Here is a 276992-nt window from a genome sequence, read left to right as displayed (position 1 = left end):
CCGATGCCTCTCACCAAGTGTGGCCCTTGGACAGTTTGAAGCCAAGGGCCAGTGGTGGGGATGGGCTGAAAGACGAGCAATGAAGGCATAGGACAGACTTCTGTAGCCCTTAGTCTGTGTAGAGGTCATGTGAAGAATGGACTTGGGGTGAAACCAGAGGCAGAGGGGCAACTGGGAAGGTCATGGCTGTTTCTGCATCGAGCGTTCTCTCCTCTGGTCTGAACTTGGTGAGGGTGGTGGGAGCAGAGGGGCTGCAGACGTAGAGAAGTTCAATCAGTCTGTCTGGGTCTCTTTCTCTCTCTGCCCTCCCCCTTCCTCTCTCATTCTTTTCTTGCCCCCTCTCCCTACCTCGCCTTCTTCTTTATCCTCTCCCATCCCACCCCTTCAGACTAGTGTCCCATCATTCTGTCATTCTGTCCCACAGTCCCCCAGGGTATACACAGACTGCCTTTTCCTAACATTTGCTCTCTTTCAAAGGGGATTGTCCAAAAGACTTAGAACGTTTACCTCGGAAACACTGAGAGCCATTTAATCAAAGTCAATGTATGTTCATAGAATAGATATTTCTTGAAGACAGATTTTATCAAAAAGATCTGCTCTACTGGAGGAAAGGGAACTAAAACCAAAAAGTTAGGGACTGACCTGCTCCGTACCCAGAGCTCCTGAATGTGTTGTATAAGGAGTTTCATGATATGAAAATATGCAAATAAAACAAATGATTAGGGGTCCGGACCCACCCATCTTCAGAACTCTTCCTTCTTCTCCAACTGAAGCTCTGTACCCATTAAACACTAACTCTCCATTTCTCCTTTTCCCCAGCCTGGCAACAGCCATTCTACTTTCAGTCTCTGATTTGTTGTTTATTTAATCTCTATTGTATTTTTTTCCATTACCATTTAGTCCCATTATACCCCCCTCCCCCCAGCAATCACCACACTGTTGTCCATGTCCATGAGTCCTTTTTCCTTTTTGCTCCATCCCTCCACCCACTAACCCACGGCCTTAGCTGTCATCTGCTCCCCATCTTTAAAGTCTGTCTTTGTTTTGCTTGTTAATTCAATTTGTTCATTAGATTCCACATACCAGTGAAATCACATGGTATTTGTCTTTCTCTGACTGGCTTATTTCACTTAGCATAATGTTCTCCAGGTCCATCCATACTGTCACAAAGGGTAAAATTTTCTTCTTTTTTATGGCTGAGTAAAATTCCATTGTGTAAATGTCCCATAGTTGTTTTATCCTCTCATCTATTGATGGACACTTGGGCTGCTTCTGTATCTTGGTGATTATAAATAACACTGCAATGAACATCGGGGTGCTTATGTTCTTTCAAATTAGTGTTTTGGGTTCCTTTGGATATTTTCCCAGAAGTGGGATCACTGGGTCAAAAGGCAGGTCCATTTTTAATTTTTTGAGGTATCTCCTTAGTACTTTCCACAGTGGCTGCACCAGTCTGCACTCCCACCAAAGTGTAAAAGGGTTGCCCTTTCTCCACATCCTTGCCGGCACTTGTTGTTTGTTGATTTATTGACGATGGCCATTCTGACAGGGGTGAGATGGTATTTCACTGTGGTTTTAATATACATTTCTCTGATGATTAACTATGCTGAGCATCTTTTCACATGTCTATTGGCTATTTGTATGTCCTCTTTGGAGAAGTGTTTATTCAGGTCCTTTGTGCATTTTTAATTGGCTTGTTTGTTTTTTTAGTGTTGAGTTTTGTAAGTTCAGTCTCTGAATTTGACTAGTGTAGGAACCTCATGTGAGTGGATCATACAAAATTTGTCCTTTCATGCCTGGCTTATTTCACTTAGCATAATGTCCTCAAGGTTCGTATCTGCTGTAGCACGTGTCATCATTTCCTTCCTTTTCAAGGCTGAATAATATTTCATTGGATGTACCACAGTCATTTATCCATTCATCCATCCATGAACATTTGGGTTGCTTCCACATTTTGGCTATTGTGAATAATGCTACTATGAACATGAATGTACAAATATCTATTCTAGGCCCTGGCCAGGTAGTTGAGTTAGTTAGAGCATTGTCCCAATACACCAAGGTTGTGGGTTCGATCCCCGGTCAGGGCACATACAAGAATCAACCAATAAATGCATGAATAAGTGGAACAAATTTCTCTCCTTCTCTTTCTCTCTCTCTCTTTCTCCCAAATCAATAAATAAAAAAGTTTTAAAAATGTCTATTCTAGTCCCTGCTTTCAATTTTTTTCAGTGAAATTGGGTGGCACCCCACTCAAAAGTGGAATTGCCAGATCATCCTTAGGTTTTTGTCTACATTAGAAATAAAGTTTGAACACAAAATAATATTGAATATAAAAGTGTAACTGAAAAATAAAATTTAAATATGTATAAAATTAGAAATATGTAAACATTTGAATATAAACTTCCAAAGTAGCACTGAGTCCAAAAGATATCACAATGGCACCCTAACTGGTGTTGCTCAGTTGGTTGGGCATCATCCCACAAAGTGAAGGTCGCCAGTTCAATTCCCAGTCAGGTCCCATGCTTGGATATGGGTTCAGTGCCCAGTTGAGGTGTGTACAAGAGGCAACTGACCTATAACTCACTGAGGTGTAATTTATGTTTTAATCGCTTTTCTCTATGTGTATGAGCCTTCACAATAAATAAATTATATATATTTTTTAAAGAGTAGTTTGGGAAGCTATAAAAATTATGCTTGGAGAATGTTATAAAATTGGGTATCATACAAATTAAATTCAGATTCAAAGCTCTTATAATTTTTTGCCTTTCAAAAAAACCTTGCATCCTGGAAAAATCCCAAAGCTTACTAAAAGTAGAAATATAATTCAACAAATCCACACGCACCCAAGGTTAGCCCTAAGGTGCTGCTATCCTTAGAAAACTATACTATATTGTTACAACTGCATCTATAAATTGACCACATCATTTTTGGATGGTGTCTAATTCCTGGAGCTAGAGAAAGATAGCATGAATGTACCAAGGGACGCTTGCTTGTTTTCTTACATCATTTTAGAAAACCTCTAAAGATTTCCAAGCTGTATTTCTTTCAAACTCATTCCCTTAACTTCCCCCGCAGCATGTGGTAAACTCCTGACACTGGAGTGAAGACCCTTCATGGGAGAATCCTGAAAACCTTATTGAAAGCATCTGGTGGTTAAAGGGGGCTAATTGGTTGGTCAGTACATAGAAAAACCACATTTTTAGGGATTAAGGGGTCAAAGGAGAAAGTACAATAAAAAATGACAAATGTCCATAAAATTGCTGTCAACTGTAAAAGTAGACTAAAGCTATTAGTCCGCAGTAGGGTTGCAGGAGCCACTTTGGAGAAAGAATGGAGTTCCCTAGGACCATGCATCCCACTCAGAGAGCAGATGGGGGTCTGAGAGCGCTGGGCTCTTCGCTCCACCCACACTCACCAAAGGCGGTGGAGGAAACCCCGGTAGCACTGAGGCTAACAAGACTGGGGTAGATGGAACTGGCTTTGGAAAACAGGTGAATGATGTCTGTGGACTGTTTGGGAAGGAAAGCAAAGCAATTTGACATCTTCCAAACATCTGGGAAATAATATAGTAGAAAAACTCCTGATAACTGATTATAAGAATGTGGAAAAATGCCCACTTGCGCTAATTAACAGCTTATGAATTTAAACAAGTTATTTAACTTGTCTCCTCATCTAAAGTAGAGTGCCTTGCAGTTAGTCATGCAATCAACCACCACTATGTGCGACATATATTCTGAATGCCAATAGAAAAATTCTCATCCTCATGCAGCTTAGATTGTAGTGAAGGCACAATAGATGAGTGACAAACAAGCAAACCAATCATAATAAACTAGTTTTGGAGAGTGGAAGGGGCTATGAGAAAGAGAAAATGGCAATAAGGGTCATGTGACCTTTTGGGGGTGGGCATTTCAGGCAGTGAGAATAGTCTGCAAAGGTCCTGAGGCAGGAAGGGCCCTGGGGGATTTCAGGAAGAGGAAAAAGGCCAATGTGGCTGTAGCTCAGTCAGCAAGTTGGGGCAGACTGGGGAGTGGCCAGAGTGTTCCATGAGGCTCTTTGAGAAGTGAGGAAGGGGTAAGTCTCGCAGAGTAGTGCAGAGGCTGGATCTCACCCCAGTGTAACAGTAGGCCTTTGGGGGCTATTATGCAGGGAGTGGCATGATCTGGTTTATATTTTTGGAAGATTATCTGGCTGCCGAGTGGAAAGTGGACAGTAGAGAGCTAAGAGGAACTGGCAGGAGACCAGTTCAAGGCTAATTCAGTAATCCGTCCAAGCAAGTTGGGACGACGGCCTACAATGTGGTGGAGACAGAGAAGAGTGTCCAGAGATGAGAAATATCCCAGAAAGACAGCCAAAGGGGTGTACTAAATGTGGGTGGTATGGGGAAGGGAGCATTATCATAATAGGGACCTCATAGGGTGCTGTGAAAATGAAATGAGAATTGGCTCCCTGATGATTAAAAAAAAAAATAGTAGAAGAGGAGAGAAGAATCTTGAAGACAGCCAAACTGTGGGTGGGGGTCGGTTCAAGGCTGTCGCAAAGTAGACATCCCTGGATTTGTCTTCTTAGCACTGTAAGAGGATTGACTGGCTTCCAGCCCTCGTCCCCTCAAGATAAATGTCCCTTGTGCTTCCCCCGGACACTCTGAATTAAATTAGTTTAATTAGAAAACACATAAAGAAGAATTATCTTAATATAGTTTTGCTCCTAGCAACTCAGGGGGTGGAAAAGCCCATTTCTTTGGCAGGAACCCGAGTTTTTTTTTTTTATTTATATATTCGGAGATAAGGATGTAAATGTTCCTCTTTTTTTTTTTTTTGGCAAAAAAGTAGACAAACATCTCTTATCCAATAGATCATGTTAGTTTTAATAATACTACTTTCTGATTTCTTCCCTCTTGAATGATATGCTAGTAAATATTTAAAAGCCATTCATGGGGGGAGGAGGGAGAACGCCTGGGTTTTTAGAGTTTGTGGGTTTCTGTGGGAGAAATCTTCCCACTAGGGTGGACCGCAAGCTACTAATGTGACATCACTAACCTCAGAGCTGGGAAGAGGGGCTAACCATCGGCTCTCACAGCCAGTCGGTGAGAATATCAGTTGTTTGCCAACAAGCCATGCAAATCTATTGCCAAAGGATCCTGTTTTTCTTACATGGAGGCTACTTGGATTTTGGCATCAGCTGTAAAAGCAGGCTCAGGCTATGGGAATCAGGTTGGTAAGTGATTGGGGAGTCATATGAAGAGTAACTTCATTGTTTCTGTATAAGAAACACATTCCTCCAGGTCCATGTGCAGACTTACTCTGAATACCAGCATGGGACATCCCAGTGCAGGACCCAGGTAGCTCAGCATGGCATGGTGAAGGCACAGCGGCCTAAGGGAGAGTTGGGGAGTCCAAGACCTGCCACAGAGTCTCTGCTCATCTTGGGAAAACCCCTTAGTCTCTCTGGGCCCCCATTTCCACATCAATAAAGAAAAGGCGGAAGCTAGAAGTGAGAGACCCCACACCATAATCACGAAGTTTCCCCCTTCTAAGTCTGAAACACGTGATTCTCTAAAATAACAGAAAACTAAGTTGAGATTAGTTTGATGGTGTTATTCCCCCAAGTATCATAATTGGGAAGCTATGAGAATGTCAAAGGAGGAGAGTCCTCTTGCTAATTACTGGCCGGTCTGCCAAGAGCTGTGGTCCCTGCTCTGACACAAAAGGAAGTCTTTCCAATGGTATGATGCTGGGAAACAGAACAGCTTCCAGCTGCCCTTGGCTTCCTCTTCTAATCAGATGCGATGTCTGTTTCCACGTGCTCACTGAGAGAGTTTTCTGCTCAGCCGGAAATGCCTACCTGGGCCCATTTCTTCATTGATTCGTGTATTTTAGCCACAGTGATATGATAGGGTTATTATTCACGGAAGTATCCTTATTTCGACACTTCAATTGAGTCTGAAAATACTAGAGAATATTCAGACTGTCACATTGACTCATAAACTGGTAGTTTATGACCATGTATATTGACTCATATATAGGAAACATGTTTATCCTTTGTGCCCGTTGTATAAATGTGACCAAAGATATTCCTTATTAGTTGTCCATATGTAAAAATGGCATTTCTTAGCATCTCAAGAATATTTTCTTGATATCGCTTTTGTGGTGCTTCAAGTAGAAAAATACTTCATTGCCTTGGAAGATGGCATACTGAGAGATGAACAAACATATTGTATTTTATCCCTGAGTGTTAAAGAGAGAGTTTAGTTAGTGATTTTTTTCTGCAACCATTATCAGCTACATACGTATCTTGCCCGAGGCATACAAAATACAGTATAGTATAGGGGAGAATTCATAGCATCCAAGGCAGACAAACTAAATGACATGCGTAGGGACTTCCAGATACATTGTTTACAAACCACTGAGAGTGAATTGAAACTCTGGGAACAGAGAGAGAATTCCCTAAACTTTGTAAGACAGCCTTGGGCAATTAAATGGTACTCTTAATGTATCTTTAAGCTGCCATGATCATAATTGGCCAAATAAATTATAGACTGCCCAGCATACTTCTTCTAACAGATCACTCAGAACCTAACCCATATGGTTCCTGTACCTTTTGACTCCCACATTTTCTTACTTTATCCGCTAGTTCTCTTATAGCCACAGAAGAATTAACAGTGTGGATTATACCACATTGGGAGGTCGTCACATAGTGGTTACATGGACGCTTTCCTGGAAGAACACCTAGGTTCAAGTCCTGGCTCCACCTGAAACCAGCTGTGTAGCCTCTGTGCCTTACCTGAGGCCAGATAACACTGTCTGCCTCACAGGGTTATCGTGAGGACTAATTAGGTGATTCATGTGAAGTACTGGAAAGAGCGCCCGCTGGCACAGAGTTAGTATTCTGCAAATAATAACTGTTAAGTATTGTTGGCGACTCTAGAAAATCACATTTGTTGAACATCTGTGTGTGTGTGTGCGTGTGCATGTGCGTGTGATGACTGCATGGGTTGTGCTTTGCTTTGGCTAAAACTAAGGTTCAGCTGCTTTTCCTGGACGAGCAGGGATCGCTAGTAGGTGGCAACGGCCCTCTGGGTTGGGGAGCGAGTGGTGGACTTACTCCAGGATTCAAGTATGTCTACTAGGGGGATGGGCTGCATGCAGACGGTCAAGTCGTTTCATATTCTTTATGAAGTGACATCCCACAGGCCCTCCAATGGACATTTTTTCACCCAAACCCAAAACATCACCTCAAGGCGGGGGTCAAAGGGCATGAACTCACTTTGTGACCGTGGCCCCTGCCCTCGCAGCGCTCAGGGAATTCTATAGACTCCCTTTCTCTCAAGAGCATTGTGGGTGAAGCAGTCTGCCCAGAATATGTCCAGAAATGGGACCTCCTGCATCCGTCCAAGAGGAAAGAGCCCCTTCATGCTACAACGCCACCTAATCACTGCTTACGTTCAGATTTTGTTTTGTTGGGACTAGCCAGTCTCTATCTCCTTTCTCCCCAAAATCTCTCCCAACTTTAATCATCTGCCTTGTGTTTCCCACGTCACACAAAGCCTCCATCTCTTAGAACACCCCCCACCCCCATGCCCCAGTCACCCTCCTCTCCTCTCCGACTCACTGGAAATGTTTCTCTGAACCATGCCTGGTCTGAAGGGGCTTGAGCTGTGTCTCAGTCCAGCCCCCATGGGGGTGAGTGGGAGAGGGGAGTTTTCTTTGATCCACCTAATGAATTAATGAATTAAACAGAGGTGGAGTTCAGAAGCCAGGCTCCTTACTTTTGCTGAAGCTGGGCTGATTGTGAGCTGGCGTAACTGCTGGAAAATTGCCGCTTGGTGCTAGAAGAATTAGGGACAAGGGCGAGTCCATTCATCTTCCCTAATCGAGTTCTTGGGAAATACACATGTAGATTAGTCCCTAACAATGACCCCCGGCTGATTGCTTGGAGTACCCTCCACTGTGCCCACAATGGTACTGACTAGCTCTTTATGTCGCTCACAAAGGAAGCCCCAGCCTCCCCTTGGCCCGCTTTGCCCTGTTCCCCCCAACCCCAGTCCCTCACCAGTGGCTGTTGAAGTCTTTTTTGCATTCCCCCTGTCCGCAACCCCCCAGACTCTGAAATAAACAATAAATAAAAGCTAACCTCACCTGGACCTATTCGGGAGAGCCGGGCAGTTCCAGAGGGAATTAACTTTGGAAAACAAGGCCCTAAGCCCCTTAGCGTGTGGGCAGGAGCTTAAGGAAACGCTCACTGCCAATCTTTGCTTAGCGGTAATTATAGAGATCAATTTAATATTGGGCAAATTTACATAAAAAGCCTTCTCAGTCAGAGAGGAAACAGCAAACACCAATTAATTATCCTGAAGGCTGCCCTCTGGTCACCCAGGTGTCCGCATTCCAGCTACCTGGACAATGTAACTGGTACGTGGGCCTTTGTGGGGTGCCCCCCGGGTGATGGGGCAGCGCCTTTGCCAGACTAGGAAGTCTGAGCAGAGCTTGGGGCAGGCTGCGTGGCCTGGATTATGGTGGGAACCTCTTCAGTCCTCCTGGACACCCACAGGCCTCTCTCTACAGATTCTGACTTCATTTCTTTCTACCACAGCCTCTTAGATGGAGGGATTCACTGTCAGGGAAGAAGCAAAGACACCCTTAGGCTAAGCTGTGCTTTGATTCTTTTTAACACATCGCCCTCTACAATAATTATTACAAACGAGCTGCAGCCAGAAACAGGAGGAGACCAGGAGTGAGCAGGCCCGAGTTCTAGTCCTGACACTTCCACTTAATAGCCATAAGTGTCACTTTGAGGCTCAGTTTGCTCTTCTGTAAAATGAGGATGGATACATTTGTCCTGCTCACCTTACAGGGGCGTGGGGGTCAGATGACAGGGAGAACGTCAAAGGATTCTGAAAATTATAAAGTAATCTGCAAACACTAGAAAGCACATACTGATTTTCATTAATTTACCTTGATTTAGTAGCTCAATGTCTGTCCGCATCAAACTCGTGTGCTTGCTGTTTTAACTTACCTCTCTAGGGTTGTGTTAAAAATAAAGCGATTTGTGCAATTACCTCCCCTCCCTTTGCCCATTTAACCATCCTTAGCATAGTCAGTCACGTGTCCTTTTCAATGTCCTTCTAGCGTCAGTTTAAAGGTGGAGGATCCAAAAACAGGTGGTTTTCTCTTCTTTTGTCGTGTCTTCCAGGCTGGACCTCAAGCTCCCCGAGGCCAGTTGCCAGTGGCCTTTCCTTTCCTTTGTGGGGCTGACACGGCAGAGCTGGACCCTCGGAAAGAACGCAGTAAACGCTTGTCTGAAAGCAAAGAGCAATAAACAAACGGGGGGAGGGGGCCGCCTCTGAGTGGAGATCAAGGCGCCTGCTGCAAAGATTTTAAAGAATCTCCGGGTCCTTTCGTGTAAGTCCTAGGCTTTTCCTGGAGCATTTAAGTTCAGCGAAGGCCGGTCTTCCCCTCGGTCGGGTCTCAGACTTGAGAAGTGCCAGTGGTCCCAGCACTGGGAGATGGAGCGGGGGGGGGGGGGGGGGGGGGGGGGGGGCGGGGGCGGAACACTCCCCTCCCCGCAGAAATCATCTTTGCACTTGGCATATGAGTCACTCTGGGCCACGGAAGCCTCGACGGCCCACCCGCCTCCAAAGGGGAAAGGAATGCAAGCGCCCCCCAGAGAAGCTGGAGGCCTCCCCCGACCCCCAAGATTCTTCCCCACTGGGCCGGAGGTTGGGTCATCTCCTCCGCCTGGAGAATTGGTTGATGGGGAGGGTTCCCGCAGAATACAGTCTGAGAGAGTGGGGGACCCTAGCGGATCTCCCTCCGGGCCTGGGCCCCGCAGCGCGGCCAACTCGGGCCCCCCAGCCTCCTGCCGGGCCGTTGGGCAATTGAAGTCCCCGGGCCAGCGGGCACAGATGGCCCCACTGCCTCCCGGGCGGGCACTGGAGTGAGGGAGCCAGCCAGCGCGCCAGTCCGAGGGAACAGACAAGAGTAGTTAAAACACGAGGACAAACAAAAGAAGCCCAAAGTCGAGTGGGACTACGAAGCCCAAAGGGAATTATTGCCCGAGGGGGTAAAAAGAGGGGCCGACACGGGAAAATTCAAACAGAAATGAGGCGTGGAACTGAATTCCAACGCGGCGGAGCCAAGAAGGGTTTCCAAGGGTCGCCCCGGACGCTCAGCCCAGCGGAGGAGGAGAGTCTAAGGGCGGAGGCGAGCCTGGGGTGGGGGGAGATGAAGAGGTAGGTGAGCCCCAGGAGGGAGGCAAGTCCGGGAGGGCGCGGGCGGGAGGTGAGACCAAGGGCGTGCGCCCCAATGACTCAGGACTGGGGGCCGCCGACTCCCAGACCCCCAGGCCTGTCAAACATCCCACCGCCTGTCCCCGGTGTTTGGAGTGTTTGGAACGAATCGACAGGTGGAAGGTGGAAGGTTCCGAGTGCTGCCCTTGCCCGGGGTCTGGGCGAGGGAAAGTTCCGCCCCAGTGCGGGGGGGAGGGGCTGGGTCCCAAGCCAGAGGGGAGGAGCCGGGTCGGCGGGCTCGCAGGCTTCTGAGCCCTGAGACCAAGCTCCCGGGAGTCGCACCTTCCGACTCCTGCAGCGACACAGGCGGCCGCGGTCAGAGCGCTCGCCCACTTCCAGCGCGCGAAGCTCCGCCAGCGTTGCCCGCCGAGCTTGACCTTGCATCCAAAGCTCTCGGGTTGGACGGCCGCACGCGGGAAACACCGACTTCCAGCTTATTCTCTGTCTCCAAAGCAGACGGCACTGCTGAGAGCGCGGGCGGCGCCCTCCTGCTTCCCGCTCTCCCCATGCACCTGCCCGGCTGCGCCCCCGCCATGGCCGACGGCAGCTTCTCGATCGCCGGCCACCTGCTCCGCAGCCCGGGCGGGAGTACCTCGAGACTGCACAGCATCGAAGCCATCCTGGGATTTACCAAGGACGACGGGATCCTCGGCTCCTTTCCGACGGAGCCGGGCGCCCGGGGCGCCAAGGAGCGCGACAGGAGACCCGGTGCGCGGGCCATCTGTCCTAAGGCTCCCGGGGGAGGCGCAGAGCCCTCCCCGCCTCCCGCCCCGGCTCCAGCTCCTGGGTACGAAGGTGAGTACTCAACCACGCAGCCGCGAGGCTCCAGGGGGCCCCAACTTAGGAACTCCGCAAGAAGAGAGAGACCCTGCCTTAATTTTTATCAAGGCTCCAGGGCACGGGTTTGGGCGCCGGAAGTGTAGCAGGAGCGTCCAACTTGCCATCAGAGAAAACTTAGGGGCTCCTCGCAGCCCTCACCCCGACCCCCAAGCCCCAGCCAGGCCATCTCGGAGTCCGATTCTGGTTGCCAGTGCCCATGGGTGGGCGGGTGGGCCCAGGAATACTCTAGGGAGTGTCTCTGACCTTCTGGGGCCCCGTCGTCCCAGCCCCTCGCCCCTACTGCCCCAAGGAGACAGGGGAGGCACGGCCAAACCCAGGGCTGCCTATCGGGCCCACTGCCGGGGACGCTAAGCTGTCCGAGGAAGAGCCACCCAAAAAGAAGCACCGGCGGAACCGCACGACCTTCACCACGTACCAGCTGCACGAGCTGGAACGTGCGTTCGAGAAGTCTCACTACCCCGACGTGTACAGCCGGGAGGAGCTGGCGGGCAAGGTCAACCTACCGGAGGTTCGGGTCCAGGTAAACAGCCCAGATCGGTCCCCTGGAGGGCCCAGCCCCAAGCTGCCAATGCTCCCTCGAATCCCCGCGAGTCCACGCGTTTACGATGACACTTTTCCCGCTGGCCTTCCTCTACTTGACTGGCCCCGAGCCCCAAAGGGGCGTCACAGACCTTCCATGTGCCCCACGCACCCTCCTTTGGGCACTCGGTTCCAGGTGGCCGTTTTCTTCTCCCTTTTGGGGTCTCCCTCTTTTGAGCTAAAGACAGGAATTGGGCATGGCAAGCAAGGCAAAGAGGTGACCACTCATTAGAGGCAGCCAGGATGGGGGTCTGTATGTGTTGGGAGTGGGGGTGAGGAGTGAGTACTGAGAGAGAATGTAGGCAGCATTTGAGGGTCACTGGACTGGGGAGCCAAATGCCACCCTAGTCACTAGCTGCGGGTACCCTGTTTAAAAGGACAACCCTGTCTTCGGGTGAGGAAGGAGCCTGGCGCCTCGCAGCTGAAACTTTCGGTGAATTTATTTCGGGACCTGGCTTTCGCTTCCCCGGGGCACATCCACCCAAACTTCCCGCTGCGGCAGAGGCCATTCATTTTGCTATAAAGGGGTTTTCGCTTTAATTAAAGCTGAATTCTCTTTAATCCCTGATCATTAAAATATTTGAAAGCCTTAAATATTCGCTAGTCATCTGTAAAAAATCTGGGAGGTTTTCCAAATTGGGAGAGTTTACAGAGGACTGACCAGGAGCTGCTGGGAACAAATGTCTCTGCCCCTGAAAGGCAGGGGAGCTGAGATGGGTTTATTGTGTGTGTCCAAGGAGTTAGATTTCCAGGAAGTGAGATACTCAGATGTTTGGGGGCTTTGGACCTTGTCTTAAAATTAAAAGGGGAAAAGCCCTTGCCTTTGTCTCTTCTGCTTGGTTTGGGGGTTTAAAGTAATGAGTCAACACCGTGGTTTTAAAACTAGTTCCCTAATGTGACTCGGGATTAGCTGGCAAAAACAGGACAGTTTCTTCTCATTTGGGGCAGTAAAGCTGCAATGATTTCATTGAAGGGGTGGACATACTGGCACCTGCTTTTCAGGGAGGAAGGTGGCGAAGGGAGACAGAAAGCATGCACAGGAAGGATGAGGAAAGAGGCGAGGCCAACCCTTCCAGTGCGCCTGCAGTACAGAGGCACAGCCAGTCCAGAGGCTGGCTTCCTACCTGAGGCCACCTCTGTCCCACCTTCCTTTCTCCCTCTTTACCGTTCAGGGCTTTGGCTTGTCCTCTAAGTTGTGAGCTTCTTGAGAACAACGTCTGTGACTTTTCTGTGGCCACAGGGCCAGCACAGTGCCCAGCCTATGGTGGGTTCTTAATACGTGACTCTGATGTAATCAGATGGGGTGGGGGTGCTTGGCATGGTCTCCACCTGCATTGTGGGCAGCTGTATCAGAACTGACTATCCCGGTCTTTAGCCCTCCTACTGGGGGTACTGGATCTGAAGACCATTGCTGATATGTTGGGGGATGGAGTGGGACATGCAGAGAAACAGGGGACAGGGAGGTGGGAGCCCTCACCCAGGCCAATGTTTCTCTTTTCTCTCCTTTCAGTAAATATCCCCTGTTTCTGGGAAAATCAGGGCCTCAGATATGTAGATGAATATTTTGTGGGAAGGGGGAGGGATACTCACATTTTTTGTTCTTCCTCCCTCCACCCCCAAATCCCAGCCTTGCACACACTTGCCCTGCTCGGCTTGGGCGCTGGGTAGGTCTTTTCTCAGGTGTCCTGGAGGTGTCCCTCCCCACCCTTATGGACTCAGAACTGCTTTCTCCCTTCTGAAGTCGCAACTAACCCCCCATTTCCCTTCATAAATACAACACTGAAGTCACCAGTTTGGCCGAAGTTCTTTGCAGATACCACACCGACCTAGACCAATTGTCTCTGTTGTTTCCGACGTTGGTGACTTGGTGGTGAAACCCTGGCTACCCCTCATCTTGTGCTTTTATCAAATCAATAATGGAAGTTTCATCAGTAAGGGACCAGACTTCACTCTGGCATAGACTTCATAGGTAAAGAGGAGAAGACTTGTGCTCACTGAATCCATCTTAGGGTGATGGCAGAACTAACTCCATAAAGTACAAGTAGATGTGATAAACTTAACCTATGGTAACCATCAAAAGCCACTTATAAGAAATATCAGAAATTCTAAGTGAATGTCAATTAAGTAAAAATGAAAATCTTATCAAAGCAGCGACCCAAATATGCTTGGGATAAAATAAACTCACACTTTTCTACTAGTTATCATAACCAGTAATTCGTGGAGAGTGCTGTCTTTGGCACCTAATAGTGCCAGTTCCGGTACTTCGGAGTATTTGTTTATACACATGGTTATAATGGAGACAAAAGGTAAGTACAGCGGGGAAAGCCTGAGACGGGGCGGCCACTGAGAGCTGAGCCACACAGGGAGGAGGAGCCTGAGCGGAAGGGTCAGGAGGGGCTGCCAACCAGCAGGCCCCAGGAATCGGGTGAGAGCTGGACTCGGCGGAAGTCCTACGGTCTGACTGCGGGTTAACTTCACTCTTTTGGGAAACGAATGCAACCACAGCTGTGGGTGACATAAACAGGGACAAGGGTGCGAACACGAGGAGGACACGGGTGGGGCAAAGAGACCCAGAGGAAACGAGAGAGGAGGGGAAAGGGACAAAGAGGAGAAAACGGGAGGAAAAGGAAGGCCGATGCGGGTGGGGGCTGGGGGGTGAAAGAAGCAGGTGGGGAAATAGTGGAGCCCATATTGCTTGGGGTGGAGGAGTCGAGCGGGCTGGGCTGCAGCCCACGGCCGCTGTGCTGCCTCCCGCAGGTGTGGTTCCAGAACCGACGGGCCAAGTGGCGGCGGCAGGAGAAGCTGGAGGTGTCGTCCATGAAGCTGCAGGACTCGCCCCTCCTCTCCTTCAGCCGCTCCCCGCCCTCGGCGGCTCTGGCGCCGCTCGGTGCGGGCCCGGGCGGCGGCGGCGGCGGGCCGGCGGGGGGCGCCCTGCCGCTGGAGTCGTGGCTTGGGCCGTCGCTGCCGGGCGGCGGCGCCACCGCGCTGCAGAGCCTGCCCGGCTTCGGGCAGCCGGCGCAGAGCGTGCCCGCCAGCTACACGCCGCCGCCCTTCCTGAACTCGCCTCCGCTGGGCCCCGGCCTGCAGCCTCTTGCGCCACCGCCGCCGCCCGCCTACCCGTGCGGGCCCGGCTTCGGGGACAAGTTCCCGCTGGATGAGGCCGACCCGCGCAACAGCAGCATCGCGGCGCTGCGCCTGAAGGCCAAGGAGCACATCCAGGCCATCGGGAAGCCGTGGCAGACCCTCTAGGGGCACAAATCGGGGCAGACAACCTTCCTGGGAGCCGCCCCCGAGCCGCAAGCGTGCGTCCCTTCCGCCTGGGTCCCGCGACTCGTCACACTTTCCCCGTGCCGCCTGAAGCTGCAGCCAGGCTTGGGCCTTGGGTGCGCGTCTGCTTCTGACTCGCCGGGAGGACTGACCCTGGCGCCTGCCGAGGCCCCTTGGGCACCCCAAACCCCCACGGAGACCCCCAGCCCTGCTGTTGGGGGCGGAGGAGGGAGAGGCAGCCTGGCCCCGCCAGCCACGCTGCTCCCACCCCGGGGGCGCCGGAGCCTCCAGGTTCAATGGGCCCAACGCGCCGGACCTCGGCCCCTCCCGAGAGCGCGATGTGGCAACCCCAGATAACGACAGTGGGAGGAAGGGGAGGCGGGGAAATAGAGTTTGAAGAACTGTTTGTATACGTAGTATTAAAGAATGTGGGAGGAAAATTAAAGATTTACTTGTTTGGGTTTGACTCTAGTTAAGCGCGCTCAGGACTGCGGTGCGGGAGGAAGGTGTGAGTGTGAATGGGGTGCGGGACGGGGTGGGTCAGGGAGAGCGGAGGAGCGCGCGGATCCCGGGCTCACTCAAGGTATCCTCCTGGGGGGCGCTGTGCTGCGGCGGATCTGTGTCCGCATCTTGGACACTGTGTGTCCATTCACGACCCTGCGGGCGTCGGGAACCAGAGGCCCCTCCCTGGCGCTGGAGGGCGCGTGCGCCAGTGTGGCGTTCCGGGTGTTTGGAGCCTAAGGCTCAGCTGCCTGTGCCACAGTCCAGCCGAGGCTGCTTGCTACCTTGAAAGACTGACCCCAACGGGAAGCGTCTACACCACCTTCCCAGGGTGAGAGCTGAACGTCGCGAAGCCCCTAGCGGCCCCGCCTCCCTCTTTCCTTGGCCCGAGGCCCTGGCCCCTCTCAGATCATTGTCCAGGTCACCAGGTCGTTGCCAGGCCCTGCTAACCAGGGCTGATGACATTAGTCCTCTGAATTCTCAGAGCGACTTTTCTGAGCCCCGCGCCTCTCTCTCTCCCCCTCCCCCAACTCGCTCCGCTCCCGCAACTCAGCGGCTCTGTTTAACCCTTGACCGGGTAGCCGCGGCGCTCCAGGAGTGTGTCCTGAGCGGTCTGTGCGCAGCAGGAGGGCACATCCTCGCGGGGCATCGTGGATAGGATCTGCAGTTCCCTGGTCCTGCTCTGGGGTGGGGAAGGAATCCAGAGGTCCCCCGCGGGCTCCAGAACCTCCCGAGGTTCTCGCGGAGTCGCGAGTGAAGGAGGGCCCGGGATTCCCAGCTTGAGCAGCTGCGGTATCCGAAATGGACCCCGGAAGGTGGGCGGCCGCGGGAAGAACCCAGATTCCCCCCGCGCAGGTCCTCCGCCCCGCCCCCGCCCCGCTACGCATCAACCGGCTCTTGTACGTCGGTGGTTAGCGCGTTGGTAAAACACCCAGAGCCCCCCGCCCCCGACCCCGTTCCTCGTCTGAATGAACCCTACCTCTCCGGAGGTGGGGAAGATGGAATCAGATCCCCTGTGAGTCCTTTGTGTAAACTCTCAACGACCCTGCACGAGGCCACACACACTGGGGGCAGCTTCTCCGATTCCCGCAGCATCCCTGCGCTGTGCTTGGGCTCCCGAAACCTGCCTGGGGAAAGGACTACTGTCCCAGGGCTGGGGACAGAGGAAGTGTCATTACGGAATTCGGGCCTTGCCTCGCGGGTCCTGAGAGGCTCGGGCACAAGCAGGCCTGTGTGCCCCAGACCTTCCCCGAGCCTTGCACACGGTAGGCTGGTCAGTAAGCGTGTATTAAGTCGGTTATTTCCCCGAGATTAGGGCGTAACACCTGCGCTTTCAGTCACACGGACGGTCCGTGGAGAAAAGGATGAAGTGGCCCAAGTGATATCAGCTCTTGGCAAGAAAAAAAAATAAACTCAGATGAGCCTATCCTTTTTTATTCTTTAACACTTAGGGATACTTTATTCCGAGAACTCTCAAACGTACTGCCCTTCAGAGATCCCCACACTTGCTCTGCCCTCGGTCTTCTTAATCCCAGTCCGGGGCACCTCTGACCTTGCCCTTCTCCTTCGCTTCTCTTAGGTCATTCGCGCCATTGTTCCTCTTGTGTCTCTGCCATTTTTCTTTCTTTCTTCTTCATCCACCACTCGCCACTACCTCCCTCTTTTACTATTGACTATTTATTCTGAGAGTGGATATTCTAAACCATCTCTTTAGGTATCAACAATTTGAACCATAACTGGATTTCAGGGACAAGTCCTTGGAAAATGATCATTGAAATGCTAATGGCTAAGCATCACTGGAAACTAGGCCCCAGCGTGCTTCTAAGTAGTTTACATCTATCTGTTGACTCATCGAAGCCTCACCAGGAAGATGCAATCAGCCCTATTTTATAAATGAGGAAACTGAGGCACAGAGAGGTTGCCCCTGTTAACGCCCTTGTAACCCTTGGAGCTGAAACAACCGGAAGTTGGGGTCAGTCCACCATCATAGCACATGTCCAGGAACCATTTGCTGAATAAGTGCTCCTTATTTCAGTTCCTAAAAACAGCTCATTTAGACCACACGGGAACTGAGGTCCTGAGGGTTGAGTGCCAGGTGTGGGTGCTTTCCTGGGCCTCCTGGGGAAGGCTAGACAACACATCAGTCCCAGAGCTCCCCACCCCACCTCGGGGGGGTTGCCTAGCTGGGCCGCTCAAGGTCTGGAGATTCTTGCTGCAGGCTCCAGGAGGGGTGCAGGTGAGGCGAGAAGCCAGTACTTAAACTGTAGGTGAGGACGGTTTGTAATAAGGTGCATTAGAGCCCCAGATGGCCCTGAAACACCTGGGGCCGCTACTCAAGTTCACGGCTACAGAAAGCATTTTGCAGAGGCACCGGCCTAGGTGGGACACCGGCTTCCAAAACTAGCCTTTGCTGGCTCTGGGCCAGGCACACAGGACTCCCAGGGAAAGGCCTCCCCCTCCACCCCTGTAAGCCTGTATCACTTGGGAAATTGTTAATATTTTATTTTTAGGGAGAGGGGGAGGCAAGGAGAGAGGGAGAGAAACACCAATGTGCGGTTGCCTCTCCAGCGCCCCCCACTTGGGGCACGACCTGGCTCACACTCCAGGCAAGCGCCTTGACTGGGAATCGAACCGAATACTCTTTTTTTCACAGGCCAGTGCTCAATCCACTGGGCCACACCCACTGGGCCACACCAGCCAGGGCGGGAAATGGTTCTTGAGCCTTCCTGATGAGCCTGAGGGCCCACTGAAAGGGAACAGGAACCAGCTGCGAGTGGTCTCACGGGGCTCAGGGACGAAAGACACTGGGCTGTTCCGAGCACAGCGACCTAGAAGGAGACAGGCCTTGACTCAGGCCGATTTGGGTGCAGTCACGCTAAGAGGGAGGCCTTGGGGACCCTTCCCCGGAGGACGAAGTCGGCTCTGTCGCCGCAGGTGAGTCAGGACGACAGCTCCTTCTCGGCTCCCAGGCACCGCGTGGGGCGCGCGGGTCAGGACGCGTCGGATTGGCTGTGTCGCGCGCAACACTTGTCTGGCCAGCGCACTGTCCGCCGCGCTGCGCGGGCCCAGCGGACACCCAACCGAGATCCTCCATGGACCCTGTGGCTCTCAGCTTGCGCGGAACCAGCCACCCCCGGCCCCTCGGCCTGCGTCCCTCTCCGCCGCGGTGGTGGGGACGCTTCAGTGTTCGGGTTTTCCCTGTGGAGGAGCCTCTACTCTTCCCGCCCACTCTGGTGGCGATTTTTTTCTGCCGCAGGGACTGAGGGCTCCTCTCTCCAGGTCGCCGCTCTCCCGGGCCACGGGATCCAGTGGCGGCCGCAGCCCCGTGGAGCCCTTCTCGCCCGGTGTCCTGGGGCCCCCGCGCCGCGGCCTCAGGCCCGTCCAAGCTGATCATCCATCGAGGGTTTCCCGCTCTGGGAACCCTGCTGTTCCACGCTCTGAACTCCGCTGCCCCAGGGGCGATCCAGGCCCTGGTAGGCGATGGGTAGAGTCAGAGAGACCCCATAGGCCAGCAACTGAACTGGGGCGGCCCCTCTGTGTTTACTTATTTAGAACATATAGTTAATATTTGGGGAGATGGGACATGTCAAACCGGGGAAGACCATCCCTGCTGTAATGAATATTACGGGGTCCTCCACCCCCGCCCTAATGAATATAGAACCCCGCAAGGGGAGGGTGGGAATCCCGGTCCTGCTCTCTCCCTGCCTGATTCACTGGTTAATTGAAAGTCTTTGCAGAAGCCTTGGAGAGACCGCGTTCGGGAAGCGGGGAGAGGGGGGACAGCTGGGATTCCGCATTCCAGAAGCCGTGTCCCTCCTGTGGGCAGTGTATGGTGGGAACATCCAGTCCCAACCCCGGCCTCTGGATGCCAGCAGGGAAAGACTTTTAGGGAAGATCATGAGAATCAGAAGTTGGTCCTCTGATCAGGAAACATGAACTCCACCCGGCCTGGGGCTTGTCCTGTGTCCTAAGGCGCCTGGGAAAAGGGAGGCTCCCCTCCCCACACACACACACACAGCCAGGAGGGGCAAGCGGGGCCCTACAAGACCTGGATGGCTCGCTTTGTGCCAGTGTCGACCCTTAATTGGGACCTGGCTCTAATAACTGGCCTCAGCTTCTCAAGTGTACAATAGTGGGCAGAGTTAACGACTCAGTAGTGATTAATTTCTTAATTGCTCACTGTAAAAGCACACTGGTACAACTGGATTAAATCATCTAGATCCTCGGTCTCGTCTCAGCCCTGGAAGACGGGGACAGTGCAGGGTTCCCCCAACCTCGCGGGTCAGCTCCTTAAATTAAGATCAAGAGCAGCAGCGCCCCTCAGCCTGCAAATGGGAAATCTGTGGTCCAGTCTCACTGTGACATCATGTGATCCTGTGACCTTAAATAGGCTCCTCTGTAAAGCTGGACCTCCAAGATCTCCCCTCTTCCCTCATCAACCCGTCATAGATGCCTCAAATGTCTAACCCCTCGTTTTAGAAGCTCCTTTCCTCTGCTCAGTACTTGGTGTAAGCGTGCGCATTTGTTTATCTTAGAAGGTTCTGAATGAATTGTATACAAGCCTGCCTTCCCGTCGAATGTTGTCGGGTAAAGGCTCTTTCCAGTGTTAATAGTACCTGGGTTCTGCCATCTCCCCATCTGTATTTTTAAAAAATAGCCCACAGTTTTTTTCACCTTCTTAGTTTTCCTGGGATCTTTATCTTTTCTGGAGACCTGCTAGGCACAGTGGATGTGTAAGGATGGGCAGACTCGAGTCTCCACCTTCAAGGAGCATGGCCCAGGGAGTGGAACTAAGAAGGTGACTGTATATATGTTTTCAGATGCCTTTGCCCAAGCTCTCCCTTCTACCTGGAATATCTTCCCCGACAGCGAATACTGTAAGGTGAAAGTGACTGAAGTTACCCAAACTCACGGGATGCAGCTAAAGCAGTGCTTAGAGGGAAGTTTATAGCTTTAATGCCTATATTAAAAAAGAAGGAATCTCAAATCAATAACCCAACCTTCCACCGTAAGACACTAGAAAAAAGGATCAAACTAAACCTGAAGTGAGCAGAAGGAAGGAAATGGGAAAGATTAGAGTGGAAATTAATGAGATGGAGAATAGAAAAACAATAGAGAAAATCACATGAAAAAAACACTTGATATAATTAGTCATCAGAAAAATGACAAACAAAACCACAATGAAATACCACTTCACACGCATGAGAATGGCTAGGATCAAAAAGTCAATGGCAAGATGAGTTGGTGAGAATGTGGAGAAATTCAGAACCCTCAAACACTGCGCTGGACATGGGACAGCTGCTGTGGAAAAAAATCTGGCCGTTCTTTAAATGATCAAGTATGTAGTTACTATGTGACCTCTCAATTCTGGCCAAGAGGATGAGAACAAACCCACAAAGAAACGTGAACATGAATGTTTATACCATCATTTTTCTTAATAGCTAAAAGATGTAAACAAGCCAAATGTCCATTAACAGTTGAATTAATCAACCAAATGTGGCAGAGACATATGATGGAATATTATTTGGCCATAAAAGGGCATGAAGTGCTGATACATACTACAACATGGATGAATCTTGAAAACACTCTGTTACGTGGAAGACCACATAGCATGTAAATAGGAATTCATATGAAAGCCCAGATAGGAAATCCATAAAGACAGATTCGTGGTTGCTGAGTGCTGGGGGGCAGGGGGATAGGGATGTAGAGGGTGATGGATAAAGGATGTGGAATTTCTTCTGGAAGTGATGGAAATTTTCCAAAATTGACTGTGATGATGGATGGATGGTTGCACTTGTCTTGACCCAACTAAATGAGTGTACTGTTTAAAATATATATTTATTTATTTTTAGATAGAGGGGAAGGGAAGGAGAAAGAGAGGGAAACATCAATGTGGGGTTGCCTCTGGCACACCCCCTACTGGGAATCTGGCCCACAACCCAGGCATGTGCCCTGACTGGGAATCAAACCAGCGACCCTTTGATTTGCAGGTCAGCACTCAATTCACTGAGCCACACCAGCCAGGGGAAAGTGAGTGTGCTTTACATGAGTGAATTGTATATGTGAATCACATTTCAATAAAGCTGTTAAAAAATAGTCTTTCCACAAACGCTTGCTGCTTCCATCCATTTCAAGTATTCATATTGGAATGATTTTTCTTTTTTTTAATTATGTATATTTTATTGATTATGCTATTACGGTTGTCCCATTTTTTTTCTCCTCCTTATTCTCCTCTTCCCTGTACCCCCCTCCCACCGTCATTCCTCCCACTTAGTTCATGTCCATGCATTGTACATATAAGTTCTTCAGCTTCTCCATTTCTTATACTATTCTTAACCTCCCCCTGTCTATTTTGTACCTACCATTTATGCTTCTTTCTTTTTTTTTCCCCTCTGAGTGTCTGGAAGCGCCCGCTTGTGAGCTCACGGACGCTGTGCTCACTCCTCCAGGCGCAGCTTCTAGGGTGCTCTGGTCCACAAGCGAAGCCTGGCAGGCCACCGCTGACCGGCAGGGATTAGGATGGACCGCCATTTATGCTTCTTATTACCAGCACCTTTTCCCCCATTCTCCCCCTTTCCAATCCCTGCTGATAACCCTCCATGTGACCTCCATTTCTATGATTCTGTTCCTGTTCTAGTTGTTCGCTTAGTTTGTTTTTGTTTTTGTTTTAAGTTCAGTTATTGATAGTTGTGAGTTTGTTGTCATTTTACTGTGCATAGTTTTGATCTGTTTCTTAGACAATGATTTTTCTGATACCATTTTCATCATACTGCTCCCTTGCTAGATGAAACTTGTCAGAGTTGATTAAGATGTTATCAATTCAGCTAACATACATTACATGCCTACTGTCTTAGGCAGTGGTAAATACACCCACCTCTGAAGTTTCAAATCCTAACTCCTCTGTCTGCCTCAGGGCTCACCTGCAGGACTCGCTCAGTCCCTTTCCCATTGACCTTCTCGGAAGTAGAGGCCCTCTGCTCTAAGCCAATGATCTTGGCAGTGCCTTGCTCTCCCCAGTTCCTCCTCTATACTCTCGCTCAAGGTGAACAACACCTTTTTATCCAATATAACGGAACAGTCTAAAGCACCTGCTCTCGTGGGAAAGACACGGTCACTTAGATTCACACCGTAATCTTTGAGCCTGGCTGGACAACCTTTTCTGCCAGTGACAGCTTAGTGAGGCGAGGATAGAGGTGGGGGGAGGGATCCTATGAGGATCAACTACGGAAAGACAGAGGAGAGGGCTCTGGAAGAGGGAAGCTGGCCTCACCTGCTGTTTGCACAGGACCAACCCCGCTGCAGTGGTGGGCCTGTTCCAGCTGTCTGTTCTGGTCAAATACAGTATGTCCCTGTCTAGGTCGCCTTTTCTTCTCTCCTTGAAGTGTTCTATCCCTAGTTCACAGTTCCTGTCCTTCCAGAAGCTCTGGTAATTTTACCTGCCCACTGTTTTCTTGCTTTTCCCAGGTCAGTCTGTGAATCCTTCCTTGGTCCCTCCCGCCATGTCCGGCTCTTTTTTTAGAGTAAACACGCCCTCAGGAAATGTGGCTGCCTAACAGTTGACCAAAACCTACTCAAGCCTCGAGGGTTAGCCTGTGAGACTTTGAACTCAAACTCAAACAGCAGCTCCTCGGTCTTTTCTATATTGTGTTTTCTTTTCGGTAAGGAGCACTCCTTTCAGAATACTATGATACAGAGATGATTAGATTACTTGTCAGGAGATTATAGGAACCTCAGTTTTGTCCCGGACTTGATATGTGACCTCAGGCAAGGGAGTCTCACTCTGGCTGAAGTTCTTTGCCTGCAAAATGTAGGGGCTGGACCAAAGAACCTCTAATATCTTCCCAGCTGCAAAATTCTGATCCTCATCCAGTAACTTGGCTGAGGGTGTCCCCTGATGGTCACTTTGAGAACTGCACCTGCCGATTGTGCACGGGAAGTTTTCTAACGGAAGGCCTCCTTCCCGGACTCGCCAGAAATGACTGAGAAGGGCCTTTCCTAAGCCCAGTAATGCCCTGCTATCTGAGCCCTCCAAAGTCCAGGGGCTTTACGCTGCCCCTTGGGTGGAAAACCCCTTCCTCTTCCATTCGGATCCCTCCACCCAGCAAGGTCAACCCAACCCCGGGGATTCTTACAAAACCACCCTAAGAGAAACCAGGAAGCCAAAAAAGCTTCTGCTTTTATGTTGTCATGCTCCCCTATGGCCCAAGTTGGGAAGGAATTGCTTCTAAATCTTGTATATGAACCAAACGTGATTGACCTGAGCTCTTCAACCTTGCGCGAAGGAATATTTGCATCTTGATCATATGCGCCCAAAAGTAGGGCAATTCTTAATTCAAATTTCATTAATTAAAAAAAACATACACTAAGGGTAGAATTTTAGATGCCTGGGCAGTAAAAATATTTGATACAGGGTATGCCCTTCCTGGTTTCCTTCAAAACACAGCAAACAGGTACTAAGTTAGGCCTATCATTAGATATTATATAGTATAAGAGTTCTACTCAGGTTAGTTTCTAATACCTGGTATTTACTACCAAGGTATGAAGATTTAAATACCCTAATATGCCAGCCATCTAGAAATGTTTACATTTTAAAGGCATATTTCTGGGGGTATAAAGACCAATCCAAAGAATAAATCTTGAAGAGTTTAATGTAGGTATGTGAGAAATCAGGTGGGGACATATTTTGAGGCTCAATGACCTTTACGGCCACCCATGAATGAACACAGGAGGGACTGAGATGCTGGTATACTTAAGGCTCATAGGCAGGAGAGGACATTAAGAACTGCCCTAGGCCTGGTTGGTGTGGCCCAGTGGACTGAGCACTGGCCTGTAAACCGAAAGGTCACTGGTTCGGTTCCAGGTCAGGGCACAAACCTAGGTTGCAAGCCAGGTCTCCAGCTGGGGGCATGCGGGAGGCAACCATTCGATGTTTCTCCCTCTCTCTTCCCCTCTTTAGTCTTTAAAAATACAGAAAATCTTTTAAAAAACTGCTCTAAATTCACTCGCTTCCTAGACATGCCCCAGAAAGAGAATTATCTTTTTGGTTCTGAGATATTTGCAGGAGACAAAGTGGAAGTAAAGCAAAACTTGCCTTGGAATTGAAAGAATGGGTTTTACTCCTGTTTTTCCCATTTGTAAACCAAGTTCCCCTGGTCTTGTTCTTGAATTACATAACTGAAGTTATTGATCTGTTACAATGTGCATAGTATCTACCTTAAGGGTTGCTCTGAAATATAAGCAAGATAATCTATTTGGAATTCCCGTGTGTGACTTCTGTTCATGCTAACGTGGGATTGCGTATTTTGCTCTTGGTGCGCCCCACGTGCAGAGAGTCAGCCCGCATGGGCCAGAGGAGAGGGACTATATGGAACATGAAGCCCAGCCTCTCAGCAGAGAGGCGAGAGATGGTGGGAGTCCCCTCACCCTTCCCTGCCCCAGCAGGGTTAGACTGGACACGGGCATTTACTGGGGCCTTCAAATATGACAAAGAGGTCTCACTTCACCTTTCTCACTCTCTCTAATATTTCATCTATCAAAATCATACACAATCTCTTGAAGATGCAAGGTCTATCTCTCAATATCATTATTCAGAGAACATTGAAATTTCTTTTTTTTTAAAGATTTTATTTATTTATTTTTAGAGAGGGGAAGGGAGAAAGAGAGGGAAAGAAATATCAATGTGTGCTTGCCTCTCAAGCACCCCCTACTGAGGACTTGGCTCGCAACCCAGGCATGTGCACTGACTGGGAATCGAACTGGTGACCCTTTGGTTCACAGGCTGGCACTGAATCCACTGAGCTACACCAGCTAGGGCATGCAATTTCTATTTGTGACATTCAAGTCTCTAGGCAATGATTGGCTGGTTCTGTGAGAACCAGGCCTTCAGTCTTCTCACACACATGCAGTCAGGTGAAGCAGAGCAGAGAGAGGTCAAGCTGGGGCTTAACCACATGGACTACAGGTGCTCAGCAAGGTCCTACAGAGGGCCTGCTCCTTGGCTTGTGCAAGGGACAGTGGAAGCCTCAGCAAATGTGTGTCTGGGAACAGATGGTCTGATCCCCCAGCCTGCACCAGATTCTATCCCGGCTCTGTTGGCATACCAAGTACTGCTCTCCAGCAGCCTTTCAGAGTGCATGGCATTGCCTAGCAATTTCACCTCTTCTTTAGCAGAATTCCTTCCTTGTTCCAGTGACGAGCCAGGGAAGGGGTGAATCTTCAAAGTGAGCCAGCAGAGCAAACATCATACGGCAAACACCCTTCTAAGACATTGCACACACAGGTAGGGAATCACAGGTGTGAGCAGGACTGTAAATACTATTGTTGAACAAACCGTGGAATAGTCAGTCCCCTTACCCCTGGCGTACATAACAGTTGCACGAGGATCATCATCTCAATGCCTAGAGGGTGCAGGCAGGTAATGTAAACAAATAAAGCAGGCAGGGGTCATTAGGGTGTGGTGGGGACTGTGGCAAAGTGGAGAATGTGGGCCAAATCCACAGGGACAACTCCAGGCATTGGTTGTCTTCAGGGAAAGCAAGCCCAGGAGCAAGTTTCCCAACTTTGCAAAAATTTATAACCTGGATTTGTGTGTGAAATCCCTTGATTTTGAAATGCCTGTGGCTAATTCTAGTTTTTAAGAAACTGTCCAGGCAAGCAGCATATCTACAGGCAGAATCTGACCAGCAGGCTGCCAGTGCCCAGTGACTAAGATAAATGTTTTTTCACGTTACTCACTTTTCTTGTCTCCCTCCATCCTCGGGAGTTAATTGGGAAGAAAGAACTACAATCAGGTCTGGGCTTTTTATTTCTTAATTCAAGTTCACATATGTTGTCCATGTAGGCTGTCTATAGCTGAGGCATCTTGGGAAATTGCTGGGCAGAGGAGAGCACAATTTGAAGCTATTTCCTTTTCATTTCTGTTTATTTCAGCAGTAGAGTCAGGGGAACAATTATGTTGTTACATAGGAGTAAAGGATGAGAGAGGCCCAGACAAGAGAGGGGAGCAGCCTGCCGACCACAATCACAGCGTCGGCGCTTCCAGAAAGAGGAACAGACAATTGCTTGCTCCTAAGGACTCATGGTCTTAAAACCATGAAAAGGACTTGACTCAAGCGTCTGAGAGTGGATAAAACCCAATATGTTCACACTTAATAGCAGTGACTAATTTTTGAAATTGCCACACTGATAGATCCAGGATGGGGTGGGGTCACAAGCAATGACTTTCACGCTTGTGGCAGATGCAGCTGGACGTCCATCCCAAATCAATTTCGCACTCCTTCCTGACTCAGAGACCCTTGATTTTGCTTAAGTTTCTGTCCGTCCTCTGACATGACTCATTGGTAAATCCCAGTCAGGTGAGGTCAGCGCTCTGATTCGCTTTCATCGCTGATGAGTTTAGGGCAAGCCTGTGACCCGGCCGGTCACTGAGGTATGAGGGACTTAGAGGCCTCTGGGAAAGGACCCAGAGCCATTAATAAGGCAAAGATGCAACACCTGGAACTCCAGTAGCCATCTGGTGACTACAAGAGGAATTGTTGGCTTAAGGACAGATCTGAGCCACTGGCGGCAGTCTGGGAAGGCGGAAAGACCATCCTACTTGGAGAGAGACATTTTTCACTGAATGAAGCTGAACTACACAACCCTGAGTCCCACCTCCCTGTGGATTCCTTGTATATGAGACAGTAATTCTTTTCTCTTTTATGCTAATTTGAGTTGAGGGTTTTCTGTGGCTAACAGCCAAAGGCATCCTAACTGACACAATGTACGTTCCCGAAGGTCTACAAAATAGTCTCTTTCCCATCCAAATAACGACGTTTCAGTCAACTACGGACCTCCTTTACGACGGTCGTCCCATGAATACCATAATGGAGCTGAAAACTTCCTACAGCCTAGTGACAGTGTAGCCGCCATAAAGTTGTGGGGCGGTGCATCACTCACGGGCTTGTGGTGATGCTGGTGGAAAGACCTTGACTGCCAGCCACACAAAAGCAAGGCACCCGCAACAATGTGATCATTGGCTGTGACAGTAAGTGACTGTGTTACTGGTTTGTGTACTTACTCTATTGTACTTTCTATCACTATTTTAGCATTGTAATCTCCCCACTTCGTTTGCTGTAAAACAGTGTGCCATGTCACGCCGGTGGCAGGGGCACACCTCTCGTGTTCACCGCGTCCCTTGCTTGCATTATTCTCTGGTGTTTGCTTCGATCTCATGTTGTCCTGTGCAGCACGTTGCTTGCGGCCTGGGAGCAACAGGATGTCTCCCACAGCCGAGGTGTGTGGCAGACCACACCGTCTAGGCACGTGTAAGTGCACTCTGCTATTCACACAAGGACGAGATCACCTGAGACGCCCCTCTCAGAAACTGTTAAGCAGCACATGACTGTGTGTAGGAAGTATCACATTTTGTGTTTACTTTAGAAACTAAAGATGAGACCCTGGCCAGGTAACTCAGTTGGTAAGAGCATCATCCCAACATGTCAAGGTTGCAGGTTCAACCCCTCCCCACCCCGGCAGGGCACGCACAAGAAGCAACCAGTGAATGTATAAATACGTGGAAGAACAAATGTTTGTTTCCTGCTCTCTTTCTCTCTCTTCCTTCTTTTCTCTAAAATCAATCAATAAAAAAAATTATAAAAGAAACTAAAGATGACATCTAACCAACAAAACATGATCTCAATTGCAGTCGCTTGTTTTCAGAGAAGGACAGATGAAGCCATGGAAAAAGCACACTGTCCATAAACCAGGGTTTCCTGGCATTCCGAAGACACCTGGGCTGGGGAAACTCCTGTTAAACACGCAGACCTGTTGTCTCGGTGTCTTCCAGGCGTGTCAGGCTACAACCAGCCGGTTCCAGCTTGGCTCTTTCCCACAGTCGATCATGGAAGAGCTGACATGCAAATGCTGCCAACCCAACATCTGTTCTTGTCTTTTTCTTGTTAAGAAGAATGTGGGATTTTCTTTTGTGTGTGTGGGCTGGGGAGGGAGTATTGAGGGAAGGGGGGTGGCTAACCATGTCCCCAGCTGAAAAACTCCATTTCTCATCCTCTTTTGCTGGTGGAACTGATCATGTGATACAGTTCTGACCAAAAGACAAAGGTTAAGGATTTCTGAGAAAGCATTATTTTCACAAAATAGGTAGGACCCACCCTTTTCTGGTCTGCCTTTCTTTTTCCTGGAGGAACTTAAGGTTCTGTTAGCTGGACCTGCAGCGGTCATCTTGTGACTGATTATGAAGGAAATTTTTTTAAAATCACAAAGATGTTGGTTCTGAATCCTTAAATTACTGTACTGGCTCTGAACGTCTAGCCCCTAGACTTCTTATGGTATGAGGGAAAATCAAATTTCTATCTTCTTTAAGGCATGGACATTTCATTTTCTCTGATTTGTATGTATATCCAAATACAATTTCTAATAAACATAGATAGAATTCAGAAGTGCCCCTATTTCCCCAAAGGAGAAGGTCTGGGTTGTCCACCATCAGTATAAGTCAATAGGGGAAATCCCATATTTGGAAATAATAAACTAAATAATTAATATCAGGATAGATTTTTGTATTTCAACATACACATCAAAAACAAAACCCTCTTAGAATCAAATAAGTTAGGAGACAAAGGAGGATTTTTCAAAATACAAATGACATGGAATGATGCTCAAGGTGTCATTTTTTTAACCCTCACCCTGGGGTATATTTATTGATTTGAGAGAGAGAGGAAGGGGGAGAGAGAGAAGCATTGATGTGAGAGGGAAAGATTGGAGCGTTGCCTCCTGTACTCACCCAGACAACAGATGGAACTCACAACCTGGGTATGTGCCCTGACCAAAAATTGAACTCAAACCTTTTGGTATACGAGACAGCGCTGCAACCAACTGAGCAACCCGGCCAGGGCAAAGTGTGATTTTAATATTTAAGTATCTCTTATGAGATGAACTTAAAAACTCCAGACAACACTTTTGGGAAACATGTGAAAGAGGAGAAAATTCAAGATTTTTACCTGGGTGACACTGAAGAGCATCAGATCTCGTTGTTTGTTATTGTAGCAATGAAGAAACTAAGGACGCAGGAAAGATGCGTCAACACTTATACAACATATGCTCTTAGAGACTAAAAACCCAACTAACTAATTAAACAGAGCAAATCCTTTGAAATGAAGGAGAAAAGACCCAAGAAAGAAACCACCTGCTGTTGTTTTTCTGGCCGTATGAACATTCCTTCTCACATGGATGCAGGCTCTGTTTCAACAGTTTGACAATAAAACAATAACACGACTTGGACCCTCTCCATTCAGCTGACTCACACACCCTGGCAGCAAATCAATTTTGTGAAATCATGGAGGAGTCTCGTCTTTTCAAGGAGAGAGCAAAGATGGAGAAGCCTGGTATGAAAGGCTGGCTCTTCCACCTTTGCCCCTGGAGGTGTGGCCTAAAGTGACCCCATGCAGCCTCAGTTTCCTCTTCTCTGCTCCCTCCATCCTCTCCCACCTACAATAATAATTTTATCACTTCTTTGATATCACCAAGTAGACCAGACGTGGAACATTCACCACAGCGATTTAATGATGTCAAGAACACAACAGCAAATTCAAATATCGGGCAGGGCACGTGTTTTGGGCTCTAAAACCACAGCCACCAGAGATGCGTGATTCCAGCATCTGAGTGGAGGGTCTAAAACACACTCGTTCTCGTTCTGGAGGCTCCCTCAGTCCACCTGTGCTTCGATCTGCCTCTTTTGTCACTCAAGCTACGTGGTAGAGGAAGTATGTGGGCTGAGTAGAGTGGAAGGAAAATCAGGAGGAAATAGATGTTTCTGAGTTTCATTCATGTCTAATTAAGGGAGTGATTAATTGGAAAACACGAAGCCCCAGGAGAGGAAGCCAGGAGTGTTTCCAGTGTACGTGACGACCACGGTCCTTCTACTCTGGACATGGCAGCAGTTCATCATTGTGGGTTTCCCTGAAAGCACTATTTCACAGGGTCTAATTAAAGCAGCCTGTGGCTGAGAAAATGACTGTAAATCCCACATTTTGTTTCCATTACTCCCTGCACATTAGAGCTAGGTTTAAAAAAAAAAGCTCTGGAATGATAAATAGCTCCAGTAGGAACTGAAAGGTAAGCCTTGGGGGACCTGAAATTATACTGCGCTGCTTGAAATGCCTGCTTGGTGTGTCCCTGCACCTCTGATCATAAGCAAAGACTGCCAAATTGCCCAGTAGCACTTAACAAAACAACAAATAAGGGACCATGCCTTTAAGGAACAAATTTGAAGGCGATTATTGCTTTCTTCCCTTTTGGATTCTCCCTCCTGATTACTCAGCTTTACTGCAAGGATTTCTAAATATTGTTACCTCTTAAAAACAATCTTCTCTTCTTGCTGTATGCACACACCTGGCCCTGCTTTCCCAGAATCCCAAGCTGGGTGTTAACTGTTCTCTAGAATAGCAAAGGGGAAAATAACCAATGATCAAATTCCTTTGGGGGGCGAAAGGGGAGGAAGACATCTGTTATTTGTGGCTGACCACATCTTTTAAACGCCCTGTCTTCTTTTCAATAGGGTCCCACAATTTCAGTCCTATCCTCCCAAAGGAGACTCTTAAAAATTACATTTCCCACCCTGGCTGGTGTGGCTCAGTTGGTAGGAGCGTGTCCTGTGGACTAAGGGGTTGAGGGCTCGATGCTGGTTGGCACATGCCCAGGTGGCAGGGTGTTTGAGTAGGCAGCCAACCAATGTTTCCCTCTCCCCCCACCCCCAACTCTCTCTCTGAAAGCAATGAAAAAAAAAAAAAAGTCCTCAGGGGAAGATTTAAAAAACTACATTTCCCAGCTTTCCCCACAGCTAGATACAGGCATGTGATCCAGGTTCCACCAATTAGACACAGACTGAAGGCTGATTTGGAAATAAGCCAAGAGAGGAAGAGGCTTTGGGGGTATAATGCTGTGGCAGAGGCCTCGAAAGACCGTGCCAACTCCAATAGTCATGTGGAATGCTTTCATGGTGACAATGCACGCAAATGCCATCTCATCAACCTAATCAGAGGCCTGGTTTTGAGCCACTGAACCTGCAAGTCCAGCCTTGAGACCTTATCCCTGGTCTGCCCTGCCTACTTCCTCTGCCGAAGTGTTCCTTTCCTACTTAACCCAAGGTGGATCGATCCTGTAATCCGGCTAAAAATGGCCTGACCCAACAGGCACACACACATATGTGACTGGACTTCACTTGCAAACAAGGGCTCGAGAAAGCTCTTCAATAAAGGTACGGTAATCGTGACCTGGGCTTGGAACCGAGCAGCTCCCCGAGGTCAGGTTTCAGTGAGCTGTTCTGGGCTCGCAGTCAGGACCCATGGAGAAATAAATGGTTGCATCTAAAACACAGGGTCACATCAACTCTCACGAGACAGCCAAACAAGTGGCGGCCTAGATGGGGTTATTCTAGACTGACGAACATGCCACCACCACGCCTGTCCTGTTGGAGGGCAAATCCTTGTGACAGGGCTTACCCCTTCCTCATCGCCTACATGGCAGACGGGAGTTGACACAGCTCCGGACTGAGTTCTTGGGAAAGAACCAGGGGAGCCCCAGAAGTGGAAGGCGATCCATGAAACACATTTCACATATTTCCCGAGCCTGGCTCTGAATCAGTTACGAATCAACATGGTTTAAAAGAAATTAGAACACATCACATCTTATGTGGATCTTTGACAATCGAAACAGGGGCAAGATCAATCTCTTTACGGTTTCACATGTGATTTTCCTAGACAAAGGAAACCCACACACGTGGCAAAAAGCTTTAAGATCTGTTGTGTGAATGCCATGATCCAAGTGGGACTGGTGAGTGTCACGAACCACCAGTCCTCATTCTCTGAAAACAGAAGGGAATCTCTTGAGTTCATCTTCTCCTTTTGCCACGGGCCTAAATCTGGCTACGGGAACTCCTTCGGACCGGAAATGAAATATTGAAGCAGCAGTGCTACTTACATATACTCAAAGGGAGGTTTAAAATACCGTGATACAGAAACTGTTAAAGGGTGCAAAAAATCTGGTGGCTTTAGCTGTTTGAATCTCAGTTCCATCTGCTATGTGACGCGTGGGCAAGTCACTTGACTTCTATAATCCTCTGTTTTCTTTCTTTTTTAAAAAGATTTTATTCATTTATCTTTACAGAGGGGAAGGAAGGGAGAAGGAGAGGGAGATAAACATAATGTGTGGTTGCCTCTCGCGCGCCCCCTGTTGGGGATCTGGTCCACAACCCAGGCATGTGCCCTAGATTGGAAATCAAATGGGCAGCCCTTTGGTTCTCAGCCTGGCACTCAATCCACTAAGCCACACCAGCCAAGGCTATTTCCTTATCAGTTAAGTGATAATGCTTATTCTCAGCTTACCAGACTGTTATGAGGAGAATATGAGAAGAACCTCGGCAAAATATCTGGTCATGGTTGGGGCTGAAGAAATGGGAACCACTAAGTGATGCATCAGGCCAGCCTCTACCTTCAACTCAGTCCGTCTGTTGGTAGTAGTAGAGCAAGCCCGTAAGTCACCGCAAGGATTCAGTAAGTGGCTTTCACATGGGACAACTAAAAATTCAGACTGCCCTCATCAGTGAGCACACAAGTTCATTATCAAGTGTTTTTATTCATCTCTGCCACACCGTCCTCTCATATGGACTTGAAATAAGAGAGGTCCCTGCCCTTTGGACAATATGTTTAAGCATTTATTGTGAATGGTAACAGGTCGGGGACTGGAATGTAATGGACACATAGCCTAGATGCAGAGAGTGTTAACTGGAAGACTCTTTATGGAAAAATTATTCATAGCAAATAAATTTAAACCAAAAAATGCTGCTTGAAACCCACAAATTTAGTCAAGGTTGAAAGATACAGGAATAGTGAAGTATTTCACGCAAAGGAGATCTTGTGGCTGATCCAGTAGAATCGTTGCCCTTGGAACACAGTCTCTTAAGGGTTTTGTTTTGCTTCTTTGAGATAGGCTGTCACTGTCATTGTCATTCAGCTGGGGTTTCCTTCCTTCGCGTTGAGAACCTGCAGCAGAGAGATCAGCAACTTCAAAAAATGTTAGAAAGAGTTAAGCAAAAGTAGTTCATGATGCCGAAGTCCAATGCTTGAAGCAAATCCATTGCCAACAAACCACCAGCATCACATGAACTAGTTAGAAAGATGGACCCCTAGGTCACCCAGACCTACTGAACTGAAACCTAGGGGTGGGCGGAGCAGCAATCTGAGCTTGCACGAGGCCCCTGGGTGATTCTGACTGAGTGTGTGAATGCTTGAAGACCACAGCTGTCCCTGAGAGAGAAGTGACCGCCCTCTTTTTAGGGAGCCACTAGATTTGGGGGCCTTTTTTTATATTAGCTCTACTTGTACTCTGATATGACTCAGGTATATTTTGACTAATGTCAGCAATTAAATATATTATCCCCAGGAGTTGTTACTAAAGTAGCAGTGGGGTAGGGGACTATTAGAGAATGTGGAATTGTAGTTCTCACTTGGCAATACCTCATTACACAAATCAAAGCTAGTTTATGAATTACACAATTATACACCACAAACCCATGACTATAAACAGTAGTAGAGTGGGCATCTTGGGAAGAGAAGGTAATTTGAGTTTCTGCCAATTCTAAGTGCATTGTGCAGATTAACTAAGACTGAAGAAAGAATGAAAGCTACAATTTAAAAATACTCCTTTGTTCTCATACGGCAGCCTTTACCCACTGAGTTGAGGAAACACTTTTCATCAAGACTAGAGCTTATTACACTTTTCAAGAGCATAATGCTGGAGATTCAGGCTCCCCAACATCCAGACTAGCCACTTGTTCCTAGTAAAGGAACCGCTGATTTTTTCAAACTGGTTATTATCTGCTCTGTGGCTCAGTTGTCTTGGCCAGGTGTTAATGAGGCCAGGGCCTGGGGTTCAATTCCCACACAAGCCAGTTTTCTTCCCTCTCCCCCGTGAGCCCAGGATGCATTATTAAGCATTGCCCACCTGCTTTAGATGCTGCCATGCATCTGGCATTATGAGCCGCAGGTCACAAAAGGGGCCAGCTGACGATGTAGGAAAGGGTCTATAGAAGTCCCCACCCCTGGCAGAAAATACAGAATCGGAGCAGTTTGGCTCAAGGGAGAGGAGGTGAGGCTACAAGGAAAAGAAGAATTGTGTATCCCAGGAAGATCAAGGACCTAGAGGCAGGAGGGGGATGAGGAGGAAGAGCCAGGGTGGGGCACATTCCTCTGTTCTTTCAGGGAAACTGTCGGGGTAATTTGAGAATTGTGAGTGATTCTTGGCTGCATGTCGCTTTTCCTATATTCGGAGCTTCCTTTGGAGCAGTTCACATATTAATAGGTAACTCCTTTCTATTCTCCGTACTGATGTGATGGGACAGTGGTAATGGTCCCTGAAAAGCCAGGACAAACTTGCTCATTTACTTCCTTTCCATGACGACCTCGGCAACACATTCCCTAGACCTCTTTCCTGTCCACCAAATAAGGGGAGGAAAAGCTAAGGCTGCAAAGAACAATGAACTTCGTCAAATGACAAGAGAACCCAAAGGCCAACTTCAACCTCTGCTGAGACTCAGCACAACCCGCAACCACATGCAGGGTAATAGACGTCATTGACCTCAGCGATCTAAATGCCGGCCCCTGTCACGGGAACCACAGGGTGAAGTTCCATTCGTTTTTGTAAGAAGGGTGCAGTTCAAAGAAAACTAAGATGAACCTTGAAAATGATTGGTCATAAATGCTGGTAAAGTTCTGGAGCTTGTTTGCCATGACATTATAGTCTAGATCCAGTGCACGTTTCACAGATCTCTTCTGAATTAAGCCAGTATCTTCATCATCAAAACACAGGAAGATCCTCAGCATTTCTAACTACAGCTCTGCGAGAGTTGGCGACCGGACTTGATGTCTTATGTCTAAAGTGGGAGCGGCGAGCATATGCGGATCGTTTTTAATTTTAAGAAAAGCCCTTCAGCCTCTGAAAAGTTCTGTTGCTAATTCTGGCAATGCCTAGCTAAGTTATTAAACTTCTTTCTAGCCCCCAGAGATACGTGGATTCCTGATGGAAACTATTCTTTTGGTATGCCCTCTTTGTGAATAAGACAACTGTAAGATGTTCTTAAATTTTAGGACAACATACTTTCACTGGGGCGGGATTTCCAAAGCCAGGGGCGTGACAAGGTGTTTTGGTCTTTGCGGATACAAAGCTAACTGTTGAATTTGCTTTTCACATTACCAGGGGATATATTCAAAAGAACATTACCAATGCTTGCAATAGCTAATTATTCAACTTGAGGAGGAATGAGACAGGATGGGCTTTCTGAACTTGTAACAAGAAGAATGAGGGATAATAAGATAGAGTAGAGAAGCAAGGCCTGATTATATAAAGATGATTTTTCAGGTCACATTGATGACTGATAAATACTGTCCCCTTAAAGCATTCACTGTCTGTGACAGTCCACTCAATCCATCCCACACTGCTCCCACTCAGAGACCTTGTGGGAGCTACTCTCTTGTACCTGCCTTCAAGCTTACAGAACAGTGTTCTGAATACGGTGGGGAGGTCCCCATCCTTGAGGAAGGAGTTGAATTTTCATAACAACCGAAAGTTATGCAGAACCAGGTTTGAGATACTGCTGTTGAGTTCAAAGTGAGGCACTACCGATTAATACCATGACTGTGTGTATGTTTTATGAATGAGCTATGAAGGTAAGTGCGTGTCAGTGTTTGTAAAATTATTTTAGAGGGCTTTTGGATGGTGATTGACATTATTCTTCAGACAAAAGAGAAGGCACTGCTGTTGGCCATCCATTCACAGGATGTCCCACAAAGCACTTGACCACAAAAAGCCTTGGCCAGCCAGAAGCTAAGAAGTCAATCACAAATTCCTGGGGCCCTCGGAGCCTTGTGATCCACCAAAAAAAGAGGGGAGCTGGTCATACACCACCTGTGATACCTATCGTACAGGTGTGGGTAAGAGACTCACTCAGGGCTTTACATGGAATTGTTATCCATTTCTGTGTTGGTTGATTTAATCCAGATTTTTTTTTCTTCTCAATAAAGGCTTCTAGAGACATTGCCTAACACAAGAAATGAATTTTGAGTTTGACTTTGAGTTTGACTTTGAGTTTGACTTTGAGTTTGGTCTATGGACTCCACAGGGGACCAAAGAGCAGTGAGGCACAGAACCTCCCTCCAGAGAGGAAGCTGAAGGTTGGCAGAGCCAGCCTGAGCCTTGGGAATGCCCATCAGTCAAAGGTCAGCCCCATGAAAAAGGAAGGAGCCGGCTCCCCAAGCTCTGTGAGACAAAGCAGTGTTGTGTCTCATCAGAAGAATGAGCAGCAAGGCACCTCTGCATCCTGCATCCTCCCCCGTAACATCACCGCAGACCAGGCCCCAGCAGGTGTCTGTCCTGCTGGCGGCACACTGTCCAGACAGACAGCACAGGCTCTTGTCCCAGTTTCACCAGTGAAAAGCTGTGTGACTGCCTCAGTTTCCTCACCGAGACTCTACGGTGGAGAGAATAACAGGATCCTCCCGCATCTTCCTCCTCAGCCTCCTGTGGCATTGACTGACAAAAAGGAGGTAAGCTGCTTTTCCCGGTACTTGGGACATAGTAACTACTCCATAAAATTAGGTATTGTTATTTCTAGTATTCCAATTACTTTTGCCTTTTATCATAAATTTCATGGAAGCTTCTTAACAGTTCACGAGAATCACTTTATGTTCAGCTGCTTCGTCTTCTTCCCATGCATTTTATCCTTTCTTTTAACTTGTTTACTGTCCTTATGTCTAAACAATGCCAGTTGGGTCGATTGTTTTTCCCTGTCTTCCAGAAAATCATTTACGGGACAAATCAGTTGCCCTCAGGTATGTTCACCAAGTTTTGCCATATTAGGATGAAATCCAAACTTGGGACATTTTACATAAAAGGTCACAAACAAGAGCCCTGTCTTCTAAAAACATCTACAAAGAGGCCCTTCCCCGAGTGCCCATCAAAAGTAAACCATATCTGCAGACCCACGAGGGTTTCCTCAAACATGGCCTCACTTGTCAAAATGTTCTGGTCGGGCCTGGCAGATTACAAAAAAGTCCCATCGATGCTCAGTTGCTGATGCACACAATTGCTCGTAAAACCCCTAAGCTGGAGTTTTGGACCAACAGCATCTTGCTGTGCTGAGGAAAAATAATCTATTAACGTTGAAAAGCGAAGATGGTGTGGCAATTGTCTACTAATTTCCTCAGTGTATATTGGCATCGGGCTAAGGTAGTGTGGTGGCTGTGAAGGTTTGCATGGTAAACAATTTTATTCTTCCCTGCGGGACCTTCCCGTCCTTTCAACACTCCCCACGCACCTCCCACCCCACCCCCACCCCCTCTTCCCCAGCAGGTTCTTGATACCTTGGGTCTTGAACCTACATCTCTCAAGTTGCTGTTATCCTCGGAATCCCGAGTAAACTGGAGAATACTCAGGGGCGCCCCCTGGAGGCGACTGGTGGCTTCTGGTCCCCTTTCCTTCCATGAGGCTTAGCAAATTCCTTGCAGCTTCTTCCCACAGAATGTACTCCCGCAGCTGGTGCTTCAGGCTCCCTCCCTCGTTAACATATGCGGACTCTGCTGTGCTCTTTTTCCCCATCAAGTGCCCTGGAAAAACCAAGAAACACAAACAGAACGCCACAAATTTAACCCAGAGGAATGAATGAACGAGAAATTTAAAAGGACTCCAATTATGTTTGTGCTGCTTCCTCTTAAATGCAGAATAAATAGCATTTTATTACGAAGAGTTAGTTCAAAAATGACTGGTTTTGCTTTCTGTTCAAAATGCAAAATGAGCTGGGCAGAATTCAGACCTGCAACTCTGGAACCCTGGGTTTGGTCCCAGCCCCTCTGCTAACTAACTGGGTGACCTCTGCCCAGTCATTTAGCGTCCCCAGTCTTCAATTTCTCAAATACAAAATGAACAAGTTGGACTAGGTGAAATCCAAAAGGAACCATCCGCATCTGAAAAATCTATCGCCAATTCTGTGCGCTCTGAGTCCCATTCCCAACTGAATGGTGGAATTTAAACACCTTCCCCTGGCCAATTTGAAATTGCTACTGAAAAGAAAGGTCTCCATGCTTTTCTTTGTGCGATTAAAAGAAAGAAAGAAAGAAAGGTGTTGCTTATCTCTCATCTGTAATACAAATGTACCAAAGGAATTTTTCATTTAAACTTTCTCAGAATTTAGCCAAGGTTGAATCTAGGCAGAGCATCACCTAGAAATTACAGTTTGTAAAGCAGGTAATGAAAAAACAGTTGAAGGCAAGTTCTGACCAACCAGACTTATCAGGCACATCAATGCAGAATTTTCTCTTGGAGGTCTAAAATGGTCAGTGAATGTCTATCAAAGCTTCCACGTAAGTAAATTAAAGTTGCTGTGCAGAAGGCCGAACCACTAGAAACAGACTCGCGTATGCAGTGGAGACAGCCACCGAGTTGAAGGAGCTGGGAACTCAAGGTCTGCATTCCTCACACTTTAGCCTGTTGCTTAAATATACTCACATTTTCTTATATACTTTCTTCAACTGAATTTTCCCATCTTTCTATAATCAGCTATTATACTATTTTCAAATTTCTGATATTAATAAAACTATAGTGCTTTTGATTGAAAGTTCACACAGTAAGAGCTCTCTGTGGCTCCAATGTTGACTGGCATGAGAAGCATTTAAGGCAAATATCATGGAAATAATGTTTGACAGACGTCAGTCACACAAAATAGAAAGGGGCCCCTTCCCAGCAGCTCTCTACCCCAAGACAAGCCCTCGCTGTGACTTCATTGCTGGCAGGTGATTGCAGGCTACTGTTTCCAGGATGTTTAAATGCAGATCATCCCATTGGATCCACCCTGTAGTAAGTCCGATGACAATGAGACTCGCCAAAGGTCACACACATATAAGCAAGGACACTAGGATTAAAATCGGCTCGCAGTCCAGACTCTACTATATCACAATGCTTTGAAGCCTTTGAACTTCCTAAGAATCATTCTGAGGTCTGGAAATAAGGATAAGGTCCACAAGAGGCTTTCTAATGTTATTTTTTAAAATAGAGATCATAGCTCTGGCCGGCGTGGCTCAGTTGGGTGGAGCATCCTCCTGTAGACTAAAAGGTCACAGGTTCATTGCCGGTCAGAGCACATACCCAGGTTGCATGTTCAATCCCTGGTCGTGGCACATAAAAGAAGGCAACCAATTGATGTTTCTCTTTCACATCAATGTCTCTCACTCTCTCTCTCTCTCTCTCTCAAAGCAATGAAAAGAATGTCCTCAGGTGAGGATAAAAACATTTTAAAAATAAGGATCACATATCCGTATGCCATGACTCATTCATTATGTGACTCAGATAACTAATTCTGTGAGTATTGGGGAGTCTTAAAATGACATTTCACTGCATAGCAGTGTGAGAGCTCGGTCAAGTCGGTGCCCGGATATCCGCTAAATAACCTCGCATTTAGCCATAACAGTGATTATGTTGCACAACTTCCCGGGAAGTAAAGAGGCACTTGGCTTTCTTTATATGGAGGAAATTGAATCATGACAATGGGGAAGCAGGATTAGAACCTGATGCTCCCAGTAATCACCGCGGTGGCTCTTGCCTTCCATCATTTCCCATCTTCTTGTTAGCATGCTAGAAAGGAGAAAGGCATTATGGCCAATGAAATAGAGGGGCAATGGAGATGCTTTTACAAAAAAAGAATTTCATTTTTATCATGCCTGAATAATTTTGTGGGCTTTACTGAAAACCATTCTGTAACTGACTTAACATAGATCCTTGGGACATTCTTTGAATTTTTAGTATTTGCATATTTGATGGGTGAGTAGTGTTCAGGCTCCCACCTCCAGATCCATAGACTGGTCATCAAGGAAAGGGCGCCATCTATAACATCCCAGGGAAGCATCCATTCCTGGGTCCGGTTTCACTGGTGAGCCGGCAACTGTCAACCAAATAGCCATCTCCATGGCAACATGGATGGTATGCCCACTTCCACCTCTTTTCCCATCATCTTTTTTTTTTATCTGTTCATATCATCATAATGGAGACCTCAGCATAGACAAAGACAGGCACTTGAAAAAATAAAACCATGCTCAGAGGAAAAAAAAGCTTTGTCCTTTATAACCAGTTTAAAAAATAGCATTAAAATGGAGCATAAATGAATTATCTTCAACTCAAAACTTGAAGATTATCCTAACTCAGGAAACGACCCATTAAGACAAAGTGCTAAGTACTTCTAGGAGCTGGTTTTTCTGAATAGACACTTAAAACATATTTCAGTTTCTGGAGTGGTGCTATGATGTCAAGCCATCCTGTGCTGAACACAGGTATTCAGAATTCTAGGGCCTGCCTCCTATCAAGGTTAGAGCCACCACCAGGGCTGGTGTTGACCTACGTTTCCATCATACACACACACACACACACACACACACATTTCCAGGAACTTCAAGCCAGATAAGAATTTGTTAAGTTTTCAATTTGATAATTTGTATTCCGTTGCCACACCACGCTTCTCTCAAAGGAAAGAAGTAATTCACTGAACAAACCTGCAAATTTGTGCTGACAGCAATATGAAGCTTTAGTTTGATATAATTTAAATGAAGCGGCACGTCCTCCATGATTAAGGATGACAGGCATTTACTTAGGATAGTGACAAGCTAAATTTAAAAGCAAACATTATTCAGGCTTGCGAACGCTCTCCCCAAAGCCAACTTTTGTTCAACCACAATGTCATTTTAGACCCCAATGTGAGTTTCTCCTTCTCCTCCCACTTTCCTCTACTCTAGAGCCAGCCAAGGGAGCAAAAGGAAAAAAGAGTGTGTTTGAGGGCAATAAGAAAATTTAAGTTTGCCACAGGTCCATGTGCTTTTGGGTTAGGAATGCCCAAGCACCACCAAGGGTGATTACATGCTAGACACGCTAAGTATCTGGGGACAGCCGTGCTCTGGAGCAATCGGGGTTGGCTTACCCTGGAAACAACTTGGCTTCAGCTCCCCGGCTAACTCTCTTGTCCTCCCTTTGACCTGCAAAGGTTACCTAATAACAGGGCCTTTTTAATAAAAGATTTTAGTTTTTTATGTATGTTTAGAGAGGGAAAGGGAGGGAGAAAGAAAGGGAGAGAAACATCAATGTGTGGTTGCTTCTCCATCATCCCCCACTGGGACCTGGCCTGCAACCCAGGCATGTGCCCTGACTGGGAATCAAACCCTTGGCCCCTTGGTTCACAGGCCTGCACTCAATCCACTGAGCCACACCAGCCAGGGCAATAGAGCCTTTTCAGTACAAAAAGTATGGATGAGCAAAAAGAGGTTGGAAATCTGGAAGTTTCATTTCAATTTCCCAGCCCACCAGCTGGTGGCCAGACAGGACAATGGCCACTAGCTCTAAGGTCCCAAAAGCTCTTTCAAGTATCAAGTCTAGGTTTGGCTTCTTTAACACCTTGTTAGTGTCCTCTCTTGAGGAAGGGTTTTTGCTGTTGCTGTTGTTTCTTTTAACTTCACCATCCCAATCTCCCCTCTCTGGGCCATGCCTGAGTTCCCAGGTCCCTCAGAGGTCACAAATGCTCTCGTCCCTGAGGCTGCCGGGACTCTTTCAGCGACAATGAAAACTGCTGCTGCGATGGGAGCTTCCCAACTCTCTGATACCAGCGTACACAGCGGGGAAATGCTGAGGGAGTGACAGCTTCAGCCTCACCCCCTTCCACGAGTGGCCCCAGACATCACACAGAGAATCTGTGTGGCTGACGGTGTCACAGGTGTGCCTGATACACGGACTAGCAACTATCTTTCCAACACACCTCCCCCACTCTTAAGTAGATGACTAAGGAAACAGAAACAACCACCACCAGCAGCAGCCTTAAACCTCCTCAGGGATGGCCAGCATCCCAGGAAATGTTGGGATTGCTGTAGCTGGCTTTATGGGGAGGTTTCTGAGGAAACTGAGCGCTTTGCCTTTGCCAGTGGTTATATTTGGCGTGGGCGGAGAGTCCCAGGGTGACGCTGGGTGAGCACGAGGCTTCCAGTTACCCGCTGGGGGTCCTGGGGCCGGGAAGAGCGAACGGTCAGCCCATGCTTGGGGAACAGGGCTCGTGGGCAGGGGAAAAGGGAAAGGAGCTGGGGGAGCGGGTGAGGTCGCCTGTCTAGAGAGGTGGAGAGAAGTGAGGCTGTGGGAACAGAGAGCCCGGGATCAGCGTGGAGAGCGGGCGCGATCCCCAGAGCGCCGAGCCTGCTGGATAGAAAGATGGAGGGTTGGGCAGAAGGCAGAGGAAAAAACAATCGCTGCAGAGGCAGGAGAAGTACTGAGAAAATTCAGAGGAGCCACAGTGGCGGGATTCAGGGACTGCTCCCTGAACACATGCGAAACCCAGGGCGGGCGCACGCGCCACGGGTCCCCCACCTGTGGCTTCGCCAGGCGCAAAGGCTCAGCCTGGGTTCACGCAGGACGGAGCCGAGGCCGGCGGGCTGGACCACGGCTCCGAGACGCGCTCGAAAACCCAGCTTCCCTAAGTTGTCCAGGGAGAGAACAGCACAGGATGAAAGGAGCGCTTGGGTAGGCGCGGAAGGAAGGGAATCTCCCTCGCCTGGAGTTGGGTGTTTTTGGAGAGCTGGGCGCTGGCTCAGTTACCCTGGGAAAGAGGGAAGACCTAGGGCCCAGCCTGCTGCTGCTGAGAACCCGACGGCTGCCCAGGATGATGGGTGGGGTGGAGTCATGCGAGAAAGGGGTTGGCGTTTGGGTAGACAGGTCGGAGCAAACGCAATCCCCACAGCCGGGCCCCAGAAACGCGCAGAGACGGAAAAGCGGCCCCCAGCTGTGGCTGGTCCCGTAGAGGACTGCTGCGCGCGGGACACTCACCCACCGCCCAGTGGCTGCCTCGCGGGTACATCTTGGCCAGGACAGTCTCTCCGGCCGCCGGCACCGGGGCGGCGGGTCCCCGGGGCGCCTGGCAGAGGACCAGCACCAGCAGGACAAGCGGCAGCTCGCAGCCACGCATGGTCCCGACGGGAAGTCCTGGGAGCGCGCCGCAAGGCTGAGTGGAGAGTGCGCTCTCCCGGCCTAGGAGCCACCGCAGGACCTGGACCGGGAGGAGCTCAGCCGCCGCCGTCCGCGCCACTGCTGCAGCCTCCGCCAGGCCCGGACTTTATACGCGAGCCCGGGCGGGGGGGCTGGGGGCTCTTCCACAGCGGACCCGAGCGCTCTGACGTATCCCTACAGCGAGCCGGAGCGCCTGGACAACCGTCCCCGAAAACCATCCATCTTCCCGCCGGGTAATGAAAAGGCTGAGTGTACATTGTCCCTCCGCCTCCCCCACATGAGATTAATTCTTCCCATCCTCGACGCCTTCGCTCCAACACAATTTAGAGAATTCCTCCCTCCCTAGCCTCACCTGGGCTCCTCCTCCTTAGCAGCCTTGCGATAGCGCAAGGGGGAGCGGGTGGCCCCGGGGCCCCATCCCAGCGACGGGGGCTGCAGAGGCACAAGCGAAAGAATGAATTGTTTTAGGTCCAGCTTTGCTGGAAGGGGGTTAGAACCGGGATTGCAGAGACTTCGGACTCTCGGGCGTTTTCCAGTCCGTGGGCCCCGGCCCTCTTCGCAGTCCCAGCCCACAGACCTCCAGATGCTTGTCTCCCCCACCCCCAGTCCCTCACCAGCAGCAGCAGCAGCAGCAGCAGCAGCAGTCGAGTTTTCAAGGTGCCCCTGCCCACTTGTACGGTGGACGCAGACGGAGGATGGGACAGGAAGGATAGTGGTCCTACACGCCTGGCTCCTTATACAAGCATATTGCGTCCATACAATAGAGGAAACTTTGATGCTTATGTCCCTGGCTGCGTCCACCAGAAAGCTCACTGTCCCTCAGCTGCTGTTCGCACACCTCTCCAGAGTTGCCCACCTTCCCTCTGCTCCTTCTGTTCTGGGATGTGGAGAGTGGTCCCAGGCCCAGCTCCCTGTGTTCTCAGTGCCATGGATACGAGGGGATGGGCACCATAGCAATGCCGCAATAAACAGAAGCTGGTAGGATGCTGCGGCGCCTTCGGCTGCCAGAGCTGGGGGTGGATTCGTGTGCTCCTGCAGGCCTATTATTCCTCACCAGTTCTGGTGAACTGTCTCTCTGGTGGGTCCTGGGTATTGCATGTCAGTGCTGGTGTCCATACCGATGAAACTGAAATCGTACCATTTTCTCGGAATATCTGGTGACTTGATGCCTGTGTGTGTGCCATTCTTAGATGGTTACACGTGCACCTTGGATGACTGAATACTCTTGGGCTTGGAAGAGTGTTTCCATGCATGTGCCTGGCTAAAAGGTCAAAAAAAAAAGGAAGTGCTGATTTTAAGATCACTGTAAGTAGCCAAGGAAACACAGTAATACCAAGTGAAAATTGAGAGGAAAAAGTGCACAACGAGCCTGGACTCCATCCTGCTGGAATCCGGCCTCTGCATCAGGTCTTGGGGGCTCAGGAAGCAGGTGCTGCCCTGTCAGGAGACCATCCGCAGGCTCCTGCCTCCCACGTGGCCACGAGCTTGCTTGAACACAGGGACGTGGTCTTGTTTCTCTGCGTGCCAGCAGACAGCCTGGGTCACAGTGGTGTTCACTGGGAATTTGACTTATGAACAAGTAACCCAAGAAATGCTCAGGTCTAAATGCCTTCTATTCCACAACCCCGGGTCTTTAGAGGAGCATTAAACCCATATTTCTCCAGATTAAGTTGTAGAAAAAAATGTCCTTTCCTGTTAGTTTAATCAACATTGTTTTAGAATCTTTAAATTTCTGCCCCATGAGACTGAGGAAAAACCATTGTAGTAAATCAGCGGGTGGGAACAGTGCTGTGGAGAACACAATTCTGCTAATTCAGGCAATTCACTGTGTGTGTGCACGTGTGTGTCTGCTGCGGGCCAGGAGGCACCCAAGTCCCTCCATTGACCTCAGCTCTTGCTCCAAGCACCCCAGCCCCCAGGCTTTCTGCACCCAGTCTCAGGATGGCCTTGTGACTTGCTCTGGTACCCTGTAAGGGCAGCGGCTGTGGCAGCATTGCTTGAGGCTGCGTCCACAGAGCCTGGCCCAGTCCTAGGCCCAGAGAAGGGGCGCAATAGATGTGAATGGCTGCATTGTCCGCTCCCCCGTCCAGACCAGACAATGGATTGTTACCAGGTAGAGAAGGAAGCCAATGCGTGTTTGACTTGGCCGGCACTGACCGCACCCCAGTAGACCCTGGCTGGGTGTCCTTCTCTCATCACTTTTGGCATCTTCACCACAGCCCTGCCAGAGATGACCTGCCCTGCCAACTTAGTCAGGGGGGAGCTAAACTGCCACGGGGCAGAAAGCTCACAGTGCAATGCCTCATTCAAGAGAGAGGTTTGTTTCTCGTTTTCACTGTGGCCCAGGGAAGGTGTTCTTGGTTGGCAGGCAGCTCTGTCCCACACGTGTACTCAGAAACCTGAGTTCATTCCCAGTTCATTCTTGTTCCCCTACTAATCCCCGGGGCACTGGTCCTTGAGAACACAGGGAGCTTGCCCCAGCATGTATATCAATGCACCACTTCCTTCGGTAAGGACCCCTTCCTTCATTAAGGACCCCTTCCTTCATTAAGGACCCCTTCCTTCAATAAGAACCCCTTACTATGGAAACAAACCTTGGCGGAACTAAACAATGATCTTAGTGACTTGCGTTCTGGCTCAAACTCTATCTTGCCGTGGGTCAGCACCAGAGTATTCGAGAATGAAGCGGCTGGTGCATGGGCCACACTCAGTACTGCCCCAGTGTGCTGTCCCCAGCTGCACGACATGGCCGAGATGGCAGCTGCCAGGAAGGGGAAAGTGACATATTCCAGCCCAAAAGTAGTACTAAATCTTTTCTGTTCATATTTCAATGGTCAAAAACCCGGCCCCACACTCACAGGTAACAGGGACCAACCCTTCAATCCCTCGCAGTGCAGAGAGAGCCGAGAGAAAATAGATACTAAGAGAGACAGCCGGCAGTAGAACCTGGCCAGCAGGATGGTGGTTATTTATCTTTGGCATGGGAGACTTCCAGGGCCACAGCCCGTGGGCTCTTCTCTCCGCTCTTGGGTGGCCTCTTCCAGGAAATTCCATGGCCACTCCCCCCATGGGCTTTCTAACTCCACAGGGCATGGAATATACATCATTTTAGATTTATAAAGAATTCAGGTCATTTTCCATCTTATCTCTTCTGCAGAGAATGACTCTATGATGTGATCTTTTTATAATTTATTTTATTTTTGATTTTACAGAGAGGGGAAGGCAGAGAGAAAAAGAGGGAGAGAAACATTGATTGGTTACCTTCTGCATGTGCCCCAACCCGGACCAACCAGGACCCAAGCATGTGCCCCCACTGGGAATTGAACTGGTGACCTTTCAGTTTGCGGGACAACACCCAGTCAACTAAGCCACACCAGCCAGGGATCTGTGATATGATTTTTAAGGGTGTTTCTCTAAAGGTTCAGAAGGTCTGGTCTAATCAGGCCCATTTGTGTGCTGGCAAGAGAGACCACTGAAGCTAGCTGGAGCAGAGTGAGATTTGTTGTAAAAACACAATGGGAATTCCAGGAAATTCGGTGTGGTTGATCTGGGTCTCATAGGAGCTAGGACTGGCCCCGGTCCCCCCAGAGGTGCTCCCCATGAAGTGTTTCTTCCTGTCCGTATCTGTTCTTTGCTCTATGGTTACTGACTTCATTGCTCACCGTTGAGTTTTCATTCCCACACAACTTCAGCCACTCTGTGGCCGCTGTGTTCTAAGGAGACTTTTCACACAACGTCCTGTCTTCTGCCTCTGCTGAAACTGCCGCCACCTCTCAGTGCCCTAATTCTGGTTTCCCAGAGAAAGGGTTTGGTTGACGCAGCTCGTTATGTTGGCCCAGTCACACAGATCGGAGGTTTCTCAACAGCTTACAGACGAGGAAGTCTGGAATGTCCCATCAACCCTTGTCCGGCGCTAGGAACACATGCGAGAGATGCGGCATGTCCACTCCACAGGGCACGGGGCAGGGCAGTGTTCCCCTAAAAGAAATGGGCGGGGGGCCCATATGTCTCTGCACAATGGCCCTTCTCCCCAGGTCCTCAGGCGCTCGTTGTTTTGTGCCTGATATTCTAGGGTTCACGCTGTTTCCTTTTCACAAAGTGATTCCCAGACTTTTCATCACGAAGGGCATTTTTTATTTCCCCCGTGGAGTTCGGGTTGGACCTTTTCCTGTAAAATAGGCCATCTCATTTACATTTCCCATTTTTTGTTCTTCAAAGACATAAGGAAACATCCATCGGAGTTTCCACTTATGTTGAAATAACCAGCATTACCACAGAGAGTTGACGTACATGATTCCAGCTTAAATCCCTGAGACACTGCACTTCAGTTCATCTTTCAGGCTTCAACAAGAGAAAATGAATGTTGTTAGGGTGGGCTTTGGAAATATGGAAAATGATTCGTGCGTATCTATCCTTTCCCTAAGGGGATTCCAAGGTGGGAATCACTTTCGCTGTTACTGGTCGTTTATGCGCTGGTGCCTGTGAAGCTCTGATGGCAGGCCTTGCTGCAGTGAGATGCCCCAGGTCCAGGCAGAGCAAAGAAGCAGGCTGAGAAGGGCTGGGGCAGGGGGTGGGCGGAGCAGGGGACAAGGAGCAAGGGACTGGTGTCCTGCCCACACATGGGTTCTAATTCTGCCTCTGCCACAAGGAGCTACTACAATATGACCACCGCAGACCAGCGACTTAGCACCTGCATCTCGGTTTCTTCATCTATAAACTGAGTTGACAACACCTCTCTCCCTATGGAGTTAGGAAGATTACATGACGTCATGTGTAGCTACCGATGGGCAGCTACTTATTTTAATCAATAACAATGGAGAACGATAATGAGGGCTAGCTAATTTTTGTCTTAGATTGTGAGTTTTAAGATGGCATGATTTTGCTGATGAGCACCTCAGCCCATGCCACGTGCTATTTAGACCCCCTGGGGAGATAACCTACACATAATAGCACCCACCGTGCACCAGGCACGGCACGTGGTTGGCCTGCACTTGCTTGCGTAAGCTTCACGGCTGTCCTGTGAAGAAGATGTAATTTGTCCCGTTTTATAAGTGAGGAAACTAAGGCTCAGCAAGGATGGATAACTCACCTGATGCCCAGGGAGTAACAGACAGAGCCCAGAGGACCTCAGCTCCATCTGATTCCCAAACCCTGATGGTGGTGCATCTGCTGAAATGAAGTTCTTTGTACTTCCAGGATTTTTCTGGGAGCTGGTGCATTTCATCACCCAGAAGGCACGAAAAGTATATTTAAAATAATCAGGGATGAGTTTTAGAGGCCTTTGGGTGAAATCTCACTGTGGATTTCTCTGCACGTTTTCAACTACTCTCCCCCCATCCCCACCCCACTCTGCCTCTAGATTTGTGCACGTCGCTTCCAATTCATATGTGGAAGTAGGTGGGAGCCCATAAATTTGCTTTTTGGAGGATTAACAGCCTCGTAGTTTTGGCTACAGTAGGGATGGCCAGAGTCCCAAAATATAGCCCATGATGTCTGAAGCTGAAAATATATTTCTGAGATTTGTGTACTTGAATATCCCACCGCACAATCCTCTTTGAAACTGGGTATTCCTGGCATTTCAACAATTATCTTCCATGGTCTTCTGAATTACTGGACAAATTAGAGGGGCCATTACCCCAGACTCCTGACTTAAAGTTTACTTCCTTCAGGACATCTCAACCTCCACGCTGTTTGTGATGTGGGTTGGATAATTCTTTGTTGGGGGGTCTGTCCTGGGCATTGTAAGATGTTTCGCAGCATTCCTGATCTCTACTCAAAGGTGCTAATAGCAACGCCTCAGTTGTGACAACTCAAATATCTGCAGACATTGGTAATATCCTCTTGGTATCGGGGAGTTATCCCACCTGAGAATCTCTGGTCTAGCCTAACTGCTCATCCTCCTTAGCTGCTTTCTTGCCTGGTTCTCCTTGTGTCCACACTTAAATATCTCCAGTGCTGGAGAACTCACTCATTCTCATCTTTGGAGAACACTCGCGTTTGAAAACTCTTCCTTATATTGAATCTAAATGTGTCTCTCTAGCTTCTCCCCAATATGTGGTCCTATTCTCCCCTGCCTGGCCCTTCTGACTACTCATTCCCTCAAGTGTTTGCAGACACCGTCATGCCCGCCCTCAATCTTCTCTACAGCAGATCATTTCCGTCTCGTCAACACTACCTCAAGGGCCGTGATAGCCCCTTCCCTCCTCATTCTGACTGACCTTAGTGTCCTCCACTGTAACTATGTCTTCTCTAAAGTGGGCAAAGTGAGCCCTGGCCAAGTAGCTTAGTTGGTTGGAGCACCGTCCCATATACCAAAAGGTGGTAGGTTTGATTCCCAGTCAAGGCACAAACCTAGGTTGTGGGCTCAATGCCCAGTCCCGGCTCAGGGGGGCAACCAGTCCATGTTTCTCTCTCACATCTATGTTTCTCTCCCTCTCTCCCTCCCTCTCGTTTTCCCTCGCTCCCCCTTCCTCTCTCTCTAAAATCAATAGCCATATACTCCAGTGAAGATTATTTTTTTAATTTGTTTAAGTGGAGAAAGTGAGATACAGGGGTGTTGAGTCTGACCCCACAGGAATCACTTCCTTGAATCACGCCCTGAGGGAGCCAAGTTGAGCTTCGGTCAAGGGATCTGATGAGCAAGGGGCACTATTTTCTAGAACTTCCCACAGTTCTATGCCTATGTCACTTGGCCTCCTGGGGAAATGAAAGCCACTGTACAAGCAGCTGCCTGCTCCAGGTCAACCCTGCCTGGGAGGCTGGGAGGCATCAGATGTTATCCGCACCCCTCAGGTAGCACACAGGTGAGCGCTGAGGCAACTGGATGGCCAGAGCAGAGTCGGATTGGGCTGGCTCAGTTCTGGGCCCGGGCAACCCTGGTTGTCTTCTAAGAACCCATCCACAGAGGCTAACTCCTTCTCTTGGCTTTTTCCTGGGTTATTGGAAAGGACAAAAATTTAAGAAGACCATGCATGTGAAGTCACTGTATAGATTCCATGTGAAGAGCTGACAGCACATGCAAAGCACGATTATCTTGATTATCTCGGAAGCATCACCCACCCCACCCCACCCCAGCCAGCTGTCTTCTCCTTGCCAAGGCCACTCAGCTCTGGTCAGGCAGAGTTGCAACGGAGTTTAGTAGTGAGTTCCTAAGAAAAATAAAATTATTCAGAACAATCTCTGAAATGCCATTAGTTTAATCTGATTTGACTTATCAAATCAAAATACAGCTATCCGTCTCTCTCATGGTCCTTCACAGTGACGCCTAGCACTGCGGCACCCAGGTATTGAGACGGGTGGATTGCATTACAGCAGAAACGAGGGTGTCTGGTGGGTCAAGTGCCCACGCAGAGCCTCCCAGGACAGCTTCCGGGGAATGCTGGTCGCGTCCATGGGTGTTTAGCCATGCAGAGGGAGAGCTTTCCAGAAGCCATTCCTACAGACTGTGATTTACATTTCCTTAGATATACTCTTCTGAAAGTGAAAAATGGGAACGGGCCCCTCTTAGCCCCAGACAGTTCACACTTTAGCCAAAAGAGCGATTTTCTACCTTTTTTCATCTCATGGCACACATAAACTAATGGCTAAAATTCCATGGCACACTGAAAAATATATTTTTTTGCCGATCTGACCCAAAAAAATGAGTACAATTTCGATTCATTCACACTGGATGGCTATTGTTGTGCTGGCTGTTGTCATTTTTTTTTTATTTGACAATCTAAGGGAAACGAGGTCAGTGCCCCTGACTTAAATCGTCAGGTATGGCGTGTTTTGGAAATTCTCTTGGCACACCGGTTGAAAGTTGCTGAGCCAGAATGCGTCTGCTGCTCAGATCAAGGCACTTCAGGAATCGGGGTGCTTGGTGGAAGGGAAGAGAGGAGGAGGCTGTGGTAGGCACATTTAGTCGCTTCCCCAATATCCACTTCCCCTTTTGTCCTCACTCACTCCAGGCCTAGCCTCAGGCAACAGTCCCGGCTGCTTCAGCTCAATTGTAGTGACCGGGTACCCTGCCTTCCCTTCTCTTCCTGGGCAGGAGGGGCCACCTGACCTTTGGGCCATGGGGACCTAAATGGAAGTCAGCTTGTGGTGACTTCTGGGAAAGTTTTTGCCTTCAAGATAAGGGTAACAAATATGGATGGCACCACCCTTCCACCTTCTTCCTGCCTCGAAGGCAGGCATTCCTCTCCACCCGGGCAGCGGTCTTTTCAGAGAGAAAGGCCAAGAAACACAGGGGCGTCAGCCCTGGCATTGCTGTAGTGGGAAATTGTCACCAGTGTCTGCCCACCTGTCTTCTTGTTACATGTGACAAGTAAACCCCTATTTGTTGAAGCCACTGCTAATGAGGTTTTTCTTAGAGACAAATAAATCCCTAATGAGGATAGGGAGGTTCTGAAAGAGGAGGAAGAAGCATATTGAAGGCAAACGTCACAATTCTTTGACTAGAGCCAACAAATAGAATTTGCCTTATAAATAGGACTCACCACTTCTCTCAAATTTGCTAAGAGTCTTCTAGGTTTTCTATTTCTTTGTTTTTATTATTTTATAATATGTTTATTGATTTTAGAGAGAAGAAGAGAGAGAAACATCGACTGGTCACCTCCTGTATAGGCACCAACCAGGGACTGAACCCAAAACGTAGGTAAGTGCCCTGACTGGGAATCGAACCACCAACCCTTTGGTGGATGGGACATTGCTCCAACCAATGGAGCCACACTGGACAGGGCTCTTCGAGGTTCCCTCACCGATTCCCCTACAGCAGTCTGTTCCCCAAGGAATATGGGTTAATAATCCCTTCTCTGCCATTTGTTGTGTGACCTTGGGCAAAATACAGCCTCTCTGTGTCTTTGTAAAATGTGGAACATAATACTAGGTTGTTGTGAGGATTTTTAAAAATAGCTTTAAAAAACCACTTACGCATTTTAAAGTGTTTTTTTTTTTTAAATATTATTCTATGTTATCTTGTCTTTTAAAGAGATTTTGCAGCAGGGTAGTGGAAAGCTTTTCCATTACTCTGGTCTTTATCTTCTAATTGTATATTCCGTCATGAGAACTCTGTTCCTTAATACACATGCATGTGTTAGAGTCACAAATAGATGTTCATCAGCCTTCGTTAGAGTTTTACTTTTAAGCTAGACAAAGTTTTTATAATAGAGGAACTGTAGGAATTCAATAGGTGATGATGATGATGACGACGACGACGATGATGACTGTGGATAGGTTCATGGTTTGCAAAGCACGGAATCATGTGTGGCCACAACTAGAGTTTCGACTTCACCAGAAAGCTCTACCCCTACGCTAAACAAGGATTGCGGGGGCCACTGGTTCTTATCCACCGCTTCCCATTCCCTGCTGCCAAATCTCCTTAGAACACAAGGTGCTAAGTTATCAAGCCAACCTCGCCAGGGGTGTTGGAGGAATACCAAGTTTCCCTTTAGCTAATCTCCCATGAGCCCAACCTCCACCCCCCGCCCCCCCACCGTGCCCTCGGATTACTCAAACTGTCAAGTATAATCAAACTCAACCACGTAATAGTTTCCCTTTTTTCATTAAATTCCATCGTATTTAGTTCTGACTAAGGTTGTCAAATGTCCAGGTCCTTTGGTAATTTTAACTTTAATTTATCTTCTCTCTTTGCCATTTCTCATTCATTTTGCATTTTCTACAAATTTAATCTAAGTCGAATTTACTTTCTCCTGCAGGAAGTTAATGAGCACCGTATATTGGATGATATGGTTTCCTGTACTGAGTGCTATGGGATCCTTCTTGATTCTTATGCACATTCGGATCTAATTTAAGATGCCACTAATTGTTACTTGTACTGACCATTCGTCAACAAGACTCAAAACTACATTACCGTCAAATCTTCCAGGCCCTCCTTCTTTAATTGCTCTATGAATTGCTTGGGTCAGAGGTTTCACATCAAATAAATGTTTAAACAAATTCCCCTGTGGGGTTTCAAATCCTTAATTGTGTTCAAAAATGGCTGTGCTGGTATTAGGGAGGATAATCGAGGCTTTTGAATCTGCCTAGTTTGGTGCTCATTAGATTCTCTTTCGCCATATGTGGACAGATCGGTTTTCTTATTAAATTTCTTAAATTCTTACCTGGAAGGACAGGCAGACAATGAGCAAGCTCATTTCCTGAGTCATTATGTTGATGAATATTCCTTTGCTTCTGGAGTTTGGAACCGTCCCAGGCCGCAAGATCGCGGTTCTCCCCACAGTGTGTACAATGGGTGTGAGCATCCCCGAAAGCCTGAATTGTCCCCCACTGTTGTTTGAACGCTGGACTTTAGTGACTCCTCACCTAGTTAGTGGCCAGTCATTAGGTTATCTTCTAATCCAGTGTTTCTCAACCCTGGTCAATTTTTCCCCACCTCTCACCCCCTCACCCCCAGCTCCCAGCCCCCAGTCCCAGGACACTTGGTAATGCCTAGAGACACTTTTTGGTTGCAACAACATCGGGGCAGGGAGTGGGGAGATGGGTCGGGGGTCAGTGCCACAGACATCATTGCTGAGATTGAGGAATCTTGTAAAATCTAAGCTATTCTCAAAGCTGCCCCCACCTCCCCCATCACCAGCCCCAAGAAGGAGGGAGCAGTTAACCCTGGTGAGGAATGAAGAGACCTGCTCCCTGCTGGCTGGTCACTTACCTCTCTGGGCTGCAGCCCCCCTCATCATCAAATTTGGGGAGAGTTGGGGACTGAGATAGAGACTGTATATATTTTTTAATTATATTTTATTGATTATGCTATTACAGTTGTCCTGATTTTTCCCCCTTCACTCCCCTCCATGCAGCACCCCCCACTCCCTCAGGCAATCCCCCCCCCAACCCTTGTGCATGTCCACAGGTCAAGTGTGTAAGTTCTTCGGCTGCTCCATTTCCTACCCTGTACTTTACGTCCCCATGGCTACTCTGTAACTACCCCTTTGTACTTTTTAACCACCTCACCTCTTCACCCATTCTCCCACATCTCCCTCCCGTCTTTTTATCTTTAACCTTTGCATTTTAATTATGATGTGTCTTGGAGTGGGCCTTTTTGTGTCCCTCTTTTTTGGGACTCTATGTGCTCCCTGGACTTGCATGTCTATTTCCTTCACCAACTTGAGGCAGTTTTCTTTCATTATTTTTTCAAATAGCTTTCCAATTTCTTGCTCTTTCTCTTGTTCTTCTGGCACCCCCATGAAGCAAATGTTGGATTGCTTAAAGTTGTCCCACAGGCTGCTTACACTGTCCTCATTTTGGGGGGTTCTTTTTTCTTTTTGCTGTTCTGATTGGTTGTTTTTTTGTACCTTTATGTTCCAAATTATTGATTTGATTCTCAGCTTCATCTGCTCTATTGTTGTTTCCCTGTAAATTGTTCTTTATTTCAATTAGTGTATCCTTCATTTCTAGCTGGATCGTTTTTACACTGCTGAGGTCCTCACTAACTTCCTTGAACATCCTTATAACCAACGTTTTGAACTCTGCATCTGAGAGATTGCTTATCTCCATTTCATCTAACTCTTTTTCTGGAGTTTTGATATGTCATTTCATGTGGGCCATGTTCTATGTCTCCTTGTTTTGGCAGCCTCCCTGTGTTTGTTTCTATGTATTAGGTAGAGCTGCTTTGACTCTGTGTCTTAGTTGTGTGGCTTAATGTAGTAGGTGTCCTGTAGAGCCAGTGACACAGCCTCCTCTATCACCCAAGCTGGGCACTCAAGGTGCACCCCTCATGTGGGCTGAGTACACCCTCCTCTTGTAATTGAGATTTGGTTGCTGTTGGCAGATCAATGGGAGGGATTTATCCAGTCAACTGCCAAGGGCGTGCTGTGACCACTGACCACCAATCTCTGCCCTCCGCGGAGGATTAGCTGTGCAGGGGCAGGGTGGTGGTGCTCCAACCTGGTCTGTAGCTGTCCACTGGGTATGCTGGCCCTGGGGTTTCCCAGGTGGCGCAAGCCAACATCAGCCCCCATCTATGTTTTGCCCAGGGCTACTCTGCCTGAGCTATAAAGCAGTCTGAGACAGCTGCTACTTGTGCTGGGCTTAGAGATTTGCAGGTGAAGCCAAGCTGTGATTCTAGGCTGCTATGGTAGTTCCAGGCCTGGGGCTCACTGGGGCCAGCTGCTGCTTGTTCAAGAAGATTTGGGAAGTTGTGAAGCATTAGCCAAGACCAGCCTTTCATATGGAAAAGCAGCTTGGGAGGGCATGTAAGTTAGGTAGGGCAGAGTCTCTAAGGTGAGTCAAACAGTGTTAGCCAGGTTGATGGAGTCTCACATAAAGCACTGGGAGAGTCTGCCAGCTCTGTGGCAGGAGGACCCAGAAAAGGGACAATGGCCTCTGCTCACCTTGATGCCAGACACCTCAGCCTTCCCCTGCATACCACTGGTGCCCCTCAATCTGTCACCCTGGCACCAGAGCCCAGAGGGAGTGAGTCTGAGTAGGTGAGTCCATGTGTGGGTTCTTTAAGAGGAACTGCTTGGGATTCTAAAAGTTTCCCGCATCAACTCAATCTCCACTGATTTTTGCCACCAGAAGTTGTGGGGACTTAATTCCCTGACACTGGAACCCTGGGCTGGGGGCCTGGTGTGGGGCTGGGACTCTTTGCTCCTGAAATACCCTTCCCAAATTTTTATCCACCACACATAGATGTGGGAGCAGCCTGTTCCATATCTGTGTGCCTCCTACCACTCTGGATGGATGTGGTTTCTTTAATTCCATAGATGTCAGACTTCCATTCAACTCAATTTCTGCTGGTTCTGAGAGATGGTTGTTCTGTATTTTACTTGCAGTTTGTTGTAGTTTTGTAGACGAGCCATGTCTGCCTGTGCCGCCATCCGTCAGGAAGTCCTCCGAGACTATATATTTTTTAACCCCATTTCAGTTCCCTTCCTCCCTCCTTTCTTCCCTCCCTTCTTTTCTCCCTTCTTTCCTCCCTTCCGTCCTTTTTTCCTTCCTTCTTCCTTCTTTCCTGCCTCCCTCCCTGCCTTCTTCTTTCTTTCGACAAATATATACTGGGTGCTAAACATGGGCCAAGCACTTTTAAAGACACTGTTATGTACAGATATTAACAAAACAGATGAAATCCCTACCCAGAGGCAGCTGACATTCTAGCCAGGGAGTGAGACAGTACTGAAGAGAAGACACCTCAGACACCAAGAAAAGAAGGCAGGGTTTTGTGATTTGAAGTATGACTACCCATTTCAGGGGCCAGAAACCCGATTCTGAAGGAAGGAGGCTGAAAGTTTTCCCCAGAGATGAGCATTGTTGTTATGATTTTGGTGAGGCTATTTCTGATTACGTATATTAAGGCTTAGCTGTTTCCACGGAGAATAAACTTTCCAGCATAAACAGTGAATTTAAGCTGTACTGTATTTGCACAGCGACAATCAAGGGCATGCAAAATCTTATGGAGACCGAGACAGGGGAATCTGACACCTGGGCTGGCTACTTATGAGCTGTGTGAACTTGAGCAAATTTCTCCACCTTTTTGAGGTTTAGAAAATAAGGACACCTACTCATAAAGCTGCTGGAAGGATTTAATGAGATGCTGTTTCTTGAGACTTTAGCATATTTTCCAGTACTTTGCAAAGCTCTCAATAAAGGACTTATTATAATGTTCATATTGGGGGTGGGAGCCTCATGCCCATTTCAATTGCCTTTGGAATGGTGAGCCACCACTACCCTCTTCTTCCCCCGGCATTTACTGGGAGGCAGAGACTTAGTAAATGCCATTAGGGTAAATGTGAAGGCCTCGCTCCTCCATGGTCATGGCTATCCCCTGGGCCACGGTTCCCCACACCACCAGTGCCAAAGAGAAACCGAGGCGAATAGCTGGTAGAGGCAGCAGGCAGATCTTATTCAGACTACCGCAGTAGGGCAGAGAGTCTTCAGTACAGAACGGAGCTTAATTCTACCAAAATAAAAGGCAGGAGACTTTTCAAGACACTGGGTTGTGCTAAAGGGAAGTACTTCAGGACATAAGAAGGGGGTGGTCAGTGAGGTCAGGCTGCCTGTGTTTGCTAATTGGCTCTGATCTGGAGGAGTAACAAACTTCTTCACTCTTGAAGACAGGAGGTAGTTTTGCAAATTGGGGCAAGACATCCACCAAGTTAGGATCCTGCCCTCCCTCAAAGGTTGAAGGCCAAGTGTCAAGAGTGGGAGGGGAGGGAGCCACCCCCCTCCATGTTTGCATTTCATTGAGGTGCCTCCTAGACCCCTGAGGAGACACTTCTGAGTGAGTAGTAGAAGATTTACATCTCAAAGGGGCAGAGAAAGTACTGATTATCACAAGTTTCTAAAGTAACTCCTCTAGGGAAAGGGAGGTCAGGGACCTGTAGTCGTGTTTTAGCTAAAACAAACAGTAAATCCTTGTGACAGTGTCAAGCTTTCTTAGATGGGCACTTGAAGGGGGCTGAGCTCAGGGTGACACGGTCTCGGGCTGATAGGAACCATGCCAGAGTTTGGTCCTGCCTCTTGGGGCAGGGGGCTCGATGGAGTCCTTCGTGCGGGGAAGTTTGCGCTTCTCAGTGGGCGTGGATCTCCTGTGGACAAAGCCTCCCTGTGCTGAAGGAGAGTCCTAGAGTATCTTGAGGGCCTAATTGGACTGATAAATATCTTCACCCTTCATTAATCCCCATCAACTAAGTGTTTGTCAAGTGTTATCTGTTAATAAATAAATGGCTTCCAGTTCAGAGAGAACAGTGTTTTTAAAATCCGTTCAGCCCTGGCCAGATAGCTGCTTTGTTACAGCATGCGTCTGCTGAGCCAGGATTGCAGGTTCGATCCCCAGTCTAAGCATGTACAAGAGCCAATGAATGAGTGCCTAGATGAGTGGAACAGCAAACCTCTGTGTGTGTGTGTGTGTGTGTGTGTGTGTGTGTGTCTCTTCCTTACTCTTTCTCTCCCAAATCAATAATAAAAAATTAAACTATTTAAACATGCTTGCAAAAAAAATAAAATAGTCTGGAAGTAAATACGGTGAAGATGACAGTTCCCCTTCTTCCAAGCCCAGCTTCAGAGTTGATCATCACTAATAGTTGGTCTGGTATTTCGTCTGAAAGCCTATCACATGTCCGTGAGGTAGTGACTCTGTTGTTCCCATGCAACAGATGAACAAAACCAGGTCTCATTCACGAGTCTGTGCTGGCCAGCTGGTAAGCAGAGCTGGGATTTGAACCCAGGCAGTCTGATTGCAAGGCGTATGCTCTTTTCCACAATGTGCCGATGCTTTTATTGCCACCTCTCTGCTCGGGGAGCATGTTCTTTTCTGAAGCATGCTTTACTCACTACATAATATGCCAAGGATGCTTTCCTGCCACTACACAGAAATCTACCTTCTTCCTGAGAGAATATTACCCCTTTGTGTGAGGTATCGTTTATTTAATCTGCTCCAGATTGATGGGAACAGATTAAATAAATATTTACATTATTGCCCGTTTCTTGCTCTTGCAAACAACACTGTAAGAAGCATCATTGCATGACCTTTGTACGCATTTGTGAGTGTCTCCTTATGGTATAGCCCTAAGAATGGACTTGCCGTATCGGAACATGTACAAGCGTGCACGTGTGCATGTGTGTGTCAGTCCACATTTAATGATTACTCCTGTGGTTCCTAATATACAAACACAAACACACTGCCGCCTCACCACCTCTCTTCCTCCTACCTCATTTCTACCTCTGCCCAGACATTTCTCAAAGGGCAGGCTGCCCAGCAGCACAATGGGCTCATCAGCCGAAGGACCTGGGCCTCTCCCTGGGGTCCCCACAGCAGGGAGAAGAGAGCAGAGCCCAGGAGTCGAGCGGGAATCAATGGCCCCACCACGCTGCTGACTGCAGGCTGGGGAAAGCAGGGTTCTGTTTGCTACCGGTTGCTAAACACCCCACTTCCACACAGACAGCCTGAAGTCCACAGAGAAGCAGGAAAAAGCCAGCAGGAAGCATACATATTTATCCCACTTAACTGGCTACAAGCACAACGAGCTGCCATCCTGTCCCCAGCCACAGGCAGGCCAGACTCCCCACTCTCAGTTCTCAGCCACCCCGGGGTCACAGCCGGGAGAACCTGCCTCTGCCTGGCGTCTCCAGAGGGTCTGTTTCTGGGTATCGATGACCAGCATGGCAGCTAAATAACTTCCACTTCTTTCCTGTCTATAAACACCATCTGTCTGAAAGAAAGCAGTAACAGGAAAAGGAGAGTATGCTCAGCAATTAGAGAAAGGAAGCCGAGAGTGTGTGTCGAGGGGTGGGGGTGGGGGGGTCCACTTTGGTTAAGAACAAGCTCCAGAAGGAGGCAGATGGAATAGGATTTTTCCAAGCAACTCGGATTCTACCAATGAGGCAATAGTGGGGAGAAGCAATGACATTGAATACCCTTCAGTGTGACCTTGAGCACTGTCTGTAATCAATGAAGAGCATGATTTTGTGTCAGAAGGATATGGGGGATGTCTCCACCTGAAGCTCACTCCTCCCAAACCCATCAACCACACCCCACCCCACTGTATACAGGAAATCCATCTCCAGGGGGCTTGCTATGCACGCAGCTCCCCCACCACACACCCACAGTTGTCCCGGTCATTGGTTCCCTCCTCTGCCATCATATTGCTTCAGGACGCTGTGCTTGGGACACACACCCTCGGGCTCAGTCCTCAGCATTGTGCTTTCCCCAGTGGCTCCAACAAGTCTGTGAGGAGAGCAAACAGGTGCCTGTCAAGTGTGTTGGTACTCAGCTCTAACGGGAGCTGCTACTATGTTGGATGACACAGTAACAGTTCAAAATACTCTCCCAGGCTGGAGCTTGGGACTGAGTCCACTGGGTGGAGGAGAGAGGGAGTTTTACGAGGACTGATGTAAGCTCAATGGCACAAAGAGAGGCCACGATGTCACAGTACTTTCGTAAAGCAGATAGAAAGATGTGGGGGACTACTTACTGACAATCTACATAAGGTAGTAAGTGTCATGTGGCTTCTGAAGAAGCTAAGGCCACTTCAGGCTGTGTGTGAATAATTCCGATATTTCACTCCAGATTACCTGGAGGCGGGGGCAGGCAACCCAGTTCTTCATGCAGGTGAGGTTCTGGGTCACAGAGAGGCTTCATGGCACAATGCAAAGGGCGATGATGCATGTGAAGGTTTGGGTTTGCACCCCAATCCTTCCATCCGTCCTGCGGAGCCTCAGTCTCGCGCCCTGCAGTGTGTGAGTGCTGATACCTCTGTGGCGTGTTCACAGGGTCGGAGAGAAGAGCCAACGAGGGAAAGCGTGACAAAGGGCTCTTAGCAGTCATGGTATCCTGTCCCATTCTCAGGAGCACGTGGGAGCAAGAGAAGGCAGGATGGGCTCTGGTGTCCTGCAGAGACCACACATCCCACAAAGGCATGGGGTCCCCAAAAGTCTGTGCATCTAGTCACCCTTGACTGGCTTTGCTCCTTTTTAGCCTTGCAACCAAAGGCTGTGTTACTGAAATTCTCCGAGCTTCAGTGTCCCTATCTGACGTGGAGAGTCACAGGGAATTTGACGATTAGGCCAAGCTCTGCACATAAAACATCGGTGTATGTAATACTCAAGGATTGCTCGATTCTTCCCTTTCTGAAGGAAGCAGGAGTGTGTCACTAGAAGAAGGGAAGTCTAAAGAGGGACCAGATTGTTGTTTCCAAACATTTCGAAGGTTTTCATGCAGAATGAGTAAGACTTTGATGTTTTGATGTAGAAGCTAAAAGCGGTGGGTGAGAGTCTCAGGGACGTCTGTTCCAGAGGAGCCGAGCACTTTCCACGCTGCTCTGAGAACACGGTGCTCTGCAAAGGGGTAAAAGCTGGGGCTGGACTCACTGCCTGCAGGGACACTGTCAAAGGCCTCCGGCCGTGGGCAAGCGGGTGGCCAAGAGCTCCCTTTCCACCTTAAAATTCTGTGATCCTCACCTTGTATTTCTTTAATTCCCTCATATGTGTTTTCGCTCACAGAGATAGGATCTATAAAAGCAATCCCCTCAAGAGTTATAAACAGCTACTTCTGTGTACACGTGGCTTGGAAAATAAAACTCCTTCAGCTCTACTTAGAGTTGATTGCCAGAGCAATTTGGGGAGGTGCTTCTGCCGCATTGTCTATAGCAAGAATAGCATCTCTTCCCATCTCTGTTGAAAAGCTGAAGCCCAGACAGGTTAAGTAAAGTGCCAATGGCCAAAACCAGACATTGCCGTGAGAATTTGGAATAAACTTAACCTTGGCAAAAGTATGATCTGGGCAACAGTATTTTTTTAGTACCCTCACCCCAAGTATTTTAATTCTCTTTTTAAACATATAGAAAAGTACCAAATAATATAATGTATACTTCATGTACATACCAGGCTGATTGAACAAATCTTAATTATATTCTTTTCATGACTTAGCCTGAAAGTCATATAATATTTCCATTGCCCCCCATTGGCCAGGGGAGTTCTATGTCCCTTGTATATGCTGACCAACCAGAGGGTAGGAGTGGCTTCTTCTTATTTGTTCAAGTTGTGTGAATGTGGTCTCTGTCTGGTCTCTCTCTCTCTCTCTCTCTGGTCTCTCTCTCTCTCTCTCTCTTTCTCAGTGCCGGATTGCACTGTACTCCCCCTTCTTCTTACGGCAATGATGTGAGATGATCACATGCCTGCCTACCGAGCTGGAGGGAGGGGAATGACGCAGGCATTGTGATGCAGTGTTAGGCTGCAATCAGGCTGCAATCGTCCGTCTGAGGGCACATCAGAAGGACCACCTGCTGCAGGGGATGCTGGCTACGGAACCATGACGATGTCAGGGGCTGGATGTCAGGAGTGGATGACGCCGATGGTCGATGGTCGGGGAGATTTACTGTTTTCAAACTGGTTGACGGTGGGCAACTGAAACTGTGCTAGCAACAGTCTGGGTAATTGGGGACTACTATAGTAACGTTTTGGGTGTAAAATTTTCCATAATAGTCACTAATACTTTAAAAAGTCTACTACATCTGTTTTCATTCCCTATATTGTTTAGTTTTGTCTCAACTTTATACTTTATTATTCGATCTTGCCAGACATTTTCTATTTCATTTTTCTAAAGAAGTATCTTTGATTTTGCTGACCACCTCTTCTATTTCTTTGCTTCCGATTCTATTAGTTTTTTTCTCTTGAGTTTTATTATTAACTTTCTTCTATAGTCTTTGTGTTTTCTCTGCTGTCCTTTTTTAGATTCTTAAATTCAAAACTTCGTGTGTCTTTATCTTTTTTATTCTCTTCATGTGAGGGTAAGGCTATGCAAGTATCCGGCGTGTGGCTCTGTTCCTGACGCCCAGTTCTAAGTGTCTCGCCGCTTCCCTCGTGCGGCCGTCTTTAGCCCGTGCGTTCTTCAGGAGTGCAGGCTCCAGTTGCCGAGTATGTGGAAAGTTTTATTTGATATCTCACTTAATTGCTTTTAATAATAGAAACTTGCTTGAAAATTATGCCCTAATATACGCCCTTTTCTTAATGTTTCGTATGTTCTTTAGAGGAGTACGTATTATCTAGTTTTCCTGGAGGCAGGCCTCTGTCTGCATCTCCTATGCCAATTTTTTTCACATAGAACAAATTTCCAAAGACTATTCAATTACTGTTTACTTGATCTAGCAGTTTCTAAAAAAGGGTCTTAAAACCTTCCACTCTGGTTGTGGTTTAGTTAGTTTCTAATCATTTATTTTAGTTTTTCCTTTCTGTAGTTCAGGGTTTTCTGCTGAGTGCATACATGCTCCTTGCTCTATCTTGTGGATTGTTTTGTAATGAGTTTCTTTATTCTTAGTAATTCTTTTTGTATTAATTAACTTCTATTTTATTTGTCAATATTGTAAAAGCTTCCGTAGATTAATAGATGCCTTCACTATCAATTCCCAAACTTTTCTTTTTAACCTTTCCCTCTTCCAGAGATTTTCTGGACTTGGTTTGTTGTTGTTCATTAGTTTTCATCCAGTTTGATGGTCTCTGCCCTTTAATAGATAGATTGATCCAATTATATTTATTGTGATTACATTTGAACTTATTTCCACCATCTGGTTTCTCTTTATTAGCTTTTCACTGGTATTAGGGATATTTACAGAGCAGGGCACAGACTCAGGCAGGGCTCAGCTCGGGTCCTACTGGAAAGGATCTACATCCTCCGACCCTCCCTCCTAGGCACGCAGCTACAGAAAACCAGACACCTAGTCATGTTGTGGCTGTTCAGTTTTCACATGGGGGAGCCCCACCCCAGCTCTGAATTTAGGCAGAGCCCCTGGTTCCATTTCCCTGCTGCACAGCACACTTCGATCCCTGTGGTTCCCAGACCCCTACCCCAGCCAGCACTGCCTACTTAGGATCGAGAGCCCCGCAGGCCCGCACCTGCTGGTGTTCAATGCGGAGGTGGTGGTGAGGAGAGGCAAAGCGTTCCCAGCGTGAGTGGTCAGTGCCACCAAAGTCCAACCATCTCCCCATGCTGGCAGCCTCTCCCCAGACACTCAGATGGGGTCACAAAGGCTGCAAAGAGCATGTCACACCAGGTCTTCCTTTCCCCCCTTCAGAATATTCCCTTCCTAGTATATCGGGTGGGCCAAAAAGTCTATTTAGTTTTTTTCCATAAAATGAAAGATACATTTTTCATTTTCACCAATAACTTTATTGATTTGTATATTTTGAGTATGTCAGCTATCTCCCGCTATTGGCTTCTAGTGGGTAGAGGCCAGGGGTGCTGCTAAACATCTTCCAATGCATAAGACAGCCCCACAGCAAAGAGTTATTTGGCCTAAATATCAACAGTACCAAGAAACTGCGCAAACCACTTTTGACACGTTTAATCAGTCACAGCACCTCCTCCATACACTGCACAAATCTTTTTTTCATTTCAGTTGCATTTTTCCTTTCTTGAAATAATGAAGCATAATATGCCAAAAATGTTGCATGTTTTCTTCCATCTTCAATATTAAAATGGCTGCACAAAAATTTACCAATTTTAATAAGTTTTTTTAAATGCACGCCGATATGAGAGCTATCACAATACAATCTAACAAAATTGTTTCGAATGAAGTTAAAGATAACTAAGTGCTACTAAAGCCATTGTACAGAAAAAGCAAATGAACTTTTTGGCCAACCCAATACATCCTTCTTCTGGAGCCCAGGTCTTCTCTGTGCAAAAGTTACCTGGACTTCCCTAATCCCACCCACCCTGCTGCTGTGAAAAGTTATGCTTAGGGAAGGAGTAGTCCCTATGAGACCTAACGACTGGACTTGGCTCTGGGTTCCACGGTGGAGGAAACCATTCTTAAGGACCAACTCCAATACCAATGAGACAGAATCACTGATGTGTTTGTCCTTACTCCACAGATTTCTGAGTCACCATTTTATTTTATTCATTCATTTGTTTCACTTACATATTTAATTTCAGATACTTAAATATGTCAGGGTTAACAACATTATCCTTTGCCCATGACTGGGGAATTAAAGGGCCACACTCATTAATTAACATCTTGTTCAGACAGCTGACAAGGATGCTCATATGCCTCAAGCATGAGGTTCGGTGTTTCTTAAAGTCATCGCTGCCCCTCAGCAAGTGAAAATGTATTTACATTTCCCGGGAGAGGTTTCCTTGGCACCTATTGCAGGGACCAGGGTCACATTCCATGGAGTACTGACCTTGAATTACTTCACAAGGTCACATGAAAACCATCTAAAGGTCCTTTGTACTCCATAAAAATAGGACATGATAGGTGGTTTTGTTTAATTTAAAAGAGTGGTGTTTATCACTGTGATCCTCACACTCGATCTTTAGCTGTGGCGGGTCAGCATCAGGTATTCACATCACAGGTGACACCCAGCCAAGGTGGGTGCGGGAGGTTTGCCTCCACCCCAGGTGGCCCAGAAGCCTCAGGCTGGTAAGCATTACACAGTAATTCTTACATAATTCTAATATTCTCTAGTATTCTCAGCCAGCCACATCTTTTTTCCCCCACCGGGGCTTTGAATAAGTACACACTAGTTACATTGATGTGAGTTTCATCTCCCTTCATTTTCCTTCTTTTACCTACATCAGCCAGAGCAGGCAGAAGGGAAATTCAAGTGTTTGGCCCATGGACAGACTAAATGTACTATGACCTATCTTTTTACAGAACTTAAAATGGAGATGAAGCCAGTGTTTCCAAAGGACCATAAAATAAGAAATTAGAAGTGTGATAGGTTGGCCTATTGTAATCAAAGAATCTTGATGCAGGCGAAGGAAACCTAACACACTTCTGCAAATTGCAAGGGACAAAGGCAACAGACTCTTTGCAGCCTTTCCATGTGGTTTTGCGAGCCCCAGTTTACCGCTATGCTCCGGCCTCTGATACTTTTTATTAACGTTCCAGTTTTCTCCTGGCACAGGAGCTTCCACTCTGTCATTCTTAATATTTTTGCTATACTTGGGGCTGTCACTAGTAATTTCCTTGTGGTTAGAGATGCAAAGAGAGTCAGCCTTCCTCTGCCTTCCTCTGAGGGTCACCAAGGCCCTGCCTAATTCCTCTGCGGGGGAACAGGCTTAATGAAGAGACGCAGGGACGACGAGGAGCCTGGAAACTTGGCAGCTAAGAAAGCTAGTGTTTGGGGAAGAAAGGAAATCAAAGGAATCCTCCTAGTGGTTGCTGTTATGGTGATGTTTGCATTGTGGGGCCCTGCTGAATATTTCCTGTTCAATGGCACCGCTGTGTCCTGAGGCTGGTGCTTTGGAGATGGTGAGTGGGATATTCAGCGCATTATGTTGTTCACACGCATGCAGCAAACGTATTTCTGGAGCACTCACTCTCCGCTCGAGGCTTTTATGTGCGCTGCTTCCTGCCACCTCTCCGGGAGTTCTAGGAAAACAGTTGGACGGACAGGCAACAGCAGGGGATTCTGGTGGAATCGGGTCAGCGTGAGCACAGGTGGCTGCCTTCAACACGCAGGCAGAGGGCGTGGGCAGTAGAGGGGCCACCCTGCCGTGTTGCCTTGAGCTGGAGATTGATTTTCTGTGGAAAAGCCACACACCTCAGTTAACTGGCCCCGAGAGAACACATCTTCTCACGGGGCTCTAGTCTTAGTGTGGCGTTGAGCCCCCAGTACACTGGTCTTTGCCAGATCAGTACACTGGTCACATCCTACCCCCCATGAAGGCTTCAGGTCCCCCTCGTTCCTGGTAGCCTCACTTATGAACCACCTAACCCAGCTTGTCCACATTTAAACCCCTCCCCTGAACTTCCAAGGAGGGGGTGGAGGGAAACAGCATTCTATGGCCCTGGTATTCCAGGTGGGACCAGTAGCATCAGCCCACCTGGGAAATTATTACTAGAAATGCAGACTCTCAGGCCTGCATTGGTGGCACCCCAAGCCTCCAGCATCAGAAGCTGCATTTCCACAAGACATCCCAGGTGAGTCCTATGCACAAAGTTTTTTTAAAAATTTATTTTAAATCCTCAACAGAGGATATATTTATTTTTTTAAGATTTTATTTATTTATTTTTAAACAGGGGAAGGTAGGGAGAAAGAGGGAGAGAGAAACATCAATGTGTGGTTGCCTCTCACATGCCCCCTACTGGGGACCTTGCCCACAACCCAGGCATGTGCCCTGACTGGGCATCAAACCAGCAGACCCTTTGGTCCACAAGCTGGCGCTCAATCCACTGAGCCTCACCAGCCAGGGCTGCATTTGTTGATTTAAGAGAGAGAGGAAGGGAAAGAGAAAGAGGGAGGGAAACATCGATTGGTTGCCTCCCATATGTGTCCCAGCCAGGGATCGAAATGCAACCTAGGTGTGTGCCCTGACCGGGGATTGAACCCACAACCTTGGTATATCGGTACAATACTGGAACCAACTGAGCCACTTGGCCAGGGCTGCACAGCCAAGTGTTGAGAAGCACTGATGTAGGGGCACTTATATGAGGGGGAGCAAAGTGCCAACCTCCTTCCCTTCCCCAACTTCTTCATATACCCCCCAGGTACCTTCTCAGACGTGGCATTGCGGCTGGCAGACAGGGATTTGGGGAGGTGATCCAAGGAGGTGCGTGGAGAAAGGAAGGGCCTGCCCCATAGTGAAGGTCCGGTGCATAGGTCCGGTCCTTGACATTCTGGCAGCTGAGAGGGCTGGGGATGCAGGATCTCTTGCCTGGAAATACCCTCTGCATGAGGGGAGGATACAGCATAATGGACACTCTTCTCCCACGATGGATGAGAAAGATGTCCTCATGCCACAAGGCATGGACCTGGCCATCCATTAGCATCGCCTGAGAGCTTTACAGAAACCCCAATGTGCAGTCCCACCTGCAGGCTCTCTTTCAGATGGTGTGGGCTGGATCCCAGGAACCCTGATTATTCAAAGTGCCCAGGGGACTCTAATGCATGGCCAGGGCTGAAAACCACTGATGATAGGGACCCTAGAAATTAAATACAGAAAATTAGGTGAGAAAACCCTCGGCCTGCTCTAGCTGCTTTTCCCCACTGCTGGTCCTGTCCTCCCGCTAACCTCCCCCTTGGCAACGCCCGGAAGTGGCGACAGCTGGGGGGAGGGAGAAAAGCAGTGACCAAGCAAATGTGGGCTTGAAGATTTAGATCCTAGCGGCCGACAGGTGCTGTCACATCTGCCCTGCTGCAAGGGAGCCACCTTTCTGATGGAAAAACCCATCGAAGCCCTTGAGGACCGTGGGGGGTGGGCGCCTGGGCTGGCTCACCTGTTGCCCTGGCCCCAGCTGCCAACATAGAGCTGGGAAGAATTACAGATGCTGTCGGACTCCACTTCCACACAGCTTGTTACTTATCTTTTTTATCTTCAGCTGTTTGTTTTTCAAATTTCCTCTTCAATGCCTTAATCTCCGTTTTACATCTTACCTGCCAGAGTGCCCACTGGGATTCTCGTTTGGAAAGTTCCTGTCACTTGCCTGAATGATACAAATCCATTATCTGAAAAAAATTTTTAACTGATTTGGACTGAAATTTGGAACTAGGCAATCCATCAAAAACCACTTACGTGTGTGTGTGCACAGGTGTGCATGTGTGTGTGTGTGTGTGTGGCAGTGGGGGGCATGGGGGGCGGGCATTTGCCTGAGTCTGTGTCTGGCCCATGAGAAAGCAGAGGAGTGAGCAGGGCTGCGCCTGCGCCCAGCACTGCAGAAACTCAGGGAACTAGGCCCGGTCCCTGTGCAATGGAAATGAACGTGCGATTCAGCACACGAGGATTCACACTCCCCCACAGCCCCGGTGTTCCTACGGTCTTCCAGAGAATTGCTGTTCCGGTGGAAAGAGAATCGTTTTCTGTTATTTACAACTGAGACTGGACAGATATACTGCACCACATTTGACAAGTTAAAAAATATTAAGTAGCGCCCTGATTGGGGTGGCTCACTTGGTTGGGTGTCATCCCACAAGGCAAAAGTCTGAGGGTTCGATTCCCGGTCAGGGCACATGCCTGCATTGTAGGTTCAGTCCCTAGTCAGGGCGCGTTCAAGAGGCAACGGATTGATGTTTCTCTCTCACATCAATGTCTCTCTCCCTCCCTTTTTCCCTCCCTTCCCCTCTCTAAAAATAAATACATTTAAAAATCTTTTATAAAATATTAAGTGGCAATAAAACTAGGATTAAAAAATGCTATCTACTGCTAGCTGAAATGGGTCAAGATGTATCTTTCCACTTGAAGCAACTAGAAAATGGGACAAAATAGAGGGAATGATGATTCTCATCCCCTGGCTGGCAGGCAGCACAAGCCTGGGGTCCCAGAGAGGAGGGAGACGAGGTGAGCCCACGGTTGCCAGCTTATTGATGGGGCACAGTTTCCAGACCTCAGAGAAAAGCATTTTTCTGGGAGAACCAACTTATTCCACTTAGCTTTTTAATAGCCAAGATGACTCACGATTACTTCTAATGCGGCGGCTACCTCGCTCCTGGGGGCAGGTGGGCACATCACAGCCAGCACTTGAAACACTGGAATGTCCTATGTACACGTAAGGAGGCTTTTTTATGGGCCTTTGCTCAGTTTTAAAATGTTTCACAGTGTTTTTTTTTCACTTAGTCATTAAAAATCAGAAAGTATAAAACCATTCAAGTATAAAAAGGTGAAAAATGATCTTTTAATGCTGTTTTCCATTTTTGTAGCCCACGTTGAGTTGGAAAGGCATCTGGTCTGTGGACAGCGCATGAAGCAGGACCCTGAGCCAAAGCTTTGCACTTGCAGGGATCCAAATATCCCCTCGTAAGGATGACTTGTTAAATTTGAGAATCAGCAGGCCCCCTTTGGGTCATTAATCCACTGTCAAGGTCCAACAGACTGCTCTCTGTGCTCCCAGGTAGGAGCTCTCAGTGACAGTCTGATTCTATTACGGCCCGTTTTTTCCTCAGTGAAAAGTCAAAGCCAATCTCTCTGTCTTTAAATCCCCTGATCTAATCAAGAGCTCCTGAAATTGATGACCAGGAGGGAGAGGGAATGCATGTCCACGCACAACAGATAAACCGGATGCTGTGGACGACATCGAGCGTGTCAGCAGGAACAGAAATGACAGAAGACGCACCGGTGAATCCTGGGGGAGAAGGAGGCGGCTCAGATGTTTCTGTACCGATGCACGGATCGGGGACTGTCGACAAAAGTCAATATGAGATCTCAGGGAAGGTACGAACTCTTCCTCATCGATGGGCTGAGGAATGCAACTTAGAAAGGAATATAACAATGGAAGGTTGTATGGTTTCTCCAGATACAAACGTCTAGTAAAAATCCTGCAGTCTGGATATTGACAACATGATTCTAAATTTTATATGGACAAGCAAAACCAAACAAAACAGGATAGTCAAGTGAATATGGAAGGAGAACAAAATTGGAGGACTGACACTCACAATTTCAAGACTTACTACAAAGCTACAGTAATCAAGGCGTGTGACATTGGGGAAAAATAGACAAATGGATTGATGGAGAGAACAGAGAGCCCAGAAACAGACCCTGATTAATACAGTCAACCGGTCTTTGGAAAAAACTAAAGGCAATTTAATGGAGCCAAGACAGTCTTTTCAAAAGACTGTTAAGAGCTACTGAACAGCCACATGCAAAAATGCGTATCTAGGCATAGGCCTTTCACTCTCTATAAAAATTAACTCAAAATGGATCATGGACCTAAATGTACAATGCAAAACTATAGAAGTCCTAGAAGTTACCATAGGAGAAAAGTCTAGATGACCTTGGAGATGGCGATGTCTTCTTAGATACAACACCAAAGGCATAATTCATGAAAGAAATAATCGACTTCATTAAAATTAAAAACTTCTACCAAGTGAAAGGCAAAGTTAAGAGAAGTAGACAAGCCATACTGGGAGAAAATATCTATAGAAGGTAAATCTGATAAAGAACTGTTCAAAATATGAAGTGGGACCCCAAAAATGGGATTATCTTCTGGAGGGTGGGCCCTTGTAGTACAGGCTTCCCCCACTAGGTGAGTGTTCTTGGAACCCATCTGTATGATGTACCAGCTGGTGTTGCTGTGAGAGGCTGCATTCAGCTTCAGTGATTTTTTTTTTTGAAGACTCAACACGTTTGCCCATTTCATGACGGGTGATTTACGAGTGCACCTGCCCCCACTGCCCTGAGTGCTCAGCAGTTTTCGACCAAAAAGCGGCATGACCCCACACCCCACCCTCCCTATTCACCTGATCTCACACCAAGCACCTTTTTTTTGTTTCCCCAGATGAAAAAAATCCTCAAAGGGAAGCGTTTTGCCAATGTGGAGGAGGTAAAACAGAACACGGCAGAAGCACTAAAAGGCATTAAAATCAATGAGTTCAAAAACTGATCTGAGCTGTGGGAAAAAGGCTCGATAGGTGCATTGCAGCAAATGGAGGGTCCTTTGAAGGGGAGTGAAGTTTAAACATGTAAGAAGAAATACACAATTTTTTAATAAATAAATTCCAGGGTTTGGGGGATTCCCCCCTCTCATACAAAAAGAACTCTTAAAACTCAATAATAAAAAAAAAAAATTTAATAGGCCAAAGACCTTAACAGACCCCCCGCCAAAAAAGATATACAGATAGCAAATCAGTTATGAAGTGTTCCACGCCATGTCATCAGGGACGTGCAAATTAAAATAACAATGACATGCCTCTACACATCTGTTAGAACAGTTAAAATCTGGGGCCCGGACAGCACCAAACGCTGGGGAGGGTGGGGAACAGCAGGAACTCTCACTCATCGCTGGCGGGAGGGCAGAGTGGTACGGGCACTTTGGAGGACAGTGTGGTGGTTTTTTACAACGCTAAACACACTCTTACCATCTGATCTTTAGTACTGACCCAAATGAACTGAACACATAGCCACATGAAAACCTGTACATCGATGTTTATAGCAGTTTTATTCATTATCAAAACTTGGAAGCAACCAAAACATTCTTCAGTAGGTGCATGGGTAAACTATGATACAGCCAGATGATGGAACATTACTCAGTGCTAAAAAGAAAGGAGCAATCAAGACATGAGAAGACACGAAGGGACCTTAAATGTGTACCGCTGAGTGGAAGAAGCCACTCTGAAAAGGCTGCGTGCCATGATTCCCAGTACATGACATTCCGGAAAGGAAAACACTGTGGGGACAGTAGATGTCAGACGTGGGGGGAGGGCGGGGGTGATGCGGGGAGGGCCAACGGGCAGAGCGAGCAGTGGAACTGCTCTGCGTGACGATCCAGCAACGGCGGGTGCAAGCCATCACTCGTGTGTCCAAATTCACGGAGTGCACGCCACCAGGAGCGAACCCAGATGGCAACTCTGGGCTTCGGGCGATGGCGTGTTGGTAAGGCTCAAAAACTGTAACAAATGCACCTCTGTGCTGCCGGACGCTGAGAGTGGGGGTATCGGTGTTGACAGAGGTGTCTTTGTGGGGATCAGGGGTGTGGGGGAACCTCTGGTACTTCATACTCGGTTTTACAGGGAACCCAAAACTGTTCTAAAAATTAAAGTCTATTAAAGAAAAATTCCTGCTGCATGGCAAAAGCTAACCACCTGTGGGGAAACCGTTAACCTGACAAGAGGCACCTAGTGGGCAGTTTGTGGTGACGACTGCAACGGCGAGGAAGCCCCGAGAAAACCCTACAACACAGCGCCCACGGGAGATGGCAGGTAGAGGACGCTTCCCAGGCCCAAAATGGCACAGGCAAGGTCAAGTGTAAGGCAGGCTTCTGCTCCCAAAGCTTCATGTGGCTAAAAGCAGTTCCTCCGGGAGAAAGTGACCCTGCCACAGATGTCTGCACCAAGGCAGGGAAGCAGATTAAAAACTGAGGGAAAACACAGGTGTCATGTCATGGTCGAAGAGCATAGAAAAGAATGTTCAAGAGGATTGGGAGGTTTAAACAATAAGCAAGCTCAGCCCCGGCTGGTGTGGTTCAATGGATTGAGTGCCGGCCTGTGAACCAAAAGGTCGCCAGTTCAATTCCCAGTCAGGGCACACGCCTGGGTTGCAGACCAGGTCCCCGGTGGTTGCGGGTGTACGGGAGGCAACTGATTGATGTTTCTCTCCCTCTTTCTCCCTCCCTTCCTCTCTAAAAATAAATAAAATCTTTTAAATAAAAAAAAAAGAAATAAACTACGTATTGAAATTCAAGTGGTCTTGAGGAAGAAAAAGGTGAAGCTCAATTTGATTAAAACTGAGCATCTCATAAATTCCTGACCTGCCTTGACATTCACTGTGGCAACAAGGACGCTGGGCTGAGTTTGCTACAGACTGCATTTCCGGTAGGTGGAGGCAGGGCTTCGGCCTCAGTGAGACTCCAACTCCAGTTTCCCCTTCATGCCGCCCCACCCCACCCCACGCCTCCCATTGGAAACGAGGGGAGGTGCTGAGCCGAAGGAGTGGAGGAGGATGGACCTCTGCCTAGAGTTTCAGGGTGAGACTCAGCTGAGTGTCCGGTGAGCTGGGCCAGAGGTGGGTCCACGTGAGGACGTCGGTGCTCAGGCGGAAACCAGATGCCCTTTAAGAAGATGTTGGCATCAGTCTGGTGTGGAAAACGGAGGCGGAAGGGGGCCACGCAGATGCGGCGCGTTTCTGATTTTTTCCTGTCGCACACATCTAAAAATGATTTCAGGAAAACGAGGAGGAAGCTGCGAGCAATCGAGCATCCTAATCACAGTCAGTCCCAACTGACTTCAATGTAGCTATTTCTCAGCGGTTCTCGGGCCTGGCTGCACGGGAGTCTCCCCCGGAGAGTTTTCACCAAGTGCAGACACCTGGGCTGGCTGCCCCTAACTGAGCCGTTCTCGCCCCTTGCTTACCTGAAACAGCCAGCCCTCCGTCCCTTCGCAGCAATACTTCCTCCGCCCTGCCGTGCTGGGGACGGAGGCAGGTCCAAGATGTTCACAGAGGAGCAGCTGGAGGCCACAATCTGGCTGTGTGTGTGTGTGTGTGTGTGTGTACACCAGACAAGCTGTGTTCGTCTAGTATTCACAGAAGACCCACACCTTCATTGTCAAAGAGGAAAGTAGGTCTAAGGCCTATGGGCTGGGAAACCAGAGGCTCCACCACCAACCTTTTAAAGAAACTGAAGCTTATTCCCATAGTAGAAACTTTCCAGTTTTCTATGGAACCCCAAACCGATCCTAAACCCAGTACAGCAAACACCATTGAACTTCCTCCGGACTGCCCTCTCCTAAAGCCGCTGCCTCTGTGAGCTGACCCGTGGGCTGTCTGACCCTACACCAGGTGGCGTCTTGAAATCCTTGCACCTGTTCTCACTTAGTCTCCCCCCTCCTCAGTGAGTCTCACTCGTTCCGAAGGTGACTACTGCACGCCTTCTACTTGCATCTTCTAAGCAGCAGTGCAGTGGAAAAGCAGCTGCCCGGCCCTGTGAGAAAGTGTGTCCCGGGAGCACAGGGAAGCTCCCGGCAGGCGGTTCTCCCGGCGAATCCACAGGCAGCGGCGTGGGCGAGCAGCGCGGACTTGGTCTGCTGGGTGCGGGCCTGGTTTTGTAGCCGTGCTCCAAACAGGGAGGCTGGCCCCGGGCCCCCAGCTGAAAGGACTTGGATCCAGCATTAACTACAATCACTTTCATTTTATAAAGACCGAGAGGATCTAAGAGGCCAAAAGAGATGGTACTTTCTAGTGGCCACAATTAAATGGCACCAGCTGAGCCACCATAGGGCTCCTCAGTGTCTTTGTAAAATTTATTTCGGAATGTTAGGCATGTTCAAAGGATTACCAAAAAGCTCCGCCACCTTACAAGCTCCTTAGAAGTTTATCTTAGCTGACTAGAGAACCCCAGGAAGATGATAAAATAATAAAGTTTTGACCCAACATGTTTAAATACCATTTTTAGTTAAGGGAAGAAAAATCTATTTTTCATAAGAAAAGAGTTTATTAAAGGGCACAAGAGAATAATGTTTTTAGAAAGTATCCTGTCAATTTTTTCTTTCACCTGCTGATTTCTACAGGATGAGGGCCATTATTGTTGCAACAGCCTATTTTCGTAGAGATAAAGGCTGACCTGGCAAGCCGCCTCCCCACGGGTGCCTCCCGCTGCTCCCTAACCAAGTCAGGGGCTCCCTGGGAAAGCCGCTGCCCAGGGCTCAGGGGCGCGGGTGTGCACTGCCAACGGGAACACGCGACATTGGGTGACGTTCGTGGAGCCCAGGGCGGACAGGCCGAGCACCGTGCTGGGAGCATTCAGTGAATCACCTGCTTGTTACTCAGGACAGCCAGGGAGGGGAGGGCCCTTCGTAGCCTCCGTTGAGGCTTCTCCAGGCCCACAGGCGGCTGGGTGACCTCCCGGGATTCCAAACTCTTACATCGGGATTGCACAGACCTCCATGAGGGAGGTGCCTTGGCCAGTTCTGACGGCCAGGAGGCCACCATCATACTGTTTGGTGAAAAGAGGCCATTTCTGTAAGATGGAAGAGTGTGTTCAAATACAGCGCTGGCCGCCTCTGCGCTGCGTATCCATCTGCCGCTGGGCAGCAGCTGCATCCCCAGGTGTGCTGGGAAGGTGGGGCCGGGCCCCGCCCACCTCCCCAGCCGCACCTGCGCGCAGCCGTGCCAGATGGCCAGGCACTTTGCACGTGGGCCTTGCCAGGTTTGAGGATATTCCCTTCGGGGTGGGGGTGGGGGGCTCCTATTGGCTGCAACACTCTTCCCCAAGATTTAGGTGCCTCATTCCCTTTCAGTTCTCTTAACTCTGCTAATGTCCCCCTGCATGCCGGCAGAGGTCTCCCCTGACCTGCTGTGAAAGGCACGTGGTCATTCACCCTCTGCTTACCCCCTTTTATCTTTCCTCACAGCAACTGTCACTCCTGAATCACGTGTCAGTTTGTCTCTTCCTCCCACAGGGCTGCGCACTCTCTCCCGGCTGGGACTTTGTGAAGACGGTGGCTGGGAACTGAAGGCCTGACACATACTTTAGGGAAGGACTCTGTAGCTTGCAAATAATTAACCATGGAGATGCCCAACTTGGAGACACCTGGGAACTGGCGGAAAGGGACAAGCCCCTTCCACCTTTGTGTACTTTTTGCAATTTTTCAAAGAAGTGTGCAGTTTTATAATTTATTAAATGCTTTCAGATAATTTATCCAACCATCTCAAGCTATATCAAACCACCAAAACAAAGCAGGTTACACTTTCCTTGAACAGTTTTTGGGTTTACTAGTTATCAGATGCTACTTTAATAAATAAGAAACTATCTCTTTTCAAGGGCCTATTTGTTTCCCCCTGAAATGTTACTGGGTTATGCAAAGAATTTTATTTTTGAAACTCAGACGTTACAACTCCATCATGTGGAAAGTGTACCGCCACCCCCGCCCCCCGGCCCCACGGGCCCAGAAGTAGCTGCCTGACTCCGGAACGGGCAGCCCCTCCCCTCCCCTGGTGTAGGGTGACTCCCACAGGGGCGGGTAGACTGAGCAGATTCAAATCAGAGCTCACCTTTAACTGGAACCTAATCAACAAAAGAAGAAGCAAACAAAATATAACCGGAGACATTGAAGTTAAGAGCAATCCAACAAGAGCCAGAGGGGAGGGGGGGAAGGGATAGTAGGGAGAACGGTTTTCAGGAACTACAATAAAGGACACATGGGCAAAACCAATGGGGAGGGTGGAAACAGGGGAGGGAGGGAGGTTTGGCTGGGGTGGGGAGAAAATGCAGACAACTATAATTGAACAACAATAAAATAAAAAATAAATTAAAATAAATTAAAAAAACAAATCAGAGCCCACAGAGGCAAACGATCTTTATGGAGGAATCATTTATTTGGACAAGACACAAACGTCTCCACATTGTTTCCCTTTTATACAGAAAGCCATTTCCAATATATTAGTTTTTCTCTTTCAGTAGAATCCATTTCAATCTGGTCCCAGGAACCCCTTCTCAGTTTAGGATTCACGTTTCAGTAACACATATGCACCCATTACAGCCAAAAGAGCGTACTGCAAGGAAAACAGAATGGAAAATCACTGTGAGGTCTACAAACCAATCTGATATGTAAATGTGTTCAGGTGAAGTCTGTTCAATGCTGGACCGAGGACAGAATTGAAAGGTGGCCACTTGCCCCATGCCTTGTTCTCCACATTAGCTGTTCGACGCCCCATGGTGGTTGGAAACCCAAAAATATATTGAAGAACTAAGGATCAAACCCCTAAAACACAGCTAATGCACCACTCACTCCTGCGTAGGTTTCCTATTGTTTTTCAAGTGTTTTCTTAAAAAAATAGAGACACCATTTTCACTGACAATTGGAAATTGGCATTACTGGGTTTATTGTACTACTTTTTTTTGTTTCTTTATATATTTCTAGAATAAAAAACAGCAAACACAGGTGCCATTTTAGAACACACTGTGAACATAGAAGATGAAAGCAGCTACTTTAAATACATAATTGAAATGATTGTGTTAATTTGTAGTCAATGACAAACACTGTAGAAAAATGAACTAGCAAAACATTTTAACAAACTGAGTCTTTATAGCTGCGCATGGAAAAGCTCCAATATTTTTTAAAAAAACACAGCCTGGGATGCGCAGTGGGTCGCCAGGTGCACCCAGGGAGGGTCTGGCTGGAGCCCGAGGTTGCGTGGGATTTGAAGACCAGAGCATGTACCAAAGAGAAGATCATTAGAATGTGCTTTTGAGCGAGCAGCTTCATCACTGCCATCATGGAAAGACTCAGAGGGGATGTGTCCCAAGGATATTTTTTTTGAAGAAGCCTGTGAATACAAGTCCAAGGTAGAAAAACACAGAGATCTGTGGTTGGTGTGGCTCAGTGGATTGAGTGCTGGCCTGCAAACCAAAAGGTCACGAGTTCGATTCCCTGTCGGCATGTGCATGGGTTGTGAGCCAGGTCCCCAGTTGGGGGTGTGCGAAAGAGGTAACTGATCCGATGTATCTCTTACACATTGCTGTTTCTCTCCTTGTCTTTCTCCCTCCCTCCCCCTCTAAAAGTAAATAAATAAAATCTTAAAACAAAAATACAGGGCTTCCGGCCAAGATGGAGGCATAGGTAGACACACTGTGCCACCTCGCACAACCAAAAGAAGGACAACAACAATTTAAAAACAAAAAGCAACCAGAACTGACAGAAAATTGAACTGTATGGAAGTCCGACAACCAAGGAGATAAAGAAGAAACATTCATCCAGACTGGTGCAAGGGGCGGAGACAGGCAGCCGGGCAGAGAGAACCCTCGCTTGGCAAGGCAGCAGCTGGTGGACCCAGCGAGGTGGCGGATTGTGGAGCGGGGAAGGCCAGGCTGCAGCTAGCAGCCCCTACAAAGTGGGGGCTGGCAGACCCTGTGGCCCCACATTCGCGCACAGATAAACCGGGAGGCACGGGCGGGGGATCAAAACAGACTGCGCAACCCAGGGCTCCAGTGCGGGAAAATAAAGCCTCAAACCTCTGATTGAAAACACCTGTGGGGGTTGGGGCAGCAGCAGGAGAAACTCCCAGCCTCACAGGAGAGGTCGTTGGAGAGACTCACAGGGGCCTACAGCATGCACAAGCCCACCCACTCGGTAATCAGCACCAGAGGGACCCAATTTGATTGTGGGTAGCAGAGGGAGTGACTGAAATCCAGCAGAGAGTGGAGCAAGTGCCATTGCTCCCTCTCGGCCCCTCCCCCACATACAGCGTCACAGTGAAGCGACCAGCGTTACCCCGCCCAGGTGAACACCTAAGGCTCTGCCCCTTTACCTAACGGACAAGCCAAGACAAAAAAAAAAAAAAAAAAGGCTCAAATGAAAGAACAGATCAAAGCCCCAGAAAAAATACAACTAAGCAGCGAGCAGATAGCCAACCTATGAGATGCACAGTTCAAAACACTGGTAATCAGGAAACTCACAGAATTGGTTGAATTTGGTCGCAAATTAGATGAAAAAATGAAGGCTATGCTGAGAGAAACAAAGGAAAATGTACAGGGAACCAATAGTGATGGGAAGGAAACTGGGACTCAAATCAACGGTATGGACCAGAAGAAAGAAAGAAACATCCAACCAGAAAAGAATGAAGAAACAAGAATTCAAAAAAATGAGGAGGGGCTTAGGAACCTCCAGGACATCTTTAAATGTTCCAACACCCAATTATAGGGGTGCCAGAAGGAGAAAAGGAAGAACAAAAAATTGAAAACTTATTTGAACAAATAATGAAGGAGAACTTCCCTACTCTGGCAAAGGAAACAGACTTCCAGGAAGCCCAGGAAGCTCAGAGAGTCCCAAAGAAGCTGGACCCAAGGAGGAACACACCAAGACACATCATAATTACATTACCCAAGATGAAACAGAAGGAGAGAATCTTAGAAGCAGCAAGAGAAAAGGAGACAGTTACCTACAAAGGACTTCCCATAAGACTGTGAGCTGATTTCTCCAAAGAGACCTTACAGACAAGAAGGGGCTGGAAAGAAGTATTCCAAGTCATGAAAGGCAAGGACCTCCATCCAAGATTACTGTATCCAGCAAAGCTATCATTTAGAATGGAAGGGCAGATAAAGTGCTTCTCAGATAAGGTCAAGTTAAAGGAGTTTATCATCACCAAGCCCTTATTATATGAAATGTTAAAGGGATTTATCTAAGAAAAAGAAGATAAAAAAGATGAACAGTAAAAATGACAGCAAACTCAGTTATTAACAACCACACCTAAAACAAAAACAAGAGCAAACTGGGCAAACAACTAGAACAGGAACAGAACCACAGAAATGGAGATCACATGGAGGGTTATCAGTGGGGGAGTGGGAGGGGGAGAGAGGGGAAAAGGTACAGAGAATAAGTAGCATAAATGGTAGGTAGAAAATAGACAGGGGGAGGGTAAGAATAGTATAGGAAATGTAGGAGCCAAAGAACTTATAAGTATGACCCATGGACATGAACTATAGCGGGGGAATGTGAGAGGGAGGAGGTGGGCAGGATAGAGTGGAGTGAAGGGGGGGAAATAGGACAACTGTAATAGCATAATCAATAAATATATTTAAAAAAAATAAAAGAATGGGGCATTTGAAATGGTGGGAAAAGTAATGCAGGGGGAGTGGTCTTGTTTGGAGACTGAGGCCCTCATCAGAATATGAGGCAGCTGAGGCCTGGATGAGATGGTAAACAAAAGTAAAAAAAAAAAAACGAACAAAAAAATCACACAAAAATACAAACACACACACAGGTACTCATAAATTCCTACCTTGAATTTTGGATAGTCATTCATTATTATGGTGACCATACCAACATATGGTAAAAACCTGTGAGATAAAAAGCCAGAAATATGAAAGCTGTTTGCAATATGATCACGACCTTTGAAAACACTGTAAATCAGCGTCAGAAACAAATCTTCCTTGGGAATGCCACCAATTGGGGCTGTCGGGGCGACTGTCACTCCTGTCTCAAAAGGCTCGCTCAGTACAAAGTTCATCAGAGCTGACAGCCAGGACGTTTCTTCGGCAGGCACATGATTTCGGCTAGAGAGGCTACCTGTCTCCACTGGCTGCATTTCCAATAGCAGAAGTAAAATGTCGAGCCATTTGCACAGACGGAATTGGGCAACTTCCATCCACCCAGTTCTCCACTTTTCAGTACCGGAGGAAGACTCAGAGAGCCCCTCCGAAACTGCTGCTGGAGAAAGCGTTTCAAGTACATGGTCAATTTCCTCTAGAATCATCCTCGTTGTCGTTCCACAGTGCTTTTCCGATGTGACACACAGTGTGTCGGGCAGTGAGTACAAATCAATGTGAATCTCATAACTTCCACCCAAACATGATTATGACCCGAGAAAGAGAAGCTTCAAGGCACTGGCGGGCTGGCAATTATGCTGACAACATTAACGGCACCCACGGGAAACATGGCAGCACACTCTCAGGCCCCTCCGGCCTTCTTTAAATCAATAGCTTCAACCTTCCACGTATACAAAGCTTATACCAGAGTTTCTAAAAACACAGGGCTGACCAACTGGAAGTCTCATCTCCCCACAGGCACTGAAGAGGAAGTGCAATAGAGTAAAAATGGTTGAAAGGTGGGCAGAGAGAGAAAAGGGGTAAAAAGAGGCCCTAAACCAGGGGTGTCAAACTCATTTTCACCGGGGACCACATCAGCCTCGCGGTTGCCTTCAAAGGGCTGAATGTAATTTTAGGACTGTATAAATGTAACTACCCCTTAACTAGGGGCAAGGAGCTCGGCGCTGCCGCCGGGCAGAAACAAGGTGCCGGGCTGGATAAAACAAGGTGGAGGCCGGATTTGGCCCGCGGGCCCTGTGTTTGCCACCTGTGCCCTAAACTGTAATTTGATGAATAAAGCTGAACCTTAGAAAATGGTAACCAGTATTCTCCAGCCTCACACGGCTGGTGGGACTTCGATACGGTTTTTAAAAAGGCATTTCTAACAGCGGTTAAAAGTAAAAGGGTCACCAAAAGAGAGGAAGAGCTGCCATTTTGGGGTTTTCTAATAAAAGGATATACCGGTTGCTATCAATCAGAAGCAGAATTCATTGCTGGAACAATTATGCAAAGATAAATATTGAAAGACTTATCACAGAACTGTTTCTAGTAGTGAAAAACAGGAAATCATCTAAATAGCCACCAAAAGAGGAAGTGATGATTCTCGGGGGAATGGCATGTAATGTAGCCATTTAAAAAGATAGAGATGTAGATTTGACACTAAAAGCTATTTCTAACTTCCTGTTGGGTAAAAAAGAAAATTCAAATTCGTCTATGAAAATTATGTTACATATGCATTCACATCTGCATAAGATACAGCAAATACCTAGAATATTCACCCAAGTGTTAAACAGCGGTTCTCTCTGAACGGATTTACTGTAACTGTCATTTAGGACCCACAAATAACCAATCTGTAGGTGAGGATTTATTCCAAAACTAGAATCAACCCCATGACACAAGATGATATACTTGCATTCAGCTTCAGATTTTAGGCGATTGGTCAGTTCTGAGTTTCATTTAGTTATCACAGTGCAGCTGAACCACTCACAGCTCTCCTGACAGACCCTACTTACAATGAAGATTCTGTTACTGTTTTCTGAATCTTCTCCGTAACGTAAAAGGGAATCCTTACCCTCTGGCTCTTCCCACCACATCCTTCTTCTCCAGCCAGTTCTGCCCTTCCTTGTACAAGCCTCTGTCATCGACTTCATTATTATCACCTTTGGTCAGAAATTTGATGTCTCCGTTATCTCTGGAAAGCAAAATATTGTCCTTTCAAAAATTATTTTCAGCACAGCATCATTAGAAAAACATTAGAGTATGCATCACTGTATAGCCGGATGTGAGCGTTTAGTCTAAGGTAACCTGATCTGTCTTGGTCTAAGATGATTGTTTACAGATAACCACTGGACTAAAGCACAAATCCAGTGAGAATGTTATAGACTTACATTCTAAAACACTCTAGTTACCCTGACAACCAAAAAGCAGAGCAAAGCACAAGGGCACCGGTAAGGCAATGATTAGCTTCCAGCAGCTGTTTCCCTCTCTTAGTCCTCACGGGCCAACTTGTTAACATGGGTTCTATTCCTCTTCACTCTAGACATGAACTTGATCTCAGCGCACACCGATTCAAGCACAGGATAAGTCCAATGCAAATGTTCCTTCACCTGTCCTCAGACTTACATTTCCTTGCCCAAGGCAGAGTGCATTAATGCATTATTTCCTTCACCGCTGAGCAAAGTGGCGTAAAATCCAGTTTGCAAAGAAACAGAATCACAAGTGGCATAAAACCAGTGTGTTAAACAGACATGCGGGATTCATTTTAAACACTCTAAACTGGTGCTTACGTAGCCTTGACACTGGAAGCACAATATCACAGCATTATAGAGCCATAAAGAGTGTTTTCTCTCAACAGACAAACAAAAAAAAAAGCACTATTCTAATTTGATAAAAGCTTAAAAGCCCACAAGGATTTGAAACTATACCAAAAGGAGCAAGCTGATGTGCAGCCCTGGTTTTAAAGGAAATCAAGGGGATAAAAACCCAGGCAGTCTCTCACAACTCATGCAAATCACAGCAAGTCATCGTTACTTCCTCCACGCTGAACCGTTTCTCATCTTTGGAAACCGTTTCTCCATCAGGGAGAGTGCTGCCACATTGCGGCCGAGTGTACTTCTTCATCAGTTAACAAGCAGAGATCAAGCAACATCAGTGTATTAGCCCACACTGAAGCAGCATCACTCTGATGCGCAGAGTAAAATGCAGTGACCGTTTCTAAGCATCCCCATCTTCGGCGAAGCTGGGGGCAGTGAAGGGAGTGGGACTCTAAACACCAGACATGTACAAACAGTACAGCACACCCTCCTCTGCCCACCCGGGATGAGTAATGTGCTGTTCAAACCACAAACACACAGCCCTAAATTTAGTTCCACAGCTCGTGCAGGGAAGGCCCCACTAAGCCTGCATAAGGGTAAATGAATAACGACGTATATAAAACGCCACGTTTTCACTGATCATGCAATTGTGGAACCTCATGGGAACACAATGTATTGGAAGTAGCTGCTTGTGGTTCTCAAAGCGTGTCTTATTAAGTCATCACCGGCATTTAAAGGGAAAGCAAGGCCCTTCGGGGGGTCGGGGAGGGAATTAGTGCAGGATATGCAAGGACCAAACCCTGGGATGAGTTGGGGAAAGGGATTTTTTTCCACCCAGGGCTAATATTACTGTTGAGAATGACAGTTGGTCCAAAGTAACAAATAAAACAAACGGTCACTGTCTGCATTTCAGAAAATAATTCTCATATCAAAATAATCTTCCATTGCAATGGGACTTGATTTTCTTTAGGACTACTTCAAATAATCACAATTATGCCGTAATACAAGTTCTTCAGTGAGGTCAGCTCACTCAATGCTCGTGATCACCCAGTGGGTACCCAGGGGTGAACTATTACTCTCCCGCCGTTGAGTTAAGTAGCAGGTCCTGAGTTACCCAACTGGTAAACGGCAGAACTAGGAACACAACTCAGTGCTTTTGCACTTTCTAATCAACCAGTAAAACAGTCCACCAAAATTCACAAAACACCACCAGAAAGAAGTGAAGTCTCTTTACTTTTCATGAACTTTGATTACTCTGTGAACTATTGGAATGTCTCGTCCTTCCACCTTAAAAACCACGATTTCGCCAGCTCTGATAGGGTCTTCCTGGAAGTTTGTGAGGAACAGAAGGTCGCCCCTGTGGAAGGCTGGCTCCATGCTGCCACTAGAAAGAAACACAGTCACATCCAAATTAGCCGGTGGTCACGAGGGAAACGTTTCAACTCGTGACAGATACAATAACAAACATATGAGTTAGAGTTTCAGCCGTCATCAACAGTCCAGTAGGTCTCCGAGCTGTAAAACAAGCCACAGTGTCTCCCCCTGACTACACAGGGCAGTAACACAACGTGAGAAAGGACACGATGTCTTCTTAGACTGACGTCTGGGAAGGGCACTCGCAGGCCCTTCTGCAGGGCATATTAGGAAAACAACCAAGAAAAAGTGGGCTCTGAAATAAAAGCTGCCGTTGTTTAGCCCTAAAAGGTCCACACCCACACACACATTAGTATTTTCACTCAGAACTGCAGGCTGCAAGCTGGGGAATGCTCGAGGACAATTCTTCCACTTTGTGGTGTATCCTCAGCACCCAGAACACGAGGGACTTGTCCAAGGAATGAGAAATAAACAAATGAGCACACTGAGGAAGATGAGCTACCCACCAGCCGAGCTGAGGGTTGGGGAAAAACTCAAACCAAGTCTTTTGACCCCTGCAATGTCATCCTTTCGACCATATTCTACAGAAAGCCAAATTCTAACCAACGTTTTTGAGGTGGAGGTCAATCAGCAACCCCACATGATACCAGTTTAAACCCATGCCAAAAATCTTTGCTGGATGCACAGTCAACTGTAATCTACAGGAAGCTGAGAATATCAAAGTAGAATCCATTTTACACACACTCACACATCGTTTAATACATGAGGAAATACATGGCTACATAGGGCTCACGCAACCAATGGCGAGTGACTTGCTGAGGGCTGGAAGGGGGAGAATGAGCCACGTTGGTGAAGAAATAGGGAGCTTTAGAGGAAAGCGTGAGTTCACAATGGAAGCAGCTCAAGAAGCTGGCCACACCGTCCCTCCAAGCCCGACCCCTGACACTTGTCAGCACGCGTGGAAGGCAGCAAGGAGAAGTGGGGGGGGGGGCTGGCCTGTCACTCAGTCCCTGCTGATGTGCTCACTGCTAGTGGCACCAGTGACCCTCAGTGCGGTAATAGCCTAGTCACCAGAACCAGGGGACTGGAAAAAAGAGGCCGAGAGGGCTAGAAATATAAATGACTAAGAGGGTAAGACAAAGAAATCTGAGTGAAAACAAGTTTGGGGTTTTTGTCCCCCAACATGGAAGTTTAGTTGTCTTTTTCTGAAAATAAAACATATTTGCTTCAGGGTTTTGTCTTCTGTTAGGGAATTATGACTAAAATGCCTAAGATAATTTCTCTATCTACTGCTTCATCTTCCCTCTTCCAACAGAACTCCTGCAGACACACAAGGGGAGACGTTTTCAGAAAGCCACCTGGGTGGGCGAGCGGCCCCTGGCAGCTCTCCGAGGAGGCGTCATCACCGGCCCCCTAAGGAAAGCAGGCCTTTGACACATCTCACTAACACGGCCTTATACTTGCTCTCCTCCTGGGCCAAGCATTCCCCCAAGGTCGGAGCTCCCCAAGGTCACACATCTCTTGTGGTGTCAACAGTTTATGTTGACAAACCAAACTGCTTTAGAATTGAGAAGGATGGTTTAAAAACAAAGTCCCTACACGCTGCAATTTCACAATTTCTGTGTGCAAGTGTGTGTGTGTGTGTGTGTGTGTGTGTGTGTGAGAGATTTACTAAGAGCCAGCACATCTCACATCTAGGCTCGGCTCTGCCAGAAATGACCGTGAGATGCCAGGGGCCCGGCCTCCCTGGGCCTCAGGTGCCCCCGCTGCTGAGGGAGAGGGCCCGTCTGCATTCGAGGGTTTAGTCAGGGGAAGACACTGTACCGTGTGATCTCACTGATGGTGGAATCCGATGAACAAAATAAACTAACCAACAAAATAGAAACTGACTCACACAGACAGAGGACAGACTGACAGCTGTAGGGGGGACGGCGGCGGGCTGGGGCCGGGGTGAAAAAGGTGAAGGGATTAAGCAAAACCAAATAAAAACCCCTCATAGACAGACTACAGTATGGCGATGACCAGAGGAAAGGGGGGTGGGGGGAGGTGGGACAGTGCGTATGGGCCATAAATGGTGATGGAAGGAGACTTGACTTGGGGGGGTGAACACACAACGCAATATACAGATGATGTGTTACGTAGAATTGTACACCTGAAACCTATATAATTTTATTAACCAATGTCACCCCAATAAATTTTTAAAAATAGAAAATTAAAAAAAAATAAAAATAAATGTGCGTCTTTAATTCCTTTTTTAAAAGCCTTACAATCCATCCTTCCAATGAAATTTTACCAGGAACCCTAACACATGACACCTGAAGTGCAGCTGCTGTAACTGCGGCAAGGCTGAGGGTCTAGACCCCATGAGCGTGGGCTGCTGTTCCCTCCTAACCCACCACCCGGACCCCAGGGCACTCCTGGGGCACAGTGTGAACGCTTTCCTAAGGCCCCTAAATTTTTGAAAACACTGTCTCCAGAAGTGGGCCCCTTGGCCACCACAGGAGGGCAGCCTGGTGGAGCTGGGGCCGTGGCGGAAGCCCTGCGCAGGGGCGGCAGGCCCAGGGGAGGGAAGCACACTGACTTAGGAGCCCAGGACCCTGTGTGCCAGTCGTGGCTGCCGCACGGGCCAGCTGTGACCCTGCCCAAGTCACCGCTACAGCCCACTGTGCCACCTGCAAAAGGTAAGGGCTCCGCTCCCTTCGCTGTAAGTAAGACTCAATGAGTTAAGGCACATTGCCCAGGCAGCATCATTTTTATTTTTTAAATCCTCACCCAAGCACATTTCCAAGAGAAGCATCAATTAGTTGCCTCCCACATGCACCTGGACAGGGATCAAACCCACAATCCAGGTATGTGCCCTAACCGGACACCGAACCCACAACCTTTAGGTTACAGGACAGCGCTCCAACCAACCAAGCCACACTGAGCATCTTGAAGCACCTAAGGGTTCCCAAACATGGTTATTCAATTTCAGATTAAGTTTCTCCCCTTGGATGACTTTATGGCTACATGAGGTTAACTAAAATATGAACTCTTCTAAAATAAACAAGCTGTGCTTTATAAGAACAATAGTCCGAGAAGAGAGTAGCCACTCACAACTGTACTGCAGAAGCTTAAAAAATACTGGACACTCTGCTAGGCCCTGAGGATATCTAACCCCTGCCGGTTTGGTACAAAGGAAATCAAGGAGCAGTTTTACATGGCCTCTTTAAAAATCAGTTTGCACACAAATAATGCATTACTACCATTTTATTAAGTTGTCATTTTACGTGGATTAAAACATCCAAATACAAAAGCAAATTTTTTGCAGTGGAGCATTGGCACGGACATGATAAAGGCTCTAGACTGTTGGAAAAATTAAGATTTTCAACAAAAGACAGAAAAAATAAAATGCTCTCACGGCGATACCAATAGAGAAGACTTTTTCCCCCATGACGAAGCCGTGCCTGGGCATCGGGCAGGCTCCCCTGCAAGGCGGCGCACGCCTGGGGCACCTACCTCAGCACTACCACGATGGGGCTCTCACTGCCGGTGAGGACGATCAGGCCCTTCCAGATCATGAGCGCAGAAGACACGATCATGGCGAAGTTTAAAACCTGGTAATAGAGCTGGGACGAGAAAAGCCGAACAGCGTGAACACCAACGGCAGAGCACGGACTACCCCTAAGTGTATGTGCTTGTTTAAAAACAAAAACAAACACGCAACGCTGTGATGACATAAACTAATTCACACAAACCACAACAGTGGGGAGTATTTCCACTTTTGTCCATGGAAGGAGCCTTCGCATTGCGTCTGTCCTTCGATGGGAGAAGAGGGAAGGGAAAACCAGAGCACCCTGGGAACCTGCATTGTTAAAGCTTCGCTGGGACTCTGCTCGCCTCTCCGGGACTTCAGCCAGAAAGGGTCCCGCCACTCCACCTCTGCTGCAGGGCCTCCACTCTGGTGCGCGGTGCACACGACCGAGCTGAGCACCCTGTACACACGGCGTGATCACCCAGAACCACCCCTCAGCTGCCCGGCCGAAGAGGCCCCAAATGAGGTAGGATTCGTACAGCACTCAGCAGTGAGGCGCTTGGCCCTCTGAAAGGACATTGCAGAAGTCAACAAAACTTTAACACCCACGTGGTTAGTTTTTCCGTCACAGGAGTCAGTATGTAATTCTAAGCTGACCTCGCCCCCCTTAGACCACTGAGTTAACACACGCGGGGCATGTCCTTGTCCCTTCCTGTCCCTCATGTGCTGAAACACAAGGCTCTTCCTTGCTGGCAAGTGCCTGCCACACCGCCCACCCCCAGGGGGCCTGGGGGCAACACCTGAGCATGTCACAAAACCCTGTGGCGCTGTGGTTGGACTGTTGGCCCAGGTGTCCACCATCCTCCAAGAAGCTATCAGGACAAAAGCCACTCTGCCTAGTATTACTGGAAATGTAAGGCCCTCAGGCCACCTGCCCTTCCTGTCCTCTGCAGGGCTCCTTACTCCAGTACCTGCCTCCGTCTTCCTCTTCACAATCCCTGCAGTGGCCCGGGGTGACCTGAGGAGCCGTGGGGTGGCCCACCCAACACTCTGGTGTCTCAGTTCCTGGGCCTCCTGATCTCGGAGGACCCTCTCCCTCCACCCGAGCCATCAGCCCGCAGCACCATACCTGGGACTGTGGCTGCCCATCCCCGTGTCTCTAACCCCCTCTACCTGACCGCCTAGCCTGACTTTTCTGGAGACACAGGCCCCGCCAATCCGTGAGTGTTTGAGGACTTGGTGGCATCAGTGGTGAAGGTATTCCTCGGTCCCCCCCACAATCCCCCGCCGCCCCCGCAGGCTTAGGATCTGGGCTTTTTCTGGCTGTCAATTACCACCCTTTCATCTGTTTTCTAGCTTCTACTTTTTGATTGATCTTCTTTCCTTTCCTGATTTCCTATCTTGGAGCAAAAGAGAAGTAAAAGCTTCAAACTATTAGTTTTGCAGAGAAAGAATACAAGTGGTGAATAAACACTTAAAGTGTTCAAACCAAATCCTGCCTCCACCCTTGTGGCCCCTGCCATTTTGCCTAGCAAATTTAAAGGCTTTTTGTTTTTGTTTATTTTAACGCTAACGTTCAATCCTCAGCAAAAGCACACTGTGGTGGGGATGCAAGGCGGCAGAACCCTTAGGAAAGCAATTCAGTGTGCAAAGGTTGTTCTCGGCCAGGCAATTCTACTTCTCGGACTTCAGTCTGAGATAAAGGCAGCTAGCGGATTGCGGCCCAGGATATTTATCACAGTCTTATTTCTAACAACAGGGAACAGGAAGTCAACAGCAACAACAGAGAGATGATTGAGTGAATGACGGCAAGGTACAATGACAAACACTAAAAGAATGTTAAGTGAGAAGCCCCCAGATGCAAGCAGAGGCTATGCTGGTGCAGTGGAATTACGAATGATTAAATTTTCTTCTCTCAACTGTTCTCTACTCTTTTGTTTAAAGATTTTATATATTTACTTTTAGAGAGAGGGGAAGGGAGGGAGAAAGAGAGGGAGAGAAGCAGATCAGTTGCCTCTCAGTACACGCCCTGACAGGGGACCGGAATCCCACAGGCTACTCCCAACCAACTGAGCTGGTCAGGGCTATTCTCTCTTCTTTAAAACTCCAGGGCATGGATGAATTCCAAAATCAGGGCGGGTGGGGGGGGGAGGGGTGTTTAAAGGAAGTGCAATTTGACAGAGCCTTACCTGGTATTAAAACACTCCTTTTGAGGAGTGTGGCACATGAAAATGTATTCTGACGTGATACTAAGGTGGGAAAAGCAGAGATCAAACCTCTCTCTTGCTATTACCACACCAAATAATGTAATTTGAGGTAATTAGGAGAGATGTGACTGCAAGTGGGGACAAAAAAGTGAATTAAAATAACTGAGGATCTTTTGATGTAATAAATGAAAACAGGAAAATAAATGTAGCTCAAAATTAAAGTCACATACCCTTTTTAAAAACTCTTTGGCTATGGTCTCAATAGCAAATCATGAAACTGTCATTAAATTCCCAGGAGGGCAGAAAAGGAGCCCGCAGCGCCAGGCGGGTACTGGGAGGTCTGGGCAAGCTGTCGCGTCTAAAGTAAAACCATCCGGTCCCATCAGTCTAAAGCAGAAGCTCTTCATCGCCGTTCACTCAAAAACTTTTCCACCTGCTCTGCCCGACTTGAAGGATTTGATAAATAAACTTTGTTTCATTATGAATTACAGATCTGATTAGGAAAGCCCCAAGCCAGGGTTTTAAACAGAAATTGCCATTTTTAGAGAGGTTTTCAAACCATCAGGCTCCACCCTGAAAGAAGCACGTTATAAAAACCTTGCCATTTACCTAATAAAGACGGGGGGTTATGAATACATTTCCCAGTATGATTTCCTATGCTTGAAATATTCATCGAGGGGAAGTAAAATCATTTCTTCAAAAAAAAAGTCCTTTGAGCAAGACATCTATTTGCTAAAGAAACGGGCAATTATCCAAAAACCAGCAATCAAGCGAATGGCAGAAGCACCAGTCACACTTCCAGCACCGTGTCTTTAAGGGACCTACTCATCTGAGTCTGGGATCGAAATCCTGGAATCCAGAAACACAATTTTTTTTATTATTGACACTATGACAGATGTCCCCCATCCTCCCCCAGCCCCCTTTTGAGCTACTGACAAGCTGACTTGAACAGCAACAAAGGCACTTTGTGCTTTGCTTACCAACTTTGTATGCTTGGCACCTAATAACCCAGCAGAGTTTAGAAGCAAGCCCACACTCGGGCTTTGTCAACCAGTGATGAGATAGCCAACGTCTGCGGGTTCAAACAAACATTTGAGACCAGATATTCTGGCCGAGAGAGCAGCAGAAATGCCGGTGGCTGTCTTTCTCCCCTTCTTCCTCACTGCAGAAAGAAAGAGGCCTTGTTTTCACATGTGGCTCTGCCCTTAATTAAGAGCAAGCAGGGGCAGCAGAGAAAGGAGGTCTGGCTTCCGGGATCAGTGGAGCATGCATGCCTGACAAGGTGTCACAGCATGCTATTTTGGAGGGGAAAAGAAACAAGCTAAAGGACAAAGTTGAAACAAACAAACAAACAGTACCCAGAGGAGCTGATCTGAGCTTCCGAACATGAATCAGAAACTAGCGAAACACAGGCAATATAACAGCTACTAATAGGCCTCATCACTGAGAGCGGGGATATACAGCTTTCCAAATGGCTTAGGGATTGATATATTCCAGGCCTTCTCTGATGATCTGCAATTATAAACATCAGTAATCGTACTAATTTTAGAGACATTTTTAAAACCTAGCCAATTAAGTCTAGATTTTTAAATAAAGCTCCATTTCCTGGTCCATGCTCGGGACACTAGCTGCTGGTGTTTCAAGCTAGTGATAATCACAGCCACAGTTGGTCTCGGTCCCTGGCACGCCCACTCCTCAGCTCTGCACACCTAGCAACACCGGGCTCTAGACAGCACTCATGAAATGCAAGTCACCAAACTCTCCCACGTGACTGCACTAGTATGAAATTCCCCTTGGAACAAAAACATGCCCAAGGAATACGTGGTGTCCTGCCATGGGCACCGCCAGGTCGCCCCTCAGCACAGCAGCACAAATAAAACAAGATGCCATCAAAACCGTGAGGATTAATGCCGTTTTCAAAGACAATCACAACTTCCCAGGAGGAAGGTTCCATTTCTCTCAGCACATTTTATTATTAGTATCAATAGAAGTACTAGGATCCATTAATAGCCATCGCGGTATTTGGGCAGTACAGGCCCCCTAAATTCTCTACCTAGAAGCCTGAGCAATCTCATTTTTCCTGGAGGAGAGGGCTTCCTTTCCAGCCCTTTTTCTTTACATTGAAGACAACGACCCAGAGGCAGTGACACAGGCCACGTGCTCACTAAGCAGAGAGCAGAAGGAAGTTTCCTCCCAAGTCACAAAAGAGCGAGGAATCAACCCCCAGCCTCCGGACGACCCCACGCTAATTGCCTCCTATACACTCAAGGTGCAGTCAGACGGCAGAATCTGAGAAAGGAGTTGGAGTTACCTGAAAGTAACATAATATTGTAAGTCAATTATACTTCACTAAAAAAGCAAACAAAAAGAAGTTAGAGACTTCTGGAGTCCCTTCTGGAACGCTGATTCAGTCCACAGTGACTGAGCACCTCCTCTGAGCTCGCTGGGCACAAGGGGCTTTATTCAGTCCAGACGCACGATCAGGAAAACACTTCGCAGAATGGTAAGAAACTGCTCTGGGAGGCACCGCCGTTCCCGTCGGCAGAAAGTTCCTTCCTTTCGCCCAGGCAGGCAGCACTCCTCTGGGCGTCAGGCCTCAGGAGCCGCTCAGAGAGATCTGTTCCCCCTTCCACCGGGTAGCCCTTTAAATACGTGCAGACAGCTGTCACTCAGGGCCCAGTCAACTCTCCTCGCTTTCCCGACCACATTGGACATCCACAGGACTAGATTCGTTTTCTTCCCCTTCCTGGCCCCACTCCCCTAACTGGGCTCTTGTCAGTGCAAGAAAGCACACACACGTGTCCACACGTGGGTCGGTGCGGGTTTGAACCCAGGGCCTATGAGAGCCTGGCGCGAGAGTCGCGGGGCGCTGTCCTTGCCAGAACGCTACCCGGGATGCCCCGACTCCCCGCAACTGCAGCCGGCCCCGGCCCCGGGGCGCGCCCCCCACGCCGGCCTCCGTTACCTGGCGCTTATTCATCTTTCTCAAGTCCCCGAACATGTCCAAGCCAGACGCGGGGAGAGGCGTCCCCACAGCGCCCGCGCGCACCATGCCGGGGTCTCGGGGGCAATGGGGGCCCGCGGGCTCCAGGAGACACTGACAGCAGCGGAGCTCCGGCCGGGCCCCCGCCCACCAGCCCCGTGGGTTTGCTGGCCACGTGACCAGAGAGTCGCTCAGGCTTCTGGGAATCGTAGTCCCGCGAGTCTTGACCACCAGTATACCTGGAAAGAACTGGGAGAAGGAAAACTGCCACTCCCAGAATTCCGCGGGGCAAGAACCTAGTCTAGTGCAGATCTAGGTTCTTAGGAGAGCTGCGACGGGGCTCAGGAGGCTTGTCCGACCCTTCCGAGGGAACCTGGGGGAGGGGGTGGCCCTGCATTTCGCAGAGGTAACTCGGAAAACTGGCTACTCAAGAGGAATGGAATTTCCCAAGACTCTGGTCAGGCGCCAAGAGGGCACCTAAAGCTCCCTAGCATTTACCTAGCCGTGTATCTTGGTCATTGGATGACGCCAGGAGGAAGGCGGGGCTTTCTCCACTGGCCGGCGGGCAGTACTGAATCTGGGAGGAGCCTAAAGATGAGTTCGCGGGTGGGCAGGGTTTGGGAGAGGCGGAACTTTTGAAGCCTCTGGATTCCTTACTCTGCACGGGTTGTAGGATTTGAATGTAAAGGAACAAGAGGATACAACGATGTATCCTCTTGATCATAGCTGTGTCGCAACGGATAGTAATTGAAAGGAAAAATAACCAATTAATTTAATACACGAGGAAACAGAGACCCAGAAAGGTTAAATGACATGACCAAGGTTGAGTGGCAGAGTCTGGAATAAAATGCAAATTTTAAAATGTGTAAATCCTGAATTTACACATTTTAAATCCTGAATTTACTACATTCCTAACCATAGATTATTTTAGTAATCTCATTCACTCACTCGTTTATGAATTATTTCATTCATTTATGCACAAAGCTTTTTGGAGCATCTATTATGCACCTGGCACTGTTTTAGGCATCTGAGAAACATCAGTGAACAACACAAGCAAAGATCCTTGCCCTCATAAATCTTACATTCCAGCAGGAGGACACGTAAGGAAATTATACAGTACCTAGAGGAAATAAGAAAAGGCAGGTAAGAGAGATAAGGAGCTCTGGGGGAAGGGAGCAAGTTGCAATTTAAAATATCCCAAAAGCTGACTTACCGTGAAGCTAATGAAAAGTGAGCTTTGAGATGCTTCATTTGCAAAGGCCCCTTCCAAAGCCTTGAAGAAAAATGGTCACATGGTTTTGTAAAATTTTCAAAGCAAGATATTTGAATTGCTATTGGTTGAGTCCTGTTTCTTTGCATTCCAACTTCCTCACCATCAATCATACGTTCCCTCATGTTGGAGGACAAGGAGCATTTGGGGAATCTAGCTAAGAGAATTTGAGTTAGAGACACATTTAGCATGAGTTTACTGGATATATTTATGTGGGCCATGGTCATTTCCTGACATCTAGTGTAGGAAGGGCTTCTGAGAATACTGCCGTGCTCTGTGCCAACTCACCTGGTGTCCTGGCAGGAAGTTGCACTAGAGGTGGTTTCCTGATATGAGGGTGTCCTATTGCACCAGGCCTTGGAATCATGTGGGTAACAAAGGAGAAACAAGGTTTTAAAAGTACAGAGCCAGAAGCTAATCTGTGTGAAATTCTTTCAAATATCAGCTGTATAAAATCAAAAGTGGAACATATAGTTCTCTTCACTCCATCAGAACAATACAGTGATAGTTAAAATTAACACTAACTGTTGCTTGAATTCTTATAGGTGGTAGTGAGGATGTTTAGATGTGTTCAGATTCTGGATATATTTTGAAGATAGAGTCCTCAGAATTTTTGAAAGATGGATATAGGGTACAAGAGAAGAGAGGCAGAAAGGCTGACTCCAGCGTTTTTTCCTGAGCAGCTGGAAGGATAGAGTTGTCCTCAACCGAGACAGGGAAAGCAATGGGTGAAGCAGGGTTGTGGGAGGAAGTTAAGAGTTCCCACCGCTGTGACCAGAAATCCAGCCCCATATCCTCAGGCCACACCCTCTACACTGTGTCCATGCTCCTGCTTGGGCTGAGCACTGCATCAGGAGTGACGCAGAAACACACAGCTTAGAAACCCCTGCATATGGCCCAACCTGGGGTGAATTGATTAACTTCCATGAACTCCTTTCCTCATCAATAAAGTAAAAACTAATTTGGTAACAGCCATTTTGGAAGAGAGTTTGGCAGTTTGTTACAAAACTAAGCACACTCTTGCCATAAGGTCCAGCAGTCATGTCACAGAACCCCACCTCTGCTGTTCTGGAGCAGCTGTGGGGTCCAATAGCCTGCCACTGAGAATCGTGACTCCCAATGCAAGAGTTTGGTGAGAAAGGAAAGGGGTTATTCATTTAAAGGTTATACAGATTCAGCATGATGGCAGATTTGGGCTGTTAAGTCCCACTTCCCTTTAAAACACCCCAAAACACATAATTCTGCCTCCCTTTGCTAAACCAGGCAGAACACACCAGTCAGAGGTACCGTCTTTCAGAAAAGCAGAAGTCTGCAGCTCAGCTTTCTGGCCCCAGTTCAGCTTTCCAGGCATCTTCCACTAATTTGTGTTTGGTTAGGCAGGTCCTTGCAACCTCCAGCACCCTTAGCTGTGCTGCCATGTTCTCGGGCAGGTTTCCCAGCAGGTCTCCTCTTTCTTACTCCAGATCTTAATCCAAAACCTTCTGGCTCCTCCTTTCACACCAGACCTCATGGCAGATGGGGGGAGAGGCAGGGGAAGGCCCTTCTACATCCTTTCAAACCGCATGGCTCCCACCCTCATGGCCGCTACCCTCATGGCCAGCTCCCTTCATGGCTGCCCACCCTTATATTTATTGCTGACCCAGAACTTCCTGTAACCTCACACTCGGCACTACACATTCTGAAAGTGACGTGGGCCTCTTCCTTGGGTGGCAGCACAGCGTCCCTTCAGGAAAGACTTGCCATAGTTACACAAAGTACCTTAAATGCTGTATCACCTGCTCTCCCTTTCCCTAACCAAGGGCTGCGGAGAATATGCTCTATTTTGGGGTCCCCTTGCTATGCACCCTGTTTCAGTCATGCTCCTTGGTATTTACCCAGAGCAGTTAAAAATTTATGTCCACAAACCTGCACATAAAACTTGGAAGCAACAAAGATGTCCTTCAGTAGGTGATGGACAAACCATGGCACAACCAGACAATGGAATTATTCAGTGCTGAAAAGAAATGAGTTGTCAAGACATGTAACGGTAGGAAGAAAATTTAAAAGCATGTTACTAACTGGAAAAAAAGCCAATTTGAAAGGCTAGATACTGTATTATTCCCACTCTGACATTCTGGAAAAGGCAAAATGATGGAGACAGTAAAAATGTCCATGGTTGCCAAGATTCGTGGGAAGGGATGAGCGGGCAGGGCACAGAGGGTTTTTAGGCCGTGAGACCACTCTGAGCGATGCGATAATGGCAGAAACATGTCATTGTATGTTTGTCAAAACCTGTATAGAGAACCAAGAGTGAACCCTAATGTACCAGTACACTGTGGGTTACAATAATGTGTTAAGACAGGTTCATCAGTTGTAACAAATGTGGCACTCCAGTGGGGGATGTTAATAATGGGAAGGCTGTGCTTGTATGGGGGCAGGGAGTATATGGGAAACCTCTACTTTTTACTCAGTTTGCTGTGGACCTAAAACTGCTCGAAGAAAATAAAGATTACTTTCAATTAAAATAAACTACATCGGTAGTATCTGAGCTGTTTGCTGCTACAATCTCAGGTAGACAGGCCCACAAATCAGAGCAGGGGCTAACAGTGGTCAGGTAGTAGATGCCGTTCTGGCTCACGCCTGATCTTCAGTTGGTGTATGGACCCCTCTGCAGTGATTTCCTCGGTTCTCGGCTACAGATTTGGAAAAGATATCCTTGTCACTCTCAGAACCCCCACATTCTCTCTCTCGTCCACTGTGGCAGGAAGCGCGAACCGGGAACCCAGTACAGGGCCCCCTCCCCACCAAGAGAGTAAAGCGAAAGCACTAGCCCATCCCTGGGGGAATGACAGAAATGGCTCTTCAGTATTACACAGTTAGCTAAGGTTGGAGGCAGCAAAATACTTAAATTGTGCGACGAGGCTTTAAGGAATAGCATTTAAAATAATGGTCAGAAATTTAAACCTTGTCAACCCAAAGTAGAGTGGAGAATGTGTCCCACGCTTCAAACAAAATAATCTGTGTGTTTCAGTCGTGAGTGATTCCAGAGACTGAATCACCCCACTACTGGCCACTTTCTCTATTTAGAATCATAATGTCTAATGCTTCCAAGGGATCCAGAATCCACCTGGGTCAAGTTTTCACCCACAGCTGTCATCTCCTCTGAAGGACTGGACAATCATAAAGCCTCTGTTGACTCATTACTGAACAGCTCGTACATTCTCCAGCAAAAATAGAGCAGGGGACACCCACTTATCAAAAATTATGCCCCATGCTGTTTATCCTGCACTTCCTCAACACCAGTCCCTTACAAACCAAAAAAGGAGCTCATTTTATGGAGGAATCAAAGCAGAGAACGCGACCAGCCATCCTTCCCACCGTGAAGCCCTAGCCCTGGGCAGGGCCCTCCCTCGGCATCCACATATTCCCTCCACACGACGTGGCTGTGACAGATATGATCTGGGAGATCCCTTGTGGACAAAATCTTGATGCTACTGGGCCCCCAGTTTTGTCTATTTGACTTGTTCTTACCAAGGAAGCCATGAAAGTCAAGTCTTAAAAGACCACCAAGCCTCCAAGAGTCTCCAGCCCCACCCTTAACAGAGGCTCAGCCTTTCTGTCTCTGTGCTCAGCTCCTCATTTCTCCATCAAAAGCACTGCTGTGACATCGAATGCAGGGTCTTCACTCCTATTGGCCTGTTTCCTCCAAAGACCCAGGAACAGAAACAGGGTTGAATTAATGTTGTCTCTACTGCCAGTATCTGCAGAGGTCCAGTTTAGCTATTATCAGAAATCAAGCACTCTTCTGCCTAAATCTTGATCTTTACACAGTTGTCTTCGGTTTATTGTGTATCTTAAACCAAAACATAATATTGCTTTATTTCCCTTTTTTCCATAGAGAAACCTAAGCACATTAATTTTCCATATGAAATCCCTTCAATACAGGTTGACCATGCACCCCCTCTTTATAATTCCCAGATACCCTCGCGCCCCTCCAGTGAGATAATCAGAAACAGAACTTTAAGAAATCCCCCGTAGGATGATTGAGTCTCCTATTCATTGACACATGCGCTCCAGGGAGCATTAGGCATCAGAGGGGCATGAGGCAGAGCTCTCAGGCCCGGTCAAAGCTGTAAACACTCAGGCATGATGACCGTACAGCGTAACAGGTGAAGAGAGCAGGCCATCACAGAAGGTACGCACTCTGGTTTGGAAACCCCTTCTGCAGAGCCCTTGTGGGGAACCACCACTACATGACTTTCCGAGGCAATACCAGCTGACATTTTTGCAAGCTTCCTTTGCATCAGTTACGTGCTCTTTTGTGTTTATTAACAATTTCACTCTTAGAAAAAATCTCTTTTAGAGACAATGAAAAATAAGTCTCAGAGATGATGAGTAACTTGTCCAACGTCACGGAGCTAAGAGATGACGGAGTCAGAACTTGAACCCAGCTGTGCCAAATCCAATGTCACACTCTCATCTGCTATACTGCAGCCTCTCCTTGGCCCTTTTCTGTCTTTTGAAACCCCCTGGAATGCATGAGCAAACCGGTCCAGGTGTGAGTTCAGCTTCCGGTTTCTAAGTTCACATTACTGTCTGAAGACGGGCGGTGCTGGCGGCCAGCATCAGCCCAAGTCACGGACATCAAGCTCTTGGGGACCCTGGCACACCTGTGCTTGTTGGGGAGAGGTGGGACTCCTTGTTAAATGGAGCACAAACAGGAAGACATCTGAGGGATGACTTGGTATTTGGTCGGTCCTCACAAGAACACTGGAACCTGCCTGGCTGGGTAGGAAAAAGTAGTGTCATCTCAAACGGTGCCAGACACCAGCTTTCGGAGTCACTCTCTGCCTTCACTGTCTTTTGCATCTGTGGAAGGATATGTGTCAGAAGAACCACACTGTTACCCAGGGTGGAAATTTGGGCTGCCTCTCCCTCCTCCACAATCTGTCTCCCACTCTGCTGCCAAAGTGCTCTTGTCAAAATAAGCCCTTTCTCCAACCACCACCGTCTTTATCCCAGCTGACTCTTCCAATTACCTCCCTTTCCCTTACAGCTGTTCCAAGCAGCCACAGGGAGGTTTATGCTAAGAAAAGTGTCAAGAATAGGGGAGGGAGGGAAAGGGGGGAAAGAAGAATGAAGAGGAGGAGGAGGATAAGGAGGAGGAGGGAAGGAAGAAGGGAGGGAGGGAAAAGGAAGATGACATTCACTAACCAAAGATGCTCATTTCTGTGTACGTCCCACACTATCACTATGTGACTGTATGAGACAGTCAAGAGCTTTTCAAATTTGGCTTCTAAGTTTAACCGAATGCTCCATTTTAAAAAAATCTAGGGAGACCTTGTCTTACATTCACTACACGACGTGGCTCCGTACTTTCCTCAGGAGTCTGACTGACACAGGAGGGAGCCCCTGTGGAGCTGGGTGGCCTGGAACCACCCATCTTTTTCCTTGGGCCTCAGTTTCCTCATCTGGAATGTTCTGTGGCAAGTATAAATTTTACTGTCATGGCAGAAAAGTAACTATATTTTTTGGTAACTTAGAAAAGTTATATTAAAGCCCCTTTCTGCCTGGTTTGCAGCAACTTAATATAGTCCATTCCAGTTTTAAAACTGGGTCAACTTGAGATTATTTAAAAACTCTCTCATACCCTCCCCCCCCCCCTCCCCAGATGGCAACTGAGTTGAGGGAAGCATATCCTGACTTTCACGGGCTGTGTTTGCATCTGCTTCTCCCACATGGTCTGCCTCACTCAGGTTCCAGCTCCTTGCAAAGGTAGCCTCTCTTACTTGGTCCCTAGGGGTGGCCTCTTCCACTGCTCGACCATCGGCTGCAGTCCTCACTGCCCTCACTGGAGTGCCCGAGTCCCATCATGGCCTCAGTCTGCTTACCCGCGTGCATGGCTGGTCCTCTGACCTCACGTCCCAGACTTCTTCGGTCTCCCAGTCCTCTCTCTTTTGGTCCTTTCTTGGAGAACTTCCTCAGTGTTTCTGATTCCCAGGTGAGATTTGGTACCCTCCGCTCATCCCTGTACCCTACACCCCTGTGGCTCAGGGGGCACAGATGAGGCACTTCTGCTCTGGAATGGTCCATCTTAAAAAGAGCGTACATCTTTATACCTGGCTGCACCTTCGGGACTCAGCTGGAAGGGGGTGTGTCCAATGCAGGGACAGCCCTTATCATCTCTACTGATTCTGCTCTAACTGCCCCCACACACACCCTGGCTTAGGGTTTTGAAGGGGGTCAAAGAAAAACTGGCTGTGCTCAATTGTGTCTCCCTTCCCATCCTTTTGGTTTGACATCTGAATGGTACTTCTAATCTTAGAAGTCAAGAATTCACCACCTTAGCCTGAGACCTTGAAGTGACCCCTTACCCCCCACAGTGGGTGACTTGTGTTGGCTGTCTGTGCCAGGGCGCGGACAGAATCTTGGGGTACAAAGGAAGATATTAAAAAGCAGGACATGCAAAGACAGAGCAAAGCTATTACTAGTACCTATGACCATTCTGTGGCTGAATGATTTGACCCTGCTAAGTGTGAATTCTAAGTTTAACATTAAGGAACATGTTCTTAAAGGAACTGATTAAAATGCATGCATTTATTGAATTCTTACCACTTGCGTTGTTCTAGGACCTAAGAATTCAACAGTGCACAAAACAGGTAAGGTTCTTGCTTGCATGACATTTTATTAGGAAGATGGACAATAAGCAAATAAATCAATAATTAGGATAATTTTAGAAATTACCAATGTTATGTATAATGATGAGGAGCCAGCTGTGCCATCTAAATCCCAGGAAGATTTACATGAATCTGAAATCGTGTCTATCCCCTGGGGCTGGGCAGCTCTGGTGTCCTCAGACCCTGTGGCAGGTCCCGGGAGACAGTGTAGGACAGCACAGATCTGGTCCAGAGCCCCACACGGTGGAGGACAGAGCTGTGTACTGGCAAGCCCTCAGCTTGGGGGCCAACATCTAAGAACAGGGTAGGGAGACAGGCAGAGGAGTCAGGGGAGAGTCAGGAGCAGGTTGGCTAACCATGTGCAGGAGCAGCCCCACATCCCAATATGTTCCCAAGCGCAGGTGCGGGTCCTGGCAGAGACACCCAACTATGCTGGGCCGACCACAGCGCCAGCACCCCGAGACCTTGGCGATCTAGTCCAGGGGTGGGCACCTGTCAGCTTGCACAGTGAGACTTTCCCTCAGTGCCCACAGCTACCTGCAGTCAGGTGTCCTCCTGAACCAGAGAAGAAGAGACACCGTGTTTGCAGAAAGAGGGAGAGGAGAACCCAATGGGATTTGGGACAGAGATGAGAGATGGTGAGCAAGCCCCTGGCTGCGCTTGAGCTCCACGTTCCAGAGCATCCAAGAATGACCCCATTCCTGTCCTGGGTTCCAGTAGACCCCTGGTGTCTTTGTAATCAAGTTTCTTTTTGGTTTGAGCTGGATAAAACTGGGTTTCTGTCACTGGCTACCAATAAAGTCTTATCCAGTATATAACATTCTCACAGTTGTATAGGTTAAAGACTCGAATGCAAACAGTGGGAATGGAAACAAGTTCTGGCTTCAGTAACAGGAGACATTCACGCGCTGTAAACTTTCGCCTGGTCTTACCTCCTGACCCTCCTCCCCACTGAGGCTATTGCAGCTGGGCTGAGGATGTTGCCAAGAGCCAACTTATTCACAGGCTGGTAAATTGGCCACAGAACAGATGCTAGGCAGAATGTAACTTAACTTCATTAGCAATTTTGCATTTGCTACACTATGTCTCTGCCAGATGTGCCAGCCCATCAGAGTTGTCTCTTTGTTAAAGTTGAACAAGACCCAGGGGAGGCACAAGCCACCTGGCAGATTGCTCCTTCAATTCCCCCCAGTAGGGAGGAGACACAGCAAGCCCCACCCACAATGCCGGGGCTCCCTGGGAGCCTCCGAGCCCCTCCCTGTCCACACTGAGCTTGGATCTGCCACAGTGATGGCTCTTCATTGGTGAATGTCAGCCCAGCTCTTGATATCCACACCTTCCTGGACCTTGTGCTACTCACTCCCCTTTCCGCCCTCGAACTCACCCTTCTCCTTCCCACCCCATCCTTCCTCCACCCTCTAGGCCCGGAGATACACTAGAAGCGCAGATGGTGGGAGGCATTTTCCTCGTCCAGCAGGGCCCTGGTTAGCAAAATATAAGAAACACCTAACTGCTTAAAAAGTCAACTGGAAGGACTTCCATTTTAATCAATGTGGCAAACTAGTTATTCGGAGAGATCTCTTCCAACACAGCATCCTGAACTTTTTCTTTTTAATTTAAAGCACAGTTGAACTTTCAGGAAAGTAAAGGAGTTCCTCAGAGACCAGAATGACAATAAAGCTTGAACTCAGAGGGCAGGCAGTACTATTTCTGGTACTATTTGGTCCCTGCTGGTCTAGAGCCTGGATTTTAATGGGCCACATACACAGGGGAGAGGAATACCCAAATACACTTTCCCAAATGTTTAAAAAATACTGTCTCATTCAAGTACATTGTAAGCACATGTCAAAGTTTTATGTAACTCATTAATGAGAATACCAGCAGAATGCAAAGACAGTTTGAGGGCAGGTACTGGGAATTCGATTAGATAGGGAGGGAGGGAGATAGATAGATGAAAGAAAGAAAGAAAGAAAGAAAGAAAGAAAGAAAGAAAGAAAGAAAGAAAGAAAGAAAGGAAGGAAGGAAGGAAGGAAGGAAGGAAGGAAGGAAGGAAGGAAGGAAGGAAGGAAGGAAGAAAGAAAGAAAGAAAGAAAGAAAGAAAGAAAGAAAGAAAGAAAGAAAAAATATTGGATTATTGTTGCTGAATTGTATGTTTTTGAATGGCTTCATATACTACAGGGAAAGAAGTTACAACTTTCGGCATTGTCTCTGCTGCCAACAAAAATCGTTCTCATGTCTCATCAGCAATTATTTTCTACAAACCATTATCTCGCTTTCCAGATTCTAAGTTTTCTGGGCACTAATCCATAGGAAACGACGATGCATTCCCCCATCCAGAGAGTCACATGGCCTGTTAGAACTCCCCTAAAATGACAATGAAGTTAGGCCTTTGTACTGGTGACTGCGTCATACCAGACACCGTGACATTGATTCTCAAGTATGTCTTAAATCGTGTGTCCTGCCAGTGACAAGGAATGCGGCAGAAGTCACTAGAAAGTCCTCTCCTATTGTGACATAGTAACCTCGCTCTTAGACTCTGCTCTGCATCTACCGACTGTCCTGGAGCGTCTTCCTCTGAAGAGCTGAAGATTATCTGTCCTGGGAGCGAGGATCTAGACTCGCCCGCGCTCTCAGTATCTGAGAAGCGGATCTTCCTGGGTGCCTCTGATCAGCTGAACTTTATTTCCACTTGCAAAATAACATATTTCCCATCGTGTTATTGCCTTACTGGTTAGAGGCCTTTGTACAGAAACAGTCTTCCAGCTATTTATCCAGCAAATAAAGCAACCCGGTTCTCGGTCTGGTTGTCCCCATGCGCCTACTGAAGTGCTGTCAGCGGAGCTGAGCTCCTGGACTGAGGCAGGGAGGTTAGTCGGGACCTACGTTTGCAAACAGCAAAGTCCAGCCGGTGGAAAGCAGGGAGAACCCTTATTTGCACTTTCCTGTTTATGCAGAAACGCCGTGGATGTGTCTGGACAGCACCTGTTTAGAAGACACTCCCCAAGCGCCTGCTGCACTTCTCAGCAGCTTTCACCACACCTGGCAGCCACTGCGTACCTTTCCCTGACTCCTCTCACCTCCAGGAAAACAGAAGAAATGGAAAACAAAGCCTTGAGGGTCAATTAAACCAACGCCACACCTCCCCATTGGATTTGGGGACCACCCAGGTTCCCAGTGGCTTCTCTGAAACACTCAGAAGCACATTCTTGAGTGCGTTTAGGACTCCGTCTTTCCTGCGCAGCAGGTGGATGGCACACCTTGGCCTCACAGTGTGAAGCGGGGACATTGGAATTGGTCGGGATTTGCTGCCTGGCTCCACCTCACAGCAGGTGTATTGGTCTGCTAGGGAGACCCTACCCAAGTACCACGGACTGGGGGCTTACCCGGCAGCCATTTATCATCCCACAGCTCTGGAGGCTGGAAGTCCAAGATCAAAGTGCCGGTCCCTCCTGAGGGCTGTGAAGGAGAATGAGTTTCATGCCTCTGCCCTGAACTCTGGAGGTTCGCTGGCAGTCTGGTGTCCCTTGGCTTCTGCTGCATCGGCCCGACCTCTGCCTTCATCTCCACGTGGCGTTCTCCCTCTGCGAGCGTCTGTCTGTGTCCAAACTTCCCCTTTTTGTGAGGACACCAGTCCCATGGGATTTGGGCACCACCCAAGGTCAGTATGACTTCATCTTAACAAATTACACCTACGATGTCCAAATACAGTCACATTCTGAGGTACTGGGGTCAGGACTTCAACATACGAAATTGGAGGGCCGCAACTTAGCCCAAAGCACCAGTGAGTAGCCTGGACGATCTCTCAACCTCTCAGATCCTTGGCCCTTTACCTCTAAAATTAGGAGAATATGCTTACCTTGTGGGCACCTGTGAAGAGTGAGTCAGCACAGTGCCGGGCACACAAAAGGCATCTGAGATTTCTTCAAATAGTCACAGGACTCCAAATGTCCTATGCTGTTGCAGCTAGGTCAGTTTGGCCCTCGGCAGTTTTGTTTACTGAGTTCCAGTTCTGTTTAAAGAAAAGCTCTGCTTTAAAAAACAAAAACACATCGATATAAGCAAAGCAGCACATTATACTGTAAAGAGCCCCACGCGAAGATCAGAGGCACAAAGTCCGATCCCAACGTGGGCAGGCACTAACCAGCAGGGACCCCCCCCCCCCAGGCTCCAGCAGACTCAGATGAGAAATGGCATAACCCGCGCAGGAGAACTGATGTATACAAGCGCCCTCTATGAAGTGCAAACTGAGAAAAAGAACACAGCGTGCTGTGCAGCCGCACTCTGCAGTCAGGAACAGGAGAGGGATTCAGCCCACGTTCACGCCAGGTCTCCCCCATTTGTCAGCTGTGTGTTCTATTGATCCCCGCACTCATCGCCTCCATTGTTCGCGCTGATTTACAGGCGAGGGATGGGCCTGAGACACCTGGCTCACTCATTATACCTCCTGCTACCGAGAAATCAATGTGAGGGCTTCGGGAAAGATAAGAAGTCCTCAGAGTCTGCCCACACCAATAAACCAAGCCGAGTCCTGGCGCCTGCTGTTCAATTCGGCCGTAAGTATCAGGAAAAGTGAGAACAGGAGACTGAGTGAAAGAAAGGCATCGATGTCAAGACAAGTCGGGATCCCACACACGAGGCTTTGTGGCTGCTGTTCAGCAGTGGGTTCTGGGGGCTACTGGATTCAGGACCCCCAATGATTCAAACTTCTTCCTGCCCAAAGGCTCTCCGGGAGCCAGGGACAAGAATCCCAATGCTAACACTGCGTAGTTAAATTATTTGGCCCTGACAAGGCCAATGCAATTCTGTAAATCAGATGTCTTTTGCGATGATGCCCAAGCCGAGGCAGCACCTGCAGGAGCCGTGGGAAGAAGGAGTCGAGGCGGATCCGGTGTTCAGGAGCCCGTTGGGCGGTCAGGAATGAGAGGCACGTGCTTGTACGAGAGATCAGCCACGCTGATCAGAAGCCAGACTTCAAACACCACCTCAGCCTTCAGCATCCACCGAACTTCGGCAAGTGTCTCTCTACCCATTTCACTCACATTGAACCCCGTACATTTCACAGCCATGTACAACCCCGTGTGGTTTTTTCCCTACATCCACACCAGCTCCGGCTGGCTCTTGCCTTGGGTTTTTCTCCAACTCGAGCTTTGCCATTTCTTTGGCTCAGATTTCACCACCGGTTGTTGACATGCCCTTCCTGACCAAGGCCCTTCCCCACCTGTTGTTCTCTCCTTCAACCTGTCTGCCCACATTTGCCTCAGCACCGGTGCCCGCCCGTGGCTTCGATACTCCTGGTCTGTTTATAGTTTCTAGAGAAACTCTTTCCTGAGAAACGGGATGATCCAAAGCAGATCAACAACCAGGACTCCACAGGCACGAGGGGCTTTGAGGCCAACCAGGCAGAACGTTGGGACAGAAGCTAGAGAAGGGCATGGACTTCAGACAGCAGGGAAGGGCAGTTGGGGTTGAAATACAACAGGAATCGTGGATAAGTGGGAGGCCAGCCAGGCTCCCCTGAGGATTCGGGTGAAGCAGGTCAGGAAACCAGGGAGTAGTCCAGCCACACGCCAACACATGCACACTGGTGCTGACTAGACATTTGACCCCGGAAGAAAAAAAACAAGAAGACCTTGACCCTAAGGCAAATGTCTAGGCCATCAGAGGAACTTTCTAGAACGCTTTCTCAGGGAAGGGTCAAGACGATGGAGACAGGGGATGGGTAACTGCACCTGTCTGGACAAGAAGACAGGGCAAAGGTAGGGATAAAGGCAGGCTGTGGCCACCAGCCTTCACCTGGGTTCCCTCCATTCCTTAGCGTTCAGCCAGGCCATGGGAGTGCTGCTGGGAACAGCCTCACATGTGAAGGGAGCCCACAGCCTTGCTCTGAATGGGGCCTCCCAGCCATCCTCGGGGGTCCCGGCCACTTCCGTGTCTCTCTTGGCCCCCCTGCAGCTCTCAGGTTGGCATTTTAGAAAGGGGCACTGCCGGAAGCTGTCAGCAATGGGAACCATGCGACAGCGCCCCGTGACAGGACCGGCAGGACAAGCACAGGGACGTCTTTACCTCCAGGAAGCAGGCCACACATCGACCTTCCCAATGACAAACTCAAACCCAGGGGTAGCGCACCCTGGACACAGCACCCTTCCACTCCCCAAGCTGCGTGTCCAGGCAGGGTACCATTAGCCTTGTTGTTGGGCCCCCCTAATGGCAGCCCCGGTGTGGCCCTCAGCTCTTCCGTCCCACGGGGCTGCCTGGCACGGTGCAACTGCAGCCACCCCACAGTTCAGAGGACCAAGAAAACAACAATGTTGCAGTCTGCACCCAGCACGCAGAGGCTGCAGGGCCCTGCTGCAACCTGCCCCTTAGCGGCGCGGGGGCCAGATGCTGAGGCTGGGCCTGACACGCAGGGAGAAGAGCTCAGCCAGCACCTTCCTTCTGTGTTTTTGAGCAGACAGCGGAGCCGGAGGGAGGGTGGGAAGCAAATTCACACCACGGCAGCTGTTTCTACCTCCTACTTCGAAACGCGCTGCAGAAATAATAGACTTCGTGGACGCGATGCGCTCGGTTCCCGTGCCAAGGCTGGCTGTCAGCTTGCGGAGCGAAGGCAACGCTGTTCTTGTGGGGAAATTTTGCATTTTCACCACTTGAATGGCAGCTCTCTCTTGGACAGCGGTTCTAACCTTTTTCTTTCTTTTTTTTTTTTTTAAGGTTTCTTATATACACAGCCTCTTTCACAGCCTCAGAGAGCCTCTGGAAATGCCTTACTGGGACCATAAAAGTTTGAAAGGTGTATGCTTTGAAATATGCCCCTTCCTCCCACAATTTCCTGTGCTGAAGTCCTTACCCCAGTATCTCTGAGTGTGGACTTAGTGGGAATAGAGTGCTTACAATAATAATGGGTTAAGATGAAGTCCCACTGGCGTTGGGTGTGCCCCTCACCCAACAGGACTGGCGTCCTTATAAAAAGGACAACCTTGCACACGGATATGCACACACACACACAGGAGGAGCAGCTGAGGATGACGGCAGAGGACAGGGTGGTGCAGCAGAAGCCCAGGAACGCTGGAGATTCCCACACACCTCTGGAATCAGGCGAGAGGCATGGAACGGGTTGTCCCTCTCAGCCCTCGGAAGGAAGCAACCCCCCCAATACCTTGGTCTTGGGCTTCTAGCCTCCAGAACTGTGAGAGAATAAACATCTTTTGTCGAAGCCCCTCATTTTGTGGTTGCTCGTTACAGCGGCCCCACACAGCTAAGACAAAACGCACGAACACACGCAGCAGGAAAGGCCTATCAGGGGTGTCCGAACTTTGGCGTCTCTGGGCCACCCTGGAAGAAGAGTTGTCTTGGGCCACACATTAAATACACAAACACTAATGAAAACTGACGAGCCAAAAAAAGGTTTTAAGTAAATTTATGACTTTGTGTTGGGCCACATTAACAGCCATCCTGGGCCGCGTGCAGCCAGTGAGCCAAGGGTTGGGCCCCCCTGGTGGTGGAAGGAAGCTGCCCAGTGCCGTTTAACGAATTAGATGGATTCTGGGTGTGGAGAGGAGGCGAGGAGCATGCAATTCGGGGAGAAGAAACACTTCGCCTTTCTGAAATGTATTCTCTCACTGGAGAAACGAGATAGGCATTCAGAGGTCAAGGCTTGGGGCTTTAACCAAATCCCGACTCCATGTCCTGCTTAAACAGCATTAACGTGCTGATCTCAAGCGCCAGAGTTCTGGTTCTGGGTCCTGGTTCTTTTGTGCGCACAGGCTGTATCCCCTGGCCGACAACCCGCGGGCAGGTGTCCCAGGAGCTGCCCTCTGAGACCAGGGACAGTCCCACTCTCCGAAGCGACAACTGCAGGGAAGGGAGAGTTTCAGGGCATTTAGCATGTCCTACGGCTGGACAAGCCCCAGGGGTCTGGGCACCCATGGGTCACTGGCACTGCACCCTATAGAGCTCGCTGCGGGGGGTGACGATGGGCCTGCAGCTGAGGGGCAGGTATTAGGGGAATAGAGCTGCCCGGTGGGCCACAGTCTCTGTTCCATCATTGCAGCTCCCCCTGGAGCATCTTCGTTCCCAGAGTCCGTCACTCATTACCTGGGGACTGCCTCCAGTTCTTTGATTGAGTACCGATTAAGGCCCAGGATCAGCTGGCTTTGGTCCGAAGCTTTCCCTGTCAGTTCCCCACTCTGTGACCTAGGGCAAGTTATTTATCTCTCTGAGTCTCACTTTCCTCAAAAACTGGTAGTGACTTTGGGTTGGGTTAAGTAAAATAATCCATCTAACGGGATTAGCCCATCTTCAGGTACATAGGTCATCCATCCATGTTAACTCCTAAACAGGTTCACTTCCACACCTGATGAAGATGTCACCCTGCTCCCCTCCCCTCTGGGAAACATCCCCCTTCTTACCTAACCAAACCCACGGTCCCAGTTCACAGCAGCAAGGCAAACTTCCTGTGCTGTGATGGACCAGCACAGGCCACATCGCAAGTCCATCATTAGGTGCTGACCACGCCCATTTTGACCAGTGGGTGAAATTAAACCTCATTTGCCTCTCCCACCTCTAAGGTGCAAGCACGGTCCTTGTAGGTCTGCAGGTTAGAGCACAGGGTAGCCTGTCCCCCTGCGTGTGCAGAGAGCATTTCTCCACTCTCACAAGATACAGCCGAGAGTAACCGGAGTCAGCTGGAGGAGCGGAGCCACACTGGGCAGTTGTCTTCTTCCCAAGCTCGTTTGCATCTGAATTCGGAGGAAGAGAGTAACTGAACAGATGAAATCAGTGTTGTGAATTCCTAAGCAGCCAACAGACCTCTGCCCACGCGGCCAGCTGTCAGGCCGACCCCGCCTGGAGTGTATGTAACAAGCACGTCTGCCCCTCGTTGTGGACTCAGAAAATACCGAGTGCTTACGAGGCGGGGCAAAAGTAAGTTTACAGTTGTTCGTACGGGAAATCACGTAATAATTAATAAACACTAATGCAATACTAATACTCGTCCTTGTATTAGTATTTATTAATTATTACACGGCTTCACGTACTCACAACTGTAAACTTACTTTTGCCCAGCCCTGTATTTACGTAAGTTAAATAAATAGATGTGGATTCCTTGGCAACTAGGTTAAAGGGCGTTTTTTGGATATCAGCTTTCACTGAGTTTTCTTATATGCCTGTTATTACTGAGGGATGTTTTTCTTTTTTATGTGAACTGATAGGCCGAGGTTTTCAAATGCCGAAGGGAAAATGTGTTCTATATTAACCTTCAGAGTTATCATTTGTTTTCCAAGGTCAAAGCCACCAACAGAGACATGCGTATAATAAAACACAAAGTGATACAATTACTCTGGAAGCCAATTTCAATGACATTTAAATTTGTTTAGGAAGGAAAAGTGAATGGGCACATATTTTGAAAGTCTGAGAAGTGTACACACAAGCATGTTACTCCGTCATCTTTTTCCCCCTTTGGGCAGTAGGACTGTGAGCAGTTTTATCTTCTCTGGTTCACTTCTTTCCCTTTCGCTTCCATCGGTCTCTCCAAGGTTCTGTGTTGAGACTGCGTGTTGCTTCTTTTCTAAGGGCGTGTCGAGAGCAGTTCAAGGTTCACGGCTTTACTGAGCAAAGGTGCAGAGATTTTGCACACACACCCCCCCATGCAGAGTCTCCCCCATCATCAACAGCCCACACCAGCGTGGTGCGCGTGTGGTTTGGCAAGAACCCACGTCTACACCTCATTATATCCCTCAAGGTCCATAGGTGACATTACAGTTCACTCTTGGCGTAGTGCACTGTGTGGGTTTGGACAAATTTAAAATGACTCATACCCACCACTACAGCATCACACAGAATAGTTCCACTGATCCAAAAACACCAGAAAACAAAAAACACCCTTCTGTATTGGTAGTGTCTCTGATTTCATGTTCTACTTATCCATTGCTGCTAATTGGAAAACAATTTATTTTTGTATATTAACCTTGCATCCTGCCACCCTGCTGAAATCGCTTATTGGTTCCGGTGTTTCTTTTATAATTAGAAAAGAACGCACTTTTCACAGTTGCTTGAGATTGCTCTTCTGAGATGGAGACAATTAGGTTCTCATTCTCCTACCTTTCTGTTCTTTCAGGTGACGAGAGCCCCAGCGTCAACATGACTGCTCGGAAGTCCCAAGCAGAGCTGGTTCCGGAACCTTGTGGGTACATGGAAGATGAGGACGGAAAAGAAAGAAAGAATGTGAAGTTGTAGAGAGGGGACAAGTCAAGAGGAAAGTTCTGCTCATCAGGGCTGTGCAGAGCACTTTCCAGAACAAAGAAGTTTCCCTCGCTCACAGGTGACTTGTCGCAGGACGGCTCCCTTCTGCAGCCGAAGTGGCCCCATCTAGGATGGGTCTCTGCTGCCTCCCACGCCAGGCTGCGGGAAGAAGGAAGAGCATCCCAGGTGGTGGCACACCCCACTTTTGCTCACTGTCTATTGGTGGGAGCTTGGTCACATGGCGATACCTGCAAGGCAGGCTGGGAAACGGCACCCAGCCAGGTGACCGTGCATCCCGCTCTTCAATGTCTGCTATTTTGAAGGATAGAGACGGTGGATGGTGTTGGTGGACAAACAGCAGTCCCTCTCACAAAGAGGGAAGAGGTGACAAGATGGTGGGGGAGGATTAAAGGGTGAAAGAGAAATGGGAATGGAGAAGAAGAGAGAATTATAAGTGGGAAAGCCCCGTGCTGGATTCCGGGCAGAGCCTGAAGCATCGCAGCTGGTTGCTGGGTGTCGCTGCGGGGTTCCGGGAGCGGGGTGTCTGTGACCTCGGTGGGGAAGGAGCCCTGTTGGCCTTACCAGTCAGCACTCCAGGTTTGCGTTGTGGCTCCTGTTAGTGAGTTTGTGCTTCAGACTTTTAAAATTGTTTTCCTTTTTGCCCTCTTACTGGACCCCTTCGGTTAAATAACATGGCCAGACACCCGGAACAGAAGCAGCACTGGACAGGCATGATGGAAAGTGGGGTCTCCTGCTAGCTTGACGAAATACAGCGTACTTCCTTCCCTTTGCGTGGTGCCTTGACTTTCCCGAAGGCCAAGGACTGTGATAAGGAGTAAATGAGATGATGCTGCCTGGTACACGGTAAGTGATGGACAAACAGGCTCAACTCAAGTGGCTTGCCTACCAATTCAAAATCAGGTCTTCTACCTTCCAGTTCTACTGGGGCTCACGGCATAGATTTTGTGGGCTCCAACCAGACAGGCAAGTGGCTTGCTGGATACAATGAAAACTAAGTTAAGATTCTGAAAGAGCACAAACTCTGTAAATTAGAGAAGGAAATTAATTCAAGGAGTGGAGATAGTTGTAACAGCTAAAAGATCCCTGAGGGTAAGCAGAGAAGAGAAAAAGAATAGAGGTAGAAAGAAGGGCTGCCAGAGACACTTGTGGTCTGTTGAATATAAGGCCCTGACATTCTCACTTTCCAGGAAAGGAGACCGAGGCATGAGGCAGCCACACGCAGCTCCAGCAGCTGTGGCTGCAGAAATCTGGAAGGTCTCGCTGTGTGATGGAGAAGGGTCTCGTTGCAGGGAGAGGTGCTGAGGAGACGTCTGCACGGGACTCAGCCCCCTGGGCTCACGGTCACATTTTCAGGAAGGACTCCAGAATCTTGCCACCGCTGCTCCCAGCTACAGCTGGCTGGCCAGCCGGACGCCCCTCACTTCCGTTTCACTCTAATCCCACTGGGACCAGGAGACAGGTAACCTTTCCAGAATCGGAAATCCCGATAAAAAGAAACTCTCTCAGTGCAGTACAGAGATCTCAGTACAGTGTTTGGAAGGCTTTCTTGTTCAGAACACTTCAAAGCTTTTCATCGGCCCTCCGATTTCTCTGCGTGCTTCCGGCCGTGCGGGGAGTCCCGTTAGCTGATTAAAAGGTTGCTCCCACAAGAGTCGTTTCTAGCCAAATGAGTTTGATGTGGCAGGGGCCAAAACCTCTAGGTCAGCGATCCTCAGCCTCATGGCTTCATCTCGTGGCTTACACTAACCACTCAAATTCTGCGGCACACCAAAAACTATATCTTTTCCTAACCTGACAAAAGAATAGGTATAACTGTGATTCGTTCACACTGAACACTGTTGTGTTGGCTGTTGTCATTTTTTGATTTGGCAGTCCAAGGGAAAAGAGGTCAGGTATCGCACGGTTTAAAATTCTTGTGTTGCACCGGTTCAGCTGTTCTGCGTAGGTGTTCAGTTGCTGATAACACACCCCATCGTTTTCTCACATACCAGGAGGTTAGGGGGAGAAGCACTCTTTCATTCTACACTTGCTTGAAAATTTGTTTCTTCTCTGTTTTTACTTTTCTATGCTCTTGCTGTCACTTCCTCTGTAATTCACTCAAGTTTCAACTGGCTTTGCAACCATGAACATTTCCGCTTAAATACGGCTTTGGTGCCTCTCCAGCTTGAGCCTGCACCGAGTTTTCTGAGGGCCTGCTGAAACACTGATGGCCAGCCCCACCCCCAGAGTCTGTGACCCTGGAGGTCTGGGGCAGAGACTGAGAATCTGCATTTCTAACGAGTTCCCAGGTGCTGCTGCTGTCGGTCTGGGGACCACACTGGAGAGAAGAAGGACTCTCTTAGATAAACTCTGTGGGCTCTGCCTTAGCCAGTGCCACCCAATCTCACTATGCTTTTTCTCCCTGTGTTTCCAAGGAGAGCTTGTCACAGTGTGGTGACACTCTCTTCCACACCCAAAGAGGCACCAGTGGAGCTCCTAGAAGAGACTGTGGCAGGCGGTCGGGCAGCAGAGCCACGCCACGGGGCAGTGCACCTTGAGCATCCAGCCCAAAGTGGCCCCAGAAGGACTCGAACCTTGCCTCACTCCCACACGGGGTGCGGGTTCCATGTCTGCCCTTAGGTTTGCGCCGTCTCTGGGGCCCCTGCAATTGGCCTTGATCTGAAGTCCCGGGAGCCCCGGAGCAAGCTGGAGCTGAGCAGTTCTCCCAGCCGCCCTCGGACCCAGGAGTGCCAGTGCCCTCCAAAGAGATCTCCATCACCAAGGACGGAGGTCCAGCATTGTCCCTCAGCTGGTAGGGTGGGGGGTGGCATTTGTCTGAGGCATTGGGTGTTAAAGATCCAAGAACTTTGAGGTCAAGTCTGACAGGCAGTCTTCATCATAACAACTGAAAACTAAGTGAAACATAGGTTCACTTCAAGTTCCTCAGAAATAAGGATGTGGAGATCACTACAAAGATGTAAGCTGTTTTCAGGTGAAAATAACATAAATTGGAAATAATTACATTTCCAAAAGGATTGAGTGGAGGCATATTCTGGTCCTCATGACATCCTAAATTTCCTAGGCTGGCCATTTAAGAGGAAACCATGAAGACTCTTTTTAACTTGTAATTCACAGTTCAACAATCCAATTTTTGTAGAAGTTTCCAGTGCATTTCACCAAGGCCATGGGGCCCTGCACTGGTCTGTAAGTGCTGCCCTCTTGTGGTCTGCTGAATAAATGCAGCTAAAGCTTTCTGGAGTCTGCAGGTCTCTTTCTTCAAATCCAAAGGGAGCAGAGCCCAGGAACTGACTTCTCCCACCAAAGCAGGAGAGGTGATGGAGGTTTGCCACACTCAGGTGTTTCCACAGGACTGAGACCTTTGCTTTGATAGCTGTTGCCTCACCAACGCTCTGCGCACAGAGGAGGTAAGAGAAATCATCGCGAGACAGGTAATACTGATTTTTCTAGCCTTTGTTAAAGACAAAATTTGGGAAGTGAGAAAGAGAGCAGGTTCATGTATATGAATATGCATTTATGCATGTATGCATACATGAACCTATGTACGTTGTATGTGTACAAGTGCATGTGTCCTATTTTGCTCCCCCGTCCTGCCCTTGTAGACCAGCAGGAAGAACAGGCTCTGGGCCTGGCTCCATCTTTCCAGGCCTCAGCTGCCTCACTGAAAAATGACATCCCTGAAACTAACACAAAATAGTATTATCAAATGCAAACTGTAATCGCAAAAATAAATTTTTTTAAATCAGCGGAAAAAATCCCACAAAAAAATGATGTCGTTGAATAGGTCATCTCTAAAGCCCCAATTCTGATCCGACTTAAAACAAAACAGAAGGGAAAGCTTTTCCCATCGCTCACTCCGCGTGCCCGACCTGCCACACCTTGCCTGGCTTCCTTCTTGCTTCTCTTTGCATATTTTCTAACAAAGGGCTCTGTCATTTGGGACTATTGACACGCTGCCCTGTTTTTGCATAGGGACTTTCATTTTATACCCTGAAAGTTTCATTTTTCTTTTTGAATCTCAGTCCAGGGCCACCCTCCATCCCAGCGCCTGTAGACTCGGCACATCCAGGAAAGACGGACCTGCGTTAGAAGAGGGAAGCCTCCAAGAGCCGTTTCTGTAGGACCCAGATGAGCACCCAAAGCCTGAATGAGAGCGTGCAGCAGCACAGGGCAGGCGGAGGGGACTCCTCCTCTGTGGCCTTTGTGGAGACCACTCATGCTCTGAGTGGACACGGTGGCCCAACACTGAGCCAGCCCGGCCCACATCCTGCCGGGAGAACTCATGGGAGAAGGAGGCGCATTTGGGAGTGTGGCGTGGGGGCATAGGCAGGGGTAGGGGACAGTGGCCCCTGCCAGCAGCTCCCAGCAGCTCTCAGCAGCCATGGTGGCCGAGCAGGTGTGGGCTGCAGAGAGCAAGCTCCATATGAATCAAACAGCAGAGGCCAGGCGTTCACCAGACAAGCAAGAGAGCCCGGGATGCTCCCAAACCACAGGGAAGAACTGAAGGCCGGCTGGGGATTTCCATCTCCCTGCTGGAGGGAGCTCTGTACCGCGGAAGTGAGCTGACCTTACCCATCGAGGGTATGTGAAGCTGGACCGTGGGTTGCAGAATTTAGGAAGACATAGAGGAGGCACCCACCAATGGAGGCTTCTCTCTGCTGATCCTGCTGCCTCTAGAAACTTGTTTGGCTTTATTATTATACAAACTTTGAGCGCGTACAAAAATAGAGAAAACAGTGTAATGAGGTCCCAGGTACTTAAAAAATTATTACTACATCACCAATCTTGTTTCTTCTATCCCACTTCCTCCCACTGCTATTTGGAGGTAAATACCAAATTTTTATAGCATTTTACCCATAAATGCTTCAATGTGCATCTTACAGTTAAAGACTATTCTTAAAAAATAATAATAAACCACATCACCACAACACCATTATCACATTAAAAAATCACTAAGTCCCCTATGTCATCAAACACCCAGGCAGTGTTTAAATATCTAGGGGTCCCATAAATGTTATATGCCTTTTTACAGTTTGTTTTAGAGTCCAGATAAGGTCCACACTGTCTATAAATCTTCAGCTCTCTATTGAATTCCACACTGAAAAAAATCTAGAACAAAAGTGATCTTCTCTGTCCCCACTTTATGTTTTACGAAATGGCCATGGTGAGGAGGGGATTTTTTTTTTTTTCCCATATAAACAGAACTTTCAAAGGCTTTGTTAGTCGTTGGGAAGGTATTTCCAAGGGCCCTGGGTTTGTAGCCTCATAACTAGAAGCTCTTGGCCATTTGAGTGCCCAGCGATGTTGGCAGGCGAGTCATTTCCCGCTGGGGGCCGTCCAGGGTCCCTGTTCCTCCTGCAAATGCCTGCTGTCGTCAAGGTCTCCTCTGCGGCCTAATTGAGTCTGGGGGTTGATGTCCCGGAGCAGCCACCAGGGGGCTCCCTAGGAACTCGACCAACTTCAGACTTCCCCTGAAACCCAACTTGGTGTATTTTATCATAGGCTGAACACGCCAGGGTGGGACTTGTGTCCTCATTCAGGTCAAATTCAGCCAGCAGCAGAGACCAGACCTCAGGGACACGTGGCACGTTCCCCAAGGTTAGCTGTGCATTGCTGCGCTGAGGGATTCGAGGTTTGCAGCCCCTCCTGGCTCAGTGGTCTTCCCTGATCATCCACTTGATGGCAAAGAGAGCAAACACAGATGGGGGCGTCCCCAGCTAAGAAGCTCCTCATTGCCCCTTGATTATTAACAAAATTTTCTAATAGTAAGTACGCAAAGAGAGTGTCGTCATAAGCAATGTTAGACATGGAAGGAGGGATGGCTGGCGTGAAGTGACACACTCAGAAAGAAACCTGGTCCCCACCTGGCCCTGGGAGTCTCCCCCCGTCCCTCAGTCTCGTGCTGGAACCGTGGGTCAGCCAGAAGCCACTTGCTGGCATCTCCTCCCTCTCCTTCAGGAGTGTTTGTTGCCGGGCTATGTTCGTTTGTAGGGCTGCTGGGACAAAGAGCCACGGGCTGGCTGGGTGGGAACAGCAGAAATGTGTCGCCTCACTCTTCGGCAAGGCTAGACGTCCTAACCAAGGAGTGGACAGGCCCACGCTTTCCTGGGGAGGCCCGAGGGGAATCCCGCCCTGCTTTTTCTAGTGCCTGGTGCTTGGGACCATCCTTGGGGACCCTGGGCTGGCAGATGGCTATCTTCTCCCTGCGTGTCTTCACATCATCTCCCCTCTGTGCACATCTATCCCTGCGTCCCAACTTCCTTTTTAGAAGGACACAGTCATACTGGATTAGGACCACACCCCCACCCAGTGGCTTGATCACCTCTGTATAAACCCTACTCCAAATAGGGCCACGTCCTAACAGACATGGGGGTGTTAGAGTTTCATATCTTTGTTTAATCCTCACCCAAGGATAGGCTTACTGGGGGGGTGGGGGTTGGAGAGAGAGAGAGAGAGAGAGAAACATCCATCAGTAGCCTCCTGTATGTGCCCCCATCGGGGATTGAACCTGCAACTTTTTGGTGTGTGGAACGATGTTCCAACTAGCGGAGCCATCTGGCCAGGGCAGAATTTCCTATCTTTTGGGGGGAGATTAACAATTTAACTCAGGGACCAAGTTGTACAAAAGGTCGTGTTTGGAAGACTTGTAACAACAAGCCCACGAATTGTGCACACTAGTGAGTCAAATCATCCTGAGCATCGAAGAAAAAGTTAAGAGTCTACAAAGGTATTATAATAACACAAAACTATTATGGTGAGGAAAATTCTACAGTGTGATTCTAATAAGAAAAATGAGCATTTTAAGCCCAATTACATTCAATTCACTATATTTGATGTTTTCTTATGATCACTGATATAGAAAAAATACAGGATGAGACCAAAAATATTCAGATTTTTTTTTTGCTAAAAAGTACATGCAAGGGCAATTATTACACTACTAAAAAGATGATCAGAGAACTCTTCTTCCTAGTAAACACTGAGAGCTCTTTCACAGATTAAACACAGAGAACGTGAATACTATAAACATTCTCAAAATCAGATTGTCACCCTGGGCAGGGACACAGGCACATTTGTTAGGTACATGAGGCCACCCCTGCTTCCGTCCTTCACCACCAATAAAGCGCCACTTGGGGGTTTTACTAGACGGTTCCTGGCCCTGCCGGCATCCATCCCAGAAGGCACTGCTTCAGTTCCCGGCAGGGTTTCTCGATGCAGAGCGTCAGGGCCAGCCCAGCGATGAAGGTCAGCAGACAGTGTCCAGAGAAAAGGTAGAACTGGGGAGAAGGAGAGCAGAGTGGACGCAATCTTACTATCAAAGTCCTGTAGTGAGTGGACCGTAAAGTCTGCCGTCCTGGCTGCAGGAAGTGGATCTGTACACAAACAGCCCTGACCATTAAAACTGAAAGAAATAAAGCAAAGATAGGAGGCTGTGCTGCCGCCCGCCCTCCAGTAAAACAAAGAACAATAGGCCCCCCGCCAGGACAGCGCCAGGCGTCGAACAGAGCCGGCAGGCTGCCTGTGGCCCCAGAAGAGAACGTCCACGACCCGCGCAGAGCTGCAGACTCACCATGTTCGTGTCTGTGTAGTGAATGAGCGTTTCCTGAAGTCCGTTGTAGAGGATGATGACGATCGGGTGCACCAGGTAGCAAGCGTAACTGATGCTGGCCAGCAAACTCCAGATGCCGCAGGAGAGCAGCTGGGCCACCAGACCTGGAGGGAACAGGCCTCGAGTCACCGAGCCGCGAGCCCCTGTGGGGCCCGTGAAGGCACCGTGTCGTCGCTGCACCCTCCGGGTGCTGCCCCTAAGTCTGTGGACTTCTTCTTGAAAGGTCTTAGTTCATGTTTAAAAGAATGCCTGTGTGCGCGCACACACACACACACACACACACACCCAACCCCCCACTGCAGGAAGATGAAAAAGTACGAGAGGCTGATATTGAGTTTCCAGTCAGCTGACTTCCCTAGGGGGGTTTCAAACATCCTGCCTTTAAAACAAGCTGCAGTCCTTTCACTAGCCTGGGTTCTAGTTCAAGGTGCAGCCCCACGAGCTGCTAGGCCTTGGCACAAGGCAGTTAATACTTGGACTCTTCGTCCAGGATTGGGCAGCTGGCATTTGATCGACTTCTAGGTCCCTTCAAAACAAATATTCCATAATGTGGATCCCAAAGAATTCTTATTCCTTTAGAATGGGCCCACCTGCTATTAAAGTTTGAGCACCTCTGCTGCCGGGGACAGGGCACCACGGAAAGGTTTTAACAGGGGGAGAAACGTGGGCAACTCCGCAGACTAAGACCCCGGACGGAGGAACAAGCCCGGGGTGGTCTGCTTTGACACTGACCGCAGATGACAGAGACGGTGCTTCTAACCATCGACATCCCTTCTCGTCCTGCAAGTCTCAGTTAAACACTTCTCAGGTGTTCTATTTCAGGTATACGTTCCTACAGGTCATCACAGGGCCCCCCGTTTTCTAAAACTGTACCTAACCCACCACCTCCCACTTCCACCTACCAGTCGATCTTGACATCTTAAACCAGTGTTGGACACGAACTTAGGACATCGGTCACCCCTGTCCTTGTGATTGGCTACTGACAACACTCACGGCAAAGACAAATCGCTCAGGAACGAACCAAAGGGCTTGTCGGGCCCCTGGATTAACAGAGCCATCGCCCCCTGCCGGCTGACGCTACTCTGGAAGGAGGAGGCTGCACAATTGCCTCACCCTCTGACCGAAGCCCCTCCCCTCTAACCGGGACTTGCAGGGGCCCCTGGCTCGCCTCCAGCAGGACTTTCCACGTTAGGAGGAAGACTGCGACGTTTGCCACCGCATCATCATGCACGGCCGCGCCGGGCCAGGGGAGACCCTGTTCACGTTCTGAGACCCTGCGGGCAGCGCCGGATCACGGTCACAGTTGGGAGCAGTGTTAGGGTTTGGCCATGTGATCGAGAAGATTCCTTTCTTTCCATGTAAGCCCCCCTTTCTGCTTGACTTCCTGCAGGCTGATGACCAGGCTCAACAGGAGCAGGCCGGAGGGGGCCTCCATGGAGTCTCCGCCTACAGTGGGGTAAACCGAGGCCAGGCCGGGTGGCACTCGAACTCTCGTTTCCTGTGCTGGGGCTTTTCTCATGACCTTCCTGCTCTCTCCCAACGTGGAAACCAGCTTCACCGGAGAGGCTGCAGACTTTCCTTCTAGAACCTACCTGTGTACACGAGCCAGTGTGAAAATCTCAGAGTATGCGGGGTGTTTTCCCCAAGGCAGTAGACAAGTGGATGTTTGAGTTGTTCACCAACAAATAAGAGCCCCTCTGTGCACTGTTTTCACACTCGTCACCTTCACAGGGACAGTGTGAGCACACGAGCGTCATACCTCCGTAGCCTTCATGACACGCGAACACGACCCAGCCCAGGGCCGCTGCCCACAGGGTCCTGTGCAGGGCCTGGTAGACAGCAGCGGCCGCCGGACGGGTGCCCGAGGTGTCGTCCACTGTGTACGCCACGGCGACCACCGTGAACAGGGCAGCCAGGGAGCAAATCCACCTGAGCACCACCTGCACCTGCGGGGCGGGAGAGATGCCGCTCAGGGCCGGCGTGGCCGCTGTGCGTGTACTTCTGTACACTAACTGCCCCGTTTTGTGCCTCGTCATAAACCTCCGTCAGCACCCACACTGGACTAAAGTGCAGGGTTCGGGGCAGTGGTCAGGAGAGTTAGGGTGAGGGCTAGGTAGAGGACGGTAGGGCGTGGCCATGGCAGGGTAGCACAGGGGGATCCACGCAGCCACAGAGGAGTTCTGGGCCCCGACTGCAGTGGCGGTTACGCAAACCTGCACACGTGATGAAACTGCGCGGAGCTACACACCCACACGTAAGTGAGTGCACGCAACACCAGCGGATCTGAGGTCTGTGAATGGACCGATGTCACTTTCCTGGTTGTGACCGTGTACTGTAGTTGTGATACACGTCACCCATGGGGAGCTTGGGTCACAGGGACACAAGACCCATGCTGTTTTTGCCACTTGCCGTGACTCTTGAATCACTTTCAAATGAAAATGAATGAAACAAGAAACCTTGCCTTGGTTTGGAGGGTGCTCGCCTGGCGGTTTCGGTGCATGTAAATGCTCAGAAAGACGCCCACGAGGAAGGGCCCGACTCGGCAGTGGGGCTTAGTGTAGTACTCCGAGAAATACAGCGCAGCCACCTTCTCGCTGAAGCACACAAGGGAACAAGACAAAAGGCTGTGCTTGACCTGGACATGGAGAAGGGAGCCTCTCAGATGCCCACTGAGTCCGTCAGCAAATCCAAAGGGAAATTTGGGGTACCTTTGCTCATTTCCTCAGTAACGGTCTTGCTGCAGGCCACAGCCGGCTTGCTAAGGCTCCAAATCCCCTGGGCCCCTCCACCCGGGGTCCCAGGGAAATATGATGGCTGCGTTCATTTGCAGTAGTTGTTTCTGGCGGCTGCTATGTAAGGATGACTCGAAAGATGCGATTCTCAGAACTGAACCCCTTCCGAAAGAAATTAATCTCCCCCTGGGAGCTTGTACAAAGTTCGGTGGCCTGGGCCACACCCCAGTGATAAGGACCACTGGGCGAGGCAGTGGTGAGCCTCCTCTGGGTCACCTGGCCATGCCCGCAGGGGCCAATGAAGTGACCGAAGGGCATGACACTCCCAGGGTTAAAAGGCCTAGGGTGCACTCATTCATTCATTCATTCACTCATTCGTCCCTTCCTCCAATACACACTGAGCACTTAATGTGCCAGGGCTGGTCCTGGGCTATTTTACATCAGGTGGTCAACGAAGGCTGCTCTGAGAAGGTGACATTTGCACAGACACCTGCAGGAATGAAGGAGCAAGCCCTGCCAAGACGTAGATTCTAAAAGGAAAGCATTCTCGTGTAAGGGAGCAGCACGTGCAAAGGCCCTGCGGAGGGAGCACAGCTGGTGTGTGGACGTAAGGAGGCCAGCATGGCTGGTCCAGGAGTTGGCAAAATGGGGTGTGATGGGCGAGGTCAGACAGGGGCTCTGCTCTGAGAGCAATGGACAGCCACTGGGGGAATTTGAGCAGAGGGCTGGCAGGATCTGATCTTCATTTGCATCACTAACTGCTGTATTGAGAATAGATTAGCAGGTGAGTTGTACGCGTGTAGCCTGTATAATACACAGGGTGGTCATAAGGAAGCTTTGTTAGTCATACCTCACTGAGGAGGCAAAATAGCACAGTGCATAAGGTCCTCGTTCAACTCACACCTACGGCACTTAGTAGCCTGTGACCTTGAAGGGGCAACCCCAGCTTCCTCACCTTTCAGTCTCTCCATCCAACATCAGAGCCTCCCAGCAGCGGTTTGCCACTGGAGGAGAAACACAATATGGACACATGGGGGCGCTCCTCTCCTCTGAGAAGCATTTCAGTGGCCAGAGGACCCCCAGTGCCAGTTGAAAGGTTCAGAAGTTTGGAAACAAGCGTGCAATCAACTTTTTCAAACACTTCCCCACCCAGTGTTTCCAGAAGCCACTGTGCACAGCACAAACAGCCTGTCATTTACTCCCAGCCCTCCCTAGGAGGTCCCGGCCATTCTCAGGGCAGGTGGGGGGGGGGGGGGTAGAGCAGGGTGGGCTGGGGACCGCGCCTACCTGGCTTCTGAGGGAGCTGCCACAGGAAGGTCATGAGCCAGTGTGAGCAAAGCAGTGGCCATGAAAGACGCCAAGAACAGCACGGCCCCGAGGAGGACAAGGACACGTTTACTTCTGCAAAGAAGAGAGGACATTGACAAGAGTGCTCTTCAGTCTCCCTCACCGCAAAATCTGTGGCCACGAAGGACTGGAAACCTTGGTGAAGGCGAGGCCGGCCTCTAAGAGAGGCTGACGTGGAGGCGGTGGTGCTGAGTGGGGCTGGGCTGGAGTTGAAGGAGCTGAGTCAGGCCGCAGACTTGACCAGTGACCAGCTGCACGACCCTGGGCAGGACTTTGAACTTTTATTTCCTATCCAGAATGGGATAGTAAAGGCATCCTTACCTGCCTCATCCTGAGGTTGACTACACAGCTCAAAATGAGACCAGGCTTGGGAACGTCCCGTGTCACATGTGAAGTGCCGTGCAGACTAGTGGCCATTGATTTGGGAGAAAGGCACTGTCAGAGGCAGGGGGGACGCGGGTGCACAGGTACTCATTCCAGGCCCAGGATGCAGAGTCTGAGACAAATGTCGGGGAGGAAGTAGTTCACGTGGAGGTAGAAGTGAGGGATGGGGCAGTGGAACAGGGAAGCAGGAAATTCGGGGCGAGGATGAGCCATCAAGGTGGCCGATGTGCAAGTCTTCCAGAACGTTCCGCAGAGCTTCATGAAATACACCTGAATGAAAACTGTCTGGGGTGGGAGAGGGTGAAAGAGGGAAGCATTTTCCTACTGTTTTCTAGTGGGTCAAGGGAGATCCCACACAAATGAATTCCTGCACGTTTTGGGAGTGTGCGTGTATAAGTCACAGAGGGGTCATGAGGGAGTCGCAGCAGGATGTAGGAGGTTCTGGGGCAGGGCTCAGAGAGATGCACCATCTGGTTGTACCAGCTCAGAACTTTGAGGGTTGGAACCAAGCGGTTCTGCAGTGGAAATGTCGAGAGCACAGGTACAAGCCACTCCAGGCATGGCCCCACCGGGGTGATGCCTTTGACAGCCCTATTCCACGGCTTGACGTTGCCATGGTTCTTCATGAGGAAGAGATGAGCTACCACTCAGTTATCACCACAGCGATCCAGGGAGAAGAGGATTTTCATCCAGAGTGCCCTTCCAGTGTAGCATTGATGCTTGGAACGGAGGTGGAGTCTGAGCTCAGTGGTGCTGCGATTGATGAGTGATGTCTGCAGTGAGTGTGGGTGGGGCAGGTTGGCAGCACATTTATGCTGCACATTTACCACACCTGTTGCCAGACCCCCACCTCTGTCCTTAAAAGACTGGCATTCTATGCTAGTTTACTGTCTGAAGAAAATAAAAGCCTATCTTTTATCCCTCCCTTCACTTAAAAGACTGGCATTTTGTGCTAGTTTACTGTCCAAAGAAAACAAAAGCCTCCCTTTTACCCCTCCCTTCATTTAAAAGCTCAGTGTAGCTGCATAGTCACAGGCTTGGAGAATGTGGACTTGTGTCTGAGGAAATGAAATCCGTCTTCCACGGCAGCTAAGGAAGACGCTGACCTGGGGGTCAGGTCTCCTCAGTCCCGGGGACCCTCAAGTAGGTTCCCGCCAGGTGTGGCATAGGGAGGTCCTGGGAACTGATTGTCCTAGGTGGGGGGTAAACCATCCCATCTGACCGTCTCACAAAAACCCCCATTCGTCCAAGCAAATATTTGTCTAGCTCCCTGGGGGGGCTTGAGCCCCGTCCGTGGTGCCTCTTAGGAGTCCGACAAGACTGCACCAGCCAACAACCACTGTGGCTAGACTAACAGTCCCTGATAGACACTGCCACGAGCTGCATTGTGTTTCCCGGGCTTCTGACCCCCAGCGCCTCACAGTGGGGCTTTGTTTGGAGGCAGGGTCTTCAAAGAGATGATTAAGGTGAAATGAGGTCACTGGGATGGGCCGTAATCCAGTGGGGAAAAGTTTATGCCATAAAACTATTAATAAGAAACACACTAAAGTGTATATGCAGAATCCTTTCTTGCATAAAAAGCTGTGTGGAAAAGGATCAGAAGGATAGACACCAAAATATTGACAATGAATTCACATCTCCTTGAGGAGGGAATGGGTCCAGGGTGATTGTGCCCCCTCCCTTCATCCTAACAGGGTTTTTTGTTGTTCTTGGGGTTTGTGTGTGTGTGTGTGTGTGTGTGCGCTTTATCCTCACCTGAGGACAATTTTCATTGCTTTTTAGAGAGAGAGGGAGAGAGAGAGAAACATCAGTGCGAGAGAGAAGCATTGATTGGTTGCCTCCCCTATGCATCCAGACCTGGAATTAAACCCACAACCTAGGCATGTGCCCTGACCGGGAATTGAACCCGCAAACTTTTGGTTACAGGACAATGCTCCAACCAACCAAGCCACACTAGCCACAGCCATCCTAATGTTTTTTCCAATGTTCTTCAATTTAACAAATGAGAAGAATAAATCTTTTAAAATGTGGCATGGATAAGGCACAAACTGTCAGTTTCTCCATGAATTATTGAGGTCTTAGTTTAGAGCTTTCCTAAAACTAACAAAAATTCAGGTGATAAATCTCCAACAGGGAGAAGCAGGTATACTGATGGATTGCTTGGGGTGCGGTAAATCACTTCACTCTCTCTGGAGAGCAATCTCACAGTATGTCACAAAATCGTTCCTATCCTTTGACCTACCAATTCCACTTGCATACATGTCCCCAAGGAAATAACTAAGAGAAAGGGCAGCGTGTTCCAAGGCTCTCACCGCAGTGCCATTCATAATTGTGAAAACTTGGAAACAATCTGGATGCCCAGTCATCAAAATAACAGTTAATCCTGAAACCGACAAGCACACAGGTCACGTCACTATGTGGGAATGTCTATAGGAACAGTGTTCCACGGGAAACACTCCGGTCAGAACTCTGCAAGGACACAGACTGGTTTGCGGGACGAAGACTGGAGGGGAACGTTGGAGAAGGTAGACGGTGGACGACTGTGTGTGGCAGACTTCTGAGAGGTTCGTAGCCCCAGGGCCCAAAGCGGCTCCCCCCAGAACTGGAGCGCCCTCTCGGAGTTCTGTGGGACAGGACACACAGGGAGAAACATGTCCCCATGAGACTCACTTTCCGTGGACGAAGACAATCACTGGCGTCATGAGGTGGAAATGAAAGTCGTTGGCAAGGTACCATGTCCAGCCGTTGCACTGAAAAGACAGCAAAGGTGAGCTCTCTCCGTCACTGACCAGGTCTACCTGTCACTGTCCTCCCGCCTGGACTGGGAGAGCAGTTCGGTGGAGAAGTGGGGGGGGGGGGGGTCCGCAGGAAGAGCTGGGACTTTTGAGTCCCAGATACCTCACCACATCTAATCTTTGTAACAAGCCTGGATGGTAGGTTCCCATTTCCAAAACAGACATTCATTTTTCTCTCTTGCTTAAAAAATAAAGCTCATCTCCAAGGACAGTGGTGGGAACCAAACTCTATCATGTTACACAAGTGCAAGGCTTAATTATTGTTCTGGGGTGGCAGAGGCAGAAGGGTCACTGCGGTTCTCGCCTCCTGGCCTCACCCACCCTCCCCAACCCCCACTCTAGGAGGAGAGAATGAACCCCTTCAGAGTGGAGGCCTAGCTCCAGACGAGTTAGTGGGAAACGCAGAGTTCCCACGCATGATTGACATGAGACCGTCTGGCCCGAGCCACCTCTTTCCACAGGCTGTCCGCGTCTGTGCAGAAGGAGGCAGCTACCTGTCTTTCTCCTCCAGTGTGGAAGCCCCTGGGGGCCATCTTCTGGCTTCAGCAACAAAAGGCACCTTGGCCTCCCCGCCCACCCCCTCCATTCAAGGAAGACCGGATTTACCCAACAGAAGTGACAGCTTTCTCTGTGCCACTGGAGACAAGTTCCAGGGTGGGGAAATGTGTGAGGTCTGAGACGTGGCAGCCCTCACCCCCCTGCTTCCCAGGATCTAAGGTGGACTTGACCTCAGAGAGGCGACGCAGCCCAAGCCAGTCTGCAGCCTCCATGGCCCGCGTCCCAGACGTGGGCCCACCTGAAGGCAGTGTGATGGTGACGCCTGCCCTGTCTGTCGGGGCTGCCAGGCCCTCGTGCACGGAAGGCAGCGTCTAGTCGGTAAGTGGTTCCCTGCGTCATGGCCCCACTCTAGTGGCCCTCTCTTCGGCTGCACTTGCAAGGCGTATGCTGAGCCAGGGACATGGTGCAGCTACAGCTGTCTCACTTGCATTTGCTCCAAGTTCACCACGAGGAAATTAGGGCTTTGGGGAAGCCAAGCCCGGTGTAAGCAAATGTTGTTGCCCTGTCAGATCTGGCTTGAAATGGAATAGAATTCATTACGGCGAGGGCGTGGTGCGTCATTCCACCCCATCATAGGCCGTCTGTGTGGAGGTGAAGAAACTGTCCATCACCCGGGGTGCCATGGACTGGGACAGGACCCGTGATGAAGCAGGGTCAGCTGCGTTCAGGACATGCCCCCAGATGGCTGGCCCCACCATGCCCAGCCCCCTGATTCCTCCTCTGCTTCTCCCAGCCACTGCCCCTGCCAAGACTGGTGTAGTCACCACCCCTCCATCCCCAGAGACTAGCCTCCCTGCTCACAGCCCGCCTTCCCACAGCATCACTGTTTCTGCAGAGAGTATGCCAGGAGAAAGGGGACCGGACGCCTCCAGGTGGCCCGTGGGAAGTTCACGGGACCTTGAGACATGAGACATGGCCTTTGCACCCACCTGCCCCTTCGCAGCCAATGCCTCGGGACTCACCGCATTCCGGACCGACAGGAAGTTATTCAGCAACAGCAAGTTCGTCCACCACGCTTGCCGGCAGTTGTCCAGGTGGAGCTTAGGCACTTCCCAGACGGGTCCCCAGGGCACGAGGGGGAACACTCCAACCAACAAGCACACGGAATACATGTGGAGAGGCTGCAAGCTGGCAGAGGAGAGAGGGCGAGAGAAGGTGACTCGGCAGTGGGCCCGCTCCATCCCCCGGGTAGGCACATGGAGACGGGGTAAGATGTCTAACACAGACAAGATGCTCTCCAACACTCGTGGGTCCAGAATCGTTTTGTGTGCACCTATCACGTGCTGGCTCGGGAGCTGTTGGCACCAAATACTGTTTGTTGTTCATCGAGCACGTCGTACCTGTCGGCCACTGAGCTGGGAACGTTTTAGATACTTCTAACCCTCAAACTACTTGTGGCAGGTAACTATTACCTCCGTTTTACTGACAAGGAAATCGTGGCTCGGGGAAGTTCGGGCACCTGGCCCGAGGGGGCTCGACCTCACAGCGGTAGGCCTGCCGTCAGTTCTCGTCCTTCCCAGGTGGCCTCCCTGGATGAAAATGTCTTCCTCCCTCCCTCTGTCCCTCTCTCCCTTCCTCGATTTATGTCTTCCTTCCTTTCCTCATACCCTTCCTCCTTCCAAGAGGGATTTGAAGCAGCTATGAAGATGATGGATGAGGCATCCGGTGTCTAGACCAGTGCTGTTCGATGGAAATACAATTCCAGCCATATCTGCCCCCTAGTATCCTGGTGGCCACGTTTTCAAAAGTCAAAAGAAACAGGTACAATTCATTTTAATGATATACTGTATTTTGCTGTGTATAATGTGCACCCACGTTTTGGGCCCAAACTTTCAGGGAAAAAAATCTTTCATTTTAATTTTTAATGCAATTATTTATTTATTTATTTATTTATTTATATTTAGAAACAAAAATGATTATCATATATCCAGGGCATTATTTTACATACAGATATCGTTATTGCTTTCTAGAGTTACACTTTTAACACATAAGCATAAATAAAATAATTAAAGCCCTGACTGGTGTGGCTCAGTGGATTGAGTGCTGGCCTGCAAATCAAAGGGTCACTGGTTCGATTCCCAGTCAGGGCGCATGCCTGGGTTGTGGGCTGGGTCCCACGTAGGGGGCACTCAAGAGGCAACCACACATTGATGTTTCTCTCCCTCTCTTTCTCCCTCCCTTCCCCTCTCTAAAAATAAATAAATAAAATATTTTTAAAAAATAATTAAAAACACTTATATAGATACAGAATTAGTTACTACCCATGTATAATGCACATCCCTTAAAAATTTGGGCCAAAAAGTATGCATTATACACGGCAAAATATGGTACTTTATTTAGCCCAACAAGTCCATAATCTTATTATTTCAACAGATAACCAATATAAGAAACTATTGAGTAATTTTGCATTCTCTTTTCTCTTACTAAGTCTTTAGAACGTGTGGCAGCAGATCTCTGGGGCCCCGTGTCTGGTGGCCACCTACAGGACAGTTCGGGTGGCAGGCGTTCCAGCAAGGCTGTGGCAGAGAGGCACATGCCATTCTGGGCGGGCTGTGGTCAGAGAACTTCTTTTAAAAACCACATTTAAAAGCCCAGGGTAGTGCATCTAAGGGCAGAGCAAACGGCCCAGCAGCACCTCCATCATCTCAGTGGGGCTGTCAGGGCCCAGGGTGAGGGGTTGACAGTAGGAAGGGTGGGACTGCTGTCGGTGTCCCTTCAGCTTCATGGGTCAGTACCTAGCCTCTGGTCTGCACTCAGGACCCATACCCATGGGCCTCCTGTCCTTCCCACAATGATAAAATCCCTCCTAGGGAGTGTCCGGGCAGGCAGGGAAATGCAGGGAGCAGGGTTAGAATTGCCCAGCAGAGTTAGAGAGCAAGGGCACTGGACTGCCATAGATCAGCTCAGGCAACAGCCACAGACCCCACCCTGGGTGCTGAGCCCCACCGGGTGCTGGGCCCTCCCTGGGTGCTGCACCCTCCGTGGGTGCTGGGCTCTGCCAGGGTGCCCAGCAGTGGCTCCCACTGGCCTCCCTTCCCACAGTCTGTCTCCTCCCCACTCCCCCAGAGAGTGAGTTAGCCCCTGCTTCCATCTGAAGCACAGCTCAGGTCAGACGTCCGCAGGAGGAAGTGTGGTACAGTCTGCACCCCCCACCCATTATCCACAGCCCTTCCTGGGGCACTCGTGAAAATGCAGCCTCTGCATCTGGGGTTGTGGGGACGGGGCAGAGGCTGCTGGGTGGGCCCAGAGTCAGGAGTGAGGCTATCGGGAAAGAGCAAGAAATGTGAGTTCTGGTTTTGTCTAAATTTTTCAAACTGAAAAAATCATATCACTTCTGTGTTTCCTCTCTATGCAAAACACAGGTGATGATTTCTTCTGTTCTTCAAAGAAGAAGGATTTCTGCCTCCTTAGATTTTTTTTGAGAATTAAATGAGATCAACAAGAAGACAGTTTGAAACATTGAGAGTGTCATATAAATATACAAGTGCTTCAGTGTTTCCACGTTTCCAGAGACTTAAAGTCAGAGTAGGTTTTCAAAGACGAAATACTGTCTTTGTGCAATACTGGCCACGCTGTGGAAGTGTGAGAAGCAGGGCTCTCAAACCATCAGTTACACTGGTAGGGATTTACCTGCAAACATGCTCACACAATGGCACAAATACACACACACGAGCGTGGTATCATTATTTGAAATAGCAAAACACTGGGAAATCTCCTCCATGCCCATCAATGGGGCCAGGTTATGTACATGACAGTCTACCCACACAGCGCCATCCTGGGCCACCTTTCAAATCAGGGAGGTGGGTCCTTGCATGCAAATAGCATATGCCAATGCCAAACCATGAAGTGGAAAGAGCTATGTGGAAATAGTGTATATAGTATTGCATATAGCATAATCCTAGACATTAAAAAAAACACAATGTGTAGAAATACATGGAAAGTCTCCACAAGAATCCACAAGAAACTGTTCACAAAGGTGCCCCGTGCAAAGTGAGGCTGGCGGGGCCCTGTCATAGAGAGGTAATAACTGTCTGTTATAGTTAGACGTTTCTGTCACAACCTATCTTTTAAAAACCTCATTGTTTAAATGTGGGTCCTGGTAGGAAGAATCACATCGTCTTAAGGGTCTGGAGCATTTACTCTCCTCCCTTCCCATGAGACCATCTCTGTGCTGACTGACCCCTTGAAGTTGGGTTTTTGCATTTCTTTAGGACGTGCAGTAGCTCCCCTCTGGTGCGCTGCCTCCTGCCCCTGCCAGGTCGCCGTCTGTCCTCGGGCACGTGATCCTCAGGGAATGTACATGTGACCACACCCTTGCCCTACGGAATACAGGAGACGCCCAAGGTTCTTGGCTTGGAATAAAATGGAAAGCCCTTCAGGTGGCCCCCAGACCCTCCAGGACTGGGGCCGCCCACCCACCCAGCCTGCCTCTCTGACCTCGTTCCTCTGTTCTCCACTGCAGCACCCTCGGGCCCCTTGAGGTCCTTCAAACACACCAAGCATGCTCCCTCCTCAGGGCCTTTGTCCTTGGTCCCCCCAAATGGACCCTTCTTCCCCCAGAGCATTTTCTTTACTTAGAACATTTCTTGACAAATGTCACCTTCCCTGACCACCCTAACAGAGGAAGACCCTGTCTTATTTCCTTCTCCAAATTATCACTTTGTGCCCTTTATCGTCACTGACCTGTTATAAATTTATTTGCATATTGCAACTGAATGTTGCCGGCTTATTTTTTTATTGTCTATCTCTGTTCACCAGAATGTAACCCCCATGATGGAAAGCACTGTGCGATTTATTAACTGCTAAATCCTCAGGGCTTAGCCCAGCGCCTAGCACATAGCGGGCCCTCAGTGAATACAGAATGGGGGTGTGAACTAACGATCTTACTCCCGCTCCTCTTGGAGGTAAGCAGGCAAGTAACCAGTCGTAGTTGAACAGTAACAGAGAGTTTGCCAGCATGAGTGAAAACCTCAGAGGACATGGCTCCTTTTCCACTGGGTTTACTGTGAAGAGGATGAGTCAAAACAATGGGTTGGGAACAGTCCCCTCCATTGTCAAAAGCATGGTCCCAGGTTGGACTCCTTCTCTTCCTGGCCCAATATGGAACTCTTCCAGACCTCCCTGTCTCAAGAATGTCACCACCATCTGCCATGTTGCTCAGGCCAGGAATGGGAGTGTCCTTGACTTGCCCTCTCTCCATTCCCACTGGCAATCGCCACTCCAAATCCTGCTCTCCAGCCCAGATGGTGCAGCAATGTGCTCACCAGGGTCCTTGCCTCCATCTTGCCCCATAATGCCTCACCACCCCCCATCTCCCACTCTGACCTCTCCCTGCCTGCCACCGTGGCTTGATCTGTCTGGTGAAACACTTCTTGCTCCTCAATCCCAGCTCCAGGATTTTTCCTCTGAAGCAAGTTTACCAGGCAGAACCCACCACGCTCTTGAAAGCCCCACCGCAAACCCTAACCACCCCATCTTATCACTGTGAACCCTGGGCCTGAACGCCACTCCCTCTCGACCCGAAGACTCAGGCCTGGCAGGCTACTTGATCCAGTGCCACACCCCCAAATACAATGACAGAAGAGTGTTCTGTCCTCCCCAGGATGAGGGCTAGGTTGAACAGTGCTTGGAAGAAAGCCCACGGCCCTGGCAAAAGCAAGCCAATAAAGGTCTTTGCCTTAGCTTGCACTCATTCTTAACCTATTTACAGGAAAAGTCAAAAGGCGTAAATAGCAGTAACAATAGTAGTAATGATAACTTACATTTATTGAAGGCTTACTGAGTGTCACGTACTTTTCTAAGTGCTTTACGTCCATTATCCCACTTACCCCTCATGAGAGTGCAAGGAAGTGATGTCATTATTCTCTCCACTTTTAAGATGAGAAAACTCAAGTACAGGGAGGCTGTGACACTCACCCAAAGTCACACAGCTGGTAAGTGAGGAGCCAGAAAACAAGCCCGGCAGATGAGCAACTTCCCCACTCCATCCCGTTAGCCCAGAAGATGGCTTCAGTACTGCCCCCCCACTCCGATGCCATGTCACCACAGTACAGTGTGACAGGGGGGCATGGGCCCTGAGGAATGAGAGTTGGCCTCTAGCTCAGCAAGAAATTGATTTGGAAAATATAGAAATGGAGGGGTTGGGTTCCATGAGTTGAAGGTCATTTCTCTCTAAACACAGACTGTCTATTACATGCCTGCCACTCTGCTGTCCCACCGATTTCATGTTCTGTCCCAACACTGCTGTCCTTCGGCCCCCACCAACCACACACTCATAAAGATCATCATCCTGCCTCTTTCCCAGCAGAATGGCCGCTGTCCCAAGCATCAGCCAGCCATCTGCCGGTTGTATCTTATTTTCTCTTCGTCCTTACCGTTAACACTTTTATTTACAGGATCCAATTACTACCAATTGCAGAAGCCGTACAAATTCTCCTGGTGAATGTAGATTCCGTGAATATCTGACAGTACATTTATTGGAATCTGCTGCCCATCAGCTTAAGGAATAAGGATGTTTTTGCTGGTCTAAGAGCTCAAATTTTATTAGGACAAATACCATGAAAACTGGAATCTCCCATTGGCAAAAGTCATTAAGCCAGTAAAAGCCAACTATATTTAAGGAAGAAAATGATGTCTCTCCATTTATTTTTCTTTAAAAATTATTTCAAAAGAGGGTTAGAGAATTTAAAGATCAGAAATTATTACACAGCCATAGTAAATTGAGAAATTATATAAATAAACTTACCGTATAAAGCGATTAAAGTAGTATCTCAGTATGATATGAGCAGTTATTCCTTTTTCTGAAGACTGCTGCATCTTTAAAAACGACTTCACACTTAACCAGCCACTGGGAGAGAGAGAAGAGTCGTCACAGGAATTACCTACCCATGATACAGCTCATCCATCGGTTGATTAATTTGGTTGTCTCTATCAGGGCAGGATAAATGTTGCAATAACAAAACTCCTCCAAGCATTAAAACAACAATCATCTTTTTCCTGCTTATGCCCACGGCCATCCACTTTGGGGTCAGCAACTTCCACACCGGGGCCCCAGGATGGTGGAGTCTCCAACTTCACTGGAGATCACAGCAGAGGACGAGAGAGTTCTGGAGGGCCTCAAACCAGCAGTCACCTGTCCTAGCCCAGGAAGGCCGTGTTTAAAGCTCTCAGCATGAGGCCAGTACCAGGTCGGGCCTAGCGATGTGGCCCACCAACCACTACGGGGCCAGAAAATCTCATGTTACCAAGTGTCTGGAGGGAGGAGAGCCGGAAATATTTGGTGAATACTAATCAGTGCCACACTGGTCTTGGCAATGAAATAATGTCAAGGCCTTTCGTTTCTTCCCCAGTCAGGGCACATACAAGAATAAGTAGAACAACAACAACAAAAAAGATCTCTCTCTCTTTCTCTCTCTTCCTCTATAATCAATCAATAAAATTGTTTTAATCATTTATTTCTATAGTGCCATGTCATTTTCAAAGTACCATCACTGGGGTTGTTTTTGCTTCTTGAGCCCTACCAGCTACTTTGCAACGGCTTTTGAGTGAATAATCAAATAAGTGAATAAACAGCCCTATTAGGTAAAGGGGACGGTATTACCGATCCTGCCTACCTAATACAGACATTAAGACTCCAAGACGGTTACGTGGGTTGCCCAAGATCCCCGTGAGAATTCCCAACCAGCACATCCCGATGACAAATTCAGAAGCGTTCAGTTAAAGAAACTGAGGTCAGGCCTTTGAGTCCTAATGTGATGGTAAAGGAGTTTGTGAGTTTCCGGTCCTCGGTATAAAAAGGATCCTTGTGGGCGTTTCCCTGGGGAATGACTGCATTTCCTCTACAAAAGGCCTCGCATGTTGGGTGGGACTTGGAAGGGATCAGGGAGGGTTGGAGGATGTCTTCATTGTCTGCCAGCTAGAATTTAGAGAGAATTTATCCAAGAAAGAGACCCCGCAGTGTGGAATTAGGAAGTTAGTTCTCATTCTGGCCTCCTCTGAAGTTCAGGAAGAAAGAACCAGGGGCCTGAGCAAGCCTGTCCTTTCAGCATGGCCAGCTTCCCTCAGTGAGTGTGGTTGCTAAGCAAGGCCTGGGTCTCCCTCTGTGTGCGGGCATGCGCCGTCCAGCCTTCCAGTCCAGAAAGACAGGACACAGGAAAGGCTGGCAGGAACACAGGCTCTGAGCAACCTAAGTGGTTCCAGGGGACCGAGAAGAGCCAGAGACCTAAACAGACTGGGGGGGAAAGTGAAACCCTGCAATAGAGAAGTCACCAGAGAGGCAGAAAGGGACTCTAAAACATCGCCAGTTAACCCTTCATGTCTTTGCTTTTCCTGTGTGAACCCATCAGTGGCATCGTGGTTAAGACATAGTTTTGCCATGAAACACTCATTCCACTTGACCTCTGATTCTAACTTTCCCAGCTGGGGGACTCGGGTAAGTTATTTCATCTCTGAACCCCAACTCTCTCATCTGTGAAATGGGCCTGACGTTGGTTCTGGCTCCGTAGGTCGATGGGGAGACGCGTACCGGATGGAAAATTGTAAGCTCTTAGAGTGGCCATATATACGGGCTATCATTCTTAGCAATGTTTCCATTGTTCAAACACAAAGTTCCCTTAAAAGAGTATACGCACTTTACAAAGTAGTAAAATGAAAATTGTAAGGAAAAAATAGTTACTGAGACTGGCAATGAAAAGTAAACGCAAACAGCGGTGTAGAAAAAAATGTATTTCTTTGTTTCTTAGACGGTCCTGGGATCTATGGTACACGGTTCAGGGTCCGAGTCCTCACCTCGCCGGGGGCTCAGTCCATGGCGGTGGCAGCAGCTGGACGGCTTGTACCCACCCAGGTGTCTGATTCGGTGGGTTTGGGCCCACCTGAGAACCTGCATTTCGAACAAGCTTCCGGGCAATGCTGGTGCTACTGTGCAAGCACGAGACTCTCAGACCCTCTGGTAGCAGGCACAGCTCTCCCCAGGCTGCCTACCGACTCAGCTGTGAGGGGCGTGTAGCTTTGCAGTTTTCTTGGACATTTGGAATTTCACTCACCTGGGTCTGTGTTTTGGATACCTCGGGGCTGACCCCATGGTTCCTCTGTTGTCTCAGTTTCCCACTGATGGCCCAGGATGAGCGGTGGCCTCTCATGTCCTTCATTCTTCCCTCCTAGTGGCAATTCTGCAGCTTGAGCTTGGCTGTGGTTCAGCCATCCTGAGCCGGCCTTGCCAGCCGCCCTCCCAGACCTTGGAGCTCTGCCCACAAGCGCATTCAGCATATGGTGTTGGGTGGGATTTTTCTATTGTTTTTTGTTTTTGTTTGTTTTTGCCTTGTTCGTATCAGCCTCCTTTGCAGGGAGCAGAGTTCTGGTCTTTGCTGGGCTGTGGACAGACTTCCCTGCCCTGGGCAGCTGCCCTAGGTCTCCTGCAGCCACGCTTCATCTCCGGGTTAGACCCACCTATGCCCTGTTGGAAAGTCTGCTGCCAGTGGCTCCATATCTCTGCTGGGTTTGCCGCCGATGGTGGGCTCTGACCCTTGCCTGTCTGGGCTACTGTCTGTTGTCACCTTGGCCACCTCCTAGCATGAGCTGTTGCCCTAGTGGGCAGGCTTCAGCTTATTCTGCGCCCTACTTTTTCTGCCCCAAGAAACCACCACAGTCTTGAGATAAGACAATTAAGAAATCATTCCAACAAGGCTGTACTGAGCAGTGTTGCCTGCCTGGCACTGCGCTTGGCACCGGAGATAGCAGCACATGAAACAGAAAACATCCGGCCTTACATTCCAGTGGAGACAGACGAGAGACAGACAGACAGACAGACAGACAGACAACCGGCTATAGTGATTAGATAAAGAGAAAGAAACAAATCAGGGAAAATGAAGGAGAGTGATGGGCGGGTCATTTTAAATAGGGGACAAGGAAGGCCTTGTCAGACTCCTTTCTGGGCTCCTCCTCTTATTTCCAGCTTCTAAAGGCTGGGACATCAAGATGTCCCAGGATTCAGCTCCGATCTGTCATCCCATGCTCCTCCCAGCATCCAACTCGGTCCTGTGGCTTTAAAACCACCTGTATTCCAGGCACTCCCAAATTTCCCTCTCCAGCTTTGACATTTCCACTGAGCTCCAGACACACAGAGGCAACTGCTTATTTAACAACATCTCTGCATGGAAGTCTACAAGGTCGCTCAGCCTTAGCTTGTCCAAAGCAGAAAGCTGGACTTCTGTCCCCCAACCCTGCTTCTCCTCTGCTCTCTTCCACATCAGTCACTAACATCACCACCTACTCAGTCTCCAAAGCCAAAACCTAGACGTCGTCCTCAGCTCTGCCTTTTGTCACATTTCCCATCCAATCCATCAACAGGTTCTAACAATTTCACCTCTAAAACACACCTTGAACATGGCCTTCTCTCAACCCCAGCCACCAACACCCAGTCCAAGCCTTAATCATTTCTCATCTGAAATTTGACAAAGGTCACCTGATTGATCTTCCTGCTTCCGCCTCTGCCCTTTTAGATCTACTATTGACATGGGAGCCAGAGTGATTCTTTTAAAATGTCAGATCATATCACCTTCCAAACTAAAGTGATCCAGCAACCTCCCATTTCACCAAGAATCCCTCCCAAGCTCATTGAAACAGCTGCCCATTCTACCTCCTCGTCTAGTTCTTCCCTGACGTTTATTACTACCAGCTTGTTTCTTGTTCATTTCTATGCTTATTGCTGGTTTCCTATGAGCACGTGTGCACACACACACACACACACTCACACACACTTATGAAAGCACCAGGGGAGGTCCTTGTTTGTTCTACCCACTGCTGAATCTCAGGACCTAGGACGATGCCTGGCAAATAGACATTCACCAGTCCGTGGCTGGCTGGATGAATGCTTAGCATCTGATAAGAAGAGCTGCTATCTACCACTAAGGTCTCCCTGTGAAGGAGGAAGGCACAGTCAGCTCCAAGAGGGAGAGGCGGGCCAGCCCAGTGACTAAAACATGAACTCCTGAACTCTGGAGTCAGGTTGCCTAGGTTTCAATCATGGGACCACTAGGACTGTGCCCTTCCGTCTCAATTTCCTTCTCTTCAAAGTGGAGGTTTTGTGGTCTGTCCATACAATGGGCTATTACTCAGCCACAAAAGAAAGGAAGTTCTGACACAGACTATGACATAGATGGATGTCAAAAACATCGCCCTAAGTGACAGCAGCCAGGCACAACAGGCCACATGTGGCACAATCTGTTTACATGAAATGTCCGAACGGGTAAACCCGCAGAGACAGCAAGCAAGCTTCCAGCAGTGGGGGAGCAGGGCGAGCTGGGGAGTGACTTCTTCGTGGGCACGAGGCTTCCTTTGGGGGTGAGGAAAATGGCTGGAACCAGACAGAAGTGGTGGCTGCACAACTTGGGAGCGTCCTAAATGCCGCCGAATTGTTCGCTTTAAGCAGTCAATTTCATGTTACGCGAATTTCACCTCAACTTAAAAAATGGGGATTGTTTTTAGAACACCAGCCCCACATTGCCAGATCTTAGGATTTTTATTATTTATTTTCTTAAGTATATTTTATTGATTATGCTATTACAGTTGTCCCATTTTTTTTCTCCCCTTTATCCCCTTCTGCCCAGTACCCCATTCCCCCCAGCATTCTCCCACCTTAGTTCACGTCCATGGGCTGTACATATAAGTTCTTTGGCTTCGCCATTTCCTATGCTATTCTTAACATCCAGAAACTGGGGATTTTAACAATGGTCCCTACTGCACAGGAGCACGAGGACTCAGTGTGGCAATGCTGCGAAGCACTTCACACGGCACCTGACATTTGCCAAACAACTAAGAAATTTTACCGCTTAGTAGTAAATTGAAATAAACATAGCTTTATGAAACAACAATACCATTTTCTCTTTTTTTCCTTCACATTTTCCTATGGTGAGAACTAGAACTTTACCATGGATTCACATCCATCTACAAACCAGAATTTGAGAACCACTGAAATAAATGATTTTGAGAAGTAAAACCACCTTTTGTAAAAGACTTATTTCAGAGGGCCGTCCGAGCTCATTTAATAAACCGCACATTTGAAGGAGAGGAGCTTGTCCAGAAACGGACAGAAGCAAAGGCCAGGTGAGTGAGGTGAGCCGTTCAGTTTTTCTCTCTAAAGTGAGAAGGGCACCACGTACACACATCCCCAGACAAAGAGGAGCAAGCACAGCAGCAGAAACACACCGCGTTACCTGATCAGGAAGAACGTGTCAACGCCCAGGTAGAACGGGCCGCTCCGGGAGCAAAGGTACAGCGGGTTTTTCAGCACTCTGTCTTTCCAGTCCAGCACGTTGTCTGTAACACACAGAAAAGGCAGTGTCTACTTGTTTTAAGAGAAGAAAACCGTGCGACTTATCTTTTCAGAAAAAGCAAGAGGAACACCTTCAACTTTCAGTTGTATTGGGAGGGTTTTATGCTCCCCGCCATTCCCTTAAAAGGACCAAAAATAAAAGGGGTGACTGAGGTGCCTAATTGTAACTAAGGCTTCATGTTCCTCTGGCCTCTCACAGTGGCCTCAGCCCCGTGGGGCTACAGCAGCATCACCCACTCGTGGACCGGAACGGATCTCCCAGGGGGTCCCTCACACGACCCTTCCCCGCCCCAGTTCCGGCACAGGTATTTGGCCACTGGGTATGCTCTGATGGGAATGCTTCAGGGGCGTAGGGACTGGGAGAAGGTCAAGAAGCATTGATTTGACTCATGCGCAAGACGCGTTTATGCTGGCCTGTGTTTCCAGAAGAAAAAAAGAATGCCATTTCTGGCTTCACTGATCCTGATGAGAGGGAACCCATCTGTCTGGACAATGAAGACACAGCACTCCGGCGTCACATTCACCTGGTACCCAGGTGTCTGATTGATACCTCAGAGGAGGTAAAGCAGCCGCTGGACACTGGCCGGGAGACTCACTGATGGGAGGTCACAGCCATGTCTCCGAAACAGAAGGAAAGCTGTGGCCTCCCCTCCTGTGGCCCGACGTGACCCCCTCACACAAAAGGTGCTCTCTCCCGTGACCACTCCTTAAAGCTCATCGGTTGTCCGCACCCAAAGACAGCCACGCTGTCATCTGACCGGTGTGCCCCGACACGATCCAGAGGAGACTCAAGACTCGGATGCCGTTCAGTGCAGAGCACGAGCTTCCTGGCATCTTGGTAGCCCAGATGGCCGGCACATTCTTCTGCCAAGAAAAGCATTTCAGAGCGTGGTCCACGGCTCCTAGAAACCCTGGGCAAGAGCAAAGTCGTTATTGCCTACCTGGAGGGCCAGATCGACCCACACGCTGCCCCACAAACAAGAGCCAACACACACACCAGTGATCCTGGCTGCCACAGGGTGCTCCCTCCCTGTGACCGTGGACCGGCCAACTCAGTTCTCCATCGCCCCCTATTCATCTGTACGTGGATTTTTCGACTTGGTCTCCCTCCCCAATGACCTTGACTTTGCCTAATAGACATGACTTGAGATTGGTGCCCACACATCCATGCACAGAATACACTGCCCAAGTTCAGTCCCCAGGATGCTATTGCCTGACCACGGTCCTGTGTTAGAAAGGGTTGGGGGGGCTGTAACTTAGACACGAGGCCAGCATTTGCTAGAAATGGCATCCCTGGTCCTCTTCCAAGAATGAACCACTTGCAAATAACATCCCTACCTGTCAAGGAACAGGTATGAAAACAGAGAGGCAGGTGGTCCAGAGCTAAGGCTGCGGGCCTTAGAGTTAGACATTCCTGGCTCTGAGTCTGGCTGTCACTTATTAGCTCTGTGACCTTCACTAAGTGAAATTAACTTCTCTGTACTTAAATGTCCACATCTGCATAATGGGGACCAAATTAGATCTTTAATCACAGGATTATTGTGAAGAACAAATGGGATAATGTCACAGCTGCTCTGCTCGCTATTTTAATTAAGCCCTATTGCTTTAAGAATAGTTAATCCCTTCTACTTATTCCCTTTATTTTTTCAATGTAATGTAACTCATTCTGAGAGCCCATTAAGTGGCTAGAATTGTGAAACAGGAGCCTCCAAAGCTCAAGCTGCCTCCAAGAGACTCATATTTTCTCCCGGACAGGGCTCGGTGCCTTGAACATGGCGGGCTCCCGAAGTCCTTGCGGGACTGAACTTATTCACCAGCGAGAGCTGGCTTACAACCAAGCTCTGGAAATCCAAGTCAATTTCTTAAGTGGGAGAATGGACTTGCCTCACATTCGGAGGTTGCAGCCATAACTAGGCGTTTTCCCACCAGAGTCACTCTCAGATGCGCCTGCTGAAGGCACGCGGCTCAGCCTCTCGTTCAGAGGACTCGCCCCTCACCAGGAACGGGCAGAGCTTCAGTGCAATGAGCAGTCCCACACCTCGTGTCCCTGGTCCCCTTGGGGGAAGCCACCGAGAAGCCACCGACTGCAGCGGAGAGACACCGGGCAGGGCCCTGCTGAGTTCCACCCAGTTTCTGAGCCTCCCTGGGTGAGGCCTGTTTCCTCACTTTTCAACTAAGCACACTTCTTGGCAAGGTTCTCTGTGAGGACTCGAGAATGTTTGTCAAACTGCTGGCCCAAAGCCTAACTTGGCAAGCAAATACAGAATGTTTTGCTATCGTTATTTTTTTTTCCACCTAGAGTCTACGTGTGGGTCAACTTAACTAGCAGCAGCTTGTAAACCCCCCTGAAAATGGTCACCAGGGAAGACAGCCTCTCTGAGCGCTGACTCACAGACTTGGAAGTGGCACGTGTCACAAAGCCCTGGAACACAGGGAGGAGCGGATGAAACCTGCATGTAGGCGGTTCTCAAAGTGGGGGTCCTCAGACCACTGCCTGGGGCCTAGTTAGAAATGCAGTCTCAGGTCCCACCCCAGACCTACGGAATCAGAATCTTTGGGGGAGACAGGCAGCCCTCCAGGAGGTCAGGATGCTCCCCAAAGTTCAAGAACTGCTGGCTGTGACCGGGCTTTAAAAGCCCTGGCATCCCCTTTCGGTTCTTTTCTCCGTGAGCCACTCAACTGTCAGCAATGAACACAGAGCAAGAGCCCTGGCCGCCAGGGGCTGAGATCCTCAGCTACTTCCTTCACAAAAACATCCTCAAACATTCGCTCACATTTTTCTCATCTAAATGGCAAAAGACAGGCTCATGGGAGAGGAAACCACCCCAGGCAATGGTTTGGAAGACACAGAACAAGGAGGGGGAGATACCCAACCTGGCTTCAGGCCTCCAGAAGACTGGGTGGTCTTGGGCGACTCGCTGGGGAGTGTCAAAGTGGAGGGAAGACGATGCGGAGTCTAGGGGGTCTCTGCATCTCGAGTTTTGTTTTCAAACATTCGGGAATGTGATATTTTACTTTCATGGTATGAAATACAAAAAAAAATTGCTACAGCAACAGAACGTGGAACCCCCCCCCCCCCGCCAATATGGGGGCCACAGTTAAATGTAGCTGTTAAAAAAACTACCATAACCTTAGTTTCCTGATTGTACAGAGTGTCATTTTGGGTGAAGAAGCTGAAGTTTCAGGGGCGAATTCTTGGTACCATACCAGGTGCGTCTGCCCTGAATCCTATGATCTGGCCTTAAAAAGCTGGACTCCTGGGATAGCCTCCTATTGGTGATCAGCAATGGTGGGTTTTGTCGGCTGCAGGCTCCCCGTCCACGTGACAATGAGATGCCTATAGGAGGTCCCTCCCGGGGTCAGGCCACCTCAGCGGGGTCAGCATGGCAAGAGGTCTCAGCACCCCCCCCACACCCCCTCCTACCTTAACTGGAGAGAATGAGGAAGAGAACAACAAATTAGGATGAGCTAAGTACATTCTCTCATTTAATTCCTTCAACGAACCCCTTTCTGGCTCCCATTCTACACAGGTGGCAGCTGAGGTTCCCAGAGGTCCAACAACCTGACCAAGGGCAGAGTTAGAAACCAAGGCGGGTTTGAATGGGGGCTGCTAAGCTCACACTATTTTTGCCACTTTCTACACAGCAGCCATGGAGCTGGTCACATAGGAAATAATTGAAGGGTTCTGAGCCTCAAGCGAGGCCATCAAAACTGTCCCCAAAATCTGATGGGTCTGTCATGAAACAAGAAAGCAAGTAGATTATTTTCTGAGTCCCCAGAGGGCCAAACCAGGGCCCGTGGTAGAAAATACAGGGCAACAGGGACCAACTCTGCACAGGAGCCTAACATCCAGCCCTCCCCACCCTGATGGGGTCAGAGGGAACCGGGGCTGGCGGCCGGCTTCTGGTCTGCAGACGACAAATGTGTTTTTTGTTGTTTTTCCTATTGTTGGGTTTTTTTTTTTTTGCTGGCGTCCCTATTGTTTTTGTTTTTGCCTGAAGATCCAAACAGAATCTGATAAAATCATGACTCTGCTTTTCACCTTGGACATATTCCCTGAAACCACTTTGTCACATATTAATATTCTTCTGGTCCATTCATTGAAATTTGGTTTTATTTTTGGCCCCCTAGTTAGAGTAAAGGAAGGACAGTTGCGTAGACCCACAGGGGCGCTGCCAAAAAATTACTTCACCCGTTCTGAAGGTATTTGCATGGCTAGGCTATTCTTGTTTCAGGGCGTGTGTGTGTGTGTGTGTGTGTGTTTGTGTTCTCTTTGCTTTGCTGTCCAGGCAAGTGGAAATGAAAATGATGCTCTTGATTTTTTAACTAAAACACAACCCAGTGTGACTCACTGCGACCCTGCCCCCACCACGCCTCTCCGGGCTCTCTGTTTCTGGCTCGGACACGCTCTGCCGTGCCTGAGTCAGCTGTGCTGCATACTCACTCCCCTGGCTTCGTGCACCTGTAAATCATGTACCTTGGGGTCATGCCAAGAAGCTTCTGTGAGTCATCTGAGTTTTGCGACACTGAAAATAGACAATGTGATCACGGAATTGTTCCTTAGAGGGTCACTACAGAGAAACCCAAGCTCTGTGCTGACCTAGTCTTTCTTTGAGTAGCTCAAAAACACCCTGGATAATTGTCCCCAAGAAATAAAGCGGCATTTTTGGTGACCTTGCCCTAGCACACGTACGGTAAACAAAGACTGAATTGTCAAGAGCAGAGACCCAACCTCCACGCTGGCGCTTGGAAGCTGTTGGGCACTCGCTGGACGCCAGCGCTGCAGGAATTATTTTCCAGTTTTGCACTCATCTAAGCCACCTCTCAGGAGTGGTCTTGTTTATTCAAATGCCTACTTTTTCCTCTGCTCGGGGTTGCTGGCAGCGAGCCATGGGGCAGGCCACCTGTCTCCTGGATCCTGTTTCTCGGTCCACTCCTCTCTGTCTCTCTCAAAGGCAGACTCCCGTACGTGGCCGAATGTGCCCCGTGCGAGGGGGACGCCCTGTGATCCGACCCCCAGCCCCTGGCTGCCACATACGCAGTCCCAGCCAGAGGGAGGGCGAGGCCGAGCAGGGTGAGGAACCTGCAGGGAAAAGACACACATGTGTGGACCAGCCTTCCCTCACCTCGACACCCCAACACCACGACACCCCAACACCCCAACACCATGACACCGCCACCCCAATACCACAGTAAGACGCAGAGAAAACAGCCCAGCAAACACAGAAACACTCACAGTCCCTACTGGAAGAGACATAATTTTTTAACACGTCTAAGGGTTAGAAGTAGCTGAGAATAAATAAATGAAAAAAATTACAAAGCAAAATATTAATGGATGCCACTAAATCCTTATTATAATTGTAAAAACTAATCATAAACAAACAAACAGCCACGAAAACATCAGAAGATATGACTAAGGACTTATATACTTTATCTAGATAATGAACTTTAAAAATCCATAAGAACCTAAATAATACCCATGGGAAAAGGAGAGGGGAGTATAAATAGCAGATATATAAACTTAGGGGGAAAAACCCTCATTACCATTTTTTAAAATGTAAGCTAAACCAACTTATTTATCCATGAAATTGGTACCACTTTTATAACGGTGGCTTTGGATGCATGAACGTCTCCTACGGGGCTGGTGGGGGGCAGTTTAACTGAGGTTTTCGGGAAAGCACCTTATCCAGCAATCCAGGCTATGGGCCAGCAGTCCCATCAGTTTCCCCTAAGGAGCAACGCAGGACGCCAACAGGAAGCAACAGGCCAGATTGCGGAGGTGTTTGTGAATGAATAACAGAACTTCATCTTCAGTGGTAGCAGGATAGGAACAGGAGTCTCTCGGGACAGGATACATCTCTCAGTGACTCTGAAACCCAGTCACACTTGGGTGTGGCCAGCCTTCCTCTTGAACACGTGCAATTTCTTGTTTAAGGTAAAGGGTGATTTCCCTGCACACAGCATTGGCTAGACATCATTCAGGGACAGAAAGGCCAGTGGCTCAGTCTAGCTGGCGAGCGGAAGGGGATAAAACAGCCCAACCAGGGACACACACATACACATCCTAACCGGGTCCCTTGAACGCCTGTACTCACAGACACACGGCAGCAAACGTGTCCAGGGGGAATATTCCAGTAGCACATCTGGCCACACCCCCACCAGATGAGGAGGACGAATTCGTTGTAAAGAGAGAGAGAGAAGGAGCCAAAAAGGAAGCATTTCTGAATCTTAAAATATCTACCAAGAGGGGGGGAAAAAAAAAAGGATTGTATTAATAAAACTTCCCTTGCCAAGAGACACTTTATACCTTTCCAAGAGTTTTCATATCTCTTACTTTAAAACAAAATTTTGACCTTAAGAAGGGCAGCTGGCTTTGAATGTGTCTGATCTACAGACAGATGGGGAAAATAAGGCAGAAAGATGATGAAAGTCACACAACAAGGAATGCTTAGCCCCGAGGGGGTGGACCACGGGTCTCCTGACCTCTCTGCACACTTGTATCCTTCCCTAGCACACGGCCCTGGGAATGACAATCCTGAAGTGGAGCCATTGCCACACTCAAATCTATTGGCGAATAGGTCCGCACGAGAGCGATAAATGCACTATGGGATGGAATGATAAAAGGGAAGCCCACACTACAATGGGGAACAGTACTGCCTGAAGCTGAAGCCAAGGAGCACCAATTCAGGACACCACTCATTAGTCACCACAAGGAAGAGTTTATGAAGAGATTAGTGGGAAGACAGGGCAGTGGTCTCAGGCTGTGCTGTGCCTCAGAATTACCTGCAGAGCCTGGTAAGCAGATTCTCCCTCCTCTCCCCCCTGCAAGTGCCTGACCCAGTAAGTCTGGGGTGGGGCCTAAGGATGTGCATTTCAAACACCATCCCAGGTGCTCCTGCTGCTAATCAAAGTGGGTGTTTAAGGGGCCTCAGGTAATCCAGCCAGACTAGGAAACTAGGTATCAGGTAATTTTCTGGGTTGAATTGTGTCCCCCCAGAAATTATTCAAACCCTAACCCCCAGGAACTGTGCATGTGACTTCATTTGGAAATATGGTCTTGCAGATATAAGCAATTTACGATAAGGTCATATACTAGGACAGGGTGTACCCTAACTTCATTATGACTGGTGTCCTTATACAAAGAGGGAAGTGTGGACACAGAGAGACACACAGAACAGAATCCACATGAAGACAGAGGGAGAGATTGGAGCGAGGCATCTTAAACCACCCAGGGTGTGGTATTTTGCCCTAGGGTCCTGCAGGGAACAAAACATGCCACCCCACCACAAAGTGCCTAAAAGGATTTAGAGCGGGGCCTGGCTAAGAGAACCGGAGATAATTTTTATTGGAATGACCCATCTGGATGTCACGGCAACCATCTAATTACCAAACCTGTCTTCTTCTTCTTGTCCTGTGAATTATTCTCCCCGCCTTTGAGGCCCAGACCCCTACCCTACCCCTTAGCCCAAGATGGCATATAAGCCTCAACTGCCTGATTTGTCCTTGAGTCTCATATTTTTATGGGGCTCCCATACATAGGAAATTAAAGATTTGTTTTTCTTTTTTTAACCTGTTTTATGTCAATTTAACCACTAGACCTGTCAAAGAACCTAGGAGGGTAGCAGGAAAACTTCTTCCTCCCCAGCCGTCCCTAGGAAATGGAGCACAGCAGGTGAGGGTGGAATATGTGGATATGAATTGTTAGGGATTGTAACTGGGTTTGTAATCATCACAGGCAAATTTTCTCTAGGATCTCAACACCCTGGTGTTACATATTTTTATTCTCAGGAACCCACGCTAAGTCTGTGAGTTGAAATTTTACAACATTCTACAGAAAGCACACTGTGCAGTTTTTTGCAATATGCTCTGCTCTGTCCAGAGTGTTTTTCCCTCTCTCTGCAATTCTGGGCTCATTTTTGGGTTTCTTTTTTTTTTTGGCTTATCTTCTATGGTCTCCATGTGTTAACTCCCTGTCCTCCCACTCCAGATGAGAAAAGTCTGTACAAATAGCTTCCTCCTGCAATTGCTGAGCTGGTTACCCCACATCTGTAAGGGAAATATTGGCAACTCCATCAAAAAGCTTTAAGGAATAGCTGACAAATCCCTTCCAGATGGGAACCTTTTCCCCTGGGCCGAGACCCTTCCATTTCTGTCTGTTGCCTCTGTGCAGAAGCTGGCGCAGCGCCTTGGCAGCGAAGACTAAGTATATCCACCAAGGCAGCTCTGCTCGCCCTAATCCTTTTTCTAGTTCCTCAGAGAATCATCAAAATATCTTTGTAGAAAAGAACAAATTGGTGGTCACCAGATTGGAGGGGGTTGGAGGATGGGCGAGAAAGGTGAAAGGGATTAAGAAGTACAAGTTGCTGGTTATTAAAATAGTCATGGAATGTAGTGTACAGCATAGTGGATATAGTCGATAACATAAGCAAGCCCTGGCTGGTGTGGCTCAGCCCTGGACTGAGTGCCGGTCTCGAACCGAAGGGTCACCAGTTCAACTCCCAGTCAGGGCACATGCCTGGGGTTGCAGACCAGGTCTCCAGCTGGGGGCGTGCAAAAGGCAACCACACATCAATGTTTCTCTCCCTCTCTTTCTCTCTCCCTTCCCTTCTCTCTAAAAATAATACATAAAATCTTTAAAAATATATAAAAATTATGTATGATGCCAGGTGGGTACTAGACTTATCAGGGTGATCAATTCATAAGATATATGAATTGATATCTAACCACTATATTGTACACCTAAAACTGATATAATCTTGTATATCAACTGTAACTGAAAAATAAATTTAAAACATATCTTTGTGATGATAATAGTTTCTAACTTCCCATTTTATTCTAATGTCAACTCTGACTAATAAGCTTAGCACTGAAGATGCTGGGCTATACATTAACTCAGGTTTAGGGAGTCATTTATTCACTTGAAATGCTAATTTAATAGCAACTCTGCAAATTCGTCTTTGTTGCTAGGATATTTATGACTTATTCAATAAGAGTTGAAATTGATATTTGGTTTGTAACAACTGGGTTTTCTTTTTAACAGCACATAAAATATTTGGCTAGATAACTAGATCATATACCCAAAGCTCTAGAGATAATCATAAATTCAGAGGACAATTTAAGGTTATTGAAAACTCACTGCAATATACTCATTTAAAAGAGGACTTTTAATAATGTGAGTGATGTCTTGATATAATAAGGGATCCATATTTGGTCTTCACCCCTGGTCTTCCTCCCCAGCTCCCGGTACAGAGCTCTGAAAGCCCTTGGAATTTCCTGAGTACCAGGGATCAGAGGAACATCTGTTGTTATTCATAATGCGCCTTCAACCAAACTCAAATTTATGCTAATGAGCTGACTCCTGGAGGATGGGGGCTGGTTGCTTAAAGAACCAACCATGTGATTAGGGAGGTGGGACTTTCAGCCCCATCCCTGACCTCTAGGGAGGACACAGGGACTGTGGATTGATTCAGTTCCTGGTGGCCAGTGATTTAATCAATTGTGCCCAGTGGAAACTCCAAGAAAACCTTAAGCGAAGGAGTTCAGAGAGCTTCCATGTTGAACACACTGAGAGGGAGGCATGCCTGTGCCCCGTCCCACATACCTGGCCCTATGCATTTCTCCCACTCGGCTCTCCTGAGCTTTGTCATTGATAATAAGCCCATTGTAGTAAGGAGAGCGTTCCGTCAGCCCCTAGAGCAAACTGGCAAACCTGAGGAGAGTGTCCTGGGCACCACTGACGTACAGCCACATCGGAAGGGGGGTAACCTTGGGACCCATTACTTCCAGCTGGTGTCTGAAGTAGGGGGCAGTCTTTTGGGAGTGAGCCATTAAACCTGTATGGTCAGCACTACCCACATAATGTGAGGGGGACACCCACACCTTTGGTGTCGGAAGGGTTCTGTGGGCAGAGAAACAAAAAAGTGTTTTCCTTTTAATAAGTCGCATTACTTCTTTTGATAACCGGAATAAATGCAAAATACACTAGTCATAAAAATTTTAGGATTTAAAGCTCTTCCTTTGAAATTTTTGAAAGAGTTAGAGGAAATCAAACCAGTTTCCAGGTGGACTCAAATGTATCCGTTCTGCATGGTTAAGGTCCAAAGTGATGGTTAAGGCCACAGGGAGCTGGACCCAGACTGAAGGTCCCTGTCCGCCCCTCTCTGTGCAGAGGAAGAGAAGGGAGTGTGGGGAGATTAAGTGACTTGCCCAGGATCACACAGCTGGGAGATGACATCCGGGACCAAAGCTGGGCGCTTACCACTAATCCATTGCCACACTGGCCTCACACAATCCTAGTTCGGCGGGGCATTCTGGATGTGGCTGCTGGCAGATCTCCGCGGACCACAGCCCGGGACGCTGGCAATAGCGAAACTAGACACCACCTACCTCCTTTCTTCAAGCCCACCAGGCAGCTGACTGTGCGGGAAGATGGTTTAAGTTTACAATTTTATTGCATAAAGATTCAGCTCCTTCCTTCCCTTTACTGTCTTTCTCCTCCTTCCTACTTTCTCCCTTCCGATGCCGCCACCCCCATGCCCAAGCCCCTCAAAACTCTGTTAGTCTCAGCTTATTGCATTTCTCAGGGTGAAAGGTGGGTTTGATCCTCAAAGAGGGGCCTTTCTCGGCTCCAAGGAGTTGGGGTTTTTGAAACTTCATGCAGAGACAATCGTCTCACTGGGTATTCTTTTGGACCTACCCAGCTGAGACAGCGCAGTCACATCCTCTTCCGTGCAAGAATCTGGGACACACACGGCCACACTGTAGTCAGCTCCATCCTGGGAAATACAGGCCACAGCATTCTTTAACGTTAGCAATCACCGACTATATGCAGGACAGCTCCTAAGTAAGTAACACGGTGCGTCTGCACAGTCCAGGAATTAAGCACACTGGGGATGGGAAGAGAAAGGTATTAAAAGAGGAACAGTCTGCTGACTTCTTTGGAGATGGCTTTCCCGTAACAGAGTACTTCCAGTGAATTTACGGAACATCAGAGGCGCTCATATTTCAATAAAAATATGCTCCAAGGCTCAATATAGCTGACTATTTCGAAAGCAACCCCCGGTGTGGGAAGTCTGCTCCCGGGGCATCTTTCTCCCATACGAAGAGTTAACTCCCCTGCACTTTTCAGCAATGCTGCCAACTTGCCATTTCTTCCTAGCAGAACAAAAAGTATCAAGAAAAGATTTTACTAATAAATCAAACCAATATTAGCATGCCTGTCCCAATAAAGCAAAGATCAAATGATAAAGCAGGATGTCTGGGATGCCTCTAAACATATAACTCACAGGATGTGTATAGGTCTGACCTTTTGCTCTGATACCAAAACCATTAATCTGCTTTGCAAATAGGATATGACATGTGTGCACACCGCTTATACCCTGAAGCGGTCCTCATAGCTCTCTGGGGGACAAATGCAGCTGGGTGGTAATCTTCCTTTGTTAGACCATTTTGGGCTATTACTATCAGAGAGCTTGGGTTTTTTATTATTTTACACTATTGTGATTAGCCAACCAGCAATGTTGTGAATGCATAAAATCTATCTTCATATTTAACAGGATGCTGTGCTTTTACTAGTTTTTTCCCCCCCAGCAGTAAAAGAAGTAACATGCTTTGAAGATAGTGAGCCCTGTGACTTCAGACAACTGACTTAGTGATGTAGTCGTAAAAGCCCCAGCCCATCTGCTGGGATAACCTCAACTCCCTGTCCTGCAGCTCTGTGTCTGGGACAGGATTATGGGTAACAGGAAGTCCACCCTCCCTTTGATATTCCAAAACCTGATGCTAAGTCAGAAGTTAATGCCCACGGACATTGGCTGGGACTTGACCTTGGATTCCCCACGAAGGTCCTTTAGAGGTCTTGCTGCATATAATACCGCAGGAGGAACATCTGAAGGCCTTATGTGGTTTGTGAATTTCCATCGCCTCCCATGATGTCCCACGCTCAGAACACGCAAGCAACTTTCTGCCACTGTTTAAAATTTAGTTTTAATGTTTTGCAAAACATCTTAATAGTATTGCTTTTAATTAAGAAAAGCAATCGGGGGAGTCCTGATGGGTTCCATATCATGAGGTTTGGTTGTCCCTCAGGAGCACGCCTGCAGGTCCCCCAGGCTCACCTGCTCGATGTGAAGCTTGCAGTACCGGCCCCGGAAGCTCCCTGAGGGCGCATGGGTGGAGAGGCACTCGCTGTAAGATCCCAGCCTGTCCACGTTTCCGCTGAGGACATTGCTCCCAAGTTTCCCAACGGAGTCATACACTGAATTTCAAAGCAAGAGAAGTGCTCAAAGTTAGCTTTCTCATGTCACTTTCCAACGAATGCATAGGTTCCACCATTTAAACTTATCAAAGTTCAATGACAAAAAAAAGAGGCGGACATGCCACTTTCTGATGCCACTCTCTGGGCCTGCACTTTGCAGCCCCGGCCCCTCTCAGTGCTGGGGGAGAACAACGGCGCATGCTCCCGTGTGGTTGGATGTGTATCCTCTCACTTGTGGGTGTTCCTGTTGTGGTGCATTTTCATCGTATATGCGCGAGTTTGTGCCTCAGCTCTCCTGCGTCTGCAAGTGCCGTTCAGTGCTGCATTGGCGCTGTTGGTGGTGCTGCTGCGCTCCTCTGGTCCAGAGATTCTAACTGCTGTATAATCTTTCACCGCCATCTCAGACTCAGCTGTGTGTCCCCAGGTGACGGACACATGGATGGCCTGGGTCACAAGGGACACAAACGCTGGGTGGATCCCACCGGACTGCACCCTGGAAGGACTGCCCCTAGGATGCAGGCTCCTATCTCTTCTTTGCGTGGTCTAGCTTTCTCATTTTTTGGCAGTCAATGGATATAAAAGAATATCCAATTATTGTTTTAATTTTCATTTCCCTAATTCCAATCAAGCCACAATATTTTTGTCAGTTAGCCATTTAAATTTTCTCTTCTGTAAAATACCTGTTTGTATCCTTTGCCCATTTTTTAATGGTTCTTCTCCTTTTGATTTGCAAGAGCTCCTTATTATTCAGTATATTGGTCCGCGTCTACCTGAGTCATTGAAAATATTTGCTCTCACTCTGTTATCTGGCAGTTCTTTACCTGTGGTGTCCTTCCTTGGACAGAAATCCATTCTTCTAAGCTTGCACTTTTGGTCTAGTCTTTGAACAATCTCTGTTCTAGTCGAGACTGCCCACGTAAACTCGCAGGGCTAGTGCCAAAGAAAAACGCAGGGCTTCTGATTTTAAAATTATTAAGAGTTTCAAGATGGGGCCAGCAAATCTGACTTCACGCAAGCTTGGGGCCTTCTAACGTGTGGATGCCACAGGACTACAAAGGCCACAGGCCTCTGAAGCCAGTCCTGGCTCTAATACCAAAACCTTGTGGCATCATTACCATGGACTGGTAGGATGTTGAGTGTTCTGCCTTACGCCTGTTCTTCCCCACAAAGGTGAGCTGGTTAGTTGTGGCCCATTAATCATTCATACAAATTTCAGAAAATTCATATTCAGAAATTTTTCAAAAATTTCAGAAAAAGTTTATTGTGCTCCTCAAAACATCCAACTAGAATATTGACTGATATTGCTTCAAATTTATAAAGTATATGGCTGGAGATTGACATCATTTTTGTATTAAGCCACATTGGATATCATGCAATTTACTCAAATCTTTTGAGCCCTTATTTATAATATTATATTTTCCCTTGGTAATCTCAAAAGAGGTTATGTGAACAATTCCTAGAGAGTGAATAGTTGGCTATTTTTCTTGGTGTTTTACTTTTAATTATATTTGCCAACTGATTGTTGCTGATGTGGCAAAACACTATTGATTTTTGTAATTTGTTCTGGTATCTGGCAAATTTGCTGAACTTTCTTATTAGTTCTACACTCATTTCTGCCTCTCTAATCCTTGTACTCCTTTTTCTTCCCCTTTTTCGCCCTATCATCACAGAAGCTGACATGGTCCCTCCAGGCTGGTCCCTGGAGGCTGCTTCCCCCCCTTCCCCCCACCCTGTGATGCTCCATCAGCCCCCTCCTAGGACAAGTGTGGCATGAGTGAGTTAAAGCTCAAAACACAGCCCAGCCTTCGTTCACCCTATGGTGGTCCCCCGAGAGGCTGCAGGATGGTCTCCTAGAGTCCTACCCTGGGGACCACCTGGACTGACTGTCCTCAGCCTAGCAGGTCTCTGGTCTTCGTCTCCATCCTCGAGCTGCCCCAGAGTTGACTGATAAACTCTGCTTCTTGCTGAAGCTGATAAGCTGATGTTCCCAGGGACCAGCCATGCAACCCTCAGAACCTGCCCTCGGGAAGCACACGAGTGCACACCGCAAGCTGCTTGTGGCAGTGATGCTTGTCAAGGCAAAAAACTGGAAACAAACTATCAGGTGGAACCACATGAAAATTCCATTTTATGGGACGAAAACAGTTAAATGTCAGCAATTAATGCAGCTGAGGGAAGTGCTCCAAGACATATTGTTATGTAAAACAAAAAGTTTAAGAACAATAAATACATTTTTCAATTTTACAAAACAAAATAGTATCTTCTAGTGGATAGATATGCACAAAAATTCAAGGAGAAAGTTCCAGAAAGTTCTAGAAATAGGCACACACACTGATAGCTGCCATTATCCAGGAAGGGGACTGAGAAATGAATAAGGGAGCAAAAAGACGAGCGCTTTGCCTCTATTGTTCTGATTCCTTTATGATGAGAATAGCTTCATATATTATTTAGTAAATATAATACAAGAGCCCCTCCTTATCCATAGGGTGATATGTTACGAGACTCTCCCACTCCCAATGGGTTCCTCAAACTGGAGAGAGTACCAAGCCCTATCTATAGCACTATGTTTTTTTCCTATACATGCACATGTACGACAAAGTTTAATTTATAAATTAGGCACAGCAAGAGGTTAAGAGCATTAACTCATCACAAAATAGAACAATTATAACAATATCCTGCAATACAAGTTGTGTGAATGTGGTCTCTCTCCCAAAATATCTTACTGTACTGTTCTCTCTTTTTCACTTCACTACTCTTGCGCTTTGAAGCCTTATTAAGTCAAATGAGGGTGACTTGAACTCAAGCACTGAGATACCACAAGAGTAGGTCTGATAACCTGGTGAACCGAGTGAGCGACTAACAGGTGGGAGTGTCCACAGTATAGGTGTGGAGATGCCACCCCAGACTAAGGGATGAGTTGCCTTCTGGGGGGATGAAGCAGGATCTCAAGAGATTTCACCACGTTAATCAAAATGGCCCGAAATTTAAAACCTATGAATTATTCATTTCTGGAAGTTTTCCACTTAATATTTTGTCACCAAGGTTGAGCACAGGTGACTGAAACCACAGAAAGCAGGACGAAGGATGAGGGGAGACTACTGTAATCGGCAACGAGACGTACAAACAGCTGGGACACAGCCGTCTCTGTCACCCACACACTGTCCAAGCTGCTTTCACAACCCAGGAGGAACTCAGAGACGCTGCAAGCTGGTTCTCAGTCACCGCAATAAAGCATATGTCACGATAAAGTGAGTCACACAGTCTTTCGGCTGGTGGAAAGTGTGGCCTGCAATGCGTAAAAATTGCGGTATCTGTGAAGTGCCACAAAGCCAAGAGCAATAAAAAGAGGTGCACCTGTAAGGGATCGAGTAGTTTCAACAGAGGCTGTATGGCCCACAAAAGCGAAGACTCACTCTGGTCTCTTAAGAAACCTTTGCAGACCTCTTGTCTAGAGCTGATTCTCTATCCTGGGCACACAGTAGAATCACCTGGGGCATATTTTAAAAATCGTAATGCCCAGGCCCTACCCTTACAAAGGGTGACTGAGTTGGTCAGGGTGGGGCTTGGGCATGAATTGTTCTTTCAAAATTTCCCAGGTGATCCTATGCACAGCCAGGCTTGGCAGCTGTGATCTTGCGGATTAATTCCAGACTCCTGAGCATCATTTCAAAGGCCCTTCCTGGCCAGACCTGCTTCCCCAGTCTCATCTTCCCACTCCACACCTGTTTCCTCTGCTCCTTGTACAGGACACACCAGGCCCTAACTTGTCTGTCCTTCTGCCTGGAATGTCCCTCCTTCCTGCCTGCCTGGAAAATGCTGGCTCATCCTCTGACTCCGGGCTGAAGGATACTCTTCCCCAGGAAACATTCCAGACCCTTGCTTAGCGTATCACCCCGAAAGGCATGTTATTGTTCACCAGTCAGTCTGTCTCCCGTGTGAGAGAGGGGCCATGTCTTCGTTCATGGGTATCTCAGAAGAGCTCAATAAACATTTGCTGAATTGAACTAAACTTCGAAAAAATTAAGTTCTAATACCCAAAATCCAATTCCACGAGTGTAGGTTGAGGTCTTCCCCATGACAAGAAAAACAACAATTTTGAAAGCTGGGTGTACTTAATTATAAATAGACCAGATGATTTGCAGATTCCCTTCTCCGCCACTGTCTGAGCACCCCAACTCTGCAGCCTGTAATTTAAGGATCTGGAACTCTAAGAGTTGAAGGAGATAAAAACGAGAGAGGGGTCAATACTGAGCTTGTCTTCACCCTTATAGGTAAAACCTTGAAAGATGAATACAGAGGGATATTCAATGCTCACTTGAGAAGATTAAATTCTAGCTTTCTTGCCAGTTGGTGTTTTGCTTTGTGAACTGGTTTTCTTGGATTGGATTTATGGATATTTTGTATGCTATGCAACTTTTCAATTACATTAGCTTCCTTTCTGATTGAAAACACAAGTGGTCAGGTTGCCCTTTTCCTGCCTTATCCTTAATTAGTTTCTGTCAAGGACCTGAGATGCCTGGCCATGGGCAGCATCCAAATCAAAATCCATTGTGGCTGGCCTGGAGGGAGGGGCAGAATAAACTCATGATTAGTCCCACCTGCTCCTCCCAATCACAGGGCAGCTGTTCCAAGTTTTCATCATGAAAAGATTAGAAACGACTTGTTTCATTTCTGCTGGGCTAATTGGCAGACACATTTTCTTTCTCACATGATGGCAATGATATACGGGTATTAAAATGCAGAGTTGATTAATCGCTGGGTTTGAATGGAGGAAAGCAAGGCCTTGGCCAATGAGTGGTCTTAAATGTTAAAATATGGATGCACAAGAACCATGAAGTTGAAGGCTGCAGAAGCTTCTACAGTGCCAAGCTACAAACAGATCCTGAAAGTGACGATTATCTTCAGCATTAACGGCAAACATGCAGATCACTGTGTTATACTGGAGAGTTTTAAAAATGAAAATTGAGTTGTTTTTGCCCTGTAGTTGAGCATATAGAGGATACACACACACACACACACACACACACAATGCTGACCCTCTGTTGCCAGAGGTCTCCTTGCTGGTAAGAAACCCTGCAGAATGTGCCATTGATTTGGTTTCCCACTTCCTGAAGCGGGCTCTTTGCACACATCTGCTGGGAGGCCCCCTCGTGTCTGGTCAACCCTTCATCCTGGGCTTGCAGAACAAGGACAGTGTGTACATTCGTTTTCTGGGACTGTTGTGACAAATTTCCACCAAGTCGGTGGCTTTAACCCACAGAAACCCAGTATCACTGGGCTGAAATCAGGCTGCCCCCTGGGCTGCACTTCCCAAGGCTCGGGGGGGGGGGGGGCGGGGGTGAATCCACCTTTTGCCTCTTCCAACTTCCAGGGGCTGCCAGTACCCTTGGCTTGTGGCCACATCCCTCCAGTCTCTGCTTCTGAGGTCCCACCCCCTTGTCCTCTGTGCCTCAATTCTCCCTCCACCTTCCTCTTGGAAGAATATACGTGACTGTGTTTAGGGCCTTGCTGGGTAACCCAAGCTATTGTCCCCCCCTCGAATTCTTTAGTTTAATTATATATGTAAAGATTTGGTTTCCATAGAAGTCACAGGTCCCAGGAATTAGAATGTGGGTAACTTTGGGGGGTGGGTAGTGGGGGCTTGTTTCAGCCTGCTGCAGCAAGGATATCAGAAATCTGGTTAACCCAGAAATTCTACTGGGGCCCACTGTGTCCCCCTTTCTCTGGGACGAGAGTCCCTTGGTTGCAGCCACTTTTCTGTCCCCAGCTCCAGTACCTGGGGGTGGGGGGGAGCTGGCCAGGTTGACAGATGATGGAAAAAGAGGCAACTTCTGAGAAGGCAAATCAAGTATCAATAAAGGGCCCTCCACTGATGACCGGAGGAGACAAAGGCTCAGCTGGGGCCAGTGGCCAGCCAGCCCTGAGAGGCTCCCGTAACAGGGATATCCCTGTGACTGACAGGCTCCCAGACTCCCTGTGACTGCCTCCCGTAACAGGGGTATCCACCCCAGGCCTGGGCTTCTGGGACGGAAGAGGAGACACCTGAATCAGAGGTGTGAAATAATCATTCCAGGAGATAAACAATGATACCCAAGGGAGTAGGATCAGGGAGAAGGGACCTGAAGGGTTAAGAAAATTTTGCAGTGAGGCCTGGCTGGTGTGGCTCAGTGGATTGAGTGCCGGCCAGAGAACCAAAAGGTTGCCGGTTCAATCCCCAGTCAGGGCACATGCCTGGGTTGCAGGCCAGGTCCCCAGTAAGGGGCATGCAAGAGGCAACCACACATTGATGTTTCTCTCCCTCTCTTTCTCCCTCCCTTACCCTGTCTCTAAAAATAAATAAATACAATCTTAAAAAAAAAAGAAAAGAAAAATTTACAATGAAAGCAGCTGCCTGGAAAGATGTCAAGGATATTATGAGATTTGAGGAAACGGGAAATGAAGAGCCCTGCAGGCTGCTTGGGAACCAGAGGCCTCTCCCCACTCCCACCCCCACTCCCATTCATCCCTGAGGAATAAAGTGCAGGAGGAGGCAGAAATCATATGAAACCACGAGGGCCCCAGTATGGCGAGCACAAGTGTTAACTCCATAGAAATGGCTCCGCCCTGCAAGGCCCCTGCTGTGGACAGTGTCACAAACGGGTCTGGCTGAACTTGAAGAAATGGCTGTGGGGACATCCGATCCATCTCAGAGAAAGGAGTTCCGGGACCTGAGACTGCTTTATTTTGTTTGTTTTCATCTGAAATCATAAATGCACGCTGTGTAGTCTATGACTGAGATGCCGTAGCTCTCTGTGCTGGTTTCCTAGGGCTGTCTTCACAAACTTTCACACACACGTGGCTTAAAACAACAGAAATCTATCGTCCCACAGTTCTGGAGACCAGAAGTCTGAAATCAAGGGGCCGGCAGGATTGGTTCCTTCTGGAGGCTCCCCGGGAGGCTCTGCTCTGTGCCCGGCACCGCACGTAACTTCTGGTGGGGCTGGCGATCCTCGGCTCTCCTTGGCTTTCCCTGACTTAGAGACGTATCACTCCCGTCTCGGCCTGTCATTACATGGCAGGCATTCTTGTGTCCCTATGTCCCTCTTACAGGGATACCAGTCATTGGATTAGGGCACTCCTTAATCCAGTATGACCTTCTCTTACTTTGACTAGGTCTGCAAAGACCCTATTTCCAAAATAGACCACATCCACTAGTACCAGGGCCAGGGTTTCGCCGTATCTATCTAGAGGCCCCAGTTCAACCCACAGCACTCTCCCAGTGGGTCTTCTTACAGTGCCACCTTCGGCTGGGGAGGCAGGAGTGCAGACACCCGGGGCCGGGCGTGAGGCAGCCGCTGTGTGCTTGTGGAAGGTGTGGCACGTTCACGGACAGATGAAATTCCTGGAGGACTGAAGTCAGGGAACACCAACTGCAGTCCCCTTCTGCAAGGCCAAACACCTCTGCCTGAGTTTCGTCGACCCTCTCTTCCGCCGTGGTCCTCAGGGCCCATCCACTATTAGAGATCCTGCTTCTCATCCTCTCCGTGCTTTGGCACAGGGACGGAGATTCAGAACATTATGCAATATTTAACAGATTAACAAGGCATAAAGAAAAAAATAAGAAACATCGATACTTGAAGTATAAAGCTTGAGCCCTGGCCGGCGTGGCTCAGTTGGTTGCTTCAGTTCGTCCCGTAACTGAAGGGTTGTAGGTTTGATCCCCAACCCAGGCCCGTGTGGGAGGCAACCAATCAATGCTTCTCTCTCACATTGATCTCTCTCTCTCTCCCTTCCCCTCTCTCTAACAGCAATGAAGAAAAAGTCCTCAGGTGAAGATGAAAAAATAAAATAAAACTCAGCCCATTGTTTGAAATCTGATGTGTCCCCAGCTGCGTCCCCAGCTGCCTCCCCAGCACCCCCGACTCCAAGGCAACCTCTAGCTGAATTGGGGGGGTTTTCATTCCCAGACATTCCTTCCCATTAGTAGTTTATATTTGTCTCCCTAAGCAGTAGAGCAAAGCACCTTCCTTTGCCTTTTTGAAAACTGATGTATTGTATGTATTCTTCTACAACGTTTTTTCTTGGTGTTATTTGTGTATTCCCTCCATATCGATACATGTAGCTCTGCCTCGTTCCTCTTGCAGCTGCTGTTTTTGCCTTGTTTATCTTGTCCCTTATTTTAGACAGTGATGGCAAGTACAGGCTTGGGAACAGATGACCTGGGCTCCAATCCTGCCATTTATTTCAGGCAAAATCCTTTACATCTTTGTGGCTCGGTTTTCTCATTTATACAGTGGAGATGATAAAAACACCCTCCCCATGGGGGCAGGGGGTGGAACTAAATGAGAAAACTCCTGCCCGGGGAACGGTGCCCGCCATGAGAAAGTACTCTAAAGATTGACTCATTATTTTTCCATCCACAGGAAAACCACGCTGAGAACAAAGGTCAGAACCACGCGCCGGGCTCAGAAATCTCAGGCAAAATGTCAAAGCGAGGATGTCAAGTGTTTTTTATGTGTTAGAATGAAAATCAGTATAAGGCTAGAGATAGTGGTAGTCATCTATTAAATTAAGCAATCGTCCTCTATTCCGTTGATGTAAATCACTCAATTCTTCCTTGGACCATTCATCTGAAGGAATGGTCCTTTTCTTAACTAAAAAAATAAAGACTTTCAACTTTCAGGCTTTCAATTGCCAGATGGAACATGGCTAGAGGAACTTTAAGGCGCGTAAAGTGCTGACACATGAAGCTGTGGCTGAGGATGGCACCAGGTGCCCCCTCCTCATCACCGCGAGTCTGAGCCAGTCATTGTACCTTCTGGATTTTCTTGGCCAGCTTATGTGGCCTGGGAATGTCAGGATGTTCCCTGTAAATATCATCAAGTGTTGCAGCAAAACAAAATCAGTTCCAGCATGGGACTTGAAAATGGCTATTGAATCCGTTGGATTTACCTTTCCCCACCATTTCATTAAATTTCAGGACATCTAATCCAGTGTCAAACAGCAATTGCTTCCAACCATGCGCTATTTGGAATGACCTAGTATTAAACCCAAACTTTCGTCTATCTGTATGATGTATAGTGATGTTACTGAGTGTTTTCCAACACAAAATCGATGTGTCCAAAACGGAAATGGCAATGGCAATGATCGATTTGACGGCTTTGGAAAGAGCGAGTTGTTACATTTTTCCTTGTTAGTGGTTTCCATCAACAGTGACTCACTCACCCACAGATGTCACCCCACTGAAAGCGAGTCTGATTTCCTGTCCCCTTCTGGCAGGACGGTACACGTCCCGTTAGCTAAGAGAATAATTCTGGGGACACCACAAAAATAAACAAACATGGCAGCCTGACGTCCGTCCTTATCACCTGCGAAGAGGTCTGGTGACCTTGAACTTCTTCCAGCCTGAGCCAGTCTACTCACCGACACACGCCTCAGAATTTGCTATCAGACACTTAGCAAGCAAGACTCGCTCCTCGAACAATTCATTCTCACAAGCTACATGTCTAGGAAAAGAAATAACGCAAACCTACTCCATACAACAGTGAAACATTATCAGCTCCAGTAATAATAATAGCATCATACACTTTATAAACTTTTTTATCTTAGGAAGAGGCTGGACTTCACGAGATTCCTTCTGGCTAGAATTGATACCACTTCCTCTATTGCCTTCTGTGAGAAAAATCCCTCCTCCCACCTTGATTCCTGGCGCAGTTTGTAAACTGAGGCTCGTCTCGTGTTCCCCATTTGGTTTGGAGCTTTTAATTCTCAAGAGTGTTTCTAGAATGCCCCAGCACGAACCTCAGCCTGCCCTGAGTTCACCTGCCAAACCGAAAACCTACTTACTTCTCAGAGCGTATTCTTTGGGCTCCACTGAATTCAGATCAGAAAGGAATTCATCAGTGTCTTGCATGCACTTGAGAGAAATGTTTCTTGCAGGAAAAACAAAGGGTAATTGAAACTGAAAAGAAAGCAAACAAAACAATAAATTCAGGACCATCATTGTCCCTTAACCTGTCAGGATAAACTCCCCTCCCAGACAAAGAGCCTCATATTTATGGAGCACTAGTCTGTTACACGTTGGGGGGGGGGGACATTGCTCCATCCTTAATACGCAGCGACAAGCTGTGTCTCCTCAGCCACCTGCAAAGCGGCCAAGATGAACAAACCATGGAAACCAATTTACACACAACTCACTATTGTTGAGTAAAATCGCGTGGCTGTGGGGGCCGCTGACCACCTGGCTTCCTTTAGTCATGCAGATTAACAGGGATAAGGCTGGATTTTCTCTAGTTAGCCGTTCCTCCGTATACCTCTGGGTTTAAATATATATATATATATATATATGCCAAGGATGTGAAGTGGCAATATTTGTTTTTTCCCCAGAATGAGTATGAATCCACCCTCTGAAACATTCGGATAAGTGATACGCAAAGACGGGCCCATCTGGGCACTTCACCCATCTGTTCCTGTGTTGGCCGGACGTGGAAGTCTCACGGGGCTTAGGCCGCACGCCGGGGGAGGAAATGAAGCTGCAGGAGTGCTCAGGGATGGTGTTCATCCACTTTAAGAAAACATGAAAAAAATGTGTGGGTCTGGATTTCTCAGGGTGTAAATATTGTCCTTCCAGAAAGGCTTTCTGTAGGCAGCAACCTCCCTGACTACATTTAAAAAGGGCTGCAAACCAGTCCGCCCCTGCAAGTGGCTGGACCCCTGTGGCTCACGGGCTTCCCAGGGGCCTGTGGCATCCCAGCCCCCGCCCCCCGCCCCTTTATTTGAGTCAGCTGGGGCTGCTGAACAGAACACCCCAGACCTGGTGCCTGGTGCACAACAGGCATTTATTGCTCACACCCCTGGAGCCCTGAATAAACCTGGATTTATTTCCAAGTCCGTTGTTGATATGGTGTAGTTGCTGAAAATACGAAACTGCTTTTAGAATTCAGTGTTAAATATTCCATCTTTTGTCAGCTGTGGGAGCGGGGAGAATATGGTGAGTGGAATACATACCCACGTTTTAATCATTAGTAATAAAAAACACTGAAAGTGATTTTTACATACCACCTAAATAAAAAGGAAACAGATAATCTTACTTAAAAAAAAATCCTCACCCAAGGATATGTTTTATAGATTTGAGAGAGAGAGGAAGGGGGAGAGAGAGAGAGGAGAGAGAGAGAGAGAGAAACATCAGCTGGTTGCCTTCCAACTGGGAATCAAACCTACCACCCTGGTAATGTGTCCTGACCAGGGATCGAACCTGTAACCTTTTGGTGTATAGGACGATGCTTCAACCAGCTGACCCACGCGGCCAGGGTGATCACCTTACTTTTGGGAAACTAAATAGCCCAAAACCCTTCTGCTTGTCCCAACTCCTCAGAAATAAAATCAAGACTAATCAATAAAGTTCAAAGAGACTCAGCTGTTTTACAAAGACACCTTAAGCACCAATTTTATGTAAGGCAATGTGCTGGGCATAAAAATGGGGAAGAAAATACAAAATGCCTACCCTGCCCGAAAGCAGGCCTTGGTTGTTTCCCAAGGCAGCAGCGAGCAGCTTGCTGATTCTGTCATTAACACCACAGTCTTTTAGTCAAGGAACTAGCTCTGTGGGAAAGGAAAAAGCATTAGGCCTCGCATCCTTTGGCAATGAATCTGTAGCAACAAGGATTTGTCTTTGCTGACAAGAACAAGGATCAACCACCCTGGTGATGGGAAAATGCTACCTCGTAGCTGCCAAAGGGAAAGCGCTCTGCAGTGAAAGGGAATGGGGACCGAAGATCAGAAAGCAGGCAGAGTTCACGGACCAGCTCAGGCCCCTTGTCCAGAGCACGGCAGACCATCAGCAAACAAGCCTATGTCGGCAGCGGTGAGTGCTAGGAAGAAAAATCACGCGGCGTGAAGAAGTGAAGAGAGGCGAGGCACGTGGGTGCTGTTGGTGGGGCGGGCACCTTTCAGCAAGGCGACCCAGAAAGGCTCCCTCTGAGCAGGTGACTTCCTAGCCAACCAGAAATTAGCGAGAGAAGTCCACGGGTGAAGAGCAACTCAGGGAAGGGCATTCCAGGCCGAGGAAGAGCAGGGCCCCGGTTCTGGAGGGGGGGTGAAGAGTGTGTTAGAGGACTAGTCAGGAAGACTGGGTAGAAGGTGAGGTTGGTGCGGTGACAGGGTGCAGGACGGAAGGGGTGCTGGGTTCTGCTGGTGACAGAAGGGCACACACTTCCGTTTACTTCGTTGAGTCTCTTCTAGAGTAAGTGATGGTGTCCTGTCACCTGGACCATGTGTCATTCAGAGGGAAGCAAGCATCTGAGCTCTGAGACGTCCCACTGTGACAACAGCACTCCCTGGTCCTCGATGGCTCAGCGGGTCCTGGGAAGCAGTGGGTGGAGAGGCTGAGGAAGGTCCACACCCCTCGCCCCCATCCCACATCTTGGTTCTTCCCTTTTCTGACCATAAGGACAAGTCACACGATAATGCTCCACCCATAATCGCCACGGCCATTGCCACTGTGCCACCAGAATGAATAAACTGAAACCACGCCACTTCTTTGTACCACCTGCTGGAGAGCCCAGGCAGGAGCATCATCTGGGCCCGGGGTTGACCATCCCATGCCTGAGGTTAGCCTACCAGGGGGCCAGGGACAGTGACCTCCTGGCTTCCGGAGCAGGAGACAAGGTCCATTTCTTACCAAGAGTCAGGCATACAATGGCTGATACTCCAAGGGATCAGATGCTGAACTGACAGAATGAAGAAAAATGCCCATTACCCCTACTTAAAGATGTGTCTGCTACCCTTCCCACGAGAGGGTCGTTCGCTCCCTTTGACACACGCAGCTCTGCTCCCCGACTCATCAGCATCACATCCTCTCCGATCAACTGACTCTGCCGTCCCTGTGCTTTCTCATCAGATAAATGACATGTGTTCTCCAGAAATAACCAGTCCAATTAAAGCTGCCTAGACCTGAAGTCAGAAAGTTACCCTTGGGCTAAACCTACACCTCCTGGAACTGGGCTGGAGGTGCGACGTGGTGGATTCTGATTGCAGAGCTCCCGCGGATAAGACTGCAGTCTCGCCAAGTGCCGTGTTGGAAGCAGATCTGCCATGGGACTGTAACTTACCACTGTAATGAGGACAGAAGCCCCAGGAAGAGCAGCGTGCAATAAGACAGCAAAGCAAATTGAATCATCAGTTCCTTTAATGCTACGGAGCATTATAAACAGTGCTGCTTGGAGTCAGAACTAACCCCATAGATTGAATTTAGAAACTAGCAAAGAATGTTTTCTGGGAACTGCTATTCTGCTTCCGTAAGTAAAACATAGCCACTAGGGAAAGGCTATAATTCCAGGATAAATCTGCTGAGGTAATTAGAAAGAAAACATAAGTATGGAATGCAGAGCCGTTCCAGCTCACAGCCTGCCCATGGGGATGAAATGCATGGTGACGAGAGGACAGGTCTAGAGCAGGCACTTCCGAAAGTATGTGCTAGGCATCTGCGACCATCACGCTGTCCCCCACCCAGCACCCCAGATCCATCACGCACCCCTCTGCCCGGCTCTGTGCCCCGCCTGCTGACATTACAGGCCGTTTCCGGGGCTTCCTTGTCCTCTAGCTTCTATACGGCTTAGGCCTGTGGGGGGCATGGGCAGGAAATCTTTGAGTACGACGGACAACTTCCCTGTAATTCCCCTCCCACCGTCTCCTTACTTCACCAGGGCTCTGGCTCTTACAGAGTCCCAGGTGCACCACTCCAGCTCCACCCGAGGGTGGCAATGGCTCCCCATCACTGCTAGTCCCCATGGGGCTCAGCATCCTTTGTTCCAGACCACAGCTCTGTATATAGTTCCCTCCTTAAGTTCCGTAAGTTAAAGGTTCTCTAGTGTCCTGCTGAGTCCCTAAGTCATACAGGATCTAAGGCTGGGCCCCTTCAGGTCTACCTTTCCAGCAAAGGCAGCAGCGACGAAGAAGCCAACTCCCCGAAAAACACAGGCGAAGATGACGAAAGTTTCATCATCCAAGGAATTGAGCCCTTACTAAAACGTTCACCAAAATCTATTGGGACCGTAGGGAGGGGAAAAGCATGTGGAAAGGGAATGTTGTCTGTAAGTCAGCCTTCCACCCAAACCTGTGTCTGGAGGCTGGGCTATTCAGAGTAAGTGGTTTGGGGTAAAGGTGACTGCAGAGTAGTAATTGGTTATTCCAGAAGCTTCTGGTAGCTGGAAGAGGCTCTTTGCAGAGACCAAAGTCTGCTTTGTTGTATCTCAATGGTTTATGATGACTTCTGCAGGTGTGTGAGACTTGGAGTTTCAAAAAGAAAGTCGAAGTAAACAAGAAGGTTCAAGTGTGCATTTAAGCAAAGAATGAATCGTGCACAAGGAGGGGCCCAGTTCCTAAGGTAACTAAACCACGGTTCTACACTGTATGCTCACAACTCAGAGCTGCACCGTGGAACCCCTAGAGCACCTGGTGTGTGTGTGTGTATGACTAAGTGACACAGGTGGCATTCCACATTTGACACGCCCCTCTATTTTCAGACCATTTTTGGAATAAATGAATGGTTCTTTTCAGTCATAATTTTATTTTACTTGGTTCTCCCAACGGTTTTCTTTTCCCCTTCCATATAGGCATTTTACAGAGATCACAGCACAATGAATATGTTACTATGACATAACATCTTAGTCTCGGCCCAAGTTTTCAACAAGAAATGCCCCTGTTGGTCAGTGATCCCGGGACACAGCTCAGCCTCCCCCTACACCAGTGTAGAAGTTTCCACCAGAGCTTTGAGTGGGACAGCGAGCTCTTTAGAATTTGCAGCAACTGTCTCTGGGAGGAAGTGGTGGTCTGGGCCATGCCGTCTAAGTCCCCATCTTCCTGTTTCTCATTGTGTAAGTCTGTTTCCCCTTGCCGACATTCTTCATTTCAGCACCATTACTCCGAGATGGATAAAAAGTATCCAATCACACACATTCAAACACGAACGTATCTCATATGTGTATCTAAAGTGCGATCGTCACCATGCTCTCATTTTGACTTCCGCGTCTCTAAGTAACGTAAAACTTGGGAAAGTCTAAGAAATCACCGAGGCTTGAACTTCCACACTTACCCTGCTTGTTTCTGTCTCCTTCAGCACAAAACCATCTCGACGCCACTTCCGAAGTGCTACTTACTGTCACAGCCTCTCCCCAAGGTCACTCCCACCACTGGAGGTCGATTCCTCTGTGTTAGTCCTGTGATGGTTACTGATGCCGCTCACAGATTTTCAGCTTTCTGCCTTCTGGGCACATGGTAGGATTGCACTTCCTGGCCACCTCGTGATTATGTGGGGTCATGTGAATGGTTTGGGCTGATGAGTTGTGGAAAGTGACATCTGCCACTTCTGGGCTAAGGCATTTCATTGCCCTTTCCCTCTGCCATGGTAACCAGCAACTTTTGGGGCAGTGAGGTGAGGGGACAAGCAGATTTGGAGCCATGCTTCCAGTCAACCCATCACGGGGATGGAATGTGGACAGGGGTAAGTCTCATTGTCACAAGTCATTAAGATTTAGGGTTGTAACCACAGCACAACCTAATTTATCCTAATACACTATCCCACCACCCAACCTACACACTGTCACCAATTAAGTCTGGTTACATCACTCTCTCGTCCACTCATCTCTGCTGACGTACACACTCCTTAGTCCATCACTCAAGGCTTTGTGCAACTTGACCTCAGCCTACTCTGTCAGCCTCAGCAACCTCTTCCTTACCAAAGAGAGGAAATGGGCTTCCTGAGAGTTCATGAAGGAAGCCCCAGGTTTCCGCTCTGGGTCTGACTGTATCCTGTTTCCCAAATGCCCACACCTACCACCTCACCCAACATCTCCTACTAATGAAGAACACGTGGAATTCACAAGTCCCAATGTGGGTTTTAGCTCAGTATTCAGCCTGTTTACCAAAGCATTCATGTCTTTCATTAGTGGCTTTTTCTGCAATGGCCCTTACCAATTCTGTTCCCTCTCTCTGAACTCCTGTTAAACCTGCTAGGTCTTCTCATTTGGCTGTTCCTGATTCCTAATCTCTTCCATGTATTTCATCTCCTTATCTCTGTGGAGTCTCGGTAATATCTTCACGATCTACCTTCCAGTTCACCAATTTTCTCTTCGGTTGAACTGTCCAGCTTTCCTCCCAGGGTGAAGAAACCTGTGCTGTTTTTGGACCCCGGGCTTCACTTATTCCTCCTCTTGGACCTCTGGGCATTCTAAAAAAACATTTTTGGAGGCTCAACTAGGCATTTCATAGATGCTAATTTCATATTACTAAGCATTTCTGGGTATTGAAGAGTAGACAGACTTCCAAGTTATCTTATCAAAGCTGTAGTGCCACAAACAAAAAATCTAGTATCGTGTTTTGCACATACTTTTTATTTGGGGAATAAATGAGTATTTGTCGATATGTACATAAACACACAGAGCGAGCACTGGATTGAGAGCAAGGGTATCCGGTTCTAATATGCAAAGTCACTTACCAGCTATGAGGGCGTAGGCAAAGAATTTAATCTGAGCTCAGCTTCCTCAACTGTGAAACTAGGCTGGTGAGACCTGTGCGGCCTACCACGCAGGTTTATTGCAAAGGTTCAAATGCAGACACATGTGGAAGTGTACGAATACAACTTAGAGCAATACAAGTATAACAAGTAACAGCCATGGGATTTCAAGTTGGGGAAGACTTAATCATGCCCCCGGATGACTCCAATGTCCTGATGGAGTCAACCAAAAAGTGACAAAATAGCTGCTTGCTGATGAGAACGAAAATGCCGTTCTTCGGAGCGGGAAGAATTCTGCAACATCCCATAGCCTGCCCCTGAAATTAACCACTTCCTAAACTCCATGAAGACGTCACAGTCCCGCCATCAATGACTCTCTCACAGAAGAAGCACAAGGGCCAAACGTCCCACGTTTATTTACAGATGAAATGTGTGTGATACAGTTAGGGTGGATGTAGTGCGTAACCCCTGACAGCAGCGAGACCTTTTGGAGGCACCGAACATTGACTACAGTATACCATGCAAGTATCTATATATACACAAACAAATTTCTTTTCCTTAAAAAAAAAAAAAGAAGAAGTACAAAACATGTTTAGGGATAAATACAAGATATAAAATTCCAAAGAAAACACGAAACGGAAACCAAAAAATATAACTCTCCCAGAGAACTATAAACGGAAGGGACAGAAGAGCATGTCCACTGTGCTTCCATAGAGCAGAACCTCCGACGGTATGTACTTGTTGAATTGACCGACCTAAGCCCGGGTGGCTTGGTGCTCACCCAGTGGCCCCGGGCCACTTGCGGCGGCCGCACCAACGAAGCGGTGGTTGAGTTGTGCATCCCGATTCTAAGTACCAGAATGTTTGGCAGTAGCACCCAGAACAGGAAATGCCAACTCTTTAGACAGCAAAGGGTTAAGTCAACTAGGATTTTTGTCTTCCTGTCAAGAGCCAGAGAAATACTTGGTATCTTTAGGTGTGTCTTGATAATAGTTAATAAATTACATGACAAAAACTTGACTATATAAATCTGTTGGTCTAACTACGTATTTGTAACGTTTACAGTAGTCCAGCCCTTTCGTAACTTTATTTCCTTGTGCTCTTGGAAGCAGCCTTGCATATCGGGCCAGAAAACAACCAGCCCCCACTTTGACCTTCAGGATAGATACTTTTCTTCCCCATAAGATGGAAATAAGGAACCCGCTCATCTGTTACGGGATATCGGGCCTAGGTTTTTTATTCACCTGCAAGGCTGCTGCTTTCAACACCATTTGGCATGGCCCGGAAAAGATGCCACACGCCGCTGGAGCACGCGTGCGTCCAAGCGCGCCCCCCAGGCTCCGAGCAGGCACATTGAGGGTAGTGCTAAGACACTTGAAAGTCCCCAGGTGTTTTGAGACCCACGATCACCTACAATTGATGTAGTAAATTCTAAAAATTAAAAACACTAAAAAAGGCATTATCTTAGCCTGTAATTAGTTAACCCTTTTAAATCTGCAACATACAAAATGGTTTATTTGAATTCAGGAACTGCCCGTTACTAAGAACTCTGCTTCAAAGGAACAATACAAAAAGAAAAATTGTAATCCTCCCCCCAAAACAAAAACAAAAACAAAAAAAACCCAAAACACAAAAACCCAAACTCAAAACATTTTCTACTAAATACTGATACAAACATGTAACAAAGAGTATAAAAAGTTATTCCTTTAAATATATACAAACTCTTTTAAACTCAAATACTGTTTTAATACTTTTGGAGGATATACACGAGAAGGTGAAGAAGGGACGCTGAAAGAGAATATATTGCAACAGCCTAGACAGTACTGTTAACTCTATTATACTGCAACCTTTCTGTAACAAAAATGTCTCTTTCATTCCAATGTAGACAGGGACCGTCCTTGGGGAAGGTCTGTGGCTATTTCTCAGCTGAACTCACTCTTTTGGATTTGATGAAGGCCATGCCGTGGGTCCGCATGTGTGCGTTTAAGGCCGCTTCTGTCTCGAACGTTTTTGCGCACACCTTGCACTTCCGGTCGGACACAGCGCCGTCGGCCGCCTCGTGCTCAGGGCTGGGCTGGTTCTGCTGGCTCTCCTCCCCGGCCCCGTTCTGCTGGGACACCGGCTGCGGCTCCTTCAGCTTGTGCACGATGAACAGGTGCCTGGACAGGGACACGTGGGACGTGTAGCAGAGGCCACACTCCCGGCACTGGTGGGAGGAGCCGTCCGATCTGTGCTGCGGGATGTGCTCGTGGAACTGGAGCAGGTTCTCGGTGGTGAAGCCGCACACGGCGCACTTGTGAACCTTAAAAACATTGATCTTTAGCTTTTTCAGCGGTTGAGTAATCGCACCCCTGGGAGGTCTGAACTCTAAAACTGGTTCTTCCAACTTCCGCTTGGGACTGGGAACCTTGGAGAAAGAAACAGACACAACTGAAAGCCATTGGGCTGGCTGGGTGGCCAGTGACCAGCTCCCTTGGACTCGAGGCTGCCAGGAAAATGTGTATTGCAAGCTTGGGGGTTTGGGTTCTCTCAAGGCTGCGAGCCTGCCACCCCAGCCTAGGCTCAGGCCTTTCATCAGCTCCAGAGATCTGAGCATTCCTGTGTCCCAGGCAGCGCTCCAGCCCAGGGGCCCAGCAGGGGACAAACAAGTCCCTGCCTTCAAGGGCGGTGGGCTCCAATAAAGCGTGACAAGCAGCAACCGAGGAGCCCGTCTACAGTGTCACACACAGAACAAAGCAGCGCAGGAGGATGGCTGGGGTGGGGCTGTTAGGTTACACGCAGCCTGACTGTGACATCTGAACAGGGACCAGACACCGCAAGCTGTGTATGCAAAGGCCTGAGGTGCAGCCTGTGCCTGGGGACAGCAGAAAGGCCAGTGGGGCTGGAGCAGGGCGACCGGGCGAGTGCAGAGAGAGGGCCGGGGAGACACGGGGGTTGGGTGGAATGAAAAACGCCTTGTGGGAGAGAAAAGGCCAGGAATTTTGCCTTTTCTGTGACTACAATGCAGAGTCACTGGAAGCCCAGTTGGTCCAGTAGGTACCCTGTCATGCCCGCTCGCTTTTGTCACACTCCTTCCCTGACGGGTCATGCCTTTCTCCTGCCTTTCCAGCTTTCTAGATCTGACCCACACCCAATCCTGGCCTTTTTGGAGCTCCAAAAATCCAAGCCAAAGGGACCTCCCTCCTCCCAGTTCCACGGCCCCAGTTTTCTGCCTTATTCACAGAGCATTTCTCATGCACCTTGACCTGAAGCTATGACTGCAGGCACCTTGCCTGAAGCTGCCCCTCCACCTATCTTCTTTTACATATTTTATTTATTTAATTTTAGAGAGAGGGGAAGGGAGGGAGAAAGAGAGGGAGAGAAACATCAGTGTGTGGTTGCCTCTCACACCCGCCCCACCCCCTACTGGGGACCTGGCCCACAACCCAGGCATGTACCCTGACTGGGAATTGAACCTGTGACCCCTTGCTCCACAGGCCGGCACTCAATCCCACTGAGCCATACCAGCCAGGGCTGCACCTACATTGTTGAACCCCCACCTCCCACTCCCCTCCGGACATCACTTGTGGGAAAGGATTATAATCTAATGCGACAGTGGTCTGCTAGTGCTCTGATGGGCCTCAACTCAGTGATTAACTCCTTGAAAACACCCATGGGCTTTATGCGGGTACACTCCAGACGCAGCCCGGTGCCAAAGACAGCAGGAGCTCTGAAACGTCCGCTCAGCTGTGGCTTTACTCTAAGGGCACTCAGCACAAACACGCCTCGTGCACAGGTTAATATATACACTGCTGTCTGATCCAAGGTTGCTGTCCACTGATGTAAGAATAAGGCGCGGATCTGCCGTGTTAGCTGCTATCGTTACAGAGAGAAGCTAAAAGGAAGCACGGCTTTCACGAGGACACTATCACACCCGGTACTGTTGCCAGGGAAAAAGAATCTAGCTCTGTCCTTTCCTTCTGGCGAAGAGGCAATTTCTGTGCATCAACATCACCATTTTAAATGTACTCATGTGCGTAGATGCCTACAGCTATTTCTGGAACGGCACAGAGGAAACTTAGCAAAGGTTCCCTTTTAGGAGCGAGAGGAAAGCTCAGAGTGGGTGTAGAGGGAGACTGCCTATTATTTCATACCTTCACGCATAGTCTGAATTTTTAGAATCGTGTCACTGTAGAGACTTTTCAATGGGAAAACCAAGTCCACACAACTCCACCATAAAGAGAACATCTGCAATATCTGACCTTGGTGTCTTCTTTGATTTCCGTTTCCTCCTCGTTGGTGGCTTCTGTCATTTCCTTCAAGTCAGGATCCTTGATGCCGTGCATGAGCTGGATGTGCTTCTCCAGCATCAACCGTTTCGTGAAGGTCCGCCTGGAGTCTGGGCAGTGCCTGCGGGGCAGAGGGGAGGACGCGGAGGTGACCCATGTGCCAAAAAGTGACCTGCGTCCCAGGTGACCGCCGCTGCTGCAAGGCCGTCACCACCAGCTGCACACTCAGAGGGGTCAAGGCTATCTGTGTCAATCAAAGTGGCCCAACGTGAAATCTCAATTTTGCTATAAATGACAGTTTCCGATTTGGGGGAAAAAAAAAAAAAGTTTGCAGCTTCCGTGAAGTTTTCTGCCCATTTTGGTGTCCTCACAGGACCAGCCTAATCTGGTTCAGACGGAATATTTATTTTCTAGGTTTGATTTAAGTATCACTTAATTTGTAATTCTAGGTGGCTTTAATCTTAAAAGGGAGAACGCTCAATTTCCAAAGTTTTCTTCCCCTGGACTCAGAGTGTTCCCTCAGAGTCTGTGTCGTGAGAGACGCTGCACTGTGAAGTCCCTCCCTGACTCCTTCACGCTGAGCTTAATTATTCCTGCCCACTCTGCCCCAGCAGCGAGGAGACAGAGTGGCTCGCCCGGTCAGTTCCCTCACCCAGGCACAAACGGGACCTGCCCGGTCAGCATCCTGGCCTGCAGACATGTGTGTCCGTCCGCAGAGTCATGTGGAAAACTACGGACGGACGCTCCAAATCAGTCAATTATTAACAAGTATCCATTTTATCTTACGCAAAAATACCCTGTAGATTTTAAACATGCATTTACAGTTTTCTTAATAATAACAGGCCAAAAAAATGTAACCACAAAAGAAAGTTAATGACCATGGCGATGGTGGGCACTACGAGCCAGACATCAGAGAGAACACCCCTGCAGCGGAGGGAACGAAGAACCAAATTTGCTGCCTCCCGAACAGCTCCTGTGGATTCTATAATAATTGGCCCCCAACTCTGCTGACTTCATGTCAGGGAACCTGGGCAGTGGTGGGCACCAGCACCAACACTGAGGAACACAAGAAATCAGGCAGACAATCCTAGCATTTACTGCCTTACGGTGACTTCATGGGGAAATAAACAAAACCCATCAGGTCAAGGACTCTGCCACGCCGGACTTCCTTTTCATCTTCTGCCCAGCCCAGGCCTGACTTCTAAATTCTGATTCTTTCCATACAATCTCAACACACAGACTCTATTCACAGAATGTTCTCATCTCTCCAAAATCACTCTCGGCTTTCATTTCACTGAAGGAGAGTCTGCGTCCCTGTTTTTCTACCCAAGAAACTGTCCCTGACTAACCATGCCGCAGCCAAGTGCCACTGGTCTGACAGCCAGCCTTCACGAGTCTCCAGTGCCACATGCTGCAGACGAGCCATATGGCTCCCCTGTCTTGGAGTTCTCAGGCTTTAATGAGAAGTGCCTTAAAGTCAGTAACCTTGTTATAGCCGCTCACTTCAGGCATGTTGTGTCTGAGTACAGGAGAACGCTTTCCGGTTAATAGTTAATAACAACATACCAGGTTCTGGTCGCCACACACTAAGTAGCTCATGGCCATCCCAAGGGTGCGGTGTGCTGGCCCACTCAGTCCCACGCCTTTGGTCCCTCGGCCAACAGCGTGTGCCAGGAACAGGCCGCCGCGTATCGGGTGGCGAACGACAGCCACAGGGCCAACAGTCAGCCTCAGGCTGCCTCCAGGACCGGGCCCCATCAGGGCCTCTCTGAGCCCCTGAGTCAGTCAAGTAGAAGGAGACAATCAACTCGCCCAGGCAGGCGGCTCACTTCTCCCCAATCCTCGCCGACACGGCAGACACCTCTGGGAAACAGTCAGAGCACAGGCACCTACCCGCGGTGCGCAAGAAACTGCGCCTTTCGAGTTCCATGTGTTAAGTGTTCCCGTCCAATTGAGACAGCGCAGGTCAAAACTACAGGCTGTCACAAAGACATGGAATCCAGAGACCGTGGGACAGGGGTGGGGATGGGACGGGCAGCCGGGAGAACCTCAGCGGACGCCCGGCTGCATCCTCTCTCTGTGCCCCTCGCGTTAGAAAGCGCAACTTACGAGCAGGTATAAACTTTCCTGATGCCTTTGTGCTTGATCCGGTTGTGGCGGCACAGGCTGTGCGAGGAGCTGAACGACTTGTCACACTGGCGGCAGGGGTGCTTCTTCATTTGCTTCACCACGAGGAGAGAGAGAGAGAGTCACGTGAGAGAGCACAGGCAGAAAACGCTTTAAAAAATTAAGAACTCTTTCCTAAGGGTTGAAGCTAAATGCTCATCCCTGTGCAGCAGTACGGGCTGGGGCAGCCATGAAGAAGCTAGTTCCTACAGAATGAAACAAACCTCATCACGAGAAGAAAAGCATTTTCCTTTTTCTCAAAAGCACCTGTTTTTGATTCGACACAAACGCCCAGGTATTTAAGGAGAAGCATTATGTAAAGTTTCTTTGCAAAACAGATATAATAAATGTTATTTTTAGAAGCAGATGATATAGGAACACGTAACTCTTCAGTTAACTACCAAATTGAGCCATTATTTAATTCTTTATGTCCAGAAAGAATATGTCACCTCATCCAATGTGCCTTTTCAAATTAAATCTCTGGCTAATTTTAAACCTCTTAACTTTCTCCCACTTAATGATTATGTAATTATTCCTCATATAAAGAGTTTTACAGATGGTCTTTTGTTGTAAATAATACTGTTTGGTTATGTCAAGAACACAAACGTTTGAGACCACTTTATGGAGACGGCCTGTTGGCACATGGAGCGGGAGAGACGGAGAGAGAGGGGGCATGGGGGTGCAGTGGGGGCCAGACAGAGCACGAGACAAAGCCATCATGAGTTTCATAAAAATCGAAGTTAAAAACTGCCTGCTCTGGCTAAGATGTAATCATGTTACCTCAATGTATATCCACACAGAACCTAGGGAGTAAAATTAGTGGCTTAACTTTAGAACGAATCCTTTGGGTCCGATCAGCCCTGCAGTAGGTAAACAATGTATCACACGTAAATCGGAGCAGGAAAGAATGGTCAGCCTACAGACCGGGGTGGCGTTCCGCTCAGCCCTCATTAAAAATAAGGCCGAAGCAAGATTACGTTCTCATGGGAATGTGGTCTCTCAAGTAACATTACTATTTTTGGCACTAGAAAGAAAGAAGTAAGCACGCAGTTGTGAGCTAAGTGATAAAGAAATGATACATGTATTTTAAAAATGACTTTTACGTCACCTGACAAACATGTCCTAGTCAAATGGGAAAGCAAATCGAAGTGGCTGAGAGTTTTTAAACATCTACCCCCCAACTGTAAGGTGGAGACCACACCTCAGAGGGGGCGGGGGTGGGGGGGGCGAAATAAAGGGTAACACAGAGCATGACACAGAGAAATCCTCAATGACTATTTTCTTATTAATAACAGTAAAGTTACACTCCCAAGTGTCTTCTTAAAAAAATATGTTTATTAATTTTAGGGAGAGAGAAAAATAAACATTGATGAGAGAGAGAAATACGGATTGGTTGCTTCGTATATGCACCCTGACCAGGGATCAAAACCCCAACCCAGGTCTGTGCCCTGACTGAGGATCGAACCCACAATACTTTGCTGTCAAGGCCCAAGTTTCATTTAGAAAGAGAGGGAAATACTGTCTTTTAAATAAGGCAAAGCAGTCTGGCAGGTGTTCCAAAGGGTCTTGAACCCAGATAAAGGTAACGTAGGGAGTTTCTTCCCTGTGGCAAGGATGAAAGTCGGACCTCTGCCTTTACTGCTTTCCTAAAGCACATGGTCTCTGGGAAACAGAGAGAACAAAGCGCATAAGCAGCTGGTGCTCTGCGACGTGCTGTGCCTTCTCCCAAAGGCATTCCGCAGGGTAAAAACTGCGGTCACACAAAGCAGACACCAGCAAACCCCAGTCTCTTAGACTTACGTAGCCTGAGAACGAAGACGAGGTTACATTCAGAATGAAGCTCTAAACAAGGAACAGTGAGTCGTGAATGGTGCTCCTATGTTTCAGTAAGGTTACTTAAAATATCTACTAATACCTAATTCCCTTTGAACTTTGCACATATAAGATGGACAATATTAAGATCACCTGGAAGAATCAAAACACAAGACACATTTCTAAAAGCAAAGTTGAAGCAAAGAATCCTAAAGGATACAGAGAACTGAAATGTACTCATATCTAACCCGCAAGGGGCAAGAGGCCCCAGAGAAATGTAAAGTGCATTTTCTTTTCAGGTGAAGGGCTTAATACCCCATTTCTCTTTACATTAGTAGCAAACCAAAATGTTAATAGAGAAATTTCAATGAAGGAATCTCAATAGATAATAAATTAAATGAAGAGCGGCTTAGCTGAATCAATAATTACTATTTTCAAAAAGAATTGACAGTGTGTGAGAGAGTATGCTTTTTCAACATCTTTATTTCAGAAATGCAGGAATGAACTGTGCAAACCCTGAAACAATGGAGCAGGGTTTCCAGATCACTGGTAACAAGAAAATTACAGGTTTAAATACCAGTTTCCAGGTCAAATCTGCCTCACAAAACAAACGGCTTTCTTCTTTGCTAAGTTTTAAATGTGTACTAACTTACGTAGAGGTGCTGTAACCTAATTTATTTTCATAACTGTATCTTCAGTATTATAATAGTTCACACTGCTACAATTTTTGTCAATCAATCAAAAATTAAAAAAGCAGTATTAAGGAAAGTATAAAGTTTACCATTGTTCTATTTTCAAAACTTTGAAGGTCATTTACTTCCTTCTGTCTCCAATGGGGTGTAAGCTGATATTGGAGGGAACCATGGCCTTGAGTGGGCTTTTTATAGTTAACTGAATTCAGAAAATCCGTGTTTCCTTCCTCAATTGTTAGTTATTTTGTTTTTTTCAGCAGAGCCCTTTGAAAAAACAGTGAATTAATGTGATAAGCTGGCAGATCTGAAAAATTTTGTGAAACCTTACAGTAAAATATCAAATCAACATCTGGGTACATTTCCTAAACGTTCTCCCTGATTTCCAAGCTCTGACCCTTCACCGCCATACACTGGAGGAAGAAAAGCATCAGTTTCCCTGGCGCATTCTGGGCTCGGAGGCTGCGGCCCTGGGCTCACGGTGGTGGGTGGTGGGTCCAGGCTCTGGGGCCCACTGCATCCGGGTGACACCCAGTGAGTGTGTCCTAGACTGCCGCTGGCTTTGTCACAGTCAGCCACTGCCCATGCTGATAACTAGTCCCTTCTTGTCTCTCAGCTTGAGGAAAGTCCCAGCTTCACAAACCCAACTGGCTAGACCTCCCCTTCACCTTCGCCTGGGACTCACGCCCCCCGGAGGCCCCTGCCTTGCACCGACATGCAAAACTCCTCATCGACCCCACACATCCCGGAACACCCACAGATTTAAGCTCATTCCCAAACCAAGCGGACACACTCTTCAGCTCTATCGTTTCTCACGAAAAAGGGAAAACTAACTATGTCCTTTAAATGTATCACAGCAGCCTCTCTCAGAATTTAACTCCTAAACTCTGGACCCTCCCACTTGGAAATCTATTCTACAGGCAGACCCACACACGGTCCAACCAGTTCCCCTATACTAACACAACATACATACAACACGTTATAAATCACTGCACTATGCAAAACTTGCCAATAAAAACTACAGGGCTTCCGTCAAAACTTAAGCTAGGGGCATAATACTCAGAAACTCAGTCAGTGGTACACTCAATAAAACAGGAGCATGATTTTATTTCTACGTGTCTAATGGTTAATTTATAGATACTACAGGATCAAAATGGCACGTATTTTCCTGGAAAATGACCTGCTGTTTGCTCGTGGCAGCGGGCGTCGGAGGGCTGTGGCTTGCTGAGTGTTTGTGAAGAGGTGGAGGAAGGGTGGTCTGAAAGGGAAGGGCCAGAGGGAAGCGGCACCCCCAGGTGGGTGCCGGTGCCGGGTGGGCGCCAGTGCGACTCAGCACAGGGGAGATGCGGCCTCAGGGGGGACTGTGAAGTGCGTGTGTGTTTTGTTTATTCCAACACAACCCCGTTGCACAGTATTCCGTGTTCACCTAGTGTTTCTCAGGGGTGAAATCACATAGGAGCCAACTCAGACGTTGGGGGCGATGCTGCCATTGTTCCCTGACGTGTCCACTGCATTGGAACAAATCTGTGTTTTCGTCGCAAGAGTTCTGCCAGCACTGACTGTGTATACAAGGTTATTCACTGCAGCCCCACGTGTACTGGAGGGGAATCTGGGGCCGCGAACCGCACCGCTCCTGCCGTGTGGCCACAGCAAAGAATCGAAGGTCTCAATGCACCGGCACGGAGAGAAGTGTGGCGTATACTATGTGGAGAAAGAACTGGGAAACTGTGTTAGCAAGCTGTGTCCTGTGTCAGAGACAGTAAAAATGGGAACCTATGCGCATATGGAGACACTCACAGAGAGGACCAGCCCGATGCATATAACCTGGAGAGTGTGGGTGGAAGGGTAGGAATGAGGCTGTTCACTGTATTCCTTTATGTGTTTTGGATTTTTCAAACACGTGAATGAATATAGCACATATCAAAAAAATCTGGCTGCCTCAAAAAATTTTAAGTCAGGTTTACTGAAATGTAATTTATGAACTGTAAAATTCACTCTTTTTAATGTATAGCTCTATGAGTTTTGACAAATGGATACATTTGAGTAACCACCACAATTGAGATACAGAACAATTCCATCACCCCCCAAAATTCCCACTTGCCCGTTCCCAGTCAACCCCTCTTCCCACCCCCAGCGTTTGGTAACATCAATCTGGTTCTAAACTCCACTTTTGCTTTTCTACGTCAGCAGATGGAACCATCCAGTAGGGCGGGTGGGTGTCTGAGCCTGGCTCCTTTCCCTGGGCACAAGGCAACTGTAACACATAATAGGAGTCGTCCACGCTGCTGAGCATTCAGGCCGTCTGTTCCCTTCACGGTGGCATAGTGAGCACCCCACGGCATGGATACACTTGTTTGTCCACTTACCAGGTGCGGGGCACCTAAGTTGTCTCCAGTTTGGGGAAATTAGGCATTAAAACCCCTACAAACATCCATGTGCAGGTTCTGGTGTGAACACGTGATTCTATTTCTCTTGGGTAAACTCCTAGAAATGGGATCACTGAGTCGTTCGGTAAATTGAGTAAGACACTCTCCCACCAGCTTCCAGGCTGGCTGTGCTGCCTTTCTACCAGCAGCGGAATGGACTCCGGCAGCTCTGTGACCGTCCCCACAGCCGACGCTGCCACTTTATCCTGTCATAGCCACTGCAGAGGGTGGTCCTCAGTGTTTCACTGTGCTTTTGATTTGTGTTTCTCTAATGACTAATAGTACTAAGACTTGGAAAAAAAAAAAAAAAGAACAGATGAAACACCTACTAGTAAACCTCACTCCTCTGAAATCTCACTGCAAACATCCGGGGCCTTCAGCACTGAGCAAACACTCTGTCAGTTCTCCCTGAGTGAATGAACGAACACCGGAAAGAGTGACTGCATGCACATTTATCTACTGGAATACTACGAGCAGGTTCCACCAAGTAATCTGGAGGAACACATTCAGGATAAAGTGCTGGACGCACAGTGAGCACTGCTGAGATCCTGGAAAATGGGGGAGCCGTGAGCAAGTTTAAATACCGATCGAGAAAGAGCCTATTTAAAAAAAAAAAAAACAAAAAAACCATGAAAATATTGAGGACGAAGACCAGAGATGGGTCAAAGAGTAGGGGGAGATTCAGACAGAAGGAAGAACCAGGCTTCGGGTGCGGCGGCAGACAAGGCGCCACCCACAGACAGGTGCAGCGCTTATTCTGGTCAGTGGTGGGCGGGTGAGGAAAGGACCGGGAAATTGAAGGAATTCCTGCTCCGCGGCCTCCGTTTTCCATTGAAGACTAGATGGAGCATCCACACAGTGCAGCCTGCATTTCCTTTCTCTTATCTTTTCCAGTAGTAAAAACAACACATGCTTATTGCAGAATGAGAAAGGGAGTAAAGATGGCTTCTAATCTCGGCCACTGAAGTCAATCTCTAGCTATACAGCCTTCCCATTTATTTCTTTTCTGAATATACATTTATGTGTATTTATAATAAGGCTTTATTATTATACATATTGATTTGTACCCTGATTTTTTTCACTTGGAAAACACACAGAGCTACACATGTTTTGATGGTTCTACATTGTTCTCAATGCATGCATAGTATTATTCTCTTGTATAAATGAACCATAATTTAAATATTTTCTATTAATGATTTAGGTTATTTCAGCTTTTCAGTAATTACAGATGGAAATTTCAGTAGTCAGCCAATTGTTTCCTTTGTATAAATTTCTGAACGTAGTCCTTCCAGTTCAGACATTATAAGGATGTCACGGGTCTCTGAAGCTTCTTGCAAAACCGTCCTCACACAGGACGCCAACTATGTCTGCTGGAGCAAGTTCCCCTGTCTCCAACGCCAGATCCCCACCCACCGCCTCTGCCGGGGACAGGTGAAGCCCTACACTGCACTGTGTTGTTCTCAATGCCCAGCGGTACTGGACACCTGCCCAGACATTCCTGAGCCACCTGGATTTCCCTAGTGAAGTGCCCCATCGTATCCTTTCTGCAGTTTTCGGAGGCGTGAGGGCGGGGAGAATGGCCAGTGAGGAGACCAGGGGGCAGACCGCTCGGCCTGGTGGGCCTGTCAGCCCCTTGGTGGGCCTTCCCAGCCTATCCAGCTACCATCCCCCTCTTCTCTCACTCACACTCCACTCAACTGCCGCAGCAAACCACTGGAAATGCCCAGCTTAACTTGCTTCTCTGCCTATAACCTAGCCTTGCTCTCAGGGAGTGCCAACCTCCCTTCAGACACCCCCTGGTGCGTCACCCCCTGGAATGACTTGGTGGCAGTCGCTTAGTCTGTCCTGCTGGTTTGTACCATACCCACTTCTTGCTGCTCTGTACCCGGGGGTCAAACTCCCCTTGTGCAGCCTCAAGTACCCCTTGGGGGTGGTATGTCCTCTGTGAAACTCTCCCCGGCATCTCCCAGACCCTGCCGTCTGTCTCTCACAAAACAGGGATGCTCAAACCTCCACTTCCCTGCACCTCAGATGTAAGTCCTAGTCTTCTCTTCCGGGTGCCACACACAATGTTCGTTTCTCATTTCACTCTGCCCTCCTCCAACCTCTTCAAAGACCAATCTATTCAATACAGTCTACTGCTTACTCTGTTTCCAGGGCCTGAACAAGAACTGAGCTGAAATCTGACTTGAAAGCACCTTTCACTCACCACTGAATCACACGCCACCTCCGAGACTCTAGTTTTATACTCAAGCTCCTACTAGTTCTGGCTTTTAAAATATTTATGCTTTCTATTTTTGTAAGCAGGGCAAGAATTGTATTTTAAACTTAATTTGTACTTCTCTGTAGCAAACTGATAAATATTTATAGAGTAAAAAGAAAGGTAAATACAAAAAAATAAGCATGGTTAAAAGTTAAATACCCCCAAAGCATGGGTGAATGGGCTGCTCTAAATTGCATCATAATTGTACATTCTTCTTGTAATATTCAAGTATGCAGACACACCGAAGAACAGACTGGTATCACGAACACGTTAAAAAAATCTACAGTCTATGGCTCTTAGCTCTCCTACAGAATAAAAATATGCTAAGATTACCTAACAATTATAACTCAACAAAGTTGATTTAAAAAAAAAAGAAATTCCCTGAAAAAAATGGATCATGCCATTCACCTATCTATCCCACAGATAAACGGTGTAATTTTCACTGTGAGAATCCTTGAACCTTCACCAGGGTAAGTTAAAATGTAATGTTGTTTATATATTTCAGTTTCTTCATGTATTCATGTTGGATCTGCATACAGGCAACACGTGCCTCAGAACGGAGGACTTCCACTCCCTTTATGCAAATATCACCGTCAGTTACAGACGGTAAATCTTCAGAGATGAGGCTGCTCGCCGAGCCCACGCCCTCTTAGAAAACGGTCCTTTACACACAGGCACTTAGCCTGCCGTCCCCCTGGAGTGTGGAATACCGTGGGTCATAAATCCCAAAGCCCTGATGACAGAACTTGATGCCCAGGACGCTAGAGACATTTTTCCAGTGCCTGTCTCACGACATCCAAGAATGCACAAATAAATGGGTATTGAGACGAGCACGGACTAGGAAACTCGGCTTACAGGGGTGTGCGAGCACCAAGAAAAATAATTTCTGAGTGCTAAAGCGATCCCAGTTTCTCCACACTAGAACCGAGTGCCTAGGGGAAATATTTAAACACAGAGAATAAATTTAGACCAGTGGTTGGCCGACTTTTTCTATAAAGGGCCAGACTGTAAATATTTTAGGCTTTGCAGACCATAAACTTTCTGTTGCAACCACCCCACCTCGTAGTTCCAAAGCAGCCGTAGACAACGATACGTACGTGGGTGGGTGTGGCTGTGGTTTCCAAAAATCATTTACAAAAACAGGTGGCCAGGCGGTCAAAGTTTGCTAACCCGGCGTAGACCGTTCTCTCACATGCTGTAGCAGACAGACCCACGTTTCCATCATTCAGAACCAGGTCCCTTTAAGAGAGTAGGTAACTGATCGTGGTAAACACCAGTCGTGCCTCTAAAGCAGGGAGAACGGATTCCTTTCCACATGCCACGCTCAGAAGGTGTCCTGAGTACCCCTACCACTGTCCTGTGCTGTTGAGGTGACAATGTGCCTAAAGACAAGTCCCTGCTTGTTGATAGGCTTGTTTAAAACAACAGCAAACAAAGCCAGTCTCCTAGCTTTCCGGTTATGAGACCACCTGGTTTGCTGATGACACTGCACAGCCAAAAAATTAAGATACAGACCTGTAGACCTGGCTGGTGTGGCTCAGGGGATTGAGTGTGGGCCTGTGAACCAAAGGGTTGCTGGTTCGATTCCCAATCAGGGCACATGCCTGAGTTGTGGGCCAGGTCCCCAGTTGGGGGCGCACAAGAGGCAATCACAGATTCTTTCTCCCTCCCTTCCCCTCTGTCTAAAAATAAATAAACAAATAAGTAAGTAAAAAGTAAGTAAATAAATAAGTAAACAGAACTGCTGTCAGTGCACAACTGGAGAAGGCCAAGCCAGGGCAGACGGGACAGAAGGGTGTCCCTGCGCAGCTGCCACGCTCAGGGCCAGTGGGAAAAGGCAAGTGCCCAACGGAAGCCTGGCTTCCTGATGCAGTTGCCAGGATCGGGGTAGCGACCCTCGGAAAGGCCTGCCCCGGTGCCGCTGGGTTACCACAGGCTCATGGCCGCCCGAGACCTCGGCATCTACCCCCAGTGGTGTCATGCACCAGGGGTTGGGGGTCCTGCTACAGACCCTAAACAGACCCCAGGGCTCCTCTGTCCTGCCATCCACCCCATGGAAGGCCCTGCCCCAGTAAACCCAATGCACTGCTCTTCTCTCTCCTCCACAGTTCACAGCAGGAAAAACAGGGTGGAGGGTGCCGTGGGCTGCCGTATCTCACCGACTAAGAATTCAGGAGTCAAAGATGACAATGGGCATGGGAACACAACCTTTGTTGCCAAATTCTTCTGGACCTGGCTCATTCTCCTACTTGTAAGAGTCTGTCCCATTTTCTGAGCCTTCTTGGTTCCTAAAACGTGTGCCTACAGAAGGTGACAGTGTTTCTCTACAGAAGGTGACAGTGTTTCTCTATCATTTCTGTTCTCAGAGAGCCCAGTCCTCAAGGAGGGACCACTGGAAAGAACATAGAGAATGTTTTTCTTCTAATGTCATTTTTAATGCAATCTTCTTGCCCTTTTTAACTAAAAAGCAATCTAAAAGAAAAGAGGTCTTTGGGAACGATTTTTTTCCACCACTATTTTATAAAAGGACAAAGACTGCTACAGAATAAAAAACTAAAATATACTGCCTGATGACCTAAGCAGATTCTTTGTGATATTATTTCCACAAATGGAAAGAAACTCGTTGTTCCTTTTAAAGGTAATCGCTGTTTTTATCAGATGATCTGTAAGAGATCTGTTAATAACTTTAAAAAGTAAACAAGCACAAATATTAAAAAGCTAAGATTACACAGACGGATCACGGTAATTTTCTCGTCGGTCCCAGGCCCGCGCGACACACTGACTTTCCAGCTGTTAAACCACAGTGATGAAGCACCGCGGCTCGGGATCACCGACCAGCAGACCTGGAGGTGCGAAGGGGCACGTGACTCCATGAGATTTACCAGGCCGCCGGCGCCTGCCAAACAGCTACTGAAAGGCTCTTCTGTGCTTTGCGTCTTGCTGCTCATTCCAGTTTTGCAATGACTTGGCTTCGCGTGGACGTAGAGAAAACACTACCTCTTTCTTCCCCGACACCCTGCCAACTCTTTATTTGCAGCGCCCTGTGCGGCAGGCCGAAAACGCAGAGCCTCCCACCTTGCTCCAGCCTCACCCCAGGCTCCTCCCCTGCCAAACGGGCGTGCGTTTGTACTCATAACTTGGGGTAGCTGCTAAAACCCCCAAACCCGGACCCTGAGCCGGGTAGGGGAGGCGCCTGGGTTCTAAGGCAGCCTTCGGCACAAGGGTTAAACTCTGAAAAAGGCCTGCAGCCTTTTCCCATCTGCAAACTGAGTGGGAATTCATGACCTCGCCGTCACCTTCTCCTGCTGTCCAGGTTACAATGCCTTATTAAGTCAACCGTGGCCAGAATGGCCTTCAATTTCCTTTGACATCCCAACTTGTGGCATGTAAAATTATTGTCTGGTTTTTGGGGGCTTCGAAGTAATATCCACTTACAGGCACAATCACGTGCTAAATTCTTAAAACCTGAAACCCGGGTCTGCCAGATGGATTTAGGAACATATTTTCCTAACGAAAGTACAAATCAGCACTGCATTCTTGGCCAAGTACATAAAAGTCTACCCACGTAAAAACAGAACCACAAAATTGGACTGATATTCTAAAACCTGACGAGGCTTCAGCACCCATTTAATGAAAACACTGCAGCTGACAGCAAATGTGGGTTCATGTCATAAGAAAAGCTACTTTCCTACCTCTTCCCTCTGCCCCATGGGATCCACACTCTACCTGCCAGGGATGCAGGGCAAGGAGGCAACCTGGAGCACAAGGGCAGGGGCTTTGGGGGGCATCGGTCTGGGCCCGGGAGAGGCCAAGACTTTGCCATAAGGCAAGCTGCCGGTTCTGAGCAGCATGAGGAGACAGCAAAATCAAACCCCCAACAAGCCAAGAGGTGGAAGAGGTGGAGGAGGTGCAGGTAGACGCAGAGGTGAAGGAAGAGGAGAGGAGCTGGAGCTAGACCCAAGCATGGCAGCCAAGCGGCAGTGGAAGCAGAGAGACGGAAAATCGCTCGTCTGTGACAGTGAAGGGAGTCAGTCCCTGGCTGCGGGCGATGTTTTTAACAAGAATGTTCTTAAGCCAGTGAGTCTGAGTCCCCGTACATTCACCCAAAGCAGACAGAGATGGGGGCCAAGTCTCGTATTTCTCCTGTCAGGCGATGGCACCCACCCAGCCTCAGGGCAGCTCCTACCTCCTGAGGCCGAGCTCCCTGTGAGCCTGCCACAGGGAGGGCCCAGGGAGGAAGTGTCTCCGTCAATCTCCAAAATAACAGCAGCTGCGGCAGGCGATGCACTCACTGCAGAAGCTGGCATGTCTGTAAACACCTTCGTCACGGTGGTGGCAGGAAATACCCGGCTGTGGCCAGTTACTGCTTGCTCACCTTGTAGAGGGCTGACTTTTCAGACTGCCGTGGGAGCTACACTTCAGGGGCAAAGACACAACACGGTACATCTGTAGCGCCAGCACCTCCAGGCATTTTCTCATACCCACTTCAAGAGTCTGTGCAGACCCAGCCCCTTTGGGCTGGTCACCTGGCCAAAGCTCCCACATACCAGGCAGCTGGTCAAAGTGAGGGTGCAATCGTTGGTTACAAAGACGAGCGAGCATAACTGGCCACACCGCAGGTCTGAGAAAGCCTAGCTGATCATCCCTGGTTAATTCACTCCGCAGGATCGACTAAGAACCTCTGAGAACTCCTAGAGGGAGGCAGGGGCCTCTCTCCCGGGCGTTTCTCCAGATCCCTGAACTCTCTCTGCAGGAAGAGCCTCTGTGTCCCAGGAGGCCCACTCCGGCTACTATCCAGCCCTCCCCAAACACCTCCCAGGCAGTGGCTAAGACATCCATGACTCGTAGGTAGGAGGACTGACGCGATAAATTAACGACATCACAGCACTATTTACTACGACTGCAACTCACTCCAGTAAGGCTGTAGGTCCCAAGGGAAGACTGTGAGACTGTTACACTCAACATTCTTCCGAAACTACAAACACACACTCATTCATTCAATGATGGCATAAACAACTTGAACCGACACCGATCATACACAGCCTTAACCAATTAAAGCGACGATGGATGGGAAGTCACATATTTGCTAACTGTTCCTAATCCATGTTGAAAGATTCAATGAGGCTAAAATCAAGCAATTTTTCAAATCCTAAGCGTTTCTGCTCTGCAAAGCGTAGACTGTTCAGCAGAGTGTTTGAGGAGCCTGGACCGAATCCCACGTCTGCCGCTTATGAGGTGTGGAGCCTCAGGGCTGATGGACGATGGAGCCGTTCCCGGGCTTCCTTTCCTCGTCTGTAAAATGGGAGCAGTGACAGCGTCTACCTCATGAGCCCGTTTTAGGGACGAGTGAGAAACTAAAGAGCACGTGGCAACCCCCCGATCAGCGTTAGCCACCCGCCGTCATCGCCACACTCTGCCTCCCTTAGCACAAGTTACCGAAATCAGCCCTCAGGGGACCTCTGCTGTCCACTGGTTCGGAACACTTACATACTGTCACAGCACACAGCGAAATCAGGTCTTTCCAGGAACTTCTCACCTGGTGATGTAAACAACTATGCGTTCCCAAGGCATTTAGCCACATACACTTTCCTTTATACGTGTACAGTGTGTTTCATACGTATATCTCATCTGAGACCCAGAGACTCGAGGTGGCTCCTCACCTCACCAACAGGTTCCCTAGATCGAGGTACCTACAACACAGGACACCGTGGTCACTAAAGCATGTGTGACACCTGTTTCAAAGAGGAAGTTCCATCTAAGACGGTTTGATGTCTTCCAAATCAGCACCCATTCTCGATCCAGTCATTCAACAAGTATTTATTGGCTTACTAGGAGCTAGGGAGAGAAGCTCCCAGAGACTGTGTGGAGGGGAGCTGAAGAGAGGGAGAAAGCCTGAAGCGTCTAATGGGAGAGGCGCCCTTCAGAGAGAGGCAAGGACGCAGCAGGGAGCACATGCTGTCGTGGACACGCAGGAAGAGGACCTCCTTCAGTCTGACGGGGCCAGGAACGGCTTTTCAGGTGAGCTGATGTCTCCGCTGAGACCTGAAGGGTTCAGAGAAGTTAGCCACCTGAAAGGTGTGGTCCTTCAAACTAATGACTGTCAACTGAAAAGCCCCAGAGGGAAATGAGCAATGTTCAGAGCACTGCCAGTCAGCTTGACCACGACATATGAGATATGACCAGAGAAAGGGTAGACCAGGGGACTCCCAGGAAGCCAATGGACTGAGGTCAATAGGGACATAACACTTTGCACAATCAGAACTACATGGTGAGGACAATGATCTGGGCAAGAACAAAGATAAATGGGTGAACTAAAGGGTATTAAGTGAAGAGATGGGGAGAGGGTTGGATAGAAGGAAGGAAACACCGAGTCACGCCGGCCACCGAGCTTTGGGTACAGAAGCCAGTGGGGGCGGGGGGCAGAGTGGGTTCTTTGTTCAGTGGGTTTAAAGCTTCTATGAATTATCCAACAAGCTGAAACACTTGATAAGTGCTTGGATTCCGGAGACTGGAATGCGGGTAAGAAACCACAGCAAGTGGAGACAGAGCCTGGGAAGTTATCTGCACGTTTCTGTGAGAAGCGATGTTATGAGAGCAACTGAAATTCCCCAGAGAGAGTCCGTGACATGTTTCCAGGACAAGCACCAGGAGAGGGTAGTGCTCAACACTGAGGGTGGAAAATGTGTTTAGGAAGAGCTGCCAATTGGATGACATACTGCAGTGGAATCGAGAGAGGTCAAGTCCAAAAAAATGTCCAGTGGACTCAACAATGAGGTCACAGGTAAAGGGAGTCTGTTGACAAAGGTAAAGCCGAAAACCCAAAGGTAGTCAGCCGAGGGGTAACTGGGAGTGGAAAAATGTTGCTTGGCTGTCTGAAAGGAAGAGAAAAGACAGAGTGGAGAAAATTTAAGTTTGGGGTTTAAACGCAGGCGAGGTCACGTGAGAATTCTGACAGGAGGGAAGAGGAGAATTGGAAGAGACCCAAGTGCATCTGCAGGCAGGTGCTTGGGAGTGGAGGGTTCCAGGCGGCAGAACTCACCCACTGGTTTCCGACTCCCGTTCAACCAACCTTCCTTTCAGTTCACCAGTTTATAAAGACATTTCCTCCCCTCCCCCACCTCCCCTTAGTTCCTTCAGGAGGCTGCCTGAACTGAACTGAAACTGTAATCTAATCTGATGTGGCTCATTCCAAAAGGCAGGGTCTCAACCTCTTCAAAGCTAATCCTAAAATCCTGCTAAGCCTCACATTTCCTCGTGATGAATGGCTGCATAGACCGTGAGTGTGCACACGCCGCCGTGCACACCACGCTGGCACACACTCCAGCGTCTGGCGGGCTCCGTGCTGCCGTCCAAAGCAAATAGTTTAAGTAAGTGTTAAATTTCATCTCAGAGTCTAGATCCAGGAACTGTCAGATGTGCAAGATAAGGACAGTTTAGGGGGAAAATAAACAGAAAGAATTCTGAAATGTTCTAAGATGGTTACAGAAGTCTCCAAGGTACAAGAGATGAAAGGATTGGACTGCTAGATAATTAAGGTCTGCTGGTGTTTAAATATTTGTGAAATCCAGTTTGGGTGCCAAGAAAAGACTTCCAGAATCATTAACACATCAGGCTCTGAAAGAACTGCTGGTATTTACACAGAAGGCTTTTCAAGTATTGACCCTCAAGAACTACCCAGTACTTAGCGATGCACATTGTGAGATGCACATTGTGAGATGCACATTGTGAGATGCATATTGTGAGATGCACATTGTGAGATGCACATTGTGAGATGCATATTGTGAGATGCACATTGTGGCCTATTCCGGGAGCCTGACGTGGAGATGAGGACATAAACAATGGGCTACTAAAGCCACGTGTGTTCCATAAGTCACTGATTTTTATATGAAGAGATGCTGAATTAAGTACAGTTAGACCTCATCCAATAAAAATATCTTTTTGCAATTTGTGATCACTGTGACTGAGGTTCAAAAGCAAGTTTATAAGATTTGGATGGTAGCCAGGTAAAACTTAGGCTTCATGACTAGTTCAAATAAATGATTCCAACAAATCAAATTACAAAGCAATGCTTAAGCACTTAATGTAACAAGACTCTAGTACATACTATCAATAATTACCAACTAATTCCTATGCACTCTTTACACAGGTTTCCAAGGTCAACTATTTGGTTTCTTTGGCTTAAGTTAAAGCAATAAAATGGTTTCTTTAACGTGTAATGTCTCTGAAGTCCCTAATCAATCCTAGAATCACAAGTGGGACAAGCTGGTATGATGTGCCTTGGGATGTGATACAGAAAGAATACCACACCTGTGACGTATTCCTTCCTAAAAATATTCAACCCAAATGCAATACAATTTCTAAGAATTATGGGATAAAGAAAAACAAGTTAAACAATGTCAAAAGGAAGCCATGACCCAAATCCAGAAACTCGGGGGACATATACACGCAATTTTTCCAACAACTTAATGGCACATTAAAAAATAAAATAAAATTGCTATAGAATTCTTAAGTTATATACCCAAATGTAATGCACACTCTCCTCGGGTCCTGACCAGAACAAACCACCTTTGAGATAATCATAATAACATTAAAAAATTATCTTGCTAGTTTGAATAAGGAGCATTTAAAAATTTTTCTTATTAATTGGAGATGTGTACTTATTTTTAAAAGGGAAAGACCAGCCCTGGCTGGTGTGGCTCAGCTGGTTGGGCATCATCTGGCAAAGCAAAAGGTCGAGGGTTCCTGGCCAGGGGCACGTACGAGGGGCAACTGAGTGATGTTTCTCTCTCACATCCATGTTCCTCTCCTTCTCTTTCTCCCGCCTTTCTCCTCTCCCTTCCTCCCTCTCTAACAGCAATAAAGCAATGCCCTCACATGAGGATAAGAAAATACAAAATTTAAAAAAGAATATACATATTGCAACTCAGATTCTTCAGTCATTTTGAGTTCTAGCACTTCTGCTAGACACTTTTAAGGAGAAGGCCCCACTCCCCACCACCAAGCTCAGGAAATAATCACGGAAGTCATACAAGGCTACCAGCAGCTTTCAAACAGCCACTTTCTTCCTCTCCTGCTTTCCCCCACGTTTGTCACAGGGCTAAGTGGCAAGCTCAAACATTTTTTAACTCCGGGTCACCTTTGTTCTCAGTTTCTGCACGAATGTGGTAAAGCACTCACTGCCAGCCTCGGCTGTGTCAGTGAAGGCAATTATTAGCAAAATCACACCAGAAGATTGGGAGGACTCGGAAATTCCATTGTATAGATCAAGAAACTGAGGCTCAGAGACAGAGGGGTTTTTGAGGTCACCATGCTAATTACTGACAGAGCCGAGCCACGGACCCAAATCCCAGAAGTCTGTCCAGCCTGGAGGTCAATCTGTCCAGTGCGCTTCCTTACACCAAGGGGGGCAGGGCACTGGGGGTGGGGCTCTCCCTCTTACCTTCCCATGCTCCTTCCTCACGTGCGAAATGTAAACATCTCTTTGCGTGAACAGGCGGTCACACTCCCAACACGTCCACCCAGGACTGGCCACTTTCTTGGGTTCCATTGATTTCTTCACGGGAGACGGAGATTTCTTTTCCAATTTCTCTTTCCCGTTCATGGCTCTGGTGTCATCTTTGTTTTGATTTGCTGAATTTTGAGTTGCAGGCTTAATGCTCAAAGGCAAGTTTATACCCAAGTTTGGAGGCCCTTCAATACTTTTCAACGTCCCATGCATAGACTGTGTCATAAAAACAAAAGAAATATCTATCACAAATCACACAACTGAAAGAGAGCACATGTGGACTCTCTTAATGCACAGGACAACTAAATGTGACTTTGTATTCATTCAGAAGTATTTAATCGATGAAGAAGAAAACCTAAGCAAAATATATGCTTAGAAAAGAGATAAAGAAGTATTGTTTGTATGTCAACTAAATATTCATTTCTAGTTCCAAATTATTTTTGAAAACTTGTTTGTGGCGTGTTAAAACTCTTTCAAGAAAGACTCCTGTACTGAATCCAGGTTATTCCTGACACTCCAGTGCGCACAGTGAATCTTCTCTGTAACAGACCGTCTCTGGGGAAAGAGTCTTCTTACTTTCACGTATTGGTAAAAGTAAAGACCCTTAGCTACTTTACAAATACCTGGTACCCATATGCTAATAGAGAACCTTTCTCCCAATCTTCACACTCTTGGGAGACTTGTAACAGTCTGAGGTCTTGCTGGGGGCTGGTAAGTGTCATCTCCCTGCACCCTACCTGAATCCATTCCTTCTGACAGATGGCACCCAGACTTGTGAACTGTATACACAGAAGAGACTCAAAAGCCTTTTCCAACTGCTTAGCTATTTATTCTCATTAACCTCAGCAGTGATCTTCAAGCTAAAATCTCAAGATTTCAAACTCCACGGGGGTAATATGAGTGCATTCGATTCTAAAGACCGGCTCAGTTGGGCTTTTGTTGTGTTTGTGTTCCAGGAGCATGGAGGGAAAACAAACAAACAAAAAACCAAGGAAGCAAATCGCTCTGTGTCTCAACATACAGTTTATCTTTGAACAGGGCCTCCTTTTATTAGCACTAGGCTGTCGCTGGCCTGAGTTCCTGAGCCAGCAGAAAGACAGGACATCGTGCCCGTTTCCTGCGTTAGCACACGCAGACCTCCCAGGTCCGGGTCCCGGGCACGCTGGGTCCAGGCCTGGCTCCACCTGCCTCCCTGAGTGTCTGAGTGAGAGGCCGTCCCTTCTGCGTACTCTCCAGCCTGCGTTCTCAAGGCAAGGTCTTCTCCCAACAGTTCCGAGAACCAAGAAGGAGCCACACTTCTCCAACACTGTCGTCCCCCAGAAGGGAAACAGGGCTTCTCGCATCGTCTCAGGAACAGAGGTTACAGCTCCACCCTGTAAACAGGGCCTGGGCTGCACGTCCAGTGCTCCTTTGCAAAGAGAAATTGAGTGAGACGTGCTGTCCTGAGAGCGAAACTCTGGGCTTTGGCCTCCTTTCTGCCACAAAGGGCAGAGGCTTCCGGCTTTTTTCAAAACACAAGCCACATTTTTACATTGTTAACCACTGAAGTCCACCCCACCCCCCCAAAAACCCCTTAACTCAGTATCTTGTAGTAAGCCTTCAATACATTTCTAGGTAAATACATTTTTACTAACTAAAAAAGTGAAGAGAGAATAAAGTATTCCTTTATAAAATAGCTAATCATGCTATAGAAATTACAGAAAAGCAGCAAAAAGAAGTCTGTTGTAACAAGAGAGCAATGAATGGAATGGGTGCTAGAGAGAGAATTTTTAACTTACACTTTTTATTTTCACATTGTAAGTAAAAATAAGATTGCTTCTTTAAAAACAAATCTTTTGAATAACAGAAATACAATGTAATTCTCTCAGAGTTGATTTTTCTTCGCTTCGGTAACAGTAACTTGAATGACCGCAATGTGAAAGTTTATGTGTAAAAAAGCCTGCATGGAAGGCCCGTCTTTGCTGGAGCTCAGCAAGGACATGGACTGGATGAGATTGTCCAATAGAGACCTGGCTTTCAATAAATGTGTCTGTGCAGAAACAGTGTTCCTGCGCTGCTTCCTCTTCCTTTCTTCCTATGACAAACCCAACAATACAGGTACCAGGCAAATGTAAATAAACTCACAAGAGGGAGGTACGTATCTTAGAAATAACAAGAACAGGGTGCCCCTAACACTTGCCCTTCATTCTTACCCATCTCAAACACAGGCAGGATCGTATTTAAAATGCACAGAACATACTTAAAATGAGACCGTGAGTGAGTCTGCATTCCCACGGGTTTCGTATCACGACCCACAAAAATTTGGGTGAATAAAAACAATTCTTTCCTCCTTGTGGCCACAAGACTTTACCACGCTTCTTCGGTCTCTACTTCTTGGGACCTTGTATTCCTCCAAGTTGACCATTAACACAAGGAAGACCCTAACCACAAGGTCTAGGGCCCACTTCCAGATAGAAAGAGGAGTTCCAGAAAGAAAATACCTTATTTAAAAGCCTCTCGAGGAGTGACTTTTCTTCTTGCTTCCCCTGCCCCATATAAGTATATTAAAATATTTGGGTCTAATTCCAATGTCCCTATTTTTTATTAGCAGTTTTTAATTTTCCCTGATCATTCATTAGCTAAATGTTTATTGTCAAGATAGTTTTGTAATTTTGGCAAAGACCTTTAGACTACCTTAAGAGGACTGTATCGGACTTAAAGTGAGAACGATGCACCACACCACCCATGGACCTGATTGGCACTAGGAATGTGGCCTCTACTGTGCAGACTCCGAGACATGACGTCCTTTGCAACAGAGGATTATGCTGTGTGAGCTCACATACACCCAACACAGGCAGCTCCAAGGATTAACAGTCCATTCATTTAACTAGGATAAGAACAGGCTACTTTAGACTTGTTTTGCTCTTTAAACTGACCTTTCTGTGTAATGCATTAAAACAGAGGGTAAACTAAGAGAAAGAGATCGAAATCACAACAAATTGGATCTGCTGTTTCTGTTTTTAAAAAGTCAAATCACTTTCATCTCTTGAGAGCTAATGGATATTCTCTCCTAATCACAGGGGAATAAAACTGCATAACCTATCACAGTGGACAGCGAAGAGGCTAGGACTAAGCTCAGCTCTCAGTGAGCTTAAAAGTCTGGAAAGAGATTTCAGTGTCCCCTTTGGGGGCTGGAGAGTTGGTCACCCAAACTGGACATTTAGTCCTTTCGTTAACTGAACACCCCCCCCAGGTGCCAGATGCTGTGCTATATCCTGGACATTTCGTCAGTGTGCATGATGATTAAAGAAAAAAAAAAGACCAAAAGGCCCAGGGCATCAATTACAGTGCAAACGGAACTGCTCCATCTCAAGGGAAACACCTTTATTTTTCTAAGTAGTCCAATACGTATACAAATTAGACAATTTGTCAGAGTCTGTATTTCTAAACCCTATACAACCCCAAGTTTCAAAAAAAGTCAACTTCAGCCCAGACTGGTGTGGCTCAGTGGATTGAGTGTCATCCCGAAAAATGAAAGGTCGCTGGTTCCATTCCGATCAGGGGCACATGCCTGGGCTGCAGACCAGGCCCCTAGTGGGGGGGCGTGTGAGAGGCAACTGATCGATCTTTCTCTCACACATGATGTTTCTCTCCCTTTCTCCCTCCCTTCCCTCTGTCTAAAAATAAATAAATAAAATGTTTTAAAAAAAGTAATTAACCACAGTCACCATTTTCACCTGCACAAGAAAAGAACCCTAGTAACTTCTTATGCTTTTAAAATCAGTGCATGGGTGTGTTGCTGTGGGTTGATGGTTCCTAGTATGCAGCTCAGGACTCGGGAATAAAAGGCATCCCCCAGTCCAGTACCCAGATGACAGCACCCACTTGTAAGCTGCTCATTACCCACGCCCAGCATCCATCCCTTCCCTCCACAGCCCCCATGCTTTATCGAACCTGCTGCTCAGCCGCAACTTGCGACCAATGAATGGGTCTGGGATGCATCGAAAAGATAGAGAGAGGCGCACACACCTTGATATGGTCCATCATGAGTTGCTTCTGCGCATACAAAAGAGAACAGTCTGGACACTTGAAAACAGACACCTTCTGGTTTTCGATGTGTTGGTCAAAGTGGCGATACAACAGGGTTTGCAGGGTAAATACGGTGTCGCACATGGAGCATTTATAGATTATTCTAGAACAGAGAAGTGTGTGGACACGTCAGTCAGCCCTCGCGGCTCCCGCCAAAGGCGCTTTCATCTCAGCTCAGGAACTCAGCAGGCAGAGGCAGTGAGCACACGCACGGTAAGGGGAACAAAACAGTTTAGCTTTGAAACAAACTTTTGAAGGCATCACTCAAGTGCAGAGATGCACCTTAACATTTTGGGTAAAGATTCAGGCGTATTTGCTTAGATGTCTAAATTAAGGACCATTTTACGATTTAGAGATAAAGAAGTGACACGTTTTTATAAGGTATCTACTTGTTAGTTACTTTAACACCCAGCGAAAGCACCCTGGATGCTTTTTTTTTTAGTTTTTTGTTGTTGTCGCTGTTAAGATCGGACAAGGAACACGGCTCCCCAGTGGTATCCTAACCTGAAAAAGATTTTGATGAATGAACTAATAAACCAGGCCTGCTCCACCCCCGGAACTGCACAAGCTCTCACTTGTTACAAGTTTGCTTTTAGACTTAGTAGCAATTTCACACTTGAAAGTCAACATTCTGTTCTTAACACAGAAAGCCCCACAGACAAGAAAAATCCACACTTCAACACCTGAATGCCCACTGCACTTTCACTGCTTACAACACTCACCGTCCACAATAAACCATTTCCGTACCTAATGTACTGGCAGGCAGCCTTCTTAAGTTAATTCTGCAGATTTAACCTTCAGAACACTATCCATTCTGTCCAGCCACAACCTCCCGCGGACGCTCAGGCCAGAGTTGTCTGGGGGAGTGAATGTTCCTAGACTCCTGGCTGTAACCTTCACCCCCAGGGAATTGGAGGGGTCCCTTGTGAACACATCTGCCCACAGTAGGTCACCCCTTCTTCAACCGTCCCAGGTCGCCCTGGTCCTTAGGGGAGGCCCTCTTTGAAGAGTGATGAGAATCGGCACAAAGCTTCCTAAGGAGCAGCTTAGGAAAATGTCAAGAGAAGCAGTGACAGAAGATGAAAGGCAGACACAAAAGGCAACGCTGAGGTTCCATCCGGCATTTCAGCAGCGAAGCTCAAGAGAGGAACGCCGCTCGTAGCCACCTCCTTACGTCTTGGGGTCTTTTGAAGAGAGCAATTGTCAGGTACCTTCAAACCTCACTTTGTATTTCTCTGTCCAGAAATTACTAATGTAACTTTTATTTCTCCCTCAAAAGATTTATAAATTTAATCAGACTGAGCGACACATGTTTTTACAAGGTCTTGACATGTTATTTTAGCACAGAGCACAAGCCCCCTGGATGGGGGCGGGGACAGTGTTTAAGGTCACGCAGCTGTCTGGTTAGACAGCTCCCAGCTGGCACACTCCTGTGTCCTCACGAACTTCACCAGGTGCGACAAAGATGTTCATTTCCTCACTGTCTGAAACAGCTTCACTTTTTAAACAGCCCAGTAACATAAGTAGTTAAATAATAAAAACTGTGTGAAAAACTTGATTATATTGCAGATATGCCCCAAGGACAGGGAAAGACTCTAATGGAAATTACAACACCAGGTAACGAGACAGTAAGTAAGACGTGGTCACACTTTCTAAAGGAGCGCAGAAATGACACAGGCATCATCTCTGCGGGATGCTAACATAAGGGTTCCCTTCATTGTCTCGCTTGTCTAGAGGTCCTGATTTTTTCTATAATTAGCACAGAGCAATGAGGGGGAAAAAACAGCCTGAAGAAAAGAAGATTTACTAGGTAGGCTAAGAACTTTCTCAGGGTTCTATTCTTACTCCTTCAGAAATAACTACGTCACGAGAAAACACAGCGCGGCTCGTTTTTTTCCTGCTACATTCCTCTGGAGCGGGGTTTTGTTTGGCTTGATTTGTTGCCTTCTAGAACTTAATAGCAAAGAAAAGTACAAAAGAGCAGAGAATGCATTTACTTGGGCATTTTTCGGAGGAACAGGTCGCTGGTGTTATATCAGAACTCTGCCCCACAACGGCTCAGAATGTGAAGGGGAAATGGTGGTGCCACACGCACTAGATGCTGGAGGTTAGTGACGGCAGCATGACGAGGACAGGCAGGCACAGCGTGTCCCCAGTGGGACGCAATGAGGAGACTCGAGGGCCACCCCCAGAACGAAAGGCTGGTGCCCCTGCTGGACGGCCAGACAGGAGAGGGGGGAGACTGAGCAGTTGTCCCAGGTGGAAGAACACTGACGAGACAGGGCAATTAAACATAAAATGGGCTCCTGGATGGAATTCTGGATCAGAAATGTTTAAAAAGACACTGTCCAAACCACTGGAGAAATGTCCATGGGCTCTATGAACTAGACAGAACATGATCAATCCCGTCTCGCAACGGGGGTGGTGAGCGTCCTCACGGGAGCAGGGCAGAAAGCCCTGTTCTATTTACCGAGCCTCGGCGCCTCGGGGGCCCCAAGGAGGAGGAAGACAGCTGCTGACAACCGGGGGATCAGGGTGACGGGGACGCAAGAGTGTTCCAGGGTGTTCTTCCCCTGTTTCTGTAGGACAGAAACGATTAAACGATAAAAGCTGGTGCTGAAGTTAAGGCAAAGCCCAAATGAAGGTACCGTGAGCCTCACAGACATAGGGACAGACACGAAGAGGGAGCCAACACAATGGAAAAACCGCAGCAGCATGCCCAGTGTGGGGGTGGGGGAGGGATGCCACTGAGACCCGTGTGCACCGAGTCCAACGGGCACAGTGCGGTGAGGAGACAGTGAGAAACTCGGGGTGCTGGGTTCCTGGGGGTGTGGGGTGGCAAACCTGAAACCGTGACTTAGTCCTAGATATGACAGGGTTCATTGGATGCGAGAGTAACTAGACCATAACCAAGGGGGGACGGAAGTGGAATGGGTGGGAAGGGGAAGAAAAGAAAGAGGACACCAGAACCAAACACCCACACTCAGCTCCAACTTGTAGCAACCAAAACTCTCCAGAAGAGAGCGCTACACCTGAAATGGATGTGAGAACAAGTGGATCAAGGGTTCCTAGCTCTGCAATCGCAGCCACGGAACTCCTGCATCACAAATTGAACCCAGCTGGGTGGGTACAAAGCACTGTCCTGGGCACCGTTCAGTCCCCACGTCCCCATGCCTCGGCCACCACTTTGCAGAGGGACAGGTACTGCGACTCGGAGTAGAGAACCAGCTTGATGGGGTGGAAACCGTGGTAACCCCACAGCCAGGGTTCAAATTCAGCATCAGCCAGCTCCCAAGTCCTCTACCGTGCCCCTACTATAATTTCACACATTTTATTCCTTAGGAACTTGCTCAAAAACTCTCTCTCTCTCAGAAAATGCTAAACTCTGGAGTTCTGATTTATCCACTTAGGTACATTTACAGCTGGCAAGTGGAAGGAAGGCCCACAGCAGCAAGAGAGACTGCTGTTCATCCAATGTCAAGGAAAACGCAAGACTGAACAGACACAAAGCTGGATCGCCGCAATGGTCACTGAAAATGACCTCCAATCACCCAGAAAAGACTAGAGGTACTCAAAGCTTCCTTTTCCCCGGCAGGGAGGCATGCTTGGCCTCACAGTGGACAAGCAACAAAGCTCTGGAAGGGCACCTGGCACTCGGTGACAGTGCATAAACGTTTGTTAAAATCCGCTGTCGTGCTTTTCTAACTGAGGCGGGCGCTGCAGGGCTTTATGGGACGATTTTCAGGCTGCCCTGTGCTCTCTAAAGAAAATAGGGTGGGGGCTCTGTATTTATCTTTAAAAATTAATGGAAGATCATTTGCATAATTGACTCATGTGCATAAAACCACCTGTTAACCAAACACTGCCAGGAGATTGCAATGCCCCAAGTTCCACTGGAGCGGACTACCAACTTGCTTTGGACGAACACAGACAGAGCAGAGACGGAGTTAACGTCAAAAGGAGGCTTTGGGGTCACACGTAGGCCCAATGGCCCTCCAGCATGGCACCAGAAGGAGGGTGTACAGGAGCCTGAACAGGGACAGGTGTCAGGGAAGAGTGTCCTGAAAGCACAGTGCGATACAGGCGTGACAATGACGGAGCCCGAGGAGCAGCACCTGCGGCTACAGCCGGGCTGCCGGCGGGACCTCCATTCAGCCAGGCGCTGGGCATCAGTCCGAGTCAACCCGGTCGCTTGGCGTTCACTGGTTTGGGAGTTTGGTGGCATTTGCAAATCTGTTTTAGTTTTACAGTTAAAACACAGTAATCGATGCCCATCTTTAAGCTTGGCACTTGTTAAAGAACCATGTAGAAAACAACATGTTAAGAAAGTGCTGGAATTATGTTTTCCTGTACATTTCTCAGAGTATTAAAATCATTTGCTGCCCTGTATTTCCAAGTACCTAGTGTTCCAGCCTTCACAGACATTTCAGTGAATACATTTTTAAGATCTGAATAAAGCAGCCAATCAAAAACTCTACTCACTGGGGGGAAACAACTACATGAGTGTCCAGAGGTCTCACTACCATGAACACTGAAAACCGACTGAAGTTCACGAATGTCCATCCTCAGAATTAACACACCAGGTGTGCATACGGACCCCCTGCACTGTAATCTGTCTCATTCGAGCGTCTGCAGAAACCAGAGTGCAGGTCCTACTAGAATGAAATTCCATACTATCACAGTATCTAGTAAACAGAGTCACTTCTGCACGTCTTCTCCCAGCACGCGCAGTTGTGAGCAAAAGCACAACAGGTATGAGGAGGCCAAACTAGCCTCACAGAATCATCGAATTCCACAGTGCCATAAATAGTACAGAAACAAGGAATGTAACCTCGAGCATCTGACCAGTGTCCTCCTGCTTCTACCCCGAGGGGGCAGGGAACTGCAGGAAGGAACCGCTGTTACAGGGCCCCCTCACGCTCTGGACGTAGGACTACAGGCTGGGCAGGCGTTTCAAACATGTCACCTGCTTTTATCCTCACTCAAACCCTGGGACATAAACACTGCCCTCACTTGGCGGGGAAAACGGAGACGGAGACAGGGTGAGTGGCAGCCCACGTCCACAGCCGGTGGGTGGGCGCTGGGATTCTGACTCGGGCGCCCGCACTCCCTCCTCTGTGCTAAGCCGCCTCCACGGTGGGCAGGCAGCCCGTAGTTGCTGGCTGGGGCCCCACTTCGTTATGAAAGACACAAAAAAGCAAAAGTTGTTAAGATGCAAAGCGAGGTTAAGGCAAAAATAAAATGTTTTTACTAATCAAGGACATATACTGGCGATGAAGTTAAATTCAGGAACCAGCGTCTTGAGTTGACTTCATCTTACAAACGTTACTACAGGAAGTGCAGACTGTAAGAAACTGTGGAAAAATGGAAGGATGACAGGTTCTTATCGTTTTCCTAGAACTTGCTAAAATCATCTGAAGAAAAAGAACAGAACTAATAAATATTCACCTGCTTACTAAAAATTGGTTGGCAAGAGCATAAATATAATATAATAAGGGACACGTTTGGACAAAGTTGTCACCTGGACGAAAGGCTTCGGGAGCTGTGAGCTATGCTTCATCAAGCAGCGGAACCTGCCCGGTGGCATCTTTGTTCCTGTCTTATGTTTGATCCCACAGAACCCCTAGCTCCTCGAAATCACTCACACGGTAGCAGAGCAGGGGTCAAAGGCGCACGACTTACTTCGGCTCTCCTATCTTGATGCCAGGATGTTGTGTGTAGGCGTGGGAGTGTGTGCTTGGGGCAGACTTAAACGCCATTGGACAAATAGGACACTTGTAGAAGACTTCACAGTGAGAACCTTGAATGTGAGACTTCAGTGCGGCCACATCAGAGTACACAACATTGCAATGTACACATCTGTTAGGAAGATAAACACAGAGTCGTTAGCACGAGACCATTCAACACGTGTAACTTAACTGCGTAAAAACTGGGTAAAACGAACACATTGCAATAGCCCCTCTGGGTTTCTAACAGCTTCCTGGAAGGAGGTAGGTTTCATTTTTTGCTAATGAGAGCAGACCAAAATATGCTTTATACATGTAAGAAGGAAGATCATGAAGAAGAAACATAAACCTCACATGGCCTGCCCTTCGAGCATCTTTAAAGTTTCTGGGATTGGATGTCCAGCCTGCAGACTGTGGCGAGACCACTGGGTCACGGGGGCCATCATCAAGACCACGGGCACAACAAGACTGGATGACTCCTGGCTTTGGAGAAGACTCTCCTATGTGCCAAATTCGGACACTAGGACCCTGTGTTTCCTCCCCACCCCTCTACCCAAATAGCATTTCCAACAGAAGAGAGCTTCCCTACCAAATTCTTCATGCCACCAACAGAGGGGCACAGAGGAAAAAGTGGGTACTGGCTCTCAAGCCAAGGTCACTGTTTCCTGGCACACACTGGTGTGGCTGATGCAGCTGGCAGTTCTGGGGGCCCATCAGCTAGGGAAAGTCAACCACCTAGATTGTTTGTCCCCTAAAATATAAATTGAAGTCTACTCCGATTTGTTTAAGAAATGACATGCACAATAAACTTCTGAAAAATCAACATCTCTAAACAAATCACCTGTCTAGCTAAGCTCCTTCATTCCTCATTCAAATCTAGCCTTATAGAAACAAACTTCAAAATTTGGCGATACATTTCCCCTTAACCTCATCTTTAACACTCAAGGACTGTCAGCAATTTCCTAAGAGTGTGTGTGACCCTTGGAGGACCTAGCTGTCCCTCTTGGTTTACGCCTGGCAGTGTGAACAGGAACATCCACTTGAGGAATGAGGACTGCAGACATAGGACTGCCTTCAAGGATGCCGTGCTCCAACTTCTGGATTAATCTAAGGTGCTTCTATGTGTAGATCCCCCTTCTGAATTCATGGAGACACTCCCAGAGCCTCTGAGGACTGGCATGCTCAGAATGGTATGTGTTCTATAAAGCATGCCATGTGAAGCTTCGCAAGCACTTTATAAAAATCGTTTTTAATGCATTAGCATTTTAAGTGACTTAAAACACAATGTTCAGCAGTGTACACACTAAGATCACTCAATAAAAACAGAATAATTAAGAAAAGGCCCCTCCCCCCATCCTATCTACTTCTGTTTAGGCAATAAAGCCACCCAAGCACCCGGAAGTTGTTTGGGGTTACCCTGAGCCTGTACTGTCTTGAACAGGTTATTATTGATCCGCTCTGGGCTGGCTGCTCATGTATAAATGAGATTTTTTGTTTTAGTCCTTCCCAACCCTAGAAGCCTGTGATTCCTATGAAAAAAAAAAGATCACATAAAACAAAAATAGATGGGTTCCTAAGGAAACAGAAGGATCCTCATGAGTCATCAACAAAAGGTTTTCTCCCCATCGAGGCTAGAAGGGTAGGTTCAAAGGGCAAAGGACCAAGGAAGGCCAAAAGGAACAAAGCACTCATTCTCTGAAGTCGCCTGGAGGGAGAGAAAGAGTTAATCCTAAAGAAAATAAACTGGACATTAAAGAATCTACAGCTAATGAAGGAGGTAGCTGAGGTTTGGTCCAATAAGCATCATGGAGGCCAAAAGAAAACCCTCTTTAATGTAAGGAAAGAAGGGAATTTAGAAAGAACTAAGGAAAGAGAAAGTTGTAAAATACCCGCTGAAAGTGGAAAGAAGTTTCAAGGGCAACAAGAGGCTGATAGTGAATGTACGTAAGACAGAGAGAAGTCAGAGTTTGAAGGGGTCACACAGTATCCTAATGTTACTAAAAGTTAGTCTATTCATATCTAATACACCTGAAATCCTTTATGTTCTGGGTATCAATCAAGTTTCTCTTTAATGTAAAAAATGTTTACAGTATAGAATCCCCTTTCTAGGTTCAGAGCCAATAGATCAAGAACCAGGAAAACTCAGAGAAATATTTGACTTTTACCAAATCAATCAGAAGCTAGAAGTGACCCCCTCCTCTGTACGTGGGAGATGCAACAAGATCAAAAAAAAAGAGAAAATGAGGCACACTGAATCAAAAAGAGCCAAAGTAAAACATGCAAGCCATGTTAGAGAGACTCTTCTGCCTAAAAAAAAAAAAAAAAAAAAAAACACAAAAAACAAAAACCAAAGACAAATATTAGCCAAAAAGGAGGGGGAAATATACAAACCCAAGGGGCTGCTAAGCCCCAGCCAAATATTAGACTGGATAATTATTTAAGAAAGCAGGGAAAAAACTACAATTAAATTATTTTCTATCATCTACAAAGGTAAATGTGAACTTACCTTCAGAATATACAAATACATAATCTTTTTATGGCTATTATAAGCCTCATGTCTAGGAAAAAAATCTATAGTAAACACAAAAGGTTTAGGTAAAATTCAAGGCCCCAAATTTAAGCAACTCTGTGAATGTGGCGAAAAAGGAAAAAAAAAAAACCCAGCAAGGGACCGCAGAGCCTTTGTTTCAATTTAGGAAAGATACCAGGAATAGCTCAAATTATAGACATCTTACTTCCTGTAGTCATTCCAAACCAAGTTTACTTTCAGTGTATTAGGAAAATAAACTTAGCATCTGAAGAACGTTTGGCATCTGTTAAAAGAAGAGCGCCCAGAAAAGGCCGTAGGAGGCTTTGCATCCGTATGAAACAAAGAATCTAGTAATGAGAGTTTCTAAACGTGGGATAAGAACCAGAGCGACACTGTACAGCTTCTGCAGAGGCAAAGGCCCCTCCAGTGTGTACCTTCCCTCCTAAGTTCCCAGCAGGCATGCGTTTTGATCATCCTGTTTTACTCCCTAACAACCCAGCAGATGGAGGCAAGCGTCCCACCTATTCACAGACAGGGCACCATGGCGCTGGGGACAACACATGAAGTCCCACAAAATTAGTAGTAGGACCGGTACCAAAAACTCTGGTTTCTTAAACTTCCAAACCCAAGGTTTCCTACTGGGACAGATCCCAATCCATTAAACATTGTGCATCACAGGCCTGGAGGCATGCAATGAAAATATGAAAAAAGTCTCTCAATGTTAGAAAATGGGCAGAGCCACCTAGGAATTGGTGATGCATTCATTCACTTCAATGTAACTGAAATAAAACTGTCAAATCATACCAACTGGACTTTCCTTTCATAAAACATTGTACTGTGGTATAGCTAAAAAAAAAAAAAAAATCACTCTATATTAAGTCTAACATGAAAGATACTAGGTAACCAAACTCTTTAAGTTTAAGATAAACGCAATACAGTAATACCTCTATTAACAAAGACAACGTGTATCGATGACAGGTTTTCTTGGTGGGCCTTCACTGGGTCAATATAGAAAAGGCACTGGTATGCATTTCAGAAGGTCAGAGTAGAGTCAAGTTCAAGTACATCATCAATCGCTATTAGCTAAACTAACATTAGATTTGTCAAATGTTGTAAAAGATGCATCTGAGCATCTTCGGGGACAGTGAAAGGGGTCACAGTCAAGGTGTGTGAAAAGAGGGAGGAACCTGGGCAGAGGTCAAGGAGAAGAAGGAATTGAGGAAGGATACCTGGGGTGGAAGGCTCTTCCACAAAGAACAGTGTTAGGAAATTACATTCACCCAATCCTTTATCACTCCAAAATAAAAGTAAGGAACCACTGCAACCTTTCAGGGTGAGGGGAGAGGAAGGAGTCAGAGGCACAGACATGCAAGGTGTTCTTGCAGGGGTTAAAATGCAGAGGAAGACAAGAGAAGTATATGCTAGAAAGGATGCGGAAAGAAGAGGCTTGAACAGTCGATCAAAGCCAAACCTTGCCGCGTGCACACTTCTGCCTGGAAGGAGGGGCTCCATTTACCCTTGGGTTCACGTGGATCGGAGGGCCTAGACCGCAGGAGAGGATTCAAACAGATCACCTCCACCACAAACGAGCTCCGTTCCCAGAGGATGTTAATCGAGGTATCACTGTAGGACCCGGAACACCAGATGCACAGACCACTCAAAATGCTGTGCGGTTATTAAGTGAACGAGCTTTATTTGCACGTTAAGCGAACGATATACTGACCGAAAACCAACTCTCCGCGTGTAGTGCAGACAGTTCTTGGTGACGTGGGTCTGGAAGTGCACCGACCTGCAGATGGCCCCACACTCGGGGCAGGTGTAGGGAGATTTGTGCTGATGGATTCTCTGGTGGGATGCATAGCTGCACTGGTTGGGAAGCAGCATCTGGCAGATAGTGCAAGTCTTCTAAACAAACCAAAGGGGGAGACAGGGTTGGTCCTACGAAGTACTTGCTAACACGCAAAGAAGCTTGGTTAAACCTCAAAATTATTACACAGCGGTCATTTCAAATACGACGATAATTGATTCTAAGCCCAGGGAAAAAGCAAAATTGAAAGTTACATGTTCAATGAAAACGTCCTTACCCTGTAAAGTGAAAATAGTATGTGCTAAGTAGTACAGGCTCATCCCAAAGTATGAAGAGAATGTCAGCTTTAGGTAGAGTTCCAATTTTGTTACCTTGGTATTTTGTTAAATGGAAAGGGGCAGTATCAGAGAGGTATTCTTGCAAATTATGTAAGCAAATCGAAATCCACGTAGAAATACAAGTTTATGGGCATCTATGTGGACAGTAGTCATGTTCCCACAACTCAAAAAACTTTCTTCAAAATAATAAAAATTAACTGGAGTCTAATCCAGTTTCTATCTCTCTTTTTTTTTTAAGTCCCCTCAGTTCGAATTCGGAGACGGGAATGCAAAAGAATGGCCACAGCCATCAGTTGTTCTTTTTTGCACATTCATTGATCTTTAAATGGAGGAACTGGACATTACCTGATTTATCATTACAGCCAAGGAAGTCAAGTTCAGATACATAAATTTAGATAGTAAACTGAAACCTTATATAAAACTTAAAATCTAATCATACATAAAAATAAAATTAGGACTGAAACCCTCTTTGGAAAAGGCCCTACATTATTAACTAACCAGGAAAAACTGAAACACACTATTTTCATCCCTTAGATAAAAGCACTAAACATGGCATATTTTTAAAACTTAAAGTAAATATAAACGGAGGGCGTACTGCTTCCATTCCAAAGATAAACCCAACATAGCGTAAGTAAAATGTGTTCGAATACTACTTGGCTATGCATGCAGTAAGTGTCTGCTATCTTCTAAAATGTGCAATTTGCATTAAAGTCTGGTTTTTCAAAAGCCTCAAAATACAGACTCTAAGATTTAAAATGATCTTTTATGTTGATGACAGAATTATGACATTTCTAAAAGATTTTTTTTCTTTTAGCTTTTGAATTAAGCCCAAAAATTAAGGTTTAAACTTCTGAGGGACTCAGACTAAAAAAAAAAATCAGAAACTCACTTGAAAATTCTTTTGTTTTTCTCCTGAAAGAACTAAAATACAAATTTTATCCCACAAAATGTTTATTATAATCACAGAATAAGAACAGTACAGGCAGCTTTGATGAGGTTAGCATCATTAAAAAAATAGCATTCCTTTTCTAGTAACAATATTCCAAAGGTTCAAACAAGCCACAACAAAGAAAACCAATCAACAGATTCATTAATTAATTATAAGACCCTGCTGGCATCTACCTTATCACAGGTAATCATTTGTTTCTCTGAACTAAAGTCTTCTACTTTCACAATCATTAATCCCAGGCAGTGAATTATAATAACTGAATTTCCACAAGCATCATAGAATGTCTTGCACTCACTCAGGAGTAAAATCAATATATTCTATACTAAAGTGAAAACAATTTGTATTTAGATACTGACCCCATTCCACCATAAGCCAAGTGATGAACTAAGTACTTCAAATAAATACATTTAAATACAACATCTCATTTCATTCTCATCATAATCTCTAAAGTAGAGAGCATTACGTGCATTTTACAGATGAGGAAATAAGGTTTGGAGAAGTTAAGACACTACCACAGCCCCACAGTTAGCGTTAAGAACCAGGATCGGAGCAGGACTGTGACTACGTCCAAGGCCTGTGACGGAGTGTGTGTCAGAGGGCTGTCAGGGGAGTCACAGGGAATGCACAAACCACAATACACAGGAGAGAATCGATTCGCAAATACACCTGAGTACCAGCGATGACCAATACGTTAGGGTCGGAGGTGACCCGCTCTCTCCGCAGCTGCTTCTCTCTAAAGCAAGGTGGTTATACTGTTTTTTAATGGGGGGAAACAACAGCAAAAAGAAGGATATCTGCAAAGGAGACAAAGTATGTGTTCCATAAAAGCTGAAAAAACTTTTTACATGATCTCTCATCAAGATATAGATAGATATATATATATATACTTCACAATACAAATACAATTCACACTGAATTGCTTAAATGTTCTTCCCTAGTAGGCATTTTTATGTTTATAATACATATATAACTATGTAAATAACTATGAATGTGTTGATGGGTTCGAAAAGGCTTTGTTTCTAGCAGGTTAACAATAAAGTATCAAAATGATTCAATTCAAAATAGGTTTTATAAATTATTCAGTGTTCTTTAGGACAGAAATCTGTGACTGCAAAGGCTGAACAATTTTTTTTTAGAGGAACAGGGTGGCCTAAACACCCACATTTCAATGCCAACCTCTCTCCTACCAGTTCTTGGGGAGAGGGGAGTGTTCCCTTCACAATGGGCTGTGTGATGGGGTGGTCCCCCAGCCCCCATGGGGCTCTGAGCCAGCTGGTGGCCACCAGGACCCCCAGCCCCGGCCACTGCCTGGCTGCAGGAATGGGCTCACTCCACACCCACCGGCTGAGGCTCCCCACCCACCTTAGAGGCAGAAGTTCCAGGAGAAAGTGGGCACAAGTACAGACGACAGCCCCCACGACAGAAATGGGAGAATTCAGTCACTGGGGAATCGCACCGCCTGAAGACCTGAGGTTCAGTTTACATACATACAGATGTACAGAGATCTACGTACACACCGCATCTACTCCTCCATTGCCCTCTGTGTTTACCTGCTTCCACTCCTCGTCTCCATTCCATTCTGAGAGAAAGCACGCTGCGGGGATGGCAGGCACTCCTCCTCCATCCCTGGCGGGACATCCATAGCTTTAAACTCACGCGAGTACAGCTTACCTAACTGTCCGTCCTCCTCGAATTTTCATCACTGCACCTGTTTTAGATAACATTGTCCTCCCTCCTCCTGAGAGGGTGGGGCCGCAAAGGTGTGCAACCCACTACCTTCTCTGGGATCCTTGGCGTGTGCGGCCAGAACACACCATCTCTGGATTTGAGGGACGTATTTGAGTAGAGGTACAGGCAGGGATTTCTGTGGTCTAAAGGAACCTGACTTTCCTTCCTTTTTTTTTTTTTTTTTTTTTTTGAAGTCAAAGAAACTACAACACACCTTCAAACTCGAACTCTCTACACGTTAAGGCTATTTACAACAGGAGAAAACAATTCAATAGGGCAGGCCTGCCTTTTGAATAGAAACCAGCGAAAGTACTTAACTGGTTTCAAGTGTCTTCTGACATTTTATTTGCATCATCTGAAAAATGGATACATGTTTGCAGTATTGAAGTAACGAACAGCTAATTTCTACTCTGGGGCAGTCTCATTTGCTCAGAGAACTGTTACTTTTCAAAAAAAGATAGTACTTTTCAAAAGTCAGGAAGCAGGAGAAAGGAGAACAGAGCTGAAATGTTACCAGGATCCACACCTGACTATTTATTTGCGCCTTCTCTGCCCCACCCTGGCACCGACGCCAGCGCTGCCACCGACGCCAGCGCTGCCACTGCCACGCGGGCTGTGGGGAAGGGGGACAGGAGGACAGGGGCACCTTCTGGCCCTATTAAGGCTTCAGAGATGGCTGAGTAACCAGGAAAACAATTCTGTGCTTCAATTCACAGTTGAGGGAGAAAAACAGCATGGAAAGGTACAAGGGGAAGGGTGACAAAGGCCAGCAATGACTGAGTCAAGACAGCATATATTTAGGCTTCAATTTCAGAGACCAACAGCCTGAACCAGCCCGAAACACTGGATCTTATTAAGGTCAGAATATTGCTGGCTCCACGGTCAGCCCGCATGTGAAGAAAACTGTTTCTGCCTCATTAAACAGCAGTTTCCTAATCTTCTGTCTACAGTATAATTACCAAAAATAACAATAATAAAGTATACCCGTTTGCTTTCTGGCACACACTTCCATACGATCTCACAGTGAGAACACACAGAGCATTTCCGTTCAGAACTCGCTTCAACGGGAATAAGCCAAAGCAAGAATTACAGCAGAAATGACTCTCTGCACCTCTGCTCCCAAAGCTAGCTGGCTGTGGTGGTGTTTTCCTTCAGTCACTCTGCAACAGCAAAAATCCCTGACAAGACCTGGCAATGACACGAGCAAATTTTCAGGACACAATATGGTCTATTTGGATGATAATCAGTGGAGAATAGAGTTAAATTAAAGGTTGATAACACTGGAATATAAACTGGGGCAGGCCAGCCCTGACTGGGGTGGCTCAGCTGGTTTGGTTCAATCCCCAGTCGGGGCACATGCCTGGGCTGCAGGTTCCAGCCTGGGTTGAGGCGCGTGCGAGAGGCAACAGATCAATGTTTCACTCTAACATCCATGTTCTCTCCCTCTCTTTCTCCTTGCCTTCCCTTCAAAAATAAACAAGGTCCTTAAAAAAATAAAAAACTGGGACAGGCCCACTCTGACCAAAATTAAAATTACGCATTTTGGAGAGCAGGACCGAAAACTACAAGTCATGAGTCTTCAGCTAATAATGGTATTTCAGGCGGGCAGGGAATTACGGTAGGCTCCATGGTTCCCAGAAGCTGCCTGAGCAGAGTATATCCATGAAGTTCCTGAAACCAAACCGAAAATAAGGACCAGTACAGGTAAGTCACGTTCGCCGGCACTCTTGAAGCTGATCTGGAGTCCATCCTCCTCGTACAGCTCCTGCGGGCCCGCAACTGTAAAATGCTGTCTGTCTACAGCGCAGGTCATCAGCATAACCAAGGGGAAGGATAATGAACCAGCAGTAAGAAACTCTTGCCCTGAGCCCCGACTGCGCCACTCACTGGGCACTTGTGGCTTCAGGTGTAAAACACAGGGCTGACCACAGGACCGCCATCCTCTGACTCTTGGCGGAAGGAGACTGCACGCGAGGAAGAGTGACTTTGCCGTTTCAAAGGCCCCGGTGTGCTCTTCCAGCCTGGGCTTGGCTAGGCTTAGTCACGCTTTCACAGAGAGGCGAAGCGATGACGTTCCAATACACTGAAGCATCGGTTATTGAAACTGAAGTGGTCGGCTCTTCAATACTTCATGGATGGAGAAGACAACGGTTCTCTTGGCCCTCCACCCACTCCTTTTCTCAACATGTCCCAAAGGTCATGTCCCATCAGAAGTCAGAATACAAACCCCCAGCCAGGGCAGATCTGCTGGTGTGGAAAGTCCAGTGCCTGTGGGCTCCATTTTTATTGCACCACTTGGTCTCATGTGGCTGGGAAGGGAAGTGACCCCTCTCCACCCCCACAATGTCACCATCCCACCCTCTCCCTCTGCTGCCTGCTCCGCTGTGGGGTAAGCAGACACAGGCGGGGCAGTCTAACCTGGACCTAAGTACACACAGGGCACGGTCCCCTATCATGTACCAGAGTGTGACAGAATTCCATGATTCGGGTGTCAGCTAAACCGTGGATTCCAGCCCAGCTCTTAGCAGAGACCTGCCCCAGAGGGCTTGCTGCCAGGGCCAGGTCTCTGAAGCAATCATTACTTTCAGACACTGTCCACAGAACTTCGGTAGGGGGCGGAGGAGCGGCTGGCAAGGCAGAACTCGGCAAATGCCACCGAAGCCTTCCTTCATCCCATTCCACCTGGCCAAGTCTCAAGAGGCTAACCACACAGGTGGAAGAGCCCTGGGCACGGACAGTCACAGGCGGTGTCACCAGAAGAGATCCCCTGCGGGGTTCAGACACACAGCCTTAGAAAAAAATCTGAAAAATCTGATCAACCATAAACGGGAGTCAGAATATAAACAAGTGGAAAATGAAGGAAGATGTCCGGCTGCAGGAAACCAAGAAAAGGTGGTTCCCAAGAGAAAAGCCGAGGTCTCCAGGGGCTGGACCCCACCAACATGAAAGGGGGGAGAAGAGCTGGGCCTCATCCTTTCACGGATAGGGCTGAGAAAAAGGGCACCTGCACTCGGCAGTGGAAGAGCCTGCGACTCAGGGAGGAGGGCCGCCCGGAGAGTCCGACGGAAATCCGCCCTCCCAGGAAACCGAGGTCCAGAAGCTACTGAACATGGCAGGCTGATGCCCCAGGCAGAGCCCGACAATGTCGGAATCTCTCCTTGAAAACAGCTACTTTCAGACATTTCAACAACAGAGTGGAACTTATGCTTCCAGGACAATGGACTAGGATTCCCTTACCCTACTCCTTCCAAAGGGACACAGGCAATTCCATGAGGACAGACAGCCTTCTGGACAAACGGTGTTAAAGGAAGAGGACACGCACGGGCAGGAATGACTAAATAAACAAACCTCAACTTAAGTCTCACTCCTTAAACAAAAATTAAAACCCCAAATGGATCACAGGCTTAAACGTAAGACAGAAAACTACGGCCCTGGCTGGGTAGCTCCATTGGTTGGAGTGCTGTCCTGAGACACCTTGGCTGCAGGTTCGATCCCCAGTCAGGGCACATACAGGAAGCAACAAATGAATGCATCAATAACTGGAACACATAAAATCGGTATTTCTCTCTCTCTCTCATCACCCCCACTAAAATCAATAAATAATTTTTTTAAAAACTACAAAACTTTTAGGAAAAAAACATAGGAGAAAAAATTTCAGGATCTAGAACAGAGTTCTTAAGAGATAACAAAAGCACGATCTATGAAAGAAAAAATTGATGAATTGGATGCCAGCAAAATTAAAACTTTTGCTCTACCAAAGACCTTTTAAAAAGTTAAAAACAACAACAACAACAACAACAAAAAAAAAAAGCCAGGACTAGGGGGAAACAAAGACTGACAACCTCATGCCCAACAAAGGACGAGTATCTAAAATGTATCAACAATTCTTAAAACTCATCAGTGGGGAAAATCTAATCAGAAAAGGCAAAAGATGTGAAGAGACATGTCACCAAAAGGACGTAGGGATGGCAAATAAACACACAGAAAGATGCTGGAAATCATTAGCAATCAGGGAACCACGAACTAAAACCACGATGCACTATTACTACACACCTGTTGGAACAACTAAAAAAAAAAAAACACCACCAAAGGCCGACAAAGAGGCAGAGACACCAGACGACTCACGCATCGCTCGCTGGATAGAAAATGGGACCACCACTCCGGAAAAGTTTTTTTTTTAATATAAATATGCATTACCGGACGACCCAGCCACTGCACACCGGGGCATTTACCCCAGAGAAGCGAAAACCTGCATTCACAGGAAAGCCTGTACACAAATGTTTACAGCACCTGGGTGCGTAACAGCCGCAAACTGGAAACAATGCAGCCATCCGTCCTTCAAGGACTTAATGGCTGAACACCGTGTGGGTACAACCACAGAACGGAATCACTATTCAGCAAGGAAACCAAAGAACCTGATACATGCAACAACCCGGGGACGACGGGAGTGAAAAAAGCCAATCCCGAAAGGTTCTAAATAAATGGCAAGGGTCCAATTATATAGCATTCCTCCAGTGACAAAATTAGAAATGGAGAATAGATCAGGGGTTGGCATGGCTTAAGAAGGGGCTGGGTGGCTCTAAAAAGACACTATGAGAGTTCTCTGTGGTTATGGAATACTGTGTATCAACCACATCACTGTCAACCTCCTGGTTATAATATTAGTCCATGTTTTTCAAGAAGTTACCATCGGAGGAAGTGGATAAAAGGTATATAGGATCTGTCTATATTATTTCTTACGATGAAACTAAAATGATCTCAAAATAAGAGGTTTAATTTTAAAAATGGAATGACTTGAGAAGGGAGACCCAGAACATCGACACATGACCCTTCAGCACTATCGGGTGAGACTTTAAAATCATCAGGGTAACTGTAGGCAGACACAGGGCAGGAGGCAGGGAGTGAGGACTATACCCCTGCTGCTGGTCAGGCAGTGCACCTTCCTCTGAGCCCAGTCAAAAAAGCTGGAAGGCAATGCGCAAGCCTAGCCAGGCTTGCTAGGGCCCTGAGGTCACGCACTTCAACCTTCAGGATCACCAGAGGCAGTGGGGCCAGTTCAGGAGTCTGTGTGCGCGGTTCTCAAACCAAGGCTGCTGTGCAGGCCTGGGGAGCCCTGCCCCGGGGAACCCTCCGGAAAGCCGGACGAGAAGTGGGAGCTGCAGGCACAGGGCTTACACGGCACTGGGGCCCATTCTAGGAAGGGCCACCGGGTGTGAGCCACAGAGAGCTGTTCCAAATGAGAGATGCTCCACTCTTTCTCAGTGAACCAGCGAGTTTCCGAGAAGGTGAAGGTCACAGGAGAAGCAGAAGTTTTAAATATAGGAATGTCGGGAACAACAGAGGAAAGAAAGTGCTCAGGGAAGACTGGTACCTGGGGTGCCATTCGTTCAACTTTTGAATTCAGAAAGGAGACGCTGAGTGTTTGAGTGCTTTACTCAGAGAAGAAACAGTTTATTAAAGTGGATTTTCCCCCCAACTGAATTTAAGTTCACAAATTGTGAACTGGCCAACAGTCTTGTGACGGGCAAACTGGAGAAGCTGAGAGGAAGAATTTTCTCTCTTCTCCCTACTCTTCTTCCTGTCTCCAGCCCATCTCCCACTGCCACCAGTGCCTGATGCCAAACCAGGTGACATGGGTGGGCGAGGGCCACCCCAGCTTTCACCACCTTGGAGGCTAGGCCAGCAACAGTCAGAGTGCCGCCAAGCCCCTGCACTACGGAAGCGGCTGAGGCAGGGTTAATGTGATTCAGCACGCTGGACGGGGGACAGTCCTTCCCCAGACAGCTGGTGCAGGCCGGGCTGCCGAGCAAGAGGCCAGGCCGCCCGCTGGGGTCTGCACGAGAACCCGCTGGCTGAGTGAAAAGAACGGGAAATTGTGGAGGGGGTGCTCTGGGCTGGATCTCAGTGAGAGAAGGGGGAACGGGGAACAGGAAGAGTGTGCCATGGGGCGCGTTTATGTTGCCTGCCCGGTGGTACCTGGATAGCAGCCGCTGGAGGTCGCCCAACAGATTCTCTTCTCTGAGGCTTAGCTGAGAAGCAGAATAGGGGATGAGTGTCTGGCTTCGTGCTTAGTTGGGCCTGGAGGTATTGTATGTTTGGCCCTGACTCACTGCTTGGTATTCCAGGTGAGACAGGTGAGCTGCGCTATATAGATGTCCTGGCGCAATGCAAAGTCAAGGCAAAGGAGCAACCACACACAGGAAGCCATGCTAACCTCCTTCCCTGACGAAGAGACTCACTCCTGCTTGACCCTAGGTTGGTTACTGAGCCTAAACAGTTAACAGAGACCCGAAACTAGGGTATTATGGGGAAAAGGAAAATTCCCACCTTCCTGCCCATGTCCTTCCTCCTTGCCAGAGAAGGAGGGACCCCATGCAGAGCAGACACACCTGAAGGCAGCTCAAGATGCCAGCTACTGACCAGCACACAGGAGCTAGGAGCAGGTGGGAGAGCCCGCCGAAACCAGGACATACAGAACACCAGCAGATGGGGAAACAAGGCAACAAAAGAAATAGAACTAAAGACACGGGTGTTTTTTTTTTCCTGCTTCCTTTTAAGGTGGAAAGAAATACTGCCCTTTTGTGGAAGTGGGGACAAGATGAGACGGTACACCCATACGGAGCCCAATCGCTGTCACAGGACACACTAGAAGGGCAACATAATCACTGCCTTCCTGAACTTGTTGGCTACTTGAATCGTTTTTGAGTATTTTACAATCAAAGCCAATGAAACATTTAGCATCTAATACTGTAACAATGCTTTCAAAACTCCTTATCGCTTCCATTTCCGCTAAACTGAAAACCCAAGAGAAAAAAGTTATTGAGGTACGCTTGATCTTCTATTCCCCAAATTCAAAATTCTGCAAAGAACTTAGTTGTTGCTCCAGGGGAACTATCACGGGGATACTGGAGTCAAATAAAAGAAAAATCGGTTTACCGTTCGGTCTTCTTGAACAGAAGTTCGAGTCCAAGTACATTAGCCCAAACCAGTGGCCCCTTCCAATTTCATAAGTTTTCTGGTTTGGAGAATAAATCATATGATCTCTCTAAGCTCAAATATGTTTCATTCAACATGTCCAGCTACTTCAGATGACAGGTATCATGTATTTGTAAAACACATTTATCTATTAGCCAAAAACTGGCCTCTTGGAGAGAGGTAACGACAGGGATAAAAAGCTGACTGATGCCTGTTGTGAAATGTATTTCACCAACATCAACCTACACTTCACTAACACAGTAACAATGTGGCTGCCAACACACGCAGAGGTATCCTATTTAATGCAGGTAGGTTTTCCACCTGTAGCTGAAAAGCACTGTACTAAAGTGTATTATTCAATATAATTCAGGACCAAGCAGGCAAACCATAAAATGGGTATGAGTTAGGTATGTTTAACTATAAAAAAGAGTAATTGTAAGTAAAAACAGGAATTTTTTAAATACCAAAACTGTCCCTAATAATTAAGGAACATTGGTTATGTACGTAGCCCGACTGGAACCCTTAAGTCAGCGGGACGACAATGAAATTGGCTGGATCTCAGATTCCCTACGTTTATTCCAATGATCCAACACTTAAGAAGCCCGTGACTTACCACCCTAAGTCTCAGGTGCCGTAACTCAACTCGTACATAGAGGTCCTATCCGTCTAGAAGAATCAGCTACCCCGAAAATTCTTTTAAAGTACGATGTGTATTTCCACACTGTTCTGTTCTACAAAAACAATCCTTCCTCCCTCGTGTATGCATACACATACGGCCACACCCCCCCACCCCCCCTTCCGGTTAACTGAGCTCCCACCCATAAAAGCAAGGGCATCGTATAGAGCACTCATGTCTACAGATTCATCACCGAAACACCAAAATGTAAATGATACTCTACTTGTCCACTCGTATCTGCAGCCTGCTGGAAATGCGTGGCCAGCGACGTCTCGTCCTGGAAAACTTCATTGCACTCCAAACATTTCAGACTATGCCTGCAGAGCTTGGATGGGTCTTCGTCTAGAGGCATAGCTGGAATGATGGGTGTGCTGGAAGGAGCTGATATGACGGTCCCAGTTATACCAGACTGAATTTTGGTGACAGTGTGTGTGCCAGCCCCCACGGAGCTCGGCAGCGCGGAAGATGAAGCAGAAGTATTGCTTGACGGAGAAACAATCATTTGATCTGCTGGGACAGGCTTTAAAATCAGGTGGGAGCACTGCATCACAACCCCCTTCTCCTTGTGCCCGCGGGCATGGGAAAGGAGGCTGCACTTGTTGTAAAAAACGAGGTTCTTTGTACAGTGGTTACACGTTACTTCGATGCGCACGCTGCGGCGGTCGTAGTGTTGAGTCAGACTCTTTTCAAGAGCAAAGGAGTCGCCACACTCCAAGCACTTGTACCCGCGGGTCGGTAACGTGATGCCTGCGTTAGCAGGGGGACTGAGGTTGGGGATGTAAACTGGGACGGGGTTGACACTGCTCAGCACCTTGTTGAAAGCTTCCACCACAGAGCTCTGCAGGGAGGACACCACCTGGACTCGAGACACCTTTTTGGGTGGCTGTGAGGCTGCTGCATTGATTATTGCCTGCTTGATTTGCTGCTGAGGTTTGGTGAGCACTTGGCGGAGCTCAGAGGTGGCCTGGGCGCCCTGAGGCAGAAGGTTAAGGTTGGCGAGGTGCACAGTCTTTGGCACGAGTTTGGCATTGGCCAGGCTGGATGCCGGCACCACGACGGTTTGCTGCTGGATGGCATTGGCAGCTTTGATGATGGCGCTGCTGGCGCTCTGAACAGACGCAGCAGATATGACCGTGGCTTTGACCGTCGTGTTGTTAGCGAGCTTCAAATTGATGACTTGAGAGCCCGCCGTCTTCACGGCGGACACTGGGAGGAAGGCAGTTGCCACAGGCTTAATAGTGACCTGTTTGGGGGTCAGCTCTGCAGGGGCAACTGCGTTGGTGACCATGGCAGACTGCAGAGGTGCTCTGGGGGGAGAGGAAAGGACAGCCGCGGAGGTGGGAGATGACAGAAGTGATGTCACCGACGCCACCACGGGCCCCGTCTGCTCTGAAGGCTTTTTTCCAGAGTCGAGATCGACTTCTGGCAAGACCCTTGTCACTGTTCTCTTTATTTCCCCAGACGACGTTTTAATAGTTTTGATGCGGACTTTGGGAATTGCTGGTGTCGATCCTGCAGGGGACGATGGTGATCCCTTGCTGCTGTTTTCACTTGAAATGCTCCTGGGGCTATCTGGCTGCTTCAGGGACACCTTCTTCGTCCCGTCAATGAGACTCTGGGATTCAGGAGACTTTTCAATGGCTCTAGGGCTATCGTTTACTTCTTTTGGTAACGGAGAGGAATCCCCTGAATTGGTCACTGGGTCTTTACAGGAGTCGGAGGCAGCCTTTTTAGCACTAAGAGCTGCAATGGCAGCTATACAGGAAGAAAGCTTGGAGGATGGCTTTGACCTTGACGGGGCCATGCCGCCAAGGGAGATGTCATTCTTCTCGGAGCCCAGTTTCCCGTCATGGACCCTATTTTCAAGCACCTTTTCAGAGTTTTCCTTCAATTTATCCTCCACTTTTCTGACTTTAAAAGGTTCATAAACACTCAGATTTATAGAATTTGTTTCTGTTTCTCTCTTGACAACTTTGTTTTTATCTACATTGCCTGAAGTAGAGATTCCAGTTTTGCTTAAGCTTTCCCCTCCGAGCGCCTTCATTTTATCGTAGTCCCGCTGCTGGGGGACGGACCCCGTCAACACGTTCGACCTGAAACCGGAGCGCATGTCCTCTTTGTCCGGGGGGTCGTCCACCTCTATCTTCTCGTCATCGTCAAACTCTTCAGCACTTGAGATGGGGCTAAACTGGCTGAAAGCTGAGTCTTTTAAAGTCACCTCTGAGGTAGGCACGTCTCCTTTCAAGGACTTCGACCCATCTTTACTGTAACTGTCAAGAGAGGACGCCGTGAGAAACCCATTATGTAAGCCGTTGCCGGTGGGAGTGTGGCCATCTTTCTCGGCGCCCTCGGAGGAATCGATGTTTCGAACGTTCTTCACGATAACACTGACGCCGACGTCGGAAGAGGAGGGTGTGTGGGAGTCGTCTTCTCCGTGAGTGTTCTGCTTGATGTGGCTTTCCTGCTCGTCGTGTCCTGATTCGATCGCGGCTTTCGGGTCGACCATATCTGGGATGTCAAATGCTGCCAGGAGGTCGTCAAAGTCTGGGGTCTTCATATCCCCCATGGTCATGAATTTGTTCAGATACCCTGTTAAACAAATAGAAATAATTGCATCAGCAAGTGGCACTTTGTAATGACGAGACAAACATCCCTCTTACGACTTGCACTAATACAGCGATGATTCCCAAGAGGAGCAAGTCCCTAAGTGCACAATTATTGTAACTACGGGATTCGGAATGGAATCGAACAAACATCCAGAAATATATATGTAAGACCTTGAGAGTTGTAGCTTCAGAGGAATTCCTCCAAAGTGCCGTACAGAGCATGATCGGCGTGGCACCTCTCCAACGAGAAGATACCGAGCAAAGCTGTTCGTTTAAGAAAGACAGGTTTTGGTGTAACATCTAGAAACTGCCGTTTATGACTGGATTCATCACACTGTTCACAACAAGCTACTCCCAAGCACATTTTTATCTTGACAGCATTTATTTCCACTGGCAAAATCATCACTATGATAGTCGCATCAGATTCAGGATATCAAGTTAAAAGAAATATATTACAAAAAAAAAAAAAAAAAAAAACCAACAACAATTACAGCCCTGGCTGGTGTGGCTCAGTGGTTGGAGTGCTGGCCTGCGAACCAAAGACTCCCAGTCTACAGCACATGCCTAGGTTGCCGGCCAGGTCCCCAGTAGGGGGCGCCTGAGAGGCAACCACACATCTATGTTTCTTTCTCTTCCTCCCTCCCTTCCCCTCTCTAAAATAAATAAAATATTTTTTAAAGAAAAAAACAATCACAGTAACCATTTACCCATAAAAGAAATAAAGCATCCCAACCCACCACGGCACAGCTACTGTTAATTAAGTTCCACCTGGGATTTTTTTAAAAACTCCCTGAGGAGCTTCCATCAGTTTTTACTTAATCGTAATTTTATCTATTATGTTAGGGGAAAAAAACAGCATCCTGGCAGAAAGGTGTAATATTGCCTTCCTTGTCCCACCCCAGTTCGGCAGTTTTAGTGGTCAAGGTGACACAGAACTACTTCCTCATTACCACACATCCAACACAGTTGTGCAATGGCTGTGGCGGCAGAGCAAGACCCCGCCATGAAATTAATCTCCGTGTGCAACAACCGGGGCCGCAGCACTGCAGAGCCCGGGAGAGGGAAGGCCCTCTCTTTCACCCCTGAGCTAGATATGGATGGATGGAGAGCATTCATGCCCACAAAGCCTTGCATGGTAGGACCATTTTAGAAAAATAAGACAGTCGCTATTAAAGATAAAGGATATATAAATACACGAAATGCTGGGGGCCTTGAAAGGGTACCCTTGCCCCCACCTGCAGAGGATGCGTGATGGGGGGTGCAGATCAAACTTCCACTGTAAGAGAGAAGTCGGTCCTCCCTGAAGCCCTGGAGCACGCCATCGTACGCTCCTGTTAGACCCTGGTATGCGCCAGGATGTGTGCACCCGTCTCCTCTAACCTACTCGCCCATCAGCACTCACCCGCACACCTTCGACGCCACACAACTAACAGGCCACAGGTCAGGGGCCAGAATGCCGGACCTCTAACAGAGGAATGGGCTAGAGCCAGCTCTGAGACCCTAGGAAGTAAAGGAATCTCTTTGGGTCAGTTCTTTCCTTGCTTACTGCAGGGAGGGAGGCAAGCAGACGGGAAGAGAAGGAAAGAGAAGAAGATGAAAAATAGGAAAGGGAAGAACAAGAGGCAACAATCTGTGTCAGAAGGGAGGAAGGTAGGGTTACAGGTGATTTTTGGCGACTTTCAATGGAAAAATTAGCGTAACTGGTTTGTAGACACATATTCTTAACCTCTTTCTTCTTCAATTTTCCTGTTACTTCTGCTTTAAATCACTAAGAAGTCGTCTTCCACATTTTGCTGATGGATTTAATAATTTATTTTCTGGTACAATCTGTCAGAGATCACACATTCCTGAGGCAAGTACTGACACCAAGGTCAAGGTTGAACTTTCACTCGGGTGACCACACACCCATGAGAACTCAGACCACAAATCCATCAGCAGCTGCTGGGACACCCTCAGCACACTCACTCACTCTGGGGCGTGTCCAAACACTTCTAAGAATTCGATTGGGAATAACTACTGTTGAAGGTGGAAATAAACGCTCATGGTTCAATAGGAGCTGGGGGGGGGGGGGGGGAATCACCTTCCATGAACATATCTCAGTTAACACAGACCTAAAGAAGCCCATGTACTTTTCTCTGAAGGGTTTACTTCACTTAGAGAACCCCCCCCCCCCCCCCCCCGCGGCCACTCTTCTCTCAGACGGGTGGCTACAACCAGACAGGGAAGAGTGTATCCCCAGCATCGAACCACAGCCAAGACAAAAGGAGCAGAGAAAACTAGACAACACTTCTTCTAAGCTCATGTCGATGTGAAAACACCTGGAGAAGAGTCTATCAAGAGCAGAAGTTTGTGAGGATTTTTTTTTATAGATTTTATTTACTTATTTTTAGAGAGAAGGGGAGGGAAGGAGAAAAGAGAGGGAAAGAAATATCAATGTGTGGTTGCCTCTTGAGCACCCCCTACTGGGGATCTGTCCCACAACCCATGCATGTGCCCTGACTGGGAATCAAATTGGTGACCCTTTGGTTTCGTAGGCTGGCACTCAATCCACTGAGCTATACCAGTCAGGGCAGGGTTTTCTTTTTAAAATGAAGTTGCACATTTAATCTGCAAAATATGGGGAATGAAAACTCCATCTGTCAGATAATATGTCTACTTTAGGGCCCGCCCACTTAGGAATAATCCTCGAATGTCACCACTTTCACTTGTAAGCATCACATTGCGGTTCTAAATCGAACGCTCAGAACAAAACCACGGTCAGCAAAGCATCCCTGTGGCCTGTCTTCACCAACCACGGTGACGTGATCCAAGTGGGGACATTCCTGATTTCAGAGTATGCAGGACACAGAATCAAGAGCCTCTCCCCAGCCCCCACCACCAGAGTTGAAGGTGGGCTGTTTTCCCTTTTTATCTTCATCTGAGGACATTTTTTTTTCATTGCTTTTAGAGAGAAAGAAAGGGAGACAGAGAAACATCAATGCAAGAGAGAAACATTGATTGGCTGCCTTTCCATATGCGCCCTGACTGGGTACCAAACCTCAATATGATATGCGCCCTGACCGGGAATCGAACCTGCGACCATTCAGTCCATGGGACAACACTCCAACCAACTGAGCGACACTGGCCAGGGTAAAGGTGATTTTTTCTTAATGCCACAGCTTGGACCTGGGCTCTGGAAGTCACAGTGGACTTGGGCTCCTCCTAAGTGCCTCCATCCTTTCTTTACAGCTACATGGGATGTGTCATCTGCCCTCCCTTCGTGCAAATGACATCATCCAGTTTCACATCATTTGTCCCAGAGGGCCATCAGTTCAGGAGCAAAAAGATCATGAGACAATTCAAACACTCATCTGTGGCAGGTCCAAGACACAGCCACAGGAAATGCTAAAAGGTCGCCAAATGAAACCTTCAATGATTGGCAGTTCAGATCAGCAGTGTAACTGGCAGGTATTCTTTTGAATACCTGAAGATTAATGCACGATTCTTAGTATCTCCTTCTCCTATTTACACAGTGGGGACCTACCTGACCTGTCCACGCACAGGTGCCCCAGAGCAGCTAGTAAATCCTGAGTCACCCTGCCCGTATCTTTTCCTACCTGCCCAAGTGAAGCAGAGTTAAGGCTGAGGAAATACCAGCCCGCAAACTCCCCAAGGGGTTGAGAAGACATTCCTGATTCAGAAGCAACTCCTTCTCTGTAGTCATCCAGCCACACACCCTGCTGTCTCTGTATCTCCTTACGCTTTCTCTTGAGGGAAGAGGGTGGACCAGTGAGACACCCCTCGAGGTAAGAGGGAATTAGCAGTGGTTTAGAAAGCCGTGAGTCAGCCCTCTGAGTTCACCTGGTGGAATCCTAACTCCAGGTGGAAAATGCACGATGAGCATAAAACACTGAGTGCAGGGGCCTGTCAACAGCAGCCACTCTCCCAAGATCAGTCACTCTCCCAAGATCACATGGTGTGGGTGGCCTCGCCTCTCAGGGTTGTGTAATTAATGTAACAAATGCCACTCTCCGTAACTTCACACTTCTTTTTTGGTTTCTAGAAATGTTTTTCATACCCACAATCACATTGTCCTAGTACCCATTACCTTCCCACTTTCGGGAAGATGAGAACAAAGTTTCCACTCGGGGAAAAAAATGTTTTAACTCTCACTTCATTGCTGTTATATGAAGTACAAAGAGAAATGTTTATGTTTGCAAGGTTTCTTCATTTTCCCCTAATTTCTAAGTACCACTCTCTTAAAAATAGATTCTTTTGCTGCAAAACAGTACAAAACTAAATCTGCCTTCTCTCTTAAAAGATAACATAAAAATATCAAAATCGGAGCTTCTTTTGGCCTCAACAGCTTGATTTCCAAACAGAATTAGCTTTCGTTATTGTAACAATGTCTTTCATTTCATTTATTCACTGTAAAATACATCTTCCTTCAAAGGCACTGCCAGTCTCCTCATTTGAGGCTGTACCCATTTCAATACCCTGTCATTTACTAGGAGCATTTGCGCTTCACGCAGAATGTCCTTTTACCCAGACATCCAGTATCTCGGGGAAAAAGCTAGGCCTGTTTACTGGAAAGGAAATTGAAAGAACTCTGGCGTGTCACATGATCACTTTAGTCCCTCCAATGACACAGACAAAACATTTCCTTTCCTACTAAAGCCTCTTAAAATCACAGAAAGCTATGTCATCTTTGTTGGCAAAAGTCAAAAGTTAGCGAGTCAAAGAAAACTTTAAGAAAAACCTATTCACCCCTTACTCATACTTATGCTTTGCAATTAAAAAGCAAAAAACAAAAAACAGTGTCACAGAGCTGTTTCCCCATTTCCACCCGGAGAAAGACAGTGAGAAAGGCTCAGGCGTTACTTAAGCATGGACGCCAACTTAATCCCAGACATGCCTCAACCTGGCCAGGGCTCTGTCTCCGAAACGCAGGCAAGGTCAATCCAACAGTGAAAACACATCAGCTCCCCCACTGAAATGGAGAAACGAACATTTTCTTTATCGGAAATCACTGAACTCTAAATTATAATAATCCTGAAGAAAAACAAATCAAAGTCTACTGACCACCTTACAGTATTAGACACACTTTCCATAAAATAGTGGCAGTAATACAAGGTCTGCTATTCTCTTTGGGGACTATTATTTATCACTATTTTCTAGCACTACCTGGCCATTGAAGCCCTTCTTAAAGAAATAATTCCCCCTCGCCGGTGTGGCTCAGTTGCTTGGGTACCATCCCACAAAGCAAAAGGTCGCTGGTTTGATTCCCAGTCAGGACACACACTTAGGTTGCAGGTTCAGCCCCCAGTCAGGCACATAGGAGAGGGAACCAACTGATGTTTCTCGTATCGATGTTTCCCTGCCTCTCTTTCTCCCTCCCTCCCCCTCTCTCTAAAAAGAAAATAATAGGGCCAAGATGGAGGCGTAGGTAGACACACTGCATCTCCTCGCACAACCAAAAGAAGGACAACAACAATTTAAGAACAAAAAACAACCAGAACTGACAGAAAATCGAACCGCATGGAAGTCCAACAACCAAGGAGATAAAGAAGAAACATTCATCCAGCCCAGTGGGAGGGGCGGAGACCAGCAGCCGGGCTTACAGGACTCGTGGCAACATGGCTGCACCCTGAGACGTGGCAGGTTGTGCGATGAACGGGGCAGATAGTCCAGCCGCTAGAGGAGCCCGAGGCCCCACATTCGCGCATAGGTAAACCGGGAGGAACGGCGGGGGAGCAAAACAGACTGTGCAACCCAGGGCTCCAGCTTGGGGAAATAAAGCCTCAAACCTCTGATTGAAAACACCTGTGGGGGTTGAGGCGGCAGCAGGAGAAACCCCCAGCTTCACAGGAGAGTTCGTTGGAGAGACCCACGGGGGCCTAGAGCGTACACAAGCCCACGCACTTGGTAATCAGCACCAGACGGGCCCAATTTGATTGTGGGTAGTGGAGAGAGTGACTAATACTGGCAGAGAGTGGAGGAGGAGCCATTGCTCCCTCTCAGCGCCTCCCCCACGTACAGCATCACAGCACAGCGACCAGTGTTACCCGACCCAGGTGAACACCTAAGGCTCCACCCCTTTAAGTAACAGACGCACCAAGACAAAAAAAAATGGCCCAAATGAAGGAACAGATCAAAGCTCCAGAAATAATACAGCTAAGCAACGAACAGAAGCCAACCTATCAAATGCACAGTTCAAAACACTGGTATTCAGGATGCTCACAGAATTGGTTGAATTTGGTCGCAAATTAGATGAAAAAATGAAGGCTATGCTAAGAGAAACAAAGGAAAATGTACAGGGAACCAATAGTGATGGGAAGGAAACTGGGACTCAAATCAATGGTGTGGACCAGAAGGAAGAAAGAATCATCCAACCAGAAAAGAATGAAGAAACAAGAATTCAAAAAAATGAGGAGAGGCTTAGGAACCTCTAGGACATCTTGAAACGTTCCAACATCCAAATTATAGGGGTGGCAGAAGGAGAAGAGGAAGAACAAAAAATTGAACACTTATTTGAACAAACAATGAAGGAGAACTTCCACAATCTGGCAAAGGAAATAGACTTCCAGGAAGTCCAGGAAGCTCAGAGAGTCCCAAAGAAGCTGGACCCAAGGAGGAACACACCAAGACACATCATAATTCCATTACCCAAGATGAAACAGAAGGAGAGAATCTTAGAAGCAGCAAGAGAAAAGGAGACAGTTACCTACAAAGGAATTCCCATAAGACTGTCAGCTGATTTCTCCAAAGAGACCTTACAGGCAAGAAGGGGCTGGCAAGAAGTATTCCAAGTCATGAAAGGCAAGGACCTCCATCCAAGATTACTGTATCCAGCAAAGCTATCATTTAGAATGGAAGGGCAGATAAAGTGCTTCTCAGATAAGGTCAAGTTAAAGGAGTTCATCATCACCAGGCCCTTATTATATGAAATGTTAAAGGGATTTATCTAAGAAAAAGAAGATAAAAAATATGAACAGTAAAAATGACAGCAAACTCACAGTTACTAACAACCACACCCAAAACAAAAACAAAAGCAAACTAAGCAAACAACTAGAACAGAAACAGAACCACATAAATAGAGACCACATGGAGGGTTATCAGCGGGGGAGTGGGGGGGGGGAGGGGGGGAAGGTACAGAGAATAAGTAGCATAAATGGTAGGTAGAAAATAAACAGGGGAGGGTAAGAATAGTGTAAGTTCTTTGGCTTCTACATTTCCTATGAGTATGACCCATAGACATGAACTATAGGGGGGGGAATGTGGGAGAGAAGGGGTGGGCGGGGTGGAGTGGAGAGAAGGGGGGAAATGGGACAACTGTAATAGCATAATCAATAAATATATTTAAAAATAATAATTCAACAGATTAATGGATCTCATTTATGATCCTTATTGTCTCTCCTTCAAATATAAAATGTTATGACATGTTAATTTATGCAGTGTTTTCCATTTTTGTTCCTCATAGAAAATGATTCCTGCATCCCCCCCCCCCCCATTTTTAAATGTCTTCCTGGGATGGGCTTCTCTTGGCCCTGGACATTTAAATTCTTGTTTTTCCCGTTGCACTAGTATGCAGGCCTTCGAGCTTCCCCCACCACCAATCTTCTCCATCTCTGGTAGTCTCAGGCCCCCTATCATCACATCTCTTCAACTGCAAAAGGAAAGGAAAGGAATGGAATGGGGAGGGCAGGAGTCACATCTCCTTTCCCAAGCTGACCTTTTGCTTCTACTCCGCTTCAATCCAAACTGTTCCTAAGGGCAGCCACTCTGTCACCACAACGGCCTCCAAATACCAAGCAGGGCCAGTGACAGAGGTCTGCTGGAAATACATCAGTTCTGAGGGGTGTTGTTCGTGTGTTTTAAATCGGAATAGAAGGTGTCAGCCCCTGGAGAAGGTGTTAAGAACCTCTGCCTCAGCCTTGCCTCTGGCAAAGTGGGGGAGAGATGAGGAGACTGGGCCCCCACACTGACAGACACTTATGTTTCAGAACAATAGGTAATAACACAAGCGCATACCTACACATACATGAATGTCTAAGGGTGGACGGCTTTGAGGAAAAATTAGCAACAGTAAATGGAACCACAGAAGGAGTCTAAGAATCACGTCTTTGGAAGGCCCTACGCAAGTGACAAAAACCAAAGAAAGAGCTCATTTTATCCTCTGTCCTCCACACAAATCAGACCTGGTGTGACGGTGGACAATAAGTGAGCACCTTGTAGGTCTCACATTTCCTCTCCAGGTCCAGGGAGGAACTGTGCCCCACTGTGTCACCTTCCGGCACTGGTGGGCGGGGGCCCTGATCACACTGCCCAGGAGCGCAGAACATCTTCCAGACGGCACACACGGGGTAACGCGCGGTGTGCGAACAGTTCGCACACGGGTGAAAGGAACAGAAGGCACATGTTGTTAATTCCGTATGCGTTAACAAGAAGTCAGTAAACACAACTGCTAGGATCCAGAACAGATAGGGACTCGTTTCACTAAATTCTGATGGCAGGATCTACCCGTACACAGGTTCTCTGGCCAAAGTAGTGTGTTTTCTGCTTCGGTGAATACCTAATATTCCTGATGTGAATGTAACCTATGTGGAAGTTCAAGCTGGTCCTGGAAATACCAACTCCGAGTCCCGTAGTCAGGGTATAACCTTGCGAAACACAAGCAGCCCCAGCCCTTCCCTGTGGTTATTCTTCACCCTTCCCGCAAGGCCTCCCTGCCCTCCTCCACCCAGCACTCCCTAGGGACCCTGGGGACCCAGCCACCACGTGAGTAAATGGTCCCTACACACCTCAGCCTCTTCAGCTCAACCTGCAACTCCTGGCTTACTTCTCACCCACCCCTGCTCCAGCTCCAAGCACTCATAGGTCAAACAAAAGCTCAGCCACACAGACAGCCCTTGCCTTTCCTCCATGGGTTGTGCAGCTGCCAAGAGAAGGCTGTGCAAATCCCTGCTCTGTATTCCCTGGGGGGTCCTCAGTGTCACTTAAGCTCCACAATCCTCTTTCCCTTCACATTAACTCCCACCCTGCCAGAAGACAGAGGCCATTTCTAATTTCCTCCCCTTACCTACTCCACCACGCCTGGGCCTTTTTCTTTCTGCGGTCAGCCTCCAAGATAACAGGCGATAACAGGCCTCAGGCAAGCCCGCTCCCCACGCCCTTCCTTCCTAGAGATCTTGCCCAGTCCTGCAGTTGGCTGGCCAAACCGATCCCAGCCAAGCCGGTCCTGCTCCGTCAGCTTGTTGCCCTTCTCCTGTGCTTTCGGTCACTCCCATCCCCTCTGCCTACTGGCGTGAAGAGAACTCCCCCAACCTTCCCCTGGTGGCTCTACCTTGGTGCTGTCACACCAACATGCTGCCCTTAGTCAACTGGGACAAACCCTGTACATCCCAGCTCCTCCCCAGCCCCCTGGCAATCCACCCTCCAACCCAGGCTGGAAGAAGGAATTTGGGGGAGTGATGGAACTGTTCTTACCACAGGTGTGGGGTGGACACACACTTCTTTGCATTTGTCTAAACCCGAGAGAATTTTACTGCATGGAAATGGGGGAAGAAAAAGAAAAAAGGCAACCAGAAACAGGGGATGGCCCACAATGAAAGACCAACTGCACCAAAGAACCTAAACGTATCACCAGCGAGTAACATAGCCATGCCGATGAGAGACGGGGAGAGAAGAGCGGACCAGGGCAACTTCGGAAACAGCGCCGTGACTGTACACGGTGAGACCACGGGAACAAATAAAGGTTGTGACCCACTTAGCGGCAGTGTGCCCACGACAGCTTTTTAGTTTCGCTAAATGTGTTACCATCGCATCAGGTGGTTAGAGAAAACTGCGTAAAGGGAACATGCAAACTCTTGTTTTATTTGTCGCAACTTTCCTGTGAGTTAAAATGACTTCAAAATAAAGACTTAAATGCTATTTAATAGTGTAAAGCTACTAAATGAAATAAAGCAAGTGCCTCAGGACACTCCCCAAAGGGTCCATTCCCAACCTTTGTCCCCTGAGCCTGTGCTGTTACCTGTAGCCTTTCTCTGCGCCTGTGACCTTTTCAGCCAAGTTTCCTTTTCCAGAAGTCCTTCCTCTGGTGCCTGCTGCCACACTGCTGTGAGCTGACTTCTCCCTGGCTCACTGGATCGTCCCCCTCTCCCGGGTGGGTCCCCCCGTTCACACTGTCCTCTACCTCCATGCCGAGGCGACTCAGCAACTCCAACGGTTACACAACCATCAGCATTCACGGAATTCACGTATTTCTGCAGTCAGCCCTCATTCTCCCTGAAGAGCCCCCTTCCCAACTGCAGGCTGTACTTCCCAAGTGACTCTCTCAACCGTCTGTCCAACCCACACTAAAGCCCTCCCTCTCCCTCCCAACCTGTTCTTCCTCCAGGTCCTGGCTGTGTGACTCAGTGACACTCAACCTCCTCTAGAAAAATATTAAAAACCCTCAGGCAGCACTTCACATGCTGCAAAACAGAGACACTAACTAGTTCTGTAGGTCGCACTAGCCTTTCCACCAACACAGGACGGAAGTACACAGAGGAGATGCTGAGCTTTTCTACGATGAGCGGATTGCTTTCAGGCAGATAAGTCTCTGGAAAGAGGGAAGCAACAGTTCCCAAATTTGACCTAACCATGGGTCATTTTGTTCTGATCCATGAACACAAATGCCAAAATGATTGCCTCAAAGGCTATACTAATTTCTGTTGCCATCTTTATACAGTAAGTTACTTTAAGCGAATAATGCTCCCCCCAACATCCATGGCGGCAAAATGGTGACATTATATACAAATTTCTGCACTATTGAGCGTTACAAAGTTTAAACTGTTCCCCATATGACTTGCTTACAAGGCATCAAAGAAATATTGGTGCAGTGGCCACTTCCAGCCAAGACAAAGGTGGAGGTAGACTTTGCTTCCTTGCACAACCAAAAGGACAACCACCAAGTTAATAAAAAGCAACCAGAACTGCCAGGAAATCAAACTGTATAGAAATCAGACAACCAAGGAGTCAAAGAAGAAACATTCATCCAGACTGGTAGGAGGGGCAGAGGTGGGCACCTGGGATGGGAGGATGTACAGCAAGGGAGTGGCTGGTGGACTGGGCGGTCCCATATTCGCCTGCAGATAAACTGGGAGGAACAACTGGGGAGCAACACAAACCACGCAACCCAGGGTTCTAGTGTGGGGAAATAAAACCTCAAAACCGCTAGCTGTAAATACCTGTGGGGGTTGTGGCAGCAGGAGAAACTCCCAGCCTCACAGGACAGTCTATTAGAGGGACCCACGGGGTCCTAGGACCTACACAAACCCACCCACCCAGGAATCAGCACCAAAGGGACCAATTCGCTTGTGGGTAGTGGGGAAAGTGACTGAAAGCAGGGCAAGAGCTGAGCAAGCGGCACTGTTCCCTCTCTGACCCACACCCCACGTACAGTGCCACAATGCTGCCATGTGGGTTGCCCCACCCTGGCAAATATCTAAGGCTCTGTCCCTTACAACGTAACAGCTACACTGAGACAAGGAAATGTGGCCCAAATGAAAAAACAGATCAAAGCTTCAGAGAAAGAACTGGGCAATGAGGAGATAGCCAATCTATTAGATGCAGAGTTCAAAATACTGGTAATCAGGATGCTCACAGAAATGGTTGAGTATGGCTACAAAATAAAGGAAGAAGGGAAGGCTATAAGTGAAATACAGGAAAATGTACAAGAAACCAACAGTGAAGGGAAGGAAACCAGGACTCAAATCAATGGTTTGGACCAGAAGGAAGAAATAAACATTCAATCGGAACAGAATGAAGAAACAAGAACTCAAAAACATGAGGTGAGGTTTCGGAACCTCTGGGACAACTTAAAATGTTCCAACATCCAAATCACAGAGGTGCCAAAAGGAGAAGAGGAAGAACAAGAAGTTGAAAGCTTATTTGAAAAAATAACGAAGAAAAACTTTCCCAAACTGGTGAAGGAAACAGACATCAAGTCCAAGAAGCTCAGAGAGCCCCAAAGAAGGTGGTCCCAAGGAGGAACATACCAAGACATATCATAATTACATTATCCAAGATTAAAGGGAAGAAGAGTATCTTAAAAGCGGCAAAAGAAAAGGACAGAGTTACCTACAAATGAGTTTCCATAAGACTATCAGCTGATTTCTCAAAAGAAACCTTACTGGCAAGAAGGGGCTGGAAAGAAGAGTATTTGAAGTCATGGAAGGCAAGGACCTACATCCAAGATTACTCTATCCAGCAAAGCTATCATTTAGAATGGAGGAGCAGATAAAGTGCTCCAGATAAGGTCAAGTTAAAGGAGTTCATCATCACCAAGATCTTATTATATGAAATGTTAAAGGGACTTATCTAAGAAAAAGAAGATCAAAAACAATAAAATGACAACAAACTCACAACTATCAAAAACTGAACCTAAACAATGAAAACAAAAACACACTAAGCAAACAACTAGAACAGGAACAGAATCACAGAAATGGAGATAGCATGGAGGGTTATCAGCAGGGAGGGGAAGGAGGAGAATGGGGGAAAACATACAGGGAATAAGATGCATAAATGGTAGGTATAAAGTAGACAGGGGGAGGTTAAGAATAGTACAGGAAATGGAGAAGCCAAAGAACTTTTATGTACAACCCATGGACATGAACTAAGAGGGTGGGGGGAGGGTAACGGGTGGAGGGGGATAATGGGTAGAAAAAAAATGGGACAACTGTAACAGCATAATCAATAAAATATACTTAAAGAAAAAGAAATATCGGTGCAGTGACTGATGAGGGGGGCGATGATGAATTCCCCACTGACTTCCTTCTGCAGCTCCGTGAAATAGCTTACTGACCTACGCTCTTGTCACTTAATAATAAGCAAGAGCACACACAACTCATCCATACAGTTCCCGAAAACAAATGCATTTCTACAGACAAACCCTGGTGAGGAGAATGAGCTCCTAACGTGCCGGCCACACAGACACTGGCAATCGCTGGGAGGGCACAACAGCCCTTCCTGTACCCTTCTGGTCCAGCCCAGCATGCCCTTTGCCTTCTGGCTTCTTTGTGTTGGTAAGTTTTCCACCTAAAAGAGTGAAGGAAACAGCATACACCCAACCCCAGGTATGTGGGGTGGGGGAGGCTGATCCTGAGCTATTTAGAGGGAACCCTGTCAAAACGAAACATACCACAGAACAAGCCAGAAAGTGTAAAATATAAACACGGACTGGCCAGTGGTCAGAAAAGTTCAAGGAAGGTTCCCGCTCTTTTCATCCCACAACCAGCCAGGAGTCCTGTCTGGCTGAGCCGTTGGGACTGAGTTCTGGAGAACAGTGTGTGATCATTACCCTTCCTTGCTCCAGCGTGTGTGGATTTGGGGAAGAGCGGGAAAGGAGCCAAGTGGGCCACACAGTCGGTGGGGTGGCTGGTACTGAGGGTCCAAGGGTGGGAGGTCAGGGGTTCACATTGTCCATCACAGAACCCATGGGCTAAGGTGTGCGCCTCGGTCACAATCAGAAGCAGAGGCTGAGACACAAACAACCCACGAGGGGTCAGAACCAGAGAGGTGGATGGAGGAGCTGCTCAGACAGAGGTCCAACAGCGCCAACCTCCCCGGAGCCCATCTGGCCTCTGCCACCCCAAACGACAACAGAATTAAAAATTTACCCAGACACAGCCCTTCACAGGGTGCACCACTTCTCACAAACAGCAACTGCAGCAGCAGCAGCCTTGGCTGAGAGTCCCATCTGGAAGGACTGCGCCCCTGCGCCCTGCAGAAGGCGGAGCTCCCTCCATTCTAAGGGGGCAGCAGTTGGAGCAGGTGAGACCCAAGAGTCTGCCTCTTCCAATCCTCAGGACACTGGCAAGTAAGCCGTCCCCAAGGGAGCCCGAGAACTATATCAAACTCTTAAGCTTTGAGTCTTAGGGTTAAATTTTTTAATCAACCAATCATTAATATGCTATGAGAAGCAGAAAGGAGAACACGGTGCCGCTATCTATTTTGAGATGCAGAGTGAAGAGGAGTATATTCATGTCAGCTTACAGTTAACTCTCACTGAACAGCAAGGAAGTGGTGCTCAAGTAGCGTGTCCCATTAAAGACAAACATGAAGGGGGGTGTAAAAGGGTAACGGGGGTCAAATACAGGATTTGACTTTGGGTGGTAAGCACACCATGCAATATACAGGTGTATCACAGAGTTGTATGATGGAAACCTATGGGATTTACTTAACAATGTTACCCCGATTCATTTAACTTTTTAAAAAGACAAATATAGGGGAGATGTTACATGCTGAAGACGTGAATGCTACATCGTTCCAACTGGCCACACTGTAACAGTCGCCCGGCCCTTGGCATGTTCTGTGACCTCAGTGGCATCTGAAACTGGTTAAGATCGATGCGAGTCTCTAGTTCCCAGTCTACTTTACTTCATCTGCTTATTTTGCCTTGATGAAACCACATGCTCACAATTTAATTGGACTAAGTTTTTAACTATCTCCCTAGGATTCGTGAATCTATAAATTTCTTGAAAACTGTCATAAAAGAGACAAATCACAGACCCAAACTTTCACTGAACCAAATTCAATCTAACATGATACTCAGAGTCCTATGTAGTGTCAATACTGGGACTCAAACCACATAAAAAAGCAGCCTTCATTCCCCATCTGTGGAAGAACAACTTTGCATTGATCTAGTCTTCTAAAAGCCTGACAGCTCTAGAAACCAAATCTGGGCCATCCTGTGGAAAGAGCCGGGAAGAAAAAGAAGACAGGGAGTCACGTGAGAAGATGAACCCAGCTTCGGTCCCGCGACCCAAAGCAGCAAACGCCAGAAACCAAGGAGGCTGCCCAGCACCCAGCTCTTCGTTTCCAGCACCATCCTCCACTGCAAGGCGCCAGGGCTCCTGAGAAACGGATTCTAGGAACCGGCAGGAAGTGCACAAAGTGAGCCTGGAGCACCTTGTGGTGCCAGAATAAGAAGGGGCTCCAAATCAAACAAGCAGACAGGTCACAGGGATGCAGCCGGCGACTGAAAGAGCCCCCCGTGGCCAATGCTGACGTAACTCAGCAACAAGTAAGGCAGTACTGGATTGTAATCCAAAGTATAAAGTAAATGTCCATGAGTGCCCACTGGTGTCAGTGGCGGAAATGACTGAGTAAGTGGGGAGAGGCAGACACGTCCGTGAGGCAGAATTCCAAAGAGCTTGTGGAGATGCCCCGCTCTACGGAGGCCAAAAATAACGTCCCGCTCCTTAGTGACTTTCATCCCAAAGAGGACAGTGTAGAAAGGGGAGAGGCAAGAGTCACTTTACAGAGGAGAAGCCGACATACCCTGCCTCAGGCAGGGGACCAAGGTCATTCTCAACAGTGATGAGTTATTTGGATGGCAGGTGCCCTTGATGTGATGTTAGGACACGTTATCCCAGCCTAACCATGGGAAAAACATGAGACAAATCCCAACTAAGGGACATTCCACAAAACGCCTGACCAGGTACCCTCAAAATGGACAAGGTCAGAAAAAACCAGGGAAAGCCTGAGAAACTGCCACTGCCGAGAGAAGCTGCAGGAGACCTGCGGGCTCAAAGCGATACCCTGAGTGAGATTCTGGGGCCAACAAAGGACATTAAGAGAAAGCTGAGCAAACCTTAAAAAAGCATGAGTTCGGGGTTTTACAAACAGTAAGTAAGACAGAGATGATGAATAGCTAAGAGGACGGGGAGACTTAAAATGCAAGGAAAAGCCCTGGCTGGTGTAGCTCAGTGGGCTGGGCATCGTCCCACAGGCTGAGAGGCACCGGTTCACAGTCAGGGCGCGTGCCTGGGTTGCAGCAGACCAGGTCCCCGACTTGGGGACGTGCAGAAGACATGAAACCAACCGATCAATGTTTCTCTTGCACATCAACGTTTCTCTCCCTCTTCCTCCCTCCCTTCCCCTCTCTCTAAAAATAAATAAATATTTTAAAAAGAAAAAAAGATGCAAAGAAAAGAGCTGTCAGGAGCAGGAGATGGGAACTGCAACCCCTCTGCTTCCAAAGAAGGCTGGTGAATACCCACTACAAACAAGAAGTAATCCCTAAAATGTGTAAGTGACAACTCTGAATACGTGGAGATTAATTTTCCGTTTTATCCTCTTACCCATAAGCTGCTTCAAGGTCAGCCACTGACTAATGCAAACGACTTAGCAACTTTTAAACCAAAGTTTATTAGAAACAGAATTTCCTAAAGTTTGTGTTCTGCATGCTTTCTGAACACAAAGGGATTCAAAGGATCCTCAGCAACAACAGCCAGCCGCAGTCTGGGGCCAGAGAAGATAAATGATTATGGGGTCTCTCTTTTTGCCCAAAGGTGGGCAAGATGGCAACCGGAACACTGACACTTTAATCTATAAAACAAAAGCCCATAAAAAACAGGTCCCTCCTAAAGATTTGGCTGTACAGGTCAGGTGGAAAGAAACGAATCGCTTCCCCCTCTTGCCATCCTTCACATACCTACTAACAAGGCCAGGCTTTGCTTCCACAATAGCAATGTAACTGGGAAATATGAGCAGTGGTGAATGAGGAGCGACTGGTTTCCTGTGTGATTCCCAATCACATACTAACATCCACCTGTGTCACCAAGCCAATGTAATTAATGGCCTCCGCATAGGAAAACAGAGCAAGACATACATTTAAATTTTTTAAATTATAATAAATGCACGTATCATAAAATTTGCCATCTTGACTATATACAACCTATTTTTATAGGAAGAGCACACAAAATATCAGCAGCACAAATGCCACCTAGTATTACTAACTGAAGAGATGCAGAGGAATGAAAACCAATTCGTTGAGCTGTCCCCAAAGGTAGACTGAAAATTTCTTTTAAAAACCTCAATCACACATTACCCAATATTAGGGCTTTAGACTTCTGATGTTTTCGTGTAGGTATTCACTTGAACACCCCTGCATCATACAGCAGGCACTGGCTTCAGAGAGGTTCCGACAAAATTTTGTTTTTTCCTCAAAACAAACATTCAATTGTAACTGAAAAATTTAAGTAAAGTGAATGAACAACAAAAGGAGAGTGACACCGCTCGAGGTGATGATGGTTTGCCAGAAGGAAAAGGAGAAGGCGCCTTCCACAGTGGTGGCACTGGTTCCTAATGGCACCTCGTTCCATTTCACAATGTGTGGCCTTTGTCCTGCCGTGGCTGTGTCTCCAGGCCTCCTCAGGGATCAGCCACTGGGAGGGTCACTGGCGTTCAGACGTGGGAAGGAATGCAGTTTCCTCGTACACAGCAGTAAAGTTTCAACTCACTAAACGAAATACTTCAATGTCTCTCCGGTGGTCCCGTGACCCTTTTTCTTAATTTTGAAACTGTCCTCCCAGCCAATCATAACCAAGGACCGGCTACATTCTCCATTCTCCCAGGCTCCTCGCCTAACCCTGGCTCTGACCACACCCGGCCCTGCCCACGGTTCACAGCCGAGACTGGCAGCTCCAGACCAGGCCCCATGAAAGGCTGGCTGCGAGTGGAAGTGACCACAAGTCCCATCCAACAGTCCAAGAGAAGCTACAGAAAACCAGGAATGGACAGACTGAGACTGGAGAATAGTCAAAGCCAAAGTGGGCTATGAAGTCCTTGTCACGTAGGGGCATCTACCCACAGCCATCTAGTTCTCTGGAAAGTTGAATTTCTGCAGCGAAGGGAGGCAGCCCTAGAGCCAGGGGAGGGCAAGACCAGAGCCCTGCAGGCTGGGAGAGCAGGGGGTGAGGTGCAGAGCAAACACAGGGGTCGTGGGGGGTCCAGGAGAAATGGGGAACAGCACTCCCAGCTGCAGCCCCAAGAATGGTTACCGTTCATTCGGGACTATCGTATTTTGCCGTGTATAATGTGCACCCACATTTTTGGCCCAAACTTTCAGGCAAAAAAACCTTTCATTTCAATTTTTTATTTATATTTAGATACTTGTTCTTTGTATTATAAAGGAGTTTTAGCATTTATTTTTGAACATACGGGTATCGTTATTGCTTTCTAGAGTTACATGTTTAACACTTAAGTATAAACAAAAGAATTAAAAACATTTATACAGATACAGAATTAGTACTATCCATGTATAATGTGCATCCTTATTTTTCCCTAAAAAATGTGGGCCAAAAAAGTGTGCGTTATACTCAGCAAAATACGGTAACTTATGCCTCCACTCCCGCAGGTGTATTCATCATCACTTAGAACAGGTTCTCCTGCTTGTCTTCTCTCCCTAACTGGTTCAGCCAAAGCCCAAAAATCCATTTTCTAAAACTGCTGTAGCCATGCTCCCCAAAGAGCAGGTGTTGACAAAACGTGAAAGCAGGCAAGTCAGAGCTGTGGAGCACCTGAGAGTAACCTCTGCCGTCTCCAGGCACAAAGCCTCCACCCCCGCAATCCCCCAGACCTGGGGCCTGGACTCAGAGGTAGGCCTTCCAGCTCCCAAGTAACATACAACCACTCTTCACACTTGGAAATTGCTAGAAGCCAAGAGGCCATGACGGCCACCACTGTGGGCTTGGCAATTCCCAACTCCAAAAGATCCGAAGTTCGAGAGTCGAGCAGAGATGTTACACAAGGGAGGGGGCGGGAAGGATGAGAGAGAATGAGAGCAGAGAGGAAAATCCCCATGTGCGTCCTTAGTCCCCAGAATGCGCCAGCAGAGAACAGGCCCCATGCTTCACTATTCTACACGGGGCAAAAACTCCCCAGGAAGCATGCTGACCGAATTCATGAGCTTCTTTCCCTTCCCTCCTGAAATTCTACAAGATGATATTAAAAGTATTTTTGAAAAGATAAAAATAGGCAAACATGTAAGACTGATCTGTGGTTGCTAAGGGCTGGTGGGGGGTGGGCTGGGAGAAGTAGGGAGGGAGAACAGGGTTTCTTTCTAAGGCAATGAAAAGGCCCTAAAGTTGACAGGAGATGGTTACACCACTCTGTGAATAGACGGCAAACCGCGCATCTGCAGGGTATAAAGAGGCGAACTGTATGGTCTGTGACTTGCATCTCAATACAGCTGTTGCCACAAAATGCTATCTGCCCAAAGGACAGGGCACTGAGAAAAGAGTCAAAGCCGACGTGAGTCACTGGTCAAGTCCTGAGAAAAGGAAGAGGACAGTGGTGTGGCAGCGGGCTCAGCAATGTGGGGAAGTCGGCTGCGCCCCCAAGGTCCTGCAGGAGGCACCTCAGAGGCGGGAGGATGGGTAGCCGGGCCTGGGGGAAGGAAGTGAGCTGGGGGCAGAGGGACAGACAGGAGTCAGTACACAGAGCCCCACATGTGATCCCCTAACGCTGTGTAACCTGGGACAGCGAGGGACGGGCAGGAGGAAAAATCTCCAGGTCATCCAAGCCACGAAGGAATGGAGTTCGGAGCCCCCGCAGGGAGGTAGGAGACAGGAAGCCCGGCCTTCAGTGCTCTCTAGCCCTGAAGTCACAAGCCAAGTTTATTTCCCAGGCAGGAGAGTGGATGAGTCTCCCACGAAACAAAAGCTCCAGTGCAGAGATTCTGGATGCTGACTCGTGGGGTCCTTCAATGCAGACCACGGAGAATCACAGAGGAGACCCCCAGCAGACAGGTCTCACCTGCATGGGCAGAGCTTCCAATCAGCTTTCCACAGCCTTATCCTTCAGTAAGATCGCCAGACCTGCAGGAGAGCCTCCAACACGAACCAGACCGAAATAAACCGAAAAAAGAAAACAGAAAGACGACAGGGCAGCCTGAGTGGAAGAATATATATATAATTAGTATCCTCAGAGAAAAAAAGAATAGGAAGTTATGATGAAGAAGAACCCAAAGAACAAGAAGAAACTTACAGCAATAACATTCAAAATGGAAGTAAAAGATAAAAGCGGTAAGAAAAAAAGAAAGTCAAGGAGCCCTGGCTGGTGTGGCTCACCGTGCGGACTGAAAGGTCGCCAGTTCGATTCCCAGCCAGGGCACATGCCAGGCTTCAGGCTGGGTCCCCAGTTGGGGGTGTGTGGGAGGCAATCGTGCGATGTTCCTCTCCCTCTCTCCCTCTCCCCTCTCTCTAAAACTAAATAATTTTTTTTAAAGTCAAGGAAATCAGGGTATCTCTAGAAAAAGAGATCCAGACAATAGGACAGAAAAGGTATAAAAATTAAAAGTTCACTCCAGTTGGTCCAACATCTATCTAACAAACAGAGTTTCAGAAAGAGAAAACACTGAGAGGATATTATCAAAGAAAAAACACAGGACTATCTCCCAAGACAAGACGAGTGAAGGAGCCAAGTCTCGGACTGAAAGGGCCCTCCTGGGGCTGCCAGATAAAACACAGGCCATCCAGTTCAATCTGAATTTCAGATAAACAACGATTAATCTCTTAGTGTATGTATGTTCCATTGTTTATCTGGGCATCTTGTGTTTTTTTGTTTGCTAAATCTGGCAACCCTTTGCCTCTGACAGCCCAGCACAGCAAATGAAGAAAGTCCACACCACAGTGAAGTGACAATGCCAAAAACGCGGAGGCACAAGTGCAGGACAGGGCTCGAGAGCTTTGCCTCTGTTCCCTCGGAATCCTCACCACGGCCTGTGCCCTGGGCCTGGGATGTAGACAGCCCATTTGTCTAACGGTCCAACCGACTAAAACGCGGAGTCTCTTTTTCCTTTCCAGTCTCACGGAGAAGTTCTGTGTGTCTGTTTCATTTTGGAAACTGCCTGCATGAGTGGGAATTACGGGAAAAACAGACGGAAGAGAGATGGTGAGGGCAGATCCCAGACTCTGCCCCAGGCGCCAGAGCTCTCTGACCGCCCCCTGCACAGATGGCACAGGTTGGGGGCTGTGCTTACAGCTGCCTGGAAGTCCTCAGGAGGAAACGTTAGGTGTGGGGGAGGAGCTCAAGATCATCCTGGAGAGAGAAACCACCCACCCAGGCTCCCTGGGGACCCTGAGCTGCTCAGACTGCAGCTGGGCCCAGTCTGTCCAAGCCTAGCTCCCCACTGGGCTGGATTCCTGCTGCCCCTCAGCTCACGGGGTGGGGTCCAGGATGAGGGTGTCTTCAGACTCTGGGTCTCCAGAAGACGCCTGAGGAGGAGGCTTCCGGGCCCTGTGTGGGAACAGGGACCCGGCCATAGATACAGCTTGATTTAAACCTTTTAAATATTTAGGCATATGGTATATATGCCTTTTAAATATTTAAATGTAGCTTTTAAATATTTCATTATGCCTTTTAAATATTTAGCCATCTGGTCTCCCTCTGTACTCTTGCCCCAGCAACATTAAGGGCAGGCATGAGCCATTATTGTTATTATTATTGTTGTTTTATATATCAGGCAAAGAAAGCTTAAGTATCTTGCTCAAGGACATACGGCCAGTAAGTGGTAGAGGATGGATCAGAACCCAGACCTTCTGCCTCCACAGCCCAGGCTCATCAGCACTACCAGAATACACAGTTGGGAGGTAACAGCTCAAATTTGACAAATCCAAATCTAGTAAAGTACATTACTTAGAAATAAGAATGTCAATTAACAGAAGAACGACCCAAAGAGTTGAAATTAACTGCCTACAGGGAAGAGGACTGGAAAACAGTTTGACATCTTTAAAAATCCATGTACATATTATCACTTTGACAAAAAAATTAAAATTGTTACAAAGAGATCAGTGGCCCTGGCTGGTGTGGCTCAGTGGTGCGTAAGTAACCATCTTAATTACATCTCTATTTCCCCAATGTAGGCAACTTAAAAATCATTCTGCTTCTCAAGTTGCATTTTTCCAGAGCGGCATAAAACATGCTCGTGGCTTTTCCTCATGCGAATCTGTCACAGTAAGAAAATAGTTCACTAATTATAACCCTTGGGGTGTTGCTGCATTTAGCATGGCCCAAAACTGTTTACAGTGAAATACAGCAAATTCCATTATTTGTCAGAAAATGTTACATAACCGAAACCCAGGAAGAGTCCTTTCTGATTGCAAAATTAGGTTCCATGAATCTTCAGGAAGAACTTTAAAATGTGTTATTTCTTTTTTAGGTCTCTTCTGCCCAACCTCAATGCAGTGAGAAGACCCTTACTCAGTGAGAGTTAAAAATAAAAGAAAACGAAAGAGCGGAGAAGAAAACCTTTTGGCATTTAACTACTTTTACGTTACCTACCTGTATTAAGTATACAGCTTATAAGATTATTTAGCCCAGAAACAGCCAACTGCTGGGTCAAATTTAGCAAATCTAAGAGCACACATAATGAAATGTTACTAGTAAGTCTTCCTTAGACCAGGACCAATATCAAAGAGAAATTCTAACCCAGAGCACTTTTTCTCTCTGTTCAAACCCTGGAAGGATCAAGGGGGCGGAGAGAGAGGAAGAAAAAAGAAAAAAAGCTCACAACCTAACACTTGACCCCAGGACAGAGCGGTGGCCTCTGAAGAATCTGGTCCGGGCAGCCTTTCGTGCCCCCAGCTAACCAGGCTGCCCACTTCAAAACATCAGGATGTAGAGGCCTGGGGCCTCGGCCTCCACCTTGTTTTTCTGCTGGTTTAGCTTCCCCTGCTCTATTGCTCAGTCTACTCTATCTTCTTCCCCTTCAAAGCTTCCTGAAGACGCCTCTCTAACTGATTAATCCCAACCGTCAATGTATTGGTCTTTCCCATGGTTATGCACATCCTGTGTTGTCCTATCAGTGGGTATACAATGCCTATAAAGGAGGACTTGAGGGGGTTCATTTGGAAGGATCAAGATGTGTGCGATGGGGGAGGAATATAAAGGCATCCGCACGCAAAGGCTTACGGCTGAAAGATGTTCCAGGCCTGTGCTAAGCCCGTTTCCCCACCTGCCCACCCCAGACGCACAGACATGCCAGATAAAAACTCGGCACTTTCCACTTGTATGAGGTGCCTGGAGTAGGCAAGTTCATGGAGACTGAAAGGAGAACAGAAGTCACCAGGCGCTAGGGGAGGGGGAAGGGAGAGTTATTGTTTAAATGGTTCACAGTTTTTGTTGGGGGGTGTCCTGAGAGGTTTCGTTGAGGGTGACGTACCTAATGCCACTGAAGCACACACCTATGAATGAACAGGTGATGTGAAAACATTAGGTTGTGTATGTTTTAACGTAATGTTTTTTTTAAAAACCTGCTAAAATGAAGAGGGAAGACACGTTACCAAGAATTTTAAAATGTGGATTTCAGAAATGAATTCTAATGTCCGGGACCCTTTTGTGACATCCTTAGGGAACTGGGCTGGTAAATATTGGCAGAGTGCTGGCCACCTTTAAGAACCGGCAGTCTGGGAGTGGGGAACCTGGGTTGTTAGCGCTTATTCGTGCCTGTGATTTAAATACTCCCACCATGATACACTGCAAGCCACTAAAATCGTGTCACTGGAGGGGCTGAGACAGGTACCTGCAATGAACTGGTGAGCAGGTGAAGCAGCGCCAACTCCCCCGATCACCTCTGCACCCCTAAAATGTGTCCCTGTTCACAGAGATTAGGAGGGAAGGAAGAGTCTAGGGAGAAATGGTTGAAGCTTTAACGGGTTTCCTTACCGTGAGACTACCCCAAATCCCTATCCCCACGCCTTCTGAGGTCTCTACTACAGAACAGCCCTCTGTGCACTCTGAGTCACAAAGGGCTGGCGTACCTAACGCCTACCAAATCTGTTCGACCTCCACATAGAGGCGCTATGTGTCTGCTGGGGAACACCATCCGCTGGACATGAGTCTATTCGTTTGCAGCCAATAGGCAGACACACCACAGGAGCAGACATGGTAGGACACCCAGAGATGCCTACTCCTCTGTAGAGAGCCACCAATACCAGCCGGTGTGTCCTGTTCGACTGGGGCAGTCCAATTGGGGTCCAACTTGAATGACAACATAGAAAACCCAAGCAGAGCCTCTGCTCATGGGTTCCTCGCACAGGGAAGACGGGGAAAGTACAGACATAATTTCTTTTGGCCTTTCCTGTGGGATGCTGACTTTTCCCCCAAGTCCCACAATGCACCTCTTATGATTCCAGTAGCCCCCTAAACCTTACTGTACATGAACTTTAAAATATTTCAGGTAGGGCACAGTATTAACCTAGGTGAAAGTGCCAAAATAGCTAGAAAAACTGATGTTACTTCTGTTCACAAAACGCCGAAGAGTAGCTAACGATTCGGGAAGACTTCAAGTCAGATGGAAATAAAGTGGGTAAATGGAGGATCAAAACTGCAGAAATGGCAAATGATTTATTAATTCCTTAGGGAAGAATAAGGAGGTCAAAAAAATCTTAACACCTCACAAACTAGCACCCAGAACCGGCACCAGCCATGGTTTATTAGATTTGATAGTAAGAATATTGTTTTCACTTATTTTATGTTCAAACCTTCCTAAACAGAGGAAAGGTTTCCTATGATGACAATCACACATTTATACGTCTGTGCACAAGTGCTGAGGACGACCAGGCACACAGCGGACAGGGAGAACAAGATGACCACAGAAATCTACCAAGGTCCTGGCTAGGCTGAGACGGGCTAGGGGGCATCTGGCCCTCCTCTAAGCGTTAGAACCTGCACCAGAGGAGATGGCTCCTCTGCGTCACTACCAAAGGCAGTGACGTGACAAGGAAAAAGCCACCTGAAGTGCAATGAACATTTTGGGGGCTTTCCAGAAGGATCAGGCTATTCTGGAACCACCCAGCTGATTCACAGGTAAAGTACAAACGTGCCACCACTCTCCCCCACACAATCACTGCTTACCCACACAAGAAGCACAAGCCAAACCCTTACAAGATAAACAAAATGTCACAGCCAACCATTTCACAGGTGAGCTAAGCCTTCAGGCAGTTCTAGTATATTAGGTAACAAGCACTTAGGTCCAAAAAGGCATACAGCTTCCCAATTATCTCGTGTCTGAAAGCTATTATTAACTTATCCCAACATAGGAGAGATTCAGTAACTCCCTGAAGCTTCGGGCTCTCCACCTTTTTCTTTGAAGTACAAATCAGAAATTGCTGACTTGATAACCTGGAATGACCAACTTGCCCAGTTTTATTGACAAGCATTTCTTAAGACGTTCTGTGTACCAAACAGGACAGAAACGGAAGGGCAAGAACCCCATCATTCCGAGAACCCCATCATTCCGTCCCCCAGCAGCAGAACCCGGAGTTCTTCTGTGTGAGGCCGGCTGCAGTGACGGCACCCCAGCCGCTCTGTTTCACACCCCCATTCAGGGCCTCCTCGCCAGTGTGACCACAATCTCTATGTGAACATTGCTACTCCATTAGAATCACTCTTGACCGCCCAGGTGTCATGGTAGAAAAGAGTTTTATTTAGCCAATAGGCTGCCATTGATTCACAATACTTTTCATTCATGGATTTTAACATTTTTATTATTAAGAATAGTATATGCTTTCTGCAAATACTCTAAACCCTAGAGTATAAGCAACAGAAAGTCCGTCTCCAGAAGGCCCGCTCCTCAGAGATTAGCTCTGATGGCCTTTGGGATACAGACTTCGAAAGGCCTACATAATCACCAGTACACACACACACACACACACATAATTTTCACATACTAGACTTGTTAACGTTCCACGCTGTATCAGAGACATCTTTCCATGTCTATGCGTGTTTCCATCGTGTCAGACACATGTCCATGTTCATTCAGCGCACACATTCGTTTAAGAGTACCCTTTGAAATTCAGATTGTGATATTTTCCAAAGACATTTGCCAAAGCAAGAAACCAGAGACCTTCCTTCAAGATTTCTTGCAAAAATAAGAGCACTTCAAAAGATAACCTTTAAGGCATAGTGTTGAGTTTTCACCCATTTGCTTTAAAATTCTAAAGATGTATTTTTAACTCATATGATAAAATGAAAGATGAGGGAAACGGGGACATTAAAATCACTTACTTAAATCATAACCCCCATGTTTAATGTGTCTCAAAGAATAACTTCAGTCATTCCATCCATCAACAGACTCCACGGTCTTGATTTCACAGGAAACAAGGCTTGACGGTGGACAGCTTTGATCTACTACCCATGACTGATATTTCATACTCTTTTAGTTTCATTTTCATAAGGAATCTCAACCTGAAGGAAATCTTATCTAATAAACCGCCCTGGCTGGGCAGCTCAGAGTTTGGAGAGTTGTCCCAATCCGCCAAGGTTGTGGATTTGAACCCCTACCAGGGCACATACAGGGATCAACCAATTCAATGAAAGCACAGATAAGTGGAACAACAAATCGATGTCTCTCTCTCAAATCAATAATGTAAAAAAGAATTAAACAATAAATTACTTTCCCCAACTCAAGGCAAGTGTGAACCCAAAAGTTCCTCACGAAGGCATAGGCTGGCACCTAACACCCTATTGTGCTGGATGAAAAGAAACCAGTGTGGTCAACAAGACGAAAAGGACTGGTCAGAAGAACAGAAGGAAGTAGTCGCTGGTCAACTTTCTAGGGTGACTTTAGCCAAACTTGTTATAAATAAATTCTCATTTTAAGGAAAAAGTCTTAAAACGTGCAAAGTCACAAACCAAAGCCAAGTATAAGAAACCTTTTAAACCCCATTTATAAAGCATAATCTGTTTTATCTGGTGATTTTTTAATGTTCTTAAGTACAAGGGTCCCAGGTCCCTGTATAAGGGAAGGAAGGAGTCCTTTACCTACTAGAAGGGAAGGGTCCCAAGAAGGAGGAAGAAGAAGAAGGGAGGGGGAAGAAGAGGGAACAGAGAAGAGAGGGAGGGAACAGTCGTGCTTGCAAAGGAGACATTCACATTTAAAATCATGGCTGCTGAGAATACAGGTAGTACTTGACATGTTATTTCATCATACTTTTTATTACATTTTAAATTTTTCAAAAAAGAGAGGGAGCAAGAAGAATTCCTCTAGCAGTGCTTTTCAGAATCCTGGAGATTTCAGCAAGCAGATACTAGGTACACTTAAAGGTCAAAAAAGTAACCAGAGTCACTAAAGAGGTAATAACCACCCTTCCCAGCAGTGAGGCAACTGGAGCCCAAGGCACAGAAACTGCCCTCTCGGGAGAAGAGAAGCAATTTAGATAAGCCCAGGCTACACAGCTACCGGTAAATCCTGACCATCTCATCTGACCATCTCATCGTGTCATCATACCTGGGATTTCTGAAGCACCTGCTCCGCTTCGGAAGACACGTCCTTTGAAGCAGAGTGGACAAGGTAATCTGAAGGCTGTTTTCTGAATTACTGGATTTTATTTAAAAATGAAAAAATATATGTGAAGAAGCATATACCAGTGGTATGAAGAAAAAGCAGAAGATGTAACACGGATATATGTTATATGGCTCAAGAAAGACCACCTGTTTTGGGGGGGGGAGAGACCATGTGATGACTCTACTACCTGAAAAGAGGGGCCCGGGAAGACTGTAGTCACCTCTACCTGGCTCACTTTGGAGCTTGTAGTTCTTAGTGTGTTATGTAAAGAGTGGGGGAGAAAGGAAGGAGAATCTAGGAAAGAGAAAACATGGACCTCAATATGCTAAAGATGGGGGGCGGGGGCAGGGATCGATCATATACATTCTCATTTTTAAAAAGAAAACACAAAATGAAAATATCTGATTAGAAAATCCGTGATGTTCAGCCATGACGGGGTCCGTTCGAAGTGGTTCTTGGCATTCACAGCAGTTGACTGATGTAATATTCGATTTTCATTTGCAGTTTGCTAAAAGCACATGGAAGTTCTAAATGCCCAAGTTTCCGTGTTTTCAAGTTATTAATTCCTATTAATAAATGAACTACCCAGGAGTTTTTATCCTAAGTCTGCTCATACAAAATTAAATGTCCCATAAAGACTGTTTTATCATTCAAGTGACTAAACTCCCTTAAAATATATTTGGCTTTCAAAACTTACATCGGAGCGTAATTCCACAAAAGGTCTTAACGGAAGGCCCACAGTCCTCCCTGTCAAGGTTCTTATTTCCAGGAATGCAGGACACCCACAAAAGGCGACGAGAATAGACAATAGCAGAGCAGCAAGAAACCATTTTTGAGAAAAAGCACTAACCTAACAAAAAGACTGTCTGTGGAGGGCTCCTTCCCTTCCAAAGCCCCTGCTCAAAAGAAAATCAATTTGCATGCAATTTCTCCTTCTCGGCCCTGTGGGCCTCCTGGGCGACACAGCTTTCACAAAAGCGGCCACTTCCTCAGGAAGTGGGACTGACCACAGCTCGCCCCCTCCCCCCCCTGGCCTCAGCATGTCTCCAGCATTCAGAGAGGGACTTGGATTTGGAAGAGGACACTTTCATCAACAGGGACTAGTCCCGCAGGACACAGACATTCCTGCGTGCTCAAACTTGGGGATTCTGCTTTGCTTTGTGGTTTTCTGGCCCAAATGGATGGTGACAGACAGGTCCTGTGGTTGCTGCCGCAGCAGATGGGACAGTTTCTTTACCTCCCTCTTCTCCCACCACACCCCCTCACCCATGACACGCAAGGTACATCCTGGACCACCCTGTGACTAAACATGCATCCAGCGTCCCCAAATTAAGCAACACCAGTCATTCCACGTGACCACTGTTTTCTTTTTCTGGCTGCAGAGTCAAAAATAGAATAGTTCTGACTTACCATGAGTGCTAGGGCTCTTGAACACTGAGGCATCTACTTACTGAATATACAAAGCTTCCCAAAATATATGCCCCCGTCTTTTTCTTTAGAAAGCTGAATGTAAATTTGAAGGGCAGGACTACCCTCAGGTCAACATGTCAAAAGATGGCTGTGCTAAAACCCAATGAAAACAGGAGTTAAGAGTTAACTCAACCCCCAAACACTGCAGGCAGACCTGAACACCGCCAGCTGAGTTCTTCCCGCCCAGAGCCTCCTCTGCCTGCACACCTGGGTTATGGAGTAAGCCACCTAACCCGGTTATCTGGCTGTGTTCTCCCTAAGGGTGTCCTTCCTTTCACCTCCAGGAACCCCTCTGGGGAGTGGGTGCTCTCCCTGGGCTGACCATGCCTGCAGATGTCTGATCTGTGGCAGTAAAAAGGTGCTCAGCAGGGCTGTTCCAGGCCCCACCTGAGTTTGCCAGCTACTGAAATAAAACACTCAGCAAAGGAGATCACCGCCGAACCCTCTCTCTCCAACCACGCCGCCACAACCAGTAAATTCAAGTCCAGGGAAAAAACCCTGCCTTCTCCTTAGTTACTCCAAAGAGAAAGGGGCAAGGATCCTACTTGCTGTGTCTGGACACGTTGTTGATCTTAGGGCAGAAGGGCAATGTTTTCAACCAAAACAACAAAATCTTCCAACGTCGGGGGCGAGTATATAAAAATGTGTAGCGACGTCATTTGTAATACAGCTAAACACTAGTAAACATGCAAATGTCCACCAACAGGGAAACGGGTAAGTCAATTACACTCCATTCCTTCTTTAATCATGATAAAATACACGTCACATAAAGTTTACCACCTCAACCATTTTTGGTTTTCATTTTTTAAAATATTTTTTTGGTTTATTTTTAGAGAGGGGAAGGGAGAGAGAGAAACATCAATGTGTGGTTGCCTCCCACTGGAAACCTGGCCACAATCCAGGCAAGTGACCGACTGGGAATCGAACCAGTGACCCCTTGGGTTTGCAGGCTGGTACTCAATCCACTGAGCCACACCAGCCAGGGCCCATCTTAACCATTTTTAAGTATACATCGTGTTGAGTACACTTACCTGGTTTATGGTGCATCTTTTTTATGGAGCACTATGCGGTGGTTAAAAGTAAGGTAGAGCTACTCTAGACACCGATGTGGAACAATCAAAATATACCATGTAGTGGGAAAAAATCAGGTCATAAAGCTATATATACACACACACTACACTAAAATTTTTAAAATATAGGTATATTGCATTTTATGTTTATATGTAGATAGATAAAATATACCGATATATGTAAAATTCACAAAAAGGCTTAAGGATGAACATCGAACATTCTGACAAAGAAAAAAATGTTGTTCAAACTTCATCCACCTAAGTGCAGGTGTGTGTTTTCAAAATCTTGTATCTACAAGGAAGTAGACGCAAGTTTAAATTTCCTATGAACTTAGGGACAGTCAAAGCCATCCATCTGGGCAATTCTGTCAGAGGTGATTTTGTACAAGCTCTCCTTCCACTGGACAGACATTCTTTTCACTGAAAGACCACTGTGCTGGCGATTTACGAATTCGTCAACGAGAAATACTGCAAAGGGTCTGGGCTGAACCTGTCATCATTAATAAACCACAGGAAAATTCATGCAGCCTCCGCTTGAACTGGGTTTTTCAAATAGCTTCACAATGAAAAAAGCAAGAAAAAAAATGTCTAAATTCCTTCTTTTTTTTCTTTCTTAAACGAAGCATGTCTAGTGAATTCCAGTATGTCAGAACTAAGAAACTGCTTACCTATCCCTTTGCGTACTAAAAGCATAGGATCCTCACTTGAGGTGGAGAACTCCTACGGGTTTAGAAGCTTTCCTTTGGAATTTTATCGACACCACACTTTTTAGTAGCATCTCTACAGTTCTAGCTGGAAGCATAAGTATAGATTTTTTAAACGAGAAGTAATATTGTGAGTACAAAAGGGGAAGTAATTTTTCCTTTGTCACCTGAATAAGCCCTCTAAATTTCTGTGCATGAATCCTAAATCCTTTGTCCCTGAAATGCTCAATCCAACCAGCAGCTCTACTTGTTGCTGTTTGCTTTCTCACTTTACCAGTAATTTTTCTCTGTGTTAAATACGAAAGTTAAACTATCTGCAAGCTGCCCTGGCTGGTGTGGCTCAGCGGACTGAGTGCCTGCCTGCCTGCAAACCTGAAAGCTGCCAATTTAACTCCCGATCAGGGCACACGCCTGGGTTGTGGGCCAGGTCCGCGGGTGAAGGAGTGCAAGAGGCAAGCAAGAAACGTTTCTCTCACACACTGACGTTTCTCTCCCGCTCTCCCGCCACCTACAAATAAATAAGTAAAATCTTTAATAAATAAATACTTGCAAGCACTGTTGAGACTTCCAACATTAGGAAACATGGAAGAGAAAATGAGTTGCTGAAGGCACTTCTCCACTCCTCTGGGGATTTTAGAGCTCAAAGACTAAAGACTTGCAAGACTTGCTTGCTCAAAGACTTGCTTGCTTGCTTCCTTCCCTGGGAGGTCTTTCTTTTGCAATTTCACTACCCAGAGTTCAGAAGTATTGTTCTTGCTCCAAAGCCACCGGGAGGGGTGGGGAGTGGGGGACTTAGCCCCCCACCACCACCCACCACCACTGATAATTAGCACTGTCCAGAGACCTTTTGTTTGTCACCACTTGGCAGAGGGAGAGGGGCTGCTACCGGCATCTGGTGGGTGAGAGAGAGGAGGCCAGGGATGCTGCTCTGCCTCCTACCGTGCACAGGACACCCCCACAAGAAGGAATGACCCAGCCCCAAATGCCAGTGGGGCCGAGGCTGGAAACCCTGCTCTATGGGCACAGACTTCCTCCTTATCATCCTGCCCTCTTCCCATCACAGTAAACCCACTCCCCTTGGTCACCCACAGCAGAGCCTTCTCGTGCGGAGATGGTGGCCAGTCCCCGCTGCAGCTCACTGCCCCTACCCCTGCCCTCTCCCACCAACTGCAACTGGGTGTGGACGAATGGGCTCCCTGCATAGCTATCACAACTCTCCTTACATTTCAAAATAAGCCATTGCCTAATCACCACACAGTTCTCTCCAGATACCAATTTCACCTTCGACATGGTTGGAATTGTGAAATATGGTACTTTCTTCTATATATTATGACTGAGAGCATCCCTCAAAGTTATCACTTATGGCATGCCTACTGGCTGTTGATTACAAAGAAGCTCATGTAAAAGTTCTCTTCCTGGAGTAGACAGAAAACAAAATAAAAGAGAGAAAAAGAATTAATGACATCATTTTACCAATCGCCGTTCTTTTTGAAGGGGAAGAATAGAGGACACTCTCTGGTACTCTTCATAAGGCCCTCTGGCGGTTCATTCATTTCATCTGAGACAACCAACAGCTTGGAGCAATGCTGGCCCAGGAATGCTCCTCCTGTTACTAAGCTTCCCACCGAAAAGAGGGAAGAGGGGTTACTACAGGCTAGGAACTTGGGAAATGCTGGGTTAAACACACACACACACACTTTTTTTTCTCAAGGCTTTCCTGAACTTCCGATGTGCATTTTGTTACGGGGATCCCCGCTGAGGGCACCACCCAAGCTTTTTTGAGGCTGGATGCTTTTGGAAGACTCTTGAAACAAGGGTTAAGAAAGGGTTCTCCTTGAGAGATGGTATTAGGAAACAGGAGTGCCTTGGGAGGAGAGTGTGTGAACAACTCTAGCTCCCTTTGTCCCAGTAGTTCCTCCCCAGAGGTTCCTCCGCATCAGCCCAAGGGAACAAATGTCCAACTATGGAGGAAGAAAAACAAACAGGTATTTCTAAAGGGGCTCTGCCTTCACTTTGATGCCATAAAAATGAGTTCCAAACCCTGTTTGGCTGGTTCAGTGAGTACTGTCGAAAGGAAGCCCTTTGCGGTGTGAAACACACACACACAGAAGCAGGCGCGCACACATCTGGTAGACCAGATGGAAGAGGAAGAAAAGGACCAGAGGAAGAAAACCCAGGACAGGAAACAAGGGGTCTCTCAATGTGCACCTATTTTCTACAGCCGTAGCCACATCAGTGGCACGGACCAAGCAAGAAATGCCTCCTGGATCGTGACAACAGGGGGAACACTGGTGGACCCAGAAGCAGGGGCTCTGAACCGCCAAGACATTTGAGTCTGCTGCCGACCAGCTGTAGAAATGGTACCTGTAAACCACAGTCCACTGCAGTGCTTGAAAGCGTGGGCTTTGCAGTAAGATAAACTACACTGAGTCCTGGCTCTTCCCTTTAAAAGTTACATGGCTCTGAGCAAGTTACTTAACTTCTTTAAGCTGGGTTTTTCCAGCATAAAATGGAAATCAGATCTCCCTCGTGGAGTTATTGTGAGCATTAAATAAAACGATCCAGCCCTGGCTGGTGTGGACTCAGTGGACTGACCCTGCAAACCAAAGGGTCACCAGTTCAATTCTTAGGACACATGCCTGGGTTGCGGGCCCAGGCCCCAGTACAGGGCACACAAAAAGCAACCACACATTGATGTTTCTGTCCCTCTTTCTCCCTTCCCCTCTCTCTAAAAGTAAACAAATAAATAAATAAATGAAATCTTAAAAATAAAATAAAATGAAACAACCCAGATAGCTGCTTACCCCTGGGATACAGTAAGTACTTATTATTTGGAGTTATGGCATCATCAAAAACAAGGTCAGCAGCAGGGTTCTAACACAGAGAGAGCCCTAGAAGAAACCAAGCCACAACTCTGCTCCTAAGTTGGTGATGGTAAGACAGATGTCATGAGACTTCCCAACAACCACATGGGGCATAATGACGAGTTTCTTTCACTGAAGCGCCTCTTGCAGAAAGGCAGCCTGGCGAAGTCTTCTAAGATGCCGAACAAATTTGTCCCATCCTCTACGACCTGAAATTAGAGCATCCTGTAACCAAAGAACTTACAGCTAAATTTGAAACCCCAACAGAGGTCAACAATATCCTAATGCTCAAGATTAGAGAAACAGAAAGTTTTTTTAATTCTGAGTCATCTACATCGAAACCACTAAAGCACAATTATTATTACTCAACTGCTGAGCTATGTGTTTCATCTTTCCCAAAATTAACACTGGCCACATAAACCAGACTCGCATTTCACCAGGATACATACCCATGAGGGGCCTCAAACATACACTCATGTGCACATATACACAACACACACCCCTACCTATGAGGGGCCTCAAATACACACCCGTGTATGTGCGAGACCCTGAACGTCATGCATGAACTACCCCTCTCACCGTCTGGCCAAATTTCCTACCCCCGTGTCTCAGTCCAATGCATTACTCAGACAATCAGCATTTTCTATGCATTTATAAAAAAATGTCGAAAGCTAAACATTGTTTTTGTGATTTTGAGTACACAGAAAACATTCCATCCCTACACTCACAAGAGCTCAGTTCTTCTGGCTACGATACTGAAGAACGGTTAAGAGGTATAGACTTTGAGGTCAAAAAGACCAGGTATGAACGCCAACCCCCACACTGGCTGGCACCCTAGCCTTGGCACATTCGTTCATCTCTCAGAGCCTCAAATTCCTCAGGCATAAAAGGAGTTCAGACCACCCACTGGTCAGGGCTGCTGTGAGACCCAACTATTCAGAAATCGAAAGTGGCTGAGAACCGAAGCGCTGCACTCGCCCAGGGTGACCAAGTCACCCTTCAGCTAACCTTCCTTGAGACTTGTGTGTCATCATCGTTTCCAGACTCAAAATCTCTGTCCTCGCAAAAAAGCTACGTGCAGCGTCCTCTGTACGATTTCTTCTTGTGCCAAGTGTTTCACTTCCCCATCGTCTCCTCCTTCGACCATCCATCCCTCTTGTTTTCAACAATTCTACCCCAAATTTATCTTCATCAAAATCTCTCCTTGGATTCCATCTTTTTTTTTTTTTTTGATTCTTCCCCCCACCTCTACCCTTAGAGTCCAAGCAAGCATGTCAGAAAACAGTATAGAAACTAAGGACACAAATTCAATTCACTCATGGCTAAGTTATTTTCTGACCATAATGAATTAAGGCACAGCCACAGGCCCCATTCCCAAAACAGTGTGGTCATATAGAAATTCTGTACTCTGGGCTATAAAGAGAACAGATGAAAAATAACACAAACCAAGGAAAATCCATCTCTCCCACGGGGCAACAATGCCATTCCCGTGTATGAACAGGAGCACGTTTCGTCCTACACAAAGGCAGCCCCCTCTTTCACTGCCCCCAAGCTTGTTAAACTTAGCTGATGAACACGTATAAATCATTTCTCATTGCCTTTACTCACTCACTCGACGGCTGAGGATGTCTGAACAAAGGCGGCTACCAGATTTCACTGGTACAGCGACACCCTCCAGAAAGCATCCCATTGTAAGATGTGGGATATCTCGACACTGGCAATGGCTAAGTGCATCTGCCTACATGGTCCTTACTCTACTGACCCCTCGGGGAGTGTCTCACAAGCCCAGTGAGAACTGTCACCCACGTAGAGTTAGCAGTGACCTGCCCTCCAAAGCCACAGCTGACTAGACCAGGACCAATGAGATCTTCGGTCCTGAGAACCAGAAGGGGGACTGAGGCACACAGGTGACGTCTCCTCGTGCTTTAAATGAGGACATGGATACCATCAGGAACATGGTAATTACTGGGTGTTTGGCTATATCAGGGGGACACTTTGCAAAGCATGTGAGTGTCTGACCACTCTGCTGTACACCCGACACTAACACAAAATAACACGGAGTGTAAACTGTAATTTTTAAAAATGCTTTCAAATACATAAATAAATACATGAGGGCACGGAAATATAAGGGCTGTGGGACAGCCATTCGCACAGGAGAGGAACCACAGCTCTACCAAGAGACAACGTAGGGCGTGTCGGCACCCTGCGAAGGACAGGGTACAGAGTGCAGGGTGACGTCGCAGTTCCTACTTCCCAGTCCCTGTGGCATTCCAACAGGTAGTCAGTATCAAAATCTCCTAATGACACACTTGACATTGTGTGTCATATAAGCCTTCGCAACCTGGCGTGCGCTGCATGCTCACAGCTCCTCTCAGTTGGGACTAGCCACCCCGCACGTGCCCAAACAGCCCTAGGTGGCTGGCGCCTACCGTGGGCGGAGCCGTTCTACACACAGTCATTCCTCCCGGATCGGTCCCTCGGATGCCTTCTCCGCTCAATCTTCCATCACTACCCAATACCAGAGAGCAAGACAGGAGTATCTGGTCACCATGACAGGGGGAGGGGTGGATCAAAGGGGGCAGCCAACCTGCCACACTGGCACGATCCAGTTGTTTTTAAAAACTCCGATCAATGTAAATTACCTTACACCGACAGACAGGCAATGCAGACTACGGCCACTCACTCACTGAGTGGGCTGGGTTTTCCTAGAAGCAAAGACCACTGAAGTACAAGGTTATAGCCACAAAATTCGCCCTAGATTTTCCACCTGCAAATGAAGGTACCGCCAAGTAGGAACAAGCATGCTATCCTCCTGCCCACATTTCACCCACTTTAACCAGATGCAGGGCAGCTGGAACTGAAGACCTGCAGACAAGGCAGGAGACTGTCGCTGTATGTGTTTCTATGGCACAAGAAAAAAAAAAAATCCACTTATAAACGAGATCAAAGGAAGGCCAGGAGAAACAACTCACTTCTAGACAGGAAAAAAAAAATGCCCTTCTCTGAAAATGGGGCTGGAGAAGACAGAATAGCTGAGATTTTACAGAAGGCATACCATGTACCTGGCACTCTGCTAAGCACTTTTATATGCATTTGATCCTAAAAAAAACCCTCAAAAAAGTATAGCTAAGAATTTAAGTAACTTGCTCAAGGTCACTGGCAGAATAGAGGTCTGTATCATTGAGGGCTAAGCAAAGGCAACTGAAAACGTCCGTGGCCTTACCCCCCAGATTTAACTGCAACACTAGGCATAATCCATTCTCAAACCACAAACCTCAAACAACTTCCCCCACTCTTGCTATGTTAAATCAGCAAAAGTGTTAAGGACCAGCTTATCCATGAGTACCTTACCTGCATCAGGCTTAATTTGAGTAACCCATGGTTTCAGCTTCTCACGATATAAGGATTATAATATGAGCTGACTTCTAGACCACAGAAACACACGTGATGAATTTTGGAAGGCAGAGAGAAAGTAATGATGCAACAGCCTTAGACTGGAAGCCCAGAGGGCTGGGTTCTAATCCCACACCTGCCACGCAACCCTGGACGACCCCTCCCCTCCACCCCAACACGGGCTCACTTCAGAAACGAGAGGCGATCGCTGCGAATGTTTGACTTTTCTAACCAACTACGTTTTTCAGCAATCTAATTCTTACCTAGAAAGAATTTGTTCCGCACAGACGAAAACCATCAAAATCAATACCCATTATTAGACTCTGAATCAGCCTTTGGAAAGCAGGGGTTTAAGGAAGGCAAAGGCTGAGTGGAGAAAACATTCAAGAACTACACCACCTTGACTTTGTCTTAACGCCTCCGAATCCTTCAGGATGCCTGGAGTCTCTGATTATGTAAAGTTGTGATACTGTTTGACTAGAAACAAAACAATACAAAGCCTGCTTGGGACAGCTAAAAAGGCCTCTGAGTTTGCCTAAAAATAGTTCTTTCAGCCTTCAGGTTTAGATCAAGCAGAATTTGCTCCCACACCTCATTCTGAAACAGAATTGAGACGATTCAAAGAATTCTTTAACCTGTGTTTGTTTATTGTCAGAACAAAAGATTTTTCTCGCCACCACTCTTCAAATTTGCTTTCATTTTCTCATCCTTTTCAAATAATAAATAAAACAAAAACACCTCTTTGTTCCTTCTCCCTTCCAATTTATATCCTCATCCTAGTCCCAGTAAAAATGTCTGTCTTTTCAACACACTGTTTCTAGCACTGTCTGTGGTGTGTGGTGCAGCAGATACAGATTCTCTCTGCGTGATGCTCGTCAGGAACACCTGGCTAGTCACAAGGGCCCTTCCAAGGGCTACATCACACACTCTCACCCCGACCACCTGCCACTTCTCACCTGGACATCACCAGCGTGATTAGCACTTCCCGGGCCCTCTCTCCTCTCTCCACCTCCCGGCCCCTGAACACCCTCCGTTATTCCCCATGTCCACCTTCTGGGCTCCCCCAAGGCTGAATAGCCTGGTGGTAAGGAGCAGGCTCCAAATTCTGCCTCTACTACCCCTAATGAGCTGGTGCGCCCCAGCCAGGCTGGGATCTTTGCCTCAGTTTCCTCACCAGCAACCACGGGGGACAACAGGACGCAGCTCACCTCGTGGTTTCGGTATAAATAATGTAACACATGGGAAGGCCCACCGTGCCGGGCGGCTACAGGGTCTACAGGTATCAACTACTCCTATTTTCTGCCTTTCTGGAAATTGGCCCTCCAACTTCCTGAAACATGCACTTCAAGTTGTTTGGCCATCCCCCTTACTTCACTTATGGTTTTTATCATATAAACCATTATCCTAGGGGACCCTAAACTCAACCTGTTTTCCACTTTTTCTCTGTCACCTCTGGTCTATGCAAATCCTTCCCAATCTAGACCTCTCACCCACACAGATCTGGGAGACGAAGGACACCCCCATGAGCAACTCAACCCCAGCTCGAACTCGCTGTATTGAGCCCCTCCACCTCCACCTTCCAAATCTCTTCTGCCTTCTAAATTCCAGATCTCAGCCACAGAAACCTCAGCAGGAAGTAACCTCTGAAAGCTACTACCCAAGAGCCCCTAGCCACCCTCCTGTTGTCCCGTCCCTCACTCACCAGGCACCACCACCCACACACCTACCCCTGAAGCAGCCATCATCCACCTGCCCATGCCTTGGATCAGGCCCTGGTCTCGTATCATTGGACTTCCATGCCTCCAGCCTGAACAGTTCCATTCCATCGTCCCAGGGACAAACCCAGAACCTCTGTGATTAGAAGTCAGTCTCTCTCTCTTTTTAAAATTATTTTAGAGAGAAAGAGGAAGGGAGCAAGAGAGACAGAGATGGGCTTGTTCCCCTTATTTATGCATCCACTGGTTGCTTCTTGAATATGCCCTGACCAGGGATCAAACCCGCAACCATGGCGTATCAGGACAACGCTCTAACCAACTGAGCTACCTAGCCCGGGCTAGAAGTTAAGTCTTTCTGCCTAGACTGCCTATACAAGGAAGTCCACACACAAATGGACTGTACAGACTGACCTTCAGAAGTCTGGCCCTTGACCGCCTCCTAAGCTTCCTCTATTCGCCCACACCACACTCTCCCAAACTGCTGGCCACCAACTCCCTCAGTGCCCCTCCACACGCTGCTCCACTGGACCCTCCTTCTCCCCCAAGTCTTGCCTGCCTTACCTGTCCTTACTGATCTTTCCCAGTTCACCTCGGAAGCCACCCACCTCTTCAAGGGCTCCTCTCTGGACACATGGCATTGGGTGGCCCATTCACATTCCTGCCATAGCATCTGTAAGACACTTCCCACTCCTTTTTGTCTGGATTCCTCTCCCTTCAGTACCGCCAGTGTCTAACACTCCATAAGTATCTGTTAAGTAGGTGAAATAACCCCCAATTAAACATCCCTCCCCACATTTCTGGGCTCTCCCCCTCTACATCACCACAACGTTGGTCTGTTTGTTCTTCCTACTTGTTCTCCCCGGTCTTTAACACTATTTTATCTGCACGCAGCCATATAAAAACTCTGCCTCCAAAATCTACCTACTTCATTGCTTTGCTATTGAGCAACTATTTTCACTTCCTTAAAAGGCATAAAAGCTGAATAATAACTTCAAATATTAAAACACGACCAATATTTTGGCAGGCAGTAAGTCAGACAAATTATAATTAAGCTGTTTGTGTGACTACGATTTCAACAAAGATCTTTGGTACCACTTCCCAAAATTTTGGTTCTATTATTGTTTGGCGTCTTCCTGAACCTGAAGACAAATGTAAAAATTAAACTGCCAAATGTTTCTGAGGAGATTCAAAATAATTGCTGTAGGAAATAAAGGAGATTTGACCACTTGCAGTTTTTTGTTTCCACTTTTGGCTAATTCCGATTAGTTCTGGGTTATAAAGCATGTCATCCTGTTAGTGAGTGGTCTATTATCACGAACATCTCCCATTTGTCCTCAGATAATGTTCGCTACAACCTCCTCCTCGAAAAGCCTTAACTCAGCTGACAAGACTAGGTCTTGTTTTGTGAGCTGTGATGACCTGAACATATCTTCATTCAAACTTCTAATTCTTAGGGACTCGCTAGATGACCTAGCCGTCTCACTCCAAAGCCTTTACCGACGAGATCTAAAAACTTATGTTCGAACAAAGCCCTGTAGGCAAATGTTTCAGCAGCTTTCTTCACAATCGCCCAACGCTGGAGATAACCCTGACGTCCTTCAGTCGGGGAGTGGGTAAAAAACTGACGTACACCCACAGAGAGGTCCACAACTTGACAATAAAGAAGAGCCAATCATGGATACACCCAGTAAGATGGATGAATCTCCCATGCACTTTGCTCAGCGAAAGAAGCCATTTGTATGACCTTCTGGAGCAGACGCAGGGACAGAACGAATCAGTGGCTGCCAGGGGGTTGGGGTAGAGAGAACAGTGGGACAGCAGGAGGACAATTTGGGGGGCGATGGAACAATTCCTTCTTATGGAGAGTGGCGGCAGATACTCGGGGTTACACACTAATCAAACACAGAGAACCGTCTGCCTCCGAGTCAATTCCACCGTGTAAAAATTTTAAAATTAAAACAATTAGTAAATCATGACTTGTTTAAAGATCATTCCCTAAAATGCAACGAACACAAAGGTGTGGCTGCCGTTAATGGTTTGTTGTTACTGGACTGACTTGGAAGAGATACTGGGGGCGTGAGGAGGGAGTCGTCCCAGATCTTTCCCAGATCCTTTCAGTTTCTCTTGTGTTGACAACCTTTGTGAGGTTCCCCAACCAGGGTAGCCTCTGCTCCAGCTGTGCACGGCCAGATGGAGTTCTACCAGGGACATGGGGACGCTTACTCGACACCAGCGCAAGGCAGATTATACCCCACAGGAATGCTCAAGAAAGCATTTCAAGTGAAAAAAATCAAGGGGCCGGGTGACTAGAAATCCTAAATTCTAACCCACCCTGGTCAAAGGTGTGAGCAGGAAATTCCATTTACTTGTTGGCTGCCCCCTTCCTACACTCTCCATTGAAAAAGGGTAGAGGGGAGCAGGGCATCTCTTTGTGACGAAAGAGGGGAAAAGAGATGGAGAGGCCTCCTGAACCAGGACGTTGAGTTCTAAAAGCCCTGGGTCCAATGTTCTTTCACATGGAAAAAATCATTCTCAGTAGGCAAATGGCAAAAACAAGCAAAGGTTCAACACCCAGTGACACTTTCTTTCCAGTGTACCCTCTTCAGCCAAACCCACACATTCCTCCTCCAGAGGGAATGGTCGCCTTGGGGACCGCCGCAGGCAATCCCAACCAGGCACTGGGCCCCAGGGTCCAGGTGTGGCTGCCTCCAAGGCGACAGGGTCGGCCACACACAGGCCCTGGTCCCAAGTGTGGGTGCCACCCGGTTTGCTTCCTCCTAGTTCCTCCAGGAAAGAGAATGCTAATGCTGTTGCTGCCCTCCACGCTCACATTCACATTCCCAAGCTCAGAAAACTCTGATCCTCTCCCCGGGGGCCCTGGGCTGCCATTGTCAGACCTCAGCAGGAGGCCGCCACCTGAGACAGACCTCAATCCAAGATGAGCTCCCCGATGGCCGCCCTGGAGAACCAGCTCTCCAACCTCACACTGCATTTGCAGCTGGAAAGACCGGCCTAAATGCAAAACAAATGCTATTTTCCAGGAGCCTTCTGGTAGAGGGGGAGGAACAAAGCTCAAAACCACAGAGAGAGTAAACCAGAACATTCTGTGACATGCGATGCTTTACAAAGAAGAGCTTTTAAACATGTTATATCAAGAAAGAGCCCTTGCAAAGGGTTAGCTGTCAAAGTTAAATACAAGTCACTGGCTTTCTAAAGATGGGAGTACAAGACTCAATTATAAAACAGCTAATGAAGGTTTATCATATTAGCCATCTGAGTTTTCGTTGGCACCAAAAAAGCCGGAGCAGCATATCATGCAACGTGGACCAGGACCTGCTTTGCAAGCAGATTCCTGCGCACACTCAGGCACAGCACCTCTGATCGTCCAAAACGTCGTGGAATTGAAAACCAACTGCAGCAGTGACTTGCAAAGAATTTTGTCCCTGCACATAAGCTATTTACTGGTATACCAGCCCAAGACCACATTTATCTCTGTTAAATGCTACACAAAGTATTCTGAGCTAACCATGCACTCCAGTCTCCCTCTGCCAGCTTTCTCACACACTGGATGCTCTGCAGTCATACGAAACATTTCTGAACAATAAAAACCCTTGCCTACTTGATGCCCTCCAGGGCAGATACTCTGCCCACCGAATGCCTGCACACAACCAATCCTAAGATCCTGGGCATTTCTGAAAAGGCTCTGTTCTGCTGACCGCGAAGAGGAACAAAATATCCTCTTCAAAGTAGGGGAGAAATTTATTTTCAATCCTGTCTTGTATGGGCTCCCCTTGACTGTACTTGTTACCAAGCCAGAAGACAGAACCAGTTCTGTTGATGACATCATATTGGATGTGATTCTGGAGCTGCTGGTTTCCTGTTTGGGGAAGTGGAAGTTCTTTTCACAAGGAACCCCAAGGCAAAATGTTTAGTGTTCCCCTGTAAGCTCTCACTGCCTTTGTTCTTCACTTGGCTATACTCATTACTGCTTCCTTCTCTCTTCTCCAAAGCCTCTGCTTCTAGGGGGTGCGTAAAAAAGCCAGCTCAAACTGAACCACAGTCTCGGAAGGCATCAGACATTTTCTGCCATCCAGGGCTGTAAGGCTTTGCGTGAACAGGCATCTTCACAGATGAAGCCAGATTACCCGCTGTCCTCCGGGTATTGCCTCAGGATTCCACGTTAAAATGTATGCCACAAATAATCCAATGGCAAACTCTCCGTCAACAGCCCCCAAAATCAATAAAAGCCATTCCACCACTTGACTCGGGAGTGAAAAACCTTTCAGGCTAACACAGAGAGCCCGGTAAAAGAAAGGGGGTGGCTGAACAAAAGGCGAATCTACCTTCAGCCCTCTCAAACCCCAAAAAGGTGGCGAGGCTGCCTTGATTTGGCAAAGTCCTGGCTTTTTTTTTTTTTTTTTTTTTTTTTTGTAATCATTGAGGAAAATGCTCCCTGTGTATTGCTTTTAGTCTTATGCAAAACAGTGCATTCTCCACAAGGCCCTGCCGCCTACCATCCTCTAGACTTGCTTTTTTCCAGGCCTGACTCTTCTCAATGACTAGACACACACGATTTCATGAAGTCATTCTAATTTCACCTGGACAGAAACACCGTCGTAAAGTCACCCTAATCCCATTAAACGTGGATAACATTAAGAGTCTTTCTTCTCCACTCCGAACCCAGTATTACCTCCAGGGTACCCATCCACTGTCAGTCTGTGTCTGAATGGATCTTCAAATAAATACTTAAATTCATGCTCAAAATATCGTATCTCACCTTGTGAACCTTGACCTTTGGGAAAGACTTTGGACCAGTGTTCAGTTACTGTCACACAGTTGCATTCTCTGCAAACATGAAAGGGTTAAAAGCAGCCCCAGTCAACAGGCCTACAAGGGAAAAAAAAGACAGCATGTATGCCTTACAGCATCACTGGAAAGCATTCCTGCTCATTTCCTAGAACAATACTGTTACCTTTTGGCCTTCATAATAGTCAGAAGTATCCCCAACACCCTTTAGTAGCTTCTAAAAGGAAAAGCAGAACACAGAACATACCCTGCAAGAGAAAAAAAAAAAAAAAAGCATGCAAAGTAGCAATCTCCAGCAACAAACAAACTACCATTACAAATCCATCAGTTCATTTTGATTTGGTTTTGTTAAAAACAGAAAAGAGAGAGACAGAGAGAGACAGAGACTGCACAAACCAGTGTCCCCACCCTAGCAAGTCACATTTTTTTCTTTAATAAGGGTCATAAATCTCAGCTCCTTGTCCATCCCTTAAGCAAAAGAAAAAGGCAGGAAAAGCCCAAGTAATCTCAGACCTTGCAAACCTGCACATTTTCCCCATCTTCTCTACACAGAATCTTGTAGGACTCCATTAGTCACATACCAGTGCTGTGTGGTGTCTAGTGTGCATTCACATACTGTGTTGGGATGGCACCTTCCTGCAAGCTCCTCTGCTTTTGGCTGCCATGGAGGGAGGAAGCTGCTATCCCACTGTAGTAGCTCAGTGACTGCATTGTGTTCAGGAGCTGATCTGCCTCAAACCAGTTTCAGCCGGTTCTGGTCACCCTACATAAAAAAGCTATGGCAACCCTCGCTGAGTTGCCAACAAGTCCCTGAAAATCATCAGCACAGGGGGATCTCGCTGGGGGTTGCTTTTCCCTTTTAGGTTTTCCTGAGGAGGGGAAGGTCATCGTGTGTCCCCCACCACCACACAAGCACACAGTCTTGGAAATGCCCACCTCCCAAGCACCCCAGAGCCCCTCAGGGCCCATCCCCCCTCCCCTCCACCCGAAAGCCCACCGCAGACACTGTTGCCCCCTCCTTCTGCTTCCCCCACTTACCTCCCACAACCTGGCTCAGATCTTTGTGTACGTGTGTGTCAGTGTGTGTTCTCTGTGTTGGTGGCTGACAAAGAGCCCCCAAGAAAGCAATCTATGTGTCTGCTCACACTGGATGCGCCGGCTGCGGGAGCCGGCCGGCCTCGGCCTCCTGGCTGAGTGGTGCTGGCTTGTTGACCAGGCTCCTCTCTGCCTGTCACCCCCACCCCACCCAGCCCCCTCCTCCCGTCCCTCTCTCCCTCTCTCCCTCTCTCTGTCTCTCTCTCTCCCAGCCCTGTCACCACCACCAGCAACCCCCCCACCCAGTCTCCTCCTCCTCCAACCTTCTCTTCTTTCAAGCACCTGGGGGGAGAAGTCCAAATCCTTTCACCTCGAGGCAGAGAAGTAGAGATGCCTGGGGTGGGGGTGGGGGGCAAAGGAAAGGGCAGTGGGAAAGAGGGGCACAGAGGCCTTTAAAAATCCTCTGTGCACAGCCCGCCCCGAGGGGGAGCAGGCAAGCTCCTGCGCTCACGTGGCCCCCCTCTCTGAACCTGTGGGGCCTAGCAGAAACCGCTTGTCCTCGGCCCCCCAAGGAAGCTGGCCGGGCGCGAAGGCTGGCTCTCCCCAAGGCCAGCGTGGGACAGGCCACTGCAGTCAGGCGAAACGGCCTGAACCTCACACGCTCACCCCACGCCGCGGGGTGGCACGAAGGGCCGCGCCCACAGCTCGCCCCGGGGGTCCCCCGCGCGCCCCTTCCTCCACGGCCCTACGCCCTCGCTAGCCGGCTCCCTCCCGGCCCCCGCCCCCCAGGCGCACACCCACCCCCTTCCCGGGGTTGGCCTTCACAGCGGTCAAGCCCGGGCGTCTGGGCCGCAGCTCGGATGACCTCTGTTCAGCGCGGCGCCGCCGGCGGCTGCTGCTGGGGCTGCGGCTGCTGTCGTCGTAGCGGCGGCGGCGGCTTCCATGTTACGGGCGTGTCATCTGCATTCCCGCTGCCGGGGTCTGTGTGTGCGTGTGTGGTGGAGCGGCCTCGCGCCGCAGCTGCCGCCGCCGCCGCCTCCCGGGCTCCGGGGCCGACCCGCCGCTGCCGCCGCGGCCTCGCCGTGCGCCCTCGCCGTGCGCCCGGCCCGGGCCCTGCGCCTCCCCGGGCGCCGCGCTCTAGGCCGCGCGGCAGTGACGGACCGGCCCCGGAGCCCGGGGCCTACGGCTGGAGGTGCGTGCCCGGCGGCGGTAGCTCGGGCCAAGCGGCGAGCGAACAAAAGGGAGCGCGGGAGAGGGGGAGGGGGCGGCCGGTGGGGGGAGGGAGGCTTCGGGAGCCAGAGCGCGAAGCCCCGCGGCCGGCCGGTGCCGCGGCGCGGAGGGAAGACGAGCCCCGCAGACCTGCCAAGTCTCGCCCATCTGGGGCTGCTGGATTGCAGCTTCGCCCCGGAGAGCGGGGTGGTGGTGGTGGTGAGGGGATGGAGGGAGGGCTGCTTTTTTTTCAAACGACATTTCAGGCTCTCACCCAGTCCTCTCCATGGCCCCAAGCCGCAACTTACTCGAGTGGAAGGAAGCAAGGCCTCGCCAAAGATGGTTGAGAAAAGACTGTGAGCCTCGACCCAGGATCCTGAAGCCAAGGTGGTGTTTTGTTATCCTCGTAATGGTGGCAGATAAGAAGAGATCACGCTATCTTCAGATAACTTCAATCTGAAATTCTCCCTGGAGGTACAAGAAGGGGCTCTCTTCCGTTTAGGTAGTAGTTTGGAGCCCTCTTCGCCTTCCACTGAGCCACAAAAGAATGGAAGACACCCCCTGGGGTGGGCAGAAAGCCCTGGTGTAAAAGACACATATTTTGCTTGCAGAGAAAAAGCCACTGGGGCCAAATTGAAACGTGGCATGTTCGGTTCGTGCAGTTGGGTTTTGGGGTGGTTGGGTTTTTTTGTTTATTTTTTAATAGGGGAAGGGTATTGAGTAAACAAGATGTAATAGCCAGGTCTTTAAATTCAAGAAGGGAGGTGGTGTACAAAGGTAGCAAGCACGTATTGTGCATACAGCAGGTGGTCCTAGCCTACAGAACACAAAAGTATACATATACCCCATAAAGCCCGCAAGGGTGTATCATCGTCAACACATCCGACAGAGACAATATATTACCACCACATCAGGTATGCTATTTATCCAGTCCTGCTGCTACCTGGCTCAGCGGCCTGCACTCAATGGACAGGTCTTTTAGAGGGAGAGAGACATGCCATGTCAAACTAATTGTGCCTACCCTAGAAACAGTACAAAGTAGAAGCATCTGAAAAATGTCACCTTAACCTCTTCAAAAGGCTCACTCCTGTTGCAGTGAAAACTCCCAGCATAGGAAGCGGTTTTGTATTTTATTTTAAATTAGATTAATTGGTTACTATTTGCAAAGTGCTGAGAAGTCGATTTGGTTTTGTTTTTTTAAATCTCAGTGTGCCTCTCCTTTGCATTAACTTCCACTGAGGAAGCCATTGTTCTCTGTTATGGGGACACGGTATGATGTAAATTGAAGTAGCATTTTTGCGCTTTAAGGCTTTTCATGTAAATGAGCCAAACGATTGTTGCACAGAAGAGCTGTTGGTCTTTCATTTGACACAGCAACCTGTTTGGAGTGGCACGTAAATTGGGACACACGTTTACACGTGCTTAGAAAGACCTATGTAATCTGCAAATTTTGCCAGCCACGGCCTCACATTTATCCGTGTTACAAGATGATGAAATAGAAACTCATCTTCTTTTAGCCTGAAAACAGTGCCAGGCCTCTGTGGGTTGAGTTTCAGCTTTACCTGGGCTTGATTTCATTTGAAAGGAGGCCTTTTTTCTTCTCCCAACAGTGGGCCCTTATTAATATGCATGTGAAAACATTACATGCATTGACAAGTATCCAAAGGCCTGCTTATCAGAAATCTTGATAACACTACACATACTACAATATATGGAATTTCGTAATATGCATACCAGAGTAAATCCTAGGTTCCCTAGATTCGAGATCTTTGTTTACTACAAACGCTCTCTTGCCCCTCCCCCACTCCCTTCTCTTGAGAGTTGAAAGCACCGCAGAGCAGCGTTTGAATGGTTAGCATTGCACTAAAGTCTGGTTTGCTTAGCATAAAGTGTCTTGGTGTAGAACTGCCTGGTGGCTTCAAAATGCCAAATATTTTTTGAGCAGAGCTTGGTGCAAAGCCCAGTGTTTTGGTCAAACCTAGGCTGGAGGAAATTAGCTTGAAAGCTCCATTCATCATTTGCAAAAAAACGGCAACAGATAACATTGCAACTACTTTTAAAAACCATTAACAGCCCAAAGTAAAAGATAATTTCTTGCAAATTGTCTCTGTTCTGTAGAAGTCTTCGGAGAAATGTCTCTGCCAGGTAGAGCAAGAGTTAAAAGCAGAGCATGCATCTTACTTAGTCCATTGAAGGAAATCCTTCAATTCCACAGCAGAAAAAACAAGTTTTAGTGTAAGTGTTTTTTTTAAAAATGACACTACCCCTCTTCCCAAGAAATCGGTACCACCGTTCTTTCTATTATCCTGCATATGTAACTTGATCTTGGGTACCACTCAGCTTTGGACAACAACAGAAGAGGTAACAGGGCTGACTGCAAGGATGAAATAAGCTATTATTTGAGTGCTGTAGATAAGAAGGGACGGAACAAAGAAATCATATTATTCTTACACCAAATAGAAACTAAAGGCATTCCAAACCCTTTCGGATTTGGTCTTTGCTGTTTTTATTGCTAACTCTCAATGTCTGGGTTTTTTCCTCCAATCAGTATATTGCAAAATTCCAGCTTTTTTTTTTTTCTTTTTTAATCCTTTTGTGGTTTGAAGCCGGCTTTGCAGGCTATGTAGATATCAGTGTACACAGCACATCCCTCCACCCTCAAATTCCACTACGGAATTGGGAAATTCCTTTGTTAGGCAGAGCACACAAAGGTGCGTTCCTTGAGGGAAAGGAGTAGAAAAACAACGAGAAAAGCCTTTATCCCACCATCAAAAGTCCTTGAAAACCCTCCTGAACCCTCTCCCCCACCCCCCGCCCCGTGACTTGAACGACACATTTTTTAGCTCTAAATGAAACTAGGCCTAGGCATTTATAGAGAGTTTAATATGTCCAATTTGTTGGCATGTTTTTAAAGGAATTACTACACTCTTCAACACTAGAATTATAATTTAAAGATCTGTAGCTGAGTGGTCAGCAAAGAGCAAAAAATCAATCTTTTATGTTTAATATCAAAATAGTAGTATTATCGGGGTTTATTTTATTTCCCAAAGCATACCCTTGAAAGAAATGATAACTAGATTGAAATTATTATTTGCCTAACAGAAATAAACAGAGGGGAGATCTAGGAAAGGATTTTCTTTTTCCTTTGTTAGTCAATTTCATAAATAGATTTTCTGTAGCAAAGACTCCTCCCTGTTCCTGAGCCTCACTTTGGAAATGCTTGCCGAGGCCTTTCCCTAAGACGCCTGAAGGGGTGGGGGTTGTGTTCTGTTCAAAGATACACTGAGCACATTAAACATTTTAAGAGTTTATTTGAGCAAAAATCTATGCTAATTAAGCGTTGCCAAGCCAGAAGTGGTTAGGAACAGCGGTGGTCGCCAACCTTTTCGGCACCAGGGACCGGTTTTGTGGAAGACAATTTTTCCAAGGCCCCCGGTGGGGGATGGGGGTAGAGAGTGGATGGTTTGGGGATGATTCAAGGGCATTACATTCAAGCTCACCTCCTGCTGTGTGGCCTGGTTCCTAACAGGCCCCCGACCTGGGGTTGGGGATCCTTGGTTTGGAGCACTTTACCTGCATAAGCGGAGGAAGGAATGACGTGAAGAAGGGGCAAAAATAAAGAAAGGAACTTAATTGACTGGCTGTAGTTGAAAGCCCAGTTGGCTGCTTGTGATTGTCCTCAGCGTTTTGATTTTGCAATCTTGAAGTCTTTACAGACTAAGGTTTTAGTTTGCTGATGGAGGTTAACAGAACACCAAAGCCACCTAAATCTCAAGGCCTCCTTGCTTAATTAATTCAGCTGTTCAAAGTTGAGCACATCTCAATGACATCCTAAGTCCTGGCTGCTGGATGGATCCACGATTCTTTGTCTCCTGCTATCTCTAAAGGCCTAACTGCTGGAAAGGCAGCCTTGCCGGACGAAAGAGAAGGGCAGGGACTGAGGAAAAGTCTTGTTTTATGAACTCCAGAGAATCATAGAAGAGCCAGAAAGTATGGGGGGGAGCGGGATTGAGAGGTCAGCAAAGGATTCCTCAGGCGCTATGGGCCAAGGACAAAGCCTTTTGAGAATTTTGTAAAGTTCTTTAACCCTCCGTGACTTCCACATTGTGTCTGGGCTTCTTTGAAAGGAACTGGGGTTTGGGCTAGTTTCCGACTCTTAAGTCCAAGAGGAGGGGAAGAGAAAGCTACAAAAGTATCTGAGGAAAGGAAAGGCAATCAGGCTTAATCCTACAAGGAGAAGGAGGGAATGCACAGGAAATGGGGACTCAGTTCCACCTGAGAATGGATCTCATTGGTCCTCTGCAGTACGGAGGCTACCTGGGCACTATGTATGTGAATCTTCATCTTTGCATCTGCCCGCAGCACCTGCACCAACCGCACCAGTTAGCACAACACCCTGCACACCCCATAGCTGAAATGAACTAGTTACTTGCAAACTAAGGAATGGATAATAAACCTCCAGGCCCCTAAAAATAAGTATGTCCTAAGGGAAACACAAGATCCTCTGCCACTGTAGTATGTACTGTACTGTCTGTCCAGAATGTCTCTTCGGGGTGTACACCCCAAGCCCCAGTGGCCCAGAACATTAGCTGCTGACTACTCAGAACTGAGCTCCTCCCTGCAAACTGCCTTCGCTACTGTCTTGTGTCAGTTCCTGGGAACTGGCTTGCCCAAGTTCATCCCCCTCCCAAGGAGCAGACAACATCTGGCTGATGTGAAGATACAAAAGCTTGGCCCTCTTGCCTTATTTGGGCCAATTCTGAATGGCCGCCCCAGCTCCAGAGTTCCCTATGAACTGGCTGAGGTTTCAATCTCCATAGCATTGTGGGTCGTTTTTCTTTTTGTTTTTTAGAGAGAGGGGAAGGGAGGGAGAAAAAGAAGGAAAGAAACATCAATGTGTGGTTGCCTCTCATGTGCCCGCTATGGGGGACCTGGCCTGCAACCCAGGCATGTGCCCTGACTGGGAATTGAACTAGGGACCCTTTAGTTCGCAGGCCGGCATTCGGTCCACTGCGCTACCCCAGCCGGGGCATCAACATTTCCTTCTGTCTAATTCTGCCTCTCTCACAGCTGGATTTCCAGAACCTGTTTCCTGGAAACACAGGCCCAGACAGACACCCTCCAGGCCGATGCATCTCCAGTCGGCACCACTCTCTAACGCACTTACTCCCTCCCATCTACTCCACCGCCCCCGCCCCCTCCGTAGGCTCCACCTCCCAGGGATGTGTTGATTCGAATCCCTTCTCTTCAGGTCCGTCACCCTGACTCACCCTCTGGCCTATCACCTCAGTTTGGAACTGGTCACTAACTGATCTCCAGGCCTCCAGCCTGGTCAACTTCCAATATATCCTCCACAGTGAAACCTCTAAGAACCTTTCCAAAGATATCTTGTCAGCCCTCAGTTCAAACCTTTTCATATCTCTCTGTTGTCCTTAGAAAAGGTCCAGACTCAATAAAAGTGACTTAGAAGGCTCTCCGTGATCCCACCCATTTGCCCTTCCGCATGCCTGACTTCTCCCTCCTCACATTCTAAGATGCAGTCTTGTTGGACTTTTTGTTCTTTGAATTCCTGACTGTGAGATTGCTCTCCTGCTGTTTCCTCTTTCTGGAAGACTCTCCCCACTCTTCCCCAACCCCCTTCACTTAACTCCCATCTATCTCCAGGTCTAAATTTATGTCACTCACTTAGAAAAGCCTTCCCTGACCTCATACAAGCTGCATATAGGTGCCCCAACATGTGTCCCTAAGCTATTCTTTTTGCATGATATTTAAGCTTATTTGACTCTCTCCCCATGAGACAAGAAACCTGTGAGGTCAAGGACAATGAAGGACTTGGGCTCACTGAAGTCTCCCCAGTGCCGTCACATACAGAAAGACATTCAAAAATTAGGTATTTCAGAACATCAGGATTGATTAAACACATCCACAGGTTTTTTTCCCCAAGGCCCCCCGGTGGGGGATGGGGGTAGAGAGTGGATGGTTTGGGGATGATTCAAGGGCATTACATTCAAGCTCACCTCCTGCTGTGTGGCCTGGTTCCTAACAGGCCCCGACCTGGGGTTGGGGATCCTTGGTTTGGAGCACTCTACCATCTGTATGTAGATCTGTATGTAGATCTACTCATCTGTATAATGTTTACAGATGAGAGATTATCAAATACTTTATAATTTTTCGCTAAATTGAATGATAAATTTAATGCCAAAAGACCAAAAGCCACACGGCACTGGCAACACATTGGTTATTTCTGGAAAGGTAGAAAACACAAATATAAACAAATGTTAAAATAAGAAAATAACCAGAAAATATGACTGCAAAATAAAATGCATTCATTTGTCAGCAAACAGTTGGAAGATGCTTAGAAAATATTGCTGTAGATTTGAAGAAACATGTATCAGAATAAATTACACAGTGTGGGAGGACTGCCGTACTGTTGAAAGAAAAGTGTAGCTATTTCTAACACACCATTGCTTAGGGTGTATGCTTGATCTTGTTCCAACGATGACATACCTGAAAAAACTTATTTTTTATGAACTATGAAATAAAAAGTTGAGCAGAGAAGGTATACATTCTCAACAGTAAATGGTTTTTTTAAAATCAAAACAATATACTCTGTAACAATAACAACTAAAGAAGCAGCTTCTATACAGGAAGTTAACATTCTGGGATTAAGTGACAAAAATTCCAACACGCTAAAAAAAAATTCTCCCTGAGTCATCCACAAATAAACTATTGTACTGAAGCCAGAAGTCCATAGATGCTACAGAATTTCATCAGCAAGGCTAATTGTATTTTTAGGGGGCAGAGGTGTGAGGACCGTAACAACAGTCCCTTTAAGAGAACTCTACTGCACTTTCAAAGACGAGGCACAACTATTACAATCTTTTGTATCACACAGTGGTTTGCTGGTTATGTTATAGCAAAGAACTTAACATTATTCACTGTCTTTTAAAAAGAGTAGTTTCAAACTTGCTGACCTTTGCTTTTGGTAAATGTCTATAATATGCTATCTGGCAGATATTTTATTAGAATAAAAAATGTTTAGTGTGTCTTTTTTGAGGCAAACATAATATTTAACTATAAAAAGGACTGCATTTAGGAAGAAAGTCAAGCCCTGGCTGGTGTGGCTCATTGGATTGGACACTGGCCTGCAAACCAAAGGGGTCGCCGGTTCAATTCCCAGTCAGAGCACTTGCCTGGGTTGCAGGCCAGGTCCCCAGTAGGGGACATGAGAGAGACAACCACACATTGATGTTTCTCTCCCTTCCTTTCTCTCTGCCTTTCCCTCTCCCTAAAAATAAATAAATAAAATCTTTTTTTAAAAAAAGAAAGAAAGAACCTCAAGCTATGGAGAGAGCATTTTAGAAACAGATGCTGTGAAATCACCATATTACCTTTATAAGTATCAGATACGTTCACTTAAAATATCATAAACAAAATTCTCTGTTAAAAATAAAAAACCTTCCAGATGAAGACTTTCAGTGTGTTTGAGCCTATTTGTCTAAAATATATAAATCCAATGCAACATCTTCCAATTTACATTGCAGGAACAATGAACTCACACTAGGAAACTGAGATTTTTCACCCACATTTCAACTAAACCGTTGGCATAGCTGGTAGGTGGGGTTAAAAAATGAGCATTATTAAGTAAGCAGTGGAAGGAGCCCACCTCTTCCTATGGCGCCTAACTTTGGGAAGCATCTTTTCCCACTATGATAGCATTTAAAACAACCAAAATTGGAAAAAGAAAATTCAATTTAGAGCAAATCTTCGAATCGCTGTATCACAATGTTATATCAAGACCCCCCAAAAATGCATATTGAATATTAAAAACTTAAACAAGAGCATAATACTTTATTCTGCTAATAAAGAAAATTAAAAGTTTGATGATTTTTCTTAGTCAATCATCATTTCAACCATCTCTGACATCTATTTTGTATATAATTTGTACTGTACATGAGATCTTAGAATAAGCTTCCTTGTGTTTAATTTATAAGTGAATATATAGATGTGATTAATCAGGAGTCTAAAAGCCACTGAGTATGAAAAATTTCCTTGAGTGGACAAGTTCAACTTTTGCTGGACACAGTGAAAACCCGTATTCCTTTGTTTCACTACACGGACGGCCCAGATGGGGGGAAAGTAAATACACTGGCACCGAATAAACCCATCCCAATGACCGGGTCAATAAGCATCACCACACCCTTTCCGAGCTTCCCCTCAGCCTCTCCCCAAATGCAAGCGTGGACTAGATTGCATCACTTAGAGCCAGCTCCAGCTCCTGGGTCCTCCCTTCCTGGAAGCACCTGTTCTGGGACCTTGTCCCATCTTGTCCATCCCAGTCCATCACATACAGGCAGAAGTCAAGTCAACTGGAGCACGTGGGAAATGTGGAACACAACCGACAACTGGTCACACTACCTCAGGCACTAGGCACACTACTCAGCAGCTAGGCAAAGAGAGCATTAAATAATATAGTGTGGCTTGTTGCGCTGCCCGCCTGCCTAGATTCTTTTACCTAGCCCATCCTACTCTCGCCTTCTAAACACAAATTAAGTCAAGAGGAATCAAGACCCTTTTCCTCTGGACATAAAAGACCCTCTGGACCCTTTCTGGCTGCCTTTCTTCAGGGAAACTGTAGTCTGAAAGGTTTTCCCTACGTCGAGAGTTCTGCATGGGGCTCCCCACACAGGCCCCTCCTTGAAGTCCTCTCTTCCCTTAACTTCCACACCCTCCCACTTTCCATAAAAACCATTCCTTCTCAGTCTTTCTTCATAACTGACTTTTCTGCACCCCTCTGTTACATAGGGACTTTCTCAAGGTTCTATCTTTGACCTTTGCTAAATCTCCACTTCTTGAGAAAACACATTCAACTCTCAGGGCTTCAAGTATCTCTCTCTTTTAAAAAAAAAAAAAATATATATATATATTTATTTATTTATTTTTAGAGAGAAGGGAAGGGAGGGTTAAAGAGAGGGAGAGAAACATCAATGTGTGGTTGCCTCTTGCATGCCCTGAACCAGGGACCTGGCCTGAAACCCAGGCATGTGCCCTGACTGGGAATCCAATCAGTGACCCTTTGGTTCGAAGGCCGGTGCTCAGTCCACTGAGCCACTCCAGCCAGGGCTCAAGTATCTCTTTATTCTGGATTTCCAAATATGGCCCTGACATCTCCCCTAACTGCAGGTCCAGATCCCAATGAATTGCCAAATGACTGACAACTACTTCCAATTCAGGAGGTCCAGAAACATACCTCCTCCTGTTCCATCCTCCACGGCAGGCTGCTTTCTCCAACCCTGTCATACCACACTCCCCCTTCTATGTGCAAGAGGAGATGGCTGCCAGGTCTTCCTACAGCTTTCTCAGCAAGCTCACCCTCTCTTCCTGCCCACATTGACGTCTGAGTTGAAGCATGAGCTCCCACCTGATCCCTTACAGAGACTTCTTAACTATTCACTAACCACTTTTCCACCAATTTCTCCCACCAAACAGCCCTGGAGCAATAGTTGGTCACACCAAATGCATATAAACCATGCTGTTTCTTTCCATTGAAAGGAAAAGGCCCACTTTTCAAAAGCCGGCTCCCCAAATGTGACCTTCACAACTTGTTGATACAACAAAGCTGTGTTTAAGGCTTACCATGGTCAGCAAGGCCAAAAACTAGGGCAGGGTCTCAGAGGGAGGCTGGTAAGGTCAGAATGTATGGAGAATTAGAAACTGGGTTTCAGGTAAAATTGGCTAGGAGGTATAAGAGCCAAAGGATTGGTAGAAACAGCAGGATGAGGACATCTAGGTGAAGGATTTCAAGAACCCTATAGCACTACAACTGTATTAGCATAATCAATAAAATATATATATATATATATATTTTTTTTTAAAGAGCCCTATAGCACTAACTATTGTGTTTCTTCATTGAGGAGTTGATGGATCTTTGGAGAAGTTTCTAGAACCACAAACCATTTTCTTGGGCAGGTGACTTCTGGAAGAATTTAAAAATGCTAATTAAGCCCTGGCTGGTGTTGAACATGGGCCTGCGAACCAAAAGGTCGCCAGTTGGATTCCCCGCAACCACACACTGATGTTTCTCTCCTTCTCTTTCTCCTTCTCTTACCCTCTCTCTAAAAATAAATGAATAAAATCTTTCTCAAAAATGCTAATTAAGACAATAGAAGAGCAAGGTCACGTTAGTGTGGATTCGAAAGTGTAGTTCAGGTTTTCCACGTCCAGGCTGGAGTGGGGTGGGGGGAGGGTAGTCAGTTTTGGTTCTGGCTGATTTCGCCCCTTCTAAGGTTTTGCTAATTTGACTCCAGGCTCATCTTCCATCCCACCCACCCTGCCTGAGGTCACAGAGCTAGGTGTCTGCCGAGGAAAGAGAGAACGTATGCAGAAGTATCCCAAAGACTGCCCCTCTGGAACCTACTAAATAATAAAGCATTGGGATGAATAAGAAAACTACTGATAAAAATGTCTGATCCCTTGATCCTGAGCAAATCCCATCTTGCTGTGAGAGAGGAGGGAATTCTTGCCACCTGTGATACCCAGACCACTGCAGGACTCCGGAGTGATCACATGGGCAAGGGCTAAGGGACACACGGGCAGGCCCAGGAAAACTGTTTGGGTTTTTATCCTCTTAACCTGTCTATTTTGTGTTAAAATACTTCTATTGTTTCTGCTAGGGAACTGTCACAGAAGAAAAAAAAAAAAAACACCTTAGCTAAGATGAGACCATGTAAGCACTAAGAACTAAAAAGCGAACGTCAATGAACAAATATAAAGCCAGGGAAGACCTCCCTTTTACCTTAAATCTATGGATCTCTAGGCTGCATTTGGAAAACCATTCTTTTTTTTTTTAAGATTTTTATTCATTTTTTTAGAGAGATGGGAAGGGAAGGAGAGAGAGGCAGAGAAACAAGATCAGTTGGTTGCCTTCCGCACGCCCCCGACCTGGGACCTGACCTGCAACCCAAGCATGTGCCCTGATGGGGAGTCAAACCAGCAACCTTTCAATCTTGTGTTTCCCAGGCCAATGCCCAACCCACTGAGCCACACCAGCCAGGGCTGGAAAACCATCCTTTATCGGCAGGCATCCAGGGCAATGGATGCTGTGGCCGTGAGGTATTCGTGCACATGTAGAAATAACAGGGGCACTCATAGTCATACCATTATTATGCCTGCAGGTTGGGGTTTAAAGCAGACCTTCCATCTGACAGACTCACGTGTCTTTGGAGACTCCAGCAATGTTCTCTGTCACAGAGCGATACGCTAGCATCAGGTCCCAAAGAGCCCTCGCTGCCCCTGGTATAGAGCTTTGAGGCCCAAGTCCATTTTCATGTCACACGCAACAATTCCCCACACTACTCCGCTTCCTTCCCATTCTTTGTCCTTTTCCACCTGCGACCACTTAAGACTTTGATAAGCATACAGTAGAATGAGCATCTGATATGAGTGGCTATTAGAAATGTGGACTGACCCGCAGTTACACTGTTAAAGAATTTCAGTGTTAAGGAATTAAAGAGAAACAGGAGGCTGAGCATGGAGTCACTTGTGCCAAGCCACACTTCAGCAAACCAAGACTTGAAATCTAACCTAACTGTACTTTCAGCTTCTCCCAGGAATGTGACCTTTAACGGGTGAGTCTGGAATTACCTGATCAGGGCTAGTGAAGTCATCTGCAGGATAGACTCCCACCCCTCCCCCAAAGAAAGGTGACCTTCCCAGAAACAATCCACTCTTTGTTGGGAACTTCCTTTTTCCGCCCTCCCCCTCCCCTTTCCTATGAGGGCTTTCCATTCTGTACAGCTCCTTGGAGCTTCTTTCTGGTTGCCTGATGGGCTGCTGCCTGATTCACGAATTGTTGAATGAAGCCCATTTGATCTTACATTTACTTGGTTGAAATTTGTTTTTTAACATCAGTTATTAAAAGCTTGCTGGTGCAGAACCCAAATCTCGACACTGACACTGGAATCTGACCCTGGGGTCTCTGCAGTGCTGTTCTTGCTCTCTTAGGTGGTCTTTTCCATCGTTAATCTGCCTGCCTGGTTCCTTCCCTTGCTTCAGTCACATCTCTGCTCAGTTGTCACCGTCAGATGGAGCTTCCCTGACCACCTTAACTGAAATTGCACCCATCCACCCCTAGCTAGCACTTTACTCTGCTTTATTTGGCCCAAAGCACTTTCTACTACCCAGCATTATACTTAAGATTGCCAAATAAATGCATGCCATCTTCAGAACCAACTTATACTAAAAAATTATTCACTGTTCATCTGCAATTCAAATTTAATTGGGTATCTGTATTTTTTTGTTTGCTAAATCTGGGAACTGTGATTACATTGCATCTGTAGTTCCTTTCCCTTCCATTGGAACACAACCTCCACGAGACAAAGGTCTGGCCTGTCGGATTCACTGCTCTGAACTCCAGACATCTGGTGTTCTGCGGCCTTGTCAGGTGTGGCACACAGAAGGCACAACTAAGTGTTCAGGAGTGAAGTAAGGAAGGATAAAGCAATACGGCGCTAGCGCGGACAGGGCAATGCATGCCACGTTCCCATCTGGCCTCTGCTGTCTCCTTGGAAAATTTTCAATTGTAACGGGGATTCCAAGGATGAAAACGTTTGCTTTCTGGTCCAGATACTGGATTAAGACCACCAGTACATACCAAATTGGCAAACCCCAGGCAAAGGACAGCTTATAAATCAGAATAAAGCCATAAATTTGAGAGTAACTACAATCTTTTCTTTTTTTTAATGATTTTACTCTTTATTTTTAGACAGAGAGGAAGAGAGGGAGAAAGAGAGGGAAACATCACTGTGTGGTTGCCTCTTGCGCACCCCCAACCAGGGACCTGGCCCGCAACCCAGGCATGTGCCCTGACTGGGAATCAAACCAGCAACCCCTTGCTTCACAGACTGACACTCAATCCACTGAGCCATACCAGCCAGGGCGGAATCTTTTTTTTTTTTTTAACATCGCCCTGTCCATTCCTTCTCTTCCCCAGTATCCTGCATCTACAGTCACCAGATTTCTTTCACCAACTGCATTCACTCTGTTATTCCTCCACCAAGCTGTCATTCCCACAAGTTAGAAAACAAAACTACACCCATCAAATATCGTCCTCAACAGCCAGTCTTTAAAATACTTGGATGACGTGCGAAGGATGATAGTTTGGGCAGCTTCACTTGCTGTTCTGACAACTGAGTACTGTTAGTTTTGACTCGGCTGCTTAGGGCAGACTATGTAATCCTCCAATCACTCACGTGTATTTACTCAGCTAAGTAACTCTTTTGACCCATGGCATTCCTTTTACGGGTCTTTTCCAGAGGCAGGAAGCTAGAAAGTTGCATGGAAGCCCAAAAAGCACAACTTTTCTACCCAGCAGCAGAAAGTAAGTGCTTTTGCCAAGTTTTTTTTTTTAATTAAAAAAATATGTTTATTGATCTTTGAGAAGGAGGAAGGGAGAGAGAAAAAGAAACATGAATTGGTTGGCTCCATACACACCCTGACCAGGGACTGAACCCGCAGCCTAGGACTGTGCCCTGACAGGTACATGCCCAGTTTTATGGGATGAAGCTCCAATCAACTGAGCCACACTGGCCAGGGCTCTTGCCAAGGTTTGAACTT

At 47.6% G+C, this 276992-nt stretch overlaps 5 protein-coding genes and 1 non-coding gene across 14 annotated transcripts; 1 reads left to right on the top strand and 5 right to left on the bottom strand.

Annotated features, from left to right (window-relative positions):
- The first annotated feature begins 10560 nt into the window (after positions 1-10560).
- Positions 10561-15430, top strand: RAX (retina and anterior neural fold homeobox). Of its 2 annotated transcripts, none has more exons than XR_008425324.1 (3): positions 10561-11080; positions 11392-14211; positions 14462-14579. XR_008425324.1 is itself a non-coding variant. In XM_053912955.2 (3 exons), exons 1-3 carry the CDS (start codon positions 10792-10794, stop codon positions 14951-14953), a joined length of 1035 nt encoding a protein of 344 aa, XP_053768930.1. In that variant the 5' UTR covers positions 10561-10791; the 3' UTR covers positions 14954-15430. The 2 variants fall into 2 exon arrangements, 1 of the variants encoding a protein (XP_053768930.1); XM_053912955.2 differs by having other exon boundaries at positions 11392-11645; positions 14462-15430.
- A 604-nt stretch (positions 15431-16034) lies between these two features.
- Positions 16035-43598, bottom strand: GRP (gastrin releasing peptide). Its single transcript, XM_045187908.3, is given in 4 exon segments — positions 16035-16259; positions 37897-37962; positions 37964-38121; positions 43358-43598. Coding segments are annotated over 4 exon segments (588 nt in total). The 5' UTR covers positions 43497-43598.
- On the bottom strand, positions 21867-21999 carry LOC112323040 (small nucleolar RNA SNORA52). The gene has a single exon (XR_002976688.2). It is a non-coding gene; the product is annotated as a small nucleolar RNA SNORA52 (small nucleolar RNA).
- Positions 43599-76693: 33095 nt separating the features above from the next.
- Positions 76694-92987, bottom strand: SEC11C (SEC11 homolog C, signal peptidase complex subunit). The gene is made up of 6 exons (XM_024580383.4): positions 92794-92987; positions 87606-87715; positions 83968-84117; positions 81992-82111; positions 80115-80172; positions 76694-76889 (listed from the first exon to the last, which is right to left on the bottom strand). Exons 1-6 carry the CDS (start codon positions 92878-92880, stop codon positions 76836-76838), a joined length of 579 nt encoding a protein of 192 aa, XP_024436151.1. The 5' UTR covers positions 92881-92987; the 3' UTR covers positions 76694-76835.
- A 24662-nt stretch (positions 92988-117649) lies between these two features.
- On the bottom strand, positions 117650-168330 carry LOC112322862 (O-acyltransferase like protein). The gene is made up of 16 exons (XM_053912251.1): positions 168271-168330; positions 160826-160940; positions 150861-151000; positions 149441-149519; positions 144840-144981; positions 143601-143827; positions 139476-139655; positions 138626-138728; positions 133159-133260; positions 127376-127541; positions 125731-125810; positions 122617-122730; positions 121059-121191; positions 120357-120543; positions 118559-118701; positions 117650-118265 (listed from the first exon to the last, which is right to left on the bottom strand). The coding sequence occupies exons 1-16, from the start codon at positions 168328-168330 to the stop codon at positions 118131-118133; spliced, it is 2106 nt and encodes a 701-aa protein (XP_053768226.1). The 3' UTR covers positions 117650-118130.
- ZNF532 (zinc finger protein 532) lies at positions 167883-263527 on the bottom strand. 8 transcript variants are annotated; one of them, XM_053912624.2, is made up of 12 exons: positions 262971-263526; positions 262493-262563; positions 261301-261382; positions 261106-261215; positions 215639-218004; positions 204666-204847; positions 200369-200545; positions 194627-194789; positions 190553-190834; positions 173867-173979; positions 171731-171878; positions 167883-169896 (listed from the first exon to the last, which is right to left on the bottom strand). In XM_053912624.2, exons 5-12 carry the CDS (start codon positions 217985-217987, stop codon positions 169405-169407), a joined length of 3906 nt encoding a protein of 1301 aa, XP_053768599.1. In that variant the 5' UTR covers positions 217988-218004; positions 261106-261215; positions 261301-261382; positions 262493-262563; positions 262971-263526; the 3' UTR covers positions 167883-169404. The 8 variants fall into 8 exon arrangements, with proteins under 8 accessions (XP_053768599.1, XP_053768598.1, XP_053768600.1 ...); XM_053912623.1 differs by lacking the exon at positions 262493-262563 and having other exon boundaries at positions 262971-263527; XM_053912625.2 differs by lacking the exon at positions 262493-262563 and having other exon boundaries at positions 263035-263526.
- Between the last annotated feature and the right edge of the window lie 13465 nt (positions 263528-276992).

The sequence above is a fragment of the Desmodus rotundus genome, chromosome 10, assembly GCF_022682495.2.
Source record: "Desmodus rotundus isolate HL8 chromosome 10, HLdesRot8A.1, whole genome shotgun sequence".
NCBI lineage: Eukaryota > Metazoa > Chordata > Mammalia > Chiroptera > Phyllostomidae > Desmodus > Desmodus rotundus.
This window is presented reverse-complemented; position numbering and strand designations above follow the sequence as displayed.

Coding starts and splice junctions, on each gene's coding strand:
- RAX (XM_053912955.2), top strand. CDS start 10,792: ATGCACCTGCCCGGCTGCGCCCCCGCCATGGCCGACGGCAGCTTCTCG. Junction 11,081..11,391: donor TCCAGCTCCTGGGTACGAAG/GTGAGTACTCAA, acceptor CCGTCGTCCCAG/CCCCTCGCCCCTACTGCCCC. Junction 11,646..14,461: donor TACCGGAGGTTCGGGTCCAG/GTAAACAGCCCA, acceptor TGCCTCCCGCAG/GTGTGGTTCCAGAACCGACG.
- SEC11C (XM_024580383.4), bottom strand. CDS start 92,880: ATGGTGCGCGCGGGCGCTGTGGGGACGCCTCTCCCCGCGTCTGGCTTG. Junction 80,173..81,991: donor GTGGTGGGAAGAGCCAGAGG/GTAAGGATTCCC, acceptor TTTATCTCACAG/GTTTTTACCATATGTTGGTA. Junction 76,890..80,114: donor ATGACTATCCAAAATTCAAG/GTAGGAATTTAT, acceptor TTTTCCTTGCAG/TACGCTCTTTTGGCTGTAAT.
- LOC112322862 (XM_053912251.1), bottom strand. CDS start 168,330: ATGCACAACTCAACCACCGCTTCGTTGGTGCGGCCGCCGCAAGTGGCC. Junction 138,729..139,475: donor GACAGCGTGGCTGTCTTTGG/GTGCGGACAACC, acceptor TGTGTGTTACAG/ACAACGTGCTGGACTGGAAA. Junction 127,542..133,158: donor TACTTTAATCGCTTTATACG/GTAAGTTTATTT, acceptor CTCCTCTGCCAG/CTTGCAGCCTCTCCACATGT.
- ZNF532 (XM_045187738.2), bottom strand. CDS start 222,517: ATGCTCCTAGTAAATGACAGGGTATTGAAATGGGTACAGCCTCAAATG. Junction 204,848..215,638: donor CTGCAGATACGAGTGGACAA/GTAGAGTATCAT, acceptor TGGTTTGTTTAG/AAGACTTGCACTATCTGCCA. Junction 169,897..171,730: donor AAATCAAAGAAGACACCAAG/GTCAGATATTGC, acceptor TCTTTCTCCAAG/GTTCCCAGTCCCAAGCGGAA.